This window comes from Henckelia pumila, chromosome 1, assembly GCF_033568475.1.
Source record: "Henckelia pumila isolate YLH828 chromosome 1, ASM3356847v2, whole genome shotgun sequence".
NCBI classification, from domain to species: domain Eukaryota; kingdom Viridiplantae; phylum Streptophyta; class Magnoliopsida; order Lamiales; family Gesneriaceae; genus Henckelia; species Henckelia pumila.
This window is the reverse complement of record NC_133120.1, coordinates 92,018,681-92,304,070: the sequence shown is the minus strand read 5'-3', so window position 1 is coordinate 92,304,070 and position 285,390 is coordinate 92,018,681. Positions and strand designations below refer to the sequence as shown.

The window sequence follows — 285,390 nt, the reverse complement described above, 5'->3', positions numbered from 1 at the left end:
TTTCCATTTTCCATTGTCTCAACATCAATATCATTTAGTGACATAGACAACTGCTCTACTCAAGTATAACAGTTTAAAATAATTTGGCAGAGATATGTCTCTTATTGGTATTTTTACTCGTTATCAGAACATTCTTATTCTGAAGATAATCTGTTTTTGGAGCTTGCATTGGATGATTTACTGAATTGCTTCTAGTGTACATTCTTGGAATTTCTGGAAATAGAAAATTGATTATCTTCTGCTTTGATTGATGAGGTTCTTCGTTTTTATTACATTGCTTTGCAATAACCTCTCTGAAAATAGTATGCATGTTGATGGTGATTCATTGGAAGTGATAGTTACCTTGCATGCTTTATTAGTTTTTACATTGAATCATATATTTGTTTTCAGATATCTATACTGGAAGAATGCGGATTGATTCAGAGGGCTCTCGAGGAGTTGCTCAACAAAGAATCCAAAATTGTTGGTTATAGTAGTTGATTTAGTGCACCGCTTTTCTAATTTCATGTTAAACTTCTCACTTGTGGTTTTGTGCTGTAGATTGATAAATTGTCATGCAAGGAGCAGGAGGTTTCTCTGCTTGAAAAGCTTGGCCACTTCGATGAAGCAGAAGAAACTTACAGGATGCTTCTTTCGATGAATCCTGACAATTACAGGTGCCTGAAATAAACTTTGTTTATCGGAAACACATCACATTAATCGGTTTTAGTTACCATATGTGCTTTAAAAAGTTACTAAGTTCCATAATTTTCCCGTAATTCTGATATTGCGATCTTCTAGGTTTCATCATTTCCCCAATATCTCTTACTGCGATTCACTTGAACAAGTAGATTTTATATTTAAATACTTAGGTACTACGAAGGCCTCCAGAGGTGTATGAAATTACATTCACAAAATGGCCAGTATTCTTCTGATGACGTCGAGCGCTTGGAGACCTTGTATGAATCACTCAGCAAGCAATACAGTAGGTCATCTGCTGTCAAGGTATCAGACTTTCTATCTTCCTCTATAATTTCGGGTCCTCCATATATTCATAAGCACTTTCTTATAGTCCCTAGCGTGGAAATTGCATTCAATTTCTTTCTAGATTTCTGCCTATATGCAATATCATCTCATGCATCGCTTTCCAGAGTTGTTTAATTGGAATAATGTGAATAGTCAGTGTATGGTTCCGTATGTTCATGTTAGTTTCCAACGCTATAATTATTGCCCTTGGAGAAAGGAGGGTCAGAATCTCGTAAAGCATGTCTGCATGCACTTTTCAGATCCTGCTTTGATAAATTTGTTTTAATTGAATATCCATTGGACAGAGGATCCCACTTGATTTTCTAAGGGCTGAAAAATTCCGTGTAGCAGCTGGAAATTATATTAAACCTTTTCTGACCAAGGTACTGTCCTCAATTATTAATTTTTAATGGCTAGTTGACAAGTTTCAGAGATATTTTATGCTTATTGATGCATATATAGGGTGTTCCTTCTCTCTTTTCCGATCTTTCTCCTCTCTATGATCACCCTGGAAAGGTTAGTTTGATTGTTTTATAGAATGATGGCTGCATGTTTTAAGGATTGGAAATAGTGGATAGTGTTTATAGACCTACTGTACTATTGTGCAGGCAGATACTTTAGAGCAGTTAATTCTTGAGTTAGAACACTCTATCACAACTACTGGTGGATATCCAGGGAGGTAACTTTGCCTGCTTTTGTGATTTATCTTCTTTAAAGGCTCTCACCTACTTGTTTTTGTTGGTTCTCAAACTCCAGCATAACACTTGTGTTTTTATCAGTTAAAAATGACTATGGGGCTACTGCATGCAGATGTGGAATGCACATTTCTTGAATATGATTGTTGATTTTGTTATTCATCTAAATTAAATGGACTGGACTGGACTGGATGTTATGTTTTAGAAGAATTTGGATTCTTTCTTCATCTTTCAACTACCCAAAGGTTCCGAATCCCCTTACTAAAAAATTCTTCATCTGCCTTGTGTTTAGGGCGGACAAGGAGCCTCCATCGACTCTTATGTGGATCTTGTTTTATTTGGCTCAGGTTTGGTTTTCTTCCATATCTTGTGGCGTTTCTTCCTGGGGATTGTTAAAGAAGATTTCTTTGTTATGCTAAGGTACTTTCTTTGTCCAGCATTATGATAGGCGTGGTCAGTATGAAATTGCTCTCAGAAAAATTGATGAGGCCATAGAACACACTCCAACTGTTATTGATTTATACTCAGTGAAGGTAATCACATGTTCTAGATACCTTGATTCTGAAACTGTTTAATTAATTGCTCTATTATCTTTGTTTTTTTATAGTAACCTCCTTGAAATTTTTGTTTCCATGTGAAAATTAACTTTGGGGGATCACGTTGAAGAATCAGTTTCCTGACTGATTCCTTTTTGTTTCAGAGTCGCATATTAAAGCACTCAGGTGATCTGGCAGCAGCTGCTGCTTTGTCTGATGAGGCTAGATGTATGGATCTTGCTGATCGTTATGTCAATAGTGAATGCGTTAAACGTATGCTGCAAGCTGATCAGGTTGAGTTTTGTTAAATATTTCCTCACCTTTAGACCTACCAAGATCATATTTTGTTACAATTTGCAATTTTTCTTTGGTCATGCCATGCCCTTATCTTGACATTCTATTCCAGGTAGTATTGGCAGAAAAGACGGCCGTTTTGTTCACGAAAGAGGGAGAACAGCACAATAACCTTCATGACATGCAGTGCATGTGGTGTGCATATTTTCACTAGTTTCTAAATTAACTGATGCTTCCAAATAAAGAACTTGTACCTAGGACTATCTTTCTTTCTTCGATTGTAAGGTATGAATTAGCGGCTGGAGAAAGTTATCTACGCCAAAGTGAGCTTGGACGAGCTTTGAAGAAATTCTTGGCTGTGGAAAAGCATTATGCAGACATTACTGAGGACCAATTTGACTTCCATTCATATTGCTTAAGAAAAATGACTCTGCGAAGCTATGTGGAAATGCTGAAATTTCAAGACCGTCTTCATTCACATTCCTATTTTCGGAAAGCTGCTGCTGGAGCCATCAAGTATTTGCTCTCAATTTATCTTCTGAAATGAAGAAGTTTTTTTTTGCAACTTTTTTCTGCTCAATGTTATTCCTTATAACTTGGGACCAGGGGCAAATATTGCTTATATTTCCTTCAAGCCCCGTAAACAGAGTAAAGAGTTTTAAGTTTCTTCCTTTCAGATCCATCATTGTTTTTGACGTTTAAATTGATATGCAGATGCTATTTGAGGCTATATGATTCTCCTTCAAAGTCATCTGCAGAAGAAGATGAAGATATCTCAAGGTTGCCTGCTTCACACAAAAAGAAATTGAGACAAAAACAGAGAAAAGCTGAAGCAAGAGCTAAAAAAGTAATTAACTTTGCAGGCTTGCTTATGTTAAAGAAAGTAATGAAAACAGCAGTGCATCCATCATTGCTTGCATATGTGCAGGAAGCAGAAGTCAAGGAAGAATCAAATGTTACTGCTGTCTCAAAATCTGGAAAACGTAATGTGAAACCAGTAGATATGGATCCGCACGGGGAGAAGTTATTGCAGGTACTCACCATAATTAGACGCAAACGTTCAATTCATTTTATGAGCTTATTGCCCCTTCTCCAGCCAAGTTCATAAATTAGCCTAGTTCATCTTGTTATATTGTCTTCGCTATTAATGAATACACATTAAGAAGATGCAATCGGCAAAAATGAAATGCAGCAATATTTTACATCTTAACTATGTCGTGTATACATGTAGGTTGAAGATCCTTTGATGGAAGCTACAAAGTACTTGAAGCTACTTCAGAAGCACTCATCTGATTCCTTAGAAACACACTTGCTCTCATTTGAAGTTAATGTGAGAAAGCAGAAAATCTTACTTGCATTACAGGTGAAGTCTTCACTAGCAAACTCCTATAGGGGCTTGTTTTTGTCCTCTCTTACATTTTTCTCCTGTCAACCATTTTCTATTTCCATGATCTCAACTAAAAGTCATAGTTGGTTTAGTGTAGTAAGTCAATTATAGTGATTTTCCATCAATTTGTGTTCGCAATGTAACAACAATAGTTATTCTTAAAAGCTCTGTATCATGATGGACAATGCTTTTTTTGTGATCTCTTTAGCTTCATGGAATCTCACATTTGGCTGATCCAATCAAAAGATTGTCTTTTGTCTTTTTTTTTAAAAAAAAAAAATTTGTGGACACAAAAAAAATCACCTCTTTGTTTGCCACAGGCATTAAAACATATGCTGCGGTTGGATGCTGATAGCTCTGAGACACATCGTTGCCTGGTATTCCAGTTACTGATGGTTTATTCCTCACAACATGATGCATTCATATGTATAAATTGCATATTCTATGGTTCACTTTTCATTGTGGTTTTTAATGGCACTCTTTGTTGTTTGTTAGAACTGGGAGGTAACGTTTGCCTTTTGCAGATAAAGTTCTTTCATAAAGTGGGATCTCTCCCAGCGCCAGAAACTGATAATGAAAAGCTCGTCTGGGATGTTTTAGAGGCTGAACGCCCGTCATTTAGGTAATTATTATTGTTCTTGTTGCTGTTATAAATATTGTTATTATTATCGTTATTATCGTTATTATTATTATTATTATTATTATCATCATCATCTTATACCTTCATTTATTGGGAGACTGTTATCTGCTTGCTAACTTACAATTACACATGTTACTTGAGGTTGCATTTGTTTCTTATGATTTTGTAGTCAGTTGCATGGAAAATCTCTCATTGACGCAAACAACCTCTTCCTTCAGGCACATAAAGGTCTTTTACTGGATTTATTTGTGTTTGTTACCGCAATTTTTGTCCATTTTAATTTTAATTGGGATTTTTAATTTTTTATTCTTTTTGCCAGATTCTTTGAGGCACATAACTGCTGTGGCAGAAATGATGATTCTTATGGAGCCAAGCAAGAAGAGCGAGGCTGTTAACCTGATAGAAGAGTCATCTAACAGCCTGGCTTCATCGTACGTCGTTTGATAAAAAAATAAATTTTCCATCTTCATACTGCATCTTGATGTTGTTGAATAGCCTTATTTTTGACTTTTCAGAAACGGAGCTCTAGGGCCAGTGAGAAACTGGAGGCTCAAGGACTGCATTGAAGTCCACGAGTTCCTAACGAGGATTTTAAACGACCATGATGCTGCATCAAGTAAGCCTTCATTTCCTCGATAGTTTTATCTTCTTTATCCCGATTATGATATTTGTAAATTTTCTGGCACTCTCATGGTGTATTTGTTGGATTGCCTTATTGATTGTATCATCACCTGTCTGTGTCTAGCTTCTGGAGCTCTTGAACATTCAATATTCTTATGGATTAAATTCATTTCCTCTAAATTATTTTCATCCATGTATTTTTGAATCATTTTGTTTTTATAACCATATACAACTTGTTAAAATAGACTCGTCCTTTTCAAGCCAAAATTTTCAAGAATATCAACTATATAAATTACCCTTAATTTATTAGAGATTTTGAGTTTAACTGTTGATATTGTCATGACAATTTACCTGGCTGTAGATGTTTGAAATTTTTTAAAATTATTGAAACATAAGTATATACTTTTATATGTACAATCAAAGATTTCTATCTTCATTAAAAAATTATAAATATTTTAAGAATATTTATTTGAATAACTAATCCATAAGGTGCTTTAGACCAAATAAATTTTTTTAGTCTAAAGATATATTTTTGAAAATATTTTGAATAGGAATAATAATAAATTTTTTATTTCTTGATTTTTTTGAAATCCAATAATCTTCGGACTGGTTAGTATTAGAAATGAATTAATTTATTTGATTATGTTGTCATTTATTGATTCCAAGAAATAACGATGCATATGATTCAAATTCGATAAATTATTTTGTTTACATAAACATCAAAGTGTCCCAAGAAATGCAATCAATTAGTTGGATTTTGTGTTTGAGGGATGAAATGGAGTTTGGTAATAAAAACACATGATGAAATTGCTTGTGGTCCTTAGAACATAAGGATGAAAATTAAATGATTCAAAAACATATTGATGAATTTTAATTTGAGACTGAAAATAAGAATTTTACCCCATTTTTCAGGTATTGTATAGAGCCAATTCATGTAACGCTTTCCATTAATGCTTTTGCAAAATCATTATATTTTGTGAAGGCTGTAATCGATGACACAATCCTACAATCTGTGTGGCTAACTTACTCCAAATGTGGATATAGAAAATAGGAGCCACAGTTCAAAGCGGTTCTGACGGGTGGATAATAATTTACAAACTCGTGTTTGTGTTTGATGTAGGCAAAAATCCTTTTTAGTTTTTTTTTTCTTTTTAAAATAAGTTATTCAGACAAACGAACAGGTGGATCTCACTTGTCTTCCATCTTGTGATCTTGCTTTTGGCTTGACAGTAGACGAGTTCTATACAACGTAATTGAATCCTAAAATCAGAAAAGAAAGAAAATAAACCAAGTTCTCTGTGGTTAAGTTTGTAATGTCTCTAAATTGAGAATAAAGATAGCTTTTGTTTCTGTTTACCTTTGAATTCCATTTTTCTAATGCATTTATTTTCTTTACATTCTACTTATGAAATTCAGCGGTATGGCGATCATTGTAAATTTTCAAGATGTTTCACCCGCTGTGCATTCAGAAAACTCTACTGTTTGATTTTTAGTATATTGGTCATGTCTTGTGCTACACAAATTTGAGCAACTTGAAGCAACTATTCGTTTTGTGCAGTGGGGTTTCATTTGTTACACTTTTGCAGGATGGAAGGTTCGATGTGCAGAGTATTTTCCGTACTCCTCGTATTTCGAGGGCATCCACAGCTCTATTGTCCGAAATTCAGCTTCCCACGGAATCCACAAAATACCTGAAAATGGTGGCATAACCAGTTCTATTGCTAGTCCTAATGCCTTCTCAGTTCCATCAAATGGAAACGCAGAGAAATTGCAGGAATTAAAAAATGTTGCGATTCATTAGACCATTCTGACATTTGCTTGCAGCTATTTATCTGGAAAGAAGGGGTTACACATTCCAACGATCAAACCAAGAATTCCACAGTTGAGGATTAGAAGACTAATGACACAAAAAGGATAAAATACTGCCTTAAGGGCTTCACATTTCCTTCTTCACAGCAAATTTCATCCTATTCTGGTACGTATATGTTGCGAACGTGTGAGCCTTCTGTTGTTACGATTTGCGGTTGCACCATTTATTATCTTGCTTTCTGCTCTGTTCCTTGATCGGGCTGAATCTATAAAAGAAAGAGGTCATCTTTGATAAAGAGTTCCGGGAACTGATCTCTCACCTCTGGAAATTTGTTTTTGCACTAATCTATATATCAGCCAACGTCGATAGCATGTTGTATTTTCTCGTTATTCTGGCCGATCATTAACATCGTGTATAAATTTCTATTGATGTGGAATTTTGTTAGAGGGATATAAATAAAACTATATTTGTTCTTGAAGTTATCAAGGCTTTTGTTAGCCTAATTTCTACTGTTATATTGGAACATAGCAGGCCATCTTCTGGTTGAGGTATCATGTTTCGCTTGTTATGTAAACCAATTCTTAGAGGGTGTTTGGGAGAGCTTATAAGCTGTTTTCAAGAGTTTATAAGCTATATAAAAGTGGTAAATTTTTTTACAAATTATAAGTTATAAAAATAAGTTGTTTGACGACTTATAAGCTGTTTTTAAAAAAGTAAATGAACTCCTACTTTTTAAGATAATGTCTTATTTTAATATTTTGTTTCCCTATATTATCCTTGTATATTTTCACATATGTCCACCATGCCCTCCGTCCCTTTTTAACTTTACCTACACAATTAAAGTCTCCTCTCGCGTAACTTTGGACTTCTTCTTTCCCAGCTTTTTATTTGCCTTCGACTTCTTCATTTTAATAGTTTTAAATCTTCCGGCATCATACAGATTTCCAGCTTTATCAATTTGTTATATATATATATATATATGTATTATTTAAAATAAGGTTTTGTTTATCATTTACTTGGAACTTAAAAAACAAAACTATCAATATATTATTGAGTAATTTTAAATATATTATAACATTAAATATATTTTTTAAAAAAATCAAAGCATACCGATTTTTATAAATTAAAATATAAAATAGTTTTTTATTTAAGTTTAACATTTAACCTAAATTTTTTTTAAAAAAATTGTATATATATAATATTTACATCACTTTCATATTATTATTTTTTTTCGTAATTTTGACATTAAAAAGATATTATAATGTCAAACACATCAAAATCTTTAAGTTATTTAAAATAAGTTCATACAAACGCTTTAACAATTTTAATTTTTAAAATAAAATCTAACAACTTATAAGATCTTAAAACATCTTATAAGATCTTAAAACAGCTTATAAGCTCTTGTAATTTATTATAAGTTGTTTTTAATAAACTTTTAGTCAAATACTTTTTCTCAATAATAGTTAATATTTATCATTGTCAATTTTTTTTCCCAAGGCTACAGGATATTAAGCATTTGGATGCCAATAAAAGTTGAGTCATACTGCTTACACGCACACACACATAATAGGGATCGAGGATTTACCTCAACATAATTTAACTAAAAAAGTGTTTGGCTGAGCTTAGAAGCTGTATAAAACAACTTATAAGCATTTTAAAAACAGTTTATAAATTTTTCAAATCTGTTTGGTAAAATAAGTTGTTTGACAGCTTATAAGTTGTTTTTTTAAAAAAGTAAAGTCATCTTACTTTTATAGAAAATATATTTTTTGATATTTTAATTTTTCATATTATATATCCTTATATTTTATTAAATACCCACAGTACCCCCTCCCCATCATTTTTCATAATTTATTAATTTTTTAAAATTAAAATATAAAATAGTTTATGTTTCAATACATGTTTAAATTACGATAAAATTCTAAAACTATTTTATATATATATATATATATATATATATTATTTTCATAATATTATATTATTTTTGATAATTTTGACAATAAAAAATATTATAATATTAAACACATCAATATTTTTAAATTATTAAAAATAAGTTTATCCAAACAATTTAACGTCTTATTTTTAAAATAAGACGTACAGCTTATAAGCTACTAAAACGATTTTTAAGCTCTAAGAACTTATAAGTGGTTTTTAATAATTTTAGCCAAACATCTTCTAAATATAACACACAATTGGTGAGATTTGAAATCAAGACCCTAGTGATCTTGTGTGGGGACCTCAGGTGCTAATCTCATCTTAAGGGACAAATTAACATTTAATCATAAAAGAATCACACTTGAACGAATAAAATCAAAGACTGAATTTTTTTTTTTAACATACACGGACCCTGGTCCGGACCCTTGCACGGACCAGGGCACGGAGTCCGTGCCTGTTCTGGATAAGGGTCCGTGCCTATGCAGAAATTAAAATCAAAGGAGTTTCGGAACAGAGGACACACGGACCCTTACACGGAGGCTTACACGGGGTCCGTGCCTCCTTTTCTCAAAACATTTTTGGAACAGTGTCCATCCGGACCTAGGCACATGGCATGCACGGGGTCCGTGCCCTGCGCATAAAAATCAATCTTCTTAAGCTATCAAGTCTGAAAAATGATATAATCTATCATATAAGCTTTTCAACATGATTCTACATACTTGACATGCATTTAAACATCAATCTACATATCTGTAGACAATACTCAACAACAACATATACAAAAGTGCTTGTTGTTCTAACATGATTACCAAATCATAAAATACATGTCATCTGCTTAAAAACTCGAGTCTCCACTTCTAATCTTTCAATCTCGTGCTATCCAAGCCAAGTCTGACTTGCTTATACCCCAACCTGATGCAATGCACACATACAAAAAAAGCAACAGCCGGATAACTTCGGTGAGAATAAATCTCAGTATGAATAACATGCATATACATCATTCAAGCATATTGAATCTATATGCCATAATAATCTTCAATCATAAAACATGTAATAACATGTAAATCATAAAATCATAATCGGCCCTTAAATTCTTAAAGCATAACTATTCATCCAAGGTAATCTCATACCAAGCATATAAACACATTCACATCTTGAATGGAATATAATAACATGCTAACATTTATAAACGCATAATCTAAACCATAGAAATCTCTAGGTTAATGCATAAATGCAATGCATGTGCCAAGGAATAGACTATCAAATCTGATATCAATAAATCGTAGTTCTGGGATCCCGGGAAAATAAATTTTTTAACCAACCACCGACTCTCCCACTCGAGGTGGTGTTAAATATCTCAATTCCCCTGACTTTGGTGCAACTATAGTGAGTCATCTAGCTCTGGAAATAAATCTATATTTCGTGCCATGAGTCATCTGACTCTGAAAGTAAATCTACATTACATGTCACTCAACTACAGTTCTCCAAATGTCATCTGCACTCTAGGCCTTTCAACCCTCTGTGCTTTTCAGGCTGGAGTTCAAGATGAATGCAACATAATCTGGATGCATCAAATCATACATAAGCTAAAACAACATCTCGAACACATCAATCATATAATCATATGATCATATAATCACTCAAGGATACCGACAAATCTGTAAGCATCACATGGAATACGTAAAACATGTTCAATACAGAACATAATATAAATCAAAGAAGACAAGTAAACATTTACATAAATATTTTGTAAATTCAAGAAGATATCTATCTTGAATAATCTATCACATTTATGTAAACGTAAACAATAACATATATTAAACATGCATGTATGTGATTTTAGACAACTCGATAATCAGAAACAATCTCGAGTTATTTTGCCCATCTTATTAATGTCTATTCATACCTTTCCTTCTGAATCTGAGAAGCTCCAATTCTGGACAAATAATATCAAAGAACTTCTATCAAAATCTGCTCAAATCATTACAATCATTCAATGCAAACTAGTCACACCTTCTTCAGTCTTTCTCGGTTCAAAGGCTAACTTCTCAAGTTCATCGATTCGAATTCCATCTTTTGCAATTCAAATCTGAAATGCATTGATATCTAATTCAATATGAGCTTTCAATATCATTTCATTCTTATCAAACAATCTAATCACTTGATCCCGTGATCGGAATTCAAACCGACGGCGTAACCGATCAAAACCGGAAATTCTAAACACATGAATATCATCAATACTATGATCTCAACATGATATCATCTTCAATTCTTCAGCTGAATTTCGAAATATGCTGCCCCTAAATTTCAGAATTGCAAATAATCTTCAAAAATTCATAAACAGGTTCAAACGACGATCTTTTCTCAATCCATCTTAGATATGCTATCGTCATATATGCTAGAACATGTTTATACAATCAAATCTTAATTCTAACAACAACTTAAAATTCAAACATGGTAGAACTTCTTAAAACTTACGTCAAAACGAAGTACTCAGAGCTGTGATCGCAAATATATGCTCAATCGGAAATTCTATCGGGCGGATCGAAAGATATCGGAGCTTTAAAGGGACAAAAATGGCTTCAAACCCTTTTCTCCCTCTCTCTCGGTTTTCTTGGCTGAGTGTTCTGATGCCTTCCATCCCCTTTACATGTTTAAATGGCAAGTTGCAAGGCAAATTTCACTTCCTGAACTTTGACCTAATTGCAAATCAGTCCCCGGACAAGCGATTTAATTCAATTTCAATCCTAAATAATTTAAGAATAATAGAATTTAATTCTAAACTCTAAATATTCTCAAATTAAATATTCTCGAATTCAAATTAAATCATTTCGGACCTTATCGCATTTTAGTCCTTGAACTACTCAATATTCGCAAATTGGCCCTTGCTCGGATTTCATCCTCAAATTAAATCCTTGATATTTATAATCTTGGAATTTACATCTTAAATTCCATAAATATCAATTTACATATTTTTAATCTTTTAATTTAATAATTCCGGATATTAAAATATTAAAATCCGAAAAATCCTCAAATTAAATATTTTTGACCCGAAATTGAAATAACTGATTTCCATAAATTCTTAAATTCATCTTTTCTCTTATTCGGAATTTAAATCTTAAATCCCATCATTAATAACTTAATATTTTCGGGCCTTACAATCCTCCCCTCTAAGGAATGATTTCGTCCTCGAAATCGCTTTCGATCTTACTGCTGATTCTCGTAATCGATATAGCTAACTGGAGTAATACTTACTTCAATTCTGTGATCGCTTCTATAGTATCTTACTCTTCTTTCTGATCGCTTCTGCAATCATATCTATTCTCATGAACATATAATCACTGAGTCAACTTAGATCTAAGTTGCTCTTTCTCGTGATCTAACTCTGTATCAGTTATCTGACTTGAATGCAAATACATATTCTAGCTGATATTCTTCATCCAATGTATATGGATAACAAGTCATCTGTCTGAAAATTCGAGATTGAGTATTAATCAATAAGCTAGATCAAATACTCATAGCTTCTGAAATCTCTTTCTGAAGCTAATGATGCTTGGAAAAGAACTTCTTTGCCGATCATTCTGTTCAGGCTTCAAAATCTATATCTATTACTCATTTGATAACTCTGTCTATGCTGCTCTGTTCTTATTCTGTTCAAATCAATCTTCAAATTCTCTATCTTTTCTTGACTCATATCTGGTCTGATAGCTGATACTTTTGACATATCATTTCAATATAAAGACAATTCTGCTTTTCTTATCATCTAAATGCAAAATACTGTCTCTATATCTATCAGATAGCTGTCACAGGAATTATAGTAATCAAGTGGCAAATAATCAATCAACTAATACCGAATCTAGTACTACAGTTCTGAGCATATCCTCGGAAATCTGGATAATCACATCTGATAGTCCACTAATCGAAGGATGGTAGAATGAAATCTCATATAACCAAACACTCAGAACATCTGATAATCAGTGCCACAATCTAAAAAACAAATCTAAAGTCTCTATCTTGATAATAGATTTCAATAATTCCTGTAATCTGATCATCTTGCTAACTTTGTAACAAGTATCTCTTTATGTTTGTATCATGTCTAATACAACATATTCGTGAATCTGTCGAAATCTACTACAATCTAAATCGCAAAATCATGACGATTTGAGTAGATTCGAACTAAAATCTTCTGCAAAGTTGATCTTCTTTTAGCTCTTATGTAACTAATCTGTTACAGAAACCACTTGGGTTCCTCTTTTCTGCTTCTTTTACTGGAATTTTAGTATTGGTAATGTCAATTCTGTCGTATCTGTTTTCATTTCTTTCACCAATACTGATTTCCAAGTAATGAATATATGTAAATAATACATGTGTAAACAATTGAATGGATATTCAATCTCTTGTCCCATGCCTCTTTCAGAATCTGATATTCCATATCTAGAATATATGGAATATTCAAACGATTATTCACCGCAAAATTCATCTGTTCTGATCTGTTGTCTTATCTTTTATCTTAATCTAGCATTCTCAATCGAATTTTCATTGCTTGATCTCATATCCATGTTGCTTTTATCTTTCCAAATCAATCAATATTAGCTTGGATTGCAACAATTCTGATTATATGAGTATCTGTCTAGCAACTCACGTATAAAAATTACAGATCTGTAATCACTCGATCAAGCATTCATCTACTTTTCTTCTTTCTATTTCCCAAGTACTAGCAAATTATGCAATCAACCCATAAATATTGTGGATACTTTGAATCTGAGTTTCTATCAATTACGAGCCAAATACTTCAAGATACACTGAATAAGTACATCAAATAATCAATAATTCTCAAATTTCAATCAAAGAACCTCGCTCAAGGAAATGTCAGACAAAATCAAATATTCTGAATGACAGCGAGTTAAGCAAAGCAGACTCTAGCAAAAGAATAAGAGTCAATCAAAATCGATCGAGGTCAAATAACACAACCTCAGAATCGATATCAAGAAATTCAAGAATCATGATTTCTATTATGTAATAGCTTCAGCAAAATTGAAGAGAAAGCTCAATTGTAACTGATTTTTCTTATTCTCTATTGACATGAGTTCATTTATTAATTCTCAGTTGACAATAGTCGAATATAATCTTTTCGACTTAACTTATTGTCATAGAATTAATTATCATTTCGGTACTAAATAACTCTTTTCTACTCACTTTTCTAGCTGTTTCTGGAGTTCTTCAGTTCAAGTAATGCTCTTCTATACGAGTTGTCATCAGACTTTCATACTAGACATCACTTTCTATAGAACTCCTTTCATTTCGTAGAAAAGTCGGAATATGTTTTCTGAATATTTCTGTATATTCTAACCACTGACATATCTGTCAATTCTAGGTTAGTTCTATACTAATTCAGATTCAGTACATCGACTAAAATTCTTCCGACATTTTTCTCTTGGTATACCCCGTACCGAATAACAAAAATCTAATTTCTGAAACTCACATCATAACTATTGCTTAATCAGTGTACGGATTCAATCAGCTGTTAACTGGTATTCAGTTATTGCATTAATATCTATAATGCATGCTAGCTTAATAATTCACGTCTGATATCAGCACATTTAATCTTATTTCCTCAATTTTGTATTTCATCTTCTATGACTAATCTTGCAAATGTATTCTATCTACTCAAAGGCAAAATCTCAGCAAATACGATAAATAAAGGCTCATCAGATACGGATTGTAGCATAACAAATCATTGATCTATATGTATGCTATGCAATCAATATATAAGCGGTTAATTAGAATTAACTCACTTACCTGTAATATTCTTATCTGATACAACGTGAGCCATATTTTCTGTATTGGCTTATTGCCTATGAAATTATCTGTTGATAAGTGTATTTTATACACTTAATTTATATATGATTTTAATTATTAATTGTTTGTTTCGAGCAGATTTATGTGGGTGTTTTGTTGTTTTTATGAGTGTAGGAAATTATTGATTTTATGTGGAAATGAGAGGAAAAAGGAGAAAAGAAGAATAAGAGAAATAAATTAAAGAGAAAAGAATTGAGAAAGTTGAGAAGAAAATAGAAGAAACGTACAGAAGAGAAGAAGAGAAAGAATGAACAGTGTTGGGTTTCTTATTGGGCTTTAAAAGTTAGCGCTTGATTGAGCGCTAAACAGAGAAGTGAGAAGAGCTAACGCGCAATGCTATGTTTCTGAGAGAATTGAGATTTCGAGTTGAAGGCGCGCCCGCGCCGTCTATTGAGCGCCCGCCCTGTAGCTGTTTGGAAAGTTTTATTATTTCGGGTAATTAATTCTTGGGCTTGATTTTGTGGGCTTTTGTACGCAATATAAAAAGGAATTCTTATCAGAGGAGAGGGGAGAGCCGCCACACACACATTAGAATATCAGAAGGTTTGATCGAGAGATTTTCCTGAGGATTTATCTGGAGTTGAAGAACTGAAGATTGCTTGGAACGAAGACGAAGACTTTTCGACCGGACACGGAAGAAAGACTACGGCTTTGTTTTTTCTTTTTATTTTCTTTTGATTGTTGAATTATGTTTGAGATATTAAACATGATGTGGTTTTTATTGAATTCGAGCGTGAACTAAACTTTTCTAGTCTAGAGGTTGACGTAGCTTGGTTGAGTCATATTCATGAATCTTTGATTTTAATAAATTGAATTTCTATAGATTAATTGTGTTTCTAGAATTGAATGTCTTCTTAATTTATTGGCCATAAATTGAGTTGTTATATTTACTTAGAATCATTGCTCGGGAGAGAGGATTTTGGGTATGATCAATAGGAACTACACTATTAATTGTTTATATAGCTCGGAAGAGTATATAGCTTTAATAGAACCTTTAAGGAACATCATTTTACACATATCACTACATCTAGATTTTTAATAGGGATATTGAAATCGAATTGTAATTGATACACTCTATTTGTTGCTCGGGAGAGGGGAATAGAATAATCTAAGTGTTTTTGGTTATTAATCGAAGGAAATTCATAAAATAGATTAATTAGGATTGAATATTGTCGAGACCAAATGAAATCAAAACCTCTAGACTATTTTTCTCTGATTGATAATTCCTCAAAATTTGTGTGTGTGTGAGCTGAATAATTTCTATTTATTTATTTTATTTATTCTGAAAAACTCTTGAAGTTTGATTTTCTAGATAAAATTAAGACTATTTTAATTACAAGTATTGAATCTTTTCATTTTACTCCATGTGGGATCGACACTCTCTCTTTCACTATACTAAAACTTGACACTCGTACGCTTGCGAGGAAATTTCACAACATCTGTCATTCAAATATTCTCTTGATCTATTTCAGCTATGGAAGCTATGCTTATATTTTCTTATCTGCTGGAGTTTAGGCTGAATCAATCTTTGCTGCTATTGTCACTATCTCTTGCTTCACTCAACTCATTCAAGTTGATATGCTTCTGTTTGGCACATTTTTCTTTTCTATGTCTTCTAGTACAGTACATACAGAAAGAAACAATTCTGTTTACTTACCTGCCAAACATTTCAATACTTCTTCTGGCAACTTCACCAACTTCTTGCTAAGTCCTGGAGTTGATATAAATCAAGCTGATTCTATGTTCATCTGAATATTCTTCTCTTGAACAACTGATCCAGCTCTTCAAATCAACCCCTTTCTAGACATAGCATATTCTGTATCTTTCTGAGTTGGTGATTAATAGCTTTGAAGTTGTTCAACTAACATACTCCTCGGTGCAATCATAATCTCGATTGGCTCAAAAACGTACCTCAACATTGTTCTGTTCTGTCTGCGGTTCTGTTCTGTCTGAGGTTCTCATGCTATATGTACAATCTGTTTTATTCAATAACAGAAGCAATATATATGGCAGAGATTATAAAATAAAATTTCAGTATAACATACATATAATCTCATGCTTCTGAATAAAACACATGCTTGCAAATTCTCATGCTTTTCAAATAATACATGTTTACAACGAATTCACTTATTCTGATGAATTCAAGAAATCAGGCATACATATCAGCATACAAGCATGTAATTCTCATCTCAGTAACGCAAGCAGTGTTCAATCAAGCAATCATAGTCGCATACAATTCTGTAAAGCAAGTAAAGCATAATCATGCAATACTATAAATGCATGCGACTCAATCTACCCCGCTCAACTTCTATCTTAGTCCAAGACTTTACGCTCTGATACCACCTGTTGTGGGGACCTCGGGTGCTAATCTCATCTTAAGGGGAAAATTAACATTTAATCATAAAAGAATCACACTTGAACGAATAAAATCAAAGACTGAATTTTTTTTTTTAACATACACGGACCCTGGTCCAGACCCTTGCACGGACCAGGGCATGGGGTCCGTGCCTGTTCTGGATAAGGGTCCATGCCTATGCAGAAATTGAAATCAAAGGAGTTTCGGAACAGAGGACACACGAACCCTTACACGGAGGCTTACACGGGGTTCGTGCCTCCTTTTCTCAAAACATTTTTAGAACAGTGTCCATCCGGACCTAGGCACATGGCATGCACGGGGTCCGTGCCCTGCGCATAAAAATCAATATTTTTAAGCTATCAAGTCTGAAAAATAATATAATCTATCATATAAGCTTTCCAACATGATTCTACATACTTGACATGCATTTAAACATCAATCTACATATCTGTAGACAATACTCAACAACAACATATACAAAAGTGTTTGTTGTTCTAACATGATTACCAAATCATAAAATACATGTCATCTGCTTAAAAACCCGAGTCTCCACTTCTAATCTTTCAATCTCGTGCTATCCAAGCCAAGTCTGACTTGCTTATGCCCCAACCTGATGCAATGCACATATACAAACAAAGCAACAGCCGGATAAATCCGGTGAGAATAAATCTCAGTATGAATAACATGCATATACATCATTCAAGCATATTGAATCTATATGTCATAATAATCTTCAATCATAAAACATGTAATAACATGTAAATCATAGAATCATAATCGACTCTTAAATTCTTAAAGCATAACTATTCATCCAAGGTAATCATACCAAACATATAAACACATTCACATCTTGAATGGAATATAATAACATGTTAGCATTTATAAACGCATAATCTAAACCATAGAAATCTCTAGGTTAATGCATAAATGCAATGCATGTGCCAAGGAATAGACTATCAAATCTGATATCAATAAATCGTAGTTCTGGGATCCCGGGGGAATAAAATCTTTAACCAACCACCGACTCTCCCACTCGAGGTGGTGTTAAATATCTCAATTTCTCTGACTTTGGTGAAACTATAGTGAGTCATCTAGCTCTGGAAATAAATCTATATTCCGTGTCATGAGTCATCTGACTCTGGAAGTAAATCTACATTCCATGCCACTCAACTATAGTTCTCCAGACGTCATCTGCACTCTAAGCCTTTCAACCCTCTGTGATTTTTAGGCTGGAGTTCAAGATGAACGCAACATAATCTGGATGCATCAAATCATACATAAGCTAAAACAACATCTTGAACACATCAATCATATAATCATATGATCATATAATCACTCAAGGATACCGACAAATCTGTAAGCATCACATGGAATACGTAAAGCATGTTCAATACAGAACATAATATAAATCAAAGAAGACAAGTAAACATTTACATAAATATTCTGGAAATTCAAGAAGATATCTATCTTGAATAATATATCTCATTTATGTAAACGTAAACAATAACATATATTAAACATGCATGTATGTGATTTTAGGCAACTCGATAATCAGAAACAATCTCGAGTTATTCTGCCCATCTTATTAATGTCTATTCATACCTTTCCTTCTGAATCTGAGAAGCTCCAATTCTGGACAAATAACATCAAAGAACTTCTATCAAAATCTGCTCAAATCATTACAATCATTCAAGGCAAACTAGTTTCACACCTTCTTCAGTCTTTCTCGGTTCAAAGGCTAACTTCTCAAGTTCATCGATTCGAATTCCATCTTTTGCAATTCAAATCTGAAATGCGTTGATATCTAATTCAATATGAGCTTTCAATATCATTTCATTCTTATCAAACAATCTAATCACTTGATCCCGTGACCGCAATTCAAACCGACGGCGTAACCGATCAAAACCAAAAATTCTAAACACATGAATATCATCAATACTATGATCTCAACATGATATCATCTTCAATTCTTCAGCTGAATTTCGAAATACTCAGCCCCTAAATTTCAGAATTGCAAATAATCTTCAAAAATTCATAAACAGGTTCAAACGACGATCTTTTCTCAATCCATCTTAGATATGCTATCGTCGTATATGCTAGAACATGTTTATACAATCAAATCTTAATTCTAACAACAACTTAAAATTCAAACATGGTAGAACTTCTTAAAACTTACGTCAAAACGAAGTACTCGGAGCTGTGATCGCAAATATATGCTCAATCAGAAATTCTACCGGGCGGATCGAAAGATATCGGAGCTTTAAAGGGACAAAAATGGCTTCAAACCCCTTTCTCCCTCTCTCTCGGTTTTCTTGGCTGAGTGTTCTGATGCCTTCCATCCCTTTTACACGTTTAAATGGCAATTTGCAAGGCAAATTGCACTTTGTTCCCTGAACTTTGACCTAATTACAAATCAGTCCCCGGACAAGCGATTTAATTCAATTTCAATCCTAAATAATTTAAGAATAATAGAATTTAATTCTAAACTCTAAATATTCTCAAATTAAATATTCTCGGATTCAAATTAAATCATTTCGGACCTTATCGCATTTTAGTCCTTGAACTACTCAATATTTGCAAATTGGCTCTTGCTCGGATTTCATCCTCAAATTAAATCCTTGATATTTATAATCTTGGAATTTACATCTTAAATTCCATAAATATCAATTTACATATTTTTAATCTTTTAATTTAATAATTCCGGATATTAAAATATTAAAATCCGAAAAATCCTCAAATTAAATATTTTTGACCTGAAATTGAAATATCTGATTTCCATAAATTCTTAAATTCATCTTTTCTCTTATTCGAAATTTAAATATTAAATTCCGTCATTAATAACTTAATATTTTCGGGCCTTACATCTTAACTCTTGGGTCTCCCTTTTGTTACTAGAAAAAGGAATCCTTGGCGAGGACTACTGCATTAGATGAGGGATGAGGGATGAGGGTTTATCTATGCTAGCACATTGGCACTGTCTATGTGTTGCATTCAACTGTCCAATTTTTTTTCATTTGAGATGTTCACTTTGTGTCGTTGGATCCCCATTCGAGCATTGACCGAATGAGGTAGCATAGACAAAACCGAGGGATGTATGGATCAAGCAAAAAGGTGAGTCCATATATATCTATATCTATATATATATATCACCACATAGGTGGGCATGGAGGTGGGCATGGGAAGTGAGCAACATAGCAAAACTATATATATATATATAGATATATATATTAAAAAAAAAACCGCTTGCGCAAGGTTTTTTTATAAAAAAAAATTAAGAAAATTCGGTGGGAGTGAGTCCCCTCGAGTTGATAGCTACATCTCTTTCTGACCAAATATTGGATCCATTCTTGATGACATGCTTAGAAAATTCAACGAAATATATGTTTGGTTTGAGATAAAGGCAACAATTTTACTTGTTATTCACGTGAAGGTGGTAGGAAGCCAACTGGATCTGTCACGTGGTTGCATTGCAAGGTTGCATGCATGACCAAATATGTTTTTCCAATATAGTTTATTAATCAAGATTTTCTTTGAAGGAGAACTCGATAGTGCTAGAAAATTATCTTGAAATTTTTATTATAGTTATATACTCTTCAATCTTTTATAAACACTAAGGCTGTTTGTAATCACTAAAAAACTTATTATTAGATTATGGTTTTTAAAAAAAAATTTTTTGTGTGTTTCTTAAATTCAAATTATGTGTTAATTTTTGTTCATTTTAATTGAAATCCAAAAGTTATTTATATGGTGATTTTGATTATCCAAAAGTGATGCTAATAAAAAAAAAAGTCAATGTTAAAATCACTCTAATCACCAGGGGCAGTCCTAAGAAAAACGAGGTCCTGAGCAAAGTTTAAACTATGAGCTCTTTCGTATTAACTTGAAAATTCATATATATATATATATATATATATATATATATATATATATATATATATATATTCGAATAACATAATTAAAATAAACGTCCAAAATACATAAATCAATAAAGTACACAAATAAAAGAAAGTTTACATAATTTTTTTAAATAATTTAATCAAAAAAATATTATTTAAAATTGGCTCTTCTTATGTTTTTTGAAACAAAATCATCAATTATGTCGTCATAAGATATATCTTCCAATATGTTTTTTTTATGAAGATGATCGCCAAATCATTCAGTTTTTCTTGACTCATTGTGGTTCTCAAAGAAAATTTCAATAATTTTAACTTGAAAAAACTTTTCTCAATTGATGCTACAGTCACAGGAATAGTCAATAAAATTTGATACGCAACCACGATCATAGGAAAAATATTTATTTTCAGACCTATAAGCCTCGAATTTTCAGAATCTAGGTGAAATTACAACAAATATTAACATCTTACCTTAAACCAAAATAATGTGAACAAAAACATTAAATCAAAATAAGATTAAACAATATATCAAAATTTGAAAATAAAATAAAATTGAACAAGAGTTTTGTAATTCATACCTTGGATCGTTTTGTTGAATGCGTTTGTATATTTTTGTAAATTTTGAACTTCTCTATTTTCTGAATTCTTATAGTCAATTCACGTAATCGCACGCAACCACAAACTAACAAAAGAGCAAAGTATTATCGAAACTCACAAAATTAAAAACTCAAACCCTTCTTTTATGTGGATGAATTTTGTGTGAGTGCTTAATATATAATATTTATATATAAATATATATATATATATATATATATTTTAAAAAAAAATTTTGGGGTCCTACACAAGGGTGGGCCCTGGGCGTGTGCCCTGGCTGCCCAGGGCCAGGGCCGCCCCTGCTAATCATTTATTTATCAAACACTACCCAACTTTGAATTTTAAATTTTTACATTTGTTTCCAAACACTATCAACTTTTGATTTTTATTAAATTTTTTATAATTTAATTAAAACTTTAATCACTTCTACAAAAACATAATCTTTTATAAACACTCTCTAAGTAGGTTTCCTAAAATGCTTGTTTTTATAGTTAAATTAGCTTGTAGGCATCCAAAAAAACAAAAGGGTTCTTGCCAAAGTTTCTAATTTTTTTAAAATAAAAAAATTCCCCAAAAATGTGAGATGATTCAACATAGATATCTGTGTTTCTTCATCGGAACACGCCAAAATCCAACCATTTCGTCTTTGCTTGGATGTAAATTTTTGAGACTCGAATGAGTCATGGAAGACCAATTACTAATTAAGTTTGGAGAAATTATGCCACCGATTTCATTTGTATATTGCCATGTTATTTATTTCATAACCTTACTTCTTTGGGTTTTTTCACAGTTTACTTTAAAAATAAAAATAAAATTTTAATTTAAGGTAAAAATGGATAGGTTATCTTTCTATCGTAACACGCCGTGTGTATAGGCGTGAAAAATCCTAATCACGCCCAAAAAAATGGCGTGTCTTCATTTTTTATTTTTTTTAAAAAACCAAGTCACGCCACTCAAAGTGGTGTGACTTGATTGATTTATTAATGTTAAAAAAATAATATTAGTCACTCAAATTGTTAATCACGTCGACATAATAATAACTAGCATATGTGTACACCCGTTTTGTGTGACGAAAATTTTGATTTTTTTTATTAAAATTAATTTTTTTAAAAAAATTAATAAATTTATGTGAACAAAAAATAAATGTTTCTTGGATTAAATATTAGTCATAAGTCTAGCTACGAGAAATAGTTAAAAGACCATGAATTAATATTTTTTTTAGTTTATTTCCCACCATTTTTTTTCAAATAATTTGAAATTCAAATTAAGGTCATACCAAGAGACCAAATTGGTTTTTCTAAGGTCTTCTCACTTAATAAATAAGTATAGATAATAACAATAATAACATTTTTCTCCATCTCTCACGGTGACAGAGATATATCAATTAGAAGTGTTCAAAATAGACCAAATTGAGTCAACCCCTAACCCACTCGATTGAGTTGAGTTGAGAATTCTCAGCCCGTCGAGATGGTGGCCGGCCTACCCTCGACCCGTCAAGCGGGGCGAGATGGGCCGATCCACAAAAAATCTATCGTTGTTTGGTGGCTATAAATTATAATTTTTTTTATTTAAGTCATATTTTTTGTATATGTTGAAAATTATTTAACAACTTATCAAATTATTGTATCATGATTATTATTGATGATAAAATAAATATTTACTCATTTTTTAATTGATATAAAACGAAACTTAACAATTGGTTTGGTGTAGTATTGGATCATGAGACAATTGACAAATTGAACATGTAAAAAAATAAAAGAAAAACTTCTCGGACGGTTGTGCTCTCTTTAAACAAAATTTTTGGGTTCGTGCTTTCCAAAAAAAAAAAAATTATTTCTTATGTGTAAATTTTTTTTTTATATGTATATATATATATGATTATTTAGGAATTCAAACTTTGTTAAAAATGGTATTTTAATCGTATTTGAGCTTATTTTAATTTATTTTTGTTGTTAAAAAATAGATAATTTTTTATTTTAATATTTTATTAAATGTTGTTTGTTGTTTATAATTGAACATTGATAAATATAGATACATATATATATAGATATATATATAAAATAAAAAATAAAATAGGGATATTTGAGGAAACAGACTAGGTCAAACCTTTTTTAAAAAAAAAAAAAATTAACCTCTCCAAGTTTATTTGAAATACACTAGAGGAGGTCATTTTCTTTAAAAAATATTGACCTATGTTAGATAATAATTAAACTTTTCATATCGTACGTTTGAGGGTATTCTGTTATCTAACATCGGTCAAACATTTTTTTTAAAAAAAATGACCTTTTGTAGTGTAATTTAAATCACTGGGGAATGTCATTTTTTTTTAAAAAAAATATTTAACTGAGTCCATTTCCCCAAATATCTCGTACGTTTGCCAACAAAAATATTGCAACAATCGTAAAAGTCAATTTTAAGTCATATTTGTGATATATATTGAAAAATGATTTAACAACTTAACAAATGATTGTATCATGAATATTATTGATGATAAAATAATTTTTCCACCAATTTTTAGTTGATATACAACGGATCTTAACAATTGGGTTGCTGTAATAATTTGACTCAATTTGGTCTATTTTAAACACTTCTAATTGATATATCTCTTTCACCGTGAGAGATGGAGAAAAGTGTTATTATTGTTATTATCTATACTTATTTATTAAGTGAGAAAACCTTAGAGAAACCAACTTGGTCTCTTGGTATGACCTTAATTTGAATTTCAAATTATTTGGAAAAAAAAATGGTGGGAAATAAACTAAAAAATATATTAATTCATGGTCTTTTAACTATTCCTCGTAGCTAGACTTATGACTAATATTTAATCCAAGAAACATTCATTTTTTGTTCACATAAATTTATTAATTTTTTTTAAAAAAATTAATTTTAATAAAAAAATCAAAATTTTCGTCACACAAAACGGGTGTACACATATGCTAGTTATTATTATGTCGGCGTGATTAACAATTTGTGTGACTAATATTATTTTTTTAACATTAATAAATCAATCAAGTCACACCACTTTGAGTGGCGTGACTTGGTTTTTAAAAAAAAATAAAAAATAAAGACACGTCATTTTTTTGGACGTGATTAGGATTTTATCATGCCTATACACACGGCGTGTTACGGTAGAAAAATAACCTATCCATTTTTACTTTAAATTAAAATTTTATTTTTATTCTTTATATAAATAAAATGCGATGAAACCAACACTTAACACAATTGCGAGACACGTTCCGTTTACCTTGTCCATGCCCGAGGAAACATATGCGCAATTTAAATCTAATAAAAGGGCTGCAAAAAAGACCATTTTTATAGACTAAGGTAACATAACATGTACGCAACTTAATGTTCTCTTTTATATTTGAAAAATATTATAATATTTTGAAATATAACGATTTGGCTCAAATTTTAAGGAAAATTGAAATTATAAATCGTGCTATTATCTATATGCATTGATTCATCCATCATATATCATGCATTATTATCTCATTTCATGAACCAAACAATTAAATATAAATAATCGCATGTTATCTATATTGATCATTCTATAATCACAATTAATATTGTGAAAAGTGACGAGTACTTGTTTACCAGTGTGTGTGTGTGTATTTTGAGACATGCATATATGTATATGCACTCATTATTTGGGTTGAGTAGATGTTATGCCCTGCGGGTGACGTGGCGGCGCATGATTGGTTAAAATCAGTGGGCTCCATGTGGGACCCACTAATTTTGACCAATCATGGGATTACACATCATCCGCGTGGCACTACCATGCGGACGGCATGTACTAAACCCATTATTTGATCGCCGGCAAACTTGAAAATTTCATTATCATAACATGAATTTCCAGACATTAATAATTAAATTCGTGAAGGAAAAATTCTTAGTCAATCCAGACATTATAATACACGTAGAAATTTTTTTCCTAGGACCACGTTATCCCCAGACGACCAGACACACACGAAACACAATAATTACGTTCTAGTAAATTATTTATATTTTATTGTACAATAATAATGTTTTGTGTCTGCATTCTTTGAATTATATGTGAGCATATAATTTCGACAAAATTAATTTATTTTCTCCGTTTAAATAATCGTCTTGTGAATGCTAGAATGCTATCTATATCTTAGATTTTTTTTATAAAAAAATAAATAAATTTAAAATTTTTCCAAAATATATTAGAAAGTAAAATATATATCCAAATCAATTAACGAATAATATTATACACGATAATATTATATATAATTTTATGTATTTGATTATATAATTTTCCATTTTGCTTTTATTTTGCATTATAATTTTTCTATGCTAATATTATTCAGTTCGTTTGACAATTAATTATTATTTTAAAAAAAAAATTGATGGAGCTTGTTGATGCTATTCATATTCTGACTCTTTCTCGATTGTTAATTTGAAACCACGTAGAGTTGCATCTCTCTCTTCTCCATTATATTTTTTTTGAAAGTAAACCCTATATGGAATCGTTTATATTTACAATTAACTTGGTGATATGTTACAACAAATCAATTTAATTAATTTAATCCATCTTATTTTATGCTATGAGTTTTCTAACTTTATCTGCCCTCAACCCCCATACCTAGCTATCTGATCTATTGACGTGTATACAATATGATGTTACAATATATATATATATATATATATATATATATATATGACAAATCTGCAATCGTTAAATGACGATAGAATTCACAGTCGTTATTTTTCAATGTACGTTGGATGAACTCCAATACTAAATAACATACGTACCATGTCTACCAAATAAAAAAACACTGAAAAAATATTGGTACAAAGAATTAAACTGATAGACCAAATGTTCACCACTTCCATCAACTGAGATATCTATGAGGGGATACATTAATTAAAAATCATTCTCGAAATAATTATAAAAGGTGACAGGATCTATTTTGATGTAATTATATGACAAAGTGAAGGGTCATGCGGGTGAATTAAAGTTGTTCATATTCATTCATTCGTGGATCAATGTTCAATGGTCAAACTAATTAATTAGTTTTAGGCGTGGGGGGGAGATGAATCTAGCCTAGCACAACTTACATTTCATAGTACTGAATATCATGTAAGGATTTTTTTTTATAATTAAAATATCAGCATGAAACATAATTTAGAATTATAACTACAATATTATTGTCTAAATTATATTTTATGATTACGTATTTTTATTTTTGACTCAAGTTAAGTTCTACAAAATAATATATAATGTCGATATTGATTGCATCATTTGTCGTATGAACAATGAATGATAAGTTAATTTCTTGTTTTTAAATCATGGACCAATATATGATCATTAATCTGAGTATACATTTAAAACAATTTTAGTGGAACGAAATTGAATTCATTTGCTCTTTGTTAATTAATATAATTCAAGTATATCGGTTTCTTAAAAGAAAATTGCACGTCTAATTGACGATGAATGCTATATATAGTGATAAATTGGATAGATTGCTTCTTCTTTATTCTTTATTTTTTTTTTTCCTTTTAATAAAAAAGTTTTGTTCTCCACGTACATGTTCGAATCTGATCTCTCTCTTTAACAGAGAGAATATTATGATATTATTATATGATATTATTTCATTACATTATTAATAAAACTTTAATACGTGCAATCGAGGGTGATATTGTCTATTGATAATGTATCGAAATATCTTTATATCATAAAAATAAAATAAAATCGATATGATAGTTATATATAAAAAAAAAAATCTTGATAGCCTCTACGTTCAATAAATTTTTCAATTTTTTTCTTAAAAAACTTAAATCGGAAATGAAAATAGTTATTGAGGAAGCATGTTGACCCGGCAATCCTGGAATGACGTTGGATGAAACTTTAAGAGTTAGGGAACACCAATTAAATCCGTCCACGTGGCGTATGGTCCTAAGAAAGAATAATAATAAGCCGACAAAGCAACATCTTCACATGGGTGTGTGTTTCAGTGCTTTAGGAGTTGTACGTCCGACATGTGGCCCCCACTTGCTGCCTTTGCCTTCATCACACGGCTGCCAAGGGAATATCTCCTCTGTGCCTTTCTATGGACACTCTATCTCTCTAATTTGTTCGGTCCTATCCTATGAGTTTTATTCTATGGGTACGTATAGGCATGTAATTGGTCAATTCATGTGAACTCCACATCAATTAACGTGAACCCCACATAAATGGATCACTCACATGCTACCACCTATCCCATGGGATAAAACCCATCTCTTGCCTTTTAATGTTTTTTAAATTCTTAAAAATATATGTATAATCATTATTAACTCAGTAGTATTTTCCTTAAATTTTGATTTTGAATTCAAATAAAGCATTTGCACAATTGAACATATTTTGCAATTGATTGATTGAACTTTACTCAATATCGATCTCATTACCATGTTCAGCGAATGTGTTTAACTCGCGTGTCTTTTGCTTGGTTGTTCAGAGAGTTCTCACTTTGGCAAAATTGAACTTGTATTTACTGAAAATTGAATTATCAAGTGATGCCCCGGTGAAATATCCCGGGTTATCACCAAAACCCGAGTGATTGTCGATAGCCCGGATGCGAGATGGTTTCTAGGTTGGTGGCAAGAGAAGATCAGCGAAACAGGGAAAATGTGTCTTCCCTTCTCTTGCCAGAGGAGTCTTGCCTTGCCAAGAGGTCTCTTGCCTTGCCAAGAGGTGTCCTTCCTTCCTAGGAAAAGAACCCTCCGGAGCAACCTGGCATCCAGCAATCTGGCCTCCAGCACCCTGGCGTCCCAGCACCCTGGCCTCCCAGCACCCTGGCGTCCAGCACCTTGGCCTCTCAGCACCCTGGCCTCCGAGCACCCTGGCCCCAGCAACCCGTCGTCCCGAGCACCCTGGCTCCCAACACCCTGGCCTCCGAGCACCCTGGACTTGAGCACCCCGTCATCCAGGCTAGAGGACCCTTCCCGGACCAAATCAAAACACGGGTCCCACAGCATGGGCATCATCAGAGATTGCCAGAAAACTAATAAATAGGGACCCAGGAAGATGGTATTAGCTTTTCGGGATAGCGGAGCAGGTCCTAGCCCGACTATCTTTAGGATGAGTGGTGATGCCCCGGTGAAATATCCCGGGTTATCACCAAACCCGAGTGATTGTCGATAGCCCGAATGCGAGATGGTTTCTAGGCTGGTGGCAAGAGAAGATCAGCGAAACAGGAAAAATGTGTCTTCCCTTCCCTTGCCAAGAGTTCTCTTCCTTTGCCAAGAGGTGTCCTTCCTTCCTAGGCAGAGAACCCTCCGGAGCAACCTGGCATCCAGCAATCTGGCCTCCAGCACCCTGGCGTCCCAGCACCCTGGCCTCCCAGCACCCTGGCGTCCAGCACCTTGGCCTCTCAGCACCCTGGCCCCAGCAACCCGTCGTCCCGAGCACCCTGGCTCCCAGCACCCTGGCCTCCCAGCACCCTGGCCTTGAGCACCCCGTCATCCAGGCTAGAGGACCCTTCCCGGACCAAATCAGAACACGGGTCCCACAGCATGGGCATTATCAGGGATTGCCAGAAAACTAATAAATAGGTATGGGCTTTATCCAAAAATTGCGGGAAACGTCTTGTCATATTTAATCTTGTTAGAAACCCATACCGTGCAATTATTGGGATGAACTCCTATAAATACCAGGCTCTGTGCCCTGGCCATGTTAGGTTCTTGGACATCTTCACAATACACACTCATATTTACGCACTCAATTTCTCAATTTCTCTAAATCTAATAAGCCCACTCCATACATCTTAGTCTAACTTAAGCATCGGAGTGGCGACGTCGGAGAACCCCTCCGGCGCCCCCATTGACGAGTTTCCTTGTTTCTGGTGTGTAGAGGAACTTCACGACGAGGCGAGGAAGCTTACTGCTATTTTTATCCCGGAGTCTTACCCACCCCGGATACACATTTTATGATAATCGCATCATCAAGTTTTTTTTTAAAAAAATAATAAATATATCTACAAGATTCGAAAATGATTTATCTCCCCCCTTGTGGCGTAGGTACACCGAGAGCACGAAATGAAACAGCCTCGAAATCACACGCGCTTTCTGATCAGACAAATGGACACGTGTCTGAAAATAAATGGTCCACTCAAACGACGCCGTTTACTTTTCCTTTCCGCACATATAAAAGGTCACTAGACCATCTCTCCTCCGAATCAATTTCGAGAAAGCCCATCAATTTTTGCAGCAGACAAAAGGGGAAAATGTCGCCGGAAAGAGCAGCAGACTCGCCGGGAACCGAATATTCCGGCGGATTGAAGACGGAGCTCACCCTTGGATTGCCCGGAGCTAGACCGGCGCAGGAGCCGAAGCCCGGAGAAAAGCGCGGCTTCTCGGAGACGGTGGATTTGAACATCGGTTCCAATTTCGAAGATGAGGAGGCTGTTGTTGTCTCACCAAAACTTCCTCCAGCTAAGTAAGTACCAAAAATGCTTAGAATTTCAGATACTATGAAATTTATGGATGTTCAATAGATAAATTGATATATGAATATTGTTGTTTATTTGCAAAAAAAGATCAAGCTTTGATACTTTATTACACAACACAACGTACGTTCTCGAATTGAAGAATGTAGAATGATTATACATCAAATGAAATACCAACTGATTGTCTTAATCTTAATTTCTTTGTTGTAATTTTAGATCTCAAGTTGTGGGATGGCCACCAGTGAGATCACATAGAAAGAGCATGATGAAAAATTGCAAGTATGTGAAGGTGGCAGTGGATGGGGCACCATATTTAAGAAAAGTTGATCTTGAAGTTTATGGTAGCTATCAGGAGCTATTGGCTGTATTGGAAGACATGTTTACATGTCTAACAAGTAAGAGTGACTAATATGAATCATGTTTATGGGAAGAAATGAATAGCCAGTTGTTTCTCTGCAGGCAAATGCTTTTGATTATGTTGGTCTAATATGAGTTTTGGCACTTAGTTTTGGATTCCTATTTTCTTGATTAGGCACTGTTTTGAATGAGAGGAGAATCATCGATACCGAAAATGGGATAGAATATGTGCCTACTTATGAGGATAGAGATGGAGATTGGATGTTGGTTGGAGATGTACCTTGGAAGTAAGTTCCCAATTTGTGTTCTTTTTTGAGTTTTTTGGCAATTGAGATAAGATTATTTCTCTGTTGATCTAACTATTACCACTTTTGGGTAGAATGTTTGTTGAATCATGTAAGAAGCTGAGGTTAGTGAAAAGCTCAGAGGCCGCTGGATTAGGTATATATATAATAAAACATCTCGCCTCTTGTGCATAGTTATTATTCTCCAGTTTTAAAAGTCATGTTTGTTGGGAATAATTTGTCACGTTTCTCGCTTCTTTATGTGACCAAACTATTTGCCAAGAGCCCTCTCTCATTGAGGAAACAAAAAAGATGCGTCAAGGAAAGTGGCTAGTTTAAAGCCCCACATCCACAATTGTTTCACAATCGATGAAATGAAGTTAGATTTGGACATTTGGTGTACCAAACTTTAAATTAGTGGAGTTGTTTAAATGGTCTTTCATTAATTGAAAAGAGAAATTCAGCTTGTTTGTAAATGTGCACTAGTTCACAATATTTATCTGAATTTTCGAATCTAATCATATATTATTATTTTGGTTATAGACCCCAAGACTTCTTCAGAGGTCTCCAGCACAAGTTGAGACGATCAAGTTCACCTTCCCTGGCCATTCTTTGCATGTACAGAAAGGCCTTCTTCTGCTGATTTGAGGAGTTATACCTGTAATAGGCTCAGGGTACTGATATATAAATATATATGCAAGAAATATTTAATGTCATTTAGTCTATATTTTTGCTCTTTTATCATTTTGAACATTTAGTATATACCCCTACACATGAGAAAGGATCATTTTTGCTGCGCGTGCTTTTTTTTTCACTTTTAGTATTACAATTGATGTTCAATTTAAAAGTTGCCAGCGAAACAGTCTAAGTTAGGTTTGGGAACGAATCGAGCAAGTGCTAATGAAAATTTAATATTCGAATTGAGTATACAGTGGAAACTTGAAAATTTTACATTTGCCTCAATTCGAGTTCGAATGCAAACTTGAAAATTTTACATTTTTTAGTTCGATTCGCTTCAAAATGAAGTTTAAGTCCAAGTTCAACTAAAAATGTTAGGAAATATTCACGAGTTGTTTGAATTATTACTTAAACATTAACATCTAAGGTCTGACAAAGAAAGGTCGGAAGCTCGAGTCGTTCGAATGGCTCAAAATATACACATCTAATATATAATAATAATATTATAATAATAAAATATCAAAACTCGCGGACTATAAATAATTTTCCTAGTCTAACTCTAAAAAAAGTTTGCACATGTTTGACTTCGGCTTGAGTTTAATAACTTTGCATACGAATCAAATATTTATAAAGTAAAGCTCACGAACGGACTCCATTCGTTTACGTCTCTAACTATAAATAATACCAGCTGACAGGTTCAATGATGGTTACAGTCTAAAAGAAATATTGCATCATCATGCAAGGATTTTGCTTTCTTTCATTTCCACTTCACTATCATCAGCATAAGAAATCCGGATAACATATCTTGATTTCATTGAATCATCAGATGTTTTACAAGATTGAAAATTAGGCTACAATAATTATTACATTCAACTGATATATACATAAGAATTTAAGAAATGGGCCTTCTAAAAGCCTGATTAGTGATGATGTCAACGAGTAAGGATAGGATTCCTGCCCATGTCGACTCCGACGATCAGTAAATGCTCCGGATTGGCCCCGTTCGGTCCATCGGAGTAAAGAGTAGGGTGGTATGCTTTGTATGCAGGCAAGTATCTCGAAACAAAATCCCGAACCTGCAATTACGACATGAAGAAGAAAAATTATTTCTTTCCTACCAAAATTTGATTTACAGGTTTCATCTGGAAAAATGATTTCATTTTTGGTTTGTTGTTCTGTTTATTCTGTAGAGGAAAGGACAATAATATCACTAAGGAACAAATAAGCCTGCATCCTTGATAGGATCTAAACTATTGTGTGTTTATGTTGCTGAGTATCTTTGCCGTACCTCGTCATCAGACATCCCTGGTTTTCCATCATCCCTCATGGCTACCTCAGCCTGCATATGCCACCATGATATTGTGTTCGTTTAAGTATTGCGAATAAGAAAATTAAGATTTCTTGAACCTTAAAAATGCTCGACTAACCTGCAACCGCCAACGATATACACAACCAGGGTCCTGAATCTTGATTACTATCCAGGAGTCTATGAACTTGTCCCATGAATCATGATAATCTTTCAAGTTGTTATTAACTGTCTCCAGCTGAAATTTTGAGTTCAGGAGCAAATTCAAGTAATTGGGTTGAGGATAACTGTCTTAAATTTGCAAAGAGATTCTATGTTAATGTCAACTTAAGATCTCAAACCTGTGGATCGACTGCTTTCACGACTTCGGCAGGAAGGGGCTTAAAACCAAGCATCCAACCCTCAAACAAAACCACCTGTGGGCCAAGAAAGGTAAATGGATTGATTCTCACCATGCCTAAAAAGCGGTTTCACTTTGAGCCTTGTGGCAAACAAGCCATTTTATAAAATTATCAACTTCACATATCTGACTTGTAATTTTTTCAAATTCAATACAGTTTGGGTAGCATGTTATTTTTGTGTGGTAATCTATGTCAATGTATGATATCATGGATATCGAATGGTTTTTCAAGCAATGTAAATTTAATCCTTTACAAACTGCCCATCTGACTTATCTTGATCACATACCGTTAAAGGCCCCTCCACCTCTGGCCATGTGGAAGGATCAGCTCTGTCGCCTCGACCGTTATACGCAGACTGCAAGAAACATATGAAATTTTTATACTTTTGCCAGTCCATACATCAAAATAAAAAATTCTTATCGTGAGTTTTGTTTACCTTGTTATACCGAGGAAGCTTCATTTTATTTCCTACAAATTGACAACATTATATTGATTTATGTTGCACTATTAAAGTATAAGATCAACACAACAAATATACAAAAAAAAAAAAAGGCATGCAACAACTAACCTTCTTTAGTTAAACTGCGAATCGCTTTCAGTGTCTCAACGGATAATGACAGGTCATGGCTTCCGGCGTTACCACGTAACTATGGTAAAATAAGCAAAATTAAAACCTTCATCCAACATTTGCTATGGAAAAATTGTGATCTTCAGAAAGGATGGTTTAAACTACCTCAAGAAGTGCATTTCCGGCATTGCTTTCCCTTACTTTGGCCTGCAAAGATATTAGTGGAGTCGTTCAAAACGAAAAAATCGTTTGATGCAACACAAGGATTTAAGCAATGAAACCATACCTGATCATCTGCAGTCAGGTAAAAGTCATCTATGGATATAGTTGCAGAGTTCCTGATATTCAAAGTGTAAACTTTTTAGTATCGATTTATTTTGCGGGTTTCTATAAGTTATTTGTTCAATAAATATAAGCATCCTTACCCTCCAGTAGTTCGGAAAAGATAATCCAGGGCTTCGACTAGCGTCGTTTTCCCACACCCTTGTGGTGCATTGAAACCAATCTGCGTCCAGATTTCAGAGTGATGATAAATACGTAACACCAACCGCAGTTTATCTAGAAACATATATATAAGATATAATAAAAAATTAAATGTACCACTAAAGGGGGGATTTCATCATCTTCTTTGAACATGGAACGATGACGAGAAACTTCTTGCTCACACCACCAGAAGACTGGCACATAGTAATGATAGATCCGAATTTTCTGCGACTCGGTAAGAAACAGTTCATTTATCTTAAAAAATCTACAGAGCTTGGATCCATACAATGTCCACTTGTCTATGGATTCAGCCACCTTCTCTGGTGTTAGGCCTATTTCTTTCAAAATGGGACCCGAGCAAATAAATTCAAAGAGTTCCTTCACAGAGGAAACTTCAGCTTGTGCCGAAGGAAAGACATCCCCCAAAGGTTGTTGCAATCTTAAACTACCTGAACATTATAAATAGAAAATGAAATATAGAACAAGGCAATAGCTAGACTCCAAAAGGTTCCAAGAAAATGAAATGAAACAGTATAAATACAAAAAAATTAATGGGCAAGAAGATTGATACAAGCCATTAACATACTGAAATTATTTTCGTAATTATTTCAAGAGACTCCATGATTCTTGTGGGATTTTCATCTTTATCAGATTATTCATCATTCTAAAATGGAAACCGATACTTATATATCTTCATAACGTAGAACCCAAAAAAAAAAAAAAAGTCCATCTTCAGCTATATTATTCTATCAAGAAGAAACAATACATTAAATTAAATTAAATTAAAAAACATGGCATTCAGTAATTCCCATGATCTTGCTTATCCATCAAATTAAATCGAAAAGGCGAGAAAAACTTAAAAAAAAGAAAAGATTACCCGATGATATTTGGGAAAAGGACATCATCGTCCGGGACGTCATCAAATCTGGGCTGTTTAGCGAAAGGAAGAATGCGATATGTTGTAGAGATTGGTGAATCCAAAGCCATTTATTATTATATATATATAATATGGGGAGAGTGATGACGTCAGCGGCCGAATTTTGGTAGGCGGGGAAAATGCGTTGAACGAGAGCACCTCCATTTCCATTTCTTTGCTCTGGCGCGAGAATTCGTGCCTGTGTGACACGATCGCCTGAGGTGGCAGATCCATCTCGTTGCTTTTATTTACTAATTTGCCCTTTGACTTTTTCCTCCTAGGATTCAACCAAACGGTCGCCAGGAAGGAGCAGTTTCTTTTCTTTTCTTTTTTTAATATATCAATAAAAATTTATCTTTTTTTTTTTTAACATAAAATTTATCAATTTTCGAAATTGAATTGTAGGGGAGAAAAAAATATGGAAACAGAAACGTGCAGCATGGAGTTGGGCGATTGAAAAACATTTTTCAGATTAAAAAAAAATGTTTCATCAATATATTAATTTTTTTAAAAAAAAAATTATAAGAAGATCTCATTGGTCAAATTTAGGAACAAATCTCCGACTCATAAATAAATATTAATTTTATGCTTAAAATATCTTTATATATATATATATAAACTTGTGAGATGATCTCATAATATACCTAATCTTAAAAGTTAGTCATTTCGAATTGAAAAGATAAACATTAATTAATGTTATATTCTAATTAATTGAGAAAATCTTGGTAGTTAAAATCAGATAAACAGTACAGAGTGGACATTTTATGTCACGATTTATTGATTTATATTCGTGAGATGAATTGATCCAATTAAGTAAAAAATAATATTTTTGACATAAAAAATAATATTTTTTTCAAAATATATTATGCAATTTTTATGCATAATATAAATAACTTAAAATGATATTTTTTTATGCGAAAAATAATATTTTGGACAAAAAAAATTAGAGATGAGATATCCGTATACTAAAGTTAATCCTTGAGACGGTAATTTTTTGTTAATATTATTTTTGGGCCAATAAATTTATTAGGCTCATTAATTAATCATTTAATTCATTTAACATTTTAATGATAGACCTTAGTGAATTAAAGCTCAAGAAAGCTGCGGGAACTCGAAAAAAAAAAAAAAGTCAACCACCTCGGTATTTGAGGGACTCAGGAAAGCAAATGGAATGAGAAATAAGAATACAGGTCAAATAAGTCAGATATGGGCACTTTTTCTTCAAATTTTGACACGATTCGTGTTTGTCACGAGCGCACATAAAATTCCAAGCCAAACATATATATTGTCTGAGGATTTTTTTTTTGTTTTTTGTCTTGTGGAAAAAATGTGACAACGAGATCGATCCAAATAATCTTTGAGATAGAGTCCTACTTGGGGGATATTTAAAATTTAAATGTCTAGAATAGTTTGATATCTTTATATATACTATATCCGAAGCAGTTAATAAATCAAAATCTTTTAAGATGGAATTAAAGTACCTTATATTTATATTTTCTAATTCATTAAGTCTTTTGGTCGTTCAGGGCTCACCTTTTTATCGCAAGGTCAAGTTTATGATCCAAATCTTTTTTGATATAATGGAGTGGATAAATATATAATTCATTTTCCTTATATATATATATATGATAATTTTTGTAATAATAATAAAAAAACAAACTGGATGTGATTGCACCATGCATTTGTGTATATTGACGTTTATGGTTGTCTGAAGTGGAGAATTCCAAAATACTCAAGTAAATCTTTTTTTCTAATATTTATTACAAATGATCATATACTAATTTATATTTTCAAAAAATGGTCCGTGCATGCATTGTTAATTACGTAGAGAGGTCCAGAGTTTATCGGAAAGAACTAAGAAGATCTAGATATAGCTAGCTGTCTTCGGGTTTGACCTGATTTCATCCGTGTTCATGCATGTATTGTATTGGTCTAAACCTCACCTGAAAAGAAATAAATACGGGTTTGAATTCATAATATATATAACAAAACAAAAAAAATTGCCATAATAATAATTTTAAAAAATTGAATAAAATTGTTATAGTCTATTATTTTTGAAAGTTTTTACCTCCACTCAGCTTTTTTTTTTTTTTTTTTTGAGAAAGAGAATTGTTTCAAACTTAATACTTTGTTCAAGACATTTGTGTGGGATGAGTTATACGTCGATATCCACGCTGAATTTCAATATCAATAAAATGTTTCATATTGTGGTGGGTGAAATTATTTTGAATCAATCCTTAAACTATTTAAAGTAAGGGATTGATTCTATCGACGTGGGTGCTATTTTGGTGCATTGCTTTGGAGGTTGCTGTCTAATTGATGTCAACTCCACTAGGCCCACCATACGAAATACTAATTCGATACGATTTTTTTTTTTTCCTCTTACCCTATAATTTTGATCCAAAATATATATTAATATGTATTATTAATCTAAAATTTATTATCATAATCCTAATAAAATGCGTGGACCAACATCAAGTATTGACATTATTAATAAATCCAGGTAACCGTGTTCAAATTTTATGCGTGTGGGAATTTGCTGTCTCATCCCCCAACACGTATTCGCACTTGAATTTCCATTACATGTTTTGATTTCAAGGAGTACAAATATTTATATATATATTTTCAAAATAATATAATAAAAATCTTAAAGAGTGCGTGGGAAATGAAAGATACATAAAATTTAGGATGAATTTAAGGATAAAAAAAAATTAAAGGGTTGGGTGATTTGCACATGAAAGTCATGTAATGTTATTGTCAAACTATTCGCCAGAAACCGCAGCCTTCGAATATAAATAAGATCTTACGAAGAAAGATATATACTTCGTGTCGGCGGACCAGCACTGAGATTTTATGGCCCTTTCTTGTGTAATAATAATAATGTACGCACATGTATAATGTTTTTGTTGTTAACATATATAACTTTATATTTTTTCGTTTTTAATTAGCACAAAAACTTTTATGAGATCTCTTATGTTTCATCTTTTCGGTTCGACTTCACCCACAAAAAAGTAAAAATTGTTATGCCAAACATATATTTTTCATGGTGGATATCTGTTGGATCTGTTTATCTCACGGCTCTGCTCTTTAATCAAAGAAAAATAGATCAAATTAAATTATCTACTTTGAACCTCTCGAACTAGTTTATTACAACTAATTTGAACCAGTTTAGAAATCAAGATGGGAATCGAGATAGGATGAAAACTGTCGGAATAAAATTTGATTTCGATTCGAACTTTTATTAGAAAAACAGAATCAGACGAATTGATTCCAAAACAAGGGCTCTGGTTTCATTATGTGACGCAGCTGATAGGCTAGAATAACGTGTTTTAAACTAATATAAAAAAATAGATTTTTTGTGAAACAATTTCATGGATATGGGTTAACTTTGTTCATATTTATAATAAAAATTAATACATTTTACATCAAAAGTAATGATTTTGTATGGTTGCATCGTCTCACAAAATTAAACCTTGAAACCGTCTCATAAGAGTTTACCTGTAAAAAATTAAAATTTGAACTTAAGCTAAGATCCGAAATTACATGGAATCAAAAGTATGATAATTTCAGATATCTTGTTTTAATTTGTTCCAGGCCAAACAAATACAAACGGATTGGGAACTTTGAATTTGAAATCACATCCTCCAAATCCATTGGTTCAGATGCAACCCTTTTATTCACTTTGCTTTTCAAACCTATTATTATTTTTTGAATCGGCTTTTCAAACCTAATTAATTCGCCAAATTAATGGTTGTTTATTTACTTTAAATTCTTTTATCATATAATTAAGAGTGATTCTCTTGTGAGATCGTCTCACGAAGAGACGGATGAGCTCATTTGAAATACAAGCACCCGTAAGATTTAATCGGGTCTTGATACGGGTCTTGATAAACCACGGCGCAAAAATTGATTTCTCACCTCTACAATCGACCGCGATTTCTCGGGAAAAATCCTAGTTCTTCTCTGATTTTTTCTCTCAGTCCTTCTCATCCCAACTCGCCGCCGCTCAAAATTATTATATCTTGGATTTCTAGTCACCCAGTACTCATGGCTGGCTAAAGTACACGAGAGATTCCTACAACTCAACCAAATGTAAGTTTTCGTTTTTTTTGCTCAAATTTTTGTTTATGAGCGCCTAAAATTTAATATGTATGATTATTGATGCTAAAAAATTGGTCTGTGAAATTTTGGCTGGAATCAATCAATATATGATTGTGTCTTTTAGGTTAGCATCAATATAGGTACCTGTTTTTTTTTAATTTTCGAATTATCTGAGACATTGCTCACTATGTGTTTGATGTTTTGTTCTATTGATGCCATTCTATAGCTACTTATTATTTTATATAGTTTCTATGTTTGCTATGAAGATATCGGCCCACACATATGTGCAGTTTCTTTTGGTTGAATGATGACTAGTGAATTTGTTTCTTGCTTTAATCTATCGGGAAGCTAATTTACTGAAAATTTGAAAACTATATCCCTATTGGTTGAAGATTAATTATTGATTCTAGAGGGCCATTTTCTTTTGAGTTTCATGGGTGTGCATTGCTTCTGGTTGTTTCCTCGAGAGTTCTATGCAAACTTTGTAGCTGTTGATGCCTATCATTTAACATTTAATACGATTTCAAACCACATGTACATGTTTCCAGCTGTTGTAGATCCATCAAGTTTACAGCATTTTTGTGATAGAGCAGTTGACGGAATCACTGCCATCAAGTTTACAGAATTGTCGAGGAACAAAAACTAATGCTTGTTTCACAAACAGAACAGAACTGGCTTGTAATGGTGGGCAAGGGGCAGCATTTGAGGTACCATGAAATTTTTTGCTGGTAGTAAAATGAAGGTGCCCTGTTTTAATGACCCCTTGAATTCATATGATATACTTATTCCTTGAAACAAACCATAAGTATAAGATCAACTAAGGGCAAAAATTACAGAGTATGTTAAGCAGAACTTGCCAAGTCTCTAAAGTGGAGAAGTTGTACCTGAGAACCTGGTGAGTGGCATACCAATGTTGCTGCCTAAACCAGTTCTTGAATTTAATCAGAAGAAGTTCACGAGAATTTAACTAATGAAAACTAATCTATTAAAATAAAAGATTGCACCTAATCTATTAAAATAAAAAATTGCGCCTGGATTTTGAGATTGCTCATGTTCCTTTCATGCGTGGTAAATTTTTGAGCTTATTATTACTGTGTGAAGCCCTACTGATTTTCCAATGGCAATGTTCCGAATGATATCATCGAAGAATATCTGTAAATAAATATAGTGAGTTATCACGTGGTCCTCAATTGATTACATGCAAAACAACATTTCATGAGCTATATTTGGATATTAACTCTTTTGCATGGATCAAAATTTGTTTCTAGGCTCTGCCCAAGAAACAAAATTTGCCCTCAGTTTGTATCTCTCTATTGTGGTACATGAAGCCGAGGCCGAAGAACACTGACACATGGTTTTTGTCACTCTGTCGTGGTTCAAGTTGTATGTTTCATCACATTGATAAACAAAACTAGTGAGTTATCACGTGGTCCTCAATTGATTACATGCAAAACAACATTTCATGAGCTATATGTTAGTTAATTTCTTTCAAGAATGAAAATTGAATCCATCGAATTGTCCGCTTTATTGTCTTTGGTTGCGTAGAGGAGTTTGGGAGATCATGAAGCATAGGAAGAGTGCCATGCGATATCTCATAGTTAAGTTTGCCAAGAGAAGTGACGATCATAAGTGGATTCTTGAGCGCAAGGAGGTGACCAACTTTGATGCAAGGTGGCATTTAGCAATGGTGATGCTTCCTGATGTGAAGGATGAATATGAGGAGATGCCTGAGATGCTCATTGACCGAATGCATTTGTTGTCAAAATCATTCGCGAACATTGAAAAGGCTGATGCAAAATCTTTACGTGTTGGTTTATTCATGGAGTTTAAGAATGAGGAGGCAGGACCTGTGTACTGTGAGTGGTTTTTTTTTTTTTTTTTTTTTTTTATGTCAAGCAATACTTGTGAGCAACTAATTTGAAATAAATAATATTAATTTTTTGTGAAAAGTATTAATTTTTATGTTAAAAATATTAGTTTTTATATCAAAAGTATTACTTTGTAATATATGCTTATTTGACATTAAAAAAAATATTTTTATTTTAGTAAATGGTATAAAATAATAGTTTTTATGTCAAATGTATTATTTTTTATACTAAAAGTATTAGTTGTTATGTAAAAATTATTAATTTGTAATATATGATTATTTGACATTTAAGTTTTTGGTAAACGAAATAAAATATTATTTTTTTGTGAAATGAACTAGTGTTTATGTTATAAATATTAGTGTTTATGTCAAAATTATTATTTCTAACGTATATTTATTTAACATAAAAAAATATTAATTTTTTGATCAAATGTATTAGTATTTATGTTGAAAGCATTTTTTTTTTCAGTCTGAAATATTAATTTTAATGTATGCTTGTTTGACATCAAATAATACTTTTTATGTCAAATTACAGACGTTAGAAGTAATATTTTTAACATAAAAATAATACTTTTGACTAAATAAGCAATAATTTTATCAGAAAAACTAATACGTTTTATGTCAAATTTGCATATGTTCGAACTAATATTTTTTTACATAAAAACTAATATTTTTATTATAAAAAATTAATACTTTTCACAGCAAAAGTAATACTTTATATATTAAATTAGCACACATTATAAAGTAATATTTTTTACATAAAACTAATATTTTTGACAAAAAAATTAATATTTTTTACAAAAAAATTAATACTTTTTATGTTAAAATATCACATGTACATGACTTTATGGATAGTATATGCCTTGATTAATCTATACTTGTACATATATATTCACAACATAATATATATATATATGGACACACATACACACACATTGATAATTTTTTGCTCACATCAATTTAATGTAAGATTTTTTTTAGCTGAGGGAGAATATTGTAACTGAAGATAGCGTCTACTTTAATAAATAAAGGTGTTTTTTTAAATTTATATTTGACCGAAGCTATTTGTCTCAATTTATATACTTTTTAGACATAATTTTATTATTGAAAAGTTAAATAATTAAATTTTCATAACCAAATATGAAAAATCTCAATAGTTAATGAAATCGCGCTAGTGATCAAATTACTTTTGTCTCATAACTTTTAATTATGATATTGAGATATTTTTAATTTTTCAAAGGTTTAGATGCAGAGGAAATGCAAATGATCTTGCAAAGGTTTTGATGCATTTCATGAACTTGTGACAAAAAATTAATCATTTTAATCAAATAAACATTATTAAAAATTAATATTTTTGCATTTTTTGAGAATTTAATATTTTTGATTTAAAAAATAATAATTTCATTCAAATAAACACAAGTTACAAATTAATACTTATAAACTAAAAATTAATACTTTTATAGTAAAAACTAATAATTTTGACATTAAAACTAATACTTTTCAATCAAATAAGCATATATTATGAAAATAATATTTTTGACAATATTTATTTTTTGACATAAAACATAATACTTTTGTCGTTGAAACTAATACTTTTGACCTAACAAATAATACTTTTTAATCAAATAAACATATATTACAAATTAATATTTTTAGCCTTCCGCTTTCTTGATTTCCAGAATCATGTGTTTTTTCAAATCCAAATCCAAATATTCAAACACCAGATACAAGCGTTTTCCACTCTGCACCACATCCTGCATCCTACAACCAAATAGTGTATTAATGTGTATTGGTGCATGGCACGGATAAAAAAACATACAAGGAACAGTCATTTCAATCAAGACATCCTCCCAACAAATATTAATCTGACTTGAAAGTTGTCTTCTGCGTTGAATTAGATGCAATCCCGATGTCAGTTGGAAATGGCACATGCATGTAAATTGAACAGCCTGCCCTCACATTCATTTTACTAACATACATCTGATGCTAGATTAGTAAGCAGCTGAGTTGACTACTATAATCACTACGTACCTCACAATATTCCCATGTTGTATCTCTTTCAAGAAAGAACTCTCTCTGATAGCTGTGCTAGGCACAACCCATCTTCCTGCTCCAAACTAAATTTTCTTCAGAGCTATTATTTCATTTGTTGTGCGATCACGAGCCTTATACACCACTCAATAAGTACCCTCACCAATTTCCTCAACCTTTTCATACTGCAGCCAATTTTCAGGAGTATCACAATCCATTATGAGCAATAACTAATGAGAACATACACAAAAGCTAGATAAAAATTTACCTGGTCCATCTATTTGAAAGTGATTGAATTCACCGATCAATTGTAGAAACGATTTTGTAAGAGGAATAGGGAAAGGGAAAAAAAAGCAACAAGAGGGCGTTATGGAAAAGTAACATAAATACAACTTCCAGGTATTTTACTAAACAGGATCTGTAAACAACCACACATTGGGCATATGTCCCAGCGCAGGGGCTTATTGCTAGCTTTAGTTTCCGAGGTTCAGCACATAAATGGCCCTTTGGAAGGTCTAAAAGATCACAAAAGACAATTGTGCAGTGACTTTTACAACAAATATTTCTTCAGCTTCCGGAGGTTCATCGCATAAATGGCAACTTTGAAGGTCTAAAACATCGTACAAAACAACAGCCTGCTTGCTTTATTAACACTTATAGCTTCAGCTTTCGAAGCCAATTTATTCAATAAAAGGGACAACTACCTGTAAACATAAAGATTAGCAAGCAAATGATTTCCTCAATAATTTTTAAAGGAACATGAACTCTAACAAAGGCCAAGAATCAAAAGAAGCTCTGCCAAATTTCGATCGAGATATTCCAGATAAATTTTAGAATTAGTACATTTCACTTATCAACACACCATTGCATTCCAAAATCCCTAGTACGTGCACTGTACTTTAAATCAGTTTGAAAAATGTTACTTCTGCACAAAAACAATGTCCTACGAGCACTTGTTTTCTTCTTTTGTGTTTGCCATTCATGGCCAAAAATCTCAGAAGCTGGACACACTTTGGCAAGACCCAAAAATCAAAATCAAGTGCTTGAAGATTTAATTATATCTAATGCAATCGCACATGATCAGCAATCAGGGTTCAAAAAGAATGAACAAGCCCTAATAATTGGGGGAAAAATTGAGATTAGTGTAACAGAACTAACCTTCGAAACATACTCCAATTCAACAAATTAAAAAGCAATCCCCAAAAAACCAAAAAGAACCGAAACATGCGAACAAGCATCACAGAAAGTCTTAAAATCAAGATCGTGATTGAATCTGTACCCATTTTTGCGATCTTGACACAGGGCTCGAAGCCGTGAGCCTAAGTGGCGGTAGTCGTGGTGGCTAACGGTGGTGGCGGAAGTCACGATGGCTGACGGTGGTGGTGACATTCTTGGTGGCCAGCGATGGTGGCGGCTTGTGCGGAGAGCTGAAGAGAACGGAGATGCTGAATATGCCAGTAAGCAGGCCGAGAGTTTGGGGGAATTAGTTTGGGCTCTGGCGGGTCGGATTGATCCGGTTAAAAATCCGTCTCATGAAATTAGATCTGTGAGACGGTCTCATACAAGTATTTGTCTATAATTAATTAGGTGGATTCTACCCTCCTGGAGATGTGATTGACAATTAACATCCTTTCAATTAAAATCCTTTATAATCTAATTAATTAATTAATTAATTTAAATGATTTAGTCTCCGTTTGAACATGTACTTTAAAAACGTTTTTAGTGTTTTATAAGTTTAAAAAACTTATAATATGTGTTTGGGTAAACTTTTTATGAATTGTTTTTAGAAAATATTTTTTAAAAATTGTTCTGAAAGTAAATTTTTTTAAGAACAAATTAAAGGTGTTTTTCCATGTTTTTAAAATAAAAACGCGGGTCAACAGAGGTCAAACGGGTCGGGTCACGTTGCAAGTGGGTCATTTGTTCGAAAATTTTGTTTCAATCTCGATGCGGACCGTAAACCCTAACTCTTTCTCTCAATCCTTTTGATCCCCAACCCGCGCCGGCGCCGCCGCCTGCGCCACCTCCAAGCCTTCAAATTTTGGGATTTAGTCCAGCTTACCTGATTATTTATTATTGAGAAGTCTTGATCTCTGAAAGAAAGGTTTGTCATTTCATTTCTATTTAATTCATCGTAAAATGATTTCCTTGCTTCATTTGATTGAAAAGATCGAAGTTCGAGTTGAGTATGCTTGTATATGGTATGTGGATCCTACGAGCTTTCCATGGATGTTTGGGGAATGAATCCAGACACTGGGACGTGGACTATGTTGCTCATGTTCGATTTGAGACCTCTGATATGTAAATTTCCGAACTTGAAATTCCTAGATCCCCTTCAGTACCAAAGATACTCAGAAATGTTGTGTAGTTTATAATATTAAGACAAAAGAAATGTTTGAGGTGTACCCCATTCTAACGTCTCACCATTTCAACCACATGTGAACAACCTGGTTCGGCAGTGGGAGGATTTTAACTTGGAATAAGATTGGAAATCAATAATTTCAAGTATGTGTTGCATTGTGTCTGGGTTGCGATTCTTAACGGGGTTTGAGTCTTGTAGTTAATTTGATTGTTGGTGTCATTGGATTCTTGGAAGCATATATTCGATGCTACATGTTCATTAGATTAGTGTTTTCCCAACTCATGTGATCTCACAGTACATATGATCTTATGATGACGACATTGTTTAGAAAAATGCATAAGAGTTTGTGCTTGAACTTAAATGTTTCAAACCAAGCTACGATCCGATCTTGGACCATCAGTGGTGATATCATATTACGATGGACCCGAGAGGATGGTGTAACCGCAACATATTAAGGAACCCGGGACTGGGTGGCAGTAACCTGGGATCTACGAGGAAGCTCATGGCAGTAACCGGGTCGGTGATGGCCATTGAAGGAAGGGAAAAAGAGGCCTCGGAAAGATCCTGGATGGCTCCTCTTGTGGAGTACTTGCAGACAGGAATCCTTCCTGGGGATGAGGCACATGCCCGGAAGCTCAGAAGGCAGGTAGCTCGATTCACCTTGATTAATGAAAAGTTATACCGGCGATCTTTTCAGGGTCCCTTGCTAAGGTGCCTAGCCCAAGGAGAAGTGGGGTATGTACTTCAGGAAATACACGAAGGCTATTGCGGAGATCACGGAGGGGCTCTGAGCTTGGTCCGGCGTACCCTATTGGCGGGATATTGGTGGCCCACCCTGCAGCAGGATGCCCGACAAGTAGTCAAAACGTGTGAAGGATGCCAAAGGTTTGGGAACTTTTCTCATAAGCCAGCGACGGAGTTACAGTCGATGTGGGCATCCTGCCCTTTTGATCAGTGGGGCATGAATATCGTGGGACCATTTCTTGTGGGCCCCGGACAGAAGAAGTTCTTACTGGTGGCAGTGGATTATTTCTCTAAATGGGTGGAGGCTGAGCCATTAGCGAGAATCACTGAAGAGGCGGTGTTGGGATTTATTTGGAAGAACATTGTCTGCCGATTTGGTTTACCTCGGAAGCTTGTCTCGGACAATGGGAGGCAGTTCCAGGGAAAGAAAATAAAGGATTGGTGCACAGAGATGATGGTAAAGCAGGTATTCACTTCCGTGGCGTACCCCCAAAGCAACGGACAAACGGAAGTAACTAACATGACTATCATCCAAACTTTACAAACCCGACTCTTTGGTGCTGGTAAAAGTTGGGTGGAGGAGGTCCCCGGTGTGCTATGGTCTTACCGCACTACCCCCAGGACGGCCACAGGAGAAACACCCTTCAGCTTGGTGTATGGGTCCGAGGACGTGATCCCGGTGGAAATCGGACAGACCTCCCCCCGGGTGAGAGCCCACCAGGAGGGAGAAACCATGGACAGGACGCAAGAGTTAGACCTGATTGAAGAAAAAAAAGAACGGGCCGCTATTCGAATGGAAGCCTATCGGAGCAGGATAATCAAGGCGTTCAATCAAAAGGTCAAAACCCGGGAATTCCAGATAGGAGATTTGGTACTGAAGAAAGTTAACCCGACAGGAGGGGTAAAGAAGCTAGAAGCAAAATGGGAAGGACCTCACAAAGTAATTCGGAGGATAGGAAGGAGCGCCTGGTATTTGGAGGACAGCCGGGGCAAATTCCTACAGAGGCCCTGGAACACTCTGCATCTTAAGTATTATTATCCTTAGAAGTACATATGCGCCTGTAAATTATGTTTCTGCCGTTTGTATAAATAAAATGTATGTTTTGATCTATTGTAAACGCAGAATAAAAAATAAAAAAAAAGGTGATCCACCACCCTGGTACTCAAAGGCCCGTGGTAATTCACGAGCCATGTAAGTCCAGGTGATCTGCCACCCTGGCACCAAAAAACCCAGGTGATCCACCACCCTGGTACTCAAAGGCCCGTGGTAATTCACGAGCCATGTAAGTCCAGGTGATCTGCCACCCTGGCACCAAAAAACCCAGGTGATCCACCACCCTGGTACTCAAAGGCCCGTCGTAATTCACGAGCCATGTAAGTCCAGGTGATCTGCCACCCTGGCACCAAAAAAACCCAGGTGATCCACCACCCTGGTACTCAAAGGCCCGTGGTAATTCACAAGCCATGTGAGTCCAGGTGATCTGCCACCCTGGCACCAAAAAACCCAGGTAATCCACCACCCTGGTGCTCAAAGGCCCGTAGTAATTCACGAGTCATGTAAGTCCAGGTGATCTGCCACCCTGGCACCAAAAAACCCAGGTGATCCCCCACCCAGGTTCTCAAATGCCCGTGGTAATGCGTGAGCAATATGAGCTCAGGCGACCCGCCGCCTGGGGCTTGAAAAGGACCCAGGATTCCTGGCGCTCGGGCATCGGAAATGCCCGAGGGAATAGGCCACCCTCATGTTCGAAGCTCATGGTAAAAAAATATCAAAACAGAGGATTTATCCAGGCATACAGAAAAAATCATTCGAGTAAAGAGGCGAATCAAGAACAAAGTTTTTTCCTTAACAACAAAATATACATGTATAAAAGTTAGGAGCCTAAGCCTAAAGCTCTGATGAATAGCCTAAATCTAAGAACCCGAGGGGTCGGTTCCCTCTTGAGATTTCTGCTCTTCGCTGGCATCTACCCCTTCCTGGGGCCCTTCTCCTTCATTTTCAGGACCGGAGGGTAAAGAAGCAATGGCCAAATTAAGATCTGGAACTCCTTCCTGCATCAGGCCAGCTGCCTCGTACTGAGCAGAACAGAGGTCAAAGCCCTGGGTGAAGAAATCGAAGGACTTATCCATCACCGTCTGCTCGAACTCCTTGGAAGAAAGGAAAGAATTCTGCCATTCAGCTTCGGTACCAAAGCGCTCCTCCAAAGCCTGGGCAGCATCCAGAGCTGAAGAATGATGCATATCCGCCTCCGTACGGGCGATTACCAACTGGTTCTGCATCACCTCCGCGGAAGCCTGAAGCCCACTCACTGCGTTCAAAGCCAGGTCTTTTTCCTGCCGAACTTGACCAAGCTCCCGGGTAATTTGCTCTATTTGAGCCTCCAGAGATTGAATCTCGGAAGAGCGGCGATCTTGGATCTCAACTAGTTTACGCTGCCCTCTTTCCTCCACTCGCGCCACATCTGCCCGGAAACCCTCCAGCGACTCTCGGTGGGATCGAACCTCCGCTTCATGAGTCTCTCTTAGGGCGGCTGCCTGCGATTGAAGCAGAGTGATATGCTCCTCAAAAGAGCTGCACTTCTCGCTCTCTCGGGCAAGACTAGCGTTTGCCTCATCAAGGGCATTGGCCAGCATGCATAAGCCCTGCATCCAAAGAAACCAATGGATTAAATAAAGACGTGCACAAGCACTTTTTTTTTTCCAGGTATCTAAAGGGCAGAGTTTACCGTATAAGCATGGGAAACACCCTCCGATAGTTTGGAGGTGATACCACGAGCTGCCAGTAAAGAGTGATCTTCCGGGGAAAGCAAGCTTTGGATTTGGGCAACTTTGGAGGAGGCTGTCCCTGATAAGAACAGAGGAAATCGAGAGCCCCAGGAGGTAGAATCCACTCGGTCACCCCAGGCGTGAGAAGTGGGGTCACCCGCAGAGACAGAAGCGTCCCAGCCCGAGGCCCGAAGGGACATAGAAGAAGTAAGAGCAGATGAGGCCGGGTCCTTGGACAGCAGGACGTCCTCCGAGTCCGTCAGGTCGATCATCTGGGATACATGGCCGATTTTCCTTTTACGATGGGAAAGCGGTACCTCATCTTCCAAGTCCTCTGATGACAAAGATAGCTAGGCTTGGGAAGCAAGTCGAAGTGGGCATAGCACCATGACAGAAGTCCCGGCAGCGGCAGCACTTGAAGGGGGAGAGAGCACAGCTGAAAGAATCGGCACTGTAGACGGAGGGACTACCACGGTGGGTAAACGCAAAGGACTTTGCGGATGAACAGGACTCTCTTCCTCCCTCCGGGCCTTTTTCCTTCGCTCGGCTTGGGCTTGGGTTTTCTCTTTAGCAGCTTTCCTCTCGGCTTCCCGCCGGGCGAACTCTTCCCTGATCATATCTGATGGCTCTGCACCAAAGGAATAAGTGTGAGTACATGTACGTATTAATAATAAAGCAGTGTAAAGAAAGTCAGAGAGCAGCCATTACCAGGTTGAGCCCCCGGGTCGCCGTATGCATTGATCACCTGGTCAAGGGGATCTTCCACCCGGGTGCCCAACTCGTAGGCTATGATGTTATCGTTCGTTAATAAGGCGGGGGAGGAAAATGTCCTATTCTTGACTAAAGCCAAGCTACGAGTATAAGGCTCCTCAACCTTATAATGTTCGGGAAGCTCAGGTTGAGGAGGGAGACTAGATAAGAACCCGGTCCTAAAAGTGAAAGGAGCCGGGGGTTGAATAAAAAAAATACCGCTCTTTCCGTCCCTTCAAAGATGAGGGGATATCGGAAAGAAAACGAGCATTCAGCCGTGCGGCCAGGGAGAAAGCTCCTTTATTAAAGCGGCAAGAAAAAAAGTAGTGCAAAATCAGAGGGGTGATGGCTAAGTTGTGCATTTTAAAGAGGATATAGGTCGAGGCCATTATTCGGAAGGAGTTCGGATGGAATTGATTAACAGGAACTTGAAAGAAGTCGGCAACAGCTAGGTAGAAAGGAGGAATGGGAAATCGAAGGCCACTCCGAATTTGGTCTTGGAAAAATGTGTAGCAACCGAGAGGAGGAGTATCAGGAGTACTCCCAGGTAGAGGACGGAATAAGGAGTAGGATAAAGGGATTTCCCCTGAGCCACGAAGTTCCTACGCGGCCCCTTGGGAGAGGGTGCTAGGAAGGTAAGTGTACCAACCCAAGGAAGAGGGCACAGAAGATAGGGGTTTTGGGTTCTTCACTTTTTGTTTGCCTTTTCCCTTGGGGCAAGAGGAAGAAGCAGCGGAAGGCTTAGTCGGGAGTCGGGAAGCTTGCTTAAAAGAAGAAGGTCGGGAAAGCAGCGCAGAAGCGGAGCGAGCATCGCTCGAGCTACCGCTTGGCTCCTCGTCTCTGGGCGAGCCTTTGGCGTTCGCTCCAGAGGTAGATGAGGTACCTGTAGACATTGGAAAGAAAACTTACAGAATTAAAGCGAATTAGGGATGCAAGGAAGCGAACAACGGAATTGGAAGCACAGTCGCTGAAAATCAAAGGGTAATGAGTTCGAGAAGAAAGACGGTGAGAAGAAGAAGGAAGGGTCGCGAGGATTAAATACTAAAAGGGGCCAAAATAATCTGAGCCTGACAAATTCTCTGACAGGCGCACTACGAAGCGTCTAGGGCTGACGTAAGGGTAGCGACTCCCGGGTAGATACCCCGAATGGATATATCACAATACCCCGGGTAAATAGGACCCGGGATGACGATACCCCGGATAGATAGGACCCGGGAAGATGGTATTAGCTTCTCGGGACAGCGGAGCAGGTCCTAGCCCGACTATCTTTAGGAAGTGTGGTGATATCACATTAAGATATCCCGGGTAAATAGGACCCGGGATGACGATACCCCGGGTGGATAGGACCCGGGAAGATGGTATTAGCTTCTCGGGACAGCGGAGCAGGTCCTAGCCCGACTATCTTTAGGAAGTGTGGTGATATCACATTAAGATATCCCGGGTAAATAGGACCTGGGATGACGATACCCCGGGTGGATAGGACCCGGGAAGATGGTATTAGCTTCTCGGGACAGCGGAGCAGGTCCTAGCCCGACTATCTTTATGAAGTGTGGTGATATCAAATTAAGATATCCCGGGTAAATAGGACCTGAGATGATGATACCCCGGGTGGATAGGACCCGGGAATATGGTATTAGCTTCTCGGGACAGCGGAGCAGGTCCTAACCCGACTATCTTTAGGAAGTGTGGCGATATCACATTAAGATATCCCGGGTAAATAGGACCTGGGATGACGATACCCCGGGTGGATAGGACCCGGGAAGATGGTATTAGCTTCTCGGGACAGCGGAGCAGGTCCTAGCCCGACTATCTTTAGGAAGTGTGGTGATATCACATTAAGATATCCCGGGTAAATAGGACCTGGGATGATGATACCTCGGGTGGATAGGACCCGAGAAGATGGTATTAGCTTCTCGGGACAGCGGAGCAGGTCCTAGCCCGACTATCTTTAGGAAGTGTGGTGATATCATATTACAATGGACCCGAGAGGATGGTGTAACCGCAACATATTAAGGAACCCGGGACTGGGTGGCAGTAACCTGGGATCTACGAGGAAGGCTTAACCTGGGAGGCCTTAGCACCCGGACCGATATAGGAGATCGAAAAAAACCCGGGTAAGGGGCCTGGGACCCAGGTAAGGGGCCTGGGAGCTTGAACCTCCCGGAGTAAGCCTTCGGAAGTTAGGAAAGGAAAGGAAAACCAGTGGGGCCCCGGCCTTTCTATTTTTAGGGCCAGGAAACGGCCACGTTTATTTGAAGTGTGTCAGGTTCAAATCACAAATTCAATCATTACTAAACACGATCCAAAGGAGTGGGCTCTGTCCGAAAATTGTGGGGGTCTAAATCACACGTGATAACCATCTTATCACCCTAAAAGTTGTCAGTAAGGCCATACCCAGTAATCATTGAAGACCTGGGTGGACGAGTATAAAAGCCCATCCTGGGGGGCAAGGTAGGGCTATGGACTTACTCTCTAAAAAATATTGGTAGAACTTCGTCTCCAAACGGATAAGATATTCATATATTTTGTATCTTCACCTACCTTTTCCGCTCGGGAATTTACCCATCCCCGGGTAGTCATTTTGTGATAATCGCATCAATCAGCAAGCAAGGTAATGGCGATATCATTTATTTTTCTGTGAGATTATTTATTTGTTTACAAATTTATGCTATGTAAATGATCCTTTTTGGCGTAGTTGGAATGTAATATTTTATTTGTTCAGATTATTTCTCTTTAGTAATATGCGCGAATCTCTGTTTTTGTGCGAATCTCTGTTTTGCTTTCCATGCAGTTTAATAGAAATTATGTAGTTCTTGAATAATAAAATCGTGAAAGTGTTGGGCTGCCCTCAATATGAAATGTAATGAGTTTGATTCTTCAAAGAAATTGAGCAGACGGTTCGTTTACTGCTCGTTGTTTTCTTAGCTGATTAGGGGTTGATGACTTCTGAAAATGTTTATTTTCGATGTATTTTATGAATGTTCGTCGGTTATAAAGTGTTTCTTCTTTTTTTTCCTGCTTTAATTTGTGCCTCGACAATCATTTACCATGTATCATGATCAAGGTTTTGTTCCTTTCATTTGCTTTATGTATTGTTTATTTTTCAAGATGTATCAGCTCGAATCTTTTGTTTATTTGCATAGTTTTGGGAGTTTGGATGCATTTGTACATTTATTTTGTGCATGATATGGTTATCTTGTATGGTGATTGAAATGTCATGATAAGGACCGAAAAGATCTAATCTTTACCAATTTCCTATTTCGCCAGGCAAAAGCCAGATCTCACAAGACAACCGAAGCAAAGGGACATCACTGATGGAATCACAGTTTGCGTTTTTGGAGGCCGATGAGAAAATTGTGTTTTCGTTGTTCTGGTGGACCTTCCAGCAATAACAATCTTTGATTGCATTTACAGAAGCATGCAACAATATTTATTACGATGCTTCTTCCAATCTTTCAAAAATTAGCCAGTTATGAGTTTCCTTGTAGTTGTCAAGATTGCTTAAAGATTATCAAGCTCCTTGTGGGAAAGTTTTGATTAGGTCCTCCGTAAATTTTGCGGTCAGCTTTTGTGTTGCTACGTTACCTATGATGGTTGTATTGTTTATTTGTTCATGACATTAGATTATGTACTTAACACTCTTTTATAAAAAATTTATTATTATAAATTATATATTTTGCTTTCTACAATTTAATTGAAAATTTATATGTTTTAATTTTACACATTTAATTGTACATTAAATGAGAAAAAAAGAAAACAAAAATAAAATATATCACAAACATAATGTAAAAAAGAAAAATCTTTCAATAGCAAACAAAAAATAATAGGAAAAAATAATATTAAAAAGTTTATGTAAAATATTTGTCCAAAAACATTATTAATTATTTTTGACTTTAAAATTATTTTTCTAAAATAGTTGTCCAAACACCTTTTTAACTATAAAAACATTTTTATAAAATAGTTCTCCAAACACATATTTATGCTTAAAATAACTTTTAAAATATTTTACAAAAACTTTTTGAAAAACAATTTTATAAAAACGTTTTTAAAGTATATGTCCAAACGGAGCCTTAGGTTTCCTGTAAGAGAGCCCGATAATTAATTGTTAAAGACATGGATTCGGGTAAATAAATGTGTGTTCCAATTAAAAATATATTAAAGCCCATCATTTCCACAGGGCCTGGCCCAATATTCAGCCCAACATCACGATAAACACAGTCTCTGGACTTTGTTCTGAATTCGAGAGTTTCATTTTCAAACACGCCAGTTGGATTTGAACCTTTGGTTATTATTATTATTTTTTCCCAAAAAACTCCAGCTATACACAATCTTATTCATTCATAAAAAAAAAAATTATATTTTATTCCAAGATTTTTACCTTTTGTTTTAAAATGTAAATATGACCAAGATTAACATGTTTCACAATAACTCATCTCACAAGATCCTAGTCTTTGTAATTTGTATTTTGGTTGTTTAATAATCTTTTAGTTTTCTTTTTATGTTTTAAAAAAGAAAGAAATGGACAAAAAGGTATATTGACGCAATTCCAAGGACTTTAAATGGAATTTAAATTTGGTTCGTTCTCAAAATTCATGACGACAGTTTAAACGTCGTCGTCTTGTTCAATATCCACGACTTCCAACTCCCGCGATTCAAATCGAGCAGGGGCCTACATTTCCATTCGTCGTTCCCTTTATATCTTTCCCAAGCTTTATTTCTAGTTCAAATCCAAATCCTTCGGAATTCTGACGGGTTTGTTCGGGTGACCTTGTAAATGGCGGGCACCACGCTTGAGGGGTTGCAAGATCACTTGAAGCTGGCGAGAGAGTATGCCGTGGAAGGACTCTACGATACTTCAATTATATTCTTTGATGGCGCCATTGCTCAGATTAACAAGTACTTTTCTTTATTTATTTGGATAATCTTTTTTTAGTTAATTTGCTCCGGGCCGTCTTTGTTCTTGTGTTTATGCGGTGTTGTATTCAGAGTTTCATGCTTTAAGATTTGGATCCGGAGAGGAGTTGTGCTCTTTTTTATGAGAAAGAAAGATGCAGCAAACTGGAGTGTGAAATGGGATTTTTTTTTCTTTTTTTTTGCTAAAGAAGTTACTTTTTGGGATTTTAGTTTCTGTATTTATTTACTTTATGCACATTTCTGTGCTGAAATTATCTTTAGTGCATTCCCATGGTCCCATCCTTATCAACTGATTCGCCAAGAGCCAGCCCAGAAACCGAGCTGCTCACTGCCACTTGTTGGTGGCTGTCACATGCGGTGATCCGGAAGCAGCAGTATGTATATATATGTATACAGATTTTGAAGTTTTTTATGCTTGAGTTGAATGGTGAGAATATAAGGAGAAACCAGAGAGCACGATCATTCTATTTTTCAGCTCTTAGAGATGTTTCTGCTTCTTCGTGAGTAATAATTTTGCTAGTAATTGAAACAAACTGATGATGGTACACCATTTTAAATAACAATACTTGGTATTTTTACACTGTTCCTATACTGAATTAATGTGTTTAAAATTTTTGTCTTTGTGTCTTCCTTCCCTTCCAAAATTTTCTCTAGGCATTTGAATACCGTTGACGATCATTTACTTCGTTCCAAATGGATGAATGTCAAGAAAGCAATTTCAGAAGAAACAGAGGTTGTGAAGCAATTAGATGCTGAGAAAAGGTCATTCAGGGAGATTCCTTTAGGAAGGCGACCCAATTCACCACCAATTTCAGCAAAATCATCTTTTGTGTTCCAACCATTGGATGAGTATCCAACATCATCTGGTGCTCCAATGGATGACCCTGATGTGTGGAGGCCACCTCCGAGAGACCCTGCAGTAAGAAGATCTACAAGGAATAGTCAAATTGGCATGAGGAAGTCCCCACAAGATGGTGCTTGGGGTCGTGGAGGTTCCACAAAAACAGGAACAACTGGCCGTGGTGGAAGGACTGGTGGTTCTAGTAAGGCCAACACTGGAGTTAGAGCATCTACAGCTCTCAAGAAAGGCAGTGGGAAATCCTCCTCTGGGAAAACAGATTCCGTAGTAAGTTGTTATTCCAGAATGTGTTTCGATTAAGTAAATCGATAAATCTGGTATGAGATACCAGGTTACTTAGTACTATGGTTATTGAAAGAATATAAGTTTGACATTGATAAACCAAATACTCACATGCAACCATCAATTGACTGAGATGCCTTTGATGTGCACTCAATGAAGAATATCTTGTTGTTTCTCTAGATTTGAGTATATAACCTCCTTCTGTTGTTCGTTAAGCTTGTTTTAGCAAGTTATTTATTTAGTTCTGGAATCAATTTTGTTAACAAGCTTGGAGCTAATAGTTTAACAAATATGTGTATAAAATTAATTGTATACCCATGGCCAAGGAGTTGTCCATATCCAATGACTTGTCTGGTTGCTTGAGTTGATTTCCCTCTTCAAGTGATCTATTAAGCATTTCTATGATTTTTTTTTTGGCTCTAATAAATGCCAGAACACAAAGAAAATGTTCGCTAATATAGCATTTAATTAATCTTCAGTGGAATTTTTCTAACTTTTGTGCTGTTTTTTCAGCATCTATTTATTTAGATTGACTGCTTTTATTTCCTTGATTTGTCATCCTGTGGTGAATGTTACTTGGCAAGTTCAGTCAGAGTTCTTATTTCTGTAAGTTGTGAGTTTTTAATGCTTTAGACCTACGAATTTGACATAACCTCTCTTTTGTTGCATTTAGTTTTTTGCGCATACAGAATGTGAAAAGTTAGATTTATGGAATTCATTGAGTAGATTATACATTCTAAGGGATCTTGACTTTTGATACAGAATCTTGTCCTATTCTGCCATTGTTTATTGTTAATATGTTTGACTCATCGAGTATTTTAGTGGTTTCTTTTCTGATTTTCAGAGTGATGATACCGAGGATGTAAAGCCCAAAAAAGTGCAATATGAAGGGCCTGACTCTGACTTGGCTGCTATGCTTGAAAGGGATGTTTTAGAGACCACTCCTGGTGTTAGATGGGATGATGTGGCTGGGCTGAGTGAAGCAAAAAGACTACTAGAGGAAGCTGTAGTTCTTCCTCTTTGGATGCCTGAATATTTCCAGGTATCAATAAATTTGGTGCAGAAGAAATGCTTGTGTGGCATTTTTTTTAATTTTTTTGAACTTACTAAAGTACAGGACTGTAATCTATATGTTTTATTAGTCTCAGAAATATGGGGTTAGCCTGTTTTGTTATATTCTCTAATGTGTGAAGCAGGTAGTAACTTCATTTATAGCTAACCTCCTGTTCTGTAATTTATATGGGCAAAATTTGGTAATATTAATAGAATCCTTGTTGCTACCTGTAGCTAGAAGTTTCCATATGAAGGCATTGAACTTTGAATTCTGTTTGAGGGGAGAATTATTTGAAGTTGCTAATTCAGTGGACACACTGTTAAAATCTGTCTTCTTCCATGCAAGGGTACAAGAGAAATGAGAAATCTACATGCATGGTTCAACTTGTCCTTATAAAGTTATAACATATCTGCTTGCAGGGGATTAGGAGGCCATGGAAAGGTGTGCTCATGTTTGGTCCACCAGGTACTGGGAAGACGCTTCTTGCTAAAGCAGTCGCTACCGAGTGTGGCACAACATTTTTCAACGTTTCTTCTGCTACCTTGGCTTCAAAATGGCGTGGAGAAAGTGAGAGAATGGTCCGGTGTTTGTTTGATCTTGCAAGGGCTTATGCCCCGAGTACCATATTCATAGATGAGATCGATTCTCTTTGCAATGCTCGAGGGTAAGATAAAATGACTTTCATCAATGCAGGCATGGTTGCAATCTTGGTACCCGTTTTTGTACAGTATGCAAGTTGTGCAAGAATCCATCTCATTCATTTGATCGAACATGATCGTTTTTCTAATCTCCTATTGAATTCTGCATTTTATTGCTTATATCTCGCTCCTACATGGATGTGTTATAGTTCACTTAAGTTTTTGAAGCATCATTTTTGAAGTCCATGTGTTGATAATGGAACAAATAGCACACCTCTTTCAATCATGGTTCCAGTGTGAATGTTTTCTTTATCGCCGAACTTTGCATCTCCTGTTTTCCATGGCATGCATCTTGTATTGTATCAACTTTCCCATGTAGCATCTAGTTTGGAACCTTCACGTTTGTATAAACTGTTTCCGATCTTTCAGGGCTTCAGGCGAACACGAATCATCCAGAAGGGTGAAGTCTGAACTTCTAGTTCAGGTGGATGGTGTCAATGCCTCTTCTACCAATGAAGATGGTACTCGCAAGATAGTGATGGTTTTAGCAGCTACAAATTTTCCTTGGGATATTGATGAGGCATTGAGGTTGCATCCTAGTTGTTTGCTTCTCTTGTCAATTATTATTTCTTTTTCAACATGTAAGTAGCACTTGTTTTTTGCATCTGATCGTTCACAATTTATTCAGGAGGCGTCTGGAGAAAAGAATATACATCCCGCTTCCAAATTCTGAAAGTCGCAAGGAGCTTATTCGGATCAATCTGAAAACTGTGGAGGTATCGTCTTATTTCTTTATGGGCTTGAAGGATGTTTATTTTCGGAGTTAGTCCACATGAGTATAATATCCTACTGCTCAAGGATCATTGCTCTACGCCTCTACCTTATGTGTGCTTTACTAATTTGGAGCCGAAAAAGATGTGGCTCTAGTGAAAACCTTTTAGGAAAACGAACATTTGCTAACTATGAATAAAATGTTTGCCACTTCACTAATTTATTAGGATGTTGAAGCTAGGCCAAATGCTTTACGAATTCGTATAATGCATGTCAACTTTGATGCATTTGTCTGCTTTGACCAGGTTGCTGCAGATGTGGACATCGATGAAGTGGCTCGTAAGACTGAGGGATACAGTGGAGATGATCTTACAAATGTTTGCCGAGACGCATCGTTAAATGGCATGAGGCGCAAGATAGCAGGAAAGACTCGTGACGAGATCAAGAACATGTCCAAGGACGAGATATCAAATGATCCAGTTGCAATGTGCGACTTCTTAGAAGCCATAGCTAAGGTCCAACCCAGCGTTTCAGCAGCTGATATCGAAAAGCACGAGAAATGGTTTTCGGAATTTGGATCTGCATAGCATGATCCATGCACTAGTTGAAATAACTATTGGGTTCCCCTTTCTTTCTCAGGTGTTTCGCGATATCTCATTCCTGGTTCTGCTAGTTGTTTCCACTGTTACTTTTCTTGTTTGGAGATGAACGCATCTTGAATGATTTATCCGTGATGGAAGTTTATGGTATATTTATTTCTACCTTAAAAGCTGTCTTCTAGACGTATACATGAAAAAAACTTGTCTTAAGATCGTAGAAACAAAAAAAAAAAAGGCGATGCCTTCGAAATTGAATGTCACCAAGAAAGTTGATTTTTGTCGATATTGGAAGTCCATTAGATTTCTCTCATTTTCTGTCCCTTGGCTTTCTCCGCCTCCTAAGCATTTAAAATAAGTAGATATTATTCACATCAATAACATCGTTGGCGATTTTAATTTTGAGTCTGTGACAATTTTGGGATTATCAACTTTGCGTAAACCGAAAATGGTTGGCTAGAATTCAAATGTCCAAAATAATCCCAAAAAGACTTAATAATAATTTATCATTTCATGTTCCCTTGGTCGAGGTGCAAGCCTGTCTATACATATTCCATCAGTTTTTACATAGCTCTGTCCTTCAAGTCTCTTAAAAGCCAAAAGATGGTGGGAAGCAAATTCTTCAACTTTGCTCCCATCCTATTCTTCGCCCCTTTCTATTTCTTGATTCTCCTTCACACCCCCGTCTATGCCCAGGGTACGTAATCACGAGTTCATAAAAAATATATATATATATATATATAATGATATTTGTTCAATTATCAATCACGATAACTCGATTTGGTCCTTTTTTGTGGTTTTGTTATGAATGCAGATGATATATGTAAAAAAATAGATTGTGTGAGAGGAACATGCGTTGGGAACAAAAGCGCATTGCTAGGATTCGATTGTAATTGTTACCCAGGCTGGAAGCAGTTTACATTAAGCTTCATCACCTTACCACCTTGTGTCATCCCAGATTGTGAGTCCTATTTCTTTTTTCATTACTAAAATAAATATAAATTCTACGCACACACAAGTTGATGATTGATATGGTCTTGTCGATACTACCTCATTGGGCTAGTGCCCAACGGTTTATCTAACGGTCTATCTTTTCTGCGCGTGCATAGAAAGATGTACTATTGGATCTAGCATATGGACAACGCTCATATGCTAGCATCGACTGACTGAACCGATCGATATATCCTACGAAACGCAAAAAATTTAAATAAAAATAACATTTGAACTTGTAGTTTAATTAAAGTACGTAATCTAAAATTTTATCCACTTCATAAGACGAAAAAGAATACATGATTGATGTGTCTACTTGCAGGCAAATTGGATTTCCATTGTGGTAGCACCAGTCCGGCATCACCACCCCCTCCGCCGCCCCCGCCGCCACCATTCAATCCTCTCGATCGTAATTCTTATTGATGCATATTCTATATTTATATTTTTTTTTTTTTTTTTTTTAACAAAGATGATAGTACATATATATATATATGTTTGGCCTCAGCCTGTAATATTGCATGGTGCGGCGATGGGACTTGCCAACCAGATGGAATCAGCCATTCTTGCCAATGTTTCGAAGGCTCCGCAAATTTGTTCAACATGACAGCTCTACCTTGTTTCAAGAAATGTAAGAATTTAATTTTTATATATGTAATATAACCTATGAGAAATTATGCAAGTCCTTGGCTTATTTTTAATTAATTTTTTTTGTAGGTGGCGTGGGAGCAGATTGCAGTGCAGTTGATCTTGGTCCGCATTCAGTATCGACTCCACCACAATCAAGCGGTTGGTTTGTCAATAATATTTAATTAGTGTCACGCTTATAGATCCGTGAGACTTTCTCGACTCGAACTGATAATAGATTAATTAAAAAATTGTCGTTTTTATTACAGGGTCGACATCCACCTCCACATGGTCGGGGCCATTGTGTGCAGTGAATTTCGGTTTGATATCTGCAATCATCTTGGTGTCCATCAACCTTCATCGGTCATACTAATTAAATAATTCGTACTTGAATTTAATTGGCCGATCAATTCTAGCCACCACGTACTACGTACGCGATTTCGATCAGTACTCGAATTTGATTGATCAATTCCATGAATTGTTTCAAGTTTATTGCCTTGTATAATATAGGAGATTCAATTGGACCGTGATTGGTAATAATGAACTTGGATCTAACTCAATTCCAAAAAGCTACCTCAAGGGAAAAAGAGTTAATGTTCTTATTTCCCAAAAACACTATCCGACCATGTCGGATGTGTATTTCAACGGTGACATCTTGTTGTTCTCAAATAATTAAAACATATATAGTTTGAATATTTCTTTTATTATTATATGATTGGGAGAAAACAAGTACGTACAAGCCACAATTTTAGTGAAACATAGTGAAATTTATGCACACACATTAATTAACATGATGAGACACGCAATACGTATAACTCAAATTCCACAGAAATCTGTGAGTATATCCTGGGATCGACGGCCGCGATCGGAAGCGTAAAAGTTGAGCAAATCGACATGAACGAAGGGTTTGTAGTTGAGTGGATGCTGATCATCGACTAGCTCTTGTGGAACTTCAACGAGTTTGCTGAGGAAAGAAAAAAGAGCGATTGTGTTACGAGTAGCCTTTCCATTCTCATCCAGGGTCACTTTATGGTTGGGAGAAAGAACTTTGCCATTGCTCCACGCCTGAATATTAATTCATGAATTACATATATTTATCTAGCTAAAATATTACTTTACAAATTTTTATATAATTTAAAAAAAAAAAAATCACCTGGCAAGCATCTCCAGCCATGACAACGAAGGAAGAAGGCGGAAAGTCGACATGAATCCACTCGCCGTCTCTTGCTTTTACTTCCAACCCGGAGACGTGGTTTTGGTAAAGTATGGTGATGAAGCTCTTGTCTGTGTGTGAGGGAAAGGCCATGGTAGTCTCTCCCGTCTCCGGAGCTCGGTATTTCAAGTACCTAAGGAGATATGTCGTCGATTCGATGTGCGAATCGGCATGTTTCTCCACTCCATAGCTGTCGAATAACATTCTCACCACAATTTTCTCTAGCTCTGCTACTGTCTTGGCGAAGGACATCGAGCTTTCACTAAAAGAAAAGAAACAAAAGAAGTAATTTTATAAGAGAAGTCATGTATGCTTGTCACTATTTCAGTTCTTTATATTTCAACTTTCAGTTTTATTCCGCTGACTTTATTTTTTTGACAATCTTGACGAAAGACATCGAGCTTTCACTAAATTAAAGAAAGAAACAAAAGAAGTAATTTTACATAATTTTCCTTGTACGTGCAAAATTAATCTTTTTTAAAGAAGAAAGATACCAGAAAGAAAGGTTGCCATTAGGCCACATGAGATTTGTGAAAGTTTGAGCTCCTTGTAAAGTGGTGGCGTAATCGATCCCCAGGCCTTCATGGAGGGGTACGATGGGTATCTGCCCCACATAACCATGGTATGGTTTTTCGTTAACATTCAGAACTTTAGTTTCAGTAGGAAGATCAAACAATTCATCAGCTGCTTGGAAGATTGATTTGTCAAGTTGGGGTGATATTTTATCGTACAAGGCTACGAAACAGCCATGGTTTTCAAGGGATTTCTTTATTTCTTTGCATGCAGACGACCAAGAATTTGAGCCTGGCTTCATCTCCTTTGTGAAGTCGACCACTGAGAGCTTTTGTGGGGTTAGGGAACCCATGAATTTTTGGAGTATTTTTGGACTGTTTGGGAGATTAAGTTGGTTTTGAAGACTCGATGGAGGGGCTGTGGGTGGTTTTTATAGTGGGTTTTTCATTTGCTGGGTTCCTGTTTGAGAAACGGTCTTATTGATATTTATCCGTGAGTTAAGTCGATCAGATCTCAAACAGCCTTATTGATATATATTTATTTGTGAGATACGTCGATCAGATCCAATATATAGTGAAATGTAATACTGATATACTTTTGCAATGTTCGGATCGATAGGAGATTTGTCTAGAGTTTTTTTTTTTGGTGCGGTTAATATGTGTGTATTTCGGTAGCGGATGGATGGATGGATCTGAATCTAAATTCTATTTTAGTCACTGTTTTTAGAATTGGACCGGCCGGTTCGACTGGGAACCGGCCGCCGGACCGGTCCGGAACTTCACCAAAAATCGGAAAGCCGGTCCAACAGGTCAGAACCGGTCAAAACCGGTCAAGAATCGGTTGGACAAGTCAATAACCGGAAAACCGGTTCAATCGGTTTCTCGAATTTTTTTTTATTTTTTTTTGAAAATTTAAATTTTTTTATTTTTAAAAATTTAAATTTAATATTTTATATATATATACATGATTTTTTTGGAATTTGTGCTTCATTTAAAAAATTATTTTAATAATTATTGATTTTTTTAAAATTAAATAATTCTTTATTTAAATAATTTAGAACTATAATTGATATTTTGAATATATTTACATATTTATTTAGCGTTCAAACTATAACAAATATATATATTTTTTGTCTATTTATATATATTTTTTAGTTTTTAAAATTCAAAATATATTATTTATTATATTATATTATATAAATGGTTTTTCGGTTCGACCGTTCGGTTAAAACGGTTCGATCGACTTGGACCGTTTTTTCTAAATAGACCTGTTCAATCACCGGTCCGGATATGAAAGCACCGATTTTAATTGTATTTGTGACCGATTAATAATATGTGATATGAAATGGATTTTGAAATGTGCAATAAATTTTATTTGAGTTTGATTTTGATTTTCGTTTTTTAGAATCCAATTTTCGGCGTTCTAAAGATTGACCTTGAATTCGAAGTAGGAAGTAAGAAGTTGAACGGAGCTTGCATTCAACTGAAAGATAATTCAAATTTGATTATCGATTATTTTGCATACGATTTACGTCTTAGCTGACACTAAAATTTGAAGTTTGAGACGAGGTCAACCCAATTTTATATGAATTTTAATTTAAAAAGGATCAAGTTGTTATTAAATGTGTAGGGATTAAAAAATTGAAGAAAAGGGTACAATGACGTGGCAAATAATTTATTTATCCTCATGTCAAAATCGTTAGTGTTTCACCAATTAGATTGTGCTTTTGGGTACGCATGGTAGGTATGAATTTGTGTTGCTATTATCATTAGTTTGAAACATAAATTAAGAAGAATTCAAAAAAAAAACATAAATTAAGAAAATTAAGAAAAATGATAGATATACACTTTGTAGTGTACACCTTGAGTTACATGAATTTACAATTCTTCTCATTAAATGCAAAACTATCAATAATAAAAAATAAATATCTTGTTGGTCAAGAAAAGTTTTGTAATTAATAATGAAAAATATAAACCAAAGTGAACAGTTAGGCGTACATCTAGCATTATTCTAAAATTAAATCTAGAGACAAGAAAATTTATTAACCATTTTAATCTTATTTGATGTACCTTTCATGCACACGAAGGCCATCCCCTTTTTATTCGCATGAACCTTAGAAATACTTCGAAAATAACTCTTCGTATGTGACTAATTAGCCATAAAAAGTTAATTTCTTAACATTGATTATTTATGGCAAATTCTATGCTTGATACATGCAAATTGATTAAATTATAGGAAGAATAATGTTAAAATTACAATAAATATATCGACATAGATATTTATTATAATTATATCCTCAGATTTTGCTATATATATAAAATCTAAGGAGATTTTTATAAATAAAATTTTTGTATTGGATTTTTTGTGTTGTAAGAATTGTTGTACAAATCTCGATGTATCTATAGCATGACTCTTATAGGAATGAGTAAAATATCCATATATATATAGAGAGAGAGTTTTGATCATATGGGCAATCACCATGGGCAACTACGTGAGCAACAACTGACGTGGCAATCACTCATTGGATGTACAAGGTGCCACGTCAACTGTTGCTTACGTAGTTGCCCATGATGGTTGTCCATGTGATCGAAACTCTCTCTCTATATATATATATATACAGAGAGAGAGAGTTTTATTATGTTGCTCAACAACTATGCCCAACTCCGTGCCCACCATATACAATAAGTGAGTTGACCAATACTATAAGTGAGTTGACTTGTACATGGTGGATGTACTTGAGGTGATTATCATGTGATACTAAGGCTGCGTTTAAAGTTAAATCCTTTTAAAAAAATATTAAAGTTAAATCTCTTATACTAAGGTTGCGTTTACTTGAGGTGATTATCATGTGATAAGATTATTAATAATAATTCATCTCATGTTTACTTAAAAATTTACAAAAATTCCTAAACTCAAGGGCCTGTTAATAATTAGATTTGAGCATGATTTTTAATCTTCAATTTCATTAAGGATAAATAATCTATGGCTTGTATAAATGGAAAAAAAATTAGAAAACTCCTACTATACCCTTCTTTCTAATCTTTCCTATTATATGTAAAGGACAAAATTGTGCATTTTTGTTTAATCACAATTCTAATTATCACAATCGTAATCAATCACAGTAAACAAATTGTTATTTATTCATAACACTCTATATCATATCTAATTATTTTAATAATCACTTAATAAATTATATATTTACAATCCTATAAACATAAATAAACGCAGCCTAAGATTACCAACCAACCTATAGTACGCTGGTGAAACTTTTTCATGATTCCAGAAACGTACTTTAACGGTTTAACCAGTCAATTTGATATATATTTTAGGAATTTATTTTCATCATATCTCTTATCTCCTACCGTTTCAATTTAAAAATTGATAATTTTAATCTAAAATATTTTTTCAAAGAAAAAATTTTTTTAATAATTTTTTAAAAAATCACGCACATCACGAGTGATATACCGTGCTAGTGGACTAGTGGTGTATATAGATACACATAATTCGTCACGTAACAGAGATTTGTGATTTTTAATGATGAATTTTGTTAACATGTCGCGCATTAAAGATTTTGGCATTTACTAATTTGACGTATTCGATTTTAATTTATCTAATAAATTAAAGGGATTAAATAAATATAAGAAGGTACAAGTATTTTGAGAGAGGTAAAGCAAATATATTATTTGGTTTTTTTTTTGAAAGAATATATTATTTGGTTTTAAAAGGTATATGATAATTGAGTCTGTCTAAAGCCTTATGTCACAAGATAATAACATAAAATCTATAATTAGTACAATATTTTTATGAAAGCAAACAAGATTTGGATGGACCACAAAATTACTCATTTGTCTTTCAATATAATTTGAAAATGCTAGAATGTGATATAAACGTATACATAAGACCAAATAATAATAAATTGATAACATTTGAGTGTTGATATGAACACCAAATTAATTTCTGTCCGATGATGTTTATGTCTAAGCAAATATAAATAAACATTTGCAATCGATCGTCACATATTCTGTTGGGTTATGAGTAGTGTGCAAAATAAAACTGTTTGGTTTGTATATAGACTGATGTTGCGATGCGAGATGAGACAGACATGAACATGATGTTTTAAGTCGAGACTAGAGTTAGAATCTATCTTTTTAAAACGAATTTGCCCCACACACGGTTCTAACGGAACACGAAAATCATATCTCAAATTACAACGACTTACGTTTTGTAATAAGAACACTCCAAATTAAAAATGATAGTGCACGAAAATCAATGTATTTTCGTATTCCAAACTAAGTAAATTTGTTCCATTCAGACATATGAATCTATCTATATATAGATATCCAATATAGTTGGACGGGATTTTTCGCAGATATAGTTGTGTCCTGCGTGCGTGCCCAATCGGGGCGTTGCAGCTCCCTCACCTTGGACTTGCTTGATGAAAGGGCCCGTATCCTGATTTAATATTTAATGATCAAACAACCAGAATTAATTAATGTAAACAGCGAAAACGAGTTAAAAATTTGCGTTTGGGCCTACAGAAATTTCGGCATGACCTATTCGTAAATAGGACATCCCAAAAACCTGTACAACACAACCAGCAATATATACTCGAAAATAGAGTCACAACTCCAATTTACAAACCTATAGCCGCACTGGCCAGGACTAAACACATGCAGAGCCGGCAAGGCTCGATCACACAAATAACAATTCAAAACAAGGTCCAAAACTATTTATACAGATACACAGGGCATCACCCCGGCAAATATAAAACTCGCTAAACTGATATATATACATATATCTGGGAACTCGACTCCACGTTCGTCTCACTGGGTACCACTAGATGACGCTCCACCAGATGCGTCAAATCCCCCTGGATAACCTGCTATGGAATCACAAACAACCACAACATAAAAAGAAAACAGGGGTCGGACCCCAGTACGACGAACTATAAAAATTACGACAAATATAACTGACATGAATAAAATCAAGTACAATGCAATGAAATGCAATGTAATGCGTGACAGGTATCAATGAAATAAGGGATACCAAAAGGAGTCCAAATAATCGTATCACAATAAACTCAGTGGCCACCCGTGCCAGAAACGCAGCAGACCTCGAATCATCACTGCTAATCCATACACGTAGCATCGGAGGGTGACAGGAGCGACCCGTCCAGCCTCATGCTGTCATCAGGAGTGTCGTACGTAGCATCAGAGGGCGACAGGAGCTACCTGTCCGTGCCTCATGCTATCTCAGGAGTGCACTAAAATAATGTCACTCGCTCCATGATGACTCAATACATCTCAAGAGATCAATATCAATAGTAATCAAAGGAGTCAAAGCTCAACGTGCTATGTAAACTTGTAAATGAGTGAATGCAATCATATAATCCACGTAAGCACATAAAACACATTATCACTCATTACAAAATACTTAATATCATTACATGCCATTATAGGCGTCGTAATATAAACAGCTCATACGTACCTCAACCAACACTTAATTACCACAGAAATATCTCAAGTAATATTTGAATACTCCAATCCTGTGAAAAACCATTTATTTCACATCAATTCCTATTTTCGTTTACAAATCTGATAATTATCGGAACTAAGTCTAAAAATCAAACTAACAGTTCCAAATATTCATATTTCATATTCAGTCATCCTATCCATGTCTAAATCTCGATAAATGACTCTAAAAGTCGAAATATCAACATATTCAGATTCTGAATATTTCCAGAAAATTCCCAAAATTTTTGAATATTATATATATCAATTCTAACACATCAAAACATCTAAAACTTGATTTCAAGACTTCTAAAATTCGAAATTCCCAATAAAATAAATCTGGAAATTCGAAATAATGCTCCAATAATTTCTGAAAAATAGCCAATACCTCCAATCGAGTCCGATATAATACCTACAACCAATAATAAATCAAATATCAATTATCGAAAGTCAATCGAATCAAAATTCCCAAAATTCGAAACCCTAAATACTGAAAATAACCTCAAAGCTTGGAATTAAAGGTCTAACCAACTAACACAACCTACCCCTAAACTCCGGCGACGATCGGCGGTGGCAAACGGCGGCGAATGGCGGCGGCTGGACGGCGGCTGTTGACGTCGGGTTTTTAAAACAGCGACGAAACCTTACGAACTTGGTATCAAAAGAAAGCTCTCGTCGCGAGGATTCCGGAACTATATTTATTTTCGAAAATCGATAACCGACGGAAAAGTTACGGCGATTTGAAGAAATGAAGAAATTTAAAACAAAAGAAACAGAAGGATACGCGAGAGAGAGACGGTGGAAAGAGAAAGATATTATGATATATATATTATATATGTATATATGGATATGTATTAGTTTAATGTGTGTCTTATTTTATTCATTCGGGGTTCAAACTTGACCCGGTTCGAGTTATTTCAACTCCTGTGTGCTCTATAAATCAAATATGCAATTTAATATCGTCTATAAACCGATATTTATAAATACATATTTTTAACACACAAATTAATTAATAGAGTAAAATCGGGTCCTTACATTTCTCCCCCTCTAAAAAGAAGATTTCTTTCTCGAAATTAAACACACATCAAACTTATATACAAAGTGGTTAAACATCTACCACTGATAGTACATAGGAAAATTAGAGTACATGAAATAAGTCATCATATTTTCAAACAAATGAGGCCATTCTTGACGCATTCTAGACTCCAATTCCCATGTGGCTTCTTCTCTCCCATGTCTACTCCATTCCACCATAACTAAAGGAATCGTCTTGTTCCTAAGTTGCTTTTCTTTACGATCAAGAATCTGCACTGGATATTCAACATAGCTAAGGGAACTATCCAACTCCACATCATCAGCCCTCAAGATATGAGAAGGATCTGGTTCATACTTCCATAGCATAGATACGTGAAATACATCATGTATCGCAGACAAACTCTGCGGCAAGTTCAAACGATACGCTAAAATACCAATCTTCTCAACAATCTCGTATGGACCGATATAACGTGGAGCTAATTTCCCTTTACGCCCAAATCTCATAGTACCACGAAATGGTGATACTTTCAAGAAAACAAAATCGCCAACCTGAAATTCTAAAGGTCTACGTCTGTTATTAGCATAGCTGGCTTGACGATCCTGGGCCGCTTTCATTCTTTTCCTGATCAGTTCAACTTTTTCTTTCATCTCTTGAATAAACTCTGGTCCTGACAACTGTCGTTCTCCTACTTCTTCCCAACAGATCGGAGATCTACATTTTCTGCCATACAAGGCTTCAAATGGTGCCATCCCGATAGATACTTGGTAACTGTTATTGTAAGAGAATTCCACCAAAGCTAAAGATTCTTGCCAACCACCACTAAAATCCATCACAACAGCTCGTAATAAATCTTCAAGTGTCTGAATAGTCCTTTCAGATTGACCATATGTCTGTGGATGATAGGCAGTACTCATGGCCAATTTAGAACCCAAAGCTGATTGCAAACTAGACCAAAACTTAGAAGTAAATCTGGGATCACAGTCTGATACTATAGTAACTGGCACACCATGCAATCACACTATCTGATCAATGTACATTTTTGCCATTTTCGTATATGTCCACGTACGATCATATGGAATAAAATGGGCAGATTTAGACAATCTATCCACAATAACCCAAATGGCATCACAACCACAATTAGATCGAGGTAGGTGTGTCACGAAATCCATAGTAATGTGTTCCCAATTCCACTGTGGTACTTCAAGATTAAGTAACATACCACCTGGTCTCATTCTTTCAGCCTTAACTTGTTGACACGTCAAACACTTAGCCACAAAATCAGAAATATCATTCTTCATACCTTCCCACCAGTAATGGGCTTTCAAGATATGATACATCTTTCTAATTCCAGGATGTACACTATGTCGACTACAATGAGCTTCTCGTAGTATATTGTCTTTCAAATCTATCAAATTCGGAACCACAAGTCTACCATTATAACGCAAACATCCATCAGAAGCAACAAAAAATTTCCCTGACTGACCAGCTGGAGTTAATTCTTTCAAATGATGAATATATGGATCAGTCTTTTGTGCTGCTTTGATTTTTGAAATTATTCGTGGTTCAACTTGTATAGATGAAACTATGAAATGATTACCTTTAGCTCGATAAGTCCATCCTGAAGTTCTCAAATGCTCATGAACTTTAGAAATAGTTAACGATGCCAACATCTTAGTATGAACTTTTCTGCTCAAAGCATCTGCAACTTGATTCACGTTTCCTGGCTGGTATTGAATATCACAGTCAAAATCCTTAAGTAATTCCAACCATCGACGTTGTCTCATATTCAAATCAGACTGTGTGAATAAATATTTCAGACTCTTATGATCGGAATAAATCACAAACTGCTCACCGTACAGATAATGACGCCATATTTTCAATGCATGCACAATGGCAGCCAATTCTAAATCATGAACTGGATAACGAGTCTCATGTGGTTTCAATTGACGAGATGCATACGCAATCACGCGTCCATTTTGCATCAAAACACAACCCAGTCCATTCAAAGAAGCATCTGTACAGACAACAAATCCACCTGAGCCTGAAGGTAATGCTAGTACTGGAGCCATAGTCAATTTCTCTTTCAAAGTCTGAAAACTAGCTTCACATTCCTCAGTCCACACAAAACGTCGATCTTTTTGCGTCAATATAGTCATAGGCCTAGCTATTTCAGAAAATCCCTTGATGAAACGCCTATAATATCCAGCCAAACCCAAAAAGCTACGAATTTCAAAGACATTGGTTGGTCGAGACCAATTAAGAACAGCTTCAATTTTACTAGGATCGACAGATACCCCTTGTGCTGATATCACATGTCCTAGAAATAATACTCTGTCCAGCCAAAATTCACACTTCGAAAACTTAGCATATAATTGTGATGTTCTGAGTGTCTGAAGAACTAATGTTAAATGTTCTTTATGCTCCTTCCTTGACTTAGAATAAATCAAAATGTCATCAATGAAAACGATAACAAATCGATCTATAAACTCCCGAAACACACGATTCATTAAATCCATAAAAACCGCTGGAGCATTAGTCAACCCGAAAGGCACAACTAAAAATTCATAATGTCCGTAACGTGTTCAAAATGCTGTCTTGGAAACATCTTCCTCTCGAACTCGAAGTTGATGATATCCGGAACGAAGATCAATTTTAGAATATACAGATGTACCCTGCAACTGATCAAACAAGTCATCAATTCGTGGCAAAGGATACTTATTCTTCACAGTATCCTGATTCAATTGCCGATAATCGATGCACATTCTCATCGTTCCGTCTTTCTTCTTCACAAACAAGACTGGAGCACCCCAAGGTGATACACTTGGTCTAATATAACCTTTTTCCAGCAAATCTTGCAATTGCGTCTTGAGTTCTTTCAATTCTGCTGGAGCTAATCGATATGGAGCTCGGAAAATAGGACTTGTTCCTGGCATTAATTCAATGCTAAGATCTATTTCCCTTTGAGGCGGAAAACCCGGAATCTCATCAGGAAATACATCAGGAAAATCCTTAACGACAGGAATATCTGAAACTTTCAATTTCTCTTCCTTCGTTGTATCTAGAGCATAAATCATAAATCCTTCATTTCCTATCAACAATAATCTAAACATTTCCATTGCCGATACTAATGGAATGCGAGATTGTGAATCACTACCATAAAAATTCCACTTATTGCCATAATACGGTCTAAATCTCACAATGCCATGGAAACAATCAACCGTAGCTCTATAATTCATCAGTGTATCCATACCCAAGATATAGTCAAAATCAGACATAGCTAGTTTGATTAGATTGGTTATCATTATCTTATCCTCAAATCTAATCACACAATTCAAAACTATCTCATTAGACATCAAGAAAACACCAGCAGGAGTAGCAACAGACACAGTATCCAATAACGGGGTAAAAGCAATCTCATGCTCATCAGCAAATGTAACAGATAAAAATGAATGAGATGCTCCTGTGTCTATCAAGATACGTGCAGGATACTCAAAAATATAACAAATACCTGCAATAACTCCCCCAGGTGCATCTTGTGCCTGATCCTGAGTCATAGCATGGACTTGAGCCTGCTGTGGACCTGAAAAACGCTGCTGACTCTAAGGAGATGGATACTTAGGCTGCTGAGTGGACTGTACTGGAACATAAGGCTGTGTAGGAGCAAACTGTGGTACAGGAGCATATGGTCTGAATGATGGTCGTCCAGAAAACTGGCCAAACTGTTGTGGCTGAAATTGCTGTCTTCCAGCATTTGGACATACTCGAGACGAATGTCCAGCCTGCCCACAAGTATAACAAGTTCCTGGAAATCCTGTACAATGTGCACTCAAATGATTACCACCACATCTGTCACAGTACACTCTCCCAGACGATCCAACTGAACTTCCACCACGACTACCACTGGAACTGGAGGAACTAGACTGTGGTTTCTTTTTAAAGGGCTTCCCTCTAGCTTTAAACCAAGGCCTTTTCGCTTGCTGAGAAGATTGCGTAGGCTGATATGAAGGTAAACCCATTGGTATCTGTGAACTGCTTCCAGCTCCTTGAGAAACAGATGCTGGGATTGATTGTGGTTCACCCCTGAGTAGACTTGCTTCAATTTTCTTGGCCTTTTCTACTGCTTTCATATAAGTAGATGGAGTTCCAGTAGTCACCAAAGTATGGATCGTTCGTGTAAGCCCCTTCAGAAAATGTGAAAGCTTTGACCGATCATTCTTTGCAACATGTGGGACATAAGGCAAAAGAGTAGAAAATTGAGAAGCATATTCAGCAACAGATTTATTGCCTTGCACCAACAGATTAAATTCATCTTTTTTAGCAGAATAGTACGATGGTGGTGCATATTCTTGTGCAAACTGCTTACAAAATACTTCCCATGTGATCTTTTCACCAGAATCAGAAAGTGTTTATGCTGTCGTTTCCCACCACAGTTGCGCTCGGTCTTTCAGCTGAAAAGGAACTAACTTCAGTCGAATGTCATCAGGATATTCTAATCCATTAAACATATTGTTGAGACTTTTCAACCAACTAGCAACTTTCTCACTTCCTTCATTGTCAAAGAACTTTTGCGGACGCAACTCCTGAAATTGAGAAATTATTAATCGTATTCCTCCCATTTTCTCAGTCAATTGGGCTACTGGATCAGCCTCAGCCTGAATCGCTTTTCCTTTGTCAGGATTTACCCGTGGTTGTTGTTCCACCTCTAATTCCACATCTTTCGGAGGCTGAACAGCTGGTCGACCACGTCTTCCCCTGACAATATCATCAAGATTTCTAACATTTTCCGCTGCATACTCTTCTACAACTTCCTTCCCTTTTCTACCTCTTCCTCCTGGTGCCATTCTACAAGACACAAGGATTTAAATACAAGCAGAAATAACGTAACGAACAGAAAACTATGATAGGAACTCAGAGTTCTAATAGAATTCATAAACTAATTTTAAAGCAAAGAACTACTGGTTATAACAAATACGTTCAAAAATAAACACCACAAGTAAGTCACGTAAGAACAAGTAGTCACACACATACGCAATCATTTTGTTAGTGTCTAAACTCGAGTGTCCTAGACTCTAGTTCGAGCATATCCCAGTATACGCTCTGATACCAAATGAAAGGGCCCGTGTCCTGATTTAATATTTAATGATCAAACAACCAGGATTAATTAATGTAAACAGCGAAAACGAGTTAAAAATTTGCGTTTGGGCCTACAGAAATTTCGGCATGACCTATTCGTAAATAGGACATCCCAAAAACCTGTACAACACAACCAGCAATATATACTCGAAAATAGAGTCACAACTCCAATTTACAAACCTATAGCCGCACTGGCCAGGACTAAACACATGCAGAGCCGGTAAGGCTCGATCACACAAATAACAATTCAAAACAAGGTCCAAAACTATTTATACAGATACACAGGGCATCACCCCGGCAAATATAAAACTCGCTAAACTGATATATATACATATATCTGGGAACTCGACTCCACGCTCGTCTCACTGGGTACCACTAGATGACGCTCCACCAGATGCGTCAAATCCCCCTGGATAACCTGCTATGGAATCACAAACAACCACAGCATAAAAAGAAAACAGGGGTCAAACCCCAGTACGACGAACTATAAAAATTACGACAAATATAACTGACATGAATAAAATCAAGTACAATGCAATGAAATGCAATGTAATGCGTGACATGTATCAATGAAATAAGGGATACCAAAAGGAGTCCAAATAATCGTATCACAATAAACTCAGTGGCCACCCGTGCCAGGAACGCAGCAGACCTCGAATCATCACTGCTAATCCATACACGTAGCATCGGAGGGTGACAGGAGCGACCCGTCCAGCCTCATGCTGTCATCAGGAGGGTCATACGTAGCATCAGAGGGCGACAGGAGCTACCTGTCCGTGCCTCATGCTATCTCAGGAGTGCACTAAAACAATGTCACTCGCTCCATGATGACTCAATACATCTCAAGAGATCAATATCAATAGTAATCAAAGAACGTGCTATGTAAACTTGTAAATGAGTGAATGCAATCATATAATCCACGTAAGCACATAAAACACATTATCACTCATTACAAAATACTTAATATCATTACATGCCATTATAGGCGTCGTAATATAAACAGTTCATACGTACCTCAACCAACACTTAATTACCACAGAAATATCTCAAGTAATATTCGAATACTCCAATCCTGTGAAAAACCATTTATTTCACATCAATTCCTATTTTCGTTTACAAATCTGACAATTATCAGAACTAAGTTTAAAAATCAAACTAACAGTTCCAAATATTCATATTTCATATTCAGTCATCCTATCCATGTCTAAATCTCGATAAATGACTCTAAAAGTCGAAATATCAACATATTCAGATTCTGAATATTTCCAGAAAATTCCCAAAATTTTTGAATATTATATATATCAATTCTAACACATAAAAACATCTAAAACTTGATTTCAAGACTTCTAAAATTCGAAATTCCCAATAAAATAAATCTGGAAATTCGAAATAATGCTCCAATAATTTCTGAAAAATAGCCAATACCTCCAATCGAGTCCGATATAATACCTACAACCAATAATAAATCAAATATCAATTATCGAAAGTCAATCGAATCAAAATTCCCAAAATTCAAAACCCTAACTACTGAAAATAACCTCAAAACTTGGAATTAAAGGTCTAACCAACTAACACAACCTACCCCTAAACTCCGGCGACGATCGGCGGTGGCAAACGGCGGCGAATGGCGGCGGCTGGACGGCGGCTGTTGACGTCGGGTTTTTAAAACAGCGACGAAACCTTACGAACTTGGTATCAAAAGAAAGCTCTCGTCGCGAGGATTCCGGAACTATATTTATTTTCGAAAATCGATAACCGACGGAAAAGTTACGGCGATTTGAAGGAATGAAGAAATTTAAAACAAAAGAAACAGAAGGATACGCGAGAGAGAGACGGTGGAAAGAGAAAGATATTATGATATATATATTATATATGTATATATGGATATGTATTAGTTTAATGTGTGTCTTATTTTATTCATTCGGGGTTCAAACTTGACCCGGTTCGAGTTATTTCAACTCCTGTGTGCTCTATAAATCAAATATGCAATTTAATATCGTCTATAAACCGATATTTATAAATACATATTTTTAACACACAAATTAATTAATAGAGTAAAATCGGGTCCTTACACTTGAACTTAAATAATTAAATTAATCAATATACATCACAACATTATATTTGTAAGAATAGAAAGTATAAAACTTTTCATGTAGGACAAGTCTCATTTCATTACAACACAACAATTGAGCATTGAACACCAATATTAAATATTTAATTTCTCATTCACTCAAAATGGGTTTTGAGCAAATTAATATACCAAAATTATGTACTTAAAACGTAAATTACAATTATCAATTCAATTTCCAGTTTTATCGGACGAGTCATGCTCGATTATTTTTCGAATCTTAACGGGCCTCAAAATGTGTTGTTCTAACATATCCGACATGATGCATCTTGTATTTAACTAAATTAGAAATAGATATTATACGAAATATCAAACCAAATTAAAATGAAAAAAAAAAATCAAGATACGTAATTAAAAATGAAAAAAAAAACAATTTAGCCTAATTTTTTTTTTAAAAAAAAACGTCAGGCTTAGCTTGCCCTCGCTTAGGTGAAGCAAGCGCAGCCCAATATTTTTGCTGCAATGAAATAATTATTTTATTATATTAAAATCTTCATTATAAAAGGACAAAAAAAGAAATTACTTAAAAATATCAAAACAATTACTAGCTATAAACTCTTCTCACTTTATTAAATAGGAAGAGATAAGAATAATAGAGGGAAAACAAGTACAACAATTAACAAATTTATTAAACATATTGGTGAAATTGATGCAAACACAAGATACATTTAATTATCCAACCACTCACAAATTTAAAAGAAGCATTAATCTTAATTAATAGTCCACTTACGCATGAGGTTCGAAGTTTTTATGTTTTAATTAAGAAACGGAAGCGATTATAAACATAATATATAAGACACACATGCAATAAATAAATATATATATATAATTCAAACTCCGCAGAAATCTGTGAGTATATCCTGGGATTGACGGCCACGATCGGTCTTGAAAAAGGTAATCAAATCGGCATGAACGAAGGGTTTGTATTTGAGGGGATGCTCATCATCATCGACTAGCTCTTTTGGAGCTTCCACTGGTTTGCTTTGGAATGAAAATAGTGCGATTGTGTAACGAGTTGCTTTCCCATTCTCATCCAGGGTCACTTTATGGCTGGCAGAATGAACTCTGTCATTGCTCCAGGCCTGCCGCAAATATTTCATTCAATTATTAAATATATAATTGGGAAAATTGCAAATTTAGTTTGCCATTTTTGCGATTTTGGTCCTCTAAATTTTCACATTTCAGTTTTAGTCCTACATGTTATGATTTTTCGCAATTTCGGTCTTTTTTATTAAAAAATGTTTACGTGTCACTTTACACGTCAGCTCCACATCAGCACTGAATTGGTGCCACGTCAGCGTCACGTCGGAAAAAGGATTAAAATTGCAAAAAAAAAAATAAAGATAGCGGACTAAAACTAAAATCTGAAAATATAAAGGACTGAAATCGCAAAGTAACAAACACAAAGAATCAAAAAAGCAATTTTTCCTATATAATATTGTTATAAAACTTGCATCATCATGATCACCTGGCAAGCATCTCCAGCCATGACAACGAAGGATGAAGGCGGAAAGTCGACATGAATCCACTCGCGGTCTCTTGTTTTTACTTCCAACCCGGAGACGTCGTTTTGGTAAAGTATGGAGATGAAGCTCTTGTCTGTGTGTGAGGGCATGCCCATGTTACTCTCTCCCGTCTCCGGAGCTCGATATTTCAAGTACCTAAGGAGATATGTCGTCGAGTCGATGTGCGAATCGACATGTTTCTCCAGTAGTCCATAGCTGTCGAATAGCATTCTCACCACAATTTGCTCTAGCTCTGCTACTGTCTTGGCGAAGGACAACGAGGTTTCACTAAAATAAATTAAAAGAAGTAATAATTTTACATAATTTTCCTTGTACGTGCAAAATAAATATTATTTTATTATATTCTTCTTTAATTAAAGAAGAATATATATACCAGAAAGAATGGTTGCCGCCATTAGGCCACATGCGATTTGTGAAAGTTTGAGCTCCTTGTAAAGTGGTGGCATAATCGATCCCCAGGCCTTCGTGGAGGGGTATTACGGTGGACTGCCCCACATAACCATGATATGATTTTTCATTACGATTCAAAAGTTTTGTTTGAATAGGAAGATCAAACAATTCATCAGCTGATTGGAAGATTGATTTGTGAAGTTGGGGTGAGATTTTATTGTACAATGCTACGAAACAGCCATGGTTTTCAAGGGATTTCTTTACTTGATTGCATGTAGAAGACCAAGAATTTGAGCCTGGCTTCATCTCCAGCTTGGTGAAGTCTACAACTGGGAGCTGCTTTTCATTTGGGGTTAGGGAACCCATGGATTATTTTTAGTGTGCGTGTTTTTTATTATAAGTTTGTTTTGAAGACTACGATATGTGCATGCATTTGTGCATGGTTTTTATATATAGTGTTTAATTTGTTTTAGTAGGGGATGGATGGATGGATGGATCCAAACTCTACTATTAAGGGAGTGTTTGCAATTACTAAAAAAAAGTTATTGTTAGCTTTTGGCTTAAAAAAATCTTTTTGTGTATTTCTTAAACCTAGATTATGTGTTTGCTTATACTTAACTTAATTGAAATCCAAAAGCTAGTCATGTGGTGATTATGATTCTCCAAAAATGATTCTAATAAGAAGATCATTGTTAAAATCACTCTAATCACTTATTTATCAAACACTACCCAACTTTGATTTTTAGATTTTCACATTTGTTTCCAAACACTGCCAACTTTTGATTTTTCTTAACTTTTTTATAATCTATAAATTAATCACTTTTACAAAAGTACAATCTATTGCAAACACTTCCTAAGTTATTTGTGACCGATTTATTCTTGACGCATCGTTCACGTGGAAATTAAAAAAAGTATTATTTTTATACAGACTCTATTTTTTAGCCGTTAGCTGGGTTTTTTTTTTTTTTTTTTAAATTCGGTCAAATTTTTTTTATTTATCAAAATGATTATCATTTGATGTTTGTTTATTTATGAAAATGTCAATCACTTTTGTAAAATTAATGTATCTATTGCGTTTTATCATTGGATAAGCTATATTTTTTTAGTTTTAAAATTTTTTATTTTTTTTTTGTTTTCGTTAAAAAAATAGTATGATCACGCGTTGTGTACCCACTAAAATGCACTGAAATACTAATTATTTATAATCTATGATTTGACATGAAGATTTAAATTTAAGAAGAAAACGACCCGACAACAACAAACACATGTACGCCAAAAATATATTTGTATTTTTTTTAAAACAAATATATGTAAATTTTAAAATGATTAAGTACTTATTAAATTTGTAGGGATTGAAAAAAAAATTGAAGAAAAAGGTACAATGACGTGGCAAATAATTGATTTATCATTATGTTGAGATTGTGAGTATGTCACGAATATATTGCGTTTTTGGCTAGGCATCATATATATGATTTTTTTTATATATAAAAATATATATATGAAATGAATAATTATTTCTTGATATATTTCCATATTTTGAAACATTATAATATTGTATTTTGCCTTTCTAGGATTGATAGTTAATATTGTGTTTCTTATCTATATGCTTGATATATTTTAAACTAGAAATATTTTTGATTTGAATTGAGATAATATAATATTTCTAGATTTAAAATATGGTTGATTGGATTATAGAATGATATTTCCTATATCTTAAAGAGCTTAAATATTTACTTGATTATTTTGTAGGAGATATTATGCACTTATCATAATATATTTTTATCTCCTAACTTAATATTATTTCCTTATCTTTGTAGATTGGTTCAAGTTTGAAAGGAAATATGATCAAGTCTTTTTGGAGATAAGGTGACACGCTTAAATAGAAGAAGAGAGTGTAGAGATTGATGCGGTTTGGTGAGAAACGATAGAGAGCGCAGAAAAGAGAGATCAAGCCATAGATGAGGATTTGAGCGTACAAAATAAAAGACACGATCAAGTGAGATTTTTTAGAGAGCTTCTGAGCGTACATCACGAGAATTCAGAATACATATTTGAAGCTCGTTTCTACAACCATTGGTCGTGGTCTACTTGATTGCCGTTGAAGATTTGAGAGCATTCAAGATTCAAGAGTGTTGCTCTCGTGTGTTCGGCATCAAGAATTCATTTCAGTGTTTCTGTTTATTTATTCTATTTCGTATAGAATTTTAGGAGATGTTTTTATTTGTTTATTTTCTCACTCGTTCTTGAGAAAATTGAGTTTTGAAATAATTCACTAGTTTTAGGGTTTTGTAAACTCTTTGATTTGTTTTCTAGGAAAAGTTTTGCCCTGAGGCGCTACAAGAATATTTTATACTCTTGCTTAAATATTTGAGTCTGATTTGTTTGGTTGCTTATCTATTTTATTCATGCTTTCAAAAATTCTGATGCATGTTAATCAAGGTGTTATTGAAAATGTTGTGAACACCTAGTGACAACACCTGAATCTGTTTTATGTGCAATCTTTTATTACTTTAGTACTTGTGCATATTTACTCTTGAGTATTTTTATTGTTGGTTTACTATTGGTTTGCTGTTACTATTCACGTTTTAATATTTCCGCTGCATGTTGTGTTGGATGTTGTCAACACCTAGTGACAACATCTGGTTCTGATAATTTTTATGAGCCATGATATCCCTTACAATATATTCTACTATTTATTGAGTTTGGTCTAATATTGGTGTTTTGGTTTGTTACTTTGTTTTTCTTTTTCTTTTTTTCTTATTTCATCAATTCAAGCTGCGGTTTAATCTCTAGTTAGTTTTTAAAACTACAATATGATCCCTATATAAATGTAGTGAATTCAAATTTTAGTTATGATCATTCAATAGTTTATACAAACAATATTAAAGTAATGATAAAAAAATACTATATACGCACGCAAACCGTACGCCAGTGAACTAGCTAGTATGAATTATTTATGTTATGTCATACATAAGTTTCAAACATAATTAATGATGGAAATTTATTTAAAATCTTATATCGAACGAGACATGAAAGATTTATTTATTTATTTATTTTAATATTAATACTTTCACACGACGGCGATGTTCTTTTCATTCGAATGAACCTAATTAAGAAATACTTCGAAATAAAACTATTCGTATGTGACTAATTAGCTAGCCATAAATCGGATTATGGGCGTGTTTGGGTTTTGTGAGAAGCACTTTCGGGATTTTAGTTCCTGAAAGTGTTTTGGGGGTGTGTTTGTGAATATCGGTTAAGTCGATGCTACCCACAGGGTAGTGCCCTGTGGGTGGCGTGGCGGATTTTGATTGGTTGAAATCAGTGAACCCCACATAGGATTCATTGATTTTAACCAATCATGGGATTACACATCGCTCGCAGGGTACCTTGCGAGCGGCATGAACAAAACCGTGAATATCACCTTCTGTTTTAACCTCCGTGATTTTTAATCAAAAGCCAAAAGTAAGATATTGAGAATTTTTTTTTCTGATTTTACTTTATTTTTAATGGTTTAAAATTACAATATGATATTTGTATTTATCTTTAAAAAATTTATCATATTCCGCAATTGTTCTCAATTTTTTATCATTTTTTTAAAAACATATTTTGTGTAAGGAAAAACTGAAATTTTGGTCATGTATGTTTGTCATTTTGCGATTTTGGTCCTTTAAGTTTTCATGTTTCAGTTTTAGTCCTGCATATTCCGATTTTTAACAATTTTAGTCTTTTTTATTCGAAAATGCTTGCGTGACACTATACACGTCAGCTCCACATCAGCACTGCATTGGTGTCAGATCAACGCCACATCGAAAAAATGACTAAAATTGCCAAAAAAAAACAAAGACAGCGGACTAAAACTGAAATCTGAAAATATAGATGACAGAAATCGCACAATAACAAACATATGAGACCAAAAAAGCAATTTTTCCTTTTATGTATTTATATAATTTTTTAAATGTTTATTTATTTGTATTCATCTTATACATATTTTCAAGATTCATGCTATAAAAAGGAAATTAATTTTGATACCGAATATTCAAAATGTAATGATAATTATAGATACATTGTCGATGATGTAAGTACCAAAATTTAAATTCCTCTAAAAAAAAAAGGTACCAAAATTTAAATAATTAAAAAGATACATGTTATATAGTTTAAGTACATTACTGTCATTTGACAAAAAAACTAAGTTTGGAATCAATATAAATTTTTTCGAAATGGTCAAATTTTTGCTTGTATTAGTTTTATATTTTAATTTTATATACTTGCTAATTTTGTTTCTCACTTACTTCAAAATAATATTCAGAAAAATCACTTTAAAATCACCCAAAATTCTCTCTAACAGTTCCTATATAATTGTTCAATTATCTTTACTTATTTATTATGTAAGAATATTATAGCATGGTCTCATGATATGGTCACAAAAAAAATTACAAAAAAACAAAACAAAACAAAACAAAGTTTAACCACACCAGTCAATTAGGTTGGAAAAAAAAGTGAGAAAGAGGATATGCAATTATTCTCATCTTTCCAAAAACGTAGGAAAGAAGTTATATAATTATTCTCACATTCCTTCTATCACAATATCCATCTTTGCACTCCAAATCAAACACTAATACCAACTCACTTTAAAAAATATATAATATATAACAATATAAAAAAATTTGATTAAGTTTCACACACAATACATGTGCGATGCCGCTTGTATATTAATATGCTTGATGATAATTAATCAGATTATATATATGTATATATATATATATATATATATATACTGTAGAGACAGGCATAATTCGTTACGTGGCATAGAATTAGTTATTTTTAATGATGAATTTTCGTAACACGTGTATCGCGCATTATTAGTTCTTGTCACTTATTATTAAAATATTTTGGCATTTCTTAATTTGACGTATTCGATTTTAATTTATATAACAAATTAAGGGATTATTTTTTGGCGGAAAGCATACAAGTTATTTAATTTGGTTATAAAAAGTAGATATCATTGAGTCTATCTAAAGCCTTATGTCACCAGATAATAATTAACATGAAACCTACAATAATTAGCCCATTGTTATGAAAGCAAACAAGATTTGGATGGACCAGAAAATTATTCGTTCGGCTTCCAATATTATTTGATAATATCAGAATGTGATATGAATGTATTAAAAATACGCAATTATAACAAATCCGCTGAAAAACAATGTATCTGAATTTTAATTTAAAAAAATCAAGTTGTTATTAAATGTGTAGGGATTAAAAAAATTGAAGAAAAGGGTACAATGACGTGGCAAATAATTGATTTATCATCATTGGATATCTTAAATCGAGATCGGACATGTAGTTCAATTGGTCTTATATGTCCGCTAATTAATTGGCGGAGATTCGAGTTCGAGTCTTCTCCTCCCTTTGTAATAAAAAAATTTCTTAAATCGAAAGAGACACGAAAGATTTATTAAGCATATTAACCTTAATTGATGCACCTTTCATGCACACACAGACCATCCCCCATCTCAAACAATCAACTTAGATATATTCTAATTAAGTACAGTCATGAATTTGTTTTTTCTTTTTACATGAAATAATATTGTTGAGAAAATCTCCAATAAAACCAGATTGATGCAGCAAGAATAAAACCAGTAGAGACAGGGACTTTCTTTGATTATGAACAATATCAGAACAATATTGAACGATCAATCATCAAGACACCAAACACACAACCGATATATCACAATCTAGAGAGACAATAAGATTACATGGTTCGACCATTAATTGGTCTACATCCACGGGAAAAACAACCAACCTTTATTGATAATCATCCAAGAAGTATTTATAGATTACAACCGAGAATAAAACGAAAAGAAACAAGATTCTACTTAAGCTTTCTGATCCTTAAGCCCTATCAAGATTACAATCTTTGATCTCCTTGTTTTCCCCGCTGCTTTTGATTCTCTCTAATCTATATCTGAAGATCTCTAAGTGTTTTATCTTCTGTGTTCTTCTTCCTTGAGCTATCAAACGCATATATATACTTTTCCCTTCAAGACCGACTAACAGACTCCAACTAACATACGGACTTCTCTTAATGGATCTCAAAGCCTCGTGTTAAAGTCTTAGTCTGTGGCCCAAGTAAAGTTTATGGCTCAAGCTTGTAAGACACATCCACTTACAATCACCACCTTGTCTTTCAAGGTTGATTATTCTCCATCCCACACAGAGTGGGCTCACTATACCTCTAAAACATTGATCAGATTCAGGCACTGCCTGAATTTCTCTTGAGGTATTGGTTTTGTTAGCATATCAGCTGGATTATCCAGTGTAGAGATCTTTTCCACTGTCACCTCCCCTTTAGTTATTGTAACACCCCGTTTTTATATTAAATGAGTTTATTAGAGTTAATCGGAGATTACAGAGTTCTCGAGCCGATTTTATTTTGATCAGGGTCCTTTTTGCAAATTTTGGAAATTTCAGGGACTAAAATACAAATATTGTTTTTGATATATTATCTACACTTGGAATTGATTGGGAAAAGTCTTCATCTTCCTCTCCAAACTGATATCCACCATTAGAGATGCCTCAAACCCTCTTCAAGCTTTCAAAATCCAGTCCGAGCTCGATCTGTCCGTTAGAAATTATTTCTGAAGGCAGATTAGCGATCACTGCAGCGAGAGCTCCGTTATACCGTAAGTATTTCTCCGATCAGATATGTTTTGTTTTTTGTAGGTTGTTAGAATCGATTTAGATTCTAGTATGTTGTTCTTGGCAGAGTTCTGATCGTTTATTATCTGTCGGTTTTGAATTAGAGCGACGTTCGGATTTGTTATGATTTTTGGAAGCCATTTTCGAAAATGTGGATTTTGAGATTGATGGGTTTGCTTTGTTATTGTTGTTTTGGGCATTGATATGAGGTTATATCAGTATTGAACTGCTGTCTGCGTTTTCGGTTTGTTCAGTTTATAGCCGTTATGCCGTCGGTTTGAGTTTTGGGTTTTCGAATCATTTTTGTATTGATTGAAGCCTTGGCTTGTGAGTGATCGTGGTTGTTGATCAACTCTTGTATTCGTACAGATTCATTGGAGTTTGTCGAGCCCTGTGTTAGCAGCATTGTTCGTCGAGAGTTGGACGAAGAACGGTAAAGAGATTTCCTTGAACCATTGTTTGTTGTTTAGGTTGTATAGTTGTTGATACAATCTTTTGTTGTAGCTTGTCCGGAGTTGGATCTACGACATTGAAAGGTAAAAGCAGTCATCATAGCGGGATAGCATACTCGGGACTGTTGGTTCTCGAGTTTCCCTTTCAAATCACATATTGCATCAATACTTGTTCTAGCATGTGAAACTTGTATTTTGGTTGTTATTTGAGTTGTTTATGTGGCTTATGTTTATGTTTTGTTATGCATTCATCTTGAGCCAATCTTGTTTCTAGCGGGCAGAACCGCCCCTTTTTGTTTAGACGTTTGGAAACTATGATTGAGTGGCCTAGGTCGTAGTCGTTTCTCTTGGTGCTAGCATACTCATTATAGTTGCTCAAAGTCTAGAGGAGTGGGATACGTGGCACCACCTCGATTGGGAGAGTCGGTGAGTCGTTATGTGATCTCATCCTTGAGATCCCAAAAGCACAGCAGCAATCCCTCGTTTATCAGATTTGATATCCCGGTTTAAAGACATGCATTTCATTACGTTGTTATTGATTTCGTTGTTGTCTTGAAAGCATGTTTATTGTTGTATTACTTGTTATGTTGCTTTTACTGGGATTATCATTCTCACCGGTTATCCGGCTGTTGCTTTGTTTTGTATGTGTACTTGGAAACAGGTGGGGCAGGACCAAGTAAGCGAAGGCCTGGTTAACATCAAGAGGGAGAGTTAGTAGTGAGACTCGGTTTAGAAGTCGTGTCAGCATGTCTACCTAGTGATATTGGAACATGTTTAGATATCGAACTTCATCGTTATGTTGTTGTTGCATGTCCTCTACTTTGAACAGTTGTTGAACTCCAGAATTTTATGTACTAGTTGGAAGAATTGAGTTGTAATGCATGTTTATGTTTTGAAGCACAGAATGGCTTGAATGGCATTGGTTAGCCTTGCTTTTGTGTTGTTATGATTATTGTTGGATTGAGTTTGAAGGAAAGGCATTCCATGTTCTGAATTTTTCTGGGCAAGGGGGTGCGCTCGATCCTAGATTATTGCAGGATCGAGCGCGGCCCCTGTGATTTCCGAGACAGAGAGTTTCAGAAAATGGTGCGCTCGATCCTGGCTTTTTGCCGGATCGAGCGCGGCACCCTGCATTTTGTTGGAAAACGGTGTTCAGATCAATTAAGAATTGATACCCGGTGCAGCGGAAGTTTAAAATTTTATTTTATTATATGGAACGATTCCATATATGGGTATCAAAACTTTTACGATTAAATTTGTTCAAGTAAAAATAAAACACAGTTAAATTTTTACCTCGTCAAGCAAAGGCTTGATCGTGGACTCCAACAGAATTTAATTTGCTCTTCTTGTAAATCCCGGGAACCGATGACAGTCACGATCTAACTCCGGAATTAGGTCCACGAATGGAAAATAGAAACCCTCTGATTGACTGCACTAGAAATCAATCAGAAGTTTTACGTAGAGAATAAACAGATATGATCTGTTAATTCGATTTGTAATTTTTCACAAAAATCACAAGTTGAATTTTCTCCAAATGGGATAGAGGATTTCGAAAATCACCTTGAAAATTCTAGAGTGTATTTTTGAAAATTGCAATATACAATGTGTGTAATTTTTCGAACCCAACACCTCTATTTATAGATAATTTCTAGTTATAATTGTATCAGGACTCTAACTCCTTAAAGCCCACAATCCATAACTTAAGCCCAACAAGCCAAGCCTGTTGTTATAGAAATTAATATAAAATTCATCATGACTCCGATTGATAAACTGATTTCACCAATGTGCACAGAAACCATTTCTGTATCTTTTAGAGTCAAGATAATTTTTCTGAATCCGAATTCAGTGATTTCCAAAAATGTCCATCCCTATGTCATTTTAGGAAATCCCACTCCCTTTAGTTAAGAAGTCCAACTTTTCTTTCATTAAATTTAACTCTTTAAATTTAACTATCTCTACGGGGTTTTAGTAATCCATTACTTGTGTAACCCTCAATGGTTCAGGAATACAGCTAGCTGTGGGCTCACAACTCCTTGTGACTCGGAACAACAATTTTCGTCTTACCCATCGAATCATGGTAAGAGCGCCTAGCAACATCGCCCCATGATTCCCTAGGTATTACTGATAGTGCCTGCAAGAACCAGTAGATTTTGGTTAGCGTACAGTACGGTCCCTTCATCCATATATCCCGATCGAATCAACAACCATTGGTATATCGAGAGTCGTTCGAGATTCGATAACTATGCATTACATCTTGGAGATCAAATAGTGACATCGCATGTGTTACTAGGAAAACCCATTAACCTAAAACACATCATGTACTCTGGCCAGAGATTCGTCACACTAATATCTCCTCAGATCGCATAGGATATCCACACTCGCAAGTATGTGGTGAATCCTTGACAACAAAGCATCGACTCCTCTATGTGTCGTAACTGTACCCAATCCTGACATCTGATGACCCCAATAGAGTCGGTAAACGAGTCAAAGTACAGTACTAGCATATAGAGTCTCAATGATGTTTCAAGTAATAAGTACTAATGGTGTACAACCAAAAACGCGGACTTTATCCACTCGATAAGTGATAACCACTTGGAAAGTCCGAATAGGGTAGTTCGATCATTCATCATATGAATATCCATTTGCATGCGTTGAACATCTCTATGTTCCATACCAATGAAACGTGGTACTCGGCATCGCAAATGCTAGTCTCAATCTCGAGCGATCCTTATCCTTATTTGCGGACGGCTCAATTGACTAGGAATAGTTTAGAATATACAGTGACTATAAGATGTGTTTCATGATAGCCATCCCCATGTGCTACCACATCTTATATACACTATAGTATATTCAAGGTCTTTATCAAAACAACAATAGTATATCATAATATAACAATATGAAGAAAGATAAAGTCAATGCCATTATAAAAGTGTAAATTATATTAAACAAAAGATTGTTTTACATAGAGTCATAAAAGCCCTTAGCCACAAGTTGGCTAACCGGGCACCCACTCTTTCAATCTCCCACTTGCCCTAAAGCCAACTAGTCATACTACGTAATCCCATTGCTTCGCGATGTTTGTCAAACAATGGTCCTGGCAAGGGCTTAGTAAGCGGATCAGCGATATTGTCTGTAGAGGCCACTCTCTCGACACTAATGTCTCCTCTTTCCACGATCTCCCGGATGATGTGGTATTTCCTCAGTACGTGTTTGGCTTCTGATGAGACCTTGGTTCCTTTGCCTGAGCAACGGCACCCGTGTTGTCACAGTACACCGAAACTGGACCAACAGCTTCAGAAATTACACCCAACTCTTGGATGAATTTCCTTATCCAAACCGCCTCTTTAGCAGCAGCTGATGCTGCAATGTATTCTGCCTCAGTGGTGGAATCCGCTGTGGTGTCCTGCTTGGAACTCTTCCAAGAGACAGCACCTCCATTGAGCACGAATACAAATCCAGAGGTTGATTTCGAGTCATCCACGTCACATTGGAAGCTAGAGTCGGTATAGCCTTCCAACTTCAATTCTCTCCCTCCATAAACCATGAATAAATTCTTAGTCCTTCGCAAGTACTTAAGAATATCCTTCACGGCTTTCCAATGCATTTGACCTGGATTGGCTTGGTATCTGCTCGTGACGCTCAGAGCATAGGCCACATCCGGTCTGGTAGATATCATCCCATACATGATACTACCTATGGCTGACGCATATGGCACGTGTGTCATCTTCTCTATCTCTTCGTCAGTCTTGGGACACAAAGACTTGGATAGAGAAACTCCATAACACATAGGTAGATGTCCTCTCTTGGACCCATCCATTGAAAACCTTTTCAATATGGTGTCAATGTAGGTTGATTGAGTGAGTCCTATCATTCTTTTAGATCTATCTCTATAGATCTGAATTCCTAGAATATAGGATGCCACACCTAAATCCTTCATCGAGAATCTACCTGATAACCATATCTTTGTTGACTGCAACATCCCTACATCATTCCCCATGAGTAGGATGTCATCAACATAAAGTACTAAAAATGTTACCGCATTCTTAACTACTTTCTTGTACACGCATGGTTCCTCCGGGTTCTTGATAAAACCAAAATCCTTTATCGTTTCATCAAATTTCTGGTTCCAACTTCTTGATGCTTGTTTGAGACCATAGATTGATCTCTAAAGCTTGCATAACTTATGCTCGCTTCCCATGGATGTGTATCCCTCAGGCTGCATCATATAGATCTCTTCCTTAATGTTTCCTTTAAGAAATTCAGTCTTTACATCCATTTGTCATATCTCATAGTCATACCATGCTGCTATGGCAATAAGGATTCTTATGGACATGAACATTGCGACTGGTGAAAAGGTTTCATCATAGTCAACTTCTTGTCTTTGAGTATAACCTTTTGCCACCAATCGTGTCTTGTAGGTCAATACCTTTCCATCAGGCCCAAGCTTTCTCTTGTAGATCCATTTGCACCCAATTGGAACAATTCCATCGGGAGGATCTACTAAAGACCAAACTTGGTTAGAATGCATCGAGTCTATTTCCGATTGCATAGCTTCAAGCCATAAATTCGAATCCGCATCAGAAATTGCTTCCTTGAAGTTTCTTGGATCACATCCAATGTCGGGTTCACTTTGATCCCCTTCAAAAAGAAGACCATATCTAATAGGAGGCCTAGAAGTCCTCTCGGATCTCTTAGTAATAGGCGTATCTTGTGATGATTCTTGAGGTGTAGGATCGCTATTTTGTATCTCGGGTTCTTCTCGAATTTCTTCGAGTTCCATCATCTTGCCTTTCTTATCCAATAAGAACTCCTTCTCCAAGAAGGTGTCATTCCTTGAAACAAACACTTTTGTTTCAGTAGGATGATAGAAATAATATCCGATTGAATTCTTCGGATACCCTACAAAATAACATAAGGTGGATCGACTATCCAACTTATCTCCCACTGTCTTCTTCACGTAAGCAGGACATCCCCAAATCCTCAAGTACGAATACTTAGGAGCTTTGCCATTCCATAACTCGTATGGTGTTTTATTTACTGCTTTAGTGTCGACGTTGTTTAACAACAATACCGTCGTTTCAAGCGCGTAGCCCCAAAACGAAGGTGGGAGCTCAGTGAAGCTCATCATGGATCGAACCATGTCCAACAAAGTTCGATTGCGACGCTCCGAAACACCATTAAGCTGAGGTGTCATAGGAGGAGTCCACTGAGAGAGAATCTCATTCTCTTTTAGATAGTCCAAAAACTCGGTACTTAAGTATTCTTCACCTCGATCCGATCGAAGCGCCTTAATACTTTTACCTAGTTTGTTTTCTACTTTAGCCTTGAATTCTTTGAACCTTTCAAATGCTTTAGACTTATATTTCATTAAATATAAATACCCATACCTAGAATGATCATCAGTAAAGGTAATGAAGTAGGTGTTGCCACATTTAGTACCAATCCTAAATGGACCGCAAACATCTGTATGGATCAAATCCAACAGATTTTGACTACGCTCAAGTTTCCCTTTGAAAGGAGATTTAGTCATTTTTCCCTTTAGGCAGGACTCACAAGTAGGTAGAGAGTTAATATCAGACATATCAAACATGCCCTCTCGCACTAGCTTGTTCATCCTCCTTGAGAAAATATGACCTAGCCTAGCATGCCAAAAGTTTGCCGGGTTTTGACTATCGTTTTTCCTTTTAATTGTTGTCACCGGTTTATCAATATAATTAATTGGAACGTCTTTTAATTTTAAGCTATATAGATCGTTTTCAAGTTGTCCATTTCCAATCAAAGATTCATTCTTGTAAATATTGCAAATCTCATTTACAAAATTGCAAGAAAAACCATCTCTATCAAGCATAGAAATAGATATAATGTTTTTGACCAAATCCGGAACATATAAAACATCTCTCAAAAATAACTTAAAATTGTTTTGCAAAACTAAATAAATGTCTCCTATAGATTTGGCTTCGACTCTAGAACCATTCCCGAGCCTTAGCTGGGTCTCATCCATCCTTAGCTTACGACTTCTTGTCATCACCTGCAAATCATTGCAAATGTGAGATCCACATCCGGTATCCAATACCCAAGAAGAAGTATTAAGCGAAATATTTATTTCAATGTAAAACATACCCTTTGCAGTTCGCAACTGTTCGAGGTATTCCTTGCAGTTACGTTTCCAATGACTGGGTTTCTTGCAGTAATGGCAAACGTTTTCATCTTTTATCCCAATTGAAGCCTTGGCCTTTTCCTTCTTATTTGGTACAATCTTCTTGGGCGGGGCAGAACGTTTCTTACCCTTTCCACTTGGTCCTTTCTTAGAGTTAGAAGAGGAGCCAACCAAGAGTACCGGTTTATCCTTCTTTAGTGTAGCTTCATATGTGACAAGCATATTGACCATCTCTTCAATGGTGGCCTCTATCTTGTTCATATTGAAGTTCATCACAAAACCGTCAAACGATGAAGGAAGTGATAGAAGCAACAAGTCCGCGCTAAGTTCATGCTCCAAAGTCAAGTCGAGTGTTACCAACTTTTCAATGAGCCCAATCATGTGCACCCTATGCTCACGGACCGAAGTCCCATCATGCATGCGGCTCGTCATGAGCTCTCTGACGGTGGCATACCTCTCCGACCTTGACTGAGCTCCAAAGAGTTCCTTGAGGTTCTTGTGAATGTCAGCAGCATTCACGGTATCCTCGAATCTCCTTTGAAGCTCATCAGACATCGAAGCCTGCATGTAGCATTTGGCCTTGATATCATGGTCCCACCATAAATCAAGTTTGGCCAACTCTTCTGGACTTGTATTAGCCGGGGCTTCCTTCGGAGGCGGCTTCTCTAACACGTAGAAAGCTTTTTCCAAAGTAAGAATAATTTTCAACTTATTGAACCATTCTGTATAGTTTGCGCCAGTCAATTTGTTTTGTTCGAGAATTGAAAACAGTGGATTGCGTGGATTCATCATAATATAATACTGAAGAGGAAACAGACAATAATCAGTGATTTGTTTAATTAATTTACTAAGACATAAAATATGGCGAATTTTATTTTATGAATTACACTCACACTATTTTAACGATTTCACTACCCTCTAGTGAAAACGGGAAACTGTTTTCCTTAGTGAGAACATGGAGTCCAATTGACAAATCATGATCCCGAATAATATCAGCCAACCATAATTTTCAAAAGGTAGAGCCCAATTACTTCCAAAGTAACCCCCATGTTTTTACCTCATGTCCAATAAGGGCCCAATAATATGACGCCGTTTATTGTGACATGTCAAGATAACCCATCAATATTAAGTTGTGATGGACGGTCGCCATGTGGATCCCCAATAATATGAGCCAATCCCATGGGAGTTCCACCCAACTTACAACATGTGTCGATCCAATGTACGGCTTTCCGACGAACGGGCCCCCCCAATAATATGAGCCGGACCGTATCCGCGGGTAGCATCTCATACATTGATCGTTGATGGAAGGTAGGAATATTTAAACAATATTTAAATTCCCTTTTTATTAATCTTGATATCAATTTTAAATCATATTTAAAATGATGGATTTTTAATTTTGAAAATTTGTCTCATCATGCAATTTATGTATGCTTGCAGGATTCATACAATTTAGTCTAAACATGCATACATCAATAATATCATATATTATTTAAGGATGATCGATCTCATTACTAATCGACCCATGGTTGCCAATCACGAGTCTAAGTCCAATCCTAGGTGATATGCAAGTATGCAATGCAATCCTATTACATTGTGCTTCCAATTTACATTTTTTCGGTCTTCATTGTCTGCTGGGCCCACCATTTCTTCAAATCTTTGTCTCCCGCTAAGTCTAAAAAATTTACAATAAATTTCGATGATAAATATGGGATACATTTTTAGGGGTGGAAACGGGCCATAAACCAGGCCCACTTTTATTACATATGACAATCATATTGGGCTATAAACCAAGCCCATTAATAAACACCAACAACAATAAGAAAAATGTAAATCATCTAACATACACCTAAAATATTGGTCATGGCAATCGATCATCCTTTATCCATTAATTAATTTAATAATTAAATAATTGGATAAACATGCAAAGGCATCATAATTTAAAAGATAAAATCATATTTTATCTTATCCATCCATAAGATCATATCTTATCATCAATTGTACCAAAATAATTAATTTTATAAAATTTAATTTAACGGATAAAATTTATAAATTTTCCAAAAATTCAAATTTATCCAAAAATCAATTTTAAAATTTTCGGACTCGAACAATTCGATCTGATGCCTCGTGAACCAATCAAAAACAATTTTCGATCGGATCAAAAACTAGAATTTCAAAAATTAAAATTTTAATTAAAAATTAAAAAATAATTTTTCCGGGCTGCCCGGGAAAATCCCAGGCAGCCCGCACCCCAAAAAAGGGCCCGGGCTGGGCAGCCCGGTGGGCAGCGACGATCGCTGCCCGATTTGCCCATTAAAATTTAATTTTAAATTTTCGTTTTGTTTCAAAAAACCGAGGCTTAAAAATTTTGTACAATCGATTAATTTAATCATTTGATCTGAGCAACCTGGCTTTGATACCACTGTTGGAAAACGGTGTTCAGATCAATTAAGAATTGATACCCGGTGCAGCGGAAGTTTAAAATTTTATTTTATTATATGGAACGATTCCATATATGGGTATCAAAACTTTTACGATTAAATTTGTTCAAGTAAAAATAAAATACAGTTAAATTTTTACCTCGTCAAGCAAAGGCTTGATCGTGGACTCCAACAGAATTTAATCTGTTCTTCTTGTAAATCCCGGGAACCGATGACAGTCACGATCTAACTCCGGAATTAGGTCCACGAATGAAAAACAGAAACCCTCTGATTGACTGCACTAGAAATCAATCAGAAGTTTTACGTAGAGAATAAACAGATATGATCTGTTAATTCGATTTGTAATTTTTCACAAAAATCACAAGTCGAATTTTCTCCAAAAGAGATAGAGGATTTCGAAAATCACCTTGAAAATTCTAGAGTGTATTTTTGAAAATTGCAATATACAATGTGTGTAATTTTTCGAACCCAACACCTCTATTTATAGATAATTTCTAGTTATAATTGTATCAGGACTCTAACTCCTTAAAGCCCACAATCCATAACTTAAGCCCAACAAGCCAAGCCTGTTGTTATAGAAATTAATATAAAATTCATCGTGACTCCGATTGATAAACTGATTTCACCAATGTGCACAGAAACCATTTCTGCATCTTTTAGAGTCAAGATAATTTTTCTGAATCCGAATTCAGTGATTTCCAAAAATGTTCATCCCTATGTTATTTTAGGAAATCCCACTCTCTTTAGTTAAGAAGTCCAACTTCTCTTTCATTAAATTTAACTCTTTAAATTTAACTATCTCTACGGGGTTTTAGTAATCCATTACTTGTGTAACCCTCAATGGTTCAGGAATACAGCTAGCCGTGGGCTCACAACTCCTTGTGACTCGGAACAACAATTTCCGACTTACCCATCGAATCATGGTAAGAGCGCCTAGCAACATCGCCCCATGATTCCCTAGGTATTACTGATAGTGCCTGCAAGAACCAGTAGATTTTGGTTAGCGTACAGTACGGTCCCTTCATCCATATATCCCGATCGAATCAACAACCATTGGTATATCGAGAGTCGTTCGAGATTCGATAACTATGCATTACATCTTGGAGATCAAATAGTGACATCGCATGTGTTACTAGGAAAACCCATTAACCTAAAACACATCATGTACTCTGGCCAGAGATTCGTCACACTAATATCTCCTCAGATCGCATAGGATATCCACACTCGCAATTATGTGGTGAATCCTTGACAACAAAGCATTGACTCCTATATGTGTCGTAACTGTACCCAATCCCGACACCTGATGACCCCAATAGAGTCGGTAAACGAGTCAAAGTACAGTACTAGCATATAGAGTCTCAATGATGTTTCAAGTAATAAGGACTAATGGTGTACAACCAAAAACGCGGACTTTATCCACTCGATAAGTGATAACCACTTGGAAAGTCCGAATAGGGTAGTTCGATCATTCATCATATGAATATCCATTTGCATGCTTTGAACATCTCTATGTTCCATACCAATGAAGCGTGGTACTCGGCATCGCAAATGCTAGTCTCAATCTCGAGCGATCCTTATCCTTATTTGCGGACGGCTCAATTGACTAGGAACAGTTTAGAATATACAGTGACTATAAGATGTGTTTCATGATAGCCATCCCCATGTGATACCACATCTTACATACACTATAGTATATTCAAGGTCTTTATCAAAACAACAATAGTATATCATAATATAACAATATGAAGAAAGATAAAGTCAATGCCATTATAAAAGTGTAAATTATATTAAACAAAAGATTGCTTTACATAGAGTCATAAAAGCCCTTAGCCACAAGTTGGCTAACCGGGCACCCACTCTTTCACATTTTTCTCGGCAGAGAGTTTGTAATTGTGGTGCGCTCGATCCTAGGCTTTTATAGGATCGAGCGCAGTACTGTTCTTTCAAAAAAAAAAATTTTATTTCTTCATGTTGCCTTAACTTATAGATGGTGCATGATAATTGTTTATATTATCTTAAGAATAGAAGATTAGAAGCGAGGCCTCACATTAAGTGGTATCAGAGCGATAAGATTCTTGGTTGAACTAGAGTGAGCGGGTAGATCGAGTCTGCGTGTATTGGCTCCTCGCATGTGTTTGAATTATTTTAGCTGTATAATTAATTCCATGCGAGCATGATTTATTGTTGAGAATTATTTGAATTACATGGTTATGTGATTTACTTTTATAAAGCATGATCTACTTGAGATATAACTGCTTATGTTATCGACTGGTATCCGGTTTTTCTGAGCGGTTGTAGAGGGGCACCGGTTGTAGCGATTGAGATATCTTGTGCCCTAACCTTTGTTATTCTGATGGGTCCTCGTCGAGTGATAAACAGAAACACACCGCCAGTTATCCCTGCGACTGAGCAAGCTAGCACTGAAGTTGATCAGTTGGATGCTTCAGCAACGCCTATGGAAACCTTGCTGAAGAGGTTTCACTCGTTCAATCCGCCGTTATTGATGGGTTCAGAAAATCCAGTTGACTGCGAGAGTTGGTTGGATGATATTGATCAGCTGTTCGATTCCATTGATTATACAGATGACCGCAGAATCAGGTTAGTCATTCATCAGCTACGTGGGGTTGCTAAGAGCTGGTGGATCATGACAAAGAAAGCAATGGAGAGTAGAGGTACGGAAGTTACTTGGACTCTTTTTAAATCTGAATTTTATAAGCTGTTTTTCCCTATCTCGTATCGCAAAGATAAGGGAGCAGAGTTTGCCAACCTGAGGCAAGGAAATCTGAACATTGAAGAGTACGTGGCTAAGTTCGATAGTCTATTGCGTTTTGAAACCCGACGTCTTCACGTTGGTAAACACCAATAGGCCTAACAACTTTGCGGATGCCATGAATCACGCAAAGGGAGCAGAAGCAGGCTTGTGGAGGCAAAGAGGTAACCAGGTAGCACCTCAGCAACAGAGGCAGTATCAGAACCCAACATCTCAGTATCAGAATCAGCCACCACAGCATCAGAACCAGCAGCAAAGGTATGAAGGTGGAAACAGTGGGGGAAACAGAAAAGATCAGTACAAAGCAAGAGGTAAACAATTCAAGAGGCAGGGGAACAGTTCTTCTAGTTCCAGTGGTTCCAAGCAATTCGGTTCAGGACAGAGTTCTGGATCTTCAGCCATGTACTGCAGCAAGTATGGGGGAAGACACTCACCGGATCAGTGTGTGGGAGTCTTTGGTAATTGTAACACCTGTCAGCAATCGGGACACTTCTCTAAGGTGTGCCCTCAGCGTAGCAGAGATAGAGCGGAAGTTCATCTCGACCAGCAGCTCAACCCGAGAGGCAGTCTTCTGCAGTGCACTCTTTCCAGCCTCAGCAGCGGAACAGATAGGGAGGTAACTCTAGTGCAAACCAGCCTCCGAGACCACAGGCAGAGTCTTTGCTTTGACAGAGGATCAGGCTCAGGCAGCACCTGACGATGTTATAGCAGGTAACTGTTCGATTTTTGGTTATTCTGCTCATGTTTTGATAGATACGGGTGCTTCCCATTCCTTTATCTCTGAGAAATTTGTGTTATTGCATGTCTTGCCTACTGAGTTGTTGCCTACTATAGTAGCTGTTACTTCACCGTTGGGTGGGAGAATTGTTTCTGTCAGACTAGTCAGGAACTGTGAACTTTGTTTTGAGGGGAATTTGTTAGAATTCGATTGTATTGTGCTTGGGTTGTCAGATTTTGATTGTATTATCGGTATAGATGCTTTGACCAAGTACAGGGCAACAGTTGATTGTTTTCTGAAGGTTGTCAGGTTCAGACCTGAAATGGTAGACGAGTGGAAATTCTTTGGTAAGGGTTCTCGATCTAGAATTCCTTTGATTTCAGTGTTATCTATGACTCGTTTGTTACAGAGAGGTGCAGAAGGATTTTTGGTTTATGCGGTTGATGTACTGAAATCTAGCCCAGCTTTGGTTGACTTACCAGTGGTTAGAGATTTTGCTGATGTGTTTCCGGAAGATGTTCCTGGATTGCCACCTATTCGAGAGATCGAATTCAGCATCGATTTGGTGCAAGGTACTCAACCTATTTCCAAAGCTCCTTATCGTATGGCACCTATTGAACTGAGAGAGTTGAAGGAGCAACTTGAGGATTTGATTGCCAAGGGATACATCAGACCTAGTGTATCGCCTTGGGGTGCTCCTGTTCTGTTTGTTCGGAAGAAGGATGGTTCTATGAGGCTTTGTATCGACTACCGTCAGTTGAATCAGGCTACAGTTAAGAATAGGTATCCTTTACCCCGAATAGATGACCTTTTTGATCAGCTGCAGGGTTCTTCTATCTATTCAAAGATTGATCTGAGGTCAGGCTATCACCAGCTGAGAGTGCGAGAGGAAGATTTTCCTAAGACCGCATTCAGAACGAGGTATGGTCACTTTGAGTTTATAGTCATGCCGTTAGGTTTGACTAACGCTCCAGCGGTTTTTATGGGTTTGATGAACCGTATCTTTCAGCGTTATTTAGATGAGTTCGTCATTATCTTTATCGATGATATTCTTATCTACTCGAAGAACCGTACTGACCATGCAGAGCACTTGAGGACCGTACTGCAGATTTTGCGAGTTGAGAAGTTGTTTGCCAAGTTGTCTAAGTGTGAATTCTGGTTGGATCGAGTTGTCTTTCTCGGTCATATCATTTCTGGAGATGGGATTTCTGTCAATCCCAGCAAGATTGAAGCGGTTATGAATTGGCCTAGACCGACATCAGTACCTGAGATCCGAAGCTTCATGGGTTTAACTGGTTATTATCGCAGATTCATTGAGGGTTTCTCGTCTATTTCCAAGCCAATTACCCAGCTGACTCAAAAGAATGCGCCTTTTGTCTGGACTTCAGATTGTGAGGCTAGCTTTGTTGATCTGAAGAGAAGACTGACCAGTGCTCCAATTCTTTCTATTCCGAAAGGTACTGGAGGTTTCACAGTCTATTGTGATGCTTCTAACCGAGGCTTGGGTTGTGTTCTTATGCAGCATAAGCATGTGGTGGCGTATGCATCGAGGCAGCTGAAACCGCACGAGACTCGTTATCCGGTTCATGATCTTGAACTAGCTGCGATTGTATTTGCTCCGAAGATCTGGCGTCACTATCTTTATGGTGAGTCTTTCGAGATCTTTTCTGACCATAAGAGCCTTAAGTACTTGTTTTCACAGGCAGAGCTAAATATGAGATAGAGAAGATGGTTAGATCTGTTGAAGGATTTCGACTGTGAAATCAAGTATTATCCGGAAAAGTCAAATGCAGTTGCAGATGCCTTGAGCCGAAAGCTATGTTCTTTATCTCTTTCTACTATTGGTGTTTCTCAGTTAATCGATGATTATTGTACTTCTGGTTTAGAGTTTGAAACAGATAGGGAGACTATCAGAGTGTTTGCTATTCAAGCCGAACCGGAGTTGTTTGTTGCAATCAGAGAAGCACAGAAGTCTGAGCCGAGCATTCAGGTTTCAGTAGAGAAAGTCAGATCTGGGCATCAGTCTGAATTCCAGGTTAGAGATGATGTTTTGTTTGTAAATAACCGTATTGTTGTGCCTGATATTTCAGAGTTGAGGCAGCGTATTCTTCGAGAGGCTCATTGTAGTCGGTTTAGTATTCATCCTGGAGGTCGTAAGATGTACAACGACCTGAAGAACCAGTTCTGGTGGAAGAGAATGAAGAGCAATGTGGCGAGGTTTGTATCTCGGTGTTTGAATTGTCAACAAGTTAAAGCAGAGCGGAAGCGACAGGAGGTCTTTTGCACAGTCTACCTGTTCCTGAATGGAAATAGGATCACATTTCTATGGATTTTGTTACGAAGCTACCACGATCCGTTCGAGGATGCGATGCTATTTGGGTAGTGATCGACCGATTGACGAAGTCTGCTTGTTTTATTTCGTACAGGATGACGTATCATCACGATCAGATGGCTGAGTTGTATGTTAGCAATGTTGTGAGATTTCATGGGGTGCCGAAGTCGATCGTTTTAGACAGAGACCCTAGATTTACTTCGCACTTTTGGCATAGTCTGCAAGAGGCACTTGGTACTCGATTGCACCTGAGTACAGCTTATCATCCTCAGACAGATGGACAGTCAGAGCGGACTATCCAGACGTTAGAGGATATGTTGCGAGCGGTAATGCTAGACTTTGGCACTAGTTGGCAGGATTCTTTGCCTCTTGTCGAATTTTCTTACAACAACAGCTTCCAAGCGAGTATCGGTATGGCGCCTTTTGAGGCATTGTACGGTTAGAAATGCCGATCTTCGTTGTTTTGGGATGACTTGTCCGAGTCACCAGTTTTGGGATCGGAGATGCTTAGAGATATGGCAGAGCAGGTTAAGATCATTCAGACCAAAATGAAGTCAGCTCAAGATAGGCAGGCGAAGTATGCGAACGTCAGACGTAGACCTCTGAGTTTTGAGCAGGGAGACCGTGTATTTCTTAAGATTTCTCCTTTCAGAGGCACTGTCAGATTCGGTAAGAGAGGGAAGTTATCTCCGAGATTCATCGGACCATACGAGATTCTCGAGAAGATAGGCGATCTTGCCTACAGACTTGCACTTCCTCCGTATTTATCTGGTATTCACGACGTTTTTCACGTCTCTATGCTGCGAAAGTATCAACCAGATATTTCTCATATCCTTCAGCCTGACGAAGCCGAGTTAGACGAGACTCTGAACTATTTTGAACGACCGATTCAGATCCTTGATCGAAAAGAAAAGCAACTCAGAACCAAGTTGATTCCATTGATGAAAGTGCAGTGGAGCCATCACGGCGTCGAGGAAGCGACTTGGGAGACAGAATCTGACATGAGACAGCGATTTTCGGAGTTATTCGGATGACGTGAGTTCTTCTTACTGCCTTTAGTTCTTTATTCTATCTTATGAGTTGTGGTTCTTGTTGATTTCGAGGACGAAATCTCTTCTTAGTGGGGAAGAATTGTAACGCCTCGTTTTTATCTTAAATGAGTTTATTAGAGTTAATCGGAGATTACAGAGTTCTCGAGCCGATTTGATTTTGATCAGGGTCCTTTTTGTAAATTTTGGAAATTTCAGGGACTAAAACGCAAATATTGTTTTTGATATATTATCTATACTTGGAATTGATTGGGAAAAGTCTTTATCTTCCTCTCCAAACCGATATCCACCAAATAGAGACGCCTCAAACCCTCTTCAAGCTTTCAAAATCCAGTCCGAGCTCGATCTGTCCGTTAGAAATTATTTCTGAAGGCAGATTAGCGATCACTGCAGCGAGAGCTCCGTTATACCGTAAGTATTTCTCCGATCGGATATGTTTTGTTTTTCGGAGGTTGTTAGAATCAATTTAGATTCTAGTATGTTGTTCTTGGTGGAGTTCTGATCGTTTATTATCTGTCGATTTTGAATTAGAGCGACGTTCGGATTTGTTATGATTTTTGGAAGCCATTTTCGAAAATGTGGATTTTGATATTGATGGGTTTGATTTTTTATTGTTGTTTTGGGCATTGATATGAGGTTATATCAGTATTGAACTGCTGTCTGCGTTTCCGATTTGTTCAGTTTATAGCCGTTATGCCGTCGGTTTGAGTTTTGGGTTTTCGAATCGTTTTTGTATTGATTGAAGCCTTGGCTTGTGAGTGATCGTGGTTGTTGATCAAATCTTGTATTCGTACAGATTCGTTGGAGTTTGTCGAGCCCTGTGTTAGCAGCATTGTTCGTCGAGAGTTGGACGAAGAACGGTAAAGAGATTTCCTTGAACCGTTGTTTTTTGTTTAGGTTGTATAGTTGTTGATACAATCTTTTGTTGTAGCTTGTCCAGAGTTGGATCTACGACATTGAAAGGTAAAAGCAGTCATCGTAGCGGGATAGCATACTCGGGACTGTTGGTTCTCGAGTTTCCCTTTCAAATCACATATTGCATCAATACTTGTTCTAGCATGTGGAACTTGTATTTTGGTTGTTATTTGAGTTGTTTATGTGGCTTATGTTTATGTTTTGTTATGCATTCATCTTGAGCCAATCTTGTTTCTAGTGGGCAGAACCGCCCCTTTTTGTTTAGATGTTTGGGAACTATGATTGAGTGGCCTAGGTCGTAGTCGTTTCGCCTGGTGCTAGCATACTCATTATAGTTGCTCAAAGTCTAGAGGAGTGGGATACGTGTCACCACCTCGATTGAAAGAGTCGGTGAGTCGTTATGTGATCTCATCCTCGGGATCCCAAAAGCACAACAGCAATCCCTCGTTTATCAGATTTGATATCCCGGTTTAAAGACATGCATTTCATTACGTTGTTATTGATTTCTTTGTTGTCTTGAAAGCATGTTTATTGTTGTATTACTTGTTATGTTGCTTTTACTGGGATTATCATTCTCACCGATTATCCGGCTGTTGCTTTGTTTTGTATGTGTACTTGGCAACAGGTGGGGCAGGACCAAGTCAGCGAAGGCCTGGTTAACATCAAGAGGGAGAGCTAGTAGTGAGACTCGGTTTAGAAGTCGTGTCAGCATGTCTACCTAGTGATATTGGAACATGTTTAGATATCGAACTTCATCGTTATGTTGTTGTTGCATGTCCTCTACTTTGAACAGTTGTTGAACTCCAGAATTTTATGTACTAGTAGGAAGAATTGAGTTGTAATGCATGTTTATGTTTTGAAGCACAGAATGGCTTGAATGGCATTGGTTAGCCTTGCTTTTGTGTTGTTATGATTATTGTTGGATTGAGTTTGAAGGAAAGACATTCCATGTTCTGAATTTTTCTGGGCAAGGGGGTGCGCTCGATCCTAGATTATTGCAGGATCGAGCGCGGCCCCTATGATTTCTGAGACAGAGAGTTTCAGAAAATGGTGCGCTCGATCCTGGCTTTTTGCAGGATCGAGCGCGGCACCCTGCATTTTTCTCGGCAGAGAGTTTGTAATTGTGGTGCGCTCGATCCTAGGCTTTTATAGGATCGAGCGCAGTACTGTTCTTTCAAAAATAAAAAAAATTATTTCTTCTTGTTGTCTTAACTTATAGATGGTGCATGATAATTGTTTATATTATTTTAAGAATAGAAGATTAGAACCGAGGCCTCACAGTTATGATGTCCCTAACAAAATGGAGTTTTACATCAATGTGTTTGCATCTCTCATGAAAAGTCAGGTGCTTTGAGAGGTGGATTGCACTCTGATTGTCACAATGCACCTCAAATTGTTTTTGTTCAATGCCAAACTCTTTCATTATGCCTTTGATCCATATGGCTTCTTTAATACCTTCTGTAAGAGCAATGTATTCTGCCTCGGTGGTGGAGAGAGCTACCACTGGTTGTTGAATTGCTTTCCAACTCACTGATGTCCTAAACACCGTGAAAACCATTCCAGTTATTGACTTCCTTGTGTCTAAATTTCCACCATAGTCTGAGTCAACATAACCAACAATTGGATGAGTTTGGTTTCCTTGAGCTTTAAACATTAGTCCAAGATTTGAGCTTCCCCTCAAATACCTTAGGATCCATTTCAAAGCTTCCCAGTGAACATGACCTGGATTTGCCATGAACCTGGATATCACACTGAGGGCAAATGCCAGGTCAGGTCGAGAGCACACCATGCCAAACATAATGTTGCCTACTCCATTTGCATAGGGTATGCATTCCATTTCCTTCCTCTCTTCTTCTGTTTTAGGAGACTGATCTGATTAGAGTTTTAGGTGTTGTCCAAGAGGTGTACTAGTGGCCTTCGATTGGTGCATATTGAATCTTTGTAGCACTTTATTAATGTAAGAGTTTTGGTTTAGAAATAGAATTTTATCGTTTCTATTTCTGATTATATGCATTCCCAGAATCTTCTTAGCTTCCCCTAACTCCTTCATTTCAAATTCTGCTCTTAAATTTTCTTTAAGAGTATTTAAGTGGCTCCTGTTGTTGTTGGCTATAAGCATATCATCAACATATAATAGCAAGAAAGTCTTGACTGATTCACCATCCCTTTAAAAGTATACACAACTGTCATAAACACTCATTTCAAAGTGTATGGTTGTCATGAATTCATCAAAGCGTTTGTACCATTGTCTTGGGCTTTGCTTTAGGCCATAGAGAGATTTCTTGAGCAAATACACCATGTTCATGTTCTTTGGTTCAATGAAGCCCTCGGGTTGATCCATGTAGATAGTCTCTTCTAGTTCACCATGAAGGAAGGCAGTGGTGACATCAAGCTGTTAAAGTTCTAAGTCCAGGTGTGCTGTCAGAGCCAACATCAGTCTTATTGAGGTGTGTTTTACTACTGGGGAATAGATCTCATGATAATCTATTCCTTCAATTTGTGTAAAACCCTTTGCCACCAAACGTGCCTTGAATCTCACCTTCTTTTGTTCTTGATTTTTCTCCTTCACTTTGAAGATTCATTTACATTTTATTACCCTGTGGTTCTTTGGTCTATCCACCAATTTCCAAGTATTATTGTTGTCTAGTGCACTGATCTCTTCTATCATTGCTTGTGTCCACTCTCTGCACTGTTTAGATGAAACAGCCTCATGATATGATGCTGGTTAATTGAGCTCCACTTGCTCTGCTATATTAAGTGCATAATAGACTAGATCATCATGTCCAAATTTCTTTGGTGGATTTATCTGTCTTCTTTCTCTGTCCCTGGCCAGCATTCAAGTATTTTCTTTTCTTTCTAGCTGCTGCTCTGCTATCTTGTCTTGAGATTCTTGTTCCAAGTTGATGTTTTCAACTTCCTTTTGTATTTTCACTTCTGAGTCTTGCTCCACCTCAACTTCAAGTTCTGGTATCCGTGGTTTAATTGCATCTGAGGTTACTGTGGATTGATTCAATCCCATTGTTCCTTCATCAAACACTACATCTCTACTGTGGAAACATCTAGGTCCCTTTGATTCTAGATTCCACACTTTGTAGCCCCTTAACACCTTCAGGATATCCCACAAATACACATCTCAATGCTCTTGGTTCCAGCTTTTCTTGTTTGAAATGAGCATAAGCAAGGCATCCAAATACCTTTAAACCTAAATAATCTGCAGGGGCACCATTCCACACTTCCATTGGAGTTTTAAACTCTAAGGCACTGTTAGGACATCTATTGATTAGATAGCATGTTGTGTTAACTGCTTCCCCCCAGAATGTCTTTGGCATATTTGCATTTAATAGCATGCATCTAACTCTTTCCAACAATGTCCTGTTCATGCGCTCAGCCACTCCATTTTGTTGCGGAGTTCCTGTATTTGTTTTGTGCCTTGTGATACCTTTCTGTTTGCACAGATTATTGAATTTCTCAGAGAAATACTCTAGCCCATTATCTGTCCTTAAGTATTTTAATTTCCTTTCCAGCTTGTTTTCCATTAATGTCAGCCATTCCTTGAACCTCTCATAGGCTTCATCTTTGCTTTTGAGCACAAATACCCAAAGTCTCTTGGAATAATCATCCATAACAGACATGAAATATCTCCCTCCCCCATGGGTTGTAGTCTTCGAAGGCACCCATAAATCAGAATGAACATACTCAAAGGTTTTGGTGGTGGTGTGTGTATACCTTTTTCAAAATGAACTCTTCTGGATTTTCCCAGTATACAGTATTGACAAGTATCTAAACTCTGGATATGATCATCACAAAGTAGGTTCTGTTTTGACAATTCAATTAACCCCTTTCAACTAACATGGCCATGCCTTGAGTGCCACAGCTTGGTGATTTCTGCCGAGTTCATAGCAACTGAGGTATCTCCCAAGATAGTGCTTCCGAGTAGAATGTAAAGTGAATTTCTCTTTACAGCCTTCATTACTACCAAAGATCCTTTTGACACTCTCAAGTTTCCATTTTCAGATTTGAATGCATAACCATTTGAATCCAGAGTTCCCAAAGAGATGAGATTTCTTTTCAATTCTGGGACATATCTCACCTGATGTAAAATCCTATCGATGCCATCATGCATCCTTAGTCTTATAGAGCCTATTCCCTTTACTTTACATGACTTGTCATTGCCCATAATAACCAGTCCTTGGTCTATTTCCTGAAGATTTTCAAACCAAGATTTGTTTGGAGACATATGGAATGAGCATCCAAAATCAAGTATGTAACGCCCCACTGTATCAAGACGGGTCTTTTCAGCATGCTTATGTCCTCACTCACACGCACCCTGAAAAACTTCCCAGAGGGTCACCCATCCTATAATTGTCCCAAGTCAAGCACGCTTAACTTTGGAGTTCTTATGTGATGAGCTTCCGAAAAGAATATGCACCTTCTTGATATGAGTTGTACATATCAAATCTTTTGTACCTCTCATTCCGGTGTGGGATCGGTTCATTCATGTCACCCGTCGCCCATTCTTTGGTGGGGTTTCCATCTTTCAGGTATTAACCACCCATATTGCGGACCATGTACCGCCCTAGGACTTTTTGGCTCCGGGTGTCACATGCCCACCAGCTTTCGCTTGGTTCGTCCTGGGATCGGTTCATTCATGGCACCCGTCGCCCATTCTTTGGTGGGGTTTCCATCTTTCAGGTATTAACCACCCATATTGCGGACCATGTACCGCCCTAGGACTTTTTGGCTCCGGGTGTCGCATGCCCACCAGCTTCCGCTTGGTTCGTCCCCGAACCACACCGTACTGGGAGAGGCCAGTCTCTGATACCATTTGTAACGCCTCACTGTATCAAGACGGGTCTTTTCAGCATGCTTATGTCCTCACTCACACGCACCCTGGAAAAATTCCCAGGGGGTCACCCATCCTATAATTGTCTCAAGTCAAGCACGCTTAACTTTGGAGTTCTTATGTGATGAGCTTCCGAAAAGAAGATGCACCTTCTTGATATGAGTTGTACATATCAAATCTTTTGTACCTCTCATTTCGGTGTGGGATCGGTTCATTCATATCACCTGTCGCCCATTCTTTGGTGGGGTTTCCATCTTTCAGGTATTAACCACCCATATTGCGGACCATGTACCGCCTAGGACTTTTTGGCTCCGGGTGTCACAAAGTATCCATTCATTTAAAGAGCCCTGGTTTGAAATGGTTAGAGCTTCTGCCGAGTCATAGCCATCTGATACAAGAGAGGCTTCTGCATTTTCCTTACTCCTCTCTGGTATGTACTTCTTCCTTTCAGGGCAATCTCTCTTGAAATGCCCCTTGACCACCAAATTCGGTGTTTACTAGCAAGTGCACTAGGTCAAATAATAGTAAAGTGGACAGAGAGTCCAAGTATCGATCCCACAGGGACTGTTTTCAATTCTCAATAATTAATTATTTTACTTAATCTAGACAAAATAATAAAACAAGTGCTAAGAATTAACTAAAAATTTAATTACTGAAATAAAATAAGAATTAAAATAGAAGAAGAATAAATTCAATTAAATAGAGACAACCAAGACACACGCAGGTACCAAACAAATCATGCAAACAAGTGGCAAATCCAGGATCCAGATTTAATCTTAAATCATGGCGAATTATCCTATCTTGTTTAACAGTCTATTTCTAGAACATGTTAAAACCTATTCAAGTTATGACGGATTAATTTTCATAATTCTAATCAAACATGAATGCATTCAATATTTGTGATAATTCAGTTTTCACCTAAAGCCGCATACTGAAACCGAATACTATTTCTAGTCGGTTTAATCATATGTCAATTATTGGAGTGATCGAAATCAATTCCTCCTCTGTTGACTTGGAATCAATTAACAAGAAAGTAAATAGTTGATCAGGTTATTCACAAGACAGAATTTAAATCCAACAATCAATAATATTAACAAAAATCCAAAAATCCTAAATAAACATCCAAATATTCAACATAAAACTGTCTGACCCAATCTCGCGGTCTTGGTTGAAGAAAAACTAATCAATAAACAAAAATATAGTTCAAACAAAAGTTTAATAATCTAAAGAAGAAAAGAAGAAAAACTCAAATGGAGCGTTATTCAATCTCCAAGCCTCCTAGCCGCCGTCTATCTGATGCGATTAGAACCTCTTTTCACCTCTGACAATCTCCTATTTATATGTCTTTGAAAGCCTAAGAAATAAATCTCGGAAAGTTGAAAGTTTTAATTCCCAAAAATTCTATTTTTTCTGATTCTGCGACAAGCACGGACCCTGGATAAGGGTCCGTGTCTAGGTCCGTGCATTAAACTAAAAATGCCGAATTTTTTACGAGGATGCACGGACCCTTATCCGGACCCATGCACGGGGTCCGTGCATACATCCTTGCCTGCGCGCAGTTTTCTTGAAAAATTTATATCTTCAGTTCTAGCCATTAGATCGAGCTGAAATTTTGACAGAAGCTTCAAAACATCTGGAACTTCATTTTGAACGGTAAGATTGGATTTGGAGCTCTATAAAATTAAAAATTAATTTTTGACAAAGGCTGCTCCGTAATTTATTCTTCAAAATCCATTTTCCTACAAAATTAACCGAGAGAGTGAAATACACACACATGCACTAAAACACATAAAAACACAAAAAAATAATATGAATGCACACAAAATAGATTTAAAAATATCACAAACTAATGCATAAAAATGCACTCATCAACACCCCCATACTTAACTCTTGCTCGCCCTCGAGCAAGACATGCAAAAACACAATATGCACACAAAAACATAAGTAAGGACGATTCATGAACTACATAGCCTCCGATAAGTTTCAACTTCAAGAACTAAAAATCAAAAACTTCTGATTGTTCACAATACACTGTCAGGTTAACGTAAACGTGTGTGTGTGTCATGTCATTCCAGTTTCACGCAACTTCAAAAGAATCTGTTCTAAGAATGCTTAGCGACCTATGACAATTAATGCAAGTATCACAATCCAGCACTCCTTCATCCCAACAATCCCAAACAAAAACATGCACTTTCTTGAGATTAATTACGCACCGCCGGATTTTGCACCCGGTTTTTCTCAAGCCCCAATAATTACCCGCAAACTTAGCTATAACTAAGATAGGATTCGAATTTCAATCCCCTCGTCTATAGCCCGGATGGAGCTACAATTCCATTTAGCCCGCAAACTTAGCTATGGAAGAATGATTAGGATTTCAATCATTTTTCAAGCCCGGATGGAATTAACTTTTTTTTTTCCACAAAATTTATTTGATAGGTACGCCCAAGATCATACATCCAATGTCTAACAATCATCGGGAATCCAAAGACACTATCATGATCAACAAACACCTATTGTCGTGCAATGGTCAAGCAAACACGAATTTCATCAATTACATCGCTACACTACACTAGTCGAACATGCGTGCTTAATAAGATTCACGATTCAACCAACAGTTTCTCATGTTCAATCAAAAGCAACATTTTTAAAAAAAAAATTTCAACTATATCATCATCGGCTATTATAACTCATCCTACTCATGCAACACAAAACAAAAAAAAAACAACAAAAATGAACGAGATGCAAACAAACACAAAACATTACTAATGAAACACAAACACAACAAACAAAAAAATAAACTAGTCGACCCCCCATAATTATCCAAAGCATTGCCCTCAATGCTTCAGAACCATGAACAAAATGCGAAACAAACACACAATAAAAACAAAAATAACATTTCCCTGGTTTTGTATTCGTCCTCTTCATCTTCCTTTGTAAAAGTCCAACAGCAACTTCTGGTGGCGGGGCAATATACTGCACATATAAAGGCGACAGGTAAGGCATAGGATTAGCAAAAGATAATAAAAAGAAAACAAAAACAAAAACAAAAAAAATAATAATAATGAAAAGAGAACACTGGGTTGCCTCCCAGTCAGTGCTAAGTTTATAGTCTACAGCCCGACTATGCAAAAGCAACCATCAAAGAGCGGTTGCCGCCCATAGTAAGAATCATACGACTCTACATATGGGTCTTGATTTTCTTTGCCCTCAATCTTGGCGTGATATATACTTTGTAAGCTCGTCGGTCCAACAACACTTGGTCTGAAATTTTTCTTTTGGAAGGAGACTCCGAATCTAGGCTGAAGCTCATAGATGATGGAATATGCTAGAGGTGGCGTCAATGGCAAGAACGGATCTTCTAATGGTGTGCATGAAAAGGCCATTAACGAGGACAAATCTTTCGCCTTGTATATTTCTTCCTCCTCCACTGTAACTTTTGGCTCTTTGTCACATTCAAATTTCTCAAACAAAATTTCTTCTTGATCTGGTTCAATTACGGTTGCAGGATCACACTCCCATGAAAATTGATCAACAGAAATCGCTTCATTCTCTTGATTGATATCAGGAACTGACTGCATCAGAAGCTTTATTTGTTCATCCAAGAAACTCAAAGAATTGATGTGAGTTTCTGAAAATATTTGGTTGATCTCTGACTGTCTATTAACAATGTCCTGCAACTGATTCAGAAATTCTTCAGAATACTCTCCATTCTCCACGTTATGCTCACGTGGTTGATTTGAAAATTTTGGGTAGTGGGGTGTTGGAGGATATTGGTGACTCCGACCCTGCAGTGAAGAATCCCAATGCTAATGGTAGTCGAAATCTGTCATATCATTTAACAAGTGCATCACACTGTCGTAATCTCTTTGAAATAGGTGACTGCCAGTTGACAAAGCTCCATAATCCACCCAACTTCTTGTTGGCTCATCCAAACCACCATAGAAAATCTTAATTAGAGTGTAGTTCGAAAAATCATGGTGTCGAAATCTGTCTGCCAAATAATTGAATCTCCTCCAAGCAACATAGAATGGCTCCGAGTATTGCTGTCCAAAACTTGTAAATACCCGTCGATTATCCATCTCCAAGCACCTCACAAGTAAGAAAAATTAATATTAATAATTAAAAATAAAACAAATGCAAGAAAAAAAATGTTTAGTGTCAAACAAATAATCTATCCTAATATTAACTGAACAGTCCCCGACAACGGCGCCAAAAACTTGACCGCTTAATTCGGTATTTACTAGCAAGTGCACTAGGTCAAATAATAGTAAAGTGGACAGAGAGTCCAAGTATCGATCCCACAGGGACTGTTTTCAATTCTCAATAATTAATTATTTTACTTAATCTAGACAAAATAATAAAACAAGTGCTAAGAATTAACTAAAAATTTAATTACTGAAATAAAATAAGAATTAAAATAGAAGAAGAATAAATTCAATTAAATAGAGACAACCAAGACACACGCAGATACCAAACAAATCATGCAAACAAGTGGCAAATCCAGGATCCAGATTTAATCTTAAATCACGGAAAATTATCATATCTTGTTTAACAGTCTATTTCTAGAACATGTTAAACCTATTCAAGTTATGACGGATTAATTTTCATAATTCTAATCAAACATGAATGCATTCAATATTTTTGATAATTCAGTTTTCACCTAAAGCCGCATACTGAAACCGAATACTATTTCTAGTCGGTTTAACCATATGTCAATTATTGGAGTGATCGAAATCAATTCCTCCTCTGTCGACTTGGAATCAATTAACAAGCAAGTAAATAGTTGATCAGGTTATTCACAAGACAGAATTTAAATCCAACAATCAATAATATTAACAAAAATCCAAAAATCCTAAATAAACATCCAAATATTCAACATAAAACTGTCTGACCCAATCTCGCGGTCTTGGTTGAATAAAAACTAATCAATAAACGAAAATATAGTTCAAACAAAAGTTTAATAATCTAAAGAAGAAAAGAAGAAAAACTCGAATGGAGCGTTATTTAATCTCCAAGCCTCCTAGCCGCCGTCTATCTGATGCGATTCGAACCCCTTTTTACCTCTGACAATCTCCTATTTATATGTCTTTGAAAGCCCAAGAAATAAAGCCCGGAAAGTTGAAAGTTTTAATTCTCGAAAATTCTATTTTTTCTGATTCTGCGACATGCACGGACCCTGGATAAGGGTCCGTGTCTAGGTCCGTGCATTAAACTGAAAATGCCGAATTTTTTATGAGGATGCACGGACCCTTATCCGGACCCATGCACGGGGTCCGTGCATACATCCTTGTCTGCGCGCAATTTTCTTGAAAAATTCATATCTTCAGTTCTAGCCATCAGATCGAGCTGAAATTTGGACATAAGCTTCAAAACATCTGGAATTTCATTTTGAACGGTAAGATTGGATTTGGAGCTCTATAAAATTAAAAATTAATTTTTGACAAAGGCTGCTCCGTAATTTATTCTTCAAAAATCCATTTTCCTACAAAATTAACCGAGAGAGTGAAATACACACACATGCACTAAAACACATAAAAACATAAAAAAATAATATGAATGCACACAAAATTGATTTAAAAATATCACAAACTAATGCATAGAAAATGCACTCATCACCCCTTCTTGTGACAGATGAAACACCTCAGCTTCATGGGTGGTCTTGACTTGCTTTTGGACTTAGATCTGTTTATGTTTCCCCTTTGAAATCTGTTTTCGGTTCTACCTCTTGTCATAAGGCTTTCACCTTGTGGCTGAGAATTTGATTGAATCTTTCTTTGCAACTCTTTGGCCTTTATTGCAGACTGGACTTCCTCCAAAGTTATTGTTTGATCTCTGCCATAAAGTAATTCATCACGAAAGTTTTCAAAAATTGGAGGTAGAGAATTCAACAATATCAAAGCCTTGTCTTCATCTTCCAACTTGATCTCAATGTTCTCAAGATCGTCCAGGATCTTGATGAATTCATCAATTTGCTCTGAAGTTCCCTTACTATCAGAAATCTTGAATGAGTACAACCTTTGTTTCATATACAATCTGTTTGCCAAAGATTTTGTCATGTACAGATTCTCCAACTTGGACCATATACCAGCAGCTGATGTTTTCTTTGAGATTTCTCTGAGTGGTTTATCTCCCAAACAAAGAATGATTGCACTCTGAGCCTTCAACATGATCTGAGTTTTGTCCTTGTCATCCCCTGTCAAAGCTTCTTCACCTTCCAGGGCTCCAAGAAGTCCTTGTTGAATCAAGATAGTACGCATCTTGATTCTCCACAACCCGAAATCATTACTACCGGTGAAATTTTCAATATCGAACTTCATGGTTCCCATCTGATTTTGATTTTCCCCTTTCTTGTTTCCCACGGACGGCGCCTATAACATCTACTACTAATAAATGCGGAAATTTTTTTTTTATTTATTAAAATACTAATTAAAATAGATGTACATACATGCCCATACATATATGCACAAAAATAAACAGATTTAAAAATAGCTCAAATAAAATGCAACATTTAATAAATTAAATGTCTGAGTCATGCATTAAATAAAAATGTTGTTCTAAACAATTAAATAAAAGTTTGCATGCACTGAAAATATTTCAATAAAAATATTTATTAGTACCAACCACTGAAAATGAATAAAAAGAACGACACGTTTAATATTCCATAAAAACATAATCATAAAGACTCAGACGACAGCCGCGGGGGATCACTGCATGTCCACTCATATGTCCTCGCCTCCGGTGGGTACTATGTCCTCTACGTACTCACCTGTACCATACCAATGTAGTGAGCATAGAGGCCCAACATGCTAACATAACAAGGGTTTAAAATAATTTAAATCACTTTAATACTAATACATAACATATACATGAATGAGCATGCTTAAAAGTATCATGACACCACATAACTTAAATTAAACTTAAATATCATAATCATACATAATACATAAACATTGTTGAGCAAATTATTTTCTAACATCACATGGTTGTATCCATAGTGTAACCTTAAATCATACATCAAATACTGATCAGCGTGGGAAACCAACGTACGTGGCGGTGACGAATCACCTCTTAAATTGGCAGTAAACTGCCCTTCAATAGTTCACATATGGGGACGAGTCCCCCTTAAATTGTCACACTACTTCAACTTCCAACATAAAATTTTTTTTTTTGCTCAACCTTAAACATTAAATCATGCATAAAAATTATTTCATGAATGCATGTACTTAAATAAAATGTGTGTCCTTCATATATATTTAATTTAATTTCATACTAACATATAAATATAAAAAAAAATAACTTCCATGCATAAAAATAATTAAATATATATTCAGGACACATGCAATTTCTCATGGGTTGTACTGAACTGCTGACCCTAACACTCAAGCCCATTTTCTTAAATTCTGGCCCATTAACATTGAGACTGGCCCATTAACATACTTAAGCCCATTAACACCTTTCTAAGCCCAATAAATCAATTAAAGCCCATTAGCACATATTTGACCCAATAACAACTTAATCTGGCCCAATGGGCCTAAAAGCCCAAAGACTGGCCCAATAATTTTCGTGGGCTCCAAAGCCCATAAAAATTATTGGACTAACTTAAAATAATTACTCAAGCCCATTAAGAAATTTAAATGTAGCCCATTAATTTAATTAATCTAATTAGCCCAATTAAAACACTTTAACTTAATAATTAACTTAAAAATAAAATACCCGAGCCCGACTAACTTAACCCGAACCCGGACCCACTAAACTTGACCCATGACTTACTGAAACTGACCCGGACCCATGACCCGACCCGGAAAGCACCTAGAACCCTAAAACCCGAAACTCTATCTCCCCTTGTGCTGCGGCCGTGAGCAGCCCTGAGCGGCTTTAGAAAATCTAACCGTGCCGCCTGCTCCGGCTACCTTTGGCCGTGAAACTACCGCCCATACTTAACCAAAATCAAGACGGTTCAAACCCCACAAATTTAACCTCAAACGGATCTTTTTAGAGGGAGAACGAACCAAAACAATCTACCCCTAGTTTCTGCTCACGCGTAGAACGCGACTAGAGGCTTCAGGCCGTTCGGCCGCTCATATTCGGCAACCACCGGCCGGAAAAATTACTTGTACAACCTTCCCCAAGGTCTTGGGGTTCTAACCCAATTGGAATCACCCTCAAACTCATCTTCAACAGTGCACACGAACCATTCTCCTAAAACCGCTCAAACTGCAACCTGTTGCGCATCAGAAATAGATGGCTTCGGTTCCAGCCTGTTACACCCATAAAACCTGACCAATCTCGACCCTAGGGACCCTAACACACCCACCTAGACATACACCAGCAGTTGGTCGTACCATGTTGGAAGAAAACGTGAGTCATGATCAAACAAATGCATAAACATGTCATGAACATCAAAACCGATCCTTAAATCTGAAAATTTGAAGAAAAATCGATGCTACACAATACACACTCTATAATATCTGATAGGTACAAAAATTTGGAAGAAAAACATGCGATATCTTTTGGGCATTTCTAATGATATCAAGTCTTATTTCACTGATGTTTGAAGAGAAAAAAGGCGAAGGTGACGATTCCGGGACGACGGGACGACGAACAACCTAACTTGAAGCTTGAACAAACGAGGCTATCGATTTTTCTGTGGGAAGCCGATGAAAAGATTGAAGATTGGGGTGGGAGAAGAAGGGTTGTCGGCTGATGGGGTTTTGGGAATAGATTAGGGAGTGATTTAGGTTTAAAATATTGGTAGATAATTGAATAATAATAGATATTACTCAATATAAAGATATTATACCTTAACAAAATATTTTAAACTCTTAAATAAAAATAACAATCTGATAAAATATCTCAAATCTCGAAATATTAATATAGGATAATTTTAAAATTTAATAAAAGTCAATAAAGGGACTAATTTTGACTAAAAATCAACTCTTAATTAAATATATAAATAAATACTAAAATTTTCTTGACAAAATATCTTAAAATATTATTTTAAGGCTCATAGAACTCATAAAATATTTTTTCCTAAATATTTTGGTATCTCGTCCGTCCACGGTCCCGTCTCCGCGATCAAAACAATTAAATTTTCATAAATCATGAAAATCACTAATTATGGGTTAAATGCTTAAAATAACTTAAAACATGCACAAATAATTTCACATAATTATTTAACCCATAATCTAAAATTCTAAATAAATAAAATCCCTAATTATGCATGCGAATTTACGTATTAAAAATTCCGAGTGTTACAGCGCCAGTTGTTGAGAAAATCTCCAATAAAACCATATTGATGCAGCAAGAATAAAACCAGTAGAGACAGGGACTTTCTTTGATTATGAACAATATCTGAACAATATCAGAACAATATTGAACGATCAATCACCAAGACACCAAACACACAACCGATATATCACAATCTAGAGAGACAATAAGATTACATGGTTCGACCATTAATTGGTCTACATCCACGGAAAAAACAACCAACCTTTATTGATAATCATCCAAGAAGTATTTGTAGATTACAACCGAGAATAAAACGAAAAGAAATAAGATTCCACTTAAGCTTTCTGATCCTTAAGCCCTATCAAGATTACAATCTTTGATCTCCTTGTTTTCCTCGCTGCTTTTGATTCTCTCTAATCTATATCTGAAGATCTCTAAGTGTTTTATCTTCTGTGTTCTTCTTCCTTGAGCTATCAAACGCATATATATACTTTTCCCTTCAAGATCGACTAACAGACTCCAACTAACATATGGACTTCTCTTAATGGATCTCAAAGCCTCGTGTTAAAATCTTAGTCTGTGGCCCAAGTAAAGTTTATGGCCCAAGCTTGTAAGACACATCCACTTACAAATATTATGTCTTATATTTTCAGTGAAAGTTAAACGCAATCAAAAGTTTGCAAAAAAAAAAAAATATCTTCAATTCTTCTTTGACAACTTTAAGATGGATCGTCGATCTGTTCAAATTTTTTGTAACGTCATAACCCAAAGGAGAGATATTTTCAAGGAAAAATAAGTTTTTTGGTCCATTAACTTGTTCATGCTTTGGTTTTGGTCCATTAACTTTTTCGATGTGAGTTTTGGTACACTAACTTTGCATTTTCAGTGTTTTTTGGTCCAAATGCATACGTGTTAACTTCCGATTGGTCCAAAATGATGACGTGGACCAATCAGAAGCTGACACGAATGCAGTTGGACCAAAAAACACTGAAAATGCAAAGTTAGTGTATCAAAACCCACAACGGAAAAGTTAATGAACCAAAACCCAAAGGGAAAAAGTTGTTGGACTAAAAAACTTATTTTTCCTATTTTCAATCGATCACAATATCTTTTTCCTCAATCATATAAAGTGATCGAGCACCATATAAACATTCGTTGTTGTATCTTCAAGAAGGTGAAGGAGATTTTCTTTTCGCTCTTTCAAATCACCAAATTCTTCAAACTATGTGCTTCAAGTATTTTTGAGTAGATTAGATTGACTCGCCTTTCGAAATCCCTCGAAGTATGTCATATGCCGTTGTAAGATCAAAAGGAAAATTATATTGCCCGCTTCATCAATATCGGACAGATCTTTTATTTAGGCTATTAATGAAAATATATTATTTTTATGTCAAAATATTATTTTAGTGCTAAATTTATATATAGATAGATAGAATTAACAAATCACATGAATATAGAACCGTAAGACCGTCTCATAAGAAACCTACTCAAAACACGAAAGACGCGTAGAATATGATCATACCGGTACTGTGCTTAATTGGTATATGTAAAAAGTTATTTTAGTCATTTATCATGAAATTATATTAAAGGAATATGAGATTCACTTTACTCATGCGCTGATTCTTCACTATTTTGCTTTTTTCTCTTCTTCTTTTTTTTCGTTTTTTTAGCAGAGAAATCAGAATTTTTGTGTGTATAACTCAGCTGAATTTATGGATTCCAATGTGGGATAGTGGGTAAAATGCATGTAGGCAAAATGCATGTCTATAGCGTAAGAATTGAAAGAAAAAAAAATTAAGAGGTGCAATGCTATCATACAAATAAAGAGTAGGTTTTTTTTTTTTTTTTTTGAGAGAGTGACTTAAAATTATATCATATGATGAATCAATTAGACTCATATTTAATTTTCAATAAAAAAATAATATTTTAACGCAAAAATAACACTTTTTTCATAATAATTTTCACAAAATTTAATTAACCGTAAAACTATGCCAAAGTTTTTCTGATAAACTATATAGTATTCCCTCCGTCTCAAAATACTAACTATATCATATTCTATAATTTGAAATCTCAATTATTTCTTTCATAATAATAATCGTGCGCATAAATTAAAATCCATACTCAAATTTGTCACTTCCTATGTTTATTTTCTTCTCTTCTCTATCATTCATAGTAACAAGACACATGCAAGCATAAAACTTTAATCACGCAATATCATTTTTATTTCATCATGCACGTACACATTTTAAACAAGATACAATCTTAATTAATTATACCACACCATGCAAATTGTTCTTGAGAATACACATACACATACACAAATACATGATCATGAGTAAGAGTACTCAATTAACACCACAGTAAGTTTTGATAGCAGACTCAAGTCTCCTATTCTCTTCTTTGCTGAAAAAATCGAGAAACTCGAGATGATCGAACGGCTTATACTTCAAGGGACGATCATGGCCGTCGATGAACTCTTGAGGTGTTTGAATGATACCTCCTTCCATGAATGAGAACTGTGCAATGGAATACCTTGCTTCTTTTCCTTCCATAGTTACCCTGTGATGGGGTGATTGTATCCTATTATTGCTCCATGCCTGCCCCGCCCAAATATTCATATAATATATATATACGATTTATCAGAATATTATTGAATCCACTTGAAATATATATAAGAAGAAATGGACAAGTTTGTGGAGTAGGTGAACTCTTGGTCATAGGTCAAGAGTTCGATTCCTCCTGCCAACACTTTCTTGGACTAGTCTGTCACACAGGATTTGCCAGCGTAGTTTGTAGTCTATTACGTTAGTTCGGGGGTTTACCCTGAGCGCACTGAAAGGTAGCTGTTGCGGGTTCCCACGTAAAAAAAAAAAAAAGAAAAAAAAAAAAAGAAAAAAAGAAGAAATGGACTACTGACCATGATTGCATCGCCTGCCATAACCACAATAGACGCAGGAGTAAGCTCGACCCCAAACCATTCACCATCTTTGGCTTTGATTTCCAGGCCATCGACTTGATTTTGATGAATCGTGGACATAAAACTCTTGTCCGTGTGAGAGACAAATCCCAGTTTGTTTTCGTGCGTCTTAGGTTCCCTGTATTTCATGACCCGACACAGAAAATTTGCGGATTCGACGTGGGATTCGTAGTGCTTGTCCACTCCATAACTCTCGAACACCATTTTAACCACTAAAAGTTCTAGTTCTGCTGCTAACTTAGTGTACACCAGGAGATTCTCACTGAAAATTAATTAAATTAATATTGTTATATGATTCGGGTATATATAGCTTTTGAGAAGTATTTCTCAGTTTTTTCGTAACAAAATTTCACAAAATAGTAACTTAACGGGGAATCGATTTGCAGAGTGGAGATCTAATTAAGGTATATATACCTGAATCCTGCATGATTTCCGTTTGGCCACATGGCATCCACGAAATGTTGAATCCCTTGGAGTGTATTAGCGCTATCGATTCCCATGCTCTCATAGAGAGGAACAACAGGGATTTGTCCCACGTAGCCATACAAAGGCTTAGAGGATTTGTTTTGAACTTTGGTTTGAGTTGGAAGATCAAACAAGTCTTGCAATGCTTTGAAAACCCCATCGTGTATTTCCGAGGTGATTTTATCGTAATTGGCAATAAAACAACCATATTTTTCCAAGGAAGAAACTACTTCTTGGCAAGATTTGGACCAAGATTCTGTCCCTGGTTTCGTGTTTTCATCGGTGAATTCGATGATTGCAAGTTTGTGAAGTGAGAGTGAACCCATGAATTTAATGCGTGTGTTGTGTGTTCTGGATTTTAAGAAACTTTTCTTTGAATGTTGGTGAATGCCTTGTGCATGAATATATAAGCATGCTTATAGGTTGGATTTACTCAAACGAAAATTTTACGCTTTTGTATAAAATATTTCAAATTTAAATTTGTATTGTATTACCGTGTATTTTTTATGCGGTAAAAACTGACTTATTTTGAAAATAAGATGTTAATTAAGTGTTTAAGTAAAATTATTCTGACAAATTAAAGATATTGATGTGTTTGATATTATAAGATTTTTTTATTATCAAAATAAAAAATATATATATTTATTAATTTTATAAACATATTATAAATAGTTAAACATACATATATATGAAGTAGTTTTAGAAAAACCTATGTTAAAAAAATAAAAATATTTTATATTTTAATTTAGAAAAATTTATATTATTTTTTAAAAAAAATTAAATAATATTTAATGGGTGGAGGACATGGTGGGGACTTATGGAAATATGCAATGATATTTTGGAGAAACAAACTTTTAAAATGAGGTTTTTTTACAAATTTAGAATTAACTTACTTTTTTTAAAAAAAAAATGATTTATAAGCTGTGAAACAATTCTAACGACTTACTTTGACAGCTTATAATATGTTTGAAAAATATTTTAACAGCTTGGATAAGTTCGGTCAAACACACTCTGATTAATTAATGATTCCTAACCTAACATTTGTCTTTTTTACTAAAAGTTATATATATTAGTAATTGTGCTACTCAATCTTTTAAACTCGGTCCAAACATCCCCGATTTGATCTCTCTCCTAACCGATAATTATTGCGCCACGGCCAACACCAATAATTGTCACGTCTAATGTTATTGATTTTCTTTTCTATGTTTTGGATTTCTAGCCCGCGAATAAGTCTGTAAGATGTATATGCTTACAAATTAAATTATGATTATTTAGCTAATTAATTCGATGCCAATGTATTATTGAATCTAAGCCCCTGGCCAGATCCTAGACATATTTATCCATCCTAACCAAAGGTTTTTAGATTTTTCTAGCTAGCATGGGATATTTGCAAGATGCTCAAAACTTATGTTAACAATTATACAATTATAAGTTATCTTTCTTGACTTAAAAAATATTATATATAATTTTTAAAAAATATTAAGTTTCCTCCTATTTGTTTTAACTTCTTTATCGTATCGCATCCACATATATTTATACACTAAAAAACAATATCACATCACTGTTAAAGATTTTAGGTCTGATTAATTGTTCTGGGCACCTCCAAATGAAGACACTTTGTGAGATTATAATATGATTAAGTTAAAATATAATTATTGGAAAAAATTCATGAAACACGACTTAATAAATAATTAAGTCTCAGCAGATATATATATATATATATATATATATATATATATATATATATATATATATGTTAGGTGGTCCTTCAACCCCGATTAATAATAATATATTAAAATACTATCTTTGGCTGATTCAAAAAAAAATACCATCGTTGGAAAACCCATCGTTTAATGTCATTCAAGTGGTCGCAGGTTGATATATATATTATTGTGTGTCGTAGAAATATATATTACAACTTGGAAAAGGAATGACAATTGACAATATTATCGCCGGCGGCCCGGCCCTTCAATAATTATTTTAATTATTTATCTTAAATGTTCAAATTATTAAATTAAACCAGTGATTAATTGGTTGAATCAAGCATGGTTTTTTAAGGGACTATGGTTCACGTTGTAGGACTCCATATATTAGCCCCAAAAATGATTTTTTTTTGTTTATTACTTATTTATTTTTTTGTTTTGATCCATTAACTTTTTAAAGTTTAGTTTTGTTACATTTACTTTAAAGACCAAAATAATCGAGAACGAAACTTAATTAGGTACAAAAACTAAACTTTAATGAGTATTAAACCAAAAAAATTTATTTTTCATATATATATATATATACCAGCCTAAGGACTAAAGAAATTAAGAAAGTATTAAAAAAAGACGTGAAATGTTATATCGTGCATGAAAATGAGTACCTGAGAGACAAAGATAGCGTTCTAGGAATCACTTTTCAGTTTTTTTTCACAAAATTTCAACAAATTAAACACATGGCTTATGTGTTGATCACATGAACTTGATGAATGATTTGCAGTGGCGTACCCAAGATTTCAACCAAATTAAAGGGGTGAATTCAACAAATTTTAAAAATTAATACAACACGTATAATAGATGTCATATATTAACTTCAGTCTTCATATGTTTTTACTAACACATATCAAAATTTCATAATTTGAAAATGTCGAATAGTAGCACATTATCAAGTATCTCAACACACCTCATTTGATATATGGTAACAAACAATCATTTAAAAATATATCATCTCCCAACCTATTATGAATTGTTTTTAATTAATGATTTTCGTTGCTGAAAGCACTCTTTTTACAGTTATGAGAGATTTTAATAATGCAAAATTTAAAATTAAATTTATACATCAAAGAATATAATTGATTTTTATTTGATTAAATCATTAGTTTATAAGCAAGCTCGCTAATACCAACAACTTTAGAGAAATAATTGTTATTTCGCATGTCAAAAGTAAAGCTATCAAATTAGTTCTAAGATATATTAACTTCATCAGAAAGAAATCAGATGGATAAAATTGAGCAAATTGAAGCAATTTTTCTTTAACACATTTAAGCCAAAGGCTTTTCGTTTTATTTTTAAAAAGATATTGGATAATACAAAGAATAATACCAAATTTATTATAGCTTAAAATAAATTTATTTTTATCTTATTAATCAAATATCATCTTAATCATCATTGTATAATTAAATTAATATTTTATAGATATATTATATACATAGTACTAAGCTATTTTTAAAAAAAAATCAAGGAGACAGTCTGACAATTAAATTTGTATTTAAAAGAAAGATTGTGTATATTGGTATTAAATTTTTTTAAAATTTCAAAGAGGCGGTTGCACTCTTTCGGAACTATGTAGGTCTACCACTGATGATTTGTATGTGTGGCAACCAACGGACGAGACGTTCTGTGAGAACCCAAAATTTCAATTAGCAGAACTAAGGTAAACTGATTTGAGGTAAACTGATGTGATGTAAACTGAATTGAGGTAACTAAGGTAAAATGATTATCATCGTATATGTGGCAACCAATAGACGAGATGTTCTGTGAAAACCCGAAATTTCAATTAGCAGAACTAAGGTAAACTGATTTGAGGTAGACTGATGTGATGTAAACTGAATTGAGGTAACTAAGGTAAACTGATTTGAGGTAAACTGATTTGGGTAAACTGAAATGAGGTAGAATGAGTTGACCAGTTGACCAAGATCAGTCTCGTAGCTAAACTGAAACCAGATTTGTAACCGACATATTAACTCGGATTAATGACAATTATGGCAAAGGATAGTAAAAAGGAAGTGTAACAGCCAGATTTGTGCCTATAAATAGCACTTAGATTTCTGAGAGTTGTTTCACAACATTCTAGGCAAAAACACTGTATAATCGAGCAAGAAAATTTCAATTGTGCGGAAGAGTTTAGTTGAGAAGACCAGTTGAGCATACAGTTGAGTAAGAACAAGTTGAACAACCTTTCAAGAACAACCGAAATCCTTTAGCAATAACGGTAAGTGGGCGTTTTAAAGTATTATGTGTTTTAAAACTGATTCCAGCATGATATTGTGTTCAAATCTTGATTTCCGAAAACTAAAACTCTGATTACTGATTACTGATTTCTGATTTACTGAATCTTGTGAATTAGTGGTAGGAATATATATTCTGAACACTACTGCTCTGATTTCTGATTACTGACCTCACTCTTTAGAGGTTAACATATAAGGGACTGATATTAGTTAGCCACGAATTCATAATACAGTTTAGTGCATAAAATGATTATTGTTATTTCTGATTATCGAATTTATGTTCCGCTCTGTTATGTTTTGATATATTTCTGTACATGATATCACTGTTAAAATGATTTTGAAAGTTGGGATAATTTTTTCCCATTTACTAAGTGACAACCATATCACTCACGCACCCAAAACCATCTCAGATAAGAACGAGAAAGAACTAGAAGAAGATGAACAAATTCAGTTTTGGGGATAGTGAAGAAGAAGAAGAAGAAGACTGATTAGTTTTATTTATTTTTGTCCACTGCGTTTAAGACATTGTTATTGTTAAGTTTATGAGATAGATTTCAGCTTAGTTTATTATTTGATCAAGCATTGTAAAAGACGATGTATTTTCAGTTTATGAATGAAAAGACTGATTATTCCTGAAATTCTGTACTCCGAGTCTTGTTGTTTAATGTGGAGACGTTAAATAACACCGACATCAACTAGATTCAATTTTGAAACGTGACACGTTCCATATAATATTCACTTTCTAGAATTGAATTTATTACCTATGAGATTATTTTTATATTTGGTAGTATTCTAATATTAAATTCAACATTCATGATTATTGCAGCATAAAAAAAAAAAAAAAAAAAAAAAAAACCACATTCTTTTGATGCCAAAACACCAGTTAATGTGAAAAATATAATAATCTCTACTAATTCAAAGGATTTGAACTTCATCCCAAATGAAAAGCCTACCAGATTTCATGGGCTTTATGCTATATCAATATTTTGGGCATTTTTTCTTTGGACCGAATTTAAATTTTTTGTATCAATACACATTATTAGTTTTTGTTCCACCAATGTCTATATTTTAATTATTATCTTAAATCTTACGTCAAAATAGACCCATTGATTTTAATCATGATTTTAACCAATAAAAATCTGTCTGCGCCACCCACAGGCATCGACTTAACCAATTATACCACCGGATGTTTTTTAAATTTCTATTAAACGCGTTTTAAGTATGAAATTAGATTGATATTTTTATGTAGGATATAAATCAAAACGACGTTTTCCAATTGCAGAGCCACCCTTTTTTTCTTTTTTGTTTTCAAGATTTCACATGGAGAAATTTAGATAAAAGTGCTGGATTTGATATGCTACAATAAAGTACTGATTCTTATAAAACGAAACTTCTACCAAAAATTTTCAAGTCGATAGACATGAAAAGTAATCAAACATCTGATTCTCGGTTGGAACGATGCTTGAGGTCTTTATTATTCCTGTCGCTTGAATCAAATTCTTACAACATAAAATTTCAAGAAACTTCGGGAAAATAAATTCTAAATACTATAATTCAACAAAGGAGACCAACTCCTCCCCTACTTCCCTATCAATCAATAACCCAACAATATCATCACGCATTTCGAGGAGACGAGGACTCTGATGATGCATTGGCCGCGTCGCTTGAACCGCTAACAAAAGACCCATCGCTGCCTTCACTTGAGGTTGACACAACAGCGATTTTAACTGCAGCTCGTTCCATCTCTTTCTCCAGCTCCTCTTCTTGTCTGAGTGTCGTGAACTGACCATCTAAAGATCTGGCGGCTCCCAACCATGCAAGAACGATTACGAGAAGTATGCCTCCAAGGTAGGGCGTTGAGTTTGCGAGCGAACCGAAGGTTAAAATCATAAACTGTTGAATCAAAGCCCCGCCAGATTTCCCCAAAGGATTGCACACAACGTCGATTGCTGCCTTCCCTTTTACCTGATGAAAGAAAGAACTCTTGAGTTACTATCATGAGAAAGGACGACTTAGTAATGTAACAAGAGTCCCTGAAGTTCAGGGCCGAGCCAAGAAAGCATGCCTGGCAACATTTTACTTTAAGCTTCTCATTTCCCGTAAACTCCCGAATATGAAAACTTGTATACTTGAAGATGATAGACCAATTCAAATATTTTGAAACATATAACTTAACATTTCAATTGTCATGCCACATGGCCAAAAACACCTAGCAGTAAGCATGTTTGTTGTTGTCCAACATATTTGCGACGAAAATATGACATCAAACAGAAATAGTAGGAAATATAGGTAGCTTAAGATTCGAACCTTGGTGTCCTCATCTAGAGGAATGTAAGCCATTTCCTTGCATGGATCGAACAAGCTGTACTTTGCACTCTTGCTAAAAATGTTTTGCATGGCTCCTACAAACACAGCAGCTAAAAGTGGAGTCAGCCCAAATTTGGCAAGAGCTGGAGCAAGAGGGTCGCCACACAATATCAGTGAGAAAAAGCCAACTCCTGTTAAAAGCAAGACAGTTGGTGTAATCTTTGCTGCTACTCCCCAGCCGTATTTGTTAAAGATCCATTGGCTCAATAACATCATTATAAAAGTAGTTATCCCAGTAGCAGTTGAGAAGTCTCCCATAAAGGATGAATATTCATTTGGGGTTGGGAACTGAGAAATTCCAAGAAACAGATAAAATAAATAAATAATTAAATAATATTGAAGGGCAGATAATGATGGCCTAGTTTAAAAATTCACCTGAGCTTTTAGCTTCGATTTCCATGTAACCTCAACAAGGTTGATGCTAATACCGTATGCCACAACCAAAGTCGCTAGATCTCTTATATATCTTGATGATACCAAGAACTTTAAGCTCTCCATTGTCCCCATCTTTGGCTTCTCCTGCAAGGGAAAATATAATTTGAAATCTTGCACTAACTCGAAATCTAAGAAAAATCCCACACAACTGTCCAAGAGAAACTGCTTAGGAGTTTGCAGGAGTAAAAAAATGTTGTGGGGTTGGTGTCAATTTCATGATGAGTGAAACTGAATCCTACGTGAATGTAAACCGAAAATAGCAGCTCACATTCTGTTCTTTAAAGATTTTGTAGATATTTACCTTCTTCTTCTGACTACGGGTGGGAAGAGCAACATTATGATTCACCCACCAATAAAGGGAACAAATAGCGAGCCCCATCAGTACAACGATACTCATCATTCCCTTCAGAGAGATGGCCCAACCATCAACCCCAGGACCGAGATTTTGTCTCATTTGTGAGAAATATTTCACCGTCCGACCGGAGAAAATAAGGGCAACGTTTGCTCCCAGTCCAAATAGAGGATAGAATCTCTTGGCCTCATCAACAGTAGTAATCTGAAGATAAGAAATCCAATGACCGTTAAATGATGCCATATTTATCTTGTAAGGTACACAATAAAGATACAAGGATGAGATTGGAATCAGAAAAGATATAAACAATTTCCCTAAAATTTTGAGATGATTTCCTTCTTGTGCAAACCTTTAAAATAACAATAAGAATGTGTTTACTGAAAAAACAAGAATTCACCTAAAAGACATTGATTTCAGAAAATTTGTAAGGAAAGAGTATCAAACGACCCTTCATGATAACCTGTGAACTTATTTCATCAGGAGGCAAATCACTGAATACATTAAACTGCAAAACACACTAGCTAAGCCACATTATTTACAATTCTTCAAGTAAGACTTTAATCAGACCAAATAAAATAAAATTAAAAAAAAAAAAGACAAAACGGGTGCCACATTATAATCAAAATATAGAAAGTGACTGCAGTCTGCAAATCACCCATTTCAAGGGTACTTCATCCATTCATACAGTTGGGTTAAACCACTCTAAAACTAAGAAGCAATGGGAAAACGGTCAACTATCAAAAAACAACCCTCATGGACTATACCATACACCACATTACACCTTCAAAAATCTCCAAAAGTATTGAGATAACCATTTTCATTACCCATCATCCAAATTTAGTACACTTCTGCCACACACAGTACTAAAATAAATAAATATATAACCTCGAGGAATTAACAGAGAGATCACTAGAAATTTGTCAATCATTTCTATCAAGCAAAAGGAGGGATCTTGAATCAATTAATGAAAGCCAAACATTAATAATTCATAAAAAAATCACATATTATACTCACAAATAAGGCCACGGGTTCGAGTTTAACCATCAGTTGTATAGCTGCAATAAAGATAACTATCGCTAAGGTGAAACCATTACCTGATTAGCTAACCCCCAAAACAGAACTGAGACAACAACACTTCCCCAAAGCTCAGCCATAACATAAAACAAGCAGAAACTCCATATCCTCATGATTGCAAGCGGCCCAAGAAACCTTGGACCCAAAGCATTCAGAAGCTTATCAGCAAGAGCTGTGGGATGGAAATACTGACTAAGAGGATACAACACAAATCCGAATGCCCCGAAAAAGGCAATGAATGGGAAAATCACAGTATAAAAAAGAGCCTCCTTTGACAACACATTGGCCAATTTAGTATACAGAAGCATGAAACCAATAGCCAGAGGCAAATTCACCCATGTTTTGAGGAAAGGTATGATTTCTGCACTAGAGCCTGGGGCTGTCACCACCAAAACATCTTTAGTATCCCTGAGAATCGTATAATTAAATAAAATACAGAAAAACATCAAGCCAAGTGGTATAATTTTCTTGAGGGTAGCGTGCTCAACACCCAGAAACTTGGGTGGTTCTTTCTCTCCATACAAAGACTGCCCATCTGCTGAAGCTGAAGCAGCCTCAGCCCGTGGGAAATTTCTCGACTTTTGACCAACTAATGGAGGTTTGGTCACATATCCATGGAATTTGGAAGGCCCATTTGCCGATATCGATGATGGGGGGAGTGTTCTTGGCTTGAGTAAAGGGTTTGTGGGGTTGAATCTATACCTTAAACCCGGTGATGGTGTTGGTAAAAAAGCTCTGATTCTGGGGTTTGAAGGCAAAGAAAGAAGCCCTTTTGATTGTAAAACAGCTTGCATTTCTCCGCACGTCTCCTCTTCCTCTCAACTCTTTTTCTTGTTCCTACACAAAGCTCCCAATAGAAACTCGAAAAGATGCGATTTTTATGAACTGATTATGAGAGAAAGAGCTATGCGGAGATGCAGATAAGGTTGGAAGCATAAGCCGAGGAAGATAGCTTTTTTCTCCTTTTTCTTTCAAGGGTTTGGTGCAGATATGAAAAAAAAATCTTTTTTATACACCCAGCGGCCAAACAACCAACCAGCAAAGTGTACTTAAAACCCGTGTCTTAGACCGAAAGGAAAAAAAAAACTCCAAACAGAGTTTAACACTCCTTAAGACAATTGATTTTTGCTATCAACAGAATTAAAGCTCTAAAGATGGCATCAAAATATCTATTTGAAGAGAGTATCTTCCAAGAATCAAACACAATAGGAAGAGAATCATCAATCATGTGAAGAAAAAGGCCTAATAGAGACCCCCCACTCCCCAGATCAGGAGAAAGTACACAAATGCCCCTTTAGATATTTATTTTCAAGATCTTCTTGTGATATGTTATTTTCATGATATTTTTTGGTTGTTGAATGTTTGAGCTGTAAATTTTGAACCTCCATAGTCTTTGTGTTTAAATTTTATGTCACCCTTACTTATTTATGTGTCCGCTTCAACAAAACCAAAAATTTATCTTTAGTCTTTAAATGATAAATAATTAGCGTATTTAAACATCTATGTATGGTATATTTGTATAATTTTTTTTCTCATTACTTTAATTTATATTCGAATATGAGTAATATCAAAAACGTAATGAAAGGACGTACAACCAATTGAATTAATTATATTTACAAAAAGCATATATCGTAATTTAAAAATATTGAGGGACTAAACTGTAATTTAAGCTATTAAAATTAAAAACAAAAAATATAAATATCCATCCTATGAAGCTAATTTTTGAAGAAAAAATGGACTCAGTTTTATCTCTATTAGACGGATCCTTGTAATTCATCTAACACCAAAAATCTTAAATTTGAGACGAGATCTCGAATTCGAGATCTAATTGTAACAATCTGCTCTTCAACTCAGAAAAAAAAAAAAGAGCATGTAAGCAGATTGAAAATAAGATAAATGTGTCTAATTTTTAAGAAACATGGAGTTTAAAAAGAATTCAAAAGATATTAAAACTGAATTCTTTTAAATCATACAACAATATCATACTTGAATTGAAAAATTACTAATAATTGAATTTATTAAATATAACATATATATGAACATTGAAGGAAGCAAAAACGAAATCAAATTGAAATAGGATACGTGGAGTCCAAAAAGAGGAGGCTGGTCCGTGCATCTTTAGCTCATGATTCATGAAGTGTTTGTCTTTTGAACCGTTCAATTGTTTCATTGCTTTTTCACATTGCGAAACACAATTGCCAAACGACACGCTCGAGGCGTTGCATTATTTGTTTTAGGTGAACTTATAATTTTATTATGAAACAATGAAATGTTACAAGTTTTATAAACCACAAAAGATAATTAATGAGAATAAAAAATAAAAAAACGAACAACTTTACGTGTCACATTATTTCTTTTTTCTATTTTCATGTGTAAATCCTGAAAATAACCGGTACTTTTATAAGTCCTTCATATCAATAAAATTTTGATGATGAATATTAATTAGTAACAAACCGTTGTTGATTTCTTCATATAAATTAGTCAAATGTCGTAATTGGCAGCCACTGCCCTTTGATATTCTTGCACTTTTCTTTTGGAAAAATGGAAACCTCGTTTTGTAATGTAGACTCGAGTTGATGGTTGGCCTTTTCCGGTAAATTACATAAATGACCTCTAAAAAATACAAAATGTTCGAATCCTCGATATTTTCAAAATCATTAATCCTCTAATTACATGTTCGGATCAAATCATTAAGTCGAGCCTGGATTTGCTTAACTATTCATCGAGTTCCATTATGATTGAATATAACAGGCTCAACAAGTCTAAAATAACGTTATTTGAAATGATGGATTTAATACAATCCTATTCAAATTGCATCGAAAATGTCATCGTTCAAATTCCTTCTGGAATCGAATCGAATCCATCCAAACATAATATAAAAAGTTTATGAATAGAAAACGAGCGAGCTGGTATTGGGGGCCCGAAATTGACGGTGAAACACATTCCACGTTTGATGTATTTGGAAATTGAAGGTTGCCACCTATCTATAAAAACGAACCGTAGGTGGCACCCAAACTAAAGTTGTATAATTAGTTTTATATTTTACTATATAATTTATTCGAGGAGTGAAGAAAAAAAAACAAATATTATTAAGTGGGCTTTTAATTAAACCCATATTCAGCGACGATTTAGATTAGGCCCAAATGAACACCAGCCCACGATTGAATTAATCCAAAAATCAACCTCCCTGGAAAAAGAAAGGTCCAGACTAGAAAATGGGCTTTTTGTATACCAATGATGACATCAAGTAATGAAATCCAAGCCCATCATGCGGTGGATTGATTCAAAATCATTCAATTTACCTATGTGTTTTTTTTTGGAAAACGTACTCTTTGAGCAATGTGTTTCAACACTTGTTTGCATTACCCGAAATTCACACCGAAAGGTAGCGAGCGTGAATGTAGGTTTTACCATAAATTTAAACAAATGCATTTATTTATTTATTGTTTATAAATGAAAAAGAGCAATTATATTTCATATTTTTGTATAATATTTTTTTTTCCATCTCTGCATTTATCTACGTGAAAAAAAGCGTAAAGGGGCCTGCTGCCTCAGCTAGCCTGGCCCTACACAAAAATACAATTTCTTCCCAAAATTTCATCAATGGCGATCTCAATTCCCCACCTCCGCTCCCCGATAATCTCCTCCGCCGCTTCGATTAACCCCCCACGACCCAGATCCACCCACTCCATCAGCTGGTGGGCCCCGATCTTCGGCTGGTCTCCGGAGCCCGATTACATAAACGGCAGCGCCAGAACCGATTCGGTTCAGGAGAAGAGCTGCTTCCGTGGAAGATTAACCGAGGAGAAGGCGAAAGAGTTGCGGAAAAAGACGGTAGCGACTTCGAGTTTTCACGATATAATGTACCACTCGGCGATCGCGTCCAGGCTTGCGTCCGATGTTTCGGGGAGGTATGCGTGAGTATGATGATAATGGCTCCCGAATCGGATGCAGTATGTATGTATATAATATGATCCTGTCAACTTATTTTGGCTGTGTATTTTTTGTGTAGCATGGGGGATAACTTCCCATATGGTTTTGGTTTTGTACATGTAAATTTCTGAATAAACCGGTTTGATTCAAATTTTATAATAATTATTCTCGAAAATGATTATATATTATTTTCATCTTTCGATCTATCCTCGATTCCCATAAATGAACAAGTGCGTAAATTTTGAACGAAATATTAATGTTCATACGTGTGATGTGATGTGATCTGATGTGATGATCAATTATTTATGCTGTATTATTATCCCCTTTGATATCAAATTATTTATATTCCATAATTACAAATGGTCACGCAATTATTTGTTCTACATTTACTAATTGCATTTATTTCGTCGATTAATATAGTCCTTTTTTTTGTAACGTGGAAATCCGCAGGCGCTACTTTTTGATGCACTCTGGGTAAACTTTTGAACTAACGCAATAATCTGCAAACTATAAACCACATTAGATAAATCATGTGTAACAGACTAGTCTTTTTTTAAATATTCTTAATGGGACTGGACTGGGGAATCTCTTATCAAGATTGGCACAGCAGAACATATATATCATCAATTTTTTGTTTTGTTTGAACATTAGCATTAGCATATTGATATCATATATTCTATCTTTTCGAAAGTTTGAGGTAGAGGAATTAAATTATTAATTACCAAGGTAATACGCTTTTTACTTGGTTCTTTGGATATTTAATTTATGTTGGAAACTCTCAAAACATTTTTTTCTATTAAATATAAATCATTTTTGCTACTTGTCATATATATATATATATATGTGTGTGTATGTGAATTTTTTTCTTTAATTAAAATGTGAATGAAAACTTCTATAACGTTTCATGGGTCTGTTCCTTATTTCATATTTTATGGGACAATTTTGTGAGATGGATGCAAGAATGTGTTTTTTTTTATATTAATTATCAATCATAGTTGATTTTTAATAAGTAATAATCATAATTAGTTGATTGTATTTTATCACTATTCATTACATTTGAGAACGTATCTAATTAAATATAACATTATTCTTTTCGTTATTAAAAAACTAACCTATACAATAAATTAATATCACATAGTTAAATGAATAAGAAATTGACATATTTTCGCAAATGAAATTATAATATTTTATAATTTAAATGCAATATTTTATTACCAAAATCTCAGTCAATTTTGTGAAATGCAGAAAAACCAAACGATCTCTCGATATTGGACCCGTGGACGTAAGACCTACTCATCAATTAGATATTCAAATTATTTTATTCTTTTGATTATACTAATTTATATACTTTCAAAGATTAATACTAATATTGTATTATTGTTTAGTAAACTCATATTTAAATAATGTGTTTTTATATACTAGGTTTTATATTTTGATAATAATAAAAAATAAAATAAAATTAAGAATGAGTTTCTTTTATGTTTTGAGAGACATCGTATATGTCGTCCACAGACAAACTTTCTCACATATGTTTCGTTTGGTGAGAAATCGATAGGACTAATTTATTTATTTCCCTTGTACTTCTGAGGTCCGTCTTCTTCGTTAACATCGCTAAAAGCAGAGCTTCGGAAGACCATTCGGTCCATTTTGAAGCTCCGCTCTGCCGCCACTTGCTCACATGGCTTCATGTAAGTTCATCTCTCTCTTCTTCTCGCCTTAAAATCTTCCTCGCCCAACTTTTTGACTGTTCTAATAATTGTGCGGAGTGCAGTGTGCATCTGTGGCCTGTATGCCCTGATTTATCGATCATGGGAATGTAAACCAGATGTTTTCTTTGTTTTATGTATAATTCTGTAATGGGTTTCTTTTTCCTTGATTTTGGGACTAGTATTTCCTCGTTTTTGAGCAAGTTTTAATTTTTTTTTTTGGATTTAATTGATCTGATTTGTCTCTGCAATGTGCATTTTTTGAAACTACCTTATTTATGGTAATATATGTTTTATTAACTTTTATGAGGTAATTAGAAGGGCAGGTGTCTGAAATTGCTCCAAGTTATTGTCCATCTGCTGCGTGTCTTACTGAATGTGATGATGATCTTTCATGTCAATATTTGTGTCAGGCGGTTTGGGTGCTTCAGGCCTTAAGATTACAAACTTGGAATTGGGGTGTGTTAGACCCAAATTGGGCAAATCGCAGTCTTTGCATTGTTTAACTTTAAAATCTGTTGGATATGATGGTTTGAGACTGTCAAACAGATCAAGGAATACATTAAGCCGATGCTCGGCTTCTGGCACTGATGGTAAGTTCATTTGTTCATATGCTTGGTTATGGTTCATATGACAAACTCTCTTGCGCTTATATGACTGAGTTTCTGACTGAAACTATGGTTACATTAGAAAATAAACAATGTTTATGGTTTGACCACCAGATTGGTGTTATAAGCTCTCTATTGTACTTAATGGATTCTCCATTCTTCACTTGGTATATTGGAGACATGCCAAATATCCAGGTGATGTAATTGTAGAGGATTTGAAACTTGTGCCAATTAATTAAGAGGAAATATTCCATTGGATGCAAATGAATGTTGAGATTGTTTCCAAGTAAAATTAATGCGTCTCGTTGTTATATTCTTGAAGTCGTGGACTTTGTTTAAGGCTTGGATTAGGGGACGAAGGTAACATGATGTGTTAACAGTCAACCTAATGCATCTTGCCAGCCATTTCTATTCTCTTTACAGATTTGTACTTTACTTCCTGAAAATATTTGTGCACAATGTAGTTAAATAGTGGGAAAAGAAAATAGCAAAATAAAAAGGAAAAAGAAACTGGTGAAAGAAGTTCAGAGAAAAAACTATGTATCTGAGGATGTTTATTTTTCCTTGCTATAGGGGTAGAAATCTCGTAAAAATTCAATAATGTGCGACATAATTTCTATATCAACCTCTTGCTATTTCTCGTTTTTTTTTCCATATAACAGCTATTGCAAATTTGGAAGATAATAATTCTGAAACAGCTAAATCATCCAATGGAGTAAGCCAACTCATTCCCAATTCATTCGAGGTGAGTCTTTTTTCAAGGCCAATGTCTTGTTCCCCTTCCATTCCTTCTGATGTTATAACTACAGGTTTATTGCCTAGGTTATGGTATCATATATTCATATAGTTCATTGGGAAAAAAAAAAGACATTGATTTATACAGATTTACAAGTTGAAGCTATATATACAATGTTGGTTCTGTGGTATCATGTAACACAAAAATCTTTACTAGAAATTTTTAAATGAATAATTATGAATCGTTTATGCCTCGCACTTGTTTTACTTTTTTTTTTTTAAGATGAAATAAATTTGCAAGTACTGGTACTATTTTTTTTTATGGAGACTAAACCAGTGTGATTCGAGCTCGAGGTTTAAGGACTCGGAAGCATGTACATGAATGTAATTGTAATTGTAATTGTAATATGTGATTTTTCAATGGATTACAAACATTTGATTTGGTGGTTCATTTTCTCATCACTTTTGAAACAGTAAAATTGTGCTTCCACTCTATTTGATCATCTACTCTTAAGCACCAGATGCACTGAAACTTAAGCGCAAATGCATGTTGGTGATAAATTTGTGCTTTGCTGCATGCAATGATAGATTCCTTACTAAAAATCTAATATTTGCAGGTAGAATCCCTTTTGACAGTGTTATGTGACACTACTTCCATCGCCGAGTTTGAACTTAAAGTAAGCGGTTTTTATGCTTTGGAATCTTTGGCCCTCTCAACCTCTCCATCACAACATAAAAAAACAGTTTACCTAACTGAAATGAACAGTTCTTTTTTTTTAGGGAAAACATAATTCCAACTTTAATATTACTGTAACACACAACAAAATTCTGTTGATTCATGATCTCTTTGCCCTTCTCTCCTGATCTTGTATTCATCTTATTTTTGTGATTAGCTCGGGGGATTTCGACTATATGTGACAAGAGACTTGGCTGGGCAAAGTGCATCCCCGCAGCCTACCGTTTCTGCTCCAGTAACTGCGCACTCGGTTGTCGAGACACCTAATACAAATGGGTCGGCTTCATCACCATCTTTAGCCCTCTCAAAACCAGTGCCCTCCTCATATGGTGTTCAGACTTTGCTTGATAAAGCGGCAGATGAAGGCTTGGTGATACTTCAATCCCCAAGGGTGAGAATTTAAATAAACTATCAGCTGTAACGCCGTTATTTTCTTGAAATTTGTCATAAATTTTATACCTGATGCAGGTTGGTTATTTTCGAAGATCGAGAACCATTAAAGGGAAGAAGGCTCCTCCATCTTGCAAAGAGGTATTGTTTGGTGTTATATTATATGCTACATTGAGCGAATGTTTCCTGTGCATGTCATTATGAAACACATGGTGAATTTATTCTATTTAGTGCATATTAACATCCACTCAATTCATTAGATATACCAATATTTAATTGAGCTGTTTCCTTGGTCAGAGCTCATAAGTTACGAGTTTTACCAGTTACTTTTGCTTTTCGCAGAAAGATACAGTGAAGGAAGGGCAGGTGCTATGCTATATTGACCAACTAGGTGGTGAAATCCCTATCGAGGTTCTCACTTGGCTTTGATCTCCATTGGCATTATGAATCTACATTCAACTTTTCTTGTTTTGATAACGATTGAACAAATTCTCACGTTCGCCTACTTCTTCTACCATTTCCATTTACGGTCTATATTCACCTTTTCTTGCTGCAACGGCAAATAAAAATTCATGCATTTCATGTAAGCTGTGAATACCTCACTCGATCCTTATTTTTCTTGAATCTTTTGCAGTCTGACATATCAGGGGAGGTTGTTAAGATTCTTAAAAAAGATGGAGGTATGCAATGTTCTTCCATTATGTTCTTCAACTAGCTGCTTTCTTGGTTCCCCCTCAGTTTTTTTTTTTTTTTGTTTTCAAAAAAATCACTTTCCTTTTATCACATTTCTAAAAATATACTTTAGGCCCTTTGGAAAAGTAATTTATTGTGAGTATTGGTTGATAGTCTACTAAGAAAGTTAATTGTGCTTTCTTGAACTGGGCAGATCCTGTTGGATACGGCGATGCGCTCATTGCTCTGCTTCCTTCATTTCCTGGAATAAAGAAACTTCAGTAGATCACAAACACTTAACCTTATTTTTGTGGCAACTGTAATGAGTGGATTGCTTTCGGAGAAAGGGTCGCAAAAATTTGCGGCAAAAATTTTCTTGTTCTTGAGAGATCAGACGGATCAAATGACATGATTGGCTGTATGCATATGCTGAAACTTGCAAGACTTCTATTGTGAAATTATCACTGCATTTTCTGTGTTGGAAGGGGGACAAGGGAGGGTTTGGCGAGGGCCATCGATTTATTTTTTAAAGTAAATGTATCTACTTACTGTTATAAATTCAAATATTTTACTTTGCATCGATTGTTTTATTTTTGGTCAGTCTATGATACACTTCTAAATTCTAACAACATTCACTTTATGTTTTTTTTTTTTTTAGAACACACTCCTCCCTTTATATTGTAGCATAAAATTATTTGAATCTAAAATAAGGAGACGTATAGATTGATCATATGATCAATAAAAATATGTTTATATTAAAACATAAGGGAGTTATTCTCACTCAACCATGTGTTTTTACCTTTTTGCTCATCTAATTCCCCAGAAAATTGACTGATTTTGCCTATGATAGAAAGACCTTAAATATGAGAGGAAACCAGAGGAGGTTTTGAGACTGAAAAAAAGAAAGTGCTGATTTTGTGTAAAAGTTAAAATGTTACCATGCTTTTTGGGGCCTACAACTTTTCCGTATGATTACTAAGCTAAGCTTTAGGCTTTAGCATCGGGACAAAAGTGAGGGGTCGAGTTTTTTCTTTTTGGCCTTTCATCAACTCCAAGAACCATACTTTTATATTGTACAATAGCTTCTATTTATTTATTCATTTGCCCCTTGAAGATGTTTATGTTTTGAAGCTCCCCCTAGAAATTTTTAAATTCTCACATTTGGTCTTCATTCTTGATTTATTAAATTGTGTTGATTTGTCCCTAATTTCTTTAACACTGCTGAATTGATAGACAATCAAGAATTAGTGATTCTCGTGAGTTTAATGATCATTCTCTTAGAGAAAAAAGATGATACATTATTAAGTGGAATATGAAATTACAAATACGATGTCCAAAAGCTAACGAGTGTATAAATTGATTTTATATTTTTTATTATGAATTTTTTTTCTATTTTAGTGGGTTAAAAATGAGGTATTTTGTGATATGATCTCTATTTGTGAGACAGGTCAACTCTGCTCATATTTACAATAAAAATGTAATATGTTTCCATGGATGACATAAATAAAAGATCCGTCTCAAAATTGACCCATGATATTGTTTCACATGAGTTTTTGTGTAAAGAAAATAAATTTCATGTAACTCTTAAAATTCTAGCAAAACCGAATAGGACTTTCAAAAGTTGAGAGCTCGGGTGAGATTTGTTAGGGATGGAATCAAAACCTTAAGATAAAAGAAAACACAATATGGAATATTCCAACATCTCTAACTCAAAAGGTATTGAACAATAAAGCTAATAGCTATATTTTCGATACGAAATGTGTCGTGAATATGATGTTTGTAAAAATAGTAAAGTAATAATCTGCAATAATTAAAGGGGTATTCTGTAATTAACTTTCCCATTCCCCCCACGGAATAATTGATTCACGGACGAGAAAAATCAACACTGGCATGTGGGGTCAGTATTGAGTTCATGTGGGCACACAAAACCATGCAGATTCCACCCTGTCCATTACTGAAATCTTCAAATTCCATCATTTTTTTCTACGGCGTGTGAGATGCAGCTGCTTTTTCGCACTAAATAAACATCGAACTAATTGACGTGATAGTTTTCAAATCGCACCATGTGATATGTAAGTTCAAGAAAATTTTGTAAAAAAAATCGAATACTTGACCAATAACCAAGTGTTTAGTCACTAGACCAACTCGAAAACCTCGGAAGCTTCAAATTCAATCATTGCTCACAAGTCACCATTGGTGGATGTACGTTGATGCCTATCATCCCATTTCTGAAGAGCCCTCCGCATCCAAAACTTGTTGAAGAAATGTGGAGCAATCTCCCCTTTGATCCCCTAGCCAACATCTTCTCCTACCTGTCCCCGGATTCCTTCGCTCGTGCCAAAGCCGTCTGCCGGAGTTGGCATGATGCAGCCAAGGGTGCGTCAGAGTTGTCACCGTGCCACCGTCACCCTCCGTGGTTCTTGGCCTTGCCGACTCGCAGTAGAGGCCTTTCTTGGATCGCCCACAACCCAATTAGCAACAATTGGCATGTGTTGAGTCTTGATCACATCTCTTGCCCCGTCAGGCCGATTGCTACGATGGGTGGCCTAGTACTTCTGAGGGTCACTAGCTCTACGTCTCTTAAGCTTGCCATATGCAACCCTTTTACTAGGCAGTTTAAACACCTTGATATGCTAAACGTGACCAGAACCAATCCGGCTATAGGAGTGGTGGAACATGATTTAGGCTGTAAATCATCGAATTTCGGGTTCAAGATTTATGTGGCAGGTGGGATATCAGAGTTAGCCAGTAGCGGTGCAGTGTATCAACCAACTGTAGAAATGTACCGATCGAGTGATGAGACATGGAAAATGGTAAGCCGGATGCCGGTGGAGTTTGCTGTGAGGCTAACAGTGTGGACACCAAATGAGTGTGTGTTTTCAAACGGGATACTATATTGGATGACCTCTGCTCGGGCTTATTGTGTGATGGGATTCGAAATTGAGACGAATAGATGGAGGGAGTTGAGTGTGCCTATGGCAGATAAGCTTGCGTTCGCGACATTGGTGGCAAGAAACCGGAATTTGACTTTGGTTGGAGGCACCGATGTCGGAAATATGTGTATTTGGGAGATGGGGAAAGATGGTGTTTGGAGTCTCGTGGAGAAGGTGCCATTCGAATTGGGAGTTAGGCTTTTGGGAAGTGAAAGACATTGTGGTAGTGTTAAGTGTGTTGGCATCGATGGGGCGGTTTGTTTGTATAGAGATATTGAGGCAGGGCTTGTTGTTTGGAGACAGGTTTTTGGTGAAGGGAAATGGGAGTGGAATTGGATCGAAGGGTGTTCCCTGATTGGAGGCAAGAAAGTTCGGAATTCACCGATTAAAGGATTGTTGCTACAACCAAACTTTGCTCGTTCTAATTTTTTGAGTAGCTGAAAAATATATGTGAACCTTTCTAGGATGATTGTTGCTCAGAATCGCAAGGAAATCTTGAATTTGTGTTGATTGACCATTTCATGATTTCATCCACCTTTTGGTTTATGGGATTGCTAGAATTTCGTTGTTCGTCTATTTGAAGTCATGAGATGGATTCTGGCCAAATGAGAGTGCTGTTTATATTTTGAAAGTAAATTATATATTCCTTTCGGAGAATTTTTTTTTATTCGTATACGTCGAACTATAGTGAGTTGGATTCTTCACTCAAATAAAAATAATAATAACCAAATTTCATTCATAATATTTTTCAAAAAAATAATTTCCATCCCAAAATACATCAACATATCCCGCTAAAACTACATCAATCACTGGTCCTTCCATGCCTACGAACGTAACAATTATAAGGAACAACGTTCTGTATGGACATTATGTAATTGATGAACATATGTTTGAATTCGCAGCCATTGTACATGTTCTTCATTCTTTCTGTGAAAGCCATCCAAGCTGTAAAAACAAAAGATAATGGTTCATGTTTTGAAGAGGACTTGTACAGGTACCACTGTACCAGTGCAAAACAAATGTGAGATGATTTACCTTCCACGCATACATGGCGAAGAAGGCAACGGTATCTGCAGACCAAACAACTGCAAATGATTTCAAGAAAAATGGGATCGCAACATTAAGCAATGGAATGAGGAGGAACAGATAGTTGAGGGCTTCTTTCTCATTCTTCGAGCAGTCACGTGCACGAAGGGAAGGGATAGCTGGATACAGCAAAAGGTAAGTTTTGTTAAAACATAAAGCAAACTGATTATGTAACAACATTCTTGATGATGTCCTATCGAGAAATTAAAAAATGCTTACTGAACATCCATATGGACCACATGCCCATAAGTCTCCATATGTCTGGCTCAGTAGATGGAAATATGAGATTGAAAGAGAGCGCACCACCCAATAATAAAGAGACATAGCCTTGAACCTCAAAAACGGTGTATAAAACAGATCCAGGTACAGCCGGGTTTTTAGTGGCAGTGGATGCTCTTGGTGCAAAGGTAGCAGCAGTCTTTTGGACTACCTACCAAATCATAAAAATTTAGTTATAAAAAGAACGCAAAAGGCATAAAAACATCCAGATTTCACACATAATTTTCGAAGATGAAGATCAGGAAAATGACGAGCAAAAAATCCCAGTAAATAAAAATGAACTATACACAAAACAAAAGTGGAAATGAACGGAGAGGTGCTCACCCTTTTCAAATCTTTGTCCAGTTCAGAACCTGGCGATGTTGCCCCACTTGAAACCTTGCTCGATTCTCTAGTTTCTTGATCTTGCACTTCAAGCTTGGTTACTCCCGTAGATTCTTGAATGTATTCTTCGGACTTCGCATCCAGATCATTTGAACTCGCACGAATTTGAAATCCTTTGAGATAAAAACCAATTCTTGATTATAGGGCTTCAAGAAACCATAAAGTTGCAAAGATAAGTAGAAAAAAGAATGCTAATTGTTTGTTTAACTTCATGGCTTTATGAGGAGATAATAACCCATGTGGTGCAGCCCGTTAAAATGGATGACTTACACTTTGAATCATCCAACTTTAATGTATTACAAAACTAGCACAACTGCCACTACTAAATATTTCGATATCATAACTTAGACCCTCCCATCAATGTGGTTTAGTTTGTGTTCATAAGGGGAGGAAAGCCTTCAAAGTTCAAGCTACTATTTACACAATTTGACATCAATTGCATGTGCTTTTGCACAACTTTGAAATTGACACCAACAACAATGAAGCACCAACCGAAGCATCAAGATAATCATCTAAGAAGAATAAGAGTCGCAAAGAAAGAGAACAAATGTAAACAAAAGATTAAAACTTTAGACTCAACTCTAGTGTTCTATAATCGACGACTTAAATTATTAGCATCATAATATACATCAACAAAAACCAGGCCAAAACATTATACGAATAGCATAATTATTTCTCGAGGGCAACAACCAGACTGTTACACTGATCATGAAAGATAGCAAAAAAGGGTTCACCATGGGGGCTGGAGAGTGAGACGGTGGCAACAAGGTGGCGATGCGCCGGTGCTCCCACGAACTTGCTTCTCTTGGGTTGAAATTTCAGAAATTCACGTCAATTGGCAGAGCTACACTAGCATTCACACACAGTTACGAAAACACACACGCACGCATACTGAAGAGGATCAGTGGAGATGCAGAGGAGAATAATTCACCTGTGCTGGGAAAGAAGAAGAAGAAGAAGCAGCAGCAATAGGTGGCGTGACCATGGATGAGCTGAGAAGCTGCTGCATCTGTGGCTGTGGAATATGATATGTATGGTTGCCACAGGCACTCCACTTATCTCTAAGACTCTAACTAGGTCTTCTTTCTTTCTTTTTCGTCTTCTTTTCATTTTTTTTTTTATTTTTTTTTTTCATGTGTGTATATAAAATAAGGAAAAATGGCCTTTATTTTTCCCATTTCACATCTCAGACTCAAGAGTATAATTGTAATTTACAGGCTAAATTTCATCGATTCTATAAAATGTTCTGCTTATTTATATTTTGCACTGTGATTTTAAAATATGATAATGATTTAAATCGGCAATTTTAAAACCAATCATGTACTTTATAATTTCCAATTATTTCGCAAAAACTTCGAAACCAAACATGTTTGGCCAAAATTTGTAAAACAAACAAGTCGATGGAAAATCATCCCAACTCAAATTTACTGAAGCAATATCCAATGCCATTGTGAGAACATAAATTTTACGAACACGTCAACATTATTGTCTCTTTTGTCAAAAGGGAAAACAAAGAAAGCGTACTCGTTGATATGCGTATTTTAGTCGAAGGAATAGCATGGTGCGTATGGTATGGTAGAAATAAAATATCATTGTTGCAAATCGCAATTATGCAATAATTTACTGCCTCAGGCATACATTCACGATAAGTTATGCCCTTTACTTCTTCTTCTTCTTATTATTATTATTATTATTATTATTATTATTATTCATGATTAGAGATTATTGATTATGCTCGCAAGAAAATTTTGGTCTCTGGTATTGGACTAGTTCCAAATATCTCGACTCTTCTGATACCTTGGCATCAGATAATGTATAATTCTTGCATGAATTGATGCATAATCACTGCAAGAAAGGGGCTTCATTTGTAAAACACATTATGAGAGTTCTTTAAAACTCTTCTAGTGTCAATATTTCCACAATTAGTTTCAATTTTCAAACACTATAAGCTTCAAGTCATAATTCATCATTTGAATGAATACACCTAAATGAATACAATGATGAAATGGAGAAGAAAGCCTTTAAACACTGCTGATAAGGACCTTAAATACTGCATTTTAACTTGTGAGCTCTTCCATTTGGCCCTGTTCATCATTAATAGATACACTTGAGCATAACCATAAATCAAGAATTTGAAGGAGTGTGAATCATTTCTAGGAGCTACACACTCACCTTAGTGATGTACTGCTCAGCATCAGTTCGTCGTAGGAACATGATTGCATGTCGAGCTAAAATGGCTACCTGATCGCCAAGCACAACTTTACCAATATCATCAAGAACTCGCACCTTGATGTAGGGATCTTTGGGAGGAATCATATCCTGGAGAAAAGAATGGCCAATGTTAAGCAGGAATTTTTTTTTTTCCTTTTGTATAGTCTGAATGTTTTTAAATTTGTTTCTCCCACACATAATGAACGATTGTAATGAGAATTAGGCTCGACTTGCCATTTTGGGTGAAATTATGTAAAATGAAAACTATTTACCAAGCGCACATCAAGGTCAAGCTCTGCAATATATAGTTTCAAACTCTCATCGTGTTTCTTGCAATACTCTTCCTCAGAGTTGCTAAGTCTCTTTACAATTTCTTCAGGGAGGTCTCCATCAACCACCCACCGCAGATTTGTTATGACTTCTGCTCTATTGTATCTACGATCAGAATTATATAGTGCAAAAAGAATGAAGATATGCTACACAGTTTTGGAGAAGAGTCAAACATAAATTGATCTGCTAAGAAAGTAGTATTTTTCATTACTCACATGTAAGCCATGAGACATCGTTTATTACGGATCAGGGAAAGGTGATGGACAAGTGCCCCAAATTGATCAGATTTAATAGCTCCTTGGATTACTGTCTTTTCAGCTTGCGAATCCCCCCTATCATCTTCTGAATTTTCCATCTCATTTTCTCTGCTTATATCTTTCAACTTGTTCTCATGTTCTTGTATTTTTCTGATGTATTGTCAAGTTGTATAGCTTGAACATTAATGCAATAAACAGAACTTGCGAGCACAACTGTGTTGGAACATATTTAATGTATGCACACTAAAAAGTAAACAGTACAATAAGTCAATAATATACAAAATGCATTCCCCTAAAGCTGAGCATATTTATTGTGCACACACTAAAATATACATTAATATACAAAATGCATTCAACCAGCTGAGATGATCAGACAGATTGATCTCTAAAATTATATGATTGTGTCAAATGTGAGTGATAAACCTACTTAAACCAAAATAATATATACGAGACTCTCTCTCCTGTCTCTCAATTGTGCATAAATAAAAAACAAATTTTCAATTCTGTAATGGGACAATCAATAAATTCTATCAATTTCATTAGCCGGTGATCATAAAACATACTCTGCGGATATGAAGAAACGGGAATTAAGACAAAGTACTGAGCATCAGCATGTTATTGGGTTTCTTCAGGCAAAGATTTCACTAACTCAAAAGGGTGGCCAGCCAATTTATTTTGATATCTTTCACTTTTACTTAACAGACACCTGGTTCGCGATTTAATTATTTTTCGTGAAGTCGACAGTTTCACACAAGAACGGGAGAATTCAATCCACCAGGGACGTTGAAAAGAAACAACAATAAAGAAAATAAATTAGGGATTTACACAGAGCACACTAGAAAGGTGGCGTTACCTCATTAAGGGCTGAAGTTGATGGAGATGTCCATTACATTCTTCCAGCACTTGAGCAAATAGATCATTCTGAATAATTGCAGAAACCAATGAGAATTAAACAATGGAACTGAATCGTCTGAATCTTTGAGCATTCAATAGCGACAGGCATGGAAGTTGCCTCGTCAATCGAAAAATTCAGAAATTTCCTAGCTAGCTTAAATTGTTAATTGCTTCCATGAAACACAAAATTAATCGGGGAAAAAAAAAGAACACAAAAATTTTATCAAAGTACGACACCGATCAAACAAAATTTTAGGGTCTAGCATCAGTGATGCGATCAATTGTGCATTCAACGAATAAAATCACCAATTAAATAAGCTCGGCAGAGAATGAAAAATAAGTGAAATCTAGGTGAAGATCTCAGACAAAAAACTTGAGAAAACTTACATTGAAGGTCCCAAGCTGCCCAGGCTGACCACTCGCCAACTCTTTGATTAATTCACTTGCTTTTCTCGCGTACATTTTATTTCCCAAAATCACACCCAATTATCACGGCAACACAAGCATTTCTTCAAAGATTTGGCTGCACAGATTCAAGCGAAACGAATACGCACGAAGATCTGTGAACGTGAAGAGGAATTACAAAACACCAAGAGACTGAAAATCGAAAAGATGGTGGTGGGAATTGATAAGACGACAGATTTGATCAAATTTTTGGCGGGAGTTTTGATGGGCGAAGTTTACCGCTAAAATGTGTGAATTGCCTTGAGAAAGGATGGGGTTCGACCATTGACACAGGTTTTGGCCCATCTCAACACCCATCAGATTGACTGGCCCATCTCAAGACCCATCAGATTGGACTCGTACTCCGACTCGAACCCATACCCGTTTTGCTTCATTTACCTATTTGTCCCCTCCCCGATGTGTTCATATGTTCGTTCGATTTTTTATTTCGGTTTTTTGTTTTAGAAATATATAATCTGATATTCGAATTATTTTTCTCCGATTCGGTTTGGTTTTCTATCAAAATGATTTGGTTATTTCGATTTTGATACAATTATTTTTAATAATAATAATATAAATGTATTTTAAAATCTGATATGTTATCTTTTTACATGATTTAATTGTAAAAAATTTTTGATTCAAAGTCTAAATGATAAGTAAATAATAATAAACTAAAATTTATTATAAATGATCCTTCATTCACTAAATATCATCTCATAAAATATATAATATAAATAAAATTATTATTTAATAAAATTTCGGTTTTTTCGATCGGTTCGGTTTTAACATATAATTCGAAACCGAATCAAAAAAAAAATCCGGTTTTAACATTTATATCCAAATTTCAAAATACGGTTTTCGGTTCGGTGTTTGGTTTTATCGGTTTGGATTTATTGTATTTTCGATTTTTCGGTTTGGATTTACTGTATTTTCGGTTTTCTCCGAAGTTTGGACACCCCTATCTCCCTCGGACCAAAACCCATCAGATCTAGACACGAATCAGATTTTTAACGAATTCACTGTTTTAGGTAAAAATACCTAAAAACAAAAGTTAGCAAAATATATATCTCTACCTATACTATGTAATATATACCAAGTGGGATACTTTTCTATAATCGGTAAGAGTTGCCGATTTGGTGACACCAAACTAAATCTACGTATCTAACGTATGATTTATATCATCATATCTCAAATATTTAAAAATAAAAAATAAATTACTATGTTTTTTTTTAAATTTCATCGTCCACCGAGATCTTATTATTATATTATTTATTTTACATCAATTAAATCATTAAATTTAAATTATAATATAACATTTGATAAATAATATTATTCATATTTTATCAATTATTATTAAAAATACAAACGGTAATTTATTATTTTATTTAAAATAATTAATCAAATTAAACAAACCATAATTTATCAATCAAATCAAATATTATATTAATAATTATTTTTTTATTTTTTATTATATTATATTATTTATCTCTGCATTATTATCATTTAACTTGATACCTGATGACCAATGAATCATGCCTTATTATTTATTTTTAGCCCAATTGGCTTAATTAGCACGTCATTATAAAATTATATGACTATATTTGGAAGGAAAACTTTCATAATCATATATTCATATCTACCCAGCACCAAAACTTGTACCAACAAGAAAATGCACTAGTACCGTTTCATTCGTATGATTGAATTCCAAATAACGATATAATAAATTGAAATATAAGGATATCCTATTTATTTTAATTTCAATTACCGCAAAACTTCGAGGAATATAAAATGATGGAAAGACGTGGAATATCCGTCATTTGCACTTATACATGCCAATTATTTCATGTCAGATTCTTTGAAGATACCTTTATTTATGTAAAGTGATGTTTGTTATATTCATTCCCCTAACTCCGATTTTTAAATTTATGCATATTTGAAATCTGAAATAATACGACCGAACGAGATGCACGAAGATTGTCATTTAATTTTTATATATTCATGCTTAATTTTGCTGTAATATATATGTTAAAATGTTTTTTCATTCAATGATTTGATAATGGAAATCAGAACTGGAATTTTGATACGATAAAAAAAAGAAAGCAGTTTTCATCTTATATATTTGTATTTCTACAATTTTAGTTCTTTTATGTGATCAAAATTTAATATTAGTCATAAATATTTGGTTTTTGTAATGCTTTCAACATTCAACAATCCAAAAATATAAAATCACTAAAAAAATTTAAAATCAGTAAAAAAAATTAAAATGAGAAATACGTATCTAATATTATGATTTCCGATATAGAATACCGGAAAGAAAAGATTACCTTATATATAAATTTGAAGTATAATCGTATATATTATGACAACTAAAACCTCACGTCGCTACAAAAAACAGAAAAGTTCCAACTAATGAACAAATTAGATAATTAATGCACTTTTGTCATACTTCAAAAAGTATGCCAAAAAATTAAATTATTATAGAACAAAACACAATTATGATTATGGCCTTATCTGCTTCTTGTGATATTCTTCTCGCCCATTGAAATAAGATTCTCGATCTTATCTTCTCGACCAAATCGTAAAACTTTTAGACTTTGTTTAACAATTATTGTATTGCATATGAATGGGGATGACCTAGCTTCATATCTATCTAAAATCAGAACGTGGATGTCTAATGTGAGACGATTTCACAAATATTTATTCGTGAGATAGAACAGCACGATTTATATATAAAACGAAAACTAATATTATTTGTATAATTTTTTCATTAATCAGATCAAATAAAAAATTTGTTTCAAAAGAGTTTTTATAAATATAATATTTTTTAGCACGTTAAAAAAAATCCATTTTTAAATTACAATCATTACACTTACACGTTTTAATTATATTAGTTTTATTTTTTTCCATTATCTCAAATATACAAATCAATCAAGAAGTTTTTTTTAGAATAAATTTTTTTATGAATTAACTCAAAATTAATTGGTCACAATACCACAAAGCCAAACGGGAATAGCTCTATTTAACGGGTAAGACTATGCTCCATTAGGTGTGCTACACCTGGTGGAGCACAATCCTTGGATCAAGGAGGCCCAAATGAAATTATGTGGGTCCCAAATGATTTTATGTGGGCCCGTATCATTCAATATTCAATTATTACTCTTCCCATTCCACTTATTTAAGCTAAATTTTATTTTTACTTTTGAGACTATGTTGTACCTGATAAAAAAATGAAAGCTTTAAAATGAGTTTATAATGAGCTACAATATATTTCTATAGCAACTTGGGTTAATTATTTTCATAAAGCGAGAACGAATACGAAATAGTTGTTATAGGGGCCCATTGTGCAGTCGCGCATGTGCGAACCAAGGCCCGGGGTGTGACTGAATGGTATCAGAGACGGTCACCAGTCGGATGACCCCGAGAAATAAGTGCTATGCGGGACAAAGTGCTACATGCGTGGAAGCCATCTCTTGAACCTGCGGGACAAAGTGTTACACGACGAGAATCACCTCTTGAACTCGTATGAACCATCTCTAGATTCTTCGTGCTGGTGGATCTGGGGATCAGGTCGCGACGAGGACGTCGCGTTCTAAAGGAGGGGTGATTGTGAAACCCTGTCCCACATGAGAAAAAAAAATGAAGCTTTAAAATGAATTTATAATGGGATACAATGAATTTCTATAACAACTTGAGTTAATCATTATCGTAAAACGAAGACGAATAAGAATGAGCTACAATGGACTTCTATATTAACTTGAGTTAATCATTTCCGTAGAGAGAAAACGATACGAAATGGTTGCTATAAGGGCCCATTGTGCAGTCGCGCATGTGCGGACCCGAAGCGTGACATTACTCATACCAATTATATAGTTTAATTTTCATATTTAATATTATAATTTATATTTATATTTTTTACCAATGTATTCACATCAAATTAATATCGTTAACTGCTTGTACAATTAGTTTATTATATTAAAATCTTCGTAAAATATTGAAATTTATTTACAAAATTTACATTTTCAAACATTTTCTTCTATCTTTTCGAAACAACATAACCTAAATAAGTGAGACGATCATTTTTTTTCTTCTTTTTACTAATAATATAATATAATATAATATATACAAGGGTTTTAATATTTCACAAATTCCCAAATGCACACATAAATGCACGTTTAAGTAAAGCAGGGAACATAATCTTCATTCTAACAAAAAATAAATAAATAGATAGGGAACATCAACTTGCATATATGCACACGACACAACCATCATATAAATACAATATTTGATGGAGATATAAAAATAAAAAAATATATAAATATAGTAAAAATATAACAACTTCGCAGCCCTCATCGGGAAAATCTCTAGAGAAGGGGGGAAACCCTGAAATCGAAGAGAGGAGATAGTGAAGCTGTTTATTATCTGAAATTGATGGCTGGCTTGCAGAGATCGGAGGTGTCATTTAGGAGACAAGGCTCCTCGGGATTGGTGTGGGACGACAAAATTGTCTCCGGCGAGTTGAATCAGCTCGCACAACCTAAACAGGAAAAGAACAGCAAAGAAACCCAGCATCAAGGGGATGAATTAAAGAATGATGCAGCCACCTCTACTCCCGCCGCCGCCGCAGCTTCCGAGGATCCGGCACGAGTTCCTGGGCTGAAGATCGAGAGAAGCAGATCCAATGGCGAAGGGCGGGGGTTCAGAACGGGGAGAGTATCCCCGGCGGTCGAGCCGCCGTCGCCGAAGGTTTCGGCTTGTGGGTTTTGCGGCGCCTTTGGGAAAAACGAGAAGACGCGCCGCCAACGCTTGAAGCCCGTCAAGCGCGTGATGTGAGATACGTGATCGGAAGAGGCGTTCGCCGGCGGCGGAAGGTAGGTGTGAAGGTGTACGTGGAAGTGACTTGTTCCGCTCGATGAAGGTGAATCCGATTTCTTCCGAATTCGAAAATTCTACTCGTTATTTTGCTTTTGTTAAATTTAAATTAAATATTTTCTTGTTTCGTTTTTGTGTCGCGTTAAATTATGGTTTTATATTTATTTCTATCCCACTAAAAATAAATTTATTTCCATTTTTTTCTTACTTTGGGTAATATATTTGCTTGATCATGTACAAAATAAATCTTATATTAGCATTTTTTATGCTTTGTTTCATTATTGTTTCTTTACTTACATTTAATGTCATAAGGAACCAATCTATAAATCAGAGTTGAGATAAATTTGAAGTTAACTTAGTAAATATATTAAATCATATATTATTGCCAAAAAGAATGAAATATATATATATAACAAAAATAAATTCGATAAATTGTACTATTCAATGAAGTTGTGAACTAAAATTAAAAGGGTGTGTTGAGTTTCGGGTGTGAAAATAGTTATTTTGGTGAATTGGATAAAAAAAAAAAAAGTCTTAAACGAGTAAAAAAATTTAGGATAGACTCCAACTTAGAATCGACCTAAACCAGATCAATCCCACCCGTATAAGAAGTGGTTGGAATTCAAAATGGAATTGAACAAAAATCATATCTAATCAATTATGTGTAATAATATTTCAATTTGGGTTGTTCCCTTTTTGAAGTTTCGTTAAACCAAACCAAACCAAACCAAATTTGAGACCACACATGAGTGAATAAGTTGTACTTTCTATATACGTATACGATAGTGTCAAAGCTTATTTGAGAAAAGAAGGCCAGGTACGAGGAAAAAGCGTTTGTAATTGTCTAATTACAATTTTTTTGCTCATGTTGTTTTGAATTTGAAGTTTTGGAAATAAAAATATAAATTCAATTTATTGGGACGTCTCGATTTCGACCACATTTCAATTGGATGGGTTAATTACACATGTAATATGAACCGTTTGTGACATATTACCAGTCTATTGATAGTTTATTTTGTTTAATCATATTATTTATTTATCTATGTATCTTACATTTTACATTAATTAAATAGTTGAATTTAAATTACTATATTACTCTTAATAAATAATATTTTTCAAAATTTTAAAATACAAAATGGTAATCTACAATCTTATTTTAAATTTAATCAATCAAATCAAATAAACTATTAATTATCAATTAAACCAAATATTATCTAACTATCATTGTTTATTTATTTTTAATCATATTAAATTATTTATCTTTATATTGCTATCCAATATTTAATTTCAAACGATACCTAAATATACTACGAATCCAAACATGTATATATACGTTTCAATCATGCTATTTATAAAAATAATGTAGTGTAAAGTATAGTTATGTTTGTAATGTACTAATGTTTCTACATCAAATTACGTGTTAGGCTTTGTTGTTATATATATACTTTTCTAAAGACCAGGTATTAAGAGTTGTGGTATTTTGCGTAAACTGGTACCGTTTGGTATATGAGATGAAAGTGGGATGAGACACAAATTTTTACTCATCCCATGTTTCTCTCATTTTTTTGTTAACCCAATGATATCTCATGGTACGGTATGAGATTAGATGTAGGTTTGATGACAAATACCTCTCAACTCATGGTATTAGTGGATGATGAATGTCATATAAGTGAAATTGTGTGAAATTGACAATGGTAATTAAGAGAATAAACACAATACTCTTACAAAATCAAAAACATACAAAACAATATATTATTCATTATTATGTCTTTGTTTAATTAAAAAGATAAAATCAAATTTTATCTAATATATTCATAAGATCATATCTTATCATCAATTGTACCAAAATAATTAATTTTATAAAATCTAATTTAACGGATAAAATTTATAAATTTTCCAAAAATTCAAATTTATCCAAAAATCAATTTTAAAAATTTCGGACTCAAACAATTTGATCCGATGCCTCGTGGACCAATCAAAAAAATTTTTGATTGGATCAAAAACTAAAATTTCAAAAAAAATTTATTCATCTATCGTACATCACATCCATGATACAAATCGGTATATTTTTTTTTCCCGTGACCAGATTTGAAGTCAAAGAACTAACCCACTTTTTGTTTTCATAAAAATAAAGAGATAAAGTTGTGTCTGAATAAGTGCTTGTAAAACATTTTTATGAATGCATTCATAATAATCATGACATTTATCCCAAATATTCGTGAGCTCCTCATTCCACGTCATTATTTAAATATTATACTCTTCAAATATCCAAAGAACTAACCCACTTTTTGTTTTCATAAAAATAAAGAGATAAAAGTTGTGTCTGAATAAGTGCTTATAAAACATTTTTATGAATGCATTCATAATAATCATGACATTTATCCCAAATATTAGTGAGCTCCTCATTTCACGTCATTATTTAAATATTACACTCTTCAAATATCCCACATTAAACAGACTAAAATCATATATCCCATCACATAAACATTTGTGAGGACATCTGGGTGGATGCCCAAAAAGTGTTTTGTTAAAAAAATTTATAAAATATTTTTAAAAAAATATGTATGTTCAATTATTTTGAGTTTCATTATTATCTTTTATTTTGAAAAATATTTAAAAATAATTTTGAATTATTTCTTAAAAATTATACTTGTAGAACATTTATAAAAAAATATTTTTTTAAAAAAATTAACAAAAAATTTTCAGTCATCGGTAATTAATTAAATATATTATTACTATTACTAAGAATCTGAATAATAGAGGCATATTTGATATCCTGATATTTTTCATTTAATTACTTTAAATTGTAGTATAATTATTCATTAATGTTTATAATTTCAATTATTATTTTTCAACTACTATTACAATTCATTATTATTTTTGATAATTACATGATTATTTTTATAATTATATATATATAATAACAATTTTAATTATTATAAAAAATATGAAACACGAAACGAACGTGAATTAAAATAATAAAACTCTCGTTTGAACTTTGAATCACCGTTGAACCAAATGTCAAATAATTTATGAATAAATTAATGCAGATAAGAGTGCCTTGTTGGTTTGTGGGAAGTGGCCACTCATCGGTAAGTGTAACCACCGCATCCATCCACCGATCAGAATCTTTGATGCTAATTTACCGATCCATTACTCTTCAAAATCTCGTTTGACCAATCAAATCTCACCGGAATGAACATATTTCTCCGCCGGTGTACGGCACCGCGTCGGATCTTCGGTGGATTATCAAGCATATTACACTCTTCATCAGGTAATAACTCCCGCCACCTCTGTGAATTGGCTGCAAATCTCGAAGATCTGTCGCGGAAAAAGTTCGAGGGTTTGGATAAATGCCCGGCGAATCACGTGCCGTTGACGCCGATCAGCTTTCTGGAGAGAGCTGCGAGGGTTTATGGAGATAGAACTTCGGTGGTGTACGGTAGCTACGAGTGCAGTTGGGAAGAGACTCATCTGAGGTGTGTGAAGCTTGCCTCTGCGATAGCCCAGCTAGGGATTTCTGGATTCGACGTGGTAATTTCCTTCGGTGTTCATCTTTGTTAATACATATTTCTCCTATTCCTGATATTAGTTTAATTAATTTAAGAAAAAAAGAAGAAATCATACATAATATATGAATAACAAAAAGATTTATTATTTTTTTTAAGGAGATAACATTGTTGTTTATGGAGTATATTTTTATTTTATTTTATTCATCTGAGTCAAATATTGAATAAATTTAATATTTTTCTACATTATAAATTTCATTTATTTAAAGGGTTCGAGATATTATTTGAGTTCCCGCGAAATAAAACTCGATATAGGTGAGCTACAAATCCAACATAAATTTGAATTCAGTAGTGTGTTTGGATGTCTAAACACTAAAATCTTGGATTCTCTGTTGTTCTCTTAGAACAGGTAGCAACCTTGGCCCCTAACGTACCAGCAATGCAAGAATTGCATTTTGCAGTGCCAATGGCCGGAGCCATCCTCTGCACACTGAACACTCGCCTCGATTCCACTATGATTTCGATCCTGCTGCACCATTCCGAAGCCAAGATTATCTTCGTCGACCACCAATTACTTCATATCGCTCAAAAGGCATTTCATATACTCGCATCAGAGTACAAAACCAAACCACCAATTCTAGTACTCATCCTCGAACGTGACGGTCCATCTCCCTCATGTGATATTCCCGATATCCACGAGTACGAGTCGTTCTTGGCTAGTGGAGATGGTGAATTTGTCGCCAGACGACCCAAAACCGAATGGGACCCGATCAGTATTAACTACACCTCCGGCACTACGTCTAGACCAAAAGGGGTGGTTTATAACCATAGGGGCGCATATATAAATGCACTCGCCACAACGTCTATGCATGGCATGGGGTCTATGCCCGTCTATCTTTGGACAGTGCCAATGTTCCACTGTAACGGGTGGTGCCTTATTTGGGGGCTAGCGGCTTTAGGTGGCACCAACATCTGCCTTCGGCGAGTTGAACCTAAGGAAATTTTTAGCAGCATTGTGCATCACCATGTTACGCATATGAGTGGGGCACCCACAGTATTGAACATGATTATTAATTCAAGCGATCAAAAGCAACTTCCTCACAAAGTCCACATAATGACCGGTGCTTCACCGCCGCCACCCTCAATCCTTTCCAAGATAGAAGAGCTGGGCTTTTGGGTTTCACACTTGTATGGGCTTACGGAAGTTTATGGTCCTGGTACTTCATGCTTGTGGAAACCGGAATGGGATTCTTTGCCCAAGGAGGAGCGGTTCAGGCTTAAAGCAAGGCAAGGAGTGGAGCATTTTGGCTTGGAGGAAGTTGATGTGAAAGATCCTACTACCATGAAGAGTGTACCAAAAGACGGTGCAACGCTTGGTGAAATTATGTTTCGCGGGAATACGGTAATGAGTGGATACCTAAAAGACCTCAAAGCTACCCAAGAAGCCTTTACTGGTGGATGGTTTAGAAGTGGCGATCTTGCCGTGAAACATGAAGATGGATACATAGAAGTGAAGGACAGAGCAAAAGATATAGTAATCTCGGGTGGGGAGAACATAAGCACGATTGAAGTCGAAACAGTTTTATACCGTCACCCGGCAGTTCTCGAAGCTGCTGTTGTAGCACGACCTGATAATCATTGGGGGCAAACTCCCTGTGCGTTTGTGAAGTTAAAGGATGGATTTGACGTTGATCCTCAAGATATAATGAACTTTTGCAGGGACCAATTACCTCATTATATGGCACCGAGGACCGTTGTTTTCGGTGATCTACCAAGAACTTCAACCGGTAAGATTCAGAAGTACATATTAAGGGAAAAAGCTACGTCTTTGGGTAGTCTTTCTTGAGCATCTCAGCGTATCTCCTGAGTTGAAAACTCGTGCCGAATGCTCCTGAGACAACAGTAGGAATACCTTTTCAATTGCCACTGGTTGCTGCAGTAGAAGATCTTCTGTTTTAGAGAAAACCACCTCAGACTTGCCACGATCTTGAAAACCGACTCCAGTTTTGGTCGCTTCGTTTGGCGTTCTTCTTTTTTGCGAAAACCTGTGCTTTAATTTCGCAATAACTTCTTGCCTTCTTATATCGGCTATGTAAGCAATTGCACTGCAGTTGATAAATTTTTACGATTTTATCGTCTTAAGAGACAACTCTGCTTTCGGATTCGGAGCCTAACAATATCACTAAACAACACAACAAATACAGCATGAAAGATCGTTTCCTCCACATGGCATCAGAAAGAACCGACGTTAGGCACCACATAATTTTCTTGGAGCAATTTCCAGCATGGAAAGCAAAACTTGCATATTTAGAAGCTCCAGTATATCCACAAAACCTGAGATTGCCGCAATGTATAAGATCTACCTCAAGCAAGAGTCCACGGGGTGTACCAATGTATAAAATTTTAGTCAACATATGATTTTTAAGATAATAATTTTTCATATAAATTGTTGTTAGTTAGTTAGTTTTTTTTTTTTTTTGCCAAAATCAAAGTTTATATATCTTTTAAAATGTTTATATTATATTCTCGTGAAAGAATATTATTATTCCGAAGAAGGTTCGATTGCTATTCCTTCTCTTCATAACGACTAAAGAAATGGCGGCTTGTCCACCAACTTTGTCCACGACCACGAGCATTAGCGGCGGAACCACCACCAACACTACAATGCCACCACCGTTTAAAACCAGTTTCCGGTCGGCCCGCCGCTTCCACGTGACCACCTCTGGACCGCCGCCACAATCGAGGCCACCTTCAGATAAACATTAATTGATTCATTCCCATCCTCGGGTATCCTTTTGATTATCCTAGTTTATTATTTTCCTGGTTCTATTTGTTTTTGGTTTTAACCCATAATTTATTTCATGAAAAATGTTTTGTACCTTGGTATTTAAAGATTTGTTTTTTCATCTCTTGATTTGACACGAACTTACGTGTTGGATTGGTTGAGTAGCCATATTATCTTTCATGCTTTTTCATGTTATAATTATAATATAATTAATAATAATTAGGCTATATAATTAAAGATTTGTTTTTTCATCCCTTGAACTAATGTGAATTTGACACGAACTTACGTGTTGGATTGGTTGAGTAGCCATATTATCTTTATTGCTTTTTCCTGTTAATTAATAATAATAACTAGGCTATAAATTTATTACATCAACACATCACGTTATTGCACAAAACATTCATATTCTTTTTAAAAAATCCAGATCGCGTGCAACATCAACGGGGGAGCAACTGCCGTTTTTACTACTACAGCGATCATTTCTTAACTTGCATGACCATTTTTTTTACCTGTCCAGTGTCTTTTGATTCTCTTATAATCGAGATTCTCTTATTGCTATGACAAACATTTTTACGGAGTAGACCATTTCTCTTTTATATAATTTATGTCATGCGATGAACGACGCGCACGCGCACGCACACGCGCACACGCATACGCGCTTTGAAAATAACATTGTTGTGAAATGAATTAGAGTGGGCTGCTCGTCTTTTTCAGGCTACAAAAATCTTGATCAAATGGCAATGATATGGTGTTGAGCAGTTTGATTCTCCACCAGAAATAACACTGAAATCTTTAGTGGTGGAGCCCTATTTTACTAAATATCATGATGAAATTTTGTTTTTTTGGTTTCTTTTTATTCTGTCATTTTTATCTGCTTGAGAAACAGTCTTAATCACAGGATAAACTATATGTTTCTCTTTTTTGTTATTGTGGTTTGTGTTTGCCTTTTTTTTTTAAATTAAAAAGACAAATTATCTTCAAATTTTGAACAATTTGCAGCAGTGAATCTATTATTTTAATGATGATTTTTTTTCTCCATAAAAGATATTTCTTATATGATATATATATAAACCATGGTGCAATCAATGTAAACCACAAGCCAATGAATAATTTTTTAAGTCCCTAATAATTTGTTTATCATAAAAATATTAATTATTTTTGAATTAACCACTCCATAATAAGATAATGAATCAACAAATAAAAATCTATGTCCACGCATATCTTCATTTTCATCAGATTCCAATCCGACGGCCACCATTCACCCACTTCTTCTTCAAAAATCTCCTATAAAACCTGACCCCAACCACCGCCTTTCCCAGCGCAACGCGGCGGAGCACCGCCTCCTTCTGGCATATATACCAGAGAATACTTCCTCGTTATTTGTAAGAAGAAGAAAGTAATCAAATGAAAAGAATGTTGCTGAGGAGCTCTTCCTCACCAATCTTGAATTCATGGCTACCCAACTCCACATCCGGGTCGTCCCCGGAATCCAGTATCCTGCCCCAATTGACGCGTACCCGATCTGTCTGCTTTATGACATCGCTTCATTGCGATGAAAGCCCGGGAAGATGCACTCCCGCGCGGTCTGCATTGGAATCGGATCTCAAGGACCCGTTGAAGCCGAAGAAGAGCTTGATGCTACCGAAGAAGGTCACGGAGAGGAAAGAACCGCAGAATATGGGGTCCATTTTGCTGTCGAGCTCTGGATTGGGTGAGTCGATGGCGACCGAGGGCTGTTATGCTGTAGCGGAAAGGGAGAGGATGCCGCTGATGCCGTTGGTTGGCGGCGGCGGCGGCATGAGTTGTGGTGGTGGGAGAGGATTTTATGATGGATCTGGGTCGCAAGATTCAGGGAGCTGGAATGGGCAAGATAGCACAGATGCGTATTATGAGATGATGATTAAAGCCAATCCTGGGAATGCTCTTTTGATGGCAAATTATGCTAAATTCTTGAAAGAGGTTCTCACTTTATCTCAAAGATTTTGTCTTTACAATGATGAAATTTGAAAGCTCTTTTTTTTTTAAGATTCACTTCCGCCCTCGTCACGTTTTCTGTGATATTTTTAGAGTTAGCTTGTGCTCGCAAGGGAGAATTTTTGATCTTGTTATTGTTTTCTTAGGTGATACCTGTAGTGATTATCAAGAGAACCTTCTGCAAAATGTATTATGATTGAGTTTTGTTTCATAGATTGTTTATGGTGCCTTTTGTGAAACTTTTCTGAAATTGAAAGTTCCCACCGGATGAATGCACAAAATTGTTTTCTTGTTTTATATCTGGGGTCTGCGTCACCTGATACTTAACCTTCAGGAAATCAGCAAATAGTCGCTTAATTCATCAAGTTGATGTAGTATATTTTTTTCATTAGGTTTTGATTTTAGTCTTTTAGGTTCTGATTTTAGTTTTTATTATGTGTTAAAGGTTAAGGGAGATTTTGCTAAAGCAGAAGAGTATTGCGGAAGGGCGATTTTAGCCAACCCAAATGATGCTAATGTGTTATCACTGTATGCTGATTTAATATGGCAAACGCATAATGATGCTGAAAGGGCCGAGGCTTATTTTGATCAAGCTGTTAAAACAGACCCCAATGATTGGTAAACTTGAAGTTATCCATTCTTATTTTATTTTCTTGATACTTTTCTCTATGGCCACTCCAAGATTGTTGATTATTATCTTGACTAATAAGTTTGGTTTACTCTTTTGTTCGGCTACATTGAAATTTCGACATTCTTATCTTGAATGATAAGTTTATTTTACTGATATGTTTATTATCAGCTTCTCGATGATACTTCAAATTCCCATAGTCAATAAAACACATGCCCGATAAATACAAAAAGTGTGTTAACTGCTGCCCCAAACATGATGAAATTGAGGCAGATATACATCTCTAATGAGTGAATTGATTGGTTGACACCATTTTTCATTGTTATGACATTCCTCGAATTTCTGGACGGTGCATTTGAGTCTCAACTCTCATCTCTGTGAATGAGATTTCCATTAAATTTCGGCATCTTGGTTTTATTACCTTGATCTTGAAATCAGGTTGCAAGCCACTTGAGCACGAGTTTTTCATACTGGCTTTAAATCCCCTGTTTAAAAGATTACAAGGGCTAGGCAAACTATGGTTTGTTAAAGTTCCTAAATATGAAGCAATGGAAGGTTCATGTTTTATTGCATATATACTTACACGAGTAAATATTCTTGTCAACTGCAGCTACGTGCTAGCTTCATATGCTCGATTTTTGTGGGATGCGGATGATGATGATGAAGAGGAGTCGTCGAAAAGCGAATATGGACTGGGGATAAGTAGCGCATCATCCAAGTTTTTTGAAGAAGGATCTCACTGGCCACCACTGGCCACAGCTTCTTAGTCAAATCTCTGCCATGCTAAGGATCAAGTGAAGGGGAAAGAGTTAGCCAAACATGTTTAAATTTTGCATATCATAATGTTGTGGTGTACATATAGAAGAATAACAAAATTCTGACTTTTACTTTCTTTTATTACATTACAATAATAACACAGTTTGCTCTCCTTTTTCAATCGTCTTCAAGAAGTTTGCGAGTGATGATTGAATGTGTATTTTGTTTAGTTTGAAATCTTAAATTCACTTTTAGACCAGATGCAATTTGGAGCCCATTATCAGATTTCATTGGCTGTCAAATAGTCGGATATTTTATTTCATTTTAGACAAGATTTAAAAAGATCTTGTCCCCCTTCAAGCTGCGGATGTGGCCCGAATAATCGGTTTATCAAGCATGTAAAATAATATTTCGTTAATGGTTGTTCGAGTGAGTACTCATCCCGTTCCAAAATGAATAATCAATTAATTCATACTAATTGTAGGGTCGAATCAAGTTTATAATATTCGCTAGAAGTTAGTCGGACGACAGACCATCATCTGGGCAAAGTTAGACGCTGTTATGCGGATTTCGCGGATTAAGCAGAAATTGAAGCATTAACATGACTATCAATTGTATAGTGCAGTTAACACACCTCCCATGTGTCCATACAAATGGAGTTCCCCCAACTTGATCCGACATTTAGGGCAACATAAATTTGAAAATTGAAAGATGAGATGAAGTTTGGTATTAGCCATTAGGGCAAGCCAACAAATAGGTTTTATTGTTGGACGTTAATTTAGGACTTATAAAACTAAATGTTATTTAAAGATCAACACAAAAGAATAAATGTTTAAAATTGAGTTTTAATTTTTTTATATATAAAAAAAATTAAACCAAACTTTTTAGCTTTCTTGGTGTCTAGGCCGTCTAAGGCCACCTAGACGCCAAGGATGCCTAAGTTGGCCGACTAGCACTATTTTAGTGCGGTCGGTTGACGCTTAGCGCTTAGGTCAAATTTTAGAACACTAGTTCGAGTACTTGTTTTACCAAATGTTATAGCTGGTGGTAACGACGTAACTTAAAATTTTAAATTTCACAACAGCTCAAACGTCACGTGTCGATTGCTTTATCAACAATGAGAATTATTGCATCCAATAATCTCACCTACACTCCCTGTAATAATCAATAAGAATCGAACTCGTAACTTTGATATAAATACCATATTAAGATTATGAACTTGGATAACCTTCTCTCATTGAGCTAGCTTTTTCGGTGGAGTAGACTCAACTCTAATATCTTGACATGATATCAGATGCCAGATCCACATTTACATTTTGGAGTGCCATATGGGCTACCCGTTAAATATATCTTGAATTTTTCATGCCACATGTTTATTCCTGAACGTGAGAGAGTGTTATTTGTCTCATATCGGCGGTATTAAGTACTTGAGAGTTGTATATATAAACTTAGACAATCATACCACTTGAGGTAGTTTTAGGTTTAGTTAAGTTCAAGTACATAACATTAACTAAGCATAGATGTCATAAACCTTTCAATTATTAAGTACACAAGAATGAACATAATTATCACTTATAATCATAAAAATAAATTAGGGTAGGTCTTCGTGAAACATGAACATAATTAATTAATTAATGATTACTATAATAATAAAAAGAAATTAGAGTAGATCTTCGAGGTGTAAGATGAGTAGATATTTGGGAAATAGTCTTGCAGATGTGACACGGTCGATTCAATTCATATTTTGAAAAATAATCATAAGATGAAATCAGAGTAGTTTTTCGTAAAGCATGAACATAATTATCACTTATTATAATAAAAAGGATATATCTTTGTCCCTTAAGATGAGTGGATCTTTGTGAAACAATAATACAGACCCGTGAGGTCGATCTTATTCATATTTTGAAAAATAATACTTGCATTTTTTATTTATTTTTCTTTTCCCAGAAAATGAATGTTAAGATCTTTTATCTTGATCATTGGGGCTTACCCCATTATGGTTTGAAGTTAGATGATCATTTCAACTTGCCTTATAATCATCCAATGATCGTGGCTGATCGAATTCAGATTCGAGACCCGACCCACATCCCCAGCCCGTAACTCATCAAGAGCCCACTTCCGCTGCACTAATTCCCTCCGTAATGCTAAGTTTTTGGCGATACGAAAGAAAGTTGAATTCAGCCAAAAAGAAAAAAAAGAAAAAAAAAGGAAATTTGAACAGGTGGATTCTCTGGTTTTCCCCTTTGTGTGGAATGACTGTTTCTTGATTGTTCGAATGCATGTGATGGATCCATCTCGATTCACCGTTTTTGTCCGCGTTTCGGGAATTGTGGCATTCTTGATGCTGAGAAGAGTTGCGTCTCTATCAATTCCTGGTTCGGCATTCAAATATATTTGATGAATGGGAAGCTTATCTTGTTTTATACAGAAGAATTTATTGTCATGCGTTCGTGGGCAATGTATTTAGATTGTTCCCACTGGTATTTAGGTAGTGTTTGGGAGACTTCAACGAAGCACTTGTTAGCTTTCCCTTCGCGAAATTTGTTAGTTTTTCATTCGCAAAATTTCAAAATTTAGTGAAGGAAAAGCTGTAAAACATTTATTAAAATCTCAACAAAAAACTGCCTTAGTAGCTGTCTCTGTCTGCCTTCCAATCTAGTAAAGTTTGTACTCATTAAGGGAACAATGTTCTCAAAGGGGAAGTTTTTTTATAGGCTGCGTAAGGAAATATGATCTGACGTCAAGAATCTTTGATTAAAGTTATTCGCTTATTGAATTGAATAATGAAATATTAGCACAGCTTTAATGATTTCAAACTAAGCTTCAACTCTTGCATTTCATTAACTATATTGAAGTAAGTGTTTCGTGTTTGCGGTCCAATGTTGTATCTTCTGAATTCATATTTATAAACGATTTGTTTTTAGAAAATCCAGTTTAACATTGGAAGTAAAAAATTTGAAACCAGGATCCGCATCCTTTATATGTTATAGAAGATGATGATAAATGTGGTGGAAGTGATCATACGTGATTATAATTTTTTGCGCCTATTTCTACGACACTCTTGTTGATTGATGTTAGTTTGTTTCAGTTTCATATTTGGATATGTTCGTCCAACATGCCTTCTTTCTCAATACTGATTGTAATGGTGGAAATGACCTGTTTTCTTTTGTTTATGTGATTCACTGCAATGTGATGCTGTAAAGCTTTTACATTTTCTGGTTAGGCATCAATAAATCCATGTTGAAAAACACATTTGCAATTCTTGAAAGTAAATGTTTTCATTTTTTTGATGTCTAATCTGATATTTGTCATGTGTCACTCTAATTTTCAGTGTTTGCAACCGACTCAGATACTTGAAATCCATGGTTCGAACCAACTGTTCTACAAAGGAGTTAATTGGTTCGCCAACGATATCTTGCAGGATTAAAATGAAGTGTAGTTGTTCGAGTAACCTAGTGAAATGTGACTTTGCATGAAGAACAAATGGAGATTGGAGGATGATGCCATGTCATACCTACTTTTTATTTCAAAACTCTATGTGCGTGTATAACAATCGTTCCGTCACGTGAAAGTTGCACACATGTCGCCCAGTTTGCTGTTATTTAAACACGTGTTCGTGCATGTGAAACGTGTCTTGTATGGAAACACGTGTATAACCGCGTATCTTGCTTTTCATATGCAGACTGAAGGAAAGTGTTTGTTCATCGAAAACATCGAGAGGGTGGTGGTTTCTAGGGTATGGCGAGCGGCAGCCTTGAAACCTTGATGGTAAAAGGATCTGCCTTGTTGCTGGGTGCCTGAATGTAGGATTGCAGCAGAAAAGAGGAAATAAGTCATCATAAGAGAGGTGCCATCGAAGATCTGGAGAAGATTCAAAAAAATTTCTGCCAAGCATTGCCAATTGTGAGCGCGTTTCTTTTAAATCTTGGAAGATATTTTGTGTTTCTAATTAACATGTATTTGATCACCTATGCTTATTAAAAATTTATCGCCTCATGTAAATTTAGATCGATGAAAGATTGTCTTTGAATGCTTGTTTCTTATTTGGTTAAAATGTACACAACAGAATGGTTAAAAAGCGAATAAAAAAAGCCCAATTGCTAGTTATTAGGTCGAGATTGTCTCTACTCAACACGCATGCTCGTGCTAGAGAAATTAAATTTTTTTTACATGTTCTGCAAGAGCAGAAATGAAATTTATCATGGTATGTTGGATTCAACAAGAACTCGACCCATGATTTACTGTTTTAAGAAAGAACATCACCTGAATTACCATTATTTTTTACTTATATAATGTGTCTGAAAATTCAGTTTTCAAACTTTATTGTCCTGTATTACAATGCAAATGCTTTATCACCATGATAAAATTCTGGAATGTTTGTTTAACAAGTTCATGACACCGTTAAGGTTTAAATTTCTTTCTTTTCTTACATAATTTTTCCAGTATTTGAGTTTATATCTAACTTGGAGGTTTGACATATTAAAGAAAAGTCGTCTTTATTAGAATCATTTGTAATGCACATTTCATACTTTTTCGCAGGTAATGGATTGCTACATTTCCAATGCAAATCAAGAAACAGGATTGTACATGATAGAAGCAAGAATTGACAGCTCCATCTAAGATAAGCTGCAATTTGCGAGGCATAAAATATCCTTGATATTTCTCCCCCCTCTTTGTTTGTAATCGGGAGTTTCTCGCATATGGATACAATCCAAAAGCATTTTAGGTCCCTTGAAAAAGCACCAGTAAATGAGAAAACCCCGGATGACGACGAGGGTCGAAATGGTGGTGAAATGGATAGAATAAGCAATATGCCCAATGAAATTCTCTGTCACATCCTATCGTTCCTGCCCACAAAATATGCGGTTGCCACCTCTATCCTCTCCACCAAATGGAAAAATCTATTCCGTTTCATACCAAATCTTAAGCTCCACCTGGATGACTCATTACTATTAAACCAGCAATCAGCCTCCAGCACCAATCTGATCAGTTTTACAACTTTTGTTGATCGATTATTAAATGTCACATTGTCTGATGTTCCTTCTATCTATGCCTTCTGTCTGATTTGTCAAAACTTTAGTGATGGGTTATGCATTTCCAATTGGGTTAGTGCTGCTATACGTCTTAATGCGAAGAGGATTGATCTCCGAGTTCGTCATCTCAAGAATGCCACCCCTTTGTTCGACAGTCTTTTTGGCTGCAAAATAGTGTCTCTGAATCTCTTCCTATACTTTGTTGACCAAGATCTCGAATTCAGGTTCAATCTGCCGAATCTTAAAATACTCTCCATTCAATTCATGAAATATAAGGAAGCTAATGCTCTTCTCGAAGGCTGTCCAATGCTCGAGTATTTGTTGGTATATAATTGCTATTGTTACCCTGGAGAAATACTTAAGATCTGCATTCCTTCCCTTAAAGTTGTGAAATTGGTTAATGATTTTTACTGTCTTGAGGGTCAAATCGAGATTGACGCTCCAAACCTTGAAGAGCTAAACTATCGTGGGTTCTTGGCAAATCGTTATTTGGGCAACAAACTTGAATCTCTTCAGATAGCTCAGCTAGATCTTGATCAAAGTATCAGCCAATATACATTCGAGTTCAATGAACATGCTTCTGCGCTAATAAAAGTCTGCACGAATGTCGTGAAGTTGTTTTTGTCAGAACAGTTCATCACAGTAAGATTCTATCTTCTTGACACGAATGAATGCCCATTCTTTTTTACACTTGCACTCGTAAAAGATGCAATATGTTATATGCTCATCATTTCATGCAGATGTTGCAACTTTGGCCTCGTCCACTGCTCCAGTTTCCTAATCTTGTCACTTTGGTTGTAAAAAAAATGAATTCTAGCGGATGGGAACTGCTCCCCAGCTTACTTGAGTGTGCACCCAATCTCGAGAATTTTCTGATTAAAGATGTACGAGTAGTTTGCCGTGATGCTTAATTTGATATCATCGTTTTCAGTTTGTTAGTGGACTCATTTCACCATTATTATTTCTTTTTGTATGTAGGGTTTTGACATGGAACGCTTTGAAGTTTTCAAGGATTCCCTACTGGAATCGGTGTCCATTAACCTGTCACAACAGGGAGAAAAAGGTTTTCTTCTGGAGATCACTAGGAAACCAAGAACCATTGAGCCAAATGTGGATACTCAGGGAATCTTGATTGATGGGGAAAAATGAATAAAGGTATGCGTGAAATTTACTATTCTTCGCTAGTAATTGTGATGGATAGGGTATTTGAAGGAGACCATAACGGCACTTCTACACTTCCTCCATTGCATGGATAGAGTAAGGGTGCAATGCTTTTGTTTTTCTTTTTCATGCTGTCAAGATTTCACAGGATTATGTACCCAACACTTGGTGAAAGTCTTCTGTTGGACTTGGTCGATTCTAGTTTTTGTTCTTCAAATCGCGCGTTACAAAAGGACGAAATGTCAGATGCAATCTTTTCATATGTATAATGGCTTAGATTAGATAGATAAAGTTCTAACGGGTGCCACTCATTATTACATCTACTTGGTTCAATTGTGTTTTCTTCTAACATTCCTCAGGAGGGAATGAACCCGAGAGGCTGACTGCATAAAGCTCAATTTCAATGTGCAGGAACGAGGATGCCGAGTAAGAAGGGGAAGCAAGAAGTGGGGGTGATCGGTGATCCTTGAACATCGAACTTTCTTTTTTTACTTTTTATTGCAGCTGAAAGACTTCTCATCTCCCGTGTGTGTAAACTTTATTTGTGTAATCCGTGCTGTTTTTGGCTTGACTCTTTGTTTGCTATACAATGCTTTAACTGTGCTATTTTTGTGCGTTCATCATTTGCTTTTTTCGATTTCTTTAACGTAATCTCTCGTTTCCTGTCATACCATTCCCTCCGATCATGGTATGAAAAGTTTAGTTTTTATTGCATTAGTGGCTTCATGGATTTCTAAAATATCCTTTATTTAGATCATTGATTTTGATATAAAATTAATAACATTTTATGCACATATTTAAGCTAGGCACATATAACATGTGTACTGCTCTACAACTTGTGATTGAAATATTTTTTTATTATGTTTACAAAATTTGTTTGACACATTGATTAATCACAAAAATTAGGGAGACCGGTAGTTTTTTTTATTTTTTTTATTTTTTATTTTTTATTTTTAGAGAATCGGAAGACCATTTTTTTAACAGCAACTTTTTTCCTTTTTTTTTTCAAAATTTTTTTGTGGTATAATCAAATAAATTGTATTTTTAAACTAATTAAAGGGTAAATTTGCTTTGAATCCCCAACTCCAAACCTAATTTTTCATTCAGTCTTGTCAAAAAAACTTTTATTTGCACTCCATGATCTGCATAAATATGTTACTGCACTACTTGGGTCCATATATGTTTTTCTAAATAAGTCGACAAAACATTGAAAATATAATACTAATACATGATATTTGATTACTAATTGTTTAAGATATGTTGATAATATATGATTTTTGAGTACATATTAATTACACATCTGTCCTTTTTTTGAATGAAAATGGATACAAAATATCAGAAATATTGTACTAATATATGATACTTGAGTACTAACAGTTTTAGATTTGGTCCAAATATATGATTTTCGAGTACCCAAACATGTGTTATAAGTGTTATATTAATAAAATTGTTCAAATTTTATACTCAAAATCTAATCTTTTATACCCGATCTAAAACAGTAAGTGCTCAAATATCATATATTAGTAGAACTATCAAAATGTGTTAGGTTTGTTGGGTTGGTCGGCCCAATATATAAAATAAGTGGGTTGAGTTGGTAATTTTCCAACCGACTAAATGGCGGGCCAACGGTGGGTTTTTGCGGGTTGAGGATCAGCCCACCCCAACCTGCCAAATTACACGTAAGTCCGTAAGACCAACTAAAATAGGTGGGTTGGATTGATGTTTTCTCAACCTGCCTAAAAAATAGGCTAGTCTGCCCGGTCGCACCTAATGGTGGGTTGTGGCGAATTGTAGGCCGGTCCGCCTCGCTAATACGTTTTGACATCTCTATATGTTAATGCCACATTTTCAATGGTTTGTACCGACGCTCATCCAAAAAAACAAGTTGGCCTAAGGAGCACAAATATTTCTATGTATATTAGGGAGTGCAACACATTATTTATGACAAAGACTGAATGTACGTAAATTTGAGTTCGAGTTTGGCGATTTAAAGCAAATTTACCCCTAGCTAATTAAATGTACATGAGGGTTGAATTTACAATTTTGTATTGGTCGATAATGATAGTTAGTACTTAATATAGTAATGAGTAAGATTCATTTTAGTATATGAGATCCTCCATTTTGTTTTACCGACACCACTGGGGAACTATTGCTAAAACCTAAGATATCATCAAATTGGTACATAACTATTGAAATGATTTAATTGATGTATGATAAATTTATAAAATCGATTTTACCTTTTACTTAAATTATTTTTAATTTTAAATTTTTTGTTAAATTCGAATGGATACACATTTTATTTTTTAAAATTATTTTATTTTACAAATATGCATAAATTTATATTTATTTAAATTTTATATTATAATAAAGAGATCATATTTATTGTAGGAGAAAATTATAAATATTAATTGATACAAACATTCACATACACATATACAGTATACACACAGATATAACACTGATAAATTATATATCCAAAAATAATATATATTAAAAAAATTAATAAATATATAATAAAATGATGTTTTCCTTTTATCGACGTTATAATATTATCATTTATATTAATAAAAATACAATTCATCAATAAATCAGAATACATATATAGAGCTAAAATATAATTTATTATATTTATAAAAATATTATAAAATAAATATTTTTTATTTTTAAATATTAATTAAAAACAAAATTAAAAAATCATGCAATTTTTTAGAAATATCTAAACCTAGTACGTACACAAATTTTCGACAATCATAATCGTGCAAATTGAGACAATAAACAAGATCTATGTGATGTTGTGTTGTTAGTCCGATCTCTATATGCTACCGATTTTTTTTTTCTAATGATATATATAGTGTCTTTTCATTTATGATATATAAAATATTCCGGCCACATTAAATGAAGATCTACGTCTAACATATATGGCAAAAACTTCTATAAGACAGTCTCAAGGGTCATTAAAAAGTATTATATTTTATGTCAAAAGTATTACTTATTATTATAAATATGGGTAGGATTGACCCGTCTCACGAATGAAACCGTCTCACAGGAGTGTTATTCAACATATATATATATATATATATATATATATATATATATATATATATATATATATATATATATATATACACCGATATCGTTATTATTTATCGTAATTAAAGTGATTACACACATATATATATATATAATAATAAATTAAAACAATAACAAGGTGTGAATGTGAATCTAAGAAGAAATAATATTCCTGAAATTCTCCTTGGTTGCATCCACATCCACATCAAGTCTTCTGCCGGCGGCTTCAAACTGATGATATTCATCGTCTCCTTGAATTTGGTCCAATATTAGAACCAAACCCATCACAAACGCCACATCCACTCCCGCCTTCAGAGACAGCCAAAATACTTCTTTGCCAAGTACAACACTCGAGGAAGCGTCCACCTTGCGCCGGATCTCCGCCACCGCCTTCTTGTCGGCGCCTAGCACGGTGCAGCTGCGGCCCGCGAAGGAGCCAACTATCTGGTACTCCTCCCCTACTTTGTTGTACATTTCAACTGTTGCGCTACAATATTGCCTCAGCATCGACGATTTTCGCACGCTAAACAGCGGCTTTTGTCCTTCGCTTCTCTCGCCGGTGAAGCCGTCCCACCTGTGATGCAGACTCGGCCTCTGCAAAAACACTAAGCTAGTCTCATAATTATATAGAAATACCCAGAAATGAGAAATATATAACATATTGTCTAGCTAGTCGTGCATATATAGTTTTGCATCATTTTTAATACTCCAATAACCCCCTTTTTTTTTTTTTTTTAAGACTATATATATATAGGTTACATTTTGTCAAATTCTGTGTCTTGAAAATTCAAACCTGGTTTGATTTATATATATTCTAGGCTATAGCAAGTGTTGAGTTAATAATGCTTATAACATATCGATCTAAAATTGATTTGAACGTATAACAACGTGACACAAACAAACAAACATTAATAACAGAAGATCAAAACGTAGAAAAAGGATATATATATATATATATATAATCACATAAGTAACGCTCAAATTAAAGAAATGGATTGACACGGCTATACATACCTTGCGGCGGACGGTGAGAAGACATCTCCCGTCGGCGTCCATAAGCACAACTTCACCGGTACTGTTCTTCGCTCCCGGACCGTACGAATCAACCCGGAACGCCAGCTTCCCTTTAGAGTCGTAAGCACAGAACCCATCTCCCGCGAAGAAATTCGACGTTTTCAGCACTGTAAAATTCGTTTCGAATCCATGATTAATATGATCATCGCCACTCTCCATTTTCATTACCTTTCTTTATCTGCCTTAATTAATTCTGCTGCTCAGCTCTTGGATCGAATACAGTAGTCGTACCAAATTATAAAATTTAATTTGATCCTTACGTTATGTGTTTTGTGTTTATATAAATATAATATAATATATATAATGAATGGAAAAGGGAAGGATTTGATTCCAAGCCAGCAGACACAAGAATATATAAGATTTAGAGGGATTGAAATTTCTTGAGACTATTCAAGCATTTATGTCACACGTGGCTAGCTCGTATATATTTATATATATTTTATTATTATTATTTTATTTATAGACCAGATGAGTATAAATACCTGCAGGCTGTTATGTATTTAGTAAGAAATTAATGCAGACTACCTATATATTTAACCTATTACGTTACATTACATTTATCGTCCAAAATAAATATTGTTGTTATTATTTTTATATCAGTTATGTCTCATCCACCCGTATATTCATATTTAATTTAATCTTCCAAAAACGTGTATATAAGAGATCTCTGTATTTCTATTTTTCAGTATATGTTCTCACAAATTACATTACATGAAAATTAAAATAAAGTGGCCTCTTTGTAATCTTTATTCATTAAGACGCTACATGTAAGTTTTTCTTGTAAATGATTTGTTTCTAAAAATGTGATCGCACATGTCATATATATATATATAACTTATATTTAAATTGTGAAATCATATTGTTTACATATTAATTTTTTTTTTACAACATAATCCAGTAGTATCATTTTTAACTTGAGAGAGAATTTTAAAATGATTATTCGAACGATTTAAAAAGTATACAATTTTTTTTAAAATAAAATAAAGATTTAATGCACTCGTAAAAATAAAGGCCATTTGTTGTAAAATTAAGCGTGTGTAGGTACACGACATGCGAAAGGTGGCGCCTCTCGATGCTAGGTGGGGGAATAAGAATAGGACCCTATCGTAACTTGCCTTCTTGTCGGGGAAATGACAATCTCTCAGGCTTACTACTAATTCAATGTTTTATTAATTAATTTCATTGTTGATTTGATGTGACATTAATATCATTATGTTAAATTCTTTAACTAATTCCGGTTATAATTTTGATGGGACAATAATATTTAACAAGGTTATGCGCGACGCGCGTCGAAGTGTGGAGGTCAAGCTTCAAACTTTTTAAAAATTAATCGAGTTTAGAACGAGTTTAAGCGTGAAAAAACGTTTTCAATATTTACTATAATTTTAATTATTCTAATACAAACATTAAATAAAATATTAGATTTACCATAAATATAAGATTTAATAGATAATTCAAGTTCTAAACTATAAATATACATATTTATAAAACTGTTTTCATTTTAAAAAAACAAAGGAAATCTTTCGTTCTAAAAAGCGCTCGCTTAATCGAGTTTAAGCATATTAAAACTTAAGCAAGATTAAGCGACGTCGCTTAAGCGAGCTTTTTAGAAAACTGATATTTAATATATATATATATATCTATATGTTACTGCTTCTCTCAAAAAAAAAAAACAGATGCTGTAATTCTGTTAATAATTTGTAATTCATATAATGTCAAATGATCTGTGACATAAAGATAATGTTTTGAGATCTTTGCTCTTTAATATTAAACATTATTTATATCAAATTACTTTTAAAATTTTATGTAGGTTTCGGTCATGTCTATGGCTCGCGATGCACACACGTTACACCCGCTCAGTATTAATGACGAAATTCGGACAATATCGCCAAAGATATAGTATGACACTTGCAAAATCAACTACGTACGTACATTTCAACGTAGAAGACGACCCAAAAAATTGAATTAATCTACATCAAATCGTCACTTGGAATAATCATAAAAGGCACCATTTGCGGCGCTAGTGAAGATTGCACCTTCTCTTTTCTTGCCATCTTCATACTTTCCGGCCAGCGAATCGAACAATATCGCGGCTCCGACCCCGACAGCCAAGTCGATCGTGTAGTGACCTCTAGTAGTCAGCAGCCTCACGACTTGCAAAATGTTAAGTGTGTCAAATAAATAGGCCAATTCCCATCTTTTCATCCGCTTCATGTCGATAGATGCGATGACGGACGCGGCGACGTGGCCCGAATAAAACAGGAAAAACGAGACATTTCCCACCGGAAAATCAGCCCCCGACCCCAAGAATTCCTGTCAGTGAACAACCCAAGCAACAACGATATGTTTAATTATTATATACATGTACATGTACTGTTGATGTTTTAATTCCAGCTACAACTTATAAAATTTTGGTCACTATATGCAAATTTACTTAATTGAACATAATGTTAATGAACAATATATACAAACAGAAGAAAAGCTAGCTGGACCCTTTAATGTTTTAATAAGTGGACAATTCGTAATTGTATGAACTTTAATTTGTGGTGAAGAATTAATTATGCACACAAAAATTTTGTACGTACGTTCATTAATTAATATGTGCCCATAAAAAGTATTGAATATATGGGTCCATGTTTGGGTGCAATTAGTAGGTAGAACATAAATAAAAAGAGGGGGAAAAAGGACAGAAGACCTGAGGCAATGGCAGCTGTGTGACATATCCAAGAATTCCTCTACATGTGAACATGAAGAGGGTTGAGATTGTGGCTCTCGTTCGCCCTTCTATTAGCCACGTCCATAGTATGTACCCCGTTTGCATCCCCACAAATACCTGCTCCATAAATTTATATATATATAAACACCGTTGAGGTTGAGAATCATTTATTGGATGTTGTCACATCGGAGATATAGATACTCACATAGATGTGCACAAAAAATATATATGTAAGGTATCAATATATTTTTTTTTTTTTGAAAAATCAAAATTTTATATATGTGTGGGGTGATTTCTTTTAAATCAATGTTACAGCTCATCGCACGTGAATTAGTAACTAACATGCAAAAATAATTATAAAGCCAAAGAAACAAACTTTGAACGCGCATCAACATCAAATCCGAAGTAAGATCCACAACAAAGTATAACACCAAAACATCTTTTCCTCTCAAAAAAGAGCTGCATGTGCATTTTCATAAATAAGGATAAAGTAACACTCATCAGTTAATTACCGATATTCATATATAACTTAGGGGATCGACTAAATTTTTTTATAAGAAAAAATAAACTAATAAGCATGTATTTTATTTTCAAAATACTTTCGCCGAAGTTGGCCTCGCTATTCTGACACTGCTTTTTAAAAATCAAAATTCAAATTCCAATATCAATATATAATTAATTTTGTTAGCTCCGAATTAAGCTGTGTTAATTGGACATAATAAAAGAAAGTATATATATATATATACATACAGCATGCACAATGTACGTACCGTATTGAGTCCAGCTAAAAGGTTATTAAGAGCCGGGCGGGCGGCGAGCATCCGGTTGAGGCTCATCGTGGCGGCGAATCCCAAGTCGTACGGCGCCGCCATTGACGGAACCATGTGGAGCGTGTACTCCACGAACATGAAGAACAACACGGAGGCGGCGAATGCGCACGGCACCGGATGGTGGCGCGTCACTCCACGTACATCCGCCACGGTCCACTTCAAGAAATGCGCGTTAACGAAGCAGTGGGGCGCTGATATCAATCTCTTCTTCACAATCTGCATGTGAGAATTCTCTGTTTCTGGAGCGTTGACATCACATGAGGAGAGGTGGCCGTTCGTGGGTTTTCCACTATGAAGCGAGCGGCGGCGAGCCGTGATGGTGGCGGCGGCGGCGGTAGCGGCAATGGTGGTTGTGTTACCGGATATCTGCATGTGAAAATGAGGATGGTGAGAAAACGAGGCGGAGGAGTATAATGTAGATTGTGGTTTGGTGACGGAGTGTGTGTGTGCAACTTATTATAAAATTTTATTTTATTTTATTTTTTGGTTGAGAGGAAACCAATCCAAGAATGAGGCGGTAAACCAAATTTACTTATTTTATTATTTCCATTCTTAATTTTATATATTTTTTTATAAAATTAATAACGAGTCAAGAATCCTTTCCGCGTAATACGATAATTGATAATAATAAGCTTTTGTGAATGGGTTGCGTTCATGTTCGGTCCATGTTTTAATAAACTCTCTCGTTATTAATTATAATTGAGACTAAAATTGCAAAATATCTGTCCACTATTTTGGTATTTACTGGAATCATTTTATTGGAATGGTATAGGATAAAATTCCTTTGGTATTTTGAAATAAATTTTCCACTTATAAAAGAGATGCACATTTATTTATTAAAGTGCACGTTTGTTGCACAATGGAAGCACATGTGTAATTAATCATAAAATATCATTAAGAAATTTATTTAATATTTAAATTAATGGTGGACTAACAAAAATAAAATAAAATGAAGTTTCATTCATACTAGTATTATAAAAGATGCATATTTATTAAAGTGCACGTGTGTTGCACAATACAAGCACGAGAGTAATTAATCATTGGAAAACACGAGTAAGAAATTTATATAATTTTTAAATTAATCTCGGGCAAACAAAGAAGAAGAAAATGGAGTTTCATTAACATTAGTATTCTCGTACACACGTTGCGTGCTTATAAAATTTATATTTTTTAAAAAAAAACAAAAGAGAAAAAATACATTGAAAAATTAAAAAATGCAAAAAAAAAATATATATATATATATAGCATTTCGTAAGTAAATAATCACTAAAACACAACAAATATATTAATTTTACGGGTGAGTGGTATTTTCATAAATAAAAAGGCACTAAAAGTCATAAAGTTAATATCATTTTGGTACATAAGAGGACATGTAAATTGTAATGGCTAAGAAAAGATAATCGTAATTTTATTTCAAGATTCATCAATTAATTTAAAGTTAGTTAATTAAATTTTTTTTACTATAATATATATATATATATATATATATATATATTTTATGATTAATTAATGCTGGATAACGAAGAAGAAAATGAAGGGTGCAAATATATTTACATTTAAAAAAAAATTTGATAAGTTCAACGATGTCCTTTTATTAAATAAAAATATAATATTTTTACTATTGGGTTAGTATAGAGAGATGGACGATGAGGATGATATATACCAATTTAGCTACCCGTAATGATAATTTAGGAAGTTAGAAAAATATATCAAAGGACCGTTGATTTTTGTAAATCAAATGGTTAATTATCTATACATATCTGATATCTTGATCATTTTCCAAAAAAATAAAACTAAAATTTATTTTTAGTTATAAACCTCGGTCCATCCAATCTTCCTCTACCTTGTGCCAACTTGGGCCCATCTATGTACTCTTGATTCCATAAATCACTGCACGCTGGGCCTATCTCATTGTACTAAATTTAAGAGAAACTACGAAGGCAGTTGCCTGATTTAAGATCATCTGCATTGGACCATGCAAATCTTCAATGATAATAAGGAAATCCCAGTGTGAAGAGCTATTCGAGTAACTATATTTTTATTTAGAGGATTATAAAATGTAAAAATATATTGTTGTTTAATATCTATACTATTTTATAAAGGTTGGGTGCCTTATAATAACTATACCCCACCAAAAAACATCTTCCAATTATTTTTTGTTCACATTTTTTTCAACTTATTTTTCCCACACTAACCTCTTTCACTTTTTCTTCAACCAATTTGTATCATGTTTGCTTCTATGATTAATTTCACAAGTATATATCTAAAATAACAATTTGATTATACTAGCATATTAATTTATATTATCATCACAATAATTAATTTTCAACTATTAAATATTATATTATTTCATAAATAAAAACTCATAAAATATTCATATATTATATCACACACGCATTTGCGTGTGCTACATGTTAGAAAGAGTTTGGATCTTTTCGGGCACAAGTCGAACTCGAGCCCAAAATTGATTGCTCGTTCGGTCTATCTAATAAAGGGGCAAAATCTTGAGACTAAAAATTGGATTATTAAGAAATTAAAGCTCAGTGAAGCCCATTCTAAGGACCATTGTTTTTAAATCTGCTGAATCCAGCCCACTTATTTTATTTTTTAATAAACAAATTATCTTGCAAGTGCCACCGTCCTATCCCCAGTATAAATACACATGCTTCACGCTTACCGCAAGCAATCCAATGCCACATTTACGCTCCGAAGCGTGAAGAAAAGAACATCTGTGATCCAAAGCCAAGATTGGAATCCCGAATTCACCCTTCCAACCCTAACCCTAATTCCCGATTCTCGTATTCTTCGATTCATTTGCCAGATTGAGTTTTGAATTCTTCTGATTTCTGCCTTTTTTTGTGTGTGTCTAAAACGATAATATATTGGATTGAATCCGATTGTGTAAATAATGTCTGCTATTGTTTGTGGGAAGAGATCGTTCTTCGAGGATATCGATTCTGCAGCGACATCGCCCACTTCTGCTTCGCCACCGGTTTACAAGAAGTTCCGGTGCTCTTCGGCCACATCTCCTGTTAGATTCTCTTACTCACCTCCTATTTCTCCTGTTCCAATCGATCAGCTCAAGGCTTTGTTTCCTGATATGGAAACTCAGGTAAGATTTTTTTCTGTTATTTTTTATGTGACGTGTTCTCTCACGGTCTAGGGTTTCTTTGAATCCACGACTTACTGTATCTGATGCGTTTATTAGTTGATTTCTTATTTGGCTACAACTCATTGATTTTGTTAGATGGTTTATCAGGCGTTGAGCTCACTGTTTAGGATGTCTAAATTCCAATAAATTTTTATCAAGTGTTCTTTTTCTTCTATTGATTTTAAGCGAATTTGTTTTGTATATTTCTGTCAATTATGTGGGCTTTTACGATCAAGGGTGTAACTTCGAATTTAAGTAATAGTAATATTATTTTTATCATTTCCAAAAAAATTGACAAACTAGGGGATATGTATAAAGATATTTTTCTTTTCCATCAATTTGGCATTGTAAAAAAAAATATATGTCAGCACTTAATTCGTTGTGTTAGGTGTCACAGTGCTGGTTGGAGAAGGGAAGGCAAATGATGCATTGATTTTACTTGGGAACAAAAGACACACACTACTATATATGAATAAATTTTATGAATTATCTTTAAGCAATTTTGCTTGTATTTCTTTTTGAGGATTATTATATTGCGGTGACATGATATGTTTGCAGCAGGGTCTAGCATCCTTTTTCCCTTAAATGTGCAGTTTTTTGGATTATGGAGAAATGAAGTTTGCCAATATTTTTTGTGATCTTTAAGCTTCATTGATATATTGATTGCATTATTTCCCTCGCTGATATGTTGAACCCCTGGTTTTTTAATGTACAACACTAGTTTTCTTCCTCATATTTTTGAAGAATAATAGCCACTATTCTTATTTGACAAATATTTTCAGCTTATTGAGAATGCCTTGGAAAAATATGGCGATGACTTAGATTCTGCTATTAAGAGCCTTCATGAGCTTCGTCTTGTATACAAGAGCAACTTGGTCTCCACTTCTGAAGAAGATGCAAAGTTTCATAATGGTATGTGTGTCTGTGCTGGTAGTAATCATGATGTATCACGTGTGCTGTTTCAATATATCATATTTCTTTGCATGGTGACCGTGCATTTTGGATGTTGAGATGATTGTATCGATTGTCATTCTCATTGCAACCCGAATAAGCTATGGAAATTGGAAGGTATGCTTTGTTATAGCGTTGGGAAGTCCTCGTTGAAAGGATTGTTGATTGGTTTTCCATTTCATAGGATGTGAATGATGCTAGGACCGTAAGTAGGATGCAGGTAATTGTTTGACAAAATTGTGTGACTCGAATACTCCTGTTGTTGCTACAGAATATTCATATGATCTTGTATCAGCTTAGTCATATAATGGCGTGGTTGTCAAAAAGTATATGCTACGATTAATTGGCTAATGAACCTTAGCATATCAATAAGTGTATTTTCTGAGGTTGTCAAACGAGAATAGCACATTTTGATCCTTGGCTGCACCTCAAAAGTACCCATGCTTTGTTAGGTTGATGCTGTAATGGTTGTATTTACCCAATTATTTTTTCGCTTGATAAGTTAGTACATTTTATCAGGCAGAATTACATTCCTTTAGAATAATTTTTGGTGTTTGATGCATTTCTCCCTGATTATCAATTACGTAATTTTTTTTCATGTTTGCTCTTCACGCTTATTGCCCTTGATTATTGAACACATTCTGAGTTTCTTAATTTACTAAATATTAAATAATTTGTAAATAATGCTTTTAAATAATTGACAGATGATACACCGACTGAAGGGGATTCAGTACCTATGAAGGAGCCTCAAGCTCAAAACCACCTTCCTGTAGATGGTGCAGGATGGGTGGACTTTTTTGTCGGGGAGATGATGAGTGCAACTAGCATAGATGATGCTAGAACCCGGGCAGCAAGAGTATTGGAGAGTCTGGAGAAATCTATCAGCACTCGGGCCGGTGTTGAAGCAGCTCAAAATTTTCTTAAGGTCTGTATCATTTCCTATCTTATACATCTATATGGTAATGCTAGAAGTGATGAAAAAATGTTATGATTTCATTGCTATGGACTGTCTTAGGTTTTCTGAGTTTTTAAGGCATAGCGGATCAAAGTGCATGGACCATTAAGTGTGTCATTTCTTTGTGGTCTGGCTTGATGAGCCTTACCATAGACATCCACCATCCATGGCTCTTGTGTCCAATGAAAGATGGCATCTTATCTCCGTGCTCAATATGTTGATTTAAAACGTTTTTGCTGTTGTCACTCTCTTTTTCCCTGCAGGAAATTTGTACTTTTATATGGAAACGCGTTGTTTAAGTTTATACTTTTATGAATCCAGGAAAATATGATGCTGAAGGAACAAATTGAGGCCCTTCTTCGAGAGAATGTCATCCTCAAACGAGCAGTAGCCATCCAGCATGAACGTCAAAAGGAGCATGATGAGAGGAACCAGGAGGTGCAGCAATTGAAGCTGTTGGTGACTCAATATCAAGAGCAGTTGCGGACTCTTGAGGTCAATGCTGTAACTGTATAATTTTTGCATGTCAATTTAAAATATCTGGAATCTGTGGAAAGCTATTATTATTATGCCTTCTGCATAATTGTCATCATCATCATTGCACATGCCTTAATTTCAAATTAGTTGGGTAGGCCAATTTGTGCCTGTCTCTTTCGTGGTGCTTCGCTTGAAATTAAAGGTTTCATTGAATCCCAAATAAGTGATCCATGTTTTCTGACTCATTTTTCACGTTAATTTTGGTTATTCTCTCTTATATGAGTTTAGTGTCCGCATGTCCTTCCTCACTTACTCATAGGTAGTATCCCTTGCAGTCACGTTAAATGCGTACAAACCATCTGATGTGCCTGTAGTCTAATCTTCTACTGACGAATATGCATGCCAATTTATGAAAAAGGCTTGAAAACTTTGTTTTTTCCCTGAAGAATTGTACACCAATTAATTGCTTCTAAAGATACCGCCACCATCAATGCAAATCCTGATTTAACCATCTTGCAGGTGAACAACTATGCATTGAAATTGCATTTGCGCCAGGCTGAGCAGAGCAACTCGATCCCTGGGCATTTTCATCCCGACATATTTTAATGCTGTAAGTTGGAAGTTAAGCTTTCAACATATAGCACAGACAATTCGTCGAAGTGTGGGATACTGATGTTATATATTGTTATGCTTTTCTTCGTCTTCTTCTTTTCATCTTTTCAAGTATAATATAACGTTATACGAGTTAGAGGCCTTTTTTTCCCCGAGGATGGAGCCCATGTGCTTTGCCTCACTTTGCTTTCGATCCCTTGTTTTGATCAAGGTCGAATGTGGAAAAGTCAGGCGATTGAACTGCCGGAGATGAAGACAACTTTCGACCTAAAATGTACTCTTCCGTTGTACTTGCAATGATGTTTCACGTACGCATGTTACGTAGCGGAGGATATAATAATATATTAATATCATTATGTATTCTGGAATCTGAAATGGTTGTAAGAATTGATGCATTCTTTTTTATTTTGTTATATATATTGGTGACATAATTTGTAATCACAATTGCCAATGTTCTAAATATATATGTTGGGTCATAAATCCTCAATACACACACACACACACACAATGTCATATGTTGATTAACCTTTTTTCCAAAAAAACTCTAAACATGATTTTGCATTGGAATTTTGAAAGATAGATGAACCGTAGATAACGAGCTTTTTTCTTTGTGCTGAAAATTTACTTTGTAATTCCTTGAAAAATGTCTACATTTTTCTGCCGATTGATACTTAGATTATGTGAGTTATTGTTTGGCTCTATTGTTTGAATTATCTTTTATTATTCTCTAATTACGCAATAGCGAGTGAGGGGTGAAATCCTGTCGATAAACAACTTTTTTCTCAACGAATTTGAGATTGGCATTCTATGTCAATATTGATTAACACAACGAATTCTTATAGTACTTTTTCAGTCAAAATCTTCCATAGTTTCGGGTTCGATTTTCGTTTTATATGTTTAGATTATGTTTGTGTGTGAATGAAACATAATTACGGGCCAATAAATCTGAAAGTGGTATCGTAATCTGGTTTCACGCATATGTGATTGGCCATTTATGGTGCAGTGATTGCAAAACGTAATAGTTTAATCACGAAAGGGGAAAATTCAGCGACACTACAAATATGCACATGTGCGCCATGGCGCCATCGCCATTCATCCAATGTTTTATACACTCGTTCGAACATAAATTCTGACAGTTTCAATATATATGAAAATGAACAAAGCCAAGGAAAATGTCATAGGGGGGAGTTTTATTCTTTCTCGTCTCTCCCAAGAAATTTATGTCACTGTATGAGTGAGGTAGCGAGTCATAATTAAAAACACATCGCCACATATTCATAATTTAATTTTTAAACGTAAGCATTCCACTTATATTTTATAGAAAAACGTCATATCTACAATTTACACTTTGGTTTACACCATTCCTTATTAATTATAAAACTTTACTTGATCAACTAGATATTTATTTTTTATCATGGGTATTTTGCAATTAATGAGTAAATTAAGAAAAATTTAAATAAGAGTGTAAATCACGTATACTACATGATGTACATCTAACATTTTTCATCTACAATTAATGTAGCACCTCCGATGAAGTTTTCTTCTATTCGCCTTTCTTGAATGTTCGACTTTTAATGCAAGAGAGAGAGTTTTGCAAGATGTTTTTATCTGGTTCATTATTTGATTTGATAATTTGATGTGACTTCAATATCGAATAACTTAAGTTGAACGATTGTAGGTATAAAAAAAAAAAAATTGAAGAATATAATGAGCAAGAATTTGGGACAAATAAATATACAGAGAATAACAGTGTCAGCCCTCGTCATATTCCCAATTACAAGTTAAATCAACTGTGCTCACATGTGATGGGATGTTGATAGTTTCATGTTTCCATATTCATGTCGATGTTACGTAACATGAAAAATAAAATAAAATAACCAAGCATAATGGGATTTCCTAGTGATAGTGAAGATCACTAGCTAGTGTCTCTTTCGAAGTAAAAAATTAAATATCCCAAAACTAAAGAAATTGTACACATGCATATGAATCCCAAGTAAAAATAGGATTAATGGATCAAAGTTATTTGTACATCGTATACTAGCATAATTTAATTCATGCATGAAATGAAATTACGTGATATATATTATATTTTATCAAGTTAAATATTTAATTACCACAATTGTGGAGTAGTAGTTGGGGGACTTGTAGTGGTGGCCCACAGCACACTCAGCAGCTTGTTGTATTGCACCAAGAACGTGAAGGGGAACCCTACCTTTAATTTCTTTCTCCACACAGTTCTGCTACAATTTTTCTTTAAAGCTGCATCTTTTGATTGTTTTCTGAATTATATACAAAAAAAAGTGGTCCTTCTCTCCGTATCACACTACCGTGTCACAAAAGATATATATATATATATTTTTTATTTTTCTCTAGGAATAAATTTTCTCCAAAAGATTAATGTTAATGAAGTTTGGACTTATATAATATTTCGTGAACATCGTCGAGTTACCGAGGTAACTAACTTCATATATTTCTGATGTTATAAATACTATACCATTGTCTTGTATTCTTTTGCTTCCCAGGATTTATTCCTCCTTCGGATCATCGAATCGCGCACACGATATATATATATATATATATATATATATATATATATATATATATATCACTTAAAAACACACTAGCTAGACACATATATATTTGATGATCGAATCCTTGTCATGCTTTTCCACAGCTTTCTTGAACTTCTTCGTTACATATTTCGGGGATTCGATGAATAATGTTACCGATTGAAGTTCAAGAATGTTGTGGGAAGACATGGCAGTATTCAAGGGTTTTGATGCATTCTCATGTCTCAATTGCCTCGGATCTAGTGAAGAAGGTTAGTTTGGCTAAGGCTCCCTTTTTGGCGAAGATCGATCATATATTGAAACATGTCGATTTTGATATGATTAATTCTCTTTAAAAATAAACATTTGAAGTATGGTCGCGTAGATATTGCCACAAGAAGACCCTTTTGAGAATGATCGATCCACTAAAATTTTGAATTCTTTCTTTGAATTGGCATTGTGTTTCGATATTTTAATGCAGTTTTCATTTACCAATATTGTTATGGAGATTACGATGATAAAAATGCTAGAGGTACAATAAATATCGTGTTTACAACAATAATATTGTGAGATTTTTGCTATTTTATCGCGAGATTTTGTATTTAATGTATCGTGAGATTTTGATAAATTACAATTTTTGCATTGAATTTTTTGTGTGGTAAGATTTATTGTACAAATTTCGTTGTACATGTATTATGATGATGATTGATATTTAATACCTGCTGACTCAACAATTTGATGGGAAGGATAATTACCTTGATATGAATTATGATATTATACATAATCGAACACAATATTAATAGAAAATTGAGAAAGAATTTGTTAGAATCTAATACGAGGGTAAAATAGGTTAAACAAGTAAATGAATAAAATCATAAAAGTAAATCGAAGTGGTAAGTAAATAACACGAGATTTTTTTTAAGTATAGATAAGACGAGATTTTGACAGAACATTTAAAGATGTTTCATCATGTCACAATCGTGTTATTCGTGGGATGATCAGATGATTAATAATGAGATAATAAATTAAAATATAAAAATAACATAATGATTTTTCTGACTTTGATTATTTTAAAACTTATGTTAAATATGAGATCATGCAAAGACGTTCAATCTCAGCCTTCACACCAAACAACGCGAGACTGAGAGTGAGTGCACACAAATCTATATTGCTTGTGTTTTCTTGATGACATAATAATTAATATTAAGTGGGGCGACAAATGATAGAAAAACACCATTGATACGTGAGAACGAGAATTAATATTTTAATACGAAACTAGTTTTTTTAAAAATTATTTTTTTAAAATTTTTAAATTATTATTATCATTATCATTATTACTCGAAATTTAATAAATACTTTATGGAAATTTTGGGGAAAAAAAACATTATTAAAGAGATGGGTGGTGGTCGGACATGATAACAAGGCCTTTTGCCATTGCTAAAGCTTTTGAAACGTTTTTAACTCATCATACCATCTTTTAAAATAATAATAATGTTACTAAAACCCTTTTCCAAAAAAAAAATGTTACTAAAACAAAATTATTGTGAAATAGTCTCACGGTTAATTTTATGCGATGGATTTTAAATTTGACCGGATCCATGCAAAAATTTTATTTTTTTATGTCAAAAAAATTATTTTTCACTGCAAATATAAATCTGATTCACCCGTCGTTTGGATATAGATCTATAAGAAGTCTTCTCATAAGGGACCTACACTAATAATATTAGTAATTCAATGGTTGATTTAACGTTTTTTACAGTTATTTTGAATTTATTAGTTAAATATGTTTCTTATGCGTAAAAAGAAAGACCTATCATTGGAAGTGAAATAAATATGGTATTAAAGTAAATCTCAATATATATATATATATGGTATTAAAATATTAAACTGCGATTCATATATAGAATTATCTAAATTAGATAAGAATTTTTTGGCCTCATGGAATCAGTATCTTTTACTTGAGGAGAAAGTTTAGATGGTGATGTAAAATTCTTGGAGTCAAATAGATTTTTATTTTTTAAAAAAATATTTCAACGGTTGAGATCAGATCACAGAGGACTTGGGCTCATGGACGGTCACAGATTAGGTTATTTACCATCCCTATTTAATGGACCTCTACATGCCCAATAGGCCGCCACCGAGCAAAAAGTCCGTTAGGGTTTTGGAGACTAAGCCCATCATCTTCTTGCTCTCCCTCCTTGAATCTCTTCAAAATTCTCCAGACTCACTGGAAAAACCCTAAACCCTACGTTTTTCGTCGCTGCGGATTTCATCCTGTTGTTGAGGTGAGTGTTTCTGAATTGTGTGTTTCTCGTTTAATTCGATTTCATTGCTTTCAGTTTCTACGTGATTGTAGTGATCTTATAATTCGATTTCATTGCTTTCAGTTTCTACGTGATTGTGTGTTTCTCGTTTAATTCGATTTCATTGTTTTTTTTTTTTGGCAAATTTTTTTTTTGATTTTTTTGGTGCGTATATTGCTTTATTTTGTGATGCTGGTGGAGTGATAATTGTTTTGATTGTGCTTATTTTTACTGGAAATTTTGTGTTTGTTCTTGGATGGGATGGGCCGATGGGGAGTTTGGATGCATTTTTTGGTAAGTTTGCTTTGTCGTCCGCAGATTTTTCTTTTTCATTTATTTTTCTTCATTGTAATCGCATGTTGATTTGGAATATTAGCCTTCTTAAGAGTGTACAATAATTATCACCTTGAGGGTATGCCGACCAATCTGTTCGAATCTTAATAAGATCACAACTTTTTCGCGTGTATGATCAAAAGTAAAATTAATTTTGCTTCAACTAGAATGTGAGATTAGTTCTGTAAAACCATGAATTCATGAATAAAATATTATTGTGTTATTCATTTAGTACAGTGATCAATATTATCGTTAATGTTTTGAATGCTATTTTATTTAACAGCAAAAAGATCTGACTTATATTTGAAATTTTATCGAATTTATTATTTTAGTTAATAAATCATCTTTTTTGTAACCAATCTTATATTTTGTTGTTTAAATGTGGTACTGGCTTTATTATTTTGGTTTATTTATTTTCTTGGTCTAAAATATTTATAAATATCAATATCTCAAAAATTTAATTAAATGTTTTATTAATGGTTTTAGTTAATTGAAAAATGTTCCACAGACATAAAGATGAATTATAAATATTGATATTTCAAATTTTAGTCGAACAAGATACGCGGTTAGAGAGCGTTAGACTCCTCTGTTGTAGAGTTTTACATTGCTACATATAACTGTTCTCAAGCTGGTGGTGCCTCCCTTGTTTCTCGTCATTAGGTGGCTGGATCCCTCTTTAAAGTCTTCTGAAGTCGTGGAGTTCACTTGTATTTTTCAACTTAAAGAAGGGAAATTGTGCTCATAAGATCTCTGTTGGTCGGATAGCTGGAAGAGTTGTTGGAGTTTGCATTTTATTTTTCAACTTAAAGAAGGAAAATCGTGCGCATAATCTTTCTGTTTTTTTCTTGGATTGCTGGAATTCTCTATATGGATATCCCTATTAAACAAAGTGATTCACTCGATTCAGATGTCAAGGCTAATAAGCGCAGGAAAAAGAAGTCCATGGTTTGGGATCACTTCACAATTTCTACCGTAAATGCTGATTGTGTCAGGGCCTTCTGTAACCAGTGCAAGAAGTCATTTGCTTATATATCAGGCTCAAAACAAGCAGGCACAAGCCACCTGAAACGACATATTGCTTTGGGAATCTGCCCTGTTGGCCGGAATAGTCAGGACAATGATCAATTGAGTCCTTCCACACCATCTCCCAGAAGTATCATTTCTGTTAATGGTACCAATAGACCAAGAAAGCGTTACCGAGCTGGCAGTAAAGTGGCCAATATTTACCTCAATGACGACTGCTATAGTCACGAATTCGTAAAAATGATCGTTCGGCATGACTACCCACTTCACATGTGCCAACATTCTGGATTTGTTGATTTTGTGCATGCTCTTCACCCTGTGTTTAACATGATGAGTGTAAGTAATTTGGAAGAGCAAATTTTGCACTTTTACTTGAGAGAGAAGCTGCATATTCTTGACCTTCTTAATGGGATTTCGGGACATATCAGTCTTGCTATGGACTTCTGGACTTCTAATCAAAGCCTTGTTTACATGCTTCTTACCGGGCACTTCATAGATCGGGATTGGAAGTTGCAGAGGCGGATCTTGAACTTTATCAGGATACCCTTCCCTGATTCTGATACTGCATTCAATAACGTGGTTGCTTCCTGTATGGCTGATTGGAATTCTGAAGGAAAGCTATTGACTGTCACTCTGGATCATTCCAATGCCAATAAAAATGCCAGGGGAAATCTTAGACGCCTACTATCAGTCAAGAACTCCCTTCTCCAAAATGGTCTAATAATCAACAGCTGCTATTCTCGCGTACTGAGCAGTCTCGCAAAAGATGCAATTTATTATATAAAGGAGACCGTCAACAAGGTCCGTGACAGTGTGAAATTTGTAAAAAGTTCAGAAGTTCATGAAGAAAGATTTAACAAATTGAGACTGCTGCTTCAAGTGTCCAGTAACAAGACCTTGACATCCGATGACCTTACAAAATGGAACACCACCTATGACATGTTAATGGCTGCCTCTGAGTTGGAGCAAGTGTTTTCTTGCTTAGATACCGTTGATCCAGATTACAAGTTGTCTCCATCTACGGAAGAATGGCACCAGGTGAAAGCTCTCTGCAAATACTTGGAAGTTTTATATGAAGCAGCTAGTGTTCTAACCTCAAATGTCTATCCGACAAGCAATATATTCTTCCATAAAGTGTGTGGAATCCAGCTTAAACTGATGGAAGATTACGCAAGTCAGGATTTCTTTCTATGCCGCTTATCTAAACCGTTGCTGGAAACATTTTCCAGGTATTGGGAGGATTGCTACCTGGTTTTAGCAATCGCTGTTGTAATGGATCCACGGTTCAAGATGCAGCTTGTAAAGTTCAACTTCTCCAGGATATATGGTGCGGATGCTGAGAATTGGATCAAGATTGTTGATGAGGGGTTGCATGAACTATATCTCGAGTCCGTGTTGCTGTGCCTTCCTGCCCGGACAACATTTTTAGAAGAGGGAAACGACACTCTGTTAAAAATGGAGGCACCTCAAGAGGATAATCCTCTCTCAAATGGAGATGATTTTCCAGATATTGACATAACGTATTTATCTGATGTTATGGGCGGTGCACAGCATTTGAAATCTGAATTAGATCAATATCTGGAGGAATCTGTTCTTCCCCGTGTACAAGGATTCGATGTTTTGGGTTGGTGGAATGTGAACAGAACAAAGTACCCAACTCTTGCAAAAATGGCTTCTGATGTTTTGTCAATTCCCTTTTCAACTGTTCCTCCAGATTCAGTGTTCGATACAGGAGACAGAAAGATTGGTGGTCATCACAGTTCATTACAACCGAGCACGCTTCAGGCACTTGTCTGTGCAAGGGATTGGCTTCAATACGAGCGCTCTGAAAGTATTCCGGGTAAAGATATCCCTACGGAAATTGTCAAAGCCTGAATTTTAAATGTAACTACACATTCTATTTTGGTAGATGATAGATTTCGAAAAATTTTGATAGTCACTGAAGGTAAAAACATTCTTTGTTCGTTAACACACATTCGACAAAGAATAAAAAGAAGCTAGTTCCTCTCAAAAAAAAAAAAAAAAAAAAAAGAAGCTAGTTATAGTATTAGAATCTTTTTATGGTTCGCCTTCTAAATTAGGGTTTTAATTTTCAGATTCTTTCTTTTGTTTTTTTAATTATATTTAATAATTAATTGTGGTGGGGGTTTCTAAACCTGGACCTTTTTGCCCCTCCTTTTGGGAAAGATGTCTTCCGGCTATGTAGCCGATTATGTATGGAAATTATTATTGTTAGTTCTAAAACAAATTTATTTGTTCAGTCTCAATAATGATATCAAGGACCATATAGTCAATACCCACTTCGAATTTTAAAAGCATTCATTGCAACAATCTCTCGATAATCGATACTATTAATCTAGCTTGGTCCAAACGTAATTACCTCAAACTAAGATAGTGCTTGGTAGCACTTTTTGGAAGTAATCCTAAATAAATTTACTATTGTAATCTTATTTTTAATTCAACGTCGACATTGTCTTTATTAATTAAAATAAAAATGTTAATGTGTTGAATATCCTAAATAAATTTACTCTTGTAATCTTATTTTTATTTAACATCGACAATGTCTTTATTAATTAAAATAAAAATGTTAATGTGTAATGTGTTTGATAACATTAAACAGTTGGTATTATTAAAGTTGAGGGTTTTTTTTTATAAACCAAAAATATTCATTCTCAATTAATAAAAACTTTATATATCTTCTATAAACTGATCATCTCTTCATAAATCACATGAAGATGATGGTGTCTGTACTCACACGTCTGACCTACATATTTGAGCTGTTCTTTAAAACCATGTAATATCTTTCGTGACTGCTATTGAACAAGGACATAACTTCTTTACACCAACATATATGTGGTGCAACTCTTTTGGAGAGAATCAACCACAGTGTCTGCCATTTTACTCTCCGAGCATCAAATATATTGTTCAAGTTAACATCCCCATTACACAAATTTATGAGAACAAATTGATGGCTAACATTATTATTTTGAATTTGAACTCTAGTAATGGTAGAATTTGAGTCAAATACAGGATAAAATAAGAATATAGAATCTTATTATTTGTAAACAGTGTTAAAGACTATGATAAATAATTTATCAACAAACAAGTATGCTTACAGCCACCAAATTACAGCGACCAGGACATCAGTGAAATTTTAGTGTACAACATCTATATAACCAGTTAAAAATCTAACCTCTAAAATCAGGACTTGAGTCATTTATGCAAACCATGGTCGCCTTTTAAAGTATGTATGTCCTCTTATTAGTCGACCAACGTCAAGAACATTCACATCAATCTTCACATACCAATGATTCTAGAAAAAAGTCAATGCCCGCATTTTTCTTCCACACTGTAAATTCTGTCCAGAGACTCTTCAAATGCAAGCAATGCCGCCTTGTAATGGTCTAAGGAGATCATTCCCTCCTCCACAACTTGCAATGCACTTGTGTATAATTGAGTGAACTGTTCCACCTGCCCGACAATATCTGAACCACTGGACATTTGATTAGGTAACACATACAAGCGTTTGTAATCCTTCTTCCATCGAGATAAAATGTACTTTGATGGGATTTCTTCTACCCCATTGAAGTTAAGTACACACAAAGCATGCCTACACAAGTACCCGTAGAAGTTGAAGCAGCTGCAGATACAACGAACCTCAGCCAATGCTAGATTGTATAGAACTTCATAATCCCTTATTTCTCTTCTATTACCTTCACATACAATGCGTTCCTTGACTAAAAATATTGTTATTGGGCCATCAACGTGTAGTTGTGTAGTACCGAAGCAGGAGTACATCTCCTCAACCTCCAATTGAAATCTTCTAAATATGTCTCTGGTGTATACTTTGGATAGCTGTAGTTCAAAGGAACATCTAGTTTTTAGTTCGGGACTTGAGTTTCTCGACTCTATATCCGCTAGAACTTCTTCCTTGTGTTTTTTCTGCAAGGCTAACTCATACTTGTCGAGAAATTCTTTCAGCGGAGTTTGCTTATGCACATATTTATCAAAAAAGGCAGTTATGGTCTCACAAGGCCTTACAGTAGCCATTCCCATGAAAAATGTGTCCTTGAGATAAACAGTAGCCCATTGAGCACGATCTTCATACAAAGACCACAGCCATTCATTGTCCATGATTCTGAAGTGCTGGATCATAAATCTCCATGCTGTTTCAAAATCAAACGGTTTTAGAGTCTCGTAAACTCCTTTAAGCAATGATTTTTTTATAGCATCATAGTTGTGCAGCCCTCCCAATTTCTCTGGGACTTTTTGCATGATAAGGGACAGAGAGAATCGATGGAGGGACTTTGGGAACACATCAGCAACGACACTCTGCAAAATCTTGCATCGGTCAGTGATTATAGTTTCTGGGGAATTCACTGATGTACAAGAAATCCATGCCTTGAATAGCCATGTATATGACTCCCTAATCTCCCCAGAGAGCAGTCCACAACCGAGTAATACAGATTGACCATGATGATTTATGCCAACAAATGCTACGAGGGGAACTTCGTACTTGTTTGACAAGCATGTATTGTCAAAATATATCACATCGCCAAAATAACTACTAGCAGCACGAGATTTAGCATCGACCCATATCACGTTCCTCAACTTCCCATCATCGTTTAGATCCATCAAATAGAAAAAGTTAGAATTTGTCAATTGCATTCGGCAGAGGTAATTATACATAGCTTGTGTGTCGCCTTTTCTTAAGTTCAACTGATTAGGACAATAGGATGGTGCCTTAGCCGCTGTTTGACTGAAATTTGATGTCTCGTCACCTCCTGCATCAATCACAACAGCCCGATACAACTTGACTGGCTGCACTTCTAAATCACTGTTTGACATTAGATTTTTCTTCAATTCACTACCAATCTTGCTACACTTGTAGCCTTTTGCTCCTAATAAATGATTGTGCTCAAGAGTAACTTCAAGTATCCGCCATCTTTTAGAATCCACTAATCTCATCCTCATCATAGCAGGACAACCTGTTCTTGTTTCCTTCCGTAGACGATTCATGTCTTTAGCTCTTTTAAATCCCTGGCTACTGCAACAAAGCACTGCACCATATTTCTCTCTGCTATTTCTTTTAAACCATGAGTTTTTCACTCTGACACTAAAGCCAGCCTCCCTGGCATAACAATTGTAATAGTTGTAAGCATCGTCATAAGAATCAAATTCCATACCAATGGCCGGAGCAACAAATTCATTATGAGAAGGATCGCCTTCGAGGATGCCATTTTTACCACCAAACGCTGTTTTCTCATCACTGATTTCCCGTGCATTGTCAGAGCCTACACCATCCGACGCTTTCTCCGCATTAAGTAAAGTTTCTTCCATACAAAATTGAGATGATCTCTCTGAGAAGAATGGCCAAGTAAGAATTTGGCCAATGGCTATAAACTGATTGAATAAAAACCCATCTAATAATGATCTGCACATTCATGATATATATTTATTTATACAGTTTGCAGCAACAAATCATTCTCCGCAGTCAATATGCACAGAAATATGGCAACTTGGTAACCAAGTTCAAACATATCTTTTAAACAAATAAAAAAGGTAAAAGCAGGTGAACCGTGCAGAATTCATTCCCAAAGAATTGCAAGTGAAGTCATGAATAAGGAGTCAATGACTATTGCTCCAGTTCAATCTATACCTTAATACAATAAACATTGCCTCTTTCATTCAATTGAAGTAGAAAATCAGAACATAACATCGGAAAGAAATTTATGATGCTTGATTGCAGGCTCATAGTACAATCTAAAACTAAAGGATACTATCAAAATCTGTGCGAACAAGAAACTGCAAATCCTTCACCGATAAGCCATGACAAGGAACCTGATCAAGTTTCCACACCTCACTATTGAATTTCTAGATCCCCCGATTATCCTAATTCTTCTCTGACTGAAATAACAACTAGTATTAAACATTAAACCACATCGAAGAACGTAGGAATTAGTGCAAACGGTTTTGATCGCAAAAACTTAAATGTAAAACACGCAATTCATTCATTTTTCATGTAAGGAGAAAATAACAAATTGATGAGGGAAAAAAAATTAAAAATAAAAAATCCCAACAGATATAAATTGGAACAGTTGAAATTCAACAACTTCAGTCTTGAATTCAAATTCTCACCTCCTTCATCTAAAAAATGAAAGATATGAAACTAATTCCACTCCGAGGAGGATGAAAAAACAAGTCTTTGAATTCCACGGCAGAAGACAACATTGGACCTGAAAAATTCAACGCTCTCTCATAAATTATACTGCCTCAGCTCCATAGAACATCCCGCAAACCTGATAAATTAACGACCAATGCCCAGAATCGACTGAATTGCATCTACTGAAACATGAATTCAGAACTTCACCTTTATTTCACCGCACCAAAGGGAAGTTTTCATTCAGAGAAAGAAAACCGCAATCGAGTGGTATTCCGGTGGATAGTGCCATAGATAGTAGCGATGAGCAGGAGGCCGGAGATAACAAAGAGTTCGCCCAAGTAGTTATGTTTTATTAGATTAGATTGCTTTGTGCCAAATTATCCAAATCCAATACAACGATGCTCGGTCCACCACGAGTTAAAATGAAGGAAAAAAAACCCGGTCCACCAACTTTAAAGCGGCCTGGAAGTTCATTATTGGCGTTTTACTTTTATTTTTTTTTTATATACCTAAAAATGAGTTATTTGCACCAAATATTCCTGTGAAATATTAAAAATGACACTTCTCCCTTGTAAAATTTTAATAGGCATCTTAAACCCTAAACTTTTAAAAAATTAGCACACTCGCCCTTCAGATGAGTGATTGTTGCGCACGCACCCCTCATGCGACTGGGCAAAGATTTTGATATTTTTTTGCACCAAATACCCATGTGAAATATTAAAAATGCATATTTGACCCCTGTGAAAATAATTTTTAAATATATTCAACCCATAATACACAACTTTTATTAAAATCTAATTATAAAATATTTAGCAAGCATTTTTAGTTTTATTAATTTTATTTTTAATTTTAAATTTATTATGATTATATAATTATTTTCTAAAAAATATTATTATTTTATCTTGTTATCATTATTTTATTAAACTTTCTTCTTTGTTTCCAACTTTTCCATTAAACATGCGTTCATAAACAAATATTTAAATAATTTCAAGTACCAAAATAATGAATAAACCGATAAGTTCAAACATATTGCTTTTTCGAGAATATGCATTGCACAATTTGTAATAAACAATAAAAAAATAACATGCTTATATAATTCTAAATCGAAAAGTATCATTCATGAACTTATCATTTGATTCAATATTTTTGGTATTTTTAGATATTTAAATCCTTATTTATGAATGATGTTTAATGGAGAAGTTGAAAACACGAAATGATTTGATAAAATAAATGATAACGAGATAAAGTAATAATTTTTTTAGAAATAAATTAATTATAAATTTAAAATAAAAACTAAAAATAAATAAAATTAAAAATGTTTGAAAAATATTTTATAATTAGATCTTAATAAATATTGTGTATTATTATTTAATGCAAATTCTGCAATGCATTTAAAAAATTTAGATTTTGGTTCAAAAATTTATAATCCTAAATTGAAAAGTAATATGCATGAAATTATCATTTTGATTTAATATTTTGGTACTTTTAGGTTTTTAAATCTCGTTTATGAATGCATTTTTAATTGAGAAGTTGGAAACAAGAAGAAAGTTTATTAAAATAATGATAACAAGATAAAATAATAATATTTTTTAGAAAATAATTATATAATCATAATAAATTAAAAATTAAATTAATAAAACAAAAATGTTTGCTAAATATTTTATAATTAGATTTTAATGTTGTTAAAAAATAATTAGATTTTAATAAAAATTATGTATTATGGGTTGAATAGATTTAAAAATTATTTTCACAGGGTCAAATATGCATTTTAAATATTTCATAGGGGTATTTGATGCAAAAAAAAATATCAAAATCTTTGCTCAGTCGCATGAGGGGCGCGTGCGCAACAATCACTCATCTAAGGGGCGAGTGTGCTAATTTTTTAAAAGGTCAGAGTTTAAGATGCCTATTAAAATTTCACAAGGAAAAAGTGTGCATTTTCAATATTTCACAGGGGTGTTTGGTGCAAATAACTCACCTGAAAATATATATAATTATATTTAGGTTTTGAGCTCGTTTGGTCGGAGCAGTCAAATGATTAAACCAATTTTTTTAATAAAACCTTACTTAAATTTGTGTTGTTTGGTTTAAAAAAATGTTTTTTAGAAACTAAAATTTCTAATTTTTGAGTTTTTCTTCTAATTATAATTTAAAAAAATTTAAAAAAAATACTTTTAACATTTATCCAAACTCTAATTCTTTAATAAAAGAACTTTAAAAAATTAAATTATTTAAGCATTTTTTTTAAAGTTGCGACTTATGTATCCAAACAGACTTTTTGTAGATTATATATATAATTTCTGTATAAAATATAACTATATTAATTGATTTTTCCCATATTATTTTAATATCATTATAAGGATATTTAGGATAAGAAATTTTGATATATTTTACTTAAGAAAATAATTATTACAGAGAGATCTCGTTTAATAATAGAGTAAAATGTTCCATCTCACATGATTGAGTTAATCATTTTGAAATTCAGGATGTATCGTACACAATGTTGTGTTCCTGTGCATATAAACGGTTAGTTTAGGAAGATTGATAATTGAAGATTATGGGAAATTGATGTCTTGACAGCCTATGTTACAAGCACATATTTTGAGCATATAAAAGAAACTTGGACAAAATCTGAGAATGTGTCAAAATCAACTTTGGCACGAACTCTAGCTAGATGACAAATCAAACGAGATCTGAAGCCAGTTTAGGTGGGTATCAAGAAAAAGGATTCGATCATTCTAAGTACATTCAAAACTCATAGCACCATTGATTAGTACTAACTCACACGCATTTTCTACTTATCTTCCAAAACATGGCAGTCTTACTTCATGCACCAAAAGTAACACTTGAAGATAAATTATCTTGCTCTTATCCTCTGCTGCTTCCGATTTTGACTGGGCGTAACCATTTTCTTCGCCGATGACGCACCCTTCCTCTGTTTTCTGTTCAGCTCTTCGTTAACTTTATCTCCGTAGTCATCACTACTTTCACTACAACTACTAACCTCGTCATTACTTTCTTCTTGTTTTCTCTTCGCAGAGTTCTTTCCCCTAGTTAGCTTCCTTTGATTTTCTCCATCTTCATCGTCTTTGTTGGTTCTCCTCGGGATCGTAGGGTTCTTAGTCCCTCTTGTTTTCTTAGATCTATCAACGGTGTCACCGTCGCTCTCATAAGAATTCAAGCCCTCAACTTTTGGGCTCAATTTTTTGTTTGAGGGTTTCTTGGCTTTACTGGTTTTCTTGAAAGACTTATCATCAACTTCTCTATTGTCGACTAAGTCATCAACACTTGGGCTCGACTTTTTCTTTGGGTGTTTATTAGCTGTACTAGTTTCATTCGAATACTTATCATTAGCGTCATCAGAGTTTTCAGCAGTTGAACTCAACTTTTTTGAGAGTTTCTTGGCTCTACTAATCTTCGTACGTTTCACAGCTTTTGAATCAGTAGACTCGTCGTCGTTTCCTGACTTTTCAACATCATCATCAGGATTTCCATGATTAGTACCTTTAGATCGTTTACCAGCTTCTGACACTGATAGATCGCCACACAATTTTTGCAGCTCAGGCACGTATGCAGTTGTCTGCAACAAAAAATAGAAAAAGAAGGGAAATCTTAAGAAAAAATGTCCAAAACAAAACATACTTGATCGCAATGTCCTGAAGAATGCGTACCCTGCCACCAGCAGTGATGAATTCAATTTTCTTCCCTGAAAAAGAAATATTGTTGTTTTATTGAGCTTTTGCACAAAAAAGAATCAGCAATATAGAAGTGCAACTCAAGAATTCATATTTTAATTTCAAAACATATATAGAATATATATCCAACAGTAAAGATAAATCACGTTATGTAGTTAAACCAATCATAGCGAAAGGAAAAAGAAACGACGACTCAGTCAAGGATGTCAAGAGTGCTTCCTCATCTAAGAAACAGGAAAACTGAAATTCCTCTGGGTAGTAATCAGACAAGTTACAAACGCAAACAATACCAGAAAAAATAAGAATACTATAAAAAGGCATTGATTAGGAAGAGCCAAACCATCAACAAAAGCCTTGCCAGGCTTCTTGTCCCGGGAATGGAAAATCCAATTATTAGGGAACTGACTACTGTCTGCCCCAACCTCAACAGAGTTTTTAATCACCTGTGTAAAGGAAACCTTTGGTGTCAAATTGGCAATATATGGCAAAAACATCTTACCATTTACATTTCCAGGCTTTTTACCCCATCGGAAATGAAACAACCAATCAACAGGGAAACGAAGGCTGTCAGCATCAAATCCAACAGCAGAGTTTGTCACCTGAAGCACCATCTCCAGGAACAGCGAAACTTGATGCATGATTGAAGAAATTTTACAGATAAAAGAATGGTCAAGATGCAAATATAATTGCTAACCTCACTAATGCACTTGACCAATGTTGAGCAGGTTTCTTTAGACATGCTGGAGACACTTTGTTGCGGATGGATTCGTGCCTGTTTTGCAAATACAAAATAAAATGGATAAAACTATCCTTATTCAGTCTATTTTATTTGCTGAAGAGACATCTGGTTAAAACACAATTTTGAACACACAAATTGGTAACTGGAGATACACCATAAAATGTAATCGATGGTTTCACGATCCTCAAATTTGATTTTGAATCTAGAAGCCGAAGAGAAGTACAAAACAAATGCAAATAAACTGAAGATTTCTGGATGAGATCTAGCAATTTCCCAAAACTTACTTTAAACAAAAAATATAGAGTTCAAATACGGCAGAGGAATCCAGTTGGAATTGAATACATAAACTTAAAGATTCTTAAGCAGCAATGTAAGTCGACATTTATGGCAAGTAAAACAAATGGAGCATACTAACTTGATATAGCACTTCATCAGCCATCCAATTGCCAATACCTGAGATGAAACTCTGCAAAGAAATCAGACTCAAGCCTCAGCACAACTGCCTGACACATATATACCATTTTGTCAAACCAAACTAAATTTCACAATCAAAAATCGTCCGCACAGGAAAAAAGGTGTCAGTTCTCTCAAAAATACCCCATTGTAACAGATTATAGTGTGGTGGAGTGGTGGTGCGCTACTCCCAAGTTATAATCAAGCATGAATAGGTAGTATGACCAGTTAGAGCGGATATGTATGCAGTTGCTTCGGTTGATTTCCAGGTAGCAGTATGTCATCTGGGTAGTCTGATCCCAGTTATTTCTCATGATTGACTGCAAAGATGTTGAGTCGGTAAAGTGGGTTTGATACCAAAGGCGAGTAAGTTTATTGCCTGGTTTGTATAAAGATAAGACAATGCGCCTTAAACAAACAATCTCTACACATCTTATGAACACAGATTATTTTGAAATGCATGGAAGCTACACAAGTAAGACTAAGTTAAGTCCATTAAATAAGGAACCCTCTCACAATGTTACAGCTCAGGTTCATTTTCCAAAGATTTGATTTAAAAAAAACAAACAAACAAACAACTCACTCACATATTCACAGTATCAAAAGAGTAAGGAGATGAAAAAGAAGTTATACCTGGTCAAGTAAAAGAGCCTTTATTCCAATCTTCTTCTTGCTGAGGGAGTTCCAGAACTCATCTACTGTCATGGGCTCCAGTAATGCATCAGGACCAAGATCAGAGATTGGGGGGGCAGAAACAGGCTGCAAGGATTTCCATTACGATAGCTTCTTGACAAAACCAGTTCCATTAATGAAAACATAATGCTGCAAGCAGCTATACATTACATTGTCAAGCAAGCGAACTTTGGCGAACCTTCTTTTGTCGGTGAAAGAGAACTCCAAGCCATCATCTAACTGAACCACAACTTAAAGGAATCACGAATATTTTAGAAGCACGAGAACAAAGTATATCATGCATTATCTAGTTTTCTACCAATATCCAGTAAGCAGGAACACCCAAACCCTAAAATTCTCCATGTCAATAAGGAAAAAACCCCACCTTCGAAACCACAATGCATAGGTGCATATACACATATGCAAGCATATACCCACATATACATGCTTGTAGATACTTGCACTCCCCTACTTTTCTTCTATTCTTTAACTTTATATGAACAGCAGTGATAGCTCCAGTACACCAAGGATAGGAAACCTCACCTCCACAAAGAACTTGGAATACTTAGAAGGCCACTCATCTGTATCCTTCACCGCTGACCTGTCAGAAGCAGAGTATGCCGTTATCTTCAATTGCATAAAGAACTTGAGATACGGCAAAAGACGCAGTAAGATGTTAATGGTCATTTGACCCGAATGTCATATTCTTAGATAGCATACCCTCAGTCCCACATTAGGTCAGAATGTGACTTGTTAATTAATTAGATATTTACACTTGTAATCAAGGATTGTATTATAAAGTTGTGTAGCCTAGACATTGTAATTTTCAAGCTTCATTTCATCTCATTCTGTGGAGTAAAATTAACTATGCATTCAAAGCAATGCTATGAGACAAATACTCGTCTTGAGATATTAAGAACAACATTTGAAGAAGAAACTGCTCCGTATTTATTTATACTAGTAAAACTAATCATTAAAATCATTTATGTCCGCAATAAAACTCTAGCAGCTTGGTCAACAAATTAATAACTGTTGTTGTATCACAAAGATCCATTCACATGAATATGATGCCACTGACCGCTTGTATTTGGTAACAGCAACGCCCTTTATGTACACAGCTCCAGCCATTCCTATAAAATGCAATTCAAGAAAAATTTCAAGAGCTAGCCAAGCTCATATTTCGTATTTAATATTTGAAAGAACATCGAAAAAAATATTTGTGAAGGATGAAGACAATACAAGCACTATCTTGCTACAAAAGAGAGAGAAAATAAATTATTTCACCATTATAATCATGGAAACATTTGCCAAGCATTTAAATAAGTCATTGGTTTCTGATCTTTGAGCAGGATTACTACTTTTAAGGAACGCCAACTCCAGAAAAGAGGATAATCATACATATAGCAGTTGGACCAATCAGAGAGAAATAAAATCAAATAAAATTTATCAGGTTCCAATTTATGTAAATATTCATCGTGTCACCACAGAACAAAAGGGTGAATCAGGTTCCAATTTATGTAAATATTCACCGTGTCGCCACATAAATGCGGCAACAAGAGACAACTCTGAAATATATCAAAACCCAAAACCACCACCAAAAAATGACAAAAATAACGAATACACAGAGGCAATTCAAGAATTCAAAATCTATCTCTGTACCATCAGCTGGAATCCCAAAGTAGTAGCTTTTTCTTTTAGAGATAGAATCTTTCTTTGATTTATCAATGTGTGATAGTAGTGCGACTCTTCATTACTTCAGTCAGCCACAATACCATATGGTTATCAGAAAGATCAGAAACTTAAAATCTTTTTGCCAAACTACAAAGCCTGAACCTGTATGCTGAACTGTCACGGCATACTTAATCGAAAAAAGAACTTGAGAGCTTCTGATAAGCAGAATTTACTGAATTCAATAGCAATTTCATTCCAATAAACAGCTTAAAATTGCCAACAACTTCTCAGAAGCAATTATTATACCATCCTCCACAATTAAGGGGAAACTTTATGATTAATATAAAGATCCTGAATCTAAACATCAATTTGAACGTGGGGAGTACGAATATGAATGCATGTAATAAACTCGTCTATTTGAACATGGGCAGCAAGAATCAAAACCACCACAGCACTTTTAAGAGTTCTAGAGTAAAACTACTACTGTGCACAAATAATACATAACAAGAGTTCATTTACTCTTCTATTCTCACTGCATGAGTAGGGACTATCCTAATTCCTATGTTATCCGCAATGGCATCCGAAGTAATCGGTAGGGACCTGAACTGTGCAGCTGTTCATTCAAATGATTAGCACGACATTCGTTCGAAGTCTGAGTACAGTTCCTACTTATGCCATCATCGAACAAAAACAAGTTGCATCGTCATGAAACATCGAAATCTTTGAAAACAACGAACAACAATGTGACCCAAACCAGGCTCCAGAAAAGCGAATAATAACAGTACCGAATTGGAACGAGGGAAAAGGAGGGGAATCGAGCTGGAGCCACATGTTTTTGCCCTTGCGATGAGCAGCAACAATCCTTTTTCCGACGATCGAGGCCTCGAAGTCCGACGGAGACACGCCGTCGATGACTTTAGGATCATCGGCCACAGTCGACTTCTTGATCCTTTTCCCCAAGCAGTTCTCTTCAATGGCCCGACGCGCGGCCTCAACCTCAGGTAGTTCCGGCATCGTAGGAGAGTAGGAACCCTAACTCTACTGTAAATTTTGAGTTGAAGAATGGTAAGCCAGCGACGAAAGGGCTTTCTCTTCGTTCCAGACCTAAGTTTTGCTACTGCCAGATTGGGTTTGATTTTATTTTATTTTTCATTTATATAATATAATATAATATAATATATTAGTATATTTTTTTCACTTTCGATAGATTATAATTATTTTAAAAAATATATTTTTATAATAATAATATTTTATTTACGAATGATATAATTTATTTAATTTTATAATTATAAACAAAATAAAATTATTTTATTAAAATGTGATAGATATATATAAGATGCACGGTAAATCAAACAAATTTAATATGGTTTTTAATTTTTTATTAAATAAGAATAAAATATTTTGTTTTTTTATAAATGATATTTTAGGTTTATGAAAAATTACTTACCTTATTAATGATACGTAAATAAAGATAATCAAAAGATATGATGAATACGTTATCTGAATGATAAAAATAAAAGTAAATTATATATCATAATTAATTATATGAAGTTTGATGTATAAATTAAGTACGAGTTATGTAAACAATAATTATTTTATCGATTAAACCCTTCAATTTTAATAGTTAGGGTGAGGGTATATAATTTTATAAATTCAAATATCTTTTCATCCTTTAAATTTTACTAAATTACTTTACATATACTTTTTCTTATAAGCGTATGATTCTTATGAGACAGTCTTACAGATTTATATTCGTGAGACAGGTCAATCTATTCTATATCTAGAGTGAAATGTAAAAACAATTTTTTTTTATTATTCGGTAGAGTTGAAATTTTGTCTCATAAAAACGACATATATATGGGACCATTTCATAAAAGTTTTTGCAAGTAACAACGTCCGCAAGATAAAAGTAAAAACTAAGAACATAAGGTAAAAAGTATTTGCGTGTCTATATATATATATATATATATATATATATTTGACTCATAAAATTGACTCAATCCGTATTCTATTTTTTTTATAAAGACGATTACTACCGTATTTTAACAATCGCCCACAATTTTCTTACACCATTTGATGCGGGAGATCAAAATTTATATTTATGGATATAGGCTCAATTCCACATGGATCATGAGCTACCCAGAGTTAGGGACATGATAATATACAGTAATTAAGTGACGAAAATTTTTCCAATCTAATCTAAACAATTAAAAAATGTTGCGGCTGCAAATCAATGAGGCACATTTAATGAATACAAGGTAATGGAGTAGTAGGTTCAAATTATGGGGTTTGTCTATGCTAATATATGAGCAGTGTCACATAATGGGTGTCCATGTGTTGCATCTGACGATTCATATTTTTTTGCACATGATATGTTCATATGAACATCTCAAGTGCAACAAAAATGAGCTATTGGATCTCCATTCGGGCGCTGTTCAAATGGGGCAGCATAAACAAAACCCACATAATGGGTAAATTGGGTCCTATATGTATATCATTGTCCCAAAATATATCTAAACGTGGAGATTAATCAATACATATGGGGTCCACAGTTTTTTTCAGTGAATTCCATATATATTGATGAATTTCCACTTTTAGATGCATTATCAAGACAATACTTGTACATGCGAAGTGAAATTTTCCGACATAACGGTCAAGTTTCGGTTTCGTCGCAATATCGAGGCCTCAATATCCATGAGGTTTTTTGTGTGTGTATGTGTGTGTGTTTTTTTTTAGTAAATGAGATTTTGCTTTTGTTTTTTTGTGTGTGTATGTGTTTTTTTTTTTTTTTGAGTAAATGAGGTTTTTCTTAATTTCACTTAAGTGGGAAATTTAATAGTTTATATTTATATTTGATATAAAATAAAATCTCTCCACCAGCCGGATCTTCTACAAGGTTAACGAGGGACCAGACGTAGGACTGTAGGCCGGAGAGGCCCAATATCCTTTTTAAAAAAGGAAAAAATTATAGATACATATATATATATGTATGTATATTGCTCAAACACACATATATATATGTATGTATATATACACTGAGAAAAAACTCTAGCGCAATATTTAAAAATAAGAACAATTTTAATTTTTATTTACGATTAACAATTTAAACAATATTAATTGACTTTGGTTTTTTTTATTAAATTCTTAGAAGTTAAAGAATGAGTTAACTAGCTTGACGAAGTCTTCTATGAAGCTTCAATAATTAATTGGTAACGATAAACGTTCAAATATTAATGGTAATTAGTTGTGTTTAAAGTTGATTGTCATGTATGATAATAAATAAGTAGCAATTGATCGATATGCTCAATGTTTGACAAAAATATATACTTTTTCCCAAATACTCATATTGTCTATAAGATTATGTTAACAATGTATATCAGTAACAACTAACGTATATACAAAATAAGTTTTTTGAAATTAATGTTTATTAAAAAATATTTCAGTCAACAATTATAGAATAAATGAGTCAACGACATTGAAAATTGACACAAAAAAATGGTATGACAATTATATTATACGATTTAACAAATATTTTGCGTCTAAAACAACAAACAATTAGTATTTATGTAGTTATTTTAAATATTTATTCACTTGTTATTAATGCTAACAGTAGCGCATCTCGCACACACGCAGAGAAACACACACACACACCCCTTTGTTGTGTTCTTTTTTAGTACCGTTTATTTTATTTTATTTTACTTGTGGCCTGTGGGGATGTTTTTTATATGTATGAGATTTAAAAGAAAAAAAAAAGAAAAAAAAAAAGGGGGTTCAGATCGTGAAAGATGGCATTGGGTAATGCAAACCAAAATTCGAGTATAATCTAAACCAAAATTTGACTTAAATTGTATTGTAAATGGTGAAGAGTTGAGTGTGTTTATGGAATTTTTGAAAAATAATTCATCATAATATCAATCTTTATTATTATTTTTTTTATAAAATAATTTTTATTTTTAAAACCTTAAATTTAATATTTTATTATATACATACATGATTATTTGAAATTAGTACTTCGTTAAAAATATTATTTTGGTATTACTATTTTTTAATTTATTTATTAATTTTTAAAAAACTGTATAACTGTAACTGATATTTTGAATATATTTATATAGTTATTTAGTTTTTAAACTGTAGTAAATACATTTCTTTGTTTATTTATATACATATTTTAGGTTTTTAAATTTTAAAATATATTATTCATTATATTATATTATATAAACGATTTTTTGCTCCGACCATCCGGTTAATTAAACGATTCGATTGATTAGACGGTTTTTTAAGATAGACCATTTTGATCACTATTCACTGATTAGGTTATAAAAAGAGGAAAAGGAGAGTAGTCACTAAGCTTAGACACTTGTTTTGACTAATTTTCTAATTTTTGACACCTGGTTTTGACAAACCTATATATATATTCATGGTTTTATGAAATAATAAGTTTATTAATTTTATCACTTAAACATTAATTTTAATTAATATATCTAATTTATTGTTGTTTATTATTATTATTATTATTATTATTATTATGATGTTGATGTTTCTTTTTAAACATACTATTTTATGAATTTTGGTGGATTTATTATTATTATTATTATTATTATTATTATTATTATTATTATTATTATCGTTAATATTAAATAAATTGCTTTAAATTTATCTAAAAATAGTTGTATTTGGACGATTATATATTTATTAATGGTTTTGTGAGTTGTGACTATATTTATGTTAAATATTTTAGTTGTTCCAAAGAAACATACAAGACATTAAAAAATGAAATTCGATGTGCACGTGAAAATTAAAGGACCGGATCAATTTGATTTAATATTTATGCATAGAGATGGAAATAGAGATGAAAACGGATTATATCTGGGACGTTTGATTTTGGGTCTCACCTGTAGTTAGTGTTTGGAAAAGCTTTTGGGAAATATTTTTTAGCTTCTTCTTAACAAAATTTTTGTTATATATAGATGATTTATAGTTGATTGATTTGATTGAGATTTTTCTTTCTTTACAATAATCCATCTACCCAATAAATAGAGTTGTTTAGTTCATATATTGTACACTTATCTTTCTCTATAATATTTCTCTACTCTTTCATTCTCCTCCTCTTTTTTCTCCACTAAATTTATAACACGTTATCAGCACGAGTGCTCTTCAAGGTAGAAAAAAAATTATTATCATTTTTGCATGAATGCTCTCGAAGAAGCACAATATTTCGATCTTATATTGATGCTTCTCGAAATCGCATAGATTTTATTTTTATGTTCATACTTCTAGTTAATTATTGATGCTCCTGAAGAAGCACAACATTTAATTTTATGTTGATGTTCTTGATATAACACATCATGTTTTTATATTGACATTTGATAGATCTACGGATACAATCTCATCATTTAATTCATCAATATTTCCAAAGAATATTGATACAAGATATAAAAAAATTATCAATATTGATATATGATTTAAGATCTGACAATATTTCTGAAGAATATTGACTTGATGACATGATATATTAATATTCATCAATATTCCAGAAGAATATTAATTTGAATTTAACAAACTAGGCAAACTTATGATTTAGTGTTTAAATCAACGATTGTTTATATTATTGAAAAATATTGATTCAAGATTTAAGATCTATCCATATTTTTGTAGATCTATCAATATTTCTTGATGGAATATTGATCCAATATATAGAGTTTGTCAATATTTATGAAGAATCAGATATTTCGAGTTTTTCCAAAATTCTAGAAGAATTTTGATATTAGATTTGTCAATGATAATGATATAAAATATAATATATATCAATATTAACAAACAATATTGATTCGAGATCTAATATATATCAATATTCCTGCAGAATTTTAACATGTTTGTTTATTATTTTTAATTTTGTTTATTTAACTAGTTGCTAATATATTTTTTTAGTTAAACACAAATATTTTATTGATAAGTAACTATGGCAACACGACAAGTTTATATACATTTTTATAGTCTACAAGATACCATGCATGTTTATTTGCATTTTCTTTGCACAGATCGTGATCTATACTTTAGATAAATTTAACTTATTTATTTTGGTAGCTCATCGTTTAATCTTTCAGATGTTCATATCCTTCATGAAAATAATGATATAAGTTATATTATTTTGTTGTGTTAATTATATATGTCTTGGATGTAATTTCTTTGAGCTATAACTTATCTAAATTATACATTTATTTTTAGATTAATGAAGGAATATCACGATGATTGTCTAGCTGATTGTGGTACAACACATATCATATCTTAAAAGCAAAAGGTATTTTTTGGAATTAACATTAGCTGAAAATAATGTTATAACAATCTTGGGTGCATAAAAAATTATTGAAGGTCATGGGAAGGCAAAAGTCATTTTACCAAATGAGACAAGCCTGTATATTGAAAATGCACTCTATGCAAGCAAATCAAGTAGAAATTTGCTTATCTTTAAAGATATACGCCGAAATGGATATTATATTGAAACAATATTGAATGCAAACAATGTTGAATATATTTGCATTACATCCATTATATCTGGCTAGAAACAGATAAAAGAAATATTATGTGCACTTTTCTCTGGAATGTATTACACAATAATAAAATCAATTGAAGCAAATACAGTCACAAACAAGAAGTTTGTTGACAAGAAAGGTTTTGTATTATGACACGACCGACTTGGTCATCTGGGAGTTCAATGATACGAAGAATAATAAATAATTATCGTGGACATCCCTTAAAGAACCAAAAGATTCTCTTACATGATGATTTTTCATGTGTGACTTGTTTACAAGGAAAATTAATTATAAGACCTTTCCCAACAAAAGTTGATATTGAAATTACAATCTTCTTGGAAAGAATTCATGGGGATATTTGTGGGCCTATACACCCGTCATGTGGACCATTTCGATACTTCATAGTATTGATTGATGTCTCGACTAGGTGGTCACATGTTAGTTTGTTAGCATATCGAAATATAGCTTTTGCTAGATTACTTGGGCAAATAAATAAATTACGATCTCAGTTCCCTGATCACTCAATCAAGACAATTCGTCTTGATAATGCTGCTGAATTCAAATCACAAGCATTTGATGAATTTTGTATGTCGATCGAGATTTCAGTTGAGCATTCAGTTGCCCATGTTCATACACAGAATGGTCTTGCAGAATCATTTATTAAACGATTTCAATTGATTGCTAGACCGCTACTCATGAAAACAAAACTACCATCTGCAGCTTTGTCATGCTATAATACACGCTGCATCATTGACTCGTGTGAGACCAACTAATTACCACTAATACTCACCTTTGCAACTTGCATATGGTCAAGAACCTGATGTTTCTCATTTTTGAGGGTTTGGTTGTGCGGTACAAGTCCCTATCCCACCTACACAATGGACCAAAATGGGTCCACAACGTAGACTTGGAATTTATGTGGGATATGATTCACCATCTATTATTAGATATTTGGAGCCTTTAACGAGTGATTTATTTAGTGCAAGATTTGCAGATTTCCACTTTTATGAAACTGATTTTCCAACTCTAGGAGGAGCAAAGTTGTATCCTGAGGAACAACGAAAAATTTGTTGGAATGAGAAAACATTATCTCATTATGATCCCCGAAACAATCAATGTGAGCAAAAAATTGAAAGAATTATTCATTTGCAAAGAATTGCAAATCAATTACCCAATACTTTTGTTAATACAAAAAATGTGACAAAATCATATACAAAAGTAGAGAATATTATGGTGAAGATTGACGTCCCTATAGGACCATCTAATACTTTACCCGCAAACGAATCTAAAATACGCCAGAAGCGTGGTCGACCAATTGGTTCAAAGGATACGGTACCTAGAAAAAGAAAGGTACAAAATAAAGAAACAGTTACTGCTCCAGAAGAAGCAACTTTACATGATGCACCAAGAGAAATAAATGAAACAAATGTGGAAAACATGATTCATGAAGAATCACAATCACATGAAAATATCAAAATTTCGACAAATTATTTGATATCTCGTAAAATATGGGATCGAAGTAATACAAACATCGATGATGTTTTCACTCTAAACATAGTCCTTGATATTATGCAAGACAATGATGATCTGAACCACAATCTGTTAAAGATTGTCAACAAAGAAATGATTGGCCAAGACGGAAGGCGACTATACAAACTGAATTAGATTCTTTAGAGAAACGTAGAGTGTTTGGGCCCGTAGTTCAAACACCTAAAAATATAATATCTTTAGGATACAAATGGGTGTTCGTACGAAAAAGAAATAAAAATGACGAAATTTTAAGATATAAAGTCAGACTTGTAGCCCAATGTTTCTCTCAAAGACCTGTAATGGACTATGAGGAAACGTACTCACTTGTAATGGATGCCACCACTTTTCGATTCTTGATTAGCTTGGCTGTATCAGAAAAATTGGACATGCGTTATGAATGTGGTTACTGCATATTTATATGGTTCACTTGATAACGACATATACATGAAAATCCCTGAAGGATTTAAGCCATCAGAAGCAAGTGATACAATCCCTAAGACCATGTGTAACGACCCACGTAATTTCATCGCATCCCTCCCCAGCCCGTAGCATGGGCTCGGACCGCATGGTTCGACGGGCATCGCACTCATGACCTCCCTACTCCTGGCAGTTGGTTTTTTCCCTTCCCGGGGATAGAACCTTGCACCTCCAGGCTTAAGTATAAGTTATTATCATCCCTGGGGAGGGCAAAAACCCACTGCCATGAGTGGGGAGGTCATGAGTGCGATGCCCGTCAAACCATGTGGTCCAAGCCCATGCTACGGGCTGGGGAGGGATGCGATGGAAGGACGTGGGTCGTTACACCATGTTCTCAATAAAACTTCAAAAGTCATTATATGGATTAAAACAATACGGACACATGTGGTACAATCGCCTTAGTGAATATTTATTACAAGAAGGTTACACAAACGATGCTATTTGTCCATGCGTTTTTACAAAAAATACGGATGAAGGTTTTGAAATCGTGGCAGTATATGTGGATGATCTAAATCTCATAGGAACTCCCGAAGAGCTCACCAAAACTGCCAATTATTTAAAAAGTGAATTTGAGATGAAGGATTTGGGAACGACAAAATTTTGTCTTAGCTTGCAAATTGAACATTTATAAGAAGGAATATGTATTCATCAATTCTCATACGTAGAAAAAATATGAAAACGATTTTACATGGATAAATCACATCCATTATCATCACCAATGGTCGTTAGATCATTTGACACTAAGAAAGATCCTTTTCGTCCACTTGAAGATGGAGAGAATATCATTGGTCCGGAAGTACCATATCTGAGTGCAATTGGTGCATTATCATATCTTGCAAATTGTACCCGACCAGATATAGCTTTTTCTGTTAACCTTCTAGAAATATATAGTTCTTCTCCAACCCGAAGAAATTGGAATGGTGTAAAACATATATTTTGTTACCTTCATGGTACAACTGACATGTGATTATTTTATTCGAAAAAAATCAATTTTCTCTTTAACAGGATATGCAGATGCATGTTATCTTTCAGACCCATATAAAGTCAAATCCCAAACGGGTTATGTGTTTACACGAGGGGACACCGCTATTTCATAGAAGTCGACAAAGAAAACTTTGACAGCGACATCATCAAATCACTCTGAGATCATTGCAATGTATGAAAAAAGTCGATAATATATATGGTTGAGATCTATAACTCAACATATTCAAGAATCATGCGAACTACCAACAACGAAAGATAACTCGACGAATATTTTTTAAGATAATGCTGCTTGCATTGCACAACTAAAGGGAGGGTATATCAAAGGCGATCGAACGAAACACATTTCACCAAAGTCTTTCTACACGCACGAACTTCAATAGAAAGGTGATATTGATGTCCAACAAATCCGTTCAAGTGACAATGTAGCTGATTTATTCACAAAGGCATTACCGACATCAACATTCAAGAAATTGGTGCAAAAGATAGAGATGCATCAATTAAAAGATATTCGGTGATTGAAATCAGGGGGAGTATCAATTGTTGTACTCTTTTTTCCTTTGTTCAGGTTTTTTCCATTGGGTTTTACTGACAAGGTTTTAACGAGGCAACATTGGACTCTTCATCAATCATCTAAGGGGGAGTGTTATATATAGATGATTTGTAGTTGATTGATTTGATTGAGATTTTTCTTTCTTTACACTAATCTCTATACCCTATAAATAGAGGTGTTTAGTTCATATATTGTACACTTATCTTTCTCTATTATATTTCTCTACACTTTCATTCTCCTTCTCTTTTTTTTCCCACTAAATTTATAACAATTTTAAAATTTTATGAAATTTTGTGAAGAAAAAACTGATAAATGCTTTCTAAAAACTCTCCAAAATACTGTCTTAATCTGGTAAATCCAATCCGAGTAAAAGTGTAAAACTGGTTAATATCTGTATAATTTTTAAATATTATAATCATTTAATATTTTATTGTTTACATCAAACAATGCGACGTGGAACTTTAGCTTCTACGCGAAACCTAATAAATGTACATTATACCAATGGCATTTTAATTGTATAACCCGAGCCGAGCCACCTAGATTCCAATTTGGTCGTACCGAAACTTTTTTAATCGAAATCAAAAGCTTAAAAAAGTATTGTAAATGAACTAGGGCATGGACTCGTGAATTGGTTAGTTGTTCTAAATATATTTTAAAATATTGTAATAATATAAAATAAATCATGTTATTATTATAAAATTATGATCGCAAGAATATCATTATTAATGTATTTGCAAATTGAACTCGTGAGCTAGCTTATAACTAATTAAAATTGTGAATTTAGTTTCGATTTTTTTTTGGGGATTATATATCTTATGATTTACCATAATTTTGAAATTAATCACAATGGGTGATTTTCTTTCTTCTTTTCTTTTAATTTGGAGTTTTTATAGTATAAATAAATAATAAATAATTAAGCTAATCCCCTATTCTACGCAGCATTAGTTGCGAGCTGATTTAGTACGCCTATATTGTAGCTCTCATTAAACGTGCATGCTTTCATTGGATAACACAAATGAAATGACAAATGGTTGTTTGATTCACCTAACGTTTTAATAAACCTATAAATTAAGCTAATGCAGTTGATTTATTCTATGCTATCATGCGTGTGTTCAAATACGAATACAATGCCATGCATGATTAGAGTTTTTTTTAAAAAAAAAATAAGGGAAAACTGTAATTTTAGTCATGTATGTTTGTAGCTTTGCGATTTCGGTCATCTATGTTTTTATATTTTAGTTTTAGTCCTGTATATTTCGATTTTTGACAATCTCAGTCTTTTTTTTCGAAAATGCTTACGTGATACTATACACGTCAGCTTCACATCAACATTGCAATGGTGCCACATCAGCGCCACGAAAAAAGACTAAAATTGCCAAAAAAATAACGATAGCGAACTAAAACTGAAACATAAAAACATAGAGGACCAAAATCGCAAAGTGACAAGCCTACATGACCAAAAAATCAATTTTCCCAAAAAATAATTAGATAAATTTGAATCAATTCGGCTAATTTATATTATATCTATCTTCTATCTTATAGTTTTTCTTACTTTCACAACATAAACGACTTATACGCCCTTAATTACATTTTATTCTGAAATTAAGCTTAATTATAAGTTATAACCAGATAATAAGTTATCATATATGGAGAAAAAAAAAAGCCGAAGAGTACGGGGAAATTAACCAATGGAACGTCGAGAGAGTGATTGAGATTACGAATAAATATGGATCCAATATATATAAAAATAAATATTGAGATCCCTATTTTTTTAATCCTCTTAATCATATTGAATAGGTTTCGTGTGATCTAAAAATGTCGACGTAAACTTTTTTTTGCCAAAAAGAAAAACCTAAGTACTTTTAGAAATTTTTTTAATATTAATAACTAATTGTTTTAAGTAATTTACGACACTACTAACATAGTCGAGTCTATGCTATATGGCAATTTATTAGACGCGTAGGTAATACAACAACAAACTTACATAAAATACATGGGGTAAGCCTCTAAGGGGCGTTCAAGTTGGTGAAGTAGATGAACTCTTGGCCATAGGTCAACTGGTCAAGAGTTCGATTCCCCTGCCAACATCTTCTTGGACTAGCCTGTCACACAGGGCTTGCCTTGTGTGGTTTACCTGACTAGCATAGTTCGCAGGTTATTGCATTAGTCCAAGGGTTTACCCAGAGCGCACCGAAAAGTAGCGGCTGCGGGTTCTCACGTCACAAAAAAATACATGGGGTAAAAAGGTTTAAAGTGATTGAAAGAGAAATAACTATATTCGAAGCTTGGGACCGTGTTTCCTGCATCGTAGGATGTGAAACTAGTTGTCACGATTCAGTTCATGGTAGCATAAGAATACTATTCGAATATTAGATTCAATGATCCAAAATTGATTTGGACATGTGGGGTTCATGAAAATGCAGGGATCCCACATAGCTAAATTAAAATTGGACGCATGGATGTTGTGTAAGAATACCACCTTTATGTCATCATCTCATCAACCAGTTGTCACATTGTTATAATATTTTATTAATATATTTCCACGATAACAAATCAATTAAAGTACATTTATATATCTTAAAAAAATTATATTATATAAATTAATACTTGATAAATCAATAAATTTATAAAAATAATAATTTTTCTCGGTCTTGAGTTGGGTCAATATGATAAATTAATAAGATAAAGATTTTTTTCGAAAGACTCTTATATAAATCTACAATCCCGATATATATAAATTAATAATTATTTCAAATTACAAAACTAGGATATATATTAGTAAAATATGGTTTATATCATTGTTAGGTTTTTTCTCTAGAAATTTAAATTTAGTTAAATTTCATCTTCACTTTTTATTATTGACAATATGCAAGTGAATTGTATTCACATCACACGATAAAAATTATTTGATTATTTTTTAATTATTAAAAAAATGACATCATTTACTTGGTTTTGTAAATATATATATGGACAATGAGTTTTATTTATTTTTATATTAATTCACGAAGCATGATATAGACATGATGAAATACAATTATATTTTTATGTAATCAAATATATGTTCTTTGAATCTAAAGATATTATTTAAAATCATAATTAATTTATCGATTAATTAATATATATGTACCTCTATAAATTATAAAATATCACGGTCTCAACATTTTAAATTTATAGAGGTTTTATTGTATAATATCTATCTATATTTTAAACAACGCCATAATCTATGTTTTTTTTTTTAAAAAAAAAAATTCCTATATGACACAATTCGAGCAAGGGTCCTAACACCTAAAAGTGATGACAAACTAAAGATTCCTCGAAACGCCGAATGATTATAATTGGTCAGAAATTAAATTACATATACACTTTCGAGTTCTTAAATTTCTTGAATAAACTCTAGCTAGTTTTTGTGAAAATAAAGAGATTTCCATCTTGTACAACTAAGTTGGGGGTGTTATTCGAAATCATGAGGGGCGAATATTGGCGGCATTTGGTAGGAAATGGACGAATCCTGGATCGGTGGTCATTGGTGAACTATTAGCAATCAAGGAGGGCTTCAAACAAATACAAGAGTAAGGTTTTCAGAACGTTATATTCACATCTGACTCACTTTTAACGGTGCAAGTAGTCACTGAGCCAATGAGTGATTTGAGTTACGTTGGATTATGTGCTTCAGAGATAATATCTTTGCTATCGAATTTAGCAATAGTAGATTTTTTTCATGTTAGCAGACAGACAAATTATGTAGCTCACTCTCTAGCAAAATTTGTTATTTCTTCACCTGTATCTTTTTATTGGGTGCCTGAGAATTTGCCACTTTGGCTGATCAATCTTGTAACAAGTGACTTTTCTTTTCAATAAAAGTTATAAGTTCTTGTAAAAAAAAAATAGTATACTAGAACCAACGTATACTTAGTACTGTATGTTAATATAATATACAAATATTATGTATTGTGTGTATATTTATTTTTAAAAGTGTTTTATTTTAGTATGATACATATACTTATACATATACATGGATATATATATATATATATGTATATGTATATATATATATTTGCAATTTGATAATTTTATGAGTTTATTTTGTAATTTAAAATTGAGCATACCAAGGTATCATATGGCTCTATATGGCCTCTTACATCATGGTAATAGTCAATAGATATAGTTAGATTTAATGAATTTTAAAAAAGAAAAAACAAAAAAAAACTCATAAAATGTCTAAAAAATAGGTTGAAAGCCATGAATTTCTCTCCATTTTGTCCAACAACTGATCAAGGTCAATATATAATTAATAATCCATGTTTTCACTTGAGTTTTGATCTTATTAGATCAGAATATCAGCATCGAATGTCAACAATCGAAATATATCCATATAAAACTTTCATTTTTTAAATTACAAGTACAATATTGTGTAGCCATCTAATATATACTAGCATTAATAAATAGGGTAATGCTACATGTACACCGAGGGGTTACACGTTGGATTACATATTACATGATTATCCCTGCACTTTATTTGAAATTTTTTTTCAAAAATGCATGTAGGATAATCATGTAATTTCAAGTGCAATGTATAACTCAATGTATAACTTTCCGTGTACATGTAGCATTACCCTAATAAATAATACTCCATCATTGTCGTTAAAAAGCTTTGGTTTATTTAATTTATCGTGATCATATATAGTATGTAACAACACCCACTTGACCAAACTAGAGCTAATTATAATTAAAAGATGCTGGTATAATGGTATTATTTTCGTACTATATTCAATGATTCAATTTTAATTTAATCTTTTTAATAACTGAAAAATGAAAATGCAATTGGGATGCATGCAATATATGCATGAATTTTATGCATTTTTTTTTTAAAAAAAAGAATCACGAAATATTGTATAAATCTATTGTTTTTTTAAAGAAATAAATCTATTGTTTTTATTTATCCTTTTTTCATATATAATATTTAGATCGACTATTATTTCAGATATTGTATTTATCATTTTTTTAATAAATGAGATTGAGTTGTGTACGATTTAAAAGATCGGATCGGAGTTGTACAATTACTATCAACTAAATCGTTTGGTAAAAGGACAAACACTTCCTAAAATCGATAGCTAGCTAGGTCAATATCACGAGCTTGATTATACTGACCGATTGCAAGTAATGAAATTATTGAGGTGCAATAATTAATTACTTTGTTGAAAGAGCAATCGAAACATGAAACTCTGATTATAGTATGATTTGAGATATTGAAATTGTACGGTTACCAACAACGACTATAATTTTCAATAAAATGATAGGTCCTACAACTTGTGTCATTACCAGTGCTTAAATTAGTTTTACGTGAAGTAACATTTCAAATCCATGCACGAGGTTCTAATAATTTCGAATACAAATTTACAAAATGTTAAAGATTTCACTTAATAATAAAATATAATTTGACAAAATATCAATTTCGGTTGCATCTATTCGGATCTGATATTTTCAGCCTTATACATTTGTTGTTAAACTAATAGTCTAACAATTAATTTATTTATTTAATAACATAAACTTGGTGAAAATAATTAAAATTGATCCTTGACATATTTATAAAATTATAATTGATTTAACAAAAAACAGAGAACTAAAAAAATGTCACCCTCGTGATGTAATTGACATTTTGCCGCATTATAATTTTCTTAAAATTTATTTTACCGATCGATTACCAGTGAACAGTGGTCAGTAAGGATCAATGAAAACGATAAAATTTCAACCTATTTTAAGTAGTATTTGAAAAAACTTTTAGAAAATACTTCCCGTCTCTTTGTGAAGAAAAAAATAAGAAACAATTCCTAATTTTGTAAGGGAAGAGCGGAGAAGCAAGGATGGACGGAAGCATGGCAAGGATGGACGGAAGCATGGCCCATCACCAGACACCACGTGGCACAAAATCAGCGGTCGATTTCCCAACCCCCACCATTGTCTAGTTCTGCCGAACAAATCCCTAGTCATTCGACAGTAGCTGATGATTTTCATTCAAAAGAACTACTAACAACTATTCAATAAAAAGAATAATAGCAATTTTTTTTAAAAGGAATAATATCCATTAATAATAAAAAAAAGGAATGGTAACTATTGATGTTCATTGAAAATAATAATAACTAACGATTTTTGCTTTAAAATATTATTAACTATTGATTGATTATCTAATAATAATAATAACACAAAATTGGATATTTTATGAGACGGTCTTAAATTAAATTTAACGCATGAAAATTTATTATTTTTTACGTTAAAATTATTTTTTTTTACTACAGATACGAGTTCAGTTAACTCGTTTAATGGATATATTCGTGAAATTATTTCACAAGAGATATAATCTAATTATAATAATTATTGATGGAAAGAGTACTCCTAAAATTCATATGATTCCAAGGTTTTAAATTAAAGACATATGGTTTTATAAAAAATAAATAAATTTAAAGACAGATGGTTTAGATTCAAAATCTAATTGTAAAAAAAAAAAGAAGAAGAAAGTAACTATTGACTTATGAAATACTTAAATAAAGAATTTAAAGTTTTATCAACGAAAATAAAAATATGATTATATCACCAATTAAATTTTATTTTTTTGAAGGAATAATACCAATTAATTAAAATACACAAAAAGCACTCGTTTACTCTTTATTATTACAATCGAAATTAGTACTGTGAGCAATCCCAGCCGTTCATCCCTATCAGTCTCGAGCCTCTTCTCCCTTCAAATAAGGCCATCGCAATTCACATGTATCTTGCAATTACCGCAGAGGGAAAGAGAGAGAAAAAAAGGCAAGTTTTCTGTTTGTTTGTGTGTGTTGAGAGAAAAGAGAGGCCAGGATTCATTCACTCGAAATCATCCAACGAAGAACTCAAACTCCAGTACACCCCCTTATCCTATCTCCTCTTCCATAACCACCAGCTTCACACCACTTCCTTCTTCCATCACCAGACTTCACCTTCAATCTGACATGAAATCTACGTAGAATATTTCAACATTCATTCTCAAGAATCAACGTCGACTTTATTGATCAGTTTTTTTTTTAATTTTATTAATTAATTTGTTTGCTCCTTTAATTAGCTGAGTTGCAGCAAAATGGCCCCGAGGTCATCTAAAGGAAAGGGGAACCACAGAGGGAAGACGACGGAGAAGAAGAAGAAAAAAGAGGAAAAAGGTTTTGAATCAATAATTCTCGCTCTCTCTGTTTTTCTGTGTCGTTGAATTGAATTCTTCATTTGAATAAATTCCTTTCTGGCTGCCAACTGATTTCGTTTTTTTTCTTCCCTTGTAGTTGTGCCTCATGTGCTCGAAATCGTTATCGTCACTCCCTATGATAGCCAAGTTGTTCTTAAGGTATATTGGTTTGTTTTTATTCGTATTGAATTCTTCACGTACGCCGACGTAAACTCCAAAATCACGATTTATTTATTTTTTTTTTTAAAAAAATATTAAATTAAATACTTATTCATTCAAAAAACTGTTGTCCTATTCGCTGCCAGTACTGGATCCGCATGTTTCCAAACGAAATGACAATGCAGTGACTGATTTTATGTGCGTACAATTCTATGATAAATAATATTTGATTTCGATACGATAGACTGCAGACTGATCTATTTACGTGAAATATTGAAGGGTATATCGACTGATAAAATAATCGATGTGAAGAAGTTGTTGGCCGCTAATGTGGAGACATGCCACTTCACAAGTTATTCTCTTTCTCACGAGGCAAGTAACGTAGGTTTTGCAACATCTCGGAAAAAAAAAATGATTTTGAATATTATTAGTTTATTGGTGATATGAACTCTAATTATTTTCTTTTTCGCGAATCAAATTCTGGGGTTGTTCTTGCTCGTGTTTACGTTGGTGTGGATTAATGGAATAATGAATTTACGAAATCTAAAAATTCATTGAAAACGTGTGACAGGTAAGGGGACACAAATTGAATGACAAGGTAGAGGTTGCTAATCTGAAGCCTTGTTTGCTGAGAATGGTTGAAGGTAGGTACAACTCTTTCTCCTCTATATATATATACACGCAGGTACTACACTAATGAGGGGTCGTGGGCTGTTGGGCTTTAAGGAATATTTTTGTTTTTCTTTTAAGACAAAATTTTTAAGGGAAAAAAAAATGTCATTTTCATTTTACCTTCACCTTAATATTTTCTTATTTATGAAACTATAAGCTTGGACAAAAGCCAAAAACTAAATTATTTGCAAATTCGGTTGGTAAATATAAATATTATAGTAACAATTATTATTTATTTAATTTTATAAATTTATATAGGACCGTTGAGTTGAATAAGTTGGTGGAAGGTATCTTGGGGGAGAGGGGCCGCTGATGATAATGATACAAAGTCTGACATGTTATTTATACTTTTCAAAATGCGCTTTTTCCTAAAATAGCAAACTCCCGAAAGCTTCAAAATAATACATAGACAGTGTTCTACATTTGTCCACAAATATCGATGTATTAACGGAAATGCCACTGTTTACACAGAGGACTATGCGGAGGAGTCGTCGGCGGTTGCCCACGTGCGGAGGCTCCTGGACATCGTCGCGTGCACCACACGCTTCGCCAAGCATAAGAGTGGCGGCGGGGTGGACTCCCGTTCGAAGAAAAACAAAATCCACCCGAGCGCCGCCGATGGAGAAGGAAGGTCATCGGCGAATTCGCCACCCGCGATATCGGAGTTTTACGGGATGGCGGCGATTCATCCGACTACGAGGCTCTCGGATTTCTACGAGTTCTTCTCTTTCTCTAACCTATCCCCTCCAATTCAACGTGCGTTTATTTCTCTCTCTTTATTCGCATTTGATATTTTTCCATCTTATTTGGTAAATTAAGCTTCTGATAAATGCAGATTCGAAAAGAATGGAAATCAAAGACGGAGAAGCGCGGAAAGATGGCGATTACTTCGTAATGCAGGTGATTTTTTCTTCTTCATAGTCCAGAGATTTTTAGCAGTAAGTTGGGTTAAACTCGTTACCTGCCCAAAAATTTTTTGTGCGGCTTTTCTGTATCGGGATTCAGAGATAATTCAATGTGTATTGTATATTTATTGAAAATGAGTCTGTACGTTTACATGCGTATATGAAGTCAACAATAGCTACGCTATCTAATAAGAAAGCTTATATTTTTTGTAAAGAATTACACGATTGAAGATTAGGGCAACTGTCACACAATCTTGCCGAGCTAGTTAAGATTTTTAGCAGTAAATCGAGTTGAGTTGGGGAATAGAACAAATGATTTAATGTCCTTTTTGGGTAAAATTTATATTTTTAAAACTTTGCGCTTGAAATTTTAAATGTTCTTTCTCAAATGAATGCATGCGATCAGTCAGGACTGAGCTTCTGTTGCAGAATCAATAATTATACAATGTGAATGTAGATTAAGATATGCAATGGAAAGATAGTACAAGTGACAGCATCTGTGAAAGGATTCTACACTGTGGGGAAACAACTTTTAAGGAGCCATTCCTTGGTGGATCTTCTGCAACAGCAAAGTCAAGCTTTTGCCAATGTGAGTTATCTTCGAGCTCAAGCTCACTTGACACTTTTCGATAATGAGCCCGAGCAAGTAGTTAAATGCTCTGCTTCCGAACTCAGCAGGCTTGTGTACAAGCCAAGTTTGGGAGTTAAAAATTTATTGAAATATTGAAAATCATAGAAATACCCTTCAAATATTTGTAGCGGTTGTTTTCATATAAAAGAACGCAACCACATCTTTTAAATAATATAATAAATAGCAATATCGTACTTGCAGGCGTATGCATCCTTGATGAAAGCATTTGTGGAACGCAATAAGGTAAATTTCCATTTAGACAAAGTAACTGTTGTCCAAATTGAAAGTAAACTTTAAGAGAAATGAGTGGGCATGATGCTCTTTTCAGTTTGGCAACCTTCCATATGGATTCCGTGCGAATACCTGGCTTCTTCCTCTGTCTGTTGCTGATTCAGCTTCAAACTTTGTTCCCTTGCCGGCAGAGGACGAGAGTCTGGGAGGAAATGGCGGAGGCCGTGGACGATTTGGAGAGTATGATAGTAGGCCATGGGCGACAGACTTTGCGATATTGGCAAGCATGCCTTGCAAAACTGAAGAAGAAAGGGTGGTTCGAGATAGAAAGGCGTTTCTGGTTCATAATCTTTTTCTTGATGTCTCCATCTTTAAAGCTGTTTCAGCTATACAGAAAGTGATCGATTCCGCTGCAAAGTGCGCGACAAATTTCAGTTCTGGTTCAGTTGTGCATGAGAGTCGCATTGGTGACCTTTCAATTATAGTCGAAAGAGATGATGCAGATGCAAGCTTGAAAACTGGTTTCAAGATTTTGGGCAGTATTGCATTCAATGAATCTGCTAGTGAAGTTTCTCGAAGAAATCTACTGAAAGGTGTAACTGCAGATGAAAGTGTAGTTATACACGTGAGTTGACTTTTACCTCTTATGACACAACTTTATTTACTAACTTACTCGGTGGGCGGAGGAGTATTTGAATAGCTTGGCTGTACACCAGACTAGTATTTCCAGTTATCTCATGCATCATAATTTTGGCTTTTACTTCTTCCAGCATGTATGATCATGGTTGCTTTTTCACGGCGCACTTTACTAAAACTAATATCATCAGCCTGCGTATTCATTTTTTACCGTCATTAGCTTGGTTATGTTGGAATGTTCCATGTGGTGTATTAACGGATTGTGAGTACATTTGAATAATCCATCATTCCATATGATATAGTCAAATACTCCTCATGGAAGTTATTTATTTATCTGTGCATAGCTTTTAAAGAACTATCATACTTCTTTGTGATGCTTAATTTCTTTCCTTGCATAAACCAAAAAACTGGCATTTTTTCAGTTAAACGTTGGAATGATGTTGTGTTCCTTGCCCATCAATGGAACTTAAACTTCTTCAGTTTCCTTCCATTTTTAAAAGAAATTCTGTAGAACCGTCCTTCATAGTCTTTTTGCGGACATATCATTAATCACTTGCATGCTTTGGGTAACCTAATCCTTCTTTTGTGCTGCATGCCAAGTTCCGCATCCTAATGTTGAACCAATTATGGCGGATAATGACAAGTGTGCTATATTTGGCAGGACACTTCGTCCTTGGGTGTAGTTGTTGTCAGGCAGTGCGGCTACACTGCAACTGTCAAGGTCAATGGAGAAGTTAAAGAGGGTAGGAGTTGTTTGCAAGATATTGAAATTGAGGACCAACCTGATGGTGGCAGCAATGCACTTAACATCAACAGGTTTTGTTACTTATCTTTGTGTGGTTGCAGTGCGAACTTAATGGTTGTTTAAAAATCCAAAATCATGAATTATTATTTTGTGAAAGAAAAGCTCAAAAGTGCTTCCTAGAAGCAATCCCAAACTCTACCTTAAAATAGGTATACAAAAAAAATGCAGTTCCTGTTTACGAACAAAAATAGCTAACAATTCCTGTTTAGTCATCCATTTTTTGTATCAGTGGTATGGTTGGTTATGAGAAAACTTGGTCTACAGATAAAGCGGGCCTCATGAGTCTTTGAACAGCTATAATTGAACTGTTGTCAAAGATAATTTAATACTCTACCAAGATAACCAACTAGCATGGATTACAGGGTCTTCATTTGGCATTAGCATCTTTTCAGGGTTATCTTGGAATAATTCGCTTGTTGTAATTAACTTAGCTAAGTGTTTCGCCTTGTAGTTTACGTGATTCTGATCTATCCTGTTCTCCGGAAAGGTTTTCAGTATAAGTTAATTTATTTTTTGGAGTTACGCCATGGTTGCTTATCAAAATTATATTATATAGAGTTCGTAGTCTATTAAAGTTAGGATATTTGAAATATGTTGTTGAATTGCCTTTAATAACCGTTGAAACAGTTGGTTGTGTCTCTGTTGGTGAATCAGTCGTCATATACAAAAATAACCGATGTCTTGTTTTTTGACAGTTTAAGGGTAATTCTCAATGATCCATGCTCTGAAGCACTCGTCGGAGGCCAGACCCTTCAACCTGATTTAAGGGATGTTGAAAGTTCAAGATGTCTGGTCCAGAAAGTTATTAAAGAGGGTCTGAAAAGGTTAGTGGACAATCCTGCTATAACCGCAAGGTGTATCAGATGGGAACTTGGTTCTTGTTGGGTGCAGCATCTACAGAAGCAGGAAACACCTGCGGATAACAAATCTGGAGATAACGAGGATAACAACAAAACTGAATCAGTGATCAAAGGACTTGGTAGACAATTTAAAATGTTGAAGACGAGGGATAAGAGAACACCCAGTGATGGTGGTAAGGATGAAACAAATGATACTGGTGCCAGCGATATACACATGGAGAGCAACATGGCAGAGATAAATACCTGTGATTCTGATGGTGTAGTGGACTTGCTGAAATATGTTCCTCAAGAGGCCTTTTTACGTTTGAAAGAAACTGGGTTTGGTCTCCATACAAAGGTACTGTTTCATTATCTTGTATCATTCACATGGGCAAGAAATAGTGTGTAATGGTTCCCTCTTGCTTCCCTCGAAGCCAAAGCCCGTGTCCAAGATACAAAGGGTTGAAGGCATGTAGAAATGACAGGATGACTGATATCTTTTGATGCATTTAAAAAGCTATGCTGTCAGTGCTCAATAAGAAATGTTATCTCTAGAAATTTATTTTTGTGGTTTTCTTTCACAGCAGATATAGTGACTTTTGAGTATAGTTTACATTGAGTCATTTGATTTCCTTTTTGACAAAATGAGGATTGAATAATATTTCATCACTTCCCTGAAAATGTATGCTAGTGCATTTTGGTTGTTATGTTGTTGGGATGATGATGGAGATTTTATGTTGCCTGTTATTTGTTCAATGGTAGGCTTCCATTTAGATGCAAAATCTCATGATTAGCCTGCATTTTGAGGGGCAAGGACTCGTCATTTGAGAATTTGACCCCTCCCAATGTAATACAGCTGTAGTTTCTCTCAGGTTAACTTGTTTGATTCTGTAAGAATTTCTGCTCATTATCATTTCCAAACGCAATTGAATTGCTTGTGTGCTAATAATTCATTGTTATAATATGCAGTCGGTGGATGAGCTGATCAAGATGGTGCACACGTATTATGATGATGTAGCTCTGCCGAAGCTGGTATTTATTTCATTTCTAGTTCTAATTGATACGACTATGGGAACACCACCTTGGGTTTGAGACAAATGGCCCCGTATATATATATTTTTTCAGGTGACAGACTTTGCATCACTTGAACTTTCTCCAGTTGATGGTCGCACACTGACTGACTTCATGCATCTTAGAGGGTTACAAATGCGCTCCCTAGGCCGCGTGGTGAGTGAATAATATCTGTCTGTTTTTTTTTTGGGGTGGGGTGTTTGGTGTGGGGTGATTCATGTTTGTCTTTGGAAATTAATTGTATTTCTTGAATCAGGTTGAACTTACCGAGAAGCTTCCTCATATACAGTCTCTTTGTATACATGAGATGATTGCTCGAGCTTTTAAGCATGTAATTCGAGCTGTTATTGCTTCTGTTCAGAGTAAAGATACTCTGTCCACTGCAATTGCCTCAACCTTAAATTTCTTGCTTGCCTCTAACAATGTCGGGGATAATGGCCTCAGTGATCAAATGCTCAAATTGCAATGGCTGCGAATATATTTGGAGAAAAGATTTGGTTGGAGAATGAGAGATGAATTCCAACATTTAAGAAAGCTATCAATTCTCAGGGGACTTTGTCACAAGGTACTAACCGATAATTTATCTTATGTCCTTACCTATGAATATTTGTTGAATTCCTGTTCTTTAGATTGGATTAGAGTTGGTTCCTAAAGACTATGATTTGGAAAGCTCGATGCCATTCAAGAAATCTGATATAATCAGTATAGTGCCAGTCTGCAAGGTCCGAGCATACTCCGTAAAATTTGAATTTTTATTTATGTTTTTCTGTAACTCATTATCTGAATGATTGCATCTTTTCTTTTACCTCATAATGTACAGCATGTAGGGTGCTCTTCTGCTGATGGGAGAACTCTACTTGAGTCATCCAAGATTGCTTTAGACAAGGGAAAGCTCGAAGATGCTGCTATCTATGGGACAAAGGTACCAAAATTGTCATTCGTGTTTCAAGTGTTCTGCAACTTTTCATGTCCTAATAGTTGACTCTTGTTTTAACCTTGGAAATTAAGGCTCTGGCAAAGATGATAGCTGTTTGTGGTCCCTATCATCGTACAACTGCAGGTGCTTACAGTCTTCTAGCTGTTGTTCTGTACCACACCGGAGATTTTAATCAGGTAGGACTATTTTTCAACTTCACTTTGGTTATAAAGCTATGTATCGTTTGACTGAACACGGTATATATATATCTGCCTCTCCAAGGAAACGAATCAAACTTTACAAATGTACAAGTTGTATAAAAGGTTAGACAATGTAAGAGGAGTAAATCAATGAAGAAAACAAGGATATATTCTTGTTGAAAGATTACGTAATGTCATGGAGCTTATGTTGGGATTTATTGCATCCGTAAACAGCATATGATGCCAGTTTCCTTTAGAAAGCTGATTGCATGACATATAGGAGACCTGCGTAGTTAATTTTGTCTCCCATGGTCTTGTCCAGGCTACTATATATCAGCAAAAGGCGTTAGATATCAATGAGAGGGAGATGGGGCTTGATCATCCTGATACGATGAAAAGTTATGGCGATCTATCTGTGTTTTACTATCGTCTTCAACACATTGAATTGGCTTTAAAGTAAGTTATGGAGATTCTTTGTATCGTGGAAACTTCTTATCATTGATTCAAAAGTCTCTGTTGTTTTATGTGGTGAATCCGAAAGTTGTTCAAGGTTTATCTTTGGAAAACAGTATTATCAATCATGCTCCTTGCTGAGTTAGATTTTATTTTAGTATTGATGTTATCTTCTTCAGTTTCATATATTAAGATTTTTCCGATCAAATTATGACTTGTGATTCTGTGGGTATGCTATAATAGACGCTATAACTATTCAGATTTTATAACAGTTGAAAAAAATTTACTACGTTTTGGTTGGTTTTTTCCGGTCACCTCACCTTTGTCTATTTCTTTTGTTCCTTCTGTATGGCATATTTCTCCTCATTCCTGGTTCTTAAAACTCACCCACGTTAATTGTTATTAACTTGGGCAGATATGTCAATCGTGCTATGTACCTTCTTCATTTTACATGTGGGTTGTCTCACCCAAACACTGCAGCTACTTACATCAACATTGCTATGATGGAAGAGGGTATCGGAAATGTTCATGTTGCTCTCAGATATTTACACGAAGCACTTAAGTGCAACCAGAGATTATTAGGAGCAGATCACATACAGGTATGTACTTCAGCATCACTTTATCCCTCGACACATACACAACTCCATTAATTTATGGTTCATACTGGGACAAAATTAAATACACACATTTCATTGGATCTCCCTGACTGCACGAACAGGTTACAACAACTAAACAGTTTTAAAGTGATGATATATTTTATATCCATGAATTACCAAAAATCATAGAATCTATGACTAATATGACGCGCATGTGACAGACTGCTGCTAGCTATCACGCCATAGCAATAGCACTTTCTTTGATGGAAGCCTACTCACTCAGCGTGCAACACGAACAGACTACATTACAAATTCTTCAGGCTAAGCTTGGGGCTGAGGATCTTCGAACGCAGGTTCACTTAATCTTTGGTTATGTTTTTTTAATTTTATAAAATGGGGGTAGGGGATCTCTTATCTAAACTATTTACACTACCCACATAATTGGTGGGGCCTCACCCTTGTTGTCACTAAGCTAAAGGATCCTTTGGCAATATTTGGTTATGTCTTTTGCCACTTTAATAAATGGCAACTTCTAAGAAATTCGTTTTAGATATTCTACTGATACCACCATGCTATAAGATGAAAATCATTGTTTTGATACATCTTGTGGTGTACTCACATTTCATCTGCTCCCATGCCTACTTCAAACCACTCTTCTACTTCAATTCTTCAACACTAGAATTCTTACCACCATATTTTACACATGCATTTAGGTTTTCTTTTTCAGCTATTGAGTATTATAGGAGCTTTCTGTTTGATTATGATGAAAATTAATGTTTGCAAAACAAACTTTCAAATGCATGAATATGCATGCTATTACTACGTTTGTGCCTCTAAAAGGTTCATACCAACACATACATTTCTTTGAGTGAACATTAGAAAAGTTGAGAACTTATGAACCAAGCACCTTCAGGATGCTGCTGCATGGCTTGAGTATTTTGAATCAAAAGCCTTGGAACAGCAAGAAGCAGCTCGGAATGGAACACCTAAACCTGATGCTTCCATTGCCAGCAAAGGTCATCTAAGGTAATGATTTAATACTGGAAAACTTCTACCATATTCCAGCCAACCATCACCTTAATCCTTCTTGTGCAGTGTGTCAGATCTCCTTGATTATATAAATCCTGATCAGCAGTCAAAGGTTGCAGATACTCAGAGGAAACGACAAACCAAGGTATTTTTTTCATTTTAAAAAGGACTAGTTGATAAACAAGTTTGTCCATTTTTATATCTAATGTCTAGTTCATTGAAATAAATGATTAATTTTTTGCAAAAGATATTAAATACCACCAGGGAGTTGCTAAATCATGTTTTCTATAACAAAATTGTTTCGAAATTTACGGTACTTGATGCCAGAGATTTTTGTATCAACGTCAGCATTTTGACAGGTCATATGGGGATATGCATTTATCTTTTCATTGTTCTCACCATTGTTGTGGTGAGTGCAACGTTAAAATTTTCTTCTGAACTACATATTTCCCGCCTTTTGTTTTATGATCTCATAGTTTACTCCAGTTCGTGATCAATTGAGTGAAGAGGAGTTACGAGGGAAAAATGAAAATGTCCCTGGAAGTGGAAGTACAGAAATTAGTACCACTGTCGAGGAAAATAGCACTCGAGATACCAAACCGTCCCAAGAATCATCCAAGCCCATTGAAAGCACAATAAGTGACCATCCATTTTCAGAAGAAACCCAAGAAGCAAACTCTGATGGAGGATGGCAGGAAGCTAGCTCAAAAGGCCGGTCAGGAAACAGTGCTGTTAAAAAGCTTGCCAGAAAGCATCCAGAGCTTGCCAAATTAAAGATAAATTCCGCATACTCAAACTTTAAGGACAGCAGGTATAGAAATGAGGCTGTATCTCGAGGGCATCAGACAACATTCAAGGCAAGTTTTGCTGAAGTGTCTCCCTTGAAGCAAACCAGCATAAATAGAAACGATGATTCAAGTAGAGTGCCTCCAAAGAGCCCAACGAGCAAAATTTCTCCTACATCAACATCTAAAAATTCTCCTGTCCCTGCCACTCTGCCTGCATTGGCTTCAAAATCATTGTCTTACAAAGAAGTAGCAGCAGCTGCACCAGGTACGGTTTTAAAGCCTTTTCTGGAGAGAGTAGAAGAATTATGTGAGGAAAATACTGATGATCGGATGTGCATTAGTCCAAAAGAGACACCACAGCGGGAAAGGAGGAATGCAGTGTCTTTAGATGGCATATGTGAGTCACTACCAGATGATGAAGGTATAAAAGGGGACAATAGAGGTGAAGTCTACGAAAATGAATCCCCTTTGGAAAATTCCTCCTCGGATACTGAAGACAGTTCATGTTCTAGTAACCAGGAGAAATCTGCAGAGACAAAGGGAAGCAAACTTTCTGCTGCTGCTAAGCCCTTCAGTCCAGGTCCCTACCCTTTGCCTGATTCTGCACCAAGTATCTACGAGGCGAGCCAAGGCATTCACACAGAGCTCCAGGGATTCCCATCAGTTGCGGCAAGAGTTCCTTGTGGACCTAGGTTACCTATCTATTACAGAGCAGGTCATACTTTCCGGATAAGGCATGGTTTCTCAACTTACCGAATCCCCGTTGTTGGGAAAAATGGTTTCATTTCTTCCAAGACCATGAACCCGCATGCACCTGAATTTGTTCCTCGAAAAGCATGGCAAATGAATTCAGCTGTGGAACCTTCAAGCGCGTCTATTGATTCTATTGCCATGGTTCCACCACTTTCAAATAGAGAGGAGCTTAACCAAAATATTGCATCTAGTATTAGTCGAGAAACGTCTAAGAAAAGCAGTTTTGATGCCGAGAAAGAAGAGCTAGCAAGGCAGATACTTTTCAGCTTCATAGTGAAGTCAGCGCAGAATTCTTCAGACCCTCCAAACTCCACTCCAGCAAGCAGTAAGAAGTATGATACATCAACCTCTCCTGCCGAAGCAATTGCAAATGACAGTGCCATTATAAAGATATTCTACGGAAATGAGAGAAACAAAGAATCTGTCCCTGATAACAATAACAACCAAAGGCTACGAATGAAGAATGTGAAGAACGGCAGTAGAGACGGGGAAGGATTTGTTCTTGTCACAAAGCGGAGAAGAAACCGCCAGCAGTTCACAAACAATGTAAATGACTTGTACAATCAACAGTCCATATGTGCATCGGCTCGTTGAGGAGGAGGATTCTCAAGGATAAGCCTCAGAGGTAAGTATCTACCTGTCTTAACATTACAGGTGAAGCCGAAGAACTGTTCTGAGAATATGAGTCGTAAATACCCCTTACAAAATCAATCAAAACACCCTGATCTTCTACTTCAATGGGTGTTTCATCTACTAATTCATATAAGAAAAACAAAAACTGATCTAGTGGATGTATGTCGTCTATCAACATGCATTAAGGATCAGAGGTTCTAGATTCCAGTTGAAATCGTGGTAGAATGTTTTGTGGTTCAATTTTGTTGTTTATGTTTTCTTGATTTGAGGAAAACTTCATCAGAATCACTTGTAAGCATTTGTAGGCTCCTCAGCTGTTATGAACTTTTTTGCGGTTGTGTAACTTGGAAAAAAAAAATGGAAGGAGAAGCATATATTATAATGTATGCTGATAAAGTAACGGTTCGTAGCTTGGTGTTATTTTCTCTCCACTTTTCCTGCCCACAATCATTATCGAGAATAACATAGCACCTTGATAAGTGTGGGATGCTAATAGTTTGGAGATTAATTTAATTCCTTCTTTCAAATATTTTAAGATTTTTTGTTTGGATCAAGGGGTCTGAGTTGGGTTGAATAGCTTGAATAGGATAATTGACTCAAATTTAACTTTCAAATAACAATACTCGTAAATGAATTTGAAATTCATTTTAATTACTAACTGAAAGTATCAGTTGAAAGATGATGAATTTCAAAGTCATCCCGATTAATATGATAATCAATCGATTTGATTTTGTATCTTGGACCTCAACGAATTTTAAATACCTCGAGCAGAACATTCTCCAATTGAGAGTATACAAAGGACAGAAAGGAATATGTATGCTTGAAGGAATGGATTAGGGGTGTATTGGTTCTAGACTTTTAAATTTTAATGACTTTTGTGGAGTTTAAAAGTGTATTCAATCTAGACTTTTATATACTCCATAAAAGTTTAGTGATATTCAAGATGAGTTTTAAAAAGTCACGTGGTATTCAAACTTGACTTTTAAAAAATCGATAAAAGTCTAGAGGTATTCAAAATATCAATAGATTTTTAAAGACTCCATGGAATTCCATTAACTACAATAATTAAAGCCTAAGGTATAACAATAAAATATCAATAATTGTTTTTGGTTTAACCTAAAGATTTGGATTGACATTCAAACTCACACTTTTTTTCATTTCTATTATACTCAGGGACGGATCTAGAGGGGAGGCTTGAACTTAATGTAATAAATCGAATACGGCATCTTAATATTTAATATGCGGATAAACACATAATGACCGAAAATATATACGACGAAATGACCTTGATCAAACTTAAAAAAGTGCTTGAAACCGTACTTCAAATAAGCTTAGGATGATTAGTTGTTTTAAAAAAAACAAGATCATTTTTCAAAATATTTATATTTGTTAATTAAATTAATACGTAACATACAAAATTTTCATGTCAAAACTATTTTTAGTATATCTTAGATGTACTTTAAAATTTAAATTTTATTAAATTGATAAATAAAACTATTTTTATTAAATTGATAAAACTATTTTCATGTCAAAACTATTTTTAATTAAATTAATACGTAACCATACAAATTAATATATCTTCAACAACCCAAGAAGGTTTACTCATGAAAATATTAAATTTCATTCTAGTGAACACTCGAAATTATAAATAAAAATTAATTTAAATAATAATAATCAGAGAGCATAAGAGTCACGAGGGTATGAAAAATTTAATTTAACAATGATAAAAAAAACAATAATCAATAGATTTAATATATTTATATAAATGGGCCGTATATATATGTTCCAATAAGATATCATTATATGTTTGCCAAAAAAAACAACAATTGGATTGAGTTTAAGTGTACTATATCCTTAGCAAAAATAAAACAATGGGTAAAACAATGGGCTGGGCTACAGTCCAGGATGAGCCAAGTGTAAATCCGTCTCTGATTATACTAAATATTAGTCTCGTAAATACTAGTTATATTAAAAATAATATATATACAAACAATTTTTTCTATTTAAAATAAAAAATTTTATCATTCATAATTTTTCGAATTTACAAAACCTCACGATATTAAAATCACATTTATTAAAATTTTTAAATAAAAAACTTATTATAATACACTACTACTCATCGGAACCTTAACTGCTCTTGGGGTTGATAAAAAATTAAGAAACTCATCTCACGCAAGTAATATATGTGATAGTGTTTAAATTTTGAAATTAAAATATGTCAAACGTGAAGTATGAAATGGTGGAAAAATTGTAAAAAAAATAAATAAATAAAATTGCTAAATAGTTTATTTATTTATTTATTTATTCGATAAGGTTATTTTTGGAAGTTCACATAAAATACCAAAAAGGTAATTTAATAAAACCTATTAGATAGTAATAGATATAAAATTTTTAAAATATAGATAAAAAATACAATTTAATTTTAAAAATTTAAATTACTTTGATTGAATAAAATTAAATTTTTGTTTTTAATAGGGTGATTGCTTTGTCTATCCACACACATATATACACACACTAGAATAACCGCACACACGCAAAACATATAACATATTTAGTATTAATTGTTATGTTATTTATAAATATTAATTTTTTCAATAATTTTTAAAATTATTATTTTTTATTTTCTAAATTAATATAAAAATAAATTTAAAATATATTTATCATTTTATCATTATTTATAATAGTTAGTTGATAAAAAATATTATAAATATATAAATAAAATCAAAATATATATTTATAGGTGAAAGACAATTTGAAAAAAAAAATGTTGGTGTCCTCACTCTAAAATATTCAACTATTATATTTAGCATTGTTTTAAAAAGTTTGATTAAATCTCGCTTAATCTCGTTTAAGCTTGAAGCTTCTCTAAAACGCTTCGCTTCGGCCAAAAGCGGTAAAAAACGGTCAGACATAGGTTGACCATATCAAGTGTCATTAAATAAGCATAAACGTGATTTTTATAAAAACAAATTGATTAATAAGACGAAAATATATCATAAATTAACGTTTTTACAGTGATTGTTAGCAATGTTAGAAATATATAATATTGTATGACTAAGTGTAGCGATGATGTGAATACAGAACATATTGAGGGATTTTACAGCTAATGTTTTAAATTAGACCAATTAATTTAGTTTATATTCGATGGCACTGGATATGAAATGAATGAAGAAATAAATTGAATTAGAATCTCACAAAGAATTAATGAGCTTAAAAATCTTGAAGTTTGGCTCTCACGCTTCGACACGCTTCACGCTTTTTAAAACCTTAGTATAGAGTATAGATAAAACTTAGAACATAAAATTTTGCTAACAATAGAAACCATAGCATTTTCCCACCCAAAAGTTATTTCCGTAAATAGTAAAGACATTATCATCAAATTTAAAAATGCAAATAAGATATGATTGAATTCAAAATTATAGATAGAGATAATTTTGAATATTTAAAAACATAATATTATGATTTATGAATGATAGATTATTTGATCCAATATACTTTACAATATAGATAAATAAAACGAATATTTGAGCCTGCTCATACCTTGGCTAGAAGCACTGTTTCTTTGTCTGATCTTGACAATCGTATCATTCCGTCGTCGTATGTAATTCAGTTTGTAACCTTTTTTTGATTCTAATTAATCTCAGTTTTCTTTATAAAAAAAAACGAATATTTGAGCTGGCGAGTCTGATATTTTTTTTTATTATTTATTATTCGTTTCTGTCTTTACTCTCGATTCACTCTTCATTCATTCGCAAAATCTGTCATTTGTGCATGGATATGAATTGTGAAATTAATTGTCTTTGTTTTTTAAAAAAATAGTTGGCCTAAAATTTACTAAATTATCTATCTACCTACGAGATAGAAAATCAGTCGCCGCTAACAATGGAAGTGGAAGTAAAGCTCCGCCTCCTCTCCTCCGCCGCCCACGAGCACCTCTCCACCGTTCTCTCCCCTCACCACCGCCAAACCCACCTCCAAGAAAACATCTTCTTCGACGGTCCCAACTCTGAGCTCGCCTCCAACCTCGCCGCCCTCCGCCTCCGCTTCTACGACCTCGACTCCCGCTGCATCCTATCTCTAAAATCCAAACCCAATCTGTCCGCCGGAATCAGCCGTATAGAAGAACAAGAGGAGTCTTTCGATCCCATCATCGCCCGCCAATGCGCTGCGGAGCCGTGGCGTCTCCTCCGCTTCAACTCATCCTCCGATATTATTCGACGGGTGAAGGAGGAGTTCAAGGTCACCGAAGATCAGGGTCTGGTGTGTTTGGGGGGTTTCAGGAATGTGAGAGCTGTTTACGAGTGGAAAGGGTTGAAATTGGAGATGGATGAAACACGGTATGATTTCGGTACTTGTTATGAAATTGAATGCGAGAGCGCGGAGCCGGAGATTGCAAAGGATTTGCTTGAAGGGTTGTTGAAGAGTAATGGGATCGAATACAAGTACTCGGAGGTCTCCAAATTTGCCATATTTCGAGCTCGGAAATTGCCTCATTGAGGGTAAACTCTGTTTCTTCGTGACCTTTAGCTTTGAATGTGAGCCATTAATTCTTTTGATGCATTTACTTGGGAGTTATTAATTCTGAGTTTCCAACTTCAACAATTAGGTAAAAGACTCCATGCACGATTGAATATGTGTTGTTGCCCCAAAATTATAGTCGATGATAACAGTGTACACTAGCATCGCATAGAATGATGGACTATTCGATGCTATTGTTGATATTTGCTCCAACTCATGAAACCTGAACACATAACTTGGATTATGAATCTATTATGGCAATTGTAGAATCGAGATGGTACCTCTCAAAGCCTGTAAATCGAAAGCAATCACCTTTAATTGAGTTCAATTTCAATACCACAAAGACAATCTCATGTAAAACAGAGGATATAATTGTTGCTATCCAACATAATATACCCTCTTATCTGGATATTAGAAGAATATGCATGCAAGGATTGGAAGTTATTGAGTTTGTTGCTGTAAATGTTGTGTATCTGTCCTTATGAAATTTTTATGTGTCCACACAATTGCAGGAGGCCGAGATACTTGGGGAATCGGTGCAGTGTTCCGTTTCACATTGGAAATGGCTTCTGTAACATCCAAGAATGTATTTTGACCTGCAAGCAGCGCAAGGGATGCGAAATGGTTGGCAAGTGTTGTTTATTAGATACATGTTTGTGTCGGTTTCCATTTAAGTTCATTGTGTTTGCTGTTGTAAAAGTAGATATGGAGATTAGATCTTCGAAATAAAGTGTGAATGTAGACATTTAGTAAACCATGCATGGTTAGATTTTTCAACAGAAATGTTGTTTCTTATTCCTATCCTGTATTCTTTCTATATTTCCCATTTGTCGATAATATTTGGATGGAGTTCAACTTCTTTGCTTGGAATCTGAATGTTGAGATTATGTCGTAGCTGCCGGCATTTGCTCTTCGAGTCTCAAGTTTGCTTATTCATTTCTAAATTAACTGTAGCCTTCCAATAGCTAGTTGTAATCTTTGAAACAAGTTTTCGATAATATGTAATCATATGCGTTCAAATTAAATTGTTCTCAGTGTCTTACTAGCATAAAGTGATTTGGTTGGTATTACAGAAAGTCGGAGACTTTCTGCACAGTATTGCCGTAATTTTCCCTTTTTTGTAATCTTTGAATGTAAATCTTCCCATTTTTTGTAATCTTTGAATGAGATTATATATATTGCATGAATCTACGTTCTCGATATATAGAAGGGGTATCGTTTTCAAGTTTGAATACAAAAACAGAAGAAGAAACATGAAGCTAGTCAGCGCTGTTTCCGTGATTAATATCCTTGTTGTCCTCTTTGTGGTTCAAGGTGTTAACCATTCCATCCATTCAGTTCCGGATTGCTAATGTCGAAAATTTAAATAAAATGTTGTTTTCATAAACCTGCAGGTTCGGGGGAATATGGGTTGCCAGGTCAGTGCACCGTTCAGTTTTCGTACACGAGACCACTCTGTGACAAAGAAGAATGTGATGCGAGGTGCAAACAGATGAAGGGACATGCTGCATCTGGAAGGTGTCTACTAGTAGATACATGTTGGTGTAGGTACCCATGTTGATTCTGTGGTGGTGTAGAAGTTAAACGAGTTGTTTGTTAATGTGGTGAAGACTCAGATTGGAGCTTTTAAATATTAAATAAATGTATTCCAAGAATGAAGAAGAAGTTGGATAGATGCATGGATTTCATATGATTAGAAATTCTTTTAGGCAACTAGCTTTAAAACTATTCTTGTTCAAAAAAACATAGATTTTGCTCAACAATTGAGTCTTGAAGTCACAGAAAAACACCAAAATTCCGAAACTCTATCCGCGGGGTCTTTTCATTGAACAATTAAACCTTGTTGCATCCTAAATCGTCCTAAAATGCTTAAAAACATAATCTACCTGATTGGATTAAAAAGTTATGATGTAGAGTTACTTTTGATTTACATTTTTTTTTTTGAAAAAAGAATTTGCCTAATGAAATCGAGGTGGTCATTCAAAAATCAAAATGTTACGTGGAAGTTCGCCTTTGTTGTTCAAACATTTAATTAATTACAAAAATAACCAATAGTTTTCGATGCATCATATCTATTTGCTTTTAAAAAAATGCGTGATTATCAAGTTTTTAAAAATATATATATATTCTTGATAAACATTTTAAAAATAAAGTTGTATTTAAATTCAATTTTAGTCGATGATTGAAAGAGTAATACGTATATTATATGGCAAAAAAAAAAAATAGAATTAAAGTGTTACAAAATGAACTTTTATATATTTTTAATTTAATTTAACAATAAGGATTTTTCATGCTATAAAAATTGTGTATTATATTGGACTAAGTGTATTATGTTGGAATAATAGATATAGATATTGATGTGTTCAAAAATTTCGCATCAAATAAATTATCTCGGATCAATAATCAACGAACCAATTTTTTCAATAAACCGAGGCGAATGATTCCAACATATTTTGTGTATCAAAGAAACATGTGAGATGGCTTGTCCGAAGGCGAAACCACTCCGACACTCAATTCAGTATAAGATTCAATAAAAAAATGTATTAAAAAAATGTATGAAAATTGCCTAAAAACGTATAAAATAACATCTAGGAGTATATAAAAAAGCGTGTAAAAACGTATATAAGAGTTGTGGAAAAGGTTACTGTAATAAAGGTTAGAGAACCCTTATTTAAGAAAGAGAGTCTCGGTCCATATAGAATTTTAATATATAAGACAATTAGATCCATGCATATTCATTCAATATTCTGATATATCTTTAAAATATAAATAAAAATATAATAGGATTTTTATCATATCATCAATACTACCTCTCGGAAAAAAAGGACGACGAGTGAAATGAGGATGAACATTGAAGTAGTTGACTTTATATTTTATAGCATATATGACAATATTCTGGTTGGAGCCAAGCTCAAATAAAGAGCAATAGACGACAATATGATGAAATCGCGCTCAAATAAAGAGCTGCAGATAATAATTTGTTGTCGAGCGCGTGGTCGGGCTTATGCATTTTCCAGTTTAATGGACTTAGATTGTGCCAAGTTAATAGGATTGTGTTGCCGAGCTGGTCGGGCTTATGTATGTGCCAAGTTAATGGACTTATCTTCGTTGCCAAGTTAATGGACTTAAATTGTGCCAAGTTAATGGGCTTGTGGTGCCGAGCTGGTCGGGCTTATGTGTGTGCCAAACTAATGGACTTGTCTTCGTTGCCAAGTTAATGGGCTTATTGTACCGAGCTGGTCGAGATTATGATTTTTGTCAAGTTAATGGACATAGATTGTGCCAAGTTAATGGGCTTGTGGTGCCGAGGTGGTCGGACTTAATATATGGAATGATATATTAATTGGTATAAGGCCTTTTAGGGGTTTCAAAAGTAAAACCATGAAGATTTGTGCTCAAAATGGATAATATTTGTGGAGATATCTGGATTTCATTGATTAACAAAAGCATTGTATGAAACAGAAGATACAATTATTGTCATCCAACATAATTTACCCTCTTATTTAGATATTAAAAGAATATGAATGAAAAGATTGGAAGTTATTGAATTAGTTGTTGTAAATGTTGTGCGGTTAGCATCTGTCCATATGAACTTTTTATGTTGCAGGAGGCCGAGTTACGTGTTCCGTTTCACATTGGAAATGGCTTCTGTAACATCCAAGAATGTATTTTGACCTGCAAGGGATGCAAATCAATGGCTGGCAAGTGTTATTTGATAGATACATGTTTGTGTAGGTTCCCATATTTTCCCCATTTGTCGATAAGATTTGGATGGAGTTTTAGTGCTTTGCTTGAAATCTGAATGTTGTAATCTTTGCAATAAGTTTTCGATAATATTAATATGTAATCATATATATGCGTTCAAATTAATTTGTACTCAATGTTTGACTAGTATTGCCGTAACCATCCCAATTTTTGTAATCTTTGATTGGGATTATGTATTTTGCATGAATCTACGTTCTTATATATACAAGCTAAGGAGGGATTTTCAACTTTGAATACAAAAACAGATCGAAGAAGAAACATGAAGCAAGTCAGCGCTGTTTATATCCTTGTTGTCTTCTTTGTTGTTCAAGGTGTTAACCATTCCATCCATTCAGTTCCGGATTGCTAATTAACGCGGAAAATCTAAATAAGATGTTGTTTTTATAAACCTGCAGGTTTGGGTGATGGGTTGCAGCGTGAGTGCACCGTTCAGTTTTCGGACAAGGGCCAAATCTGTGACGAAGTAGAATGTAAAGCGAGGTGCAAACACAAGAAGGGGCATGCTGCATCTGGAATTTGTGTGCTAATAGATACATGTTTTTGTATGTACCGATGTTGAGTATGTTGATGCTGCGGTAGATCTTGTTAATGTGGTGAGGATTGAGATTGGAGCTTTTAAATAAAGTGATATTAGATTTATATGTATTACAAGAATGAAGAAGAAGTTGGATGACTTGGATCGATTTCATATGATTAGAAATTCGTTTGGAAAACTAGTTTAAAACATTTTTTTTTTATGTTTTATAATCAAACAAAACTTGAATAATTTGTTTTCTAAAGTATCCGTGGAAAATATTTTTGTTCTCCGAGTATTGTTATTAGATAACGATTGAGATGTGTTTTAAATGTTTTTAAAACCAAGATCAAAATCCTATTATTTTCTAACAACGAAATAAGTTATTCAGACACGTTTTATTCAAAAGTAAAGTTATTTTTTTATAAGAACAAACATCTTATTTATTGCATGAAAAAACTATCGAAGTGAAAAAAGGAGAAATTCTCCGGAAACAAATTCTAAGACGGGAGTTTGATGCCCAAAAAAAAAAAAAACAAACAAACAAACAAACAGTGGGTTCGAGAAAAATCAAAACAAATATCTCATAATTGATGTAAAAATAAAAAATGGTATCATTGAAGCTACCTGAACGTTTCATCTTACATCACATCTATTCAGTCAAACTGTTAGTAACCAAAATGTTTTTGAGTCACAGACCAGATTTAATTACAAGTCCAGCTCCCTAGACTGCATGTCTTCGAAGAGAAGTATAGCAGAATGCCGAAAAAGAGTCCGACTTACAGTCGGGTGCACGTTTATTTATCAGCTTAATTTGCAAAAAGGAAGCTGTTTTTCTACCACATATGGACAATGCAATAGATAAAGAAACACATCGTAGTAAGGAGGTGGGGTGGTGTAAAGCTTGTGCATTGACAGCCATTAGATTATCTTTGTGCTTGATCTGAAGCAGAGGCTCCAACTAAAGGCGTATTTGGTACACTGCTCGAGGACCCGTTTTCATGGGGTGGTGGCACACCCCATCTGCCTTCAGATTCAAGGGGTTCAATAACATGAACTGAACCATCCGACAAACCTAATGCAAACTGGTTCGGTTCCTGTGGATGGGCTGCGACCACAAGTGGGTGCTGGGGGTGAACATTTGAATTGCTGGATGAAAGAAAAGAATGCTTCGGGTGAGGCATTAAAGATAACTAAATCTACAAAACACAAAGTCCAGCTGAAATATGTAGTCGAAATAATAAATTAATTTGTTATTTGATTCTGAAGATCATTCAGTCGAGATTAGAATGTTAATAATCCAAAAATCGTTAGCTTGACAGACTTGCCTGACACTTGATGCGAGATAAGCAGTAGGATTTATTCGACATCTTAAGCGGAGGTGTGCAGCGGTGAAAACGCAGACAGTAGAATCTAGGAAACTTGCATATACCAGTTGGCTATCACATGAAAACGTAGCATGGGATATAAGGGCTGCTGATTCAGGTGGAACCCACTGAAATGAAACAAATTACATGTCAAAGATTCGCAAGTAAATGTGTTTTCATCCATCAAGTTTTCTTGGGACAAAATGTACCTGATTTATGCATTGTAATTTAGTTGTCTCATATATAGCAAGCTGAGTCTCATGTGTAACCAGAAAGTGGATCTGGTCCTGATGAAACTGGACACGTGTTTCAGATTGTGACATCGGTGATCTCCCAGAAGGAAGTTGCAAATATTTTGATTTCTGCTTTTCCCATCCATCGGAATTCCAAACAATAAGCTGGAGAGGAACGAAATTCAGAAAACATGAGCGAATGACACAAAAATCATTAACACTGTTAAGATTCAGTAAGGAAAAACAATAAGGCAAAATAATAAACGGTAGTTCACCTGAGAATCTGCTCCGGATGAAACAAGAACATTTAATGCATGTGAGAAAGCCAGACCCGTAATTCTTTTAGAATGGCCTTTAAGCTTGCTTTTGACCTGTAAAATTTTGGATTGATAAGTCAACTTTGACTTTTAGGCATAAGAATACCATTCACCAGCAAACAAACTATTAAGTGCTCTTATGTGATATACCTCATCTACACGAACATTATATATCTGTATTGAAGAATCATCCATGCCAATAGCAATTATATTATTATCTTGCGGATGAAATGCCAAAAATGTTGCTGCCGGTGGTGGAGGCATAAAAGTCGTCATGGTCTGACCTCGTCCATAAGAAATAGAGAAATATAAGTATGTGCGCGATGTAAACACCCATAATGTGTATATATACAGGCTCTTTCTTCGCTGAATGGTAATGCACACCAAGTGGCAGCTAAATCCAGTGCAATATCCAAACACAGCATAGAAAAAACAGTAAAATGCTACCTTGAAAGTCATCATATTGAACAAAGAGATTTTTCCTCCAGATGCTGACATTACATAGGAATCATTTTTGGACAAAGCAAAACAAGAAACGGCCTCCTCGGGGTTCGTGTCAGTGATATCATTTGTCATCAAAATGCCACTTGATGGTTGCCATAATTGAGGTGAAACACTAGCTGTTGCCTTCAGATGAAACGCCCGATATCAAGATGATTTTATATTTCAAATGTGGCCGAATCAACTTTGTGAAAAAATGATGTGACCAATTCTTACCTTTGCGCTCGAATTACGATCATTTCGTTGCCATTTCCAAAGTAAATGGATCGCATTTGAAGCTAAGGCTAGTATAGCATTACCTGAATTAGTATATATTAACCTCGATATCTGCGATCAACACAAGAAAAACCTTGTTATATCAAGGTAAAAAAGCTAATCGAGGACCATTAATATGCGCGAAAATGAAATGAGTGGAATTGGTAAATACATACAGTTGTCAATGGAAGTGGGTAATAAATATTTATCTTGTCTTATCAAATAAATACATAAATATATCAGATGAAGAAATCACTTGAACAGAATTCACCTTTGTTACTCTTAGATTCTCAGGGAGTCTCAACGACCGGCATTGCGAGGATTCACTAATTTCAGTGAGCTTCCAAATCTTGGATTTGTCATTAGTTTCTTCAGCTATTCTAGGTTTCACGTCTCCAAGAATTTTTGCATCCCCATTCTAACATTAACCCAACACATTTTATGATTGAAAGATGACAAACAGAATTCTTCAATACAGCTAAAACTGACAAAAATATGCCCGGAGGAAAGAAAAACAAGAGATACCATTGCAGAGATACCGGCAGAAGCAACCCTGTCGGCAAGGCTAGCAGCACCACTACCGGGAGATGTTAGAATTGGGATCAGCGTAGGTTGCTGCGCGATAAACATATATTGAAAAGCTTTTCATTATTATCAACTCAGTGAGATGGCTCTGAAGATATTTAAACAATATAAGCAAATACCCTTGAAGCTTCGGATGATCTGGAAGCATCGAAAGCAAGATTTTCAAACTGGCGAAGTAATCGAAGACCATCAGCATTTGCCAAAATTTTTATTCCATTTTCATTTGCAGAAACAGCCAACAGGCTCCCGTCTTTGTTGAAGCGTATCCGAGGACTTGCCTTGAATGTGTGACAAGTAAAATCAAGATTTCGCGCACACTTACATACAAGCATATAAAATGATGTGAACAAAGAAAACTCACGGGAAGACCTCCATCAGCATCAATACTGGTCAATAACTGAGTATTGTCCATATCCCAAATTTTGATGGAAAAATCATCACCAGCAGCCAAGAACCTATTTTTAGTCGTGTCAAACTGCACAACCCCCAAAGATCGTTTTCGGAAACCTTGATATGTTCTCTTGACGGCTCCTTCACTTTCATTCCATTCAACAATGTGCGATTCACCTTCTTTGCTTGTCCCACAAGAGAACAACCTGGACAATAAAGTCACCAAGTTAAAATCTGGTCGTGAGAGAAACAATCGCACATGATATCACCCTTGTAGTAGGTAATCAACCTTGTTCCATCGGCACTATAGGCCATGGTGGTGCAAAAACGACCAGGAGCATCATAATCAACTCGAGATCCCAAATTGTCATACAACCATGCTTTAATCTTTCCATCAGAAGCCGTGGAAAAGATAAACTGAAGATCATGGAAAGAGGTCATAATCAAGTGGAAAAAACAAAAACAAAAACAAAAACAAAAACAAAAACAAAATGACTATGCGGTCTTTTTATCCAGTATAATCAATAGATGAAATAGAATGTGATTTGATGGATCCAGTACCTGAATGCTCTCTTTATGGTGAGGGCAAACAGAATACACAGGAGCCTCATGACCTTCAAAAGTAAATTGTTTTGCACCACTTGTGGCATCCCAAACCTAAACATCACATGTTAACATGAACAAACCAACAGATTGTTCGCTAATATAGGTGTATTTGGGGGGAAAAAAATTGCAGAAATTTATCTTTAACCAACCTTGATGAGCTTATCATCCCCACACGTCACCACAGAAAGCTGCTTATTGGGGTGCGAGAATGCAAGATCATTAACTCGACCAACATGAGCATCAATCTACAAAAACAGCAGTTGGTGGCAAAAAGTTCTAAAAGTGAAAATTCAAGTGAATAAAAAAGAACACAGGACTATACCTCCAAAAGCTGACGAACATCATCATTTCCATTATATGAATAAATCTGTATAAGGTGTCTGGAATATGCAACTCCTATATGGAAGACCAGATGAACAACGATGTACATCATATTAAGCCATTAATTTTCTATTTATATGCATTCTTTGATATTAATCTCAATTACCAAACAAAGAACCATCAGGGCTCCAAATCACACGAGTCACTGAGACTCCTGGATCTTTCACGAGAGCAGCCTAACATAAACAACAAAACTTTGTGTTTAAAAAACAAGTGCCTTGAAGATTCACTCGGGGAGAAATTTTACAATACTGAAAATCAATTTAATAATGAAATAGGTGGGCACCTGTAAAGGCATTGTACATGCACTCAAATCCCAAACTTTGAAGTTTTTCTGAACCAACCTCTCTCTTGAACCAACTTCCCACAATCCAATATCTCCCACATTAGTACCAACTGGTTTATTGCAAACACAAAGACCACGAAGAGAATAAAAATCTTTAAACTTCTCACATCAAAATTTTGTGAAAGAGTCCAAGCATATAGGGTTCTTGGAGACCAAACCTAGAAGTAGGCTCTGCTGGATAGGATGAAAATCCATGCTCGTGGGAGATGATCCTTGGATCAAATTCCGCGCCACAGTCTTTGGAAGGTCGTCTGGCACATTGAAAGTTTGGCTATGTGCGTGCCCGGGAAATGATACAGGAAGAACATTTACCGGCAGACTTACCTGCAAATTAAAAATAAAGATTACAACACAAAACATTTATCCAAGGAAAAAAATAGGGAACAAGATTGTATCTACACCCCTTGTCCAAATACCTCATCAGAAATTCCCATAGGCCTGATTCTTTTGCTTATATGATCAGAATCACCCGATGGAAAATCAACAGAAGGATTTGCAGATGGAGTCCTTGGATGTTTCATGCCAGCTGCAACAAGAATATAATTGTTTAACAGAACAGCAGGGAGTAGCTCTAGCAGGAAAAGACTTCAATTCACATGATTGCTCGAAATCAGAGCATCAATAAAAATGCCAAGAGTCCAGTTCGCATTACAAAATTTCAAATTCTTTCCACATTTCTGGAGGAAAATTACTTTACTTCCAATATAATTTTTCAATAACATTACAGTCTAAATGTAATCTTCAAAATGCAGAACTCCATGACAGGATTTAGATATCTAAATTCAAAAGGAGAGCTACCAGCAATTGATGGAGCGCCAAGACCTAAAGGTCCTCCAGAAACAGATGGATGAGATCCAGAGGGGGGATTCGACATCCAACCAGCAAGAGGGGTCTGAACTGAGGCTGGAGTCGTTTGAAATGGCTGCCGCATCAATCACATGTCGGTAAGCAAGAAGTAAACTATAACACAAAGATAACAACTGCAGAAAATAATCCCGACCACATGTGCACCCAGAGGAGAGAAGCCTCCGGGTTTTGGAACTGCACCAAGTAGAGGATTATTAGCTGGAGAAGGCGCATGAACACCATTTGACTGTCCACATGAGTGATCCACAAATAAAGTTTTGATATCCGGGTTTGGCCGAGGATTCTTGCAAAGTTGGTGCTGCCAATTTAAGCTGCAGAATTAGCAGGTGTCAATTTCTTCTTTGCATAGTAGTGATACCAAACAAATATGAGTCCAACAAAGGGCATTTATCTGAGACAACAACGATGTGACAAGAAACTAAACTCAGGGAGCATTTCGAGTCACCGTGTAACTGTTGAGACAGACTTTACTCCAAGTCACGCCTACGTAATATTATTTCCACACCATATCAAAAATGGACATGATCAGCAACTAAATTGTTGTGCAACAAAGAAAAACCAATTTATCACTATTCATTATTTGTTACACATAGAAGTCCACCTTTGATTGATGAGGGTACGGAGCCTTGAATTCTTGAGGTTTGGAAATTGTAACTTGTCTCGAAACAAGGGATTCGCTTCAATAAGCTTCTTCAGTTCAACCAGCATAATGGCACGAGCAGATTTTGTATCTCCATATTTTGATAGTTGTTCATTCTCCCTGAGCAACAATGAACTCGCATATAAGGCATTCAAATAAAAGTAATGGCAAACATCCCCAAATAACAACTTCATCAATACCTGAAATTCTCTAATGTCAACAGCTGAGTAATCTCTTTGAAAAGGTCTTCATTGAAAGATGCAAAAACTTTAAGATCCTTTACAAGGATTTCAACAGCTTTGGACCTATCATGCCTGATTATGACAAACTCATGTAAATTTCTATGTCTCACTGCATTTAAATCCATTAAAAATGAAATTAGAATCTCACTTGTCCAAAGCTTCAAGATACTTTTGTTTCCTAATTTCAAAAAATATCTTCATTGAATATCTGTTGTCATCCACTTTGGTGAAACCCGAAAGGTATCTTTCAACCTCATCCCAGTTCCCATTGTGCACTTCATCCTCAAAATACTTCATGTTAAAGAAAAATCCAGATTCTTGCTCAAGCCTATAATTAGGAACACATCTATTTAATAAAGAGCTTATTCATCACAAAGCACCAGAAAAGACAAAATACACACATGGGCACATGTATAATAATAAATCAACCTACTTGTGAACAGTCTCTTTAAATTTCTCCTCATCCAAGAACTGTAGGATCAGGAATACAAGCTCCCTACTGAGAGAAGACATTACACCAAACACTTCTTCAAGCCAGGGGACAATTTCAAATGCTAATTTAGTCGCAGATCTGTAAAACCCACGAAAAAATACTAAATATAAATCAAATATGATATTAAGGAGAGGGTCATATAACCTACCACTAGACATATTTATTTGTCAAACAGAGCATCTATTTAATAATTGCTTGACACAAGAACCAAAATATAAAGAAAATTTGCAAGATCAAACTACCACCAAAAAAGGAATCAAAAATAAAACCAGCCGAAAAAATCAACAAGTAAGACTTAACACAGACCTAGATCTTATGTCGTCACCGATCGGAAACTTGAAAAACCAAAAATCCTTGTTTTCCTTCAGTACCAACACAAGGGTCGGAACATGCACCGACAAAATACGAATTAAAAAGTATTTTTTTAAGAAAAAATCCGAGGTTAATTGAATGGATCAGAGGAATGAAAGCTACTTTAAAAACCCACAAGAGGAATCCGAGATGCACAGAAAAAGGGAAGCAAACGGAAATTTTAGAAAAGAAGAAACAAACCCCCCAAAAAGCAAAGTCAAGAATCAATATTATGCGTCTACACTTGGAGAAAAAATAAAGTAGAGTTTCAGTGGCAAAGAAAAAAACTTCAAAATCCCATTTTGAAAAAACACACACACATACTCCAACACACAGATACATATATACATACATATATTATATATATGTGTGCAGAGAGAGAAACAAGGGTAAGAGAGTATACTTTCCAAAAGGGAAGTGATAGATCGATCTGTGGAGAGAAACGGCGAACCCGAGGTGAAGATGAGGGAATCTCTCTTGCTTTCTCTCTCTATATGTATGTATGTAATGAATTATACATACATATATACTTACACGATGCTGTCAGTTTCTCTCTCCATTTTATAGTTGTTGAATGGGAAAAAAAAATAATACTAAGAGGTTAGGAATTATAGGGGAGATGATAAGTGCGACATCATATCATTCGGCTTACCACGATACGTGCGTGTGCTTATTTTTAAGAGGTTCATTTAATGTATCAATCAAAGTGGGGCCCACCGAGCCGGCTCCAATTTGTTGTTGTTTTCGGCTCGGGATTCTCAGCTGGGCTTCGTCACGATACAAAAAACCACACATTCACTTCAAAATTGCGGTAAGATTTTTATTTATTGTTTATTTTATTGTACGCATTTCTTATATATAAATATAATAATTAAATTAATAAATATTTACTATTGGGAAAATAGGAATTAATCTATGTATTTTTAATAGTACAGACACGAAATATCTTTCAATTTAAAACCGATAGCAACACAAATTGTATAACTCCAATTTTTCAATATATATTTGCGCTTAATTTAAAACGATGTTTTTTCTTCATGTTTCTTTATGTTTCTCGTTTTATTGTATTATTTCTCGTGTTTAGAACATTGGTTTAAGACATTATAATTGTAATAAATATTAAATTTATGGATAATTCTTATCTGTTAAAAAAATTAACCACCAACTGGAATTTATATGGCTTTATCTATATCTATCCATATTCCATATTATTATATTTGAGTCGTGGATAGTAACTCTTTTGATAAATTATGTCATACCAATTTTTGTATCCAAAATACATTTATTTTATAACTATCATAATTCTTTTTAAATATAATAAATTAATAATAAAAAAACATAAAATTAAATATAAAATTTTCAAATCTTATTATATTTCATATAAAAAAAATTTATGCACAAATATAAAACTATATTTTAAATAAAAATTTAATTTATGTGTAGCATAGTGTGCAGATGTTTACGAGTTAAGAATTAACTTTACGATCAACGGCTATAAATGCAGCTGACCGCATGGCTTGAAAAGTATGAGACTGAGATTTCAGAAATGAAAATCCTCCAATTTGCTTTCTTTGGACTCGGGTTTCTATCTTTGAGACTCCTTTTGGCATAAATTACGATGCTTTGCCATCGGTCATCTCGTCATTTTATCACGATAAAAACAAATGGAATTGGCGTTACGAGACCTTTAGTTAAACAGAAGGAGATATTGAGACAAAAGTCATGAGAAAACGATATTTACCTTTAGGTGAGAGAACGATCATTATCCACTCTAACGAAAATTGTCGATATTAAATTATTCGATGCCAATCAAATATATATTATTAATTATGGTGACACAAGTAATGCACATCCATAGAATATAAAATAATTTCAATATATTTTATAAAAATTACAAAATAATGGAATTGATCGTGATTTTTTGTAACATTTTTTCTGTTCTGAATGATTAAATTTTATTTTTTTTGAGAAAAGAACTTCAATTAAACTAGAAACCACAATCAAGTTTTACAAGATTAGCAAGTCATTGAGGTATACACCCATTAGTATATTCGAAAGGAAGGACAGAACCACAGACTTTTTGCGCCAAAAAATGAGCAACACGATTAGCCGAGCGACGCATTTGCCTGAATGATTAAATTGATAGTTAAAAAAAAACTGAAAATTAATTTTCATGAAAAGATAAAATTAAATGTTAAAAAAAAACAAATTAAGGGCTCACCAAAAATTTATTATATTAGAAGATCTTGTTTTGTAAGATAATGTTTGCAACTTTTAAAAATAAGTTATTATGGTGTGTATTTATTTAGAAGTTCTAAACACTAACAAATAACGTAGTGTATATATCGATGTATGGATAGTTATTTAATTTACTGGTTTGAAGTTTTTCTTGTAAATTTTTGTATATTATTCTTATAATTTAAAAAAAAATACATTTAATTTTTTTTACGAAAATTTTTTTAGATATATTTTATATTTAGATATTACTCACAAAAAATAGATAAGATATTACTCAAATTTTGTTCACCTAGAAAAAGGAGAAGGGTAAATTGCTTATAAATCCTTAAACCTATAATCAACTTATTTATAAATCCCTACCTAATTAAAACTTAGTTTTCACTCCCTGAAGAGAGAAACTTTTTTCACAAATCCCCAATATACCCTTATTTTATATATATATATATATATATATATATATAATAAAAATTGGATAATAAAAACAAAACTAATCCAAATAATATATATATAAAAATTCAAATTAAAATCAAAGAACATAAACCATATCATATACATGCTTATGTTGATACAGAAGCAAGTATGTGTTTAGGAAGCAAACATATACTCCAAATCATTATTGGAAGAAATATGATAAAGGATTAAAAGTTCGAATAGGAGATGGATCAATAATCATGCTTGATACAGTAGCAGAAAAATTAAAAATAGAAATTGAGGAAACAAAATTTGTAATACCCATTATATACCAAATAGAATCGGAAATGGACATTATAATAGGAAATAACTTTTTAAGAAAATATCTTCTTTTTACACAATTTGAAAATCACATAACTTTAAACAAAGGATCATCAATGATTTACATTCCCAAAATACGAACAACATTTCGTGTAGGAAATGAAGGATTTACAAAGAATTTTCATAAACAAAATACAAATCCAATAGAACTAAAAATAGAAAATATTTTAACGATTAATCTTGAAAAAGAAATCATGAAGAAATTTCATGATATTTTTTCTGAAAATTCTCATGACAAAATTAAGAAAAGAAAACAATTCATTGCTTCAATAAAACTCAAAGACCCTAATATCACAATTCGTGAAGCACCAAGAAGATGTAACATGGATGATGTAAAAATATTTGAAAATGAGGTTCAAGAATTATTAAAACTTAAGATAATCATCTCTGGTAAGAGTCCACACTCTTCACCAGTCTTTTATGTCAGTAAGAAAGATACTGATAAGAAAAGAATGGTAATTGATTATCGAAAAATGAATAAAGCAACAATTATGGACGGGTATTATATCCCAAATAAGAATGATTTACTATCTTATATATGAGAAATGAAATATTTTTCGAGTCTAGATTGTAAATCAGGATTCTGGCAAATTCAGCTAGAACCACAAACACAATTACTTACATCATCCAGTTGTCCAAAAGGACAGTATCAATGGACTGTATTACCTTTCGGACTCAAACAAGCACCAAGTATCTTTCAAAGATATATGGATGAATCTTTTAAATCATATGTAGATTTTTGTTGTGTTTACATAGATGACATATTAATTTACTCAAATACACTAGATCAGCATTATAAAGACCTCATGACTGTATTAGATATTTGTCATAAAGATGGAATTATACTTTCTGAAAAGAAAGCACAATTGTTTAAAACAAAAATAAATTATTTAGGACTACAAATAGAAGACGGAAAACATTGTTTACAACAGCATATACTTAAGAAAATTCACGATTTTCCTAGTGAAATCAAGAATAAAGATCAATTAAGAAGATTCTTAGGATTATTAACTTATTCTGGAAATTATATTAAGAAACTTGCAGAAATTAGAAAACCTCTTCAGGCAAAACTTAAACAAGACTATAAGTGGAAATGGTCTAAAAAAGATACTAATTATATTGACACTATTAAAAAGAAAATAATTAGTAATCTTCCTGAATTATATTTTCCTTCAAATAAAGATATAATAATAATTAAAACAGACGCTTCAGATGAATACTTGGGAGCATGTTTAAAAGCTTATACAGGAAAAAGAAATTCAGAAGAGCTAACTAAAACAGCTACCAGGAATAATGAAGAATTATGTAACTATACATCAGGAACTTTTCAGGGTGCACAACTAAATTATCACTCTAATGAAAAAGAATTATTAGCTTTAATATTTATAATTAGGACTTATGAAATTTATCTTATTTCTAAACCATTTTTAGTAAGAACAGATAATATGAATTTAACATATTTCAAGACAAGAAAAATATCAAGAAATGCAGGGAGAAATGCAGCAAAGTTAATTAGATGACAATTGAAATTGAACCATTATCAGTTCAAGGTCCAACATGTCAAAGAAACGGATAATTCCTTAATCGACGCATTAACCAGAGAACTTCATCCAAATTATACTATTCGTAGTAATGAAATAACAAAAGAGATCCTAAGTGATCCAAAAAATAAACACGAGTCATCCGAACATGCCTTAGAAAGCATGAGGAATATAAATTGATGAAATGAGATTTATATTCAGAGACATGAATTATTTTATGACTTTCAGTCATCCGAACATGCCTCAGAAAGTATGGGAAATATAAATTGATGAAATGAGATTTATATTCAGAAACATAAATTACTTTATGAGTAAAATAATCAATCTAAAATTGGTTCAATTCTTGCAAAAGAATTCATAAATGCAATGATACGCATAATAAACTATCCGAGTTACTTACGATAAAGAGTTAAATTTATAACCATTTATCTATATATATATATATATATATATATATATATATGTTTTCATGTGCAGGATGGACACATTAAATCAATTAGAGGATTTATTAATCGACATACAGGAAGAAATTCAAATTCTTCAACAAAAGGAAAAAAAATGGAAAAAGGAAAATTCAGAGGATAAAAGAGAAGATGACAACCTCGTCATCATCGTCCTCACCAAGAACACCAATCAAGTTAGCAACTCCATTTGACAAAATAATGGAGATGAATGAAAAATAGTCAGTGGTCACAGCCAACACTGATAACAAAGAAAAAGGAAAAGGAAAAGAAAAAAAAAAGAAAGAACCGGTGGTCACAGCCAACACCGAGAAAAATGAAAAAGAAGAAAGGACGTTTAAAAGCGCTCTTGAAACAAGAGAAAGAAAGATAGTCAATCTGCGACCACAAAAACCAATTTTTGAAAAATTAAATTTTTGAGAAAAACTCAAAACTGAATTATTTGAAACAATAAACTATTTGAGAATAGCCAAACCATCTACAGGATCTTGGCTACAAACTTGTGACACACATAGCATATCAAGAGCAAGAACACTGTAGGGTGCTCCAGCGCATGAAGTCGCAAAAATTTTTTCAAATAGATTATTAAGTGGATTAGAAGTCAGTCTCAACAATCAAGAGATAGAACTATATCCATATCAACTGAGAAATAGTATTATCCAGTTCAAAAAAGCAGTCTTCAAGGACGATCCAGTGTTAACATTAAGTATTCATTCAACCCTTCCAGATTGGAAAAATGACAAATTCTATCAACCGACGATATACATTCAATGTCAAAGAAATAAAGACAAGTTCTTATTTGAAGGATCAAATGAAGAGAAACCAGTAATGGATATCTCAACACTTCCTGAGATAAGAATAAAGACATTGATTGACATGATCTCAAATACAGGAAAGATTGATGGAAAACTCAAAGGTTAAAATAAATTTTGCAACCAGCACAATTTTATTAACCACTGGACACAAGGAGACAATCCAAAAGAAAGAACAAGTCATGTTAGCTCAATTCGAAGCTCCAATCTATGAAGCAAGAGTTGACATGACCCGAGAAACCCAATAAATGCTATGTCAAAGACTAAGAACAATGATTTTCACTCACAAATATGGACATTGCCAACCCATTCAGACAGAAGAAGCAGCTGTCAAAGAGGACAAACCAGCTATCAAAGAAGACAAACCAATAAAGAAATGGTTTGAATGTACCAGTGATTCAGAAAGTGACACAATGTAAAAACAAATAAAATCGTGGACCACATCACATGTGAAAAGCATCCACTCAGATGTAAAATGAGATGTTTTCCATTATGTAGTGTCGGATGATCCCCCTCTTCCTTTATTTTTAATACTGTACGCGTTTCTCCACGCCTATAAAAAAGAGATGTTTGTGCTGTAAATGGAGAAGTGAAGTTTGAGTATCTCTCTCTTCTTAAGTTTCTTACAATCTGGTTCATACAAGACATATGAAAACTATCAGAAACTAAGAAACATAAAATCAGAAACAAAATTAAGCCTTATGGCTAATAACTAAACAAGCAGGGCGTAAGAAGGATAAGTTTGGAAGCCAACCATTAAAAACTCATGGTTAGAGTAAACCTGAAAATCCATAGAGCAAGTACCAATTGATCAAGTGATCTTTAAGGGAAAGCAAGAATTTGGCCTCTGCTCAAAACCAAGACTCATTCAATCAAGGTAACCTTCCCAAATCTCCTGCAGCCCTTAATTTAAAGAAATAGTCAAAATACATTAATCATGTCATCATCCTTTGTAAGAAATGGAAGATTAATAATAAAAAACTGGTTTGAAATAGAAGATGATCATGAATATGATACATTTCATAATATCATTTAAATATTTCTGGTTTAACCATATTTGAATCAATTTATCAAATAAAATTTGTAATAATAACCTATGAATGGAACCAAATTAATTTGAAAACATTTATCTGTTATAAATGAATCAGATCTGTAAAACATGAATGAGAAATTCATAAGAATTCCGCAACCTGGTATCAGAGCGGTTATTAAAACATATTACTAATGTTATTAAAACATATTACTAATGTCTTGATTAACCTTAGACATTGAGATTAAAAATTTATTTGATAAAATAATCTAACTAAAAGATTCACGTCAAATAAATCAATATTGGCTTAGAATAAAAGATCTACAAATCCTATATTTCAAAAATCATAAAAAGGAACATTTTTCAAGCACCTGGAAAATGATAATATAAATTTCTGAAAATGAAAAAATTGAAGAAATAACAATCTGTTATGAATAAGAATAAACTTTGTTATCGAAACCCGATCAACAAGAACAAAATAATAAATGTAACAATTTTTACTAAATGGAAAATATATGAAAATACAAAAGCAAAATTCTTTAATTTATATTCTCAAAATATAAATTTTGATATAGAAAATTGTAAAAACAATTTGAAACATCTCAAGAATTGTCAATCTTCAATTGATAATTTCGAAGATTTTCACAATTTATTAGAGCAAATAGATTCAACAAAAAGACTTCTAATAGCTTTAAGGAAATTAAAAAATTATATCATCTGTTAAAATGACAGAAGTAACAATTCCAAATCAAAACAGCCAGATTGATGAATCTGAAGAAAACCAAGAGTATAATTTGAATATTATATTTAATCAAAGTAAGTTTGCTGAAATACAGAAAACAGAATTTTCTAATTCAAAAACTAATCTAATAGATCAACCATGAATATTAAGCAAGATTTCAAATTTTATTAATCCCATAAAAAAATTAATTTATTATTCGATTCGTACAAAAGAACGATCATGTCAAATAAATAATGAATTAAGGTCTAATACTCTGAAATTGTTAACAACTCAAGATATTGATACCATCATGGCAAAAGCCAGTGAAAAAGAACGATCTGAACTGAAATATGTTCATATCGGAGGAATTGAAATAATAGTATCAACTCACTACCGAGAAGGAATAGATACACCAATTGAAATCACAGTTCGTGACAAAAGGATACATAATTTTGAGGATTCTATCCTTGGTAAAATTGAAGGAAACTTATGTTATAAAAATATGAAATTTTGTATTTATCCACAATACAATATATCTCTTTTTGATAAAAACATAAATGACGTTTTAACATTAGATTATTACTTTTATAGAAATAATCTTATGTTAACAGGAAACCATCCGATCAATATAAACTATGTTGTCGGTTTAGCAATAAGTAATAATTCTCAAACAGGAATAATTTCAACAAAACCTACTATTTCTGTTGAAAGAATGTTTGAAAATATTACAAGAATTGAACACCCTCGAAAAGCATTTATTGAAGAAATAAATCCCTATAAAATATGGAGTTCAGATGAACTCCAAATCACAAAACAGTCTGTACCAAGAAGATCATTATCATTTGCTAGAAATGATGAAGATATTCTTGAAAAGATTGGAACCATGAATCAAAATATTTTTAAAATTAAACAAGCTATTGTTAATCAGTCAACCTCATCGCAATGACGTCCTTAATAAAATTAGAAAAAAATCTAGGAGATTTAAAAAATAATATCAATAAGATCAATCTAACAATACAAGAATTAGAGAAAAATTTCAAAGAATATATTGATTTAGCAACAACTAGATTAATAATTGAACAAGAAAGACATAGTAATGAAATATTAAACTATCTTAAAGAAGTTCTTCCAATAGATAAAGGAAAAAGGAAAATGGAAGAAGAACCACCATTCAAAATTGAATCTTGGTATAGAAATCCCCTTAGTTATGACAAACATAAGTATGAAGATGTTTAGTGAAACAGACCAATCTGATTTTGAACAAATAGGAGTAAATACAGAAGAATTATATCATTCACATCAGGAATCAGAAAAATACAGAGATATGGATATTTCAGAATCAAAATCTGAAGATGATTCTAGACCACGATTAAATCTACGAACGAATGTAGAAGGTAGTGGTGGAAGAGATGATGAAGAATTTAAATATAACAGAGACCAATGCTCTGGATCTTATAAAGATGTTAGAGATATTCTTAGAGAATGAAAAACATCAGGATTTGTGAAACAGAATATCTTAGATGTAGGTTGTTCAACAGCTAAAGAAAGAAAATCAAAGATAGATCATTGGGCAAATGAACTATCAGTACAAATTCAATTAACACCATTATTAGACAAAAGTGAGAATATTCAAGTTTTAATTCATGGGATGATAAAAATGACACTGGTAGGAGCAGTAAGAACTTGGGCTGAAAACATAGTAATTACTAATCTACCACAAGGAATGACAGAACATCGATATTTCGAACTATTTGTTGATGTCTTGTACCAAGAATTTTTAGGAGTTTCTAATAATGACGCTAACTTAGTAGCCAAAAATATAAAACAAAATAGAGCAATCTTTATTCTGGATAATATAAAATTATGTAATTTATGTTATCTAGAAGAATTTATATGTGATTATAAAACAAACTATTATCAGTTAATAGATGGTGATAAAAAATAACATTATAAATTAAATATTTTTAATAAAATACCTAATATATCAATAAATAGTAAAGATGAATTCTTAACTAGCTCTTATGCCAAAACACTGGGATGAACTATTAAATTTATTAAAGATGTTATAACAAAGAAATGTCATGAAGTAACATTAAATAAAAGAATATCCAGATCTTACAAACAAAACAATAAATTTTGTTGTGACAAAATGGAATTCACAGTAAAAGAATACGGTTGCAAAACAAACATGTCATACAAACATTTAAAACTACAGAAACAAAATAAATTTAATAAGCCTTATAAATAGGAAATTTATTCCCTATAAGAAAAAAAAATTTAGAAGGAATTTTTTCAGAAAACCTTATAAAAGAAAATTTTATAAAAAGTTTGATAATAAAAAACCACCTTGCCCAAAAGGTAAAGGAAAAAACTGCACATGTTGGTTGTGCGATGAAGAATGTCATTATGCATATGAATGTCCAAAACGAAATGAAAAGAAAAACAAAGTTAAACTTTTAGAAGAATTATACACTCTTGGATTTTATCCAGTAGAAACAATTGAATGTTAATCAGAAGATAAAAATATTTATTATCTTGATGAATCAAGTAAATCAGATTTCGAATTTGATTCCACGTTTGATAATTCAGAAAATAATAATGATTAAATTAAAAACAATTACATTTTTGAAATAATTTAAGCAATAAGGAGTTTAAACAAAATTTAAACAACTAGGTAGTAAACACAAAGTTAAATTTGACTTTGGAAAGTGATTTGTAAGTTGCCCAAAGAAAGAAACTATTAAAGCGAAAATTCCAGACTGACACGTGACAAATAAATAGTCATTGGTCAGGGTTGGTGACTCCCATAATATAATGGTAAGATGTGATGTGAATCAATAAATTACATGTAGATTATTATTAAATTATTGATGCTATATTAATATCTGGTCAATCTACAACTGTATATTTTTACAAAAATATTTTAAAATATGACATTTTGAAACCTGGTATAATCAAGTTTATTGTGCGTATTTGTCCATTGTACTGTGGGGATTTTGGTCATGAGTTAGTCTTGATTTTTTTTTAAAAAAAATCACAGTTTTATTTTGACGTATGGAAATAATTTTGGATGTATTGAAAGAATTTTTTTATTTGTAAATGATAATTGTATGATATTTTTTTGATGACGATGGACCACACAGTTATTTTTTCAATGTATGCAAATCATGTATGAAAGGCTCTAACTAATAAAACGTCGATAAAAAAAATTGAACTCATGATCATTGATATATGTGCAAGTGTAAACATGATCAATTGATTTTTTTTTTTTTTCAAATATAGATTGAATCGACTCATTTCATTTATATAAATACACGAGAGTGTCTCGTGAAGACGCTGCTCCATATTGAATGTGGTGGTGTTCTCAAATGTCCTACTTGACCACACGAGCCGTTGGGGCAATTAATATTCCATCTAGACAAATAAATCGAATAATATGGAGAGCCAATAGTGATCAAACACGTGGAATTGTCATAAGTGTTGGGATTTTATGCAGGTCGTGCTGTAGCTGTTCTCATTCAATGGTCCATTTCGTACCCGCAGCAGCATCCATCAATCAATTAATACATACATACACACATTTCCTACTAAAAGTAAATGTTTTATATATTTAAAATTAAATTCTAAAAATAAAGTTGCTATCAAATATTGATGGGAAAATTGCAAATTTAGTCCTGTATGTTTGTCACTTTGCGATTTTGGTCCTTTATGTTTTCACATTTCAGTTTTAGTCCTGTATGTTTCGATTTTTGGCAATTTCGGTCCTTTTTCTTCGAAAATGCTGACGTGGCACTGTACACGTCAGCTCCACATCAGCATTGAATTTGTGCCACGTCAGCGCCACATCGGAAAAAGGACTAAAATTGCCAAAAAAATAAAGATAGCGGACTAAAACTGCAATCTAAAAATATAAAGGACCAAAATCGCAAAGTGACAAACATACAGGACCAAAAAAGCAATTTTCCCAATATTGATTTTGTAGGATACAATTCATACGATTAACTGAAAATTTTGCGTTGATTTAATGAGTAATTGAATTTTATTTTGACATGATTGGTGCGTCATAAATTTATTATAATTTTTATATAATTTATTGTTCCTGTGTTTACGTGTTGGGCCTACCTTACCACTTGGACAATTCAGTTGAGCATTACCCGACAGACTTTGCTTTCGTTATTATTATTTTATTATTATAAATAGTAAACAGCAGTACTTTATTTTTCATAGGTATTTATAGCAATATTAATATCGAATACTATGAGATTTCGTCTACAGGTTAAATATCGCGAGAAATTAAGTACGATTTTTTGGTTTCTGAAGGGAACAAATACAATGTAAGTTGTCAGTGTCAGATTTGCGTTTTCAATAAAAATAAAAAATAATAATAAATAATTTGCAGGAAAGTAGAAGAATAATGCCATTAATATTTTAAACTTTGTCCATACTTATGGTCGTGTGGTTCTCCATGCTTGAATATCGAAACCAGCTTAGGCCCACCTATATATTTATGTAAATTAAATTTATTCATATTTGTATTTGTAAAAAAAAAATATTAGTGTTTACGACGTGCACACGCGATACATGTATTTCATAAAAAAATGAATAATGAAATATTTTTGTTAAAGATATAAAATGAAATTTTTTGATTTTTCAAAATTAAGAGAGAAAATCACATAAAGAAAAAAGTGGAATATTTTTGTTAAAAAATTTAAAATGAAACTTTTTATTATTATTATTATTATTATTATTATTATTATTATTATTATTATTATTATTATTATTATTATTATTATTATTATTATTATTATTATTATGTGGAAGTGATATTTGTCATAAATCCAATACGGTGGCTCAGGCATCATGCGTGGCCTACGGTGGGGCTAGAGTGATTTTTCTTTAAATTATTTTATTTATCCTATTTCATAAGGAGGAGTATATTTATTTTATTTTTACTATTTTATAAATAGGAGTATTTATAGAAATTATATTGGTACCATTATTTCAAAATTACAGTCAACATATTTATTTTAAATTAATTTACTAATTATATTTATATTTTAAATCTTATTTTTTAAATTAACCTTAAAATAAATAAATATAGTATTTTATAATAAAAGCAATTATTATATTTTACTATAAAAAATTATTAATTAATCATATAAATGTTGCGTACATCGAATCGTTAGTGTTTGGTGTGAATTACAAGAGAATAGCGACCACAATATAATGTGAATTGCTTAACAAACGAACTTTGTGAGTCAATTTCTTAATTATAATGTGGGTCAACGTAAAAAACATTCACAACTTCTTCAACTCGATTCCAGTCCAAAATTATATTATTTAATTATGTGCTTCGTGGTGGATCCGTGGATAATAATCAATAGGGATCTAATTGCATCTACGTCGGTCTGGTCTCCAGAAACGACTATTTTACGAAAGCTACATTTTATATTAATTAGCTTATGTTCTCTATAAAATCATGGGATAATGAGTTTATTAAATATATAATGAAACATTATTCTTGATAAAAATGTTAGTTTGTCATTTATCCACTTTGTGGCCATAAATTCTTTAATTTTTACAAAATATATTGGATCGTTCGAAAACTGTTATTCTAACGTTTCGTTCGAATTATCTTAATCACGTATATTGGATCGATCACTTGTCACTTCACCAAAAACTATAATTTTATGGTAATATTGATCAAATAATTTATACTGCACTAAGACTCAAGCTAAGTGTCATATTTCGGTTGTTTTACTTAACCGTGATAATTATAACATCCCATGTGAATTGAATCTCATGATGATCAGGCCTGTTTTTTACCATTGAAATAATCAGTAGCGTGATTTTATTTTGAATAATTGGTGTGCATAAATAAACGTATGTACATATATATATATACATATAATTAATCTAAAGAATTACACGGATTCAATGTCTGAGGGCTGGAAAAAAATTTAAATTAAATAAAGAAAAAAATATTTTCTCCTCATCCAACTTGTTTTGTCTTGTCGTGCTTGGCGTTTTTGTTATCGCCCATGATTCATTTCAACATCAATGGCAATAACTCAACATTTTCATCAGTGTTGGTACGTAAATGGAATGATCCAACGATATATATCTTATTATCTACATTATAATTATAATCTCTTATATCTCTTCTATTATATCAAGTGTGAGGTTACACCAAGCTGGTACGTTAGTGTGGCCTCTTTATTTTTAATTTTTTTTACAAATTCTTTTTTTGCAATTATTTAATAATTTTTTATTTTCTAAAATTATTAAATAAAAAAAACGGATTGTACATAAACGCAAAGGTGTATGCAAAAATGCATTGTATAAGTACGCAACGCTTGCAATTCAGTACTAGTACTATATTAAACATGAGGGAGGTATTGGTACGTTGGTATGACCTCCTTATATTTATCTGCCCTTTTATAACTATGTAATTACATAAATGTCACTTTCACTATAAATTTTTTTTACCTTTTATGGATATTTATTTACAAAAATATCATTTCTTTTATTTCATTATTTATTATTATTTTTTTATTTTCAGTTAAAAAAATGGACATTATAAGACATGCATCGCATGTGTCCGAGTATTAATATATGTTAAAGTTAAGCTTGATAGTGGGTGTTGTTGTTTATTTTTGACAAGTCTCGAAATATCCTATTTTTTCACAAGTCTCGAAATAACCTTAATTTTTTTAAGCATGAAAAGTCATGAAATCAGTGTCAAAGTTATTTTTTTTAAAAAAAACTTATTAAAAATATAAAATATTAATTTAATTTATATATTTTTTTCAATTTTTATTTATAATGTATTAAACAACAATCTGATGAAAAATATTATTAAGATATTAAACTATACATATCATTTACACAAATATGTAACGTTCACAGAGAATACTAGTATGAGATATGTGTAATAAAATTTTGATAAATTTCTATATATATGCTAAACAAAAATACCATTACAAATAATCAGTTATGCAAAAGCGTAAACGCGTTTAAGAACAAATATTATTTATTGAGGGACAATAGTGTGTAATATAACTATATAAGTCACAACAAAAAGAGCTAGAAATAAATTACAAGTTTCCAGTTGTTAAAAAAAAAGAGCTAGAAATATTCATCCATATGACCATATGTGTGAAATAATATTTAATTCACAACTTCACAAGTGGATACAATTCAATGTCTTTATAATAACTCAATGATCAGGTCCTATGTAGTAAAGAAAGTATATTTATCAATCAAATTAAGATATATCATTGTTATCTATAAAACTCAAATTGAAATTCTTCTGGTCTGGAACCGGACAAGAACATTCCTAAATCATTTAACTATTTTTTTTAATCATATATGAAATAAATATCCATTTTGCGATATTTTTTAGTATATATATAAAAAGTGGAGTCTCATCAACAAATATATAAAATGGAAAGTTTCTAAAGAATTCTTCTTCTATGCATATATATTTGAAGCATTATATATATATATTAGACTTGATCCCCATTTCCTAGGGTGCGGGAAATCCGTGCATACCCGTGCTTAAAATAATTTCGATTGACTTGAAATTTTTATGGTAGGATCGTTTTAAAAATACGAATCCAATGATATATCATATGCTACAAATTTCAATCTCGATGGCCGGAATCGTGAAAATGACCAAAAATTGCACATTTAACCCTATTTCCGGCCATCTTCACGATTCCGGTCATCGAGATTGAAATTTGTAGAATATGATATATCGTTGGATTCGTATTTTTAAAACGATCATACCGTAAAAATTTCAAGTCAATCGAAGTTATTTTGAGCACGGGTGTGCACGGATCCCCCGCACCCTAAGGTGCGGGGATCAAGTCTCATATATATATACACACACAATTTTGCTATCCTGCACACTCACCGTGCCCACCTAATGTACCCACCATGAGGTGACACTCAACTATTGGATGTGATGAATTGTGCGTCCAATAGTTGAGTGTCACCTCATAATGGGCACATTATATGGGCACGGTGGATGGGCAGAATAGCAAAACTATATATATATATATATGTATATATATATATATAAATAAAAGAGCATAATTGATGGAACCACTAGCTACCACGTACTGCTCATGTTGCCTTATCAATGCCCTGGGAAATGAAATCCTTTTAATTAAGATATATATATATATATATATAGAGTTCTTTTATTGTGCCCAACTCTATATGCCCAACTCCATGCCCACCATGTACAATATGTGATAAGTCAACTCATCAATTGTGTTGGTCAACTCACATATTGTACATGGTGGGCATGGAGTTGGGCATATGAGTTGGGCACCATAAAAGAACTCTATATATATATATACACATATATATAACCACGATAAATATCATTACTCGTTTACTACACGAGAAGGAGAAGATAAAAATCAAAATATCAAGAATTCAAAATTATTACCTTTTATCCATCCAATAAAAATAATAATATTTTAAAAATGAAAGATGAATTGGTGGGGGAATGTGATGGATGGGGCCCACGTATACATAATTTATTATAATAAAACATGAAATGCGGTGTAAAACAAAAGAAGAAAATATATTATTTTATTTATTACATTTTTTAAAAAAGGAAGTAAATAAATAGAGAGCGGCTGCCGACTGGTTACCGGCTCGGTGAAGTTCAGCGGAGCATAAGTTACGTTTTTTTGGGTCTGAATCAATCAGAAACCAGTTGATTTCACTTCATAGATGTTACATTATATACTAGCAAATAAAAATTTGTGAGATTTTATTTATTAAAATTAAGATCTATATATTTTTATTTTTTTGTATAAAATTTATCATAAATAAAACAAAGATGTTTGTATTCATTTGGAAAAGAAACATGTTTTCCTTAAAAAATTTTATTAATTGAAAAAAAAAAATTGTTAGAGTTGAGTTTCTAACTCAAAATCTCTTCGCAATCTTAATAACAGACGAGCTACGCGTGTACTCTCGTTTGAATTTATATAAAAATATGATAAATCCTCAAAGTTTTAAAAGAGTCAAAACACAATCTTCAGTTGAAGATCTTGTAAGATCTTGAAGAGGTAAAAACAGGCTGATCCCAAACCCTACCCTCCCAACATTTTCTGAGACTGGATCTCAAATCCTACCAATTTCTCAATTTAATCTTCCCCTCACGTCCGCCCAATTCCCATCTCATTTCATGTCACATCCTTGAATGATTCAACGAGAATCGCCCGAAAAATATTCCACGAGAAAATGCAAGAGATCTCGGGTCAAGCGATATCACGAGTTCATCATGGAGCATGAGATCATGACATGAGGTCATTTTCTTGACTTATATATACTAATGAGTTTAACACACGTTAACTTTTAATTATAAGTGCAATTTGTTTTTTTTTCTCCTTCTTAAATTACGAAAGCAATAGCTTCACCAACTTTTCCCGATAAATTAAGCGGGATCCGATATGAAAAACACTGGAATTATTCGCGAGTGATTAGTACCTGAAACCAATTAACATACGAATTCTCCGATTGGTTGTAATTGAATTATTCGATTTTCATAGTACGAATGATATTGTATGATTACGGTATAGAATTTTTTGTAAAAGATAATTTCTATTTTTTTTTGAAACAAGATAATTTCTATTTCTTAATACCACCTAAAATAATAATACAAAATTTTTTATTCTGATTATTGTATCGACCTATCTCACTGATTTTTTAATTCATCCAACAGTCTTACAAAATATCTAATTCTAAAACAATTATATTTGATGTAATATTTTTTAAGTATCGAAAATACACATATCAAATTGTAAAACAGACTTTTTATGTAATAAGAAAATATTATAAAAATATATTTTGCAGATTTGTAACATTTCTATGTCTAAAATGTGTTATCCATTTTGAAGTATCTTTTAAATTTATAAAAGTATTTATTTATCTTTATCTATATATATTCTTATTTTTTTTATATATATATCACCCCTAATTTGAAAATTGTATAAAAATATTTAACTCGAAAATAACAAAATTTTCAAGTTCTAATGTAAACATGCAAAACGAAAGTCGGTTTTGAATAAATCAAAGAAATGCGTGAATTTGAGTTTGAAATACATATGGATCAACTTTTTTTTACAATGTTTCTCAAAAAAAAAAAAAAACTTTTTTACAATGACAATAAAATAGGAATAAATAACGAGGTGACAATAAAGAGCTGAATTTATTATTTCTTTATTTATTAACAAAATATGATTCTATGTGTGCTACGCATCTTTACCATGGCTCGGGCTCACCCGATGCAACATCTGCATTTCATTGGCCCGGGGCCCATGCCAAATTGTGTGGATCTCGGGCCAATAGAGGACCAAGATCACACCGGGTGAAGTACACCCGGTGTGGCATAGGCCCTCCCCTTTACCAGTTATCCACTTCTTTAAGAAAAGTTGCTCAGCTTCTTTATTGGTATTTGGTACGAATGACTTGCATATTCCAAATACGTTCATGATTGATTTTTTTTTCCTATTATTTTATTGTGTTTTTTTGGTTCGTAAATTTATAATACAGATTAAATCAAATTAATTACTAAATATTTATTAAAATAAATTTTTTTAGGATTAATTATTATTTTTTAAATAAAGAAGTAATGTCTGTGTGTCGTGACACTACCAACAACTCCCCGTTGATGTGACTAGATTATTTCAAGATAAAATGATTATCATACCCTTAGAACTATTATATTACCTTTATTTCCTAATATAAATCAAACTAATTAAAAATATTAATTAGAATCCAAATAAATTTTATAAAAATAACGCACATACAAGCGCACATCACATACAATGGAACAGTACCGAGTAATAAATTAGAAAGAGGTATTTTAATTAATTATGTTTGAGAGCAATTGCAGTTGAAATATTTTATTTTATGTGAATATACTTGTTCTATCCCATTTGATACATGTTGCACATATTCTTCAGCAGTTGTTTTCGGCTGTTCCTTTTTCATTTTAGGAAAAAGGAAATTTGTATATGTTATTGTTTGTTTTTTACATCTAATTTTTAGTGGGTTTGTTGTGAGACTATCTATATTTATAAGATGGGTCAATAAGACACATATTTACAATAAAATTATTATTTTGAAGATAAAAATAATAATAAAATTTCGCTAGTATGATAATAGGAGATTCGTCTCACATAATTGACATGTGAGACTGTCTCATAGGAATTTTTTAGTTTAATTTTTTTAATATAAAAAAACCAGCATATTAATGAATATGCCTATATACCTCATGCAAAGAAATTACTTCTTCATATATATATGTGTGTGTAATTTATATTAAAAACTCGTAATTTTTATTGAGTCAAATCATTCATTACAAGTCTAACTAACCAACATGAGAATTCTCCATTCACACATACAAATGATGACGGAAAGAAGGAACAAAACAAGCTAAAATATGGGTCACTTTGTTGGTTGTATTACGAACATGAACAATCACGAGTTTCTTCAAACGCTCTCTGATCTCTCCTGCACAAAACCCAAATATACCAAGATCCTCATGTTTGGTAGTGACTGTCTGCATTGTCAGAAGGAGTCAGTTGCAACTTGTATATCTCGTAGATTCTTCTCATACAATAGTTGTATTCCTTTCCGAATTGCCAACAGTTCATCATGCACTACTGAGATGTGTTGATTTATTTGTTTACCAAAAGCTAACAACAACCGGTCTTGGGAGTCTCGAATTACACCACCTATACTAAACAGGAGCTGATCCTCGTTCACGGTCGCATCCACGTCAAGATTTAGGCTACACAAACTTGGTGGTTTTCAGATTTTTTTCGGACGTTCTCTCTCTGAATCTTCGGTATGAATCACCTTGGAGTGGGCTTTTCGAGTCTCAACTAGGAGTGCTGAGCTCCAAGAAATATTTTCTGTCAGATGTTTCGTCCCATCTCCATGTAGTGTTTTTCTTTCCATGCGCAATATCTACATTCCAACTATTAAAAGTAGCTCTTACATTTCATTTGAAGTTCAAAATTTGGGCCTGACAATGTTAGCCTGTTTCAGCATATATTGTTATGTTATTTATGAGATATTTGTTCTTTAGATCGGATCATCATTATTATTTTTAAAAATAGCAATTACACTGCATAAGGTTTTTGTTCAATTGAAAAAAATAAAATAAAATGGACCAAGATTATATCTCCATTTGAAGCAAAAACATGATCTTTATGTTATTCACCTGTAAATAATTTTTTAAAATTATTTTAATAAATATCAATTAAGTAAACTCTAACAGCGTTAACAAAAACAATTGCTCGGAATTGACTGTGATAAATTGTGATCAATAAATTTTTTTAAAAAATCATGGGTTGTAAACGATCTGAATTTTTTGTGAATAGTATAATATAATATAAATGCATTTTTATTGTGGAAAAAAAATACTTTTACATATAATAAGAATTAGCAACTCATGATACATGCGATGTGTGTATCGTAAAAAATAAAAAAAAGAATTTTTTTAGTTAAAAAATTAGAATTAAAATTATCAATTTTTAGATTTAATTGATCGAAATAGGAGGCGTGATGAAATTAGATTTAATAGCAGAAACTAGCGCATCTATTATCTATATACACTTGCGTGAATATATATACACACACGCACACAAACACATCAGCATACTAATCGTGAAAATTATTTTGATCCGGAATATATATATATATATATATATATACATATATATATATAAAAAGAATTAATAATAAGATGCAGATGTGAGTTGATATGAGAAAATGCAACCAAAATTTAAGTTAAATATTGTGTGTAAATTGTGGAGGTTATAGCCTTATAGGGTATTTATGAAGTATCTAAAAAACGTTTCACTACATCACCAAATTGGTCAGTGAAGACCATTTAACTTTAATAATAATAATAAATAGATAGATTTATCCGTTTGTTAAAAAAAATGATAAGATTATTTATCCAATACATATTGATATATATATATATATATATTTTTATTTATTTAGTTAGTGAGTGACATATTGATATACAAAATAAAAGATGTGATTTTTAACGAGAAGATCCAAATGTATGCAAATCGCAAATTCATAGCTGAGACCTCGTAAATTCACTCGGATACTATGCTCCAATGAGGAACCACAGAACCCAAGACAAATGGATTTCGTCTTTCATACGGATTTGGTCTACCACTCAAAGGATAAAAGTCAACAATTAACCTGAGATCTAGAGCCACTTTTTCAGAAAATGCAATCGATTCCCAACGTTCCCAGAAATCCCATATCAAACTTGTTATCGATTCTTCCGTAAGTATCTCCTCCTCTCTATTGATTTGTGTTGCATATAGTGGAAAACGATAGATGGATACCAATTACGCGAGATTAGATGTGAAAGATGGAAACTTTGGATTCACGAATCCATTGGGCTTAGGTTCTTTAGATCAAGAAAAACATGGGCATTTACATCCCAATACAGGGGATGATTTAGATGTTGATGATGTGTTAGACTTTGATGATTTACCCCTTATATTTGGGGAAAGAAAATCTGGATCGAATATTTATGGGGCAGTTTTTAATCTCACCACTTCTATTATTGGGGCTGGCATCATGGCTTTGCCTGCCACAATGAAAGTTTTGGGCTTGGTTTTGGGTGTGATCTTGATTGTCTTCATGGGTCTTTTGTCGGAAACTAGTGTTGAATTGCTGGTGCGTTTTTCAGTTCAATGTAAGGCTTCGTCATATGGTGAAGTTGTTCAGGCTGCATTGGGTAGGAGAGCTAGAATTTTATCTGAAATTTGCATCATCGTCAATAATGCTGGAATTTTGGTTGTTTATTTGATCATCATTGGTGATGTTATGTCTGGTTCGATTCGACACATTGGTGTTTTTGATCAATGGCTGGGACATGGTGTTTGGGATCATAGGAAGCTAGTTATTCTTATAGTATTGGTGCTTTTTCTCGCTCCCCTTTGTACTTTAGATAAGATCGATTCATTGAGCACGACATCGGCTGCTTCTGTGGCACTCGCAGTGTTGTTTGTTATTGTCGCATTTATAATTGCTTTCATTAAACTCGTAGAAGGGAAAATCGAGCCTCCAAGGATGTCACCCGACTTTGGATCCAAGAAAGCTATCATTGATTTGCTTGTTGTGATTCCCATCATGTCAAATGCTTATGTATGCCACTTTAATGTGCAACCTATTTATAACGAGCTTGAAGGGCGCACCCCTCACAAAATGTATTGTGTGGGAAGGATCACAACAGTTATTTGTGTTATAGTCTATGCTTCAACTGCTATTGCTGGCTACTTACTTTTCGGAAAGGATACCGAATCTGATGTGCTCACCAACTTTGACAAGGATCTTGGAATTCGGTTTAGCACAGCTTTGAATTACATTGTACGGATTGGATACGTTTTTCATTTGATTTTAGTGTTCCCTGTAATTCATTTCTCATTGAGGCAAACGGTAGATACGCTGTTGTTTGAGGGACTAAATCCACTTTCTGAGAGTAGGAAAAGGTGCTTGGTTCTTACTGTAGTTCTCTTGGCGCTTATATTTTTAGGTTCGACCATGATTCCAAACATTTGGACCGCTTTCAAGTTTACGGGAGCAACAACAGCAGTCTCTTTGGGTTTCACTTTCCCGGCTCTAATTGCATTAAGGTTAAGCAAAGAAGGGAATGGGTTGAGCAACAAGGAGGTGGTGTTATCTTGGTTTATGTTAACTTTGGCAACCATAGTTAGCATTGCTGGAGTTATTGGCAATATTTATGGCCTTAAAAGCCAATCAGACTGACCCATTCCCTTTCGATTTCTGCTTTGTTTAAGGACCATCTTCTGCGGAAATACAACGATTGTTTACTGATACATGCTCTATGCTCTACGTTTTTGTTTCTGCCACGAGGATATCTGGTCTGTTCAAGATATACAGCAATAGAGCTTTTCGCTGGATTATTCAAAGCGAGGAAAGAAGATGAGAAACTTTGGTTATTTCAACATAATGTCGTGAGTCATGACGCGAAAACCAAAGATTGTTCTCAAAGTAACAGCTCTAATGACAAGGTATATGAAGTTTGAGGAGCCAAGAAAGTTGATTTCTTGTTTCAGTAACAGGTATAAATATGATTTGATTACCCTCCTCTGAAGGAGATGTTCATTGTACTGGACGATTAAACTATCACAATTCCATGAAAGCTACATTATTAAGGTAGTGTTTGGGAGAAATCTACTTATTAGTTTTTTTTTGACAAAATTTTCAAAAATTTCACTACCTAAGCTTTGCTCAAATCTTCATATAAGTAGGGGAAGTTAATTCATTGACCCTCTGAATTCGTAGGCCAATATTTTTGTTCTGCCATTCCGTTGCTTTGCATATATAACAGGAAACTCTTTCATTAACCCTTTATACTATATAGTAAATTGCAAGATTTTTGAATATCGACCCATTTGGTTAATCTGATTTCAATTTATATTCCCTTAGAAAAAAAATAAAATCCAATAGATGGGTTCAATAGAGCAATAAATTGAATTTGATGGGAAATTCCAGCGTTAATGCATGTTCCACCTATAATCAGTTGCCAGCCACGTGTCTCAAATTCAATTATAAAAATTATTATGAGATCATCTAACGGTTCAATTTTATAAAATAATTGTAACATAATCTCAATTGAATTTTTAACTAAATCATAATTATAATTTTTGACGTCAATAAAAACTGTACACGAGACAACGCTACAGGAAGTGTTGTAGATCCTTGGACGAATGGTGGTGCTATATTTCAATAATTAAATATCTGTTCTTTGAATTAAAAAAAATATAACAAATCACGATTAAGATAAGTAAAAAGATATTTCGGAAAAAAGAGAGAGAGAGAGAAGGAAAGGAGGTGGACGGCGTGCAGCGAATCTAGTTGGGCCCACGCACTTTGTATTGCTCACAAGAAATTGATTGTCATCTAAATTTGTGGCCCAAGAACAAAAGTCGTGGTCTACTTGTTTACTACTATTTGTTTTCATTTCCAAAACGTTACCATGAAAATGGCCAAATCAATGGCATTATTTGCTGCCTTCGGAAAGCGTGATTGATGGGGTTCTTTGTGCTCAAATCAAATCATACACCAAGAAGGCTCCTTTTTATTTTTAAGTTTTCAAAATTCTCTAGAAAATCCTGTGCTAAAAGTAACATCTTCTTATATCGATAATCGATAAATTCGATAAATTGTTTAACTTTATGTATAGCGAAAGATAGTTTACCATGATATATTTTAAAATAACTAAGAGTTAGTTCCCCAAAAATCTCCCCTATGGTTTTATCACAATAACATGTATTAGCCTTGAAATCCCCAAATCTTTTATCTCACACTGTTATGATTGTCATCAATAATCCCCAAAAAGAAAAAAAGACACATTGGTTGAACACCAAAACTTTTGTTCCTTTTGTCCTTTTGGCCTTTCCCAAATTCGAACACCCACTCATAAAGCAAAATTGCAATTTGATAAAAAGAAAGTGGATGTAATTATCAAATCCGTCTTGTTCAATTCTCTACATCGAGATATATATATATATATATATATATAATATGGTTGTGCACAAATTTCCACTCCATACTTTAAAGCATACCCACAATATTACAAAGGCACACACAAGTCACAAACCCCATCAATTAGGCCATGGATTGGTTCTCTTGGCTTTCAAAGACAAGCCTAGACCCCTTTCTTGTCTATGAATACGCCTTGGCTTTCGCACAAAATGAGCTTGAAAAAGATGACATTTTTTACTTCAACCATGACTTCCTCCAAAGCATGGGGATTTCCATTGCAAAACATAGACTAGAAATCCTCAAACTTGTCACAAAAGAAAAGGAAAGCACCCCACGTCTCGTGGCTAGGATACTCATCGCGATCAAGCAAAAAAAGTCCACGTTTTCGACAAATTTTCAATCTTGGGCATGTCGTGATGAGTCGGCCCTCGCCATCGTGCCTAGTTTAACATACAAGAATGCCAAGGCAAAGAGAAGCAAGAGGCTGATTGCGTCTAATAAGATGAGCAAAGCTCCACTTTTGATCATGAATGGTAGATGCCCCGCGCCGCCGCTCTTGCCTAGTTCGATAACGGACAAGTCTCTGCACAAAGATTTGCAAGATGTTGAAAGGGATGATGAGGAATTGGGTGAAGATTATGATGACTATTGGTCTTGTGTTGTTGAAGAGATCAAGTGGGATGCAATGTTTCAAAACTTGAAACCAACTTGAAATTACTAATTATTAGCTTGATTTCTTTCTTTTTCTCTCTTTTTTTCCCCCTTGTGGCCTGTCTTCTTGTGTGTGGAAAAAGATTGTTCGTAGGCTCTTATGCCGATGTTAAAATCACGTCGTGTATTTACTGAAGATTGTGTTAAACTTGTACATTTCTATGTTATCTTATACATATTTTGGTGTTCTTGTTTGTGGGAAGCATGCAAATAGGGTGCCAGTGTGACGTGTCTATTGATTGTGTCAATTGATTTCATCCTTGGGCCCTTAGCCCGATAAAATAGGCCCAACTATTCTTCAAATATTGTTTACTTATTTACAAGGCGGCCATGACACTCAATTTCGCAAGATAGATGATCAATTCAAAATGGGTCGAGAAAAAAGTGTTATTTTTATGTTAAAAACATTACTTTTTCATATAAATTCTTGAGATCTTACTTTCTTAATAGGGAGGTTCATTTTCCAAAGCTTGAGAGGAAAATTCGGTACATTATGAACGAATTTCGTCAATAAATTAAGAGAATTTTAGATGAGCATTGATATACTAAGAAAAGACAGACATGTTGGATCCTAAATCCAACATTGAGCTTATATGTAAATGATTATGTGTTGTGAACTGTCAAATAAAGTTAGCCCATAAAAGTGATCTAAATAAAGTTTCGGTTTATTTGGGCTTTAATGTATCTAATATGATGTGGCCTTTAATGTGTAGATACTAGTGGGCTTTTCTATTTGATTGATGGGCTTAAATAGAATCCCAAAATATAAATATAGGGTTATGGTCCCCAGATCACACGACGTTGATCTATTCTATTCTCATCGATAGTTAGAGAGCGTGAGAGAACTGAAGGAACTCTCAAGACAAATCGTGTTGATCTGGAAGGCCAAACCATGCAGATCTACATCGGTATCAATTGTTATGAATTAAGGTACGCTTTCGCTTAAGTTTACAGTATTTAATCTTAATGATTTAGCATGATGATTCTGAGTTTAAGTTTATAGGGATTTTTCTCTAACAAATGGTATCAGAGTCATTCATGTTTAAATCATTGAGATACGGTTTATATTCGATTTGGTCTAATCGAAAACAAAAAATTACAGTGTTTGAATGAAATTCGAATTTTTCAGTCCAAAATATTTTTTTTAATTTTCGGATTTATTTAAAAAAAAAAAAGAAAAAATTCGAATTTCCCGATTAGGGTTTCTGGAGCCGCCGGAAAACGCCTGAAAACGGCCAACCTACATCCATTTTCGGGCGGCGGGGGATGAGGCGTTTTGTAGGAGACATACAGGCGCCTCACTTAGAACCATTAATTCGCCAGTTTCCGTCGCATAATCACCGGATTTCGAAGCCAAAGCTTCGACAATCAATGTCGCGAGCTTCGAAATTTCAGAGCGAATTCCGGCCGATCAAGCTACGATTAGGACCGGCGAAGGTGCAGTCGTGGTCGCCGCCTTGTGCTCTACCAGTGTCCGGTCGGAATTTTGCCGGGAATGGGCGGCGGCGGTGGCGGCGTGGAGATGGGTTAGGGTTTGTTTTATTTTGGGCAATTTTTGATTTTTCGAAAATTCAAAAAAAATAAATAAAATTAAATTAAATTAAGGAAACGAAAATATTCAATTTTTGGTAAATTTTTTCTAACCCATCACATATTTTTGGATAAAGTTTAATTTGGTTATAAACCCAATATCTTTATTTTGGGTTTAAAGGTTTAAATTTTCAATTATTCAAATAATGATAAGGTTATTTTATATATTTTAAAATGAGTTGATTAAAATCAATTTATTTTGAAATATAAAAAGTTTTGTATATGTAATTTTATGAGTATTAATCGGCCCAAAAAAATATTAATATTTAATATGATTACAAATGTGTTTATATAAGGGCAAAATTGTGATAGTTATTCGGTTTTCATGTGAATAATAATCAGCCCAAAGGAAGATTATTATTTGACATGTTATTTACTATCAATTTTCTGTATCCCTTATGAGGTTTGCATTATTTGAATTAATTGATTATTTTATATGGATTAAGTTTATCGGGTCAATATACATGGGTCAGTTAATTTTTGAATATACGGGAATTTAACCCGAAAAGATCACCCATGACCAGTAAATTGCCTGATTTGCCCGCCAGTCGGCATTGATCTTACGATCAATGGTTGACCAAAATACTTAAAATTTATTTATTTTTTATTTAAGAAAACGGTCAATTTTCTTTGATATTAAATTTGAATAAAGGAATAGTTAAGGTATATATATTTTGAAATAAATTGATTGAAGCAACATGTCGCCAAAGTGACCTCTATTGTGGAAATTAATTTGTTTTGGAATATAAAAAGTTTTGTACATGTAACTTATGTGAATAATTAATCGGCCCAAAGGAAGGTTATTGTTTAACAAAATTACATGTGCAGTTGTGGTAATAAATATGTGATTATTATTTGGTTTTACATATGAATAATAAATCGGCCCAAAGGAAGATTTATTATTTGATATGTTATTATGATCAGTATTTGATTACTACACCAAGATACCATTTACAAGTTAATATTTTGTTCAAATATGGAATATTAATGGAGTGTCCGGTATCTTGAGATGGGGATTGCCTTTATTTGAATTTAATATTACTTATTTGGGCATTTTTTGTGAGCATATTTACTTTATTGATAATTTTCTGTTCACTTATTATTTGAATATTTCTGTTAGTTTTACTGTCCACATCAAATTTATTCTTACTTTCAAAGATGCTCGTTACTTCAAGTTATGGAAAAGTAAACATTTTGATAGTTTTTGGAATAATGATCAAAGATATTGCAATAAAGATTGATTCGAGTATACCTTTATGAACTAGAGTACCTCTTTTGAAAGGAGGGAGATAGAAAGGTATGATAAATTAAATTGCATGTTTGATGATCATTACGGTAGGCATTTAGTAATCATTAGGGCAATATGTCGAAAAGATATAACTACAGTTAATAATCACCTTAAGAATATTGAAATTGATGGTTGTCAAGAATGAAATTGTGAATTTTGTACGTTCTTGACAACTTCACTTTCAATGAGGTATAAATATAAATGATTAAGGATAAAGTAAGCTGCAGATATAGCACTTCAAAAGAAACAACAAAAGAAACCGAATTAATCGGAAAATAATAGTTGTTTCTTCTGTAGAGTTAAAAGGCTCAAGAAAATAAAGTTTCTAAATTTGGTTTGTTTTAAGGTTAATTTATCTTTGATGTAACATATGATGTATAAATTTTGGTGCTATCATCAGTGTGTCTATGCGGGGTTATTATTATTATTGCTAAAGTTCAAATGATGATGAAAGATTCATCGGTGTACAATGGCAAAACAGTTAAAGTTGAAATAATTGAAAATTTTAGATTATTGTTAAAACCTGAGTTTTATTTGAATCTGAATGAAACATTTATTGTACCGACTTTCAGGCGAAATAATTTTTATTTCTATTTTGGGCAAATTCGGTTTCTCTTGCTCATTTGGAAATGGAAATTTAGGTTGTTTCATGATTCAAAATTGGTTGGCTCTGGTTTTTCATCTCGTTATAATAATCTTTCTTCGGTTGATACAATTGTTTCATTTAATGAGTGTAGTAGCCCAGTTCCAATTTACAAGATTAATGGTTAATTATGTTTAAATCTAATAAATATTTGTTACCAAGAGCACAAGTCAAGGTCAAAGAATACATGACATGAATGAGCAGCTCGGGTCGGTCATGAGCAGCTCGGGTCAGTCATGAGCAGCTCGAGTCGGTCATGGTTGATCAACAAGAGCTCGGGTATAGAGCTAGGGCTCGGGCATAGAGCAAGGGCTCGGGTATAGAGCTAGTGCTCGGGTATAGATCTAGGGCTCGGGCAGGGAGCTAGGGCTCGGTCATGTATGTGTGTGGAGTTTGGTTTGAGCTCGGGTCTTTCCCTTGGGGCTCGGGTCGGTCATGAGTGGCTCGGGTCGGGGCTTAGGGTGCTCAAGAAAGTGTTGTGCAAAGCCAAGGTAGTGTTCGGTCATGAGAAGAGCACATGGTAGGTAGGTCGGGAGTGAACACGTGGCTGAAGCAAAAGCACGATTAGTGTCCTGCCAGGTGTCACGCACTCGGTGGACAGCTGTCCCGGCTCATCCTCTATAAATAGAAGTCAAGGGTTCGGTCATTTTACACCATTCCACCTCACTTCTTAGTTCTGCTCGGACCAAGAGTAGCTCGGGAGTTCGGGAAGGAGTAGCTCGGGGCTTGACCAGGTGTAGTTCAGGTCAGGGCTTGACAAGGAGCAGTTCAGGTCGGGGCTTGACCAGGTGCAGTTCAGGTCGGGGCTTGACCAGGAGCAGTTCAGGTCAGGTCAGTCTTGAGACCGGGTCGGGTCGGGCTTGGACCTAAGGCAGTTTGGGGTTGTCTTCTTCCAGCTTAGTTCAAACTACGGTGTTAGGTACGAAAGTACTGTTCGAGATATCCTGACTGAGTATGCATGTATTATGTGACTGCATGATTTATATGTCATGATAATATGCTGCATTCATTTGCATATTGCTGTTATCTCCTTCGAGATTTCTATTAGTAGGGTTGTACCCTATCCTGTTAGTGGATGGACTTCCATCGATTTGGGTCCGGTGTATCCACATGTACTCGGTATGGGAGCCACCTCCTGAAGCGACGACACATCATGCTATATACCAGAGCCCGGTCTGTCTCTGTTATCTGATCCTTGACCTCGAGTCTGTAGGGAGTTCACTTTGCATGCATGTATACTCATACTCTCGTACTGAGCGTTTTATGCTCACGTCTCATACTCTGTATTTTCTGGACACCCTATTCCATGGGGCAGGTTTGCGATTGGACGAGGAGGGTGGATCCAGGAGGGGCTAGTCAGTGGTTGGCCAGCTGGAGCTTCGTTTAGGTTTTATTACTGTTGTTTGGGTTTATACAACTATTCGATTTGGTTGTATATTATTTGGATAAATTACAGATTCCTTTACTTGGGATTGTATAACGTTTATGGTTTCCGCAGTTTAATTCTGATATCTGTTTTAATTAAGTTAATTGCATACCTAAGCTCTGTTTAGTAGGTGATCCGAGTAAGGGTCACTACATTTATGGTATCAAAGCATGCAAAAGAATTCTTGGGATTTAGTCTCATCTTGAGGTATTTTTGTAGATGGCAAATCATGACGACCGGAGTTCTCATGGCAGTGTTGGTGGGCGTTGGGGTGATGCCGACCGGGAGCCTCATCGAGAACGGCGTCATCGTCATCATGACGACGAGCGTTTCACTGTGCGTCGATTCTTAGCTATGGGTCCTAAGCCCTTAGTTGGAGGTGAGTCTCCGGAGGATGCGGAGAACTGGTTAGACCGCATGGAGACGACTTTTCAGACTTTCCAATGCACCGAGAAGCAGAAGGTGGAGACCCTGGGCTATCTTCTGGATGGGCGTGCGCGCAGGTGGTGGAGGTTTACTTCTGCACCTTTTGTTGCGGCGAGAGGAGTGGCCACCTGGGCCGAGTTCCGCACAGCTTTCCAAAAGCGGTATTTTTCTCCTGCACTCCGTCAGTCGAAGGCAGGCGAGCTACTGAGTCTGCGACAGGGAGCCATGTCTATCGATGAGTATCAGCAGAGGTTCTTTGATCTGCTATCCTATTGCCCCGAGATTGCTGATAGCTCAGAGATGAAGTATAATCTGTTCCTTCAGGGACTTAACCCTGAGATCCATGACCGTGTGGCGGTTGGCGACGACATGTCCTACGAGGGTTTGGTGAGCCGTTGTCACCAGGCGGAGGACAGCATTCGGCGGAACAGGTCTTTCCCTCAGTCGAGGCCTGCTAGTTCTTTGGGTCCCCGTGCCCAAACTTTCAAGAAGTCTGGATCTTCTTCTTCCTCTGGTTCTGGAGGTGTTGTCCGTTATGGTAAGAAGGACAAGTGTGATCACTGTGGAAAGAACCATCCATCCGACAAGTGCCGTAGAGCTTCTGGAGCTTGTTTCCGTTGTGGAGAGACTGGTCATATCCGGAGGGATTGTCCATTGTCTGGGGGAGGCGGTTCTGGTTCAGGTTCAGGATCGGGTTCTCAGGCCACCGTTCAGCAGAGGTCGCAGGGACAGTCTGCTGGGAGTTCTCATTTGAGGCCACGAGCTTCTGGCCAGGTGTTTGGCCTGAGACATGATCAGGCTGTGGAGGAGAATGAGAAAGTCATCGCAGGTACATTTCTGCTTTATGGTATACCTGCTCTTGTACTTATTGACACTGGTGCATCTCATTCCTTCATTTCTGCACGTTTTGTTAAGAGGCATAAGTTACCATGCATTGCACTAGACGTAGTGATGTCTGTTTCTACTCCGACGGGTCAATATGCTTTGGCTAAGAATCTAGTGATGGGTTGCCCTTTAGAGTTTGAAGGGAACATTCTGTTAGCGAATCTCATGGTCCTGGCGATGGATGACTTTGATTGCATTTTGGAAATAGATATGTTGACTACCTATCGAGCTTCAGTAGACTGCTATCAGAGATTAGTACGCTTTCATCCGGAGGGGAGTGAGAGCTGGTTTTTCTATGGTGAGGGAGCGCGACCCCCGATGCCTTTAGTATCAGCTTTGAGAGCCTGTCGAGCTCTAGAGTCTGGCGGGGAAGGCTACCTTATCTATGCAGTTGATTTGTCCACTGAGAGCATCGGGATAGAGAGTATTCCTGTTGTGGATGAATTCCCAGATGTTTTCCTGATGAGATTCCGGGTTTTCCTCCTGCTAGGGAAGTCGAGTTTGGCATAGAGTTGATGCCGGGAACTTCGCCTATTTCTGGAGCACCGTATCGTCTGGCTCCGTCAGAGATGCGTGAGTTGAAGAATCAGCTACAGGATCTTTTGGACAAGGGGTACATTCGTCCTAGTGTATCTCCTTGGGGAGCTCCTGTTCTCTTCGTGAAGAAGAAGGATGGGTCGATGCGGCTGTGCATTGACTATCGGCAGCTGAATCGAGTCACTGTGAAGAACAAGTATCCGTTGCCTCGTATCGATGACTTGTTCGATCAGCTGCAGGGCACGTCAGTTTACTCCAAGATTGACTTGAGATCTGGGTATCATCAGTTGATCAGGACGTAGCCAAGACTGCATTCCGTACTCGCTATGGGCATTACGAGTTCCTAGTGATGCCATTTGGTTTGACTAATGCGTCGGCTATATTCATGGATTTTATGAACCGCGTCTTCAGGGAGTATTTGGACAAGTTTGTTGTGGTCTTCATTGACGACATCTTAGTGTATTCGCGTAATACAAAAAAGCATGTTTCTCACTTGCGGTTGGTACTGCAGACTCTTCGAGATGAGCAGTTGTACGCCAAGCTGAGCAAGTGTGAGTTCTGGATGGATAGAGTGGTCTTTCTTGGCCATATCATATCCAGGGAGAGGATTTCTGTTGATCCAAGCAAGATTGAAGCGGTACTTAATTGGTCGCGTCCGACGACAGTTGCTGAGATCCGTAGTTTTCTGGGTCTAGCAGGGTATTATCGTCGCTTCATTCTGAACTTCTCTCAGTTAGCTCGACCGTTGACGCAGATTACCCGCAAGGGTGTGGATTTCGAGTGGTCCTCCGAGTGTGAGGAGAATTTATGTGAGCTTCGACGACGGTTGACTTCTGCGCCAGTGTTGGCATTATCGTCAGGATCTGGAGGGTATGTAGTTTACACGGATGCTTCTCTTCAGGGGTTAGGTTGTGTCCTGACTCAGAATGGGCATGTGATCGCATACGCTTCTAGACAGCTGAAGCTTCACGAGGACAACTACCCAGTCCATGATTTGGAATTGGCAGCCATTGTGTTCGCTTTGAAGATCTGGCGTCATTATCTGTATGGCGAGAAATTTGAGATCTTCACCGACCATAAGAGTCTCAAGTATTTGTTCACTCAGGCGGAGTTGAACATGAGGCAGAGACGTTGGATGGATTTGCTTAAGGACTATGATTGCGAGATTAAGTACCATCCGGGAGCTGCTAATCTCACCGCTGATGCCTTGAGTCGCAAGGTACGACTATCCGCACTTCAGACTTGTTCGATGTCCAGTGCGATCAGTGACTGTTGTACTTCAGGTTATACCTTCAAGCATAAGAAAGGTATGCAGAGTATCCAGATGTTTGCGATATTATCTGAGCCAGCCTTGTATTCACGGATTCGAGATGCTCAGATGTCTGATTCAAAGACCCAGCGTTTAGCTCGTCTAGCTAACGAGGGTAGCTCGTCTGGATTTCATTATCAGTCAGATGGTTTTCTGTGTTTGTCTGGTAGGCTTGTGATTCCGCAGGATGAAGAGTTGCGAGAGGAGATTTTGTCTCAGGCGCATCGCACTAAGTTGAGTATTCATCCTGGGAGCAACAAGATGTACAAGGATCTACGTACTCGTTTCTAGTGGAAGGGAATGAAACGCAGTGTTTATCAGTTTGTTTTGAGATGTTTGGTGTGTCAACAGGTCAAGTCAGAACACCGACGACCTGGAGGATTGCTTCACAGTTTGCCTATTCCTGAATGGAAATGAGAGTTTATCACAATGGACTTTGTAACCCATTTGCCATTATCCCCGAGGAATTGTGATGCTGTCTGGGTTGTGGTCGACCGACTCACCAAGTCAGCGCATTTCATTGCTTATAGCCGAGAGTACAATGTGGATCGTATGGCTCGTATGTATGTTCAGGAGATCGTTCGACTTCATGGAGTGCCTGTGAGCATTGTCAGCGATCGAGACCCTAGGTTTACTTCTAGGTTCTGGGGGAGTGTTCAGCGTGCGATGGGTACTACTCTCAGTTTGAGTACTGCCTATCATCCGGAGACCGATGGTTAGTCAGAGCGCACTATCCGTACATTGGAGGATATGCTTCGAGCGTGCGTTATGGATTTTGGTTCAGCCTGGCAGGATCATTTGCCGTTGATTGAGTTCGCGTACAACAACAGTTACCATACTAGCATAGGTATGGCACCTTTTGAGGCGTTGTACGGGCGACGTTGTCGTACTCCACTTTTCTGGGAAGAAATGGGGGAGAGACAGGCTGAGGGACCAGAATTAATCCAGCAGGCAATCGACATTGTCGATCAGATCAAGAAACGGATTAAGGCTGCACAGGATCGTCAGGCCAGCTATGCTAACACCAAGCGTAGGCCTTTGCAGTTCGATGTTGGGGAGAAAGTATTTCTGAGAGTGTCACCTTTCCGCAGGATTCTCAGATTTGGCCTTAAGGGCAAGTTATCTCCCAGGTTTATCGGTCCATTTGAGATTTTGGAGAGCATTGGAGATTTGGCTTATCGTCTGGCTTTGCCACCGTATCTTTCCAGTATTCACGACGTGTTTCACGTATCTCTGTTGCGACGGTATGTGGCAGATGAGTCCACATCCTACAGCGGTCTGATGTTAAGGTGGATAAGGATTTGACTTATGTTGAGAAACCTACTCGTATCCTGGATTATAAGGATAAGGTTCTGCGAAACAAAGTCATTCCTTTGGTTCTAGTTCAGTGGCAGCGCCGAGGCACTGAAGAGGCTACTTGGGAACTTGAGGACAGGATGCGTGAAGACCATCCTGAGTTGTTTTGATTTCATTCTTGAGTAGTATTCAGTTTTATCTTGTAAAATATTCAGTTTGAATAAAGGAAAGTTTGTATCTTGCTTAACATTCGGTACTTAAGATCTGTATTCGAGGACGAAATATCTTAAGTAGGGGAGAATGTAGTAGCCCAGTTCCAATTTACAAGATTAATGGTTAATTATGTTTAAATCTAATAAATATTTGTTACCAAGAGCACAAGTCAAGGTCAAAGAATACATGACATGAATGAGCAGCTCGGGTCGGTCATGAGCAGCTCGGGTCAGTCATGAGCAGCTCGAGTCGGTCATGGTTGATCAACAAGAGCTCGGGTATAGAGCTAGGGCTCGGGCATAGAGCAAGGGCTCGGGTATAGAGCTAGTGCTCGGGTATAGATCTAGGGCTCGGGCAGGGAGCTAGGGCTCGGTCATGTATGTGTGTGGAGTTTGGTTTGAGCTCGGGTCTTTCCCTTGGGGCTCGGGTCGGTCATGAGTGGCTCGGGTCGGGGCTTAGGGTGCTCAAGAAAGTGTTGTGCAAAGCCAAGGTAGTGTTCGGTCATGGGAAGAGCACATGGTAGGTAGGTCGGGAGTGAACACGTGGCTGAAGCAAAAGCACGATTAGTGTCCTGCCAGGTGTCACGCACTCGGTGGACAGCTGTCCCGGCTCATCCTCTATAAATAGAAGTCAAGGGTTCGGTCATTTTACACCATTCCACCTCACTTCTTAGTTCTGCTCGGAACAAGAGTAGCTCGGGAGTTCGGGAAGGAGTAGCTCGAGGCTTGACCAGGTGCAGTTCAGGTCGGGGCTTGACCAGGTGCAGTTCAGGTCGGGGCTTGACAAGGAGCAGTTCAGGTCGGGGCTTGACCAGGAGCAGTTCAGGTCGGGGCTTGACCAGGAGCAGTTCAGGTCAGGTCAGTCTTGAGACCGGGTCGGGTCGGGCTTGGACCTAAGGCAGTTTGGGGTTGTCTTCTTCCAGCTTAGTTCAAACTACGGTGTTAGGTACGAAAGTACTGTTCGAGATATCCTGACTGAGTATGCATGTATTATGTGACTGCATGATTTATATGTCATGATATTATGCTGCATTCATTTGCATATTGCTGTTATCTCCTTCGAGATTTCTATTAGTAGGGTTGTACCCTATCCTGTTAGTGGATGGACTTCCATCGATTTGGGTCCGATGTATCCACATGTACTCGGTATGGGAGCCACCTCCTGAAGAGACGGCACAGCGTGCTACATACCAGGGCCCGGTCTGTCTCTGTTATCTGATCCTTGACCTCGAGTCTGTAGGGAGTTCACTTTGCATGCATGTATACTCATACTCTCGTACTGAGCATTTTATGCTCACGTCTCGTACTCTGTATTTTCTGGACACCCTATTCCATGGGGCAGGTTTGCGATTGGACGAGGAGGGTGGATCCAGGAGGGGCTAGTCAGTGGTTGGCCAGCTGGAGCTTCGTTTAGGTTTTATTACTGTTGTTTGGGTTTATACAGCTATTCGATTTGGTTGTATATTATTTGAATAAATTACAGATTCCTTTACTTGGGATTGTATAACGTTTATGGTTTTCGCAGTTTAATTCTGATATCTGTTTTAATTAAGTTAATTACATGCCTAAGCTCTGTTTAGTAGATGATCTGAGTAAGGGTCACTACAATGAGTCCCTGCAATTAAATTTAAAAGTCTCAAAGATAAAATTCCAGTAAATGAGAATTCAGTTACGTCGTAACATGAGATATTATATTATATCTCCAGATGGAGAATAAAGAAACTTATGTATGACGAAATTCTCAATCCTTTAAATTTAACATATTTTGATATTTGTGTTAAATGTATAAAGAAAAAACAAACAAATTAAAGGAGATATGAAGTCAACAAGAATTTGGATGTCTATGAACTTATAAATATGAATATTAGTGGGTCTTTCATATGGCTTTTTGGAATGACCAACAATAATTTATAACGTTCATAGATAATTATTTTAGATATGACTTTTATATCTCATTTATGGACAAACACTAATGACTGCAGCATACATCCTTAACAAAGTTGATTACAGTGATTCTTAAAGATCTAAGGGGTAAAAGTTTTATGGTCCCACAATTAATTTGATTCTCAGTTAGGAAAATGTTTGGTTTTTGAGGATGTCGAGTTTGTGGGGGGAGATAAAGTTTGAAAATTGTCTTTAAGGATTAATATTTTAATATTCTTACAGGTGTTATTGACATTAATCAAAATTATATTTTTGAATTTGTTCAAAAACATAATACGGTAAGACAATTTAGGAAAATCTCTCATTCAAGAAATATTCTGAAAGAACAAACTCTTACATCTCAATAACCTTGTCATTATGGAGTTCCACTCGAGAGAGAAGAAATACATTCTTAGGTAATTTGATTGTATTTCTCCAAGAGAATAAGGTCAACATTGACATGATAGAAAATGATTTTATAAATTTCTATCAAGTCATAAAAATTCTAATTTTCGAAATGGATTGATATCAATATAAAGAGATAAAATCTTTAAAAGACAATGACATTTGATATCTTGTCTCATTGCCTAAAGTATGAAGTTCATTGGTTCTAAATGGATATTTAAAACCATGAGTACTCAAAAGGTAATGTGGAAAGATATAAGGCTCGTCTTGTCATTAATGAGGTTTTACACAGTAAGAGGATACAATTGTAAAGGGTTTTTCTCTTTGGTTTCTTTGAAGAACTCTTCAGAAATATATTGACATAGTACTGAATTTTAATGAATAAATGATATTTTTACATTTCATCATGTGATCATCTCGTTTGTTTTGAGATAAATTTGGTCGATAATTGTATATATCATAAGGTCTGTGGGAGTAAATATTTTTCTGGTTTTCTATGTAATGATAGCATGCTCGCTTGTGACGATATAAATATGTTGCATGACACCAAGAGATTTATAGCTAAGAATTTTGAGATGAAATATCTTGGTGATGCATCTTTTGTACTGGGTATCCAGATACATTGGGATCACTCTCGATGTATTCTTGGATTATCACAAAAAAGCTATATCGAGAAAGTTTTAAAGCGATATGGGATGCAAGATTGTAAACCAGTTGATACCCTAAATTGAGGGAGACAATTTAGTCTCAACCAGTGCCCTAACAATGATTTAAAGAAAATAAATACAAAAGATTTTCTATGACTTAGCGGTAGAGAATCTAATGTATTGCTAAGGTATATACACGTAAAGCTTTTATATACGTGATTGAGATGTTGAAAAAATATTTAAATAATTCAGGAATAGACTATTGGAAAATAGTCAATTATGTATTATGAAATTTACAGAAAATAGAAGGAATTATATGCTCATATATCAGAGGTCAGATCGGTTTGAGATCATTTGGTATACTGACTCTGATTTAAGGGATGCCTAGATAGTGTGAAACTATGTTGAACTATTTAAATCTACTGCCAAAAAGTGTCATCTCACAAAAGAGTACTAAAAAGTCAGTTTTTATAGTCTCTTTTGTCATGACAGTAGATTTTATAGTGTGTTATAAGACATCCAATCAAGTTTCTGATTATTGAAGTAAGAGTTCAGAGTGAATAGTGTTTATAAAGCACATCGGTACAAACTTCATGATTGTGGATCCATTTGCTAAGGGACTATCACCCAAAAGTTTTTGTGTGCACATTATTTGTATGGGTGTTTCGTCAATCAAGAATATTCAGTTTCAGTGGGAGTTTGTAATTTTAAATGTTTTTATAGACATGTTTGGTTATTCGGTTTTTGGTTTATGGTTACATTAGAAAAGGTTATTTCTGCAGAAATAAAGGTTTTGGTTTATTCACACTTTGACTCTATTACGGTTGATCTCACTAAGGTTTAAGGGTGGACCAGTTGGAAATAGGCATGTTAAGATCACATTACATGAAATTTCCATGCTACATATCCACATCATAATCCATGTCGTTCAGTTATCTGGCATATGTGACCATTGATGGGTCGAGTTACGATGAATGTGACAAATGCCTCTTTGATCCTATGTTAGTATGATTGATGGACCAGATTAGCTGTAGATACATTTCGGCAATGACATCAAAGTTGAGCTCATTTGGTTATTTTGCAAAACATAATTATAAAGTTTCACATATAGCCCAGTGGGAGATTGTTGGATCATAAATCCAACATTGGACTTATATGTAAATGATTATGTGTTGTGAACTGTCAAATAAAGTTAGCCCATAAAAGTGATCTAAATAAAGTTTCAGTTTATTTGGGCTTTAATGTATCTAATATGATGTGGCCTTTAATGTGTAGATACTAGTGGGCTTTTCTATTTGATTGATGTGCTTAAATAGAATCCCAAAATATAAATATAGGGTTATGGTCCCCAGATCACACGACGTTGATCTATTCTATTCCCATCGATAGTTAGAGAGCGTGAGAGAACTGAAGGAACTCTCAAGGCAAATCGTGTTGATCTGGAAGGCCAAACCATGCAGATCTACATCGGTATCAATTGTTATGAATTAAGGTACGCTTCCGCTTAAGTTTACAGTATTTAATCTTAATGATTTAGCATGATGATTCTGGGTTTAAGTTTATAGGGATTTTTCTCTAACAAGACATTGATTCTCAAAAAAATATAGGTGAATGCCAAACAGAAGTGCACCTTTTCGGAAATATAAGACACTTATGGGATCCTTGTCAAATTGCGCAATGGTGGAAACAAAAAAAAAAAAAAAAAAAAAAAAAAAAAAAAAAACAGAGTCATCCATATCTTGCAATGAAAAATGGGACTTAACTGCAGTCATTTTAACTTGTACATAATATATCTTCCTCTCTCAAAATCAAATTCTAATGGAAAACTCAAACCAAACTTTTAAGACATAAATACTAGCTATGTTTTAATTTGTAAAAAAGCAACATTTAAAACCGCATCCGTAATATTTTTGGAAAACAAATTGCCTTTACTAATATAAACACTATTCGGGACAACATCGTTTTTTTTTTTCTATATACATGAAACATAACTTTTAGTCCTCTAATTTCCTAAACTTGTGACATCTCATCATATTCTACAATGAATGACAAACGCAAATAATTACATATATGCCAAAAAATAATATATAGATTACCATATATAACAGTAGTGATTATATTTTTATTACAGAATCAATTGCATCTCTCTCTCGAACATGCATGACTTCAAATTCTAAATAAAAGCAGTGGCGCAGAAGTTGTCATGTTTCCATATGGGGACATAACATTAATTAGGCCAAAGTATACCGTTTGATTTGTCACTCTCAATTCCAACCACCAACTAATTTTAGTCCGGCCAATTAATTCAAGAGCAATCTGCAAAAATTTCACCCTCCCATCTACTTCCCAAAACACATCAAATACTAGCGCCGAGTATGAGTGGCTAATAAACTAGTCCTCAACCCTTTAGGAAATGAATATTTTCTTGTGATTCTTTGTAATAATCGAACCAAGAAATGGATTGGTTCACTTGGCTATCGAAAACCAGCCTCGATCCATCTCATATCTTCGACTACGCCGAGATTCTCACTTACAACGAGCTTGAAGAAGATGACATGCTCTATTTCAACCATGAATTTCTTCAGAGCATGGGCATTGCCATAGCCAAACATCGGCTCGAGATTATCAAGCTGGCGAGGAAAGAAAAGGGAGGGAGAATGATCCAATATCCAATGCTGTGGATCATGCTGGCGATCAAGAAAACCAAGAATTACGTATCCAAGAAAGTGGAAGCTCTGACTCATCGCAACGATTCGTCTCTTTCCCTCGTCAAAGTTCGAAACAACAGTCTCAGATGGAAGGTATCCATGTTACAGAGGAACAAAAGGTTCTTGAGGGCATCTGGTATGGAAGAAACTAGGCCGACTAGGGAAAGGAACGAAAGCCGTAAATTTGGGTTTGGTCGGAAGGTTTTGATGATCGGATATAAGGATCATCAGCACTTGACGGATGACGAAAGTTCGAGCTCGATTCGAAGTCCGACCAGTACCACTGAAACGAAGGTAAACCCTTGGAATAGTAGCTTTTCGAGCACATTGGGTCAGTCGGGAGATGGTGAGTATTGGTCGAGTAGTTTGGAAGAAAGCAAGTGGGATTCAATGTTTAGGGACTTGAAACCTACATGATATATAATTAGGAGCAAAAATGGTCACAGATTTAATTCCTAGGGTTGTTTGTTTTTAATATTCCCATTTAATTTATATTGTTTTGTTATTTTCGTAATAATCTTGTGATGGCTCGTTGACAAGTAAATGAACTAGTTCTAGAGTAATAGGTTTCACATAAAGGGATAAATCATAGGTCTCGAGTAACATTTGGTGAGAGTGACTTTTTAAAGTTTGTATATATTCATATATCTCGTGACTGGCTTGTATGCGAGTGAGGACATATATAATGAATGAATTATATATGCGTAGTAATGGTGATCATTTCTTGGTTTATGCGATATTCACAAACAAAAATCTTCGTTTTATTGTTGGTCGAGATTAGGGGTGTAAACGAATCAAATCGAGCCGAATAATGGCAAAATTTTAAGGTTTGAATTCGGCTCGATAAGAGTATATTCGAGTTCGAGTTCGAGTTCGATTCGAATCTCAATAATTTCAAATATCTTGGCTCGAGCTCGGCTCGAAATGAAGTTCGAGTTCGAGTTCGGCTCGAAACATTCGAATCTATTCGTGAACTATTGCTCGGTTATATGGTTCGAAAAACTCGAAATATTTGAAAATGTTCGAAATGTATATATATTTATTATATAATTATTATATTAATTAAATAATAAAGCTCGCGAACTATCGAACATAATAATTTTGGCTCGAGCTCGGCTCAAAAAAAAGTTCGAACATGTTCGAATTCGGCTCGAGTTCGATAAGCTCGAATACGAATCAAATATTTATTGAACGGGCTCGTAAAGCTCATGAACCGACTCGATTCATTTGCACCCCTAGTCGAGATTCAAGAACATCTATGTATGAACAAGGATTCAACAAATTCGTTTTTGAGATGGTGTTGAAGTTTGGTGGAGTATGTAAGTTTGTTGTTTATGAGTTTGATTTTCTTTATCAACACTTGAGATGATATTG

At 34.6% G+C, this 285,390-nt stretch overlaps 29 protein-coding genes and 1 long non-coding RNA gene across 52 annotated transcripts in view; 17 read left to right on the top strand and 13 right to left on the bottom strand.

Moving 5' to 3' along the window:
- The window catches only part of LOC140874459 (N-terminal acetyltransferase A complex auxiliary subunit NAA15-like), an 11,577-nt gene extending 4,042 nt beyond the window's left edge, over positions 1–7,535 (top strand). The window contains exons 7-26 of the mRNA XM_073277753.1: positions 391–462; positions 541–656; positions 852–984; positions 1,311–1,388; positions 1,468–1,521; positions 1,614–1,684; positions 1,993–2,047; positions 2,138–2,233; positions 2,401–2,529; positions 2,643–2,725; positions 2,816–3,046; positions 3,245–3,377; positions 3,459–3,563; positions 3,762–3,893; positions 4,238–4,294; positions 4,442–4,539; positions 4,727–4,785; positions 4,877–4,988; positions 5,073–5,173; positions 6,765–7,535. Of these exons, the coding sequence (XP_073133854.1) occupies positions 391–462; positions 541–656; positions 852–984; positions 1,311–1,388; positions 1,468–1,521; positions 1,614–1,684; positions 1,993–2,047; positions 2,138–2,233; positions 2,401–2,529; positions 2,643–2,725; positions 2,816–3,046; positions 3,245–3,377; positions 3,459–3,563; positions 3,762–3,893; positions 4,238–4,294; positions 4,442–4,539; positions 4,727–4,785; positions 4,877–4,988; positions 5,073–5,173; positions 6,765–6,979 (2,130 nt within the window). The 3' untranslated portion in view covers positions 6,980–7,535. The remainder of the gene's footprint in view (positions 1–390; positions 463–540; positions 657–851; positions 985–1,310; positions 1,389–1,467; positions 1,522–1,613; positions 1,685–1,992; positions 2,048–2,137; positions 2,234–2,400; positions 2,530–2,642; positions 2,726–2,815; positions 3,047–3,244; positions 3,378–3,458; positions 3,564–3,761; positions 3,894–4,237; positions 4,295–4,441; positions 4,540–4,726; positions 4,786–4,876; positions 4,989–5,072; positions 5,174–6,764) is intronic.
- Positions 7,536–29,821: 22,286 nt separating this feature from the next.
- Positions 29,822–31,514, top strand: LOC140893358 (auxin-responsive protein IAA17-like). Of its 2 annotated transcripts, XM_073302417.1 has the most exons (5): positions 29,822–30,065; positions 30,292–30,470; positions 30,608–30,719; positions 30,812–30,873; positions 31,260–31,514. In XM_073302417.1, the coding sequence occupies exons 1-5, from the start codon at positions 29,854–29,856 to the stop codon at positions 31,295–31,297; spliced, it is 603 nt and encodes a 200-aa protein (XP_073158518.1). In that variant the 5' UTR covers positions 29,822–29,853; the 3' UTR covers positions 31,298–31,514. The 2 variants fall into 2 exon arrangements, with proteins under 2 accessions (XP_073158518.1, XP_073158527.1); XM_073302426.1 differs by lacking the exon at positions 30,812–30,873.
- Positions 31,515–32,109: 595 nt separating this feature from the next.
- LOC140885813 (D-glycerate 3-kinase, chloroplastic-like) lies at positions 32,110–35,185 on the bottom strand. Its single transcript, XM_073292553.1, has 12 exons — positions 35,030–35,185; positions 34,270–34,601; positions 34,095–34,174; positions 33,956–34,007; positions 33,835–33,876; positions 33,670–33,748; positions 33,538–33,569; positions 33,388–33,456; positions 33,042–33,116; positions 32,822–32,938; positions 32,683–32,733; positions 32,110–32,470 (listed from the first exon to the last, which is right to left on the bottom strand). The coding sequence occupies exons 1-12, from the start codon at positions 35,070–35,072 to the stop codon at positions 32,327–32,329; spliced, it is 1,116 nt and encodes a 371-aa protein (XP_073148654.1). The 5' UTR covers positions 35,073–35,185; the 3' UTR covers positions 32,110–32,326.
- An 8,002-nt stretch (positions 35,186–43,187) lies between these two features.
- LOC140876379 (uncharacterized) lies at positions 43,188–44,538 on the bottom strand. Its single transcript, XR_012148772.1, has 3 exons — positions 44,347–44,538; positions 43,336–43,771; positions 43,188–43,252 (listed from the first exon to the last, which is right to left on the bottom strand). It is a non-coding gene; the product is annotated as an uncharacterized lncRNA (long non-coding RNA).
- Positions 44,539–54,297: 9,759 nt separating this feature from the next.
- Positions 54,298–59,682, top strand: LOC140874581 (katanin p60 ATPase-containing subunit A1-like). 3 transcript variants are annotated; one of them, XR_012148151.1, is made up of 8 exons: positions 54,298–54,585; positions 55,258–55,729; positions 56,589–56,786; positions 57,218–57,462; positions 57,866–58,024; positions 58,125–58,212; positions 58,513–58,846; positions 59,618–59,682. XR_012148151.1 is itself a non-coding variant. In XM_073277887.1 (7 exons), exons 1-7 carry the CDS (start codon positions 54,464–54,466, stop codon positions 58,792–58,794), a joined length of 1,566 nt encoding a protein of 521 aa, XP_073133988.1. In that variant the 5' UTR covers positions 54,298–54,463; the 3' UTR covers positions 58,795–59,034. The 3 variants fall into 3 exon arrangements, 2 of the variants coding, with proteins under 2 accessions (XP_073133988.1, XP_073133990.1); XM_073277887.1 differs by lacking the exon at positions 59,618–59,682 and having other exon boundaries at positions 58,513–59,034; XM_073277889.1 differs by lacking the exons at positions 54,298–54,585; positions 59,618–59,682 and adding an exon at positions 54,608–55,145 and having other exon boundaries at positions 58,513–59,036.
- A 1,419-nt stretch (positions 59,683–61,101) lies between these two features.
- On the bottom strand, positions 61,102–62,524 carry LOC140876135 (deoxypodophyllotoxin synthase-like). Its single transcript, XM_073280010.1, has 3 exons — positions 62,125–62,524; positions 61,571–61,892; positions 61,102–61,482 (listed from the first exon to the last, which is right to left on the bottom strand). Exons 1-3 carry the CDS (start codon positions 62,493–62,495, stop codon positions 61,234–61,236), a joined length of 942 nt encoding a protein of 313 aa, XP_073136111.1. The 5' UTR covers positions 62,496–62,524; the 3' UTR covers positions 61,102–61,233.
- Positions 62,525–76,558: 14,034 nt separating this feature from the next.
- On the bottom strand, positions 76,559–78,267 carry LOC140876014 (probable 2-oxoglutarate-dependent dioxygenase AOP1). Its single transcript, XM_073279855.1, has 3 exons — positions 77,850–78,267; positions 77,419–77,743; positions 76,559–77,032 (listed from the first exon to the last, which is right to left on the bottom strand). Exons 1-3 carry the CDS (start codon positions 78,230–78,232, stop codon positions 76,781–76,783), a joined length of 960 nt encoding a protein of 319 aa, XP_073135956.1. The 5' UTR covers positions 78,233–78,267; the 3' UTR covers positions 76,559–76,780.
- Positions 78,268–117,660: 39,393 nt separating this feature from the next.
- On the bottom strand, positions 117,661–119,277 carry LOC140876103 (probable 2-oxoglutarate-dependent dioxygenase AOP1). Its single transcript, XM_073279970.1, has 3 exons — positions 118,859–119,277; positions 118,385–118,706; positions 117,661–118,064 (listed from the first exon to the last, which is right to left on the bottom strand). Exons 1-3 carry the CDS (start codon positions 119,233–119,235, stop codon positions 117,813–117,815), a joined length of 951 nt encoding a protein of 316 aa, XP_073136071.1. The 5' UTR covers positions 119,236–119,277; the 3' UTR covers positions 117,661–117,812.
- A 5,041-nt stretch (positions 119,278–124,318) lies between these two features.
- LOC140876196 (plastidic ATP/ADP-transporter-like) lies at positions 124,319–128,322 on the bottom strand. The gene is made up of 5 exons (XM_073280095.1): positions 127,146–128,322; positions 126,001–126,255; positions 125,640–125,783; positions 125,205–125,552; positions 124,319–124,862 (listed from the first exon to the last, which is right to left on the bottom strand). The coding sequence occupies exons 1-5, from the start codon at positions 127,917–127,919 to the stop codon at positions 124,512–124,514; spliced, it is 1,872 nt and encodes a 623-aa protein (XP_073136196.1). The 5' UTR covers positions 127,920–128,322; the 3' UTR covers positions 124,319–124,511.
- A 2,406-nt stretch (positions 128,323–130,728) lies between these two features.
- LOC140868752 (uncharacterized) lies at positions 130,729–131,189 on the top strand. The gene is made up of 2 exons (XM_073272937.1): positions 130,729–131,036; positions 131,138–131,189. Exons 1-2 carry the CDS (start codon positions 130,729–130,731, stop codon positions 131,187–131,189), a joined length of 360 nt encoding a protein of 119 aa, XP_073129038.1.
- A 1,389-nt stretch (positions 131,190–132,578) lies between these two features.
- Positions 132,579–136,483, top strand: LOC140874626 (uncharacterized). Its single transcript, XM_073277967.1, has 9 exons — positions 132,579–132,746; positions 133,178–133,357; positions 134,035–134,117; positions 134,725–134,784; positions 135,001–135,234; positions 135,312–135,374; positions 135,576–135,644; positions 135,868–135,913; positions 136,120–136,483. Exons 1-9 carry the CDS (start codon positions 132,737–132,739, stop codon positions 136,188–136,190), a joined length of 816 nt encoding a protein of 271 aa, XP_073134068.1. The 5' UTR covers positions 132,579–132,736; the 3' UTR covers positions 136,191–136,483.
- A 1,493-nt stretch (positions 136,484–137,976) lies between these two features.
- LOC140875827 (F-box protein At5g49610-like) lies at positions 137,977–139,442 on the top strand. The gene has a single exon (XM_073279624.1). It carries the CDS (start codon positions 138,116–138,118, stop codon positions 139,277–139,279), a length of 1,164 nt encoding a protein of 387 aa, XP_073135725.1. The 5' UTR covers positions 137,977–138,115; the 3' UTR covers positions 139,280–139,442.
- A 106-nt stretch (positions 139,443–139,548) lies between these two features.
- Positions 139,549–141,655, bottom strand: LOC140875532 (protein RESISTANCE TO PHYTOPHTHORA 1, chloroplastic). The gene is made up of 6 exons (XM_073279239.1): positions 141,519–141,655; positions 141,322–141,391; positions 140,528–140,700; positions 140,144–140,354; positions 139,874–140,043; positions 139,549–139,783 (listed from the first exon to the last, which is right to left on the bottom strand). Exons 1-6 carry the CDS (start codon positions 141,594–141,596, stop codon positions 139,757–139,759), a joined length of 729 nt encoding a protein of 242 aa, XP_073135340.1. The 5' UTR covers positions 141,597–141,655; the 3' UTR covers positions 139,549–139,756.
- Positions 141,656–142,508: 853 nt separating this feature from the next.
- LOC140876226 (uncharacterized) lies at positions 142,509–144,915 on the bottom strand. Its single transcript, XM_073280133.1, has 6 exons — positions 144,667–144,915; positions 144,239–144,306; positions 143,344–143,535; positions 143,071–143,233; positions 142,760–142,906; positions 142,509–142,671 (listed from the first exon to the last, which is right to left on the bottom strand). The coding sequence occupies exons 1-6, from the start codon at positions 144,739–144,741 to the stop codon at positions 142,645–142,647; spliced, it is 672 nt and encodes a 223-aa protein (XP_073136234.1). The 5' UTR covers positions 144,742–144,915; the 3' UTR covers positions 142,509–142,644.
- A 4,016-nt stretch (positions 144,916–148,931) lies between these two features.
- LOC140884115 (MAPK kinase substrate protein At1g80180-like) lies at positions 148,932–152,781 on the top strand. Its single transcript, XM_073290792.1, has 2 exons — positions 148,932–149,638; positions 152,643–152,781. Exon 1 carries the CDS (start codon positions 149,152–149,154, stop codon positions 149,551–149,553), a length of 402 nt encoding a protein of 133 aa, XP_073146893.1. The 5' UTR covers positions 148,932–149,151; the 3' UTR covers positions 149,554–149,638; positions 152,643–152,781.
- On the top strand, positions 152,755–155,527 carry LOC140884102 (isovalerate--CoA ligase AAE2-like). 2 transcript variants are annotated; one of them, XM_073290773.1, is made up of 2 exons: positions 152,755–153,126; positions 153,511–155,526. In XM_073290773.1, exons 1-2 carry the CDS (start codon positions 152,788–152,790, stop codon positions 154,945–154,947), a joined length of 1,776 nt encoding a protein of 591 aa, XP_073146874.1. In that variant the 5' UTR covers positions 152,755–152,787; the 3' UTR covers positions 154,948–155,526. The 2 variants fall into 2 exon arrangements, with proteins under 2 accessions (XP_073146874.1, XP_073146882.1); XM_073290781.1 differs by having other exon boundaries at positions 152,987–153,126; positions 153,506–155,527.
- Positions 155,528–157,129: 1,602 nt separating this feature from the next.
- LOC140885661 (uncharacterized) lies at positions 157,130–159,425 on the top strand. The gene is made up of 3 exons (XM_073292542.1): positions 157,130–157,845; positions 158,306–158,478; positions 159,099–159,425. The coding sequence occupies exons 1-3, from the start codon at positions 157,291–157,293 to the stop codon at positions 159,253–159,255; spliced, it is 885 nt and encodes a 294-aa protein (XP_073148643.1). The 5' UTR covers positions 157,130–157,290; the 3' UTR covers positions 159,256–159,425.
- A 1,708-nt stretch (positions 159,426–161,133) lies between these two features.
- Positions 161,134–166,010, top strand: LOC140892870 (F-box/LRR-repeat protein At4g14103-like). 6 transcript variants are annotated; one of them, XM_073301938.1, is made up of 7 exons: positions 161,134–161,465; positions 162,576–162,782; positions 162,927–163,147; positions 163,784–164,919; positions 165,018–165,161; positions 165,256–165,432; positions 165,850–166,010. In XM_073301938.1, the coding sequence occupies exons 4-6, from the start codon at positions 163,945–163,947 to the stop codon at positions 165,424–165,426; spliced, it is 1,290 nt and encodes a 429-aa protein (XP_073158039.1). In that variant the 5' UTR covers positions 161,134–161,465; positions 162,576–162,782; positions 162,927–163,147; positions 163,784–163,944; the 3' UTR covers positions 165,427–165,432; positions 165,850–166,010. The 6 variants fall into 6 exon arrangements, with proteins under 6 accessions (XP_073158039.1, XP_073158033.1, XP_073158012.1 ...); XM_073301932.1 differs by having other exon boundaries at positions 161,134–161,597; XM_073301911.1 differs by having other exon boundaries at positions 161,134–161,619.
- A 2,650-nt stretch (positions 166,011–168,660) lies between these two features.
- On the bottom strand, positions 168,661–169,793 carry LOC140868736 (protein LURP-one-related 5-like). Its single transcript, XM_073272936.1, has 2 exons — positions 169,522–169,793; positions 168,661–169,101 (listed from the first exon to the last, which is right to left on the bottom strand). The coding sequence occupies exons 1-2, from the start codon at positions 169,744–169,746 to the stop codon at positions 168,661–168,663; spliced, it is 666 nt and encodes a 221-aa protein (XP_073129037.1). The 5' UTR covers positions 169,747–169,793.
- Positions 169,794–171,564: 1,771 nt separating this feature from the next.
- On the bottom strand, positions 171,565–173,533 carry LOC140868720 (phosphatidylcholine:diacylglycerol cholinephosphotransferase 1-like). The gene is made up of 3 exons (XM_073272935.1): positions 173,068–173,533; positions 172,277–172,414; positions 171,565–171,894 (listed from the first exon to the last, which is right to left on the bottom strand). The coding sequence occupies exons 1-3, from the start codon at positions 173,497–173,499 to the stop codon at positions 171,565–171,567; spliced, it is 900 nt and encodes a 299-aa protein (XP_073129036.1). The 5' UTR covers positions 173,500–173,533.
- A 2,280-nt stretch (positions 173,534–175,813) lies between these two features.
- LOC140878859 (uncharacterized) lies at positions 175,814–179,752 on the top strand. 3 transcript variants are annotated; one of them, XM_073282495.1, is made up of 6 exons: positions 175,814–176,239; positions 177,061–177,190; positions 177,934–178,154; positions 178,506–178,679; positions 179,181–179,271; positions 179,485–179,752. In XM_073282495.1, exons 1-5 carry the CDS (start codon positions 176,036–176,038, stop codon positions 179,265–179,267), a joined length of 816 nt encoding a protein of 271 aa, XP_073138596.1. In that variant the 5' UTR covers positions 175,814–176,035; the 3' UTR covers positions 179,268–179,271; positions 179,485–179,752. The 3 variants fall into 3 exon arrangements, with proteins under 3 accessions (XP_073138596.1, XP_073138590.1, XP_073138585.1); XM_073282489.1 differs by having other exon boundaries at positions 179,386–179,752; XM_073282484.1 differs by having other exon boundaries at positions 179,181–179,752.
- Positions 179,753–183,970: 4,218 nt separating this feature from the next.
- On the top strand, positions 183,971–187,677 carry LOC140892935 (zinc finger BED domain-containing protein DAYSLEEPER-like). 2 transcript variants are annotated; one of them, XM_073302001.1, is made up of 2 exons: positions 183,971–184,107; positions 185,119–187,677. In XM_073302001.1, exon 2 carries the CDS (start codon positions 185,326–185,328, stop codon positions 187,354–187,356), a length of 2,031 nt encoding a protein of 676 aa, XP_073158102.1. In that variant the 5' UTR covers positions 183,971–184,107; positions 185,119–185,325; the 3' UTR covers positions 187,357–187,677. The 2 variants fall into 2 exon arrangements, with proteins under 2 accessions (XP_073158102.1, XP_073158108.1); XM_073302007.1 differs by lacking the exon at positions 183,971–184,107 and adding an exon at positions 184,135–184,419.
- Positions 187,678–188,557: 880 nt separating this feature from the next.
- On the bottom strand, positions 188,558–192,006 carry LOC140888867 (protein FAR1-RELATED SEQUENCE 6). 2 transcript variants are annotated; one of them, XM_073296578.1, is made up of 3 exons: positions 191,852–192,006; positions 191,620–191,717; positions 188,558–190,915 (listed from the first exon to the last, which is right to left on the bottom strand). In XM_073296578.1, the coding sequence occupies exon 3, from the start codon at positions 190,819–190,821 to the stop codon at positions 188,806–188,808; it is 2,016 nt and encodes a 671-aa protein (XP_073152679.1). In that variant the 5' UTR covers positions 190,822–190,915; positions 191,620–191,717; positions 191,852–192,006; the 3' UTR covers positions 188,558–188,805. The 2 variants fall into 2 exon arrangements, with proteins under 2 accessions (XP_073152679.1, XP_073152675.1); XM_073296574.1 differs by having other exon boundaries at positions 188,558–190,841.
- Positions 192,007–194,187: 2,181 nt separating this feature from the next.
- Positions 194,188–199,983, bottom strand: LOC140886292 (formamidopyrimidine-DNA glycosylase). Of its 7 annotated transcripts, none has more exons than XM_073292823.1 (10): positions 199,660–199,983; positions 198,282–198,333; positions 197,747–197,804; positions 197,375–197,443; positions 197,165–197,290; positions 196,494–196,544; positions 196,034–196,111; positions 195,680–195,950; positions 195,316–195,350; positions 194,188–195,224 (listed from the first exon to the last, which is right to left on the bottom strand). In XM_073292823.1, exons 1-10 carry the CDS (start codon positions 199,886–199,888, stop codon positions 194,502–194,504), a joined length of 1,692 nt encoding a protein of 563 aa, XP_073148924.1. In that variant the 5' UTR covers positions 199,889–199,983; the 3' UTR covers positions 194,188–194,501. The 7 variants fall into 7 exon arrangements, 5 of the variants coding, with proteins under 5 accessions (XP_073148924.1, XP_073148934.1, XP_073148941.1 ...); XM_073292833.1 differs by having other exon boundaries at positions 195,680–195,938; XM_073292840.1 differs by having other exon boundaries at positions 194,189–195,224; positions 195,839–195,950.
- Positions 199,984–215,727: 15,744 nt separating this feature from the next.
- LOC140875932 (protein REDUCED CHLOROPLAST COVERAGE 3-like) lies at positions 215,728–227,869 on the top strand. Of its 3 annotated transcripts, none has more exons than XM_073279768.1 (24): positions 215,728–215,749; positions 216,039–216,132; positions 216,250–216,311; positions 216,591–216,683; positions 216,883–216,955; positions 217,455–217,739; positions 217,819–217,883; positions 218,346–218,477; positions 218,721–218,762; positions 218,848–219,375; positions 220,048–220,202; positions 220,887–221,388; positions 222,000–222,062; positions 222,156–222,257; positions 222,358–222,666; positions 222,731–222,823; positions 222,922–223,023; positions 223,110–223,214; positions 223,540–223,673; positions 224,086–224,269; positions 224,488–224,619; positions 225,180–225,292; positions 225,362–225,440; positions 225,772–227,869. In XM_073279768.1, the coding sequence occupies exons 2-24, from the start codon at positions 216,054–216,056 to the stop codon at positions 227,428–227,430; spliced, it is 5,091 nt and encodes a 1,696-aa protein (XP_073135869.1). In that variant the 5' UTR covers positions 215,728–215,749; positions 216,039–216,053; the 3' UTR covers positions 227,431–227,869. The 3 variants fall into 3 exon arrangements, with proteins under 3 accessions (XP_073135869.1, XP_073135870.1, XP_073135867.1); XM_073279769.1 differs by lacking the exon at positions 215,728–215,749 and adding an exon at positions 215,754–215,839; XM_073279766.1 differs by lacking the exon at positions 215,728–215,749 and adding an exon at positions 215,769–215,939.
- A 3,409-nt stretch (positions 227,870–231,278) lies between these two features.
- Positions 231,279–233,658, top strand: LOC140875793 (triphosphate tunnel metalloenzyme 3-like). 2 transcript variants are annotated; one of them, XR_012148594.1, is made up of 3 exons: positions 231,279–231,968; positions 232,500–232,611; positions 233,382–233,658. XR_012148594.1 is itself a non-coding variant. In XM_073279583.1 (2 exons), exon 1 carries the CDS (start codon positions 231,352–231,354, stop codon positions 231,964–231,966), a length of 615 nt encoding a protein of 204 aa, XP_073135684.1. In that variant the 5' UTR covers positions 231,279–231,351; the 3' UTR covers positions 231,967–231,968; positions 232,500–233,085. The 2 variants fall into 2 exon arrangements, 1 of the variants encoding a protein (XP_073135684.1); XM_073279583.1 differs by lacking the exon at positions 233,382–233,658 and having other exon boundaries at positions 232,500–233,085.
- Positions 233,659–236,856: 3,198 nt separating this feature from the next.
- LOC140876161 (topless-related protein 1) lies at positions 236,857–244,387 on the bottom strand. The gene is made up of 26 exons (XM_073280042.1): positions 244,244–244,387; positions 243,430–243,567; positions 243,145–243,324; positions 242,955–243,068; positions 242,716–242,874; positions 242,248–242,425; positions 242,046–242,169; positions 241,664–241,773; positions 241,406–241,571; positions 241,188–241,297; positions 241,008–241,077; positions 240,843–240,916; positions 240,670–240,765; positions 240,476–240,571; positions 240,204–240,331; positions 239,886–240,120; positions 239,644–239,802; positions 239,465–239,554; positions 239,211–239,357; positions 238,901–239,011; positions 238,631–238,810; positions 238,334–238,462; positions 238,142–238,237; positions 237,843–238,031; positions 237,595–237,761; positions 236,857–237,415 (listed from the first exon to the last, which is right to left on the bottom strand). Exons 2-26 carry the CDS (start codon positions 243,507–243,509, stop codon positions 237,193–237,195), a joined length of 3,411 nt encoding a protein of 1,136 aa, XP_073136143.1. The 5' UTR covers positions 243,510–243,567; positions 244,244–244,387; the 3' UTR covers positions 236,857–237,192.
- A 20,163-nt stretch (positions 244,388–264,550) lies between these two features.
- Positions 264,551–266,679, top strand: LOC140874692 (amino acid transporter AVT6E). Its single transcript, XM_073278048.1, has one exon. It carries the CDS (start codon positions 264,831–264,833, stop codon positions 266,265–266,267), a length of 1,437 nt encoding a protein of 478 aa, XP_073134149.1. The 5' UTR covers positions 264,551–264,830; the 3' UTR covers positions 266,268–266,679.
- Positions 266,680–268,140: 1,461 nt separating this feature from the next.
- On the top strand, positions 268,141–268,722 carry LOC140868704 (uncharacterized). Its single transcript, XM_073272934.1, has one exon. The coding sequence runs from the start codon at positions 268,141–268,143 to the stop codon at positions 268,720–268,722; it is 582 nt and encodes a 193-aa protein (XP_073129035.1).
- Positions 268,723–283,764: 15,042 nt separating this feature from the next.
- Positions 283,765–284,433, top strand: LOC140868688 (uncharacterized). Its single transcript, XM_073272933.1, has one exon. It carries the CDS (start codon positions 283,765–283,767, stop codon positions 284,431–284,433), a length of 669 nt encoding a protein of 222 aa, XP_073129034.1.
- Positions 284,434–285,390: the final 957 nt, after the last annotated feature.

Excerpts from the sequence above, each read along its gene's own strand:
- LOC140893358 (XM_073302426.1), top strand. The coding sequence starts at position 29,854 with ATGTCGCCGGAAAGAGCAGCAGACTCGCCGGGAACCGAATATTCCGGC. Across the intron at positions 30,066-30,291 it reads CCAAAACTTCCTCCAGCTAA|ATCTCAAGTTGTGGGATGGC; the intron begins GTAAGTACCAAA and ends TTGTAATTTTAG. Across the intron at positions 30,471-30,607 it reads CATGTTTACATGTCTAACAA|GCACTGTTTTGAATGAGAGG; the intron begins GTAAGAGTGACT and ends TTTCTTGATTAG.
- LOC140885813 (XM_073292553.1), bottom strand. The coding sequence starts at position 35,072 with ATGACGTCCCGGACGATGATGTCCTTTTCCCAAATATCATCGG. Across the intron at positions 34,008-34,094 it reads CTTTTCCGAACTACTGGAGG|GAACTCTGCAACTATATCCA; the intron begins GTAAGGATGCTT and ends TTTGAATATCAG. Across the intron at positions 32,734-32,821 it reads TATATCGTTGGCGGTTGCAG|GCTGAGGTAGCCATGAGGGA; the intron begins GTTAGTCGAGCA and ends TGGCATATGCAG.
- LOC140874581 (XM_073277887.1), top strand. The coding sequence starts at position 54,464 with ATGGCGGGCACCACGCTTGAGGGGTTGCAAGATCACTTGAAGCTGGCG. Across the intron at positions 55,730-56,588 it reads CTGGGAAAACAGATTCCGTA|AGTGATGATACCGAGGATGT; the intron begins GTAAGTTGTTAT and ends TCTGATTTTCAG. Across the intron at positions 58,213-58,512 it reads TCAATCTGAAAACTGTGGAG|GTTGCTGCAGATGTGGACAT; the intron begins GTATCGTCTTAT and ends TGCTTTGACCAG.
- LOC140876135 (XM_073280010.1), bottom strand. The coding sequence starts at position 62,495 with ATGGGTTCCCTAACCCCACAAAAGCTCTCAGTGGTCGACTTCACAAAG. Across the intron at positions 61,893-62,124 it reads AATGGCAACCTTTCTTTCTG|TGAAAGCTCGATGTCCTTCG; the intron begins GTATCTTTCTTC and ends CTTTTCTTTTAG. Across the intron at positions 61,483-61,570 it reads TGGCTGGAGATGCTTGCCAG|GCGTGGAGCAATGGCAAAGT; the intron begins GTGATTTTTTTT and ends ATTAATATTCAG.
- LOC140876014 (XM_073279855.1), bottom strand. The coding sequence starts at position 78,232 with ATGGGTTCCCTAACCCCAAATGAAAAGCAGCTCCCAGTTGTAGACTTC. Across the intron at positions 77,744-77,849 it reads GGCGGCAACCATTCTTTCTG|TGAAACCTCGTTGTCCTTCG; the intron begins GTATATATATTC and ends AATTTATTTTAG. Across the intron at positions 77,033-77,418 it reads TGGCTGGAGATGCTTGCCAG|GCCTGGAGCAATGACAGAGT; the intron begins GTGATCATGATG and ends TATTTGCGGCAG.
- LOC140876103 (XM_073279970.1), bottom strand. The coding sequence starts at position 119,235 with ATGGGTTCACTCTCACTTCACAAACTTGCAATCATCGAATTCACCGAT. Across the intron at positions 118,707-118,858 it reads GGAAATCATGCAGGATTCAG|TGAGAATCTCCTGGTGTACA; the intron begins GTATATATACCT and ends ATTAATTTTCAG. Across the intron at positions 118,065-118,384 it reads TGGCAGGCGATGCAATCATG|GCATGGAGCAATAATAGGAT; the intron begins GTCAGTAGTCCA and ends TGGGCGGGGCAG.
- LOC140876196 (XM_073280095.1), bottom strand. The coding sequence starts at position 127,919 with ATGCAAGCTGTTTTACAATCAAAAGGGCTTCTTTCTTTGCCTTCAAAC. Across the intron at positions 125,784-126,000 it reads CCCGTAGTCAGAAGAAGAAG|GAGAAGCCAAAGATGGGGAC; the intron begins GTAAATATCTAC and ends TTTCCCTTGCAG. Across the intron at positions 125,553-125,639 it reads AATCGAAGCTAAAAGCTCAG|TTCCCAACCCCAAATGAATA; the intron begins GTGAATTTTTAA and ends GGAATTTCTCAG.
- LOC140868752 (XM_073272937.1), top strand. The coding sequence starts at position 130,729 with ATGGCGATCTCAATTCCCCACCTCCGCTCCCCGATAATCTCCTCCGCC. Across the intron at positions 131,037-131,137 it reads GCGTCCGATGTTTCGGGGAG|CATGGGGGATAACTTCCCAT; the intron begins GTATGCGTGAGT and ends TTTTTTGTGTAG.
- LOC140874626 (XM_073277967.1), top strand. Across the intron at positions 135,645-135,867 it reads GTGGTGAAATCCCTATCGAG|TCTGACATATCAGGGGAGGT; the intron begins GTTCTCACTTGG and ends AATCTTTTGCAG. Across the intron at positions 135,914-136,119 it reads GATTCTTAAAAAAGATGGAG|ATCCTGTTGGATACGGCGAT; the intron begins GTATGCAATGTT and ends TGAACTGGGCAG.
- LOC140875827 (XM_073279624.1), top strand. The coding sequence starts at position 138,116 with ATGCCTATCATCCCATTTCTGAAGAGCCCTCCGCATCCAAAACTTGTT.
- LOC140875532 (XM_073279239.1), bottom strand. The coding sequence starts at position 141,596 with ATGCAGCAGCTTCTCAGCTCATCCATGGTCACGCCACCTATTGCTGCT. Across the intron at positions 140,355-140,527 it reads TGGACAAAGATTTGAAAAGG|GTAGTCCAAAAGACTGCTGC; the intron begins GTGAGCACCTCT and ends ATGATTTGGTAG. Across the intron at positions 140,044-140,143 it reads GTGGTCCATATGGATGTTCA|CTATCCCTTCCCTTCGTGCA; the intron begins GTAAGCATTTTT and ends TGCTGTATCCAG.
- LOC140876226 (XM_073280133.1), bottom strand. The coding sequence starts at position 144,741 with ATGTACGCGAGAAAAGCAAGTGAATTAATCAAAGAGTTGGCGAGTGGT. Across the intron at positions 144,307-144,666 it reads GGCAGCTTGGGACCTTCAAT|AATGATCTATTTGCTCAAGT; the intron begins GTAAGTTTTCTC and ends GCAATTATTCAG. Across the intron at positions 142,672-142,759 it reads CTGAGCAGTACATCACTAAG|GGCCAAATGGAAGAGCTCAC; the intron begins GTGAGTGTGTAG and ends AATGATGAACAG.
- LOC140884115 (XM_073290792.1), top strand. The coding sequence starts at position 149,152 with ATGGCTGGCTTGCAGAGATCGGAGGTGTCATTTAGGAGACAAGGCTCC.
- LOC140884102 (XM_073290773.1), top strand. The coding sequence starts at position 152,788 with ATGAACATATTTCTCCGCCGGTGTACGGCACCGCGTCGGATCTTCGGT. Across the intron at positions 153,127-153,510 it reads GGATTTCTGGATTCGACGTG|GTAGCAACCTTGGCCCCTAA; the intron begins GTAATTTCCTTC and ends CTCTTAGAACAG.
- LOC140885661 (XM_073292542.1), top strand. The coding sequence starts at position 157,291 with ATGAAAAGAATGTTGCTGAGGAGCTCTTCCTCACCAATCTTGAATTCA. Across the intron at positions 157,846-158,305 it reads ATGCTAAATTCTTGAAAGAG|GTTAAGGGAGATTTTGCTAA; the intron begins GTTCTCACTTTA and ends TATGTGTTAAAG. Across the intron at positions 158,479-159,098 it reads AAAACAGACCCCAATGATTG|CTACGTGCTAGCTTCATATG; the intron begins GTAAACTTGAAG and ends TGTCAACTGCAG.
- LOC140892870 (XM_073301938.1), top strand. The coding sequence starts at position 163,945 with ATGGATACAATCCAAAAGCATTTTAGGTCCCTTGAAAAAGCACCAGTA. Across the intron at positions 164,920-165,017 it reads TGTCAGAACAGTTCATCACA|ATGTTGCAACTTTGGCCTCG; the intron begins GTAAGATTCTAT and ends CATTTCATGCAG. Across the intron at positions 165,162-165,255 it reads AGAATTTTCTGATTAAAGAT|GGTTTTGACATGGAACGCTT; the intron begins GTACGAGTAGTT and ends TTTTGTATGTAG.
- LOC140868736 (XM_073272936.1), bottom strand. The coding sequence starts at position 169,746 with ATGAAAATGGAGAGTGGCGATGATCATATTAATCATGGATTCGAAACG. Across the intron at positions 169,102-169,521 it reads TTCTCACCGTCCGCCGCAAG|AGGCCGAGTCTGCATCACAG; the intron begins GTATGTATAGCC and ends GTGTTTTTGCAG.
- LOC140868720 (XM_073272935.1), bottom strand. The coding sequence starts at position 173,499 with ATGCAGATATCCGGTAACACAACCACCATTGCCGCTACCGCCGCCGCC. Across the intron at positions 172,415-173,067 it reads TTTTAGCTGGACTCAATACG|GTATTTGTGGGGATGCAAAC; the intron begins GTACGTACATTG and ends TTTATGGAGCAG. Across the intron at positions 171,895-172,276 it reads CACAGCTGCCATTGCCTCAG|GAATTCTTGGGGTCGGGGGC; the intron begins GTCTTCTGTCCT and ends GTTCACTGACAG.
- LOC140878859 (XM_073282495.1), top strand. The coding sequence starts at position 176,036 with ATGTCTGCTATTGTTTGTGGGAAGAGATCGTTCTTCGAGGATATCGAT. Across the intron at positions 176,240-177,060 it reads TTCCTGATATGGAAACTCAG|CTTATTGAGAATGCCTTGGA; the intron begins GTAAGATTTTTT and ends AAATATTTTCAG. Across the intron at positions 178,680-179,180 it reads AGCAGTTGCGGACTCTTGAG|GTGAACAACTATGCATTGAA; the intron begins GTCAATGCTGTA and ends ACCATCTTGCAG.
- LOC140892935 (XM_073302001.1), top strand. The coding sequence starts at position 185,326 with ATGGATATCCCTATTAAACAAAGTGATTCACTCGATTCAGATGTCAAG.
- LOC140888867 (XM_073296578.1), bottom strand. The coding sequence starts at position 190,821 with ATGGAAGAAACTTTACTTAATGCGGAGAAAGCGTCGGATGGTGTAGGC.
- LOC140886292 (XM_073292823.1), bottom strand. The coding sequence starts at position 199,888 with ATGCCGGAACTACCTGAGGTTGAGGCCGCGCGTCGGGCCATTGAAGAG. Across the intron at positions 197,291-197,374 it reads AAGTTCGCTTGCTTGACAAT|CCTGTTTCTGCCCCCCCAAT; the intron begins GTAATGTATAGC and ends AAATCCTTGCAG. Across the intron at positions 196,112-196,493 it reads CTGATGAAGTGCTATATCAA|GCACGAATCCATCCGCAACA; the intron begins GTTAGTATGCTC and ends TTTGCAAAACAG.
- LOC140875932 (XM_073279768.1), top strand. The coding sequence starts at position 216,054 with ATGGCCCCGAGGTCATCTAAAGGAAAGGGGAACCACAGAGGGAAGACG. Across the intron at positions 221,389-221,999 it reads GGTTTGGTCTCCATACAAAG|TCGGTGGATGAGCTGATCAA; the intron begins GTACTGTTTCAT and ends TATAATATGCAG. Across the intron at positions 224,620-225,179 it reads CTGAGGATCTTCGAACGCAG|GATGCTGCTGCATGGCTTGA; the intron begins GTTCACTTAATC and ends AAGCACCTTCAG.
- LOC140875793 (XM_073279583.1), top strand. The coding sequence starts at position 231,352 with ATGGAAGTGGAAGTAAAGCTCCGCCTCCTCTCCTCCGCCGCCCACGAG.
- LOC140876161 (XM_073280042.1), bottom strand. The coding sequence starts at position 243,509 with ATGTCTTCTCTCAGTAGGGAGCTTGTATTCCTGATCCTACAGTTCTTG. Across the intron at positions 240,572-240,669 it reads GGGATGATAAGCTCATCAAG|GTTTGGGATGCCACAAGTGG; the intron begins GTTGGTTAAAGA and ends TGTGATGTTTAG. Across the intron at positions 240,121-240,203 it reads TATAGTGCCGATGGAACAAG|GTTGTTCTCTTGTGGGACAA; the intron begins GTTGATTACCTA and ends TTTATTGTCCAG.
- LOC140874692 (XM_073278048.1), top strand. The coding sequence starts at position 264,831 with ATGGATACCAATTACGCGAGATTAGATGTGAAAGATGGAAACTTTGGA.
- LOC140868704 (XM_073272934.1), top strand. The coding sequence starts at position 268,141 with ATGGATTGGTTCTCTTGGCTTTCAAAGACAAGCCTAGACCCCTTTCTT.
- LOC140868688 (XM_073272933.1), top strand. The coding sequence starts at position 283,765 with ATGGATTGGTTCACTTGGCTATCGAAAACCAGCCTCGATCCATCTCAT.